The following is a 288,358-nucleotide window of genomic DNA, read 5'->3' as shown; positions in this document are numbered from 1 at the left end:
TCTCCCTTGGACCAGCCATGAGCCCCTGCCCCTAACCCTTGCCCATGCGTGTGTGCACACACACTCACTCGTCACCTGGACACTGTAAGCTGAGAAGTCAGCCACCTCTTCTTTCCAAACTTTTGCAACTCAGATGCATCCTTTTCCACGATGTCACATGAATCCCTCTTCTCTGAACTTTTAGCTGCACATGGTTTTCCCTGTCACGTGAACTTCTAAAATAAAATAGGGTCACCCTTCCACAATTCAGGGAACACTGCTCTTCACAAATAAGCGTTGATAATGAGACAAAATTAACACAGCTGAGTAACCCCTTTATGTCCACTACATTTGTTATATTTAGACTATTCTTTTGTGTCCACATCAGAACTGAATGGTAGTCAGGAACACAACAGAGAATAACTGCTAGAAGTTTCATTAATTAGAGTCATGTTTGCATTCTTACTGTCAATTTTATTTGGACTGAATTCTCCTAAATTTAGTGTGATTCTTAAGGTTTCTTAATAAGAAATGGTAGGCATGAATTTTTGACTATGTGTGAGCACAGGAAACCCGCATTTCTAACAGGAGATGCAATTAATTGAGTAAAGCACTTAGAAAAATCCCTGGTACATGGTAAGTGGCCAATAAATTCTAGTTCTTATAATAATATTTTTTGTTACTTCACCAGCATTTTCACATTATGAGAGGTAGTCACAAGGTTTCACTTGACGAAGCATATGGCTATTTTAACAATAGAACAGGGACCCACACAATGAATTGGCAGATTGACACTCTCTGGTTCTATCTTATGTTACTTATGATTCTAATATAAAATTCTCATGATCTACATTAGAGTTGAGTATAATGTTTAAAAATGCCAATTGTTAAAGATACATCCTTCTATAGGAAGCCTTATGTTCCGGCTCCAAGAATAGAAAATACATAACTCACACCGAAGAAGAGTTATGAAGTTACTCTTCATATGAAGTTATGAAGTTATGAAGAAGACAGTTTTCTCTGTCTACAGAGAAAACTTAACTTTGTTCTTCTCAGTTACCATGTCTGTCAGAGTGGCAGGGGATCCTTGATGTCTTTGATCCTGGTTGATGTGTGGATGGGGAGCTCGGGTCAGAGTGAAATCAGCACGTTGCTCCTTGGAGGGAGAATTGCAATCAACACGCTGCTTCCTTCATCAAGAAAGTCTCACCACTAAAAAAAACCCCTCATCTTTAATGATACAGGTGGTTTATATTCTGGCCTCATCTCAGTATGAACAGGTCCGGAGTAGCAGACCGTTCGAGAACTGGCATGGTCCACAGATCACACTTCTGAGTGACGTTGCACTAGAATATCTGAAATAAACCAATCAAAAAATCTGCTTCTTAGATAATTCAAAATTGCTTATATAATAATTAAGCAATAAAATGACCTGACTTCTTTCTTTGTTCAAACAGCATTAGACTATGAATTATATGACTGCAAATCCAGGTTTGCTTATGATTATTACACGGGTAGGGTCATCAAATATAGCAAATAAAAGTACAGAACACCCAGTTAAATTTGAATTTTAGATAAACAATAAATACTTTTTTAGTATAAGTTTATTCCATGTACTATTAGGGACATGTTTTACTAACATTTTTTAAAAATAATAATAAATATTGTTTATCTGAAAAACAAATTTAACTGGGTGACCTGTATTTTATCTGGCAAACCTATACATAGAACTGTGAGCTAACTCTTTGGAATTACCTTATTGCAATATGTAAGTGGTCAATCACAAAAATAGTATCTTCCCCCCCAAAAAATATCTGACTTTAATTTCCTGGATTGACAAGAAAGACTAATTAGTTGATGTTAAGAGTTAAGAATGATAGGTAAATTTTGAAAGCTTCCATGAGAAGGGATTTTCTATTTTATTATCCATTAATCTTGATATGGCAGGTAACTAGTGAGATTCCTTTCCAATATTGTTCAAGCATGAAATGACAAAACTGGCAGATGCTTCAGGCAAATATCATTTTTGATTGCATAATGAGCTTTGGGCACGTTATTAATGACCATTTTGCCTCCATTAATTACAACAGCATTATTTCTCCTGCTGGGTTTTCAGAATAAATAACATGCTTTAAGATTTTCTTTCAATTAAAGCATTCAGTTGAATGAAATAGGGAACACAGACGTTTGAGCATGATTTAAACTAAATGTATCAGTAATCACAATTAAGTGTAAATATAAATGAGATGAGGTCATTTAAACTAATTTAGTATATTTATTTATTTTTTAAAAATCTGTGTACTAGATAGTTTCACACGTATTTATTTTATTTAAATGCATACTAATGCACAGATAATTAGATAATATGTGGACCTAGATCCAGGTGTGCCTGGTTTAGAATCCATACAGCACGAGGCTGTTCCACATCCTTTCTGGAGGCTAGAACAGCATCTGGTTTTCGTGTTATTAATGGCAACAGCTGATGGTCTACATTTCCTATCTCACTCCCCTAGAACCATCCCATCACGTCCCTTAACACATTCTATGTTCATAGTTTCTTTTTCATATTTCAATGTCTCTTCAAATTACTTACTCACTTAAAATTAGTCTTTGAGTCTACTCTTGAAAAGTAAATCAAAATCTCATAGCAATCTTACAGAATAGGAATTTCGGGCCAAGTGATCAGTTTGAGCTGAAACTTTTTATCATGAGAAACTAAAGCCCAGAATATCTAATTCTATTAAAATAACAATAAAAACAAAACCTAATGGACTGTATTTACTTTTTATTTTAACTACTTTTTATTATAGAAAAAGTGAGCTTGGTGAATTATCAGTAAGTGAACATATTCACATAATCTCACCTACACCAAGAAATAAAATAACCAGGGTGCCAAAGCCCTTTTATATGACCTCCTGATTCCTACTCATCCAGCTTCTTCAAAATTAACCGCTGTCCTGATGTTTAATTCCATAGATTAGTTGTTCCTGGTTTTGAAATTTTTGTAAGAAGAGTTATACATTCCACATATTCTTTGTAAATAGCTTCCTTTACTCAACCATATTCATCCATATTGTTGTATGAAGCGTGAGTTTGCTCATTGTAATTGCTGTGTAGTATCCTATAATAGGAATATACCACCTTAGTAAATCTCTTATACTGTTTCCAGTTTTTAGCGACTATAAATAATGTGGCAATGAACATTTTTTAACTTATCTATACATGTCAGTTGATTTCATATTTAGGAATCTAATTATAGAATGATAGGGTAAATGAGTTAATTTGCTGAAAGAAAAAATATGCCATAATCAAATTGGAATAATTCTTGATTTTTTCATTTCCATGTGAATTTGAGGATTAACTTGTACAAAAATGTCCTTAAGGGTATTCTGATTAGGATGACATGAGCCTATAGATTAATTTGGGAAGACAATAATTTTACAATATTTAGTTTTCCAATCCATGAACATGGATTTTCTCTCCATTTATTTAGTTTTTTAAAAATAATGTTTTAGAGTTTTCTTTGTAGAAAAAATCTTTTATTTTCTAATTGATTCTGCTTTATTAAAATATAGTTACTATTTGTATACTGACTTTGTATCCAGCACTTTTGCTTAATTCATGTGTCAATTCTAATAGTTTGCTTATGAATTATTTTTGAATTACTATATATGCACAAACATTTGGTCTTCAAAAAATGACAGTTATATATATTTTCTTATGAGTGTCATTTCTGTTTCTCATCTTATTACAATGGCTATGGCTTCCAGTGCATAGCTAGAGAGTTGCTATGAGGTCAGGCAATCTTATTTTACTTCTTAGCTTAAGAGGAAACATTTCACTAGGTTACCGTTAAGTACAGGCATACCTCATTTTATTGTGCTTCACTTTAGTGTCCATTGCAGATATTGCAATTTTTTACAAATTGAAGCTTTGTGGCGCCCCTGTGTCAAGCAAGTCTAATGGCCCCATTTTTCCAACAGCATTTGCCCCCTTCATGTCTCTGTGTTACATTTTGGTAATTCTCACAATATTTCAAACTTTTTCGTTATTATTAGATTTGTTATGATGGTCTCTGATCAGTGGTCTTTGATGTTACTATCATAATTGTTTTGGGGTGTCACAAATCAGGCCCATCTAAGATGATAAACTTAATTGATAAATGTTGTGTGTGTTCTGACTGCTCTACCGGCCAGCTGTTCCCATCTCTCTCTCTCCTCCGGCCTCCTTGTTCCCTGAAACACAACAGTATTGAAATTAGGCCAATTAATACCCTACGATGTCCTCTAAGTGTTAAAGTGAGAGGAAGACTCACACATCTCTCACTTTAAGTCAAAAGCTAGAAATGCTGAAGCTTAGTGAGGAAGGCATGTTGAAAGTCGAGACAGGCTGAAAGTAGACCTCTGGCACCAAACAGTTAGCTGAGCTGTGAATGCAAAGGACAAGTTCTACTTCAGTAAAAGTGCTACTTCTGTGAACGCACAGATGATAAGAAGTGAAACAGCCTATTGCTGATATGGAGAAAATTTTAGTCATTGATACACATTATACACGCACACACTCACACATATTTATACTATTAGTGAATGGTGAATTATATTTATCGATTTCTAACCTCGTACTCAGGAATACATCTCTCTTGGTTGTGATGGATTATTCTTTTTATATTACAATGCATTCAGGTGGTTAATATTTTCTTTAGGACATTTCCATATGCTTTTTCAAAGAGTTCACTTGCATCTAGGTATTTTTGACACTCTTTGTCCCTTTCAGAAATTGGTACCAAGGCTATGCTGAAGTCATAATAAGTTGAAAAATGAGCCCTTGTTTCTACTTTCTGGATGAAATTGGATAATAATTGGTATTATACATCCCTAAAGCATTTAGTACAATTCACCAATGAAACCAACTGGGTTTATAGTTTTATTTGTGGGAACTCTTTAAATTACAGATTCAATTTTTTAAACAGATACAGCACCTTTCTGATTTCAATAAATTGTATTACTTTGCCTATTTTATTTAAAATTTTACTAAATCAAGAGCGAGGAGTTTTTCATAATATTTTATTATATTTTAAGGTTTGTAGAGTATCTCCCTTTTTATTCCTGACGTTGGTAATTTTGCATTCTTTTATTTATTCTTGATCATTCTTACCAGTGGTTTATCAGTTTTATGGGCTCTATAAATAATTGATTTTTGCCATTCATGATTATACATTTGTTTTTTAGTTATACTCTGATCTTATCTTTATTATTTCCTTCATCTACTATCTTTGTTTTTAATATGTGGTATTTATTTTTTTTTTTTTTGCTGGCTTCTTGGGATGTAAGTTAGGTCATTGATGGCCTTTCTTCTTTCCGGTGTATTCATTTACTGTCAAACATTTCGCTCAAAACACAGCTTTAGCCACATCCATCAACTTTTGATGCGTTATTTTCATTATAATCTGCTTCACAATATTTTCCAACTTCTATTGTGATGTCGCTTTACCTGTGGATTATTTAAAACTGCTGTGTTTTATTTTGCAAAGCATGGGGATTTTGTCAAGATTTTGTTACTCATTTTTTATTACAAATTTAGTTATTTTCACTGTGGTCAGCGATTTTACTCTATATGAGACAATCCTTTAAAATTTGATGAAGCTTGCTTTATGGCTCAATGTACCGTAAATCTCTGTAAATGTTTCATGTGCAGAGAAAAATGTGTGTTGTGTATTCCTGGCACGTGGCCCTCTGTGTATGTCAATTACAAGGGGAAATTGTAAGGTCAGGCTGGTTAATGGTGCACAAAGGTTTTATGTACTTATTGATGTCTTTCTCGGCTTCTTCTGTTATATATTAAGAGATACATGTTAAAATTTCCCATTTTAATTGTAGATTTGTCTGTTTCTTTTAATTCTGTGAATACTTGCTGAATATATTTTGAAGCTATATATCTAAGTGCCTACAAATTTAGAATATTTTTGTCTTCCTAGTAATTTGATTATTTTGTCACTATTAAATTTCCTTCTTTTTCTCTGATAATACTTGTTTTAGTATTTACATTGTTTTGAATTAATTATAGTCAACTTCCTTTGTTTTTCCTTCCTTTTACTTTCAACCATACCATACCTATTTTTTTTTTAAGTAACATATGGTTGTGTTTTATTGCTTTTGTTTCTGTTTCTTTTTTAATTTCGAACGTGGTCTATCTTTGTCTTCTTTCTTGTTTCACTGAAGGATGACTTACGTACAAGGAAACTGTTCACATCATAAGTGTATAGCTTCGTGAATTTTCATAAATGAAACACAACTGTGTGACCACCACTTGGATGAAGATGCAAAATACAACCATCCCTCAGCAGTCCTTCGGTGCCCCTTCAGGCTGTTACCACCCAAGGCACCACAGATTGAAGGAAGCCACAAGCTGTCATGTGTTTCAGCATTCCCCCCGGGGTTTTCAACTCTCACCAAGGTTTACTCACAAACCCTTGCCCGTGGAGGGTCTCTGTCTCTTCAGCACTGGGAAACTTCCACTCACCCAGAAAATTCCAGTCTTTGGCATTATTTTATTCTCTTTATGGCTGAATGTATATATACATATATCTGTATATATCTCACATCTTTATCCATTCATTTGTTGATGGACATTTAGGTTGTTTCCATGTTTTTGCTATTGTGAATAGTGCTGCTATGAACATAGGGGTGTGTGTATCTTTTTGAATTAGAATTTTCTTCAGATATATATGCCCAGGAGTGGGATTGCTGGGTCATATGGTAACTCTATTTTTAGTTTTTTTAAGTATATGATTTTTATTTGTCCTATCAGTTCAATATTCTATATCTCTCATTCTTTGCCTTCTTTTGGATTATTTAAGATTTAAGCATATTTTATCATTCTGTTTTTCTTCTTTCTAGCTCTATTGCCTTTTTAGTTATATTTGCTTTTACTATTCTTTTAATGGTTACCCTAAGGATTACCACATATATTTTACTATATTTTGAACAAAACAAGGACTTTAAGAAGCTTAACCATATTGACTCTTCTCTACCAATTTACTCTGTCTGTGCTTCTAATTCTTTTATAATTTAAGTCCTACAACCTTATTATTGTTGTATTTGCTAGTATGCATACAGATTTTTTTTTAAATTAATTAATTAATTAATTTATTTTTATTTATTTTTGGCTGTGTTGGATCTTTGTTGCTGCACACAGACTTTCTCTAGTTGAGACAAGTGGGGGCTACTCTTCGTTGCGGTGCGCAGGCTTCTCATTGTGGTGGCTTCTCTTGTTGCAGAACACAGGCTCTAGGCTCACAGGCTTCAGTAGTTCTGGCACGTGAGCTCAGTAGTTGTGGCACATGGGCTTAGTTGCTCTGTGGCATGTGGGATCTTCCCGGACCAGGGCTCGAACCCGTGTCCTCTGCATTAGCAGACAGATTCTTAACCACTGAATTAAAAAATATATATATTTTTCCTTTTCTATTGTTTTTTATTGCATCTCTGAGCTGCCATCTGGGAACATTTTCCTTCTGTCTGTCTGAATTTCATCAATAATATATCCATTAGTGCACATCTGCTGGTGATAAATTATCTTACTTTTTGTTTTTCTGAAAATGTCCTTACTCCATTTTCAGTTTTAAGAGATGTTTTCACTGGATGTAGGATCTAGGTTGGCAGCTATTTTTTTTTTCAGCAGTTTGGAGATATTTTATTGTTTTCTGGTTTCTTGGTTTTCTGTTGAGAAGTTAGAAATCAGTCTTATTGTTCCTCCTTTGAAGGATAAGGTGTTTTAAATTGGATTCTTCTACATTTTTCCCTTTGTCTTTGGTTTTCAGCAGTTTTACCAGGATATGCCTAAGTACAGCTTATTTTTATTTGTTTGGTATTGTTGTTGTTGTGTATTTTGTGTGTGTATTTATCTTGTTTGGAGCTAGTAGAAAATTTTGAACTTATTTACTAGTTATCTTGATATCAGTTTTGGAAAACTCTCAGCCGTTAACTTTTTAAATATTGCTTTGGTCCATTATTTCTTTCCTTTCCAAAATCCCAACTAAAGACATCATAGAACTTTCATCCTTGAGGTGTGTCTAATCTGATTACCCTCACTCAATTAATTTTTATTTCAAGAGTTTCAATTAATGTAATTTTTAGTTCTAGAATTTAATTTTATTTTTTTATAGTTTCAATTACTGCCCAAATAATCTTATTTTTAAATTCCTTAACATATTCACTATACTTATTTTATGCTCTTCTCTCATAATCTTATTATCTAAATTTTTTTATATCTTGCTTTACTGTGTGCTTTTCCCTTGATTTCTGTTATCTTGTTTTCTTGTTATTTCTAAGTCTTATCATTTTTGATCAAATGCCAGACCTGTGTATGATAATTCTAGAGACAATCTGAGCTTCTGAATAATATTGTTTCCTTCAGAAGGTTTTGATTTTGCTCCCAGTGGGCATTTAGACTGTAAATCTAGAAATCAAAAATCATCTTAATCCTGTTACGGCCCAGGGTGAATGAGGTGGGCTCTTGTCCCTTGAAGTCCTGATTTATTCTGGTTCTCTTTTACTCCCAGACTGTAGCCTTTCATTTTACTGCAAGCCTGGAGTATTGAAACGGTCCTTCCTCTTTGGCACATCCTGATTTCCACCTTTTACCCTTTAGCTGGAAACTGCTTAGCTGTCCCTTAAAGATTCATTTAGAATTGGCAAATGCTTCAGAGAAAAAAGCAACACAAATCCATGTCTCCCAGTCTTACGCCTGTAAATTTTTTCTGCCGTACAGATTTCTTTTTTTTTTTCCTTTTCTTTCTTTCTTTTGTGTAATTAATCTAGTTTTTCTCTTTATGACTGGTAGGGTTAAGGCCAACCAGGTCCATTACGCTGGAAGTATAACCCCATTTGATAGAATATTTATGGCGCAAACGTCAGAGGTCCTAATTATATGAAGCAAACATTGATAGAACTGAAGGGAGAAATAGACAGCAGCATAATAATAGTAGGAGACTTTAATACCCAACTCTCAGTAATGGATGAACAACCAGACAGGAGATCAATAAGGAAACAACACTATATACCCACTGGACCTAAATGACATCTACAGAACACTCTAGCCAAGAACAACAGAATAAACCTTCTTCTCAAACACACAAGGACCATTCTCCAGGATACAATACATGTTAGACCACAAAATAAGTCTTATCTAACTAAAAAAGATGGAAATTATATAAAGTGTCTTTTCTGATTACAATAGAATGAAACTAGAAATCAATAGCAGAAGGAAAACTGGAACATCCACAAATACATGGAAATTAAACTACGCACTCTCAAACCACCAAAGAGTCAAAGTAAGAAGCACAAGGGAAATTAGAAAATCTCTAGTAACAAATGTAAACAAAAACACAACATAATATATCTCACAGGATGAAGTGAAGGGGTACAAAGAGGGAATTTTACTGTGGTAAATGCTTACATTAAAAAAGAAAAAAGATTTCAAATCAACAACCCAATTTTACATCTCAAGGACCAAGAAAGGGAACAAAGTAAACCTAAATCTAGAGGAAGGAAGAAAATAATAAAGATTAGAGGAGACATAAGCAAAATAGAGAACAGATAAACAATAGAAAAAGTCAACAAAACTGAGACTTTTTTTGAAAAGATCAACAAAATTGACGAATCCTTAGCTAGATTAACTAAGACAAAAGAAAGAATACTCAGAAAATGAAGTCAGAAAAGGAAGAGGAGACTCACAACTGAAGCCATAGATATAAAAATGATTATGAGAGAATATTATGAACAATTATGTACCAACAAACTGAGTAACTTAGAAGAAATGGATAAATCCTAGAAACACACAGCCATCTAAGTCTGAATCATGAAGAAGCAGAAAATCTGAACAGCCCTACAACTAATATGGACATTGAATCAATCCCATCCCAGTAAAGAAGAGCCAGGACCAGATGGCTTCACAGGTGAATTCTACCAAACATTTAAAGAATTAACATCCATTCTCTTCAAACTCTTCCAAAAAATTGAAGAGGTGGGAATACTCCCAAACTCATTCTATGAGGTCAGGCATTACCTTAATACCAAGGCTGGACAAAGACAATACAAGAATAGAAAGTGACAACACAATATCCCTGATGAATATTGACACAAAAAGTCCTCAATAAAATACTAGCAAACCAAATCCAACAGCACATTAAGAGGATTATTCACCATGACCAAGTAGGGTTTATTTCTGCAATGCAGGGATGATTCAATATATGAAGATCAATGTAATATACTGCATTCAGAGAATGGACAAAAGCACATGATCATCTCAATTGATGCAGAAAAAGCATGTGATAAAATTCAACACTCTTTCATGATAAAAACAAGAAACTAGGAACAGAAGGAAACTACTTCAACATCATAAAAACCCTATATGAAAAGCCAACAGCTAACATCATACTCAATGGTGAAAGAATGAAAGTTGCTCCTCTAAGATGAGGGACAAGAGAAGGCGAGCAGTCTCGCCCCTTCTATTCAACATAGAAGTCCTAGCCAGAGCAATCAGGCAAGAAAGATAACTAAAAGTCATCCAAATCGGAAAGGAAGAAGTAAAACTGTCTCTGTTCACAGATGACATGATCTTATATTTGCCAGGTATACTTCCAGGGACCAGAGCCCACCTCGTTCACCTCAGGCCCTAGCTGGATTAAGATGATTTGGGATTTCTAGATTTATATCCTAAATGCCCATTGGGAGCAAGATGAAAAACAACCTACAGAATTGGAGAAAATATTTGTGACTCATATATTTGATAAGAGTTAATGTCCAAAATATACAAGTACTCGTATACTCAATAGCAAAAAAAAAAAAGCTAATTAAAAATGAGCAAATAACCTAAATAGACATTTTTCCCATAGAAGATATTCAAATGGCTAACAGATACATGAAAAGGTGCTCAACAACACTAATCATCAGGGAAATGCAAATCAAAACCTTTTAGAATGGCTATTAACAAAAGCAAGAGATAAATTCTGGCAAGGATTTGGAGAAAAGGGAACCCTTGTGCACTGATTGTGGGGTTGTAAACTGGTACAGCCCCTATGGAAAACAGTATGGAGATTCTTTAAAAATTAAAAAAATAGAACTCCTATATAATCCAGAGATTCTACTTCTGGGAATATATCTGAAGGAAACATGCTAGGGAGTTCCCTGGTGGTCTAGTGGTTAGGATTTGGTGCTTTCACAGTGGAGGCCCGGGTTCAATCCCTGGCTGGGCAACTGAGATGCCGCAAGCCATGCAGCGTGGCCAAAATAAAAAAAAATTATACAGTGCTATATGTCAATTGTATCCCAATAAAACTGGAAGAAAAGAAAAGGCAAATGATTTGTATAGGCATTTCCTCAATTATGATACACAAATGGCCAAAAAGCATGTAAAAAGATATTGAACATCACTAATCATTAGAGAAATGCAAATTAAAACCAAAATGTGGTGTCCCCTAACATCCATTAAGATGATTACTATAAAAAGAAAAAAACCAGAAAATAGCAAGTGTTGGCAAGGATGTGGAGTAATTGGGACCCTTGTGCACTGTCAGTGAGAACGCAAAATTTATAGACACTGTACATTTCTTCCCTCAATTGCACATCTGGATATACACCTAAAAAATCTGAAATCAAGGTCTTGAAGAGATATTTATACACCCATATTCATAACAGCATTACTCACAATAGCTAAAACGTGGAAGCAACTCAAGTACCTATCAACGGATGAACAGGTAAGCAAAATGTGATACAAAAATACAATGGAGTCTAATTCAGCCTTAAAAAGGAAGGAGATTCTGACACCTGCTGCAACATGGATCAACCTTGATGACATTGTGCTCAGTGACATAAGCCAGTCAGAAAATGACAAATAATATCTGATTCCACTTACATGAGTTATGTAAAGTAGTCAACTTCACAGAAACAGAAACTAGAATGGTGGGTGTCAGAAGCCAGAGGGAATGAATGGACACTGGGTGAGAACAGGACTTTGTACACGAAAATAGGCCATCTTTTGTCCACTGTTTTTTCCCCATGTTTGCTAACAATTGGCTGATCTTGGACAACCAAAGAATATCCTTCCCTTAATAATTTAGTGTCACTCTAGTAAATTAAAAATAAGAGTGTAATTTATTTACAATTTTTTTTTGAAACTCTTTTTTTAAAAAATTTATTTGTTTATTTATTTATGGCTGTGTTGGGTCTTCGTTTCTGTGCGAGGGCTTTCTCTAGTTGCGGCGAGCAGGGGCCACTCTTCATCGCGGTGCCCGGGCCTCTCACTATCGCGGCCTCTCTTGTTGCGGAGCGCAGGCTCCAGACGCGCAGGCTCAGTAGTTGTGGCTCACGGGACCAGTTGCTCTGCAGCATGTGGGATCCTCCCAGACCAGGGACCGAACCCGTGTCCCCTGCATTGGCAGGCGGATTCTCAACCACTGCGCCACCAGGGAAGCCCTACAATAATACAGTTTGATCTGTAGCAGTACGAGGCAGAAGCGATCAGGATGGAAAGGGCAGGAAGCATTCCAATAAAAGCCCTTGATTTCCTGAGCACAGATGCTCCCGTGCTTTACAAAAAAAGTCTCACGTAGCTTCTAACATTTAATTAACATTTTTATTTTGAAAATTACAACTTCAGTGAAAGCTGCAAGAATATTACAATGAACTCCCATGTACCTGCTACCATGATTCACATGGTGTAAGCGTTTTTCCTCTCTCTCTCTCCTTTACATGTACAAACCCATTTTAATTTCTATTTTCTGAACCATTGGAGAGTAAGTTACCTATATCATGACCCTTCCTTCCTAAATATTATCTTTTTTTGGAAAAGTAAAGATATTCTTTTACATGTTAATGCTTATAAAAAGAAAGGAAGAAAAAAGCAAGAAATGGGGGAGGGAGGGAGGGTGGAAGGGAGAAAAACAACACATCAATAGCAGCGGTGTCTCACCCTTCCATTCATTACAGTGAGTTTCTATCTGAGTGAGCATTACATGGAGATGTGAGTCTAGGTCTCTTTGAGACCAGCTGGGACCTGGGACCCTTTGCTGCGGTGCTGCAGGGCTTGCACCTGGACACACCTCTCCTTGAGCTACAAGATACAAAGAAACTGTATGGAACTAAAAATAACCCCATGCATGCGCAGTCGGCGCAAATTCTGAACAAAAGATACAAAAAGACCAAAAAACCCCAGCTGCCACTTCTGAAGAGCTGGGAGCAAAAGCAGGGCGCTGCGCATGCCCCCTGCACACGGTGCCACCAAAGGGGTGGGCAGAAGACCTAAGCCACCCCTCCCGCCCGACCCCTGGACACACCCCTACCCTCACCCCACATAAGGAAGCAGCTCGCCGCCTCGGGAGTGAGCAAGGGAACCCGTTACTTGTTCTGGCTCCCCCCGTGCTGCAGCAGGGGGCCCAACAGAGCCTTGCCTGAATTTCTTGTCTGGCCTCTAGTCTGTTTCTATTGGTTAGGGAAGGCCAAGAACCCTGGGCGGTATTACCCTCACTCGTCTCAGGGCCCAGGACCGTCTTGCGGGATGAGCATCTAGGCACGCTGAGTCTAAAGAGACATTGTTAAAGAGTAATTTTGGCTAAAAGTGACTTCTTCTGTGTGCACCGTGTTTAAGAACTAAGCCCTATGAAACACGTGAATCCACCGCTCCCACCCTCAACAGGACATGGGCAGCAATGCTGTAATGAGACCAAATCATATTTCTGTAAATAATGTCTGTTTTGTTTTTATTTTTTAACTCTGGTATTGAATTAGACTGTTCTGTAAAATTGAGAGTTCAAATATCAGAGATCAAAAGTGAGTTTATTATAAAATAGGAAAAACAATTTCAATGACTAGAGTGATAATCCACTTTATGATCAAAAAGCAAAAGAATCTAGTTGACAATCTGTGAAACAGAAAACACACAACGTGCCTTCTATTGCAATCAACACTGTTGGTTTTATTTTAGCAGAAAAATAGCACCTTAGATATTTTAACTGGAGATTTTAATTGTATTGGTTGTCTCATTTTATTTACCCGAGACTTATAAATTAGTTTCTTATTTATTGCTGTAAGAGATAAATACGTTCGACTTTTTACATCTAGTTTTTATGTTTTTACATATTTGAGTCATAGCATCATAAAAGTTGACAGTGGTGTTTAGTAAGAATTTTCCCCCCCGACAGGGAGAACGTTGCTCAGTTTCAAGATGCACATCTGTCAGAACCCAGGTTAGAACAAGGGCTCTGCTGTGCATTATTCAAACCTGCATCCATCTCTGAGTTTCTCTGAGTCTCCACTTACCCATAACATAAGGAAAATACACTATAGGAATATTGGGAGGCCTGCGTAATGTAAGTGACAGTTTCTCAAACAGGGCCTGACACAAAGCAGCCACCAACCTCGCCGCCCTCCTCCTGGGTGTACACCCATCAGCTACTGTGCACCCACTTCTCCTTGTCCAAACCCCCAGCCCCGCCCCCAGGGCACAGGCTGGGGCACAGGGCAGGGCTCTCTGGGCCCAGTCAGCCGACATCACCATCGCTCCTGAAGCCCTTGGGGGGATCTATATGTCCCCTCTGTAGGGATCTCCTGCTCTAGTCACTAAGTCTCTCTTCCATTCCAACCCTTCTCAGTTCTTTGAACATTTTCCTATATCTCTTCCTATCTGCCTCTCTTCCTGTTTCTCTTTCTTTCCCACCTTGCATGTTTATTCCTTCATTTATCATTTGCTCATTCATTCCTTGAAGGTTATGTGGTGGCCAGGATTCTAAGATGCTCCAAGATCCCAACCCCAGGTGCGCATGCCCTGAGCCATCGCCGCTCCTGGCGCGTGGGTGGGCCCGACCTCATCAGGGAAGTGCTTTGAAAAGAAGGTTAGAGGTCAGAGACAGAAGAATTAGGAAAGATTCAAAGCTTCAGCAGATGTGATCCTGTTGGCCTTGAAGGAACAAACTGCCATGTTGTAGAGAGGGTCACAGGGCAGGAAATTGTGACGGCGTCTAGGACCTGAACATGCCCTGCTGGCAGCCAACAAGAAACATGGGACTTAGAACTGCAGGGGTTGAATGTTACCAACGGCCACATGAGGCTGAAAGAAAACCCAGAGCTCCAGAGAGGAAGGCCGCCTGTCTCACATCTTTGTTTCCGCCTGTGAGACCCTGGGCAGAGGGTCCAGCTAAACTGAATCTGAATATCTGATCCTTGGAAACTGTCAGATTAAAAAAAAAAAAAAATCACATCCACTTATTAACATCTTAATTGGAGTATAGTTGCTTTACAATGGTGTGTTAGTTTCTGCTGTGTAACAAAGTGAATCAGCTATATGTATACACATATCCCCATATCTCCTCCCTCTTGCGTCTCCCTCCCACCCTCCCTATCCCACCCCTCTAGGTGGTCACAAAGCACCGAGCTGATCTCCCTGTGCTATGCAGCTGCTTCCCACTAGCTATCTGTTTTGCATTTGGTAGTATGTGATTTTAAGCCTCTATGTTTGTGGTTTTTCTGCACAACAATAGAAAACTGACACAGGCGCCCATGACTCCTGTGAGCTCATCCCTGGGCCCGATTCTAGGGCAGTTAATTCCTCTCCCCCAATCCCTCCGCGCGGGCACCCCTGTCCCCGAGTTTCCAAGAGCACAGCCAAGATCCCGAGTCCCTAGGCCTGCGCAGAACTCGCTGTCGGGAAACCCCTTCCCCCCCTCTGCTGGTCTCCCAGGGTCTCTGTCCTTGTTTTCACCTAAATACGTGACTCCTTGACCAATCTCTGTATTAAATGACCCCTTGGCTGTTTTATTTTTCCCCACAATGTCCACGCTCATCCTATCACTTACCAGACCAAATAGTGCCTCTGGTTAAGCCTGTCCTTTCCTGCAGCCATTCTGAGATCTGCTGTGAAAGAGAGGGCAGGGCTTTGATAAATAATGAAAAACAAAATCATCTTAGAAAGACAGATGTCATGTTTTTCTGGTCAAGACAACCATCTCATTTAATGAAGGGCAACGTAAAAGGAGTGCCTCATCGACCAGGAATAACTAGCCCCTTGGAAAGAGATGATCTTGAGCTTTTCCAAGATGTTTGAGAGGATCTCGCAAACACCAATAATTTGGGTTAAATTCAGGAGTTTTGCTGTGACAAGACCCCGCATGGTGAGGTGGGCTGCAGGGCATACACCCCGACCCCCAGCTGAAAGGCACACTGCCTCCCTTCCTGCAAACTCTGGCAGTGCCCTGTTTACCACCCAGCCTTGTAACTGCTCTGTTTGGGTCAGGGGGAGAGAGAGGGTCCTGAGAGTCAGGACTTGTGGAAGCTTCAGGTGCAGGTGAGAGTCAGGCACAGAGATAGTATTTGTCTTCTGAGGCCATTCAAATCCTGGATTTCCTTTTGTGTCTAAGATGCTGTAAGATACAGACATGTGTATCAGTCTCTGTCTCTGGTTCCTGACACAGACCTGCTGTATCCCTTGGAATTTCCTGGGTGATAGAGTGTCTTTTGTTCTAATGAGGAGACTCTGGGTGGGCTCCTGGGGGGCTCCTGCATGGAGCTGGGCAGCAAAAGACCAAGCCAAGACCGCAAGTGTAGAATTTTCAGCCCCACGCCCATCTTCCAGAGAGGGAAATGGAGTTGATAACTGATCACGCTCAAGCGTGAAGGCTCCGTAAATATCCCAACAGGGTGGCTGGAGAGCTTCTGGGCTGGTGAACACATCCAGGGACTGAGAGGGTGCCGCACCCAAATGCCCCGGGAACAGAAACTCACGCATTTGGGACTTTTCTGGACGTCACCTACTGTGTCTCTTCATCTGGCTGTCTATTCACATCCTTTATTACACCCTTTATAATAAACCAGTAAATGTAAGTCAGTGTTTCTCTTTCCCTGAGTTCAGTGAACAATTCAAAGTATGGAACCCAGAGGGGGTTCGTGGGAACCCCAATTCACAGACAGGAGGTCAGAAATACAGGTGACATCCTGGGACTTGGGACTGGCATCTGATGGGTGTGTGGGTGTGGGCAGTGTCGTGGGACTGAGCCCCTGACCTGTGCCACCTGACACTGTCTCCAGGTAACGAGCGTGAGGGTTAAGTTTAATTGTAGGACGCCCAGCTGGCGTCGGAGAGCTTCTTGATGTGCTAACCCCCCATCCTACACGTCTGGTGACAGAAGTCAAGTGCGGCAGCAGGGATTGGAGCGCGAACAGAAGGGGTATGGGTCTTCCTTGGCAGGTCCGAAGAGCCTAATGTGCAGTCCTCTCTTACACTGATGTGTCCTCTCCTTTATGGTTATTATTCTCCCTCTGCCTGTGCTTTGCTTCCGTGTGTAGGGGGAGAACGCTCTTCCCAGCTCCGGTGACAAGTCCCCTTTCATTCATCCTCGTGTCTTCGGGGAATTGTATGACGCTCCGTATGGCAAATGCTGCATAAAATAAATCGCATGACATGGCTAGATGAGGAACAGCATTTTTTGAAAAATAGCTACCACTCTGGAATAAAAGTTACTTGCAAATGTCAATATCATAGTTTTTTTAGGATTTTGTTTGAAGGGTGGAAAAAATTTTCAAACAACTGAAATGAATGATGAAGAGGGTGAATATTTTTTTTTTTCTAAAAATCTTTTGGTACAGAAGTCTTTCTAGCCAAAAAAATCAATTGGATATGGAGACATTTTTCTGCTTTGAGTTATGATGAAATGGTGGGTGGCTGCATTTGCCCCAGTTCAAGGATAACAAGTGGGTCATGTGAAGGTTGGAAATGTTTAATGGATTTTCCAGATTTTCTGAATCTCAACTGCTTGACTGAAAGTAATTAAGAGACCAAGTCCTAGGGTGAGCGTGAAGTCTCAGGGACCGGAAGTGAAGTAAGAGTGTCCTCAAAACCCCAGGGCATCAGCACACCTCCTGCGTCCTGTGCTCACTGGCAGATAGCGGGAGACGGTCACAGGTCTGAGAATGTGGGCTTTTCTGGCCAAAGTTAGCAGCAGAAAATTTGAAAACAGTTGCCAAAACCAACAGATTTTCTATGAAAAAACTAAAGTTAGATTTAAGGTGAACTAAAATCGATGACCCGAAGTACAAACTTCTCAGATTGTCACTGTCTATTAAGACTTTAACCACAATAAATACAATTCACGGGTTTAGCAAAGTGAATGGCTGGAAAATTATCATGTGGCTCAGGTTGATAATGAAAGCACAAAACATGTGTTATGTTGATCGTTTGACGAATTAATTTAGAGAAGGTCCCTGGCCACTCCGGATAAATCACATTTATAGTGAACTCTCCAGGGTGTCTTGAGCGATTAAGGATGAGACATTGGTCTTTTCCCATCCTGTAAAGGAGGAGCTTTGCGCTTCAGGTTTATAAAACTCTTGAAAAGCAAAGTAACAATGAGCAAGAATCTAGAGGTCAGAGACAGGGAAAAGCTGGCCTTTCATTTGGCCGGGAGGCACCGTGAGCTCCATTTCCTTAGGCTGCTTGCAAGCACTTGTTTGAAAGTAAAAAAGGCATTTGTAACTTTAAGAAGCAGCCAGTACAGAGATGGCCAACACCACAGAATTCAAATCTATATATCTCCAAACCTGCAACTGCTACCCTCTTACATTTCAGTAACTTTGAAATGAGTTTACAGTTTATTCTAAAATGTAATTTCCTTGGAGCTGCAGAACAGCTCCGAGTAGATTTGTTAGGTCAGCTTTGAACCAGTGAATAGTCGGGTTTGTAATGGGGCTGCTGACACGCTCTTAACTCCATAGCAGAGAGCACTAAACTGTGATAATTACTCGGTGGTCATTTTCAGCTCTTAGGTATCGTTTTGATGGTTGATATCACAAAGCTGGCTGTTTTTCTCCTTTGATCATAAAAAGTTGAATTTTTAGTGATTACAGTTTTGAAGTTTTTTGGTTTTTTTTTTTCCCTGATGAAAGAGTAGAGGAGTCAGAGCCCCTCCTGAAAGGCGGAGGGCGGTCACTGAGAGATGGCCGCTCAGGTTCCTAGCATCTAATTTAGCATAATTTTCTGGAAAATGGTTCAGTTCTCTGTGTCTCAGTCTCACACTTTCATTTTAGCATCCTTGGCCGTTCCCAATGCTTTCCCCAGATTTAAAAGCAGGATGGGCGCCACTTCCATCATTTCCACCTTCCTCTTCTCCACGTGCTGTTCCTTCCTTAAATCCCCACTCTTTCTTCCACAGTCTTTTTAATTTCATCAACACTGTTCTTCTTGCGGACGCTGTCCGTTCTGTTGCCTGCGGTTCTGCTGGGCTGTGTCTCTCACAGGGCTCCTTCCCCGCAGCTGTGCGGATTCCACTGTGATGCTGGACAGCCCTTTCTCTCCGTGCGACCAATTTACAAACTTAGAGGGCCCAGTATTTGCAGACAAAACCACTCAGGATCACCCAGGGCTCTTTTTTTTTCTGTGTCCTAATTCCCTTTAAGAGAACTTCTGGTTTTCAAAACCTGATTGGTAATGACTTCGCAGGCTAAGTAGCAGTTGGACATTTTTCTGTAATCTCGCACTTTGCATGCTTGCTTTGAGGAGTATTGTATTTTCAAAACTGTCCAGCTGTTCGAAACTGATACCCACAGTTTCTGCACATGACAGAGGGTTGTTTGTGTCTCCGCTGTTCAGAGTGAGGCGTGAAATGACAATCTTGACATTTTTGTGGTTACATCTGTCGCAATGTCCTGTTGTGTCACTGTCAGACACACTTTGAATCTGGAGCAGAGACAATGGGAAATATGTATATGTTTTTGAATTAATGCAATCAGGAAGCATACTTATAACTCCACATCTTAATAGTAAATATAAATCAAATTTTGAGTTGTGGCAACTTTTCCTAGTTAAGATATTTTTATTCATATATATATATACATATACACACACACACAAAACTCATCTTGGTGCTTAAAATAGTTTTTTTTCTTGCTAATCTTACTGGTCTAAAAATCTTCCTAACATGCTGGGACAATTATCTGCCTGAGGAAAAACATTAAAACTATCTGTAATTAGTAGATCCTATTGTGAAAAGGAAACAGCACACACGAGGCATTTTAGGACTGTGGGAGATTTAAAAATTGGTTATAATCTCTAAAGAAGGAGTTTGGGAGAAAATGTCTTGACATTACAAGTCTATTTCCAGATTTTTTTTCTGAAAAAATCCCACTAGGGATGGGAAATGTGATACTGAAATACGATATGAAAGTACATGGATTCCTGAGGTGGTCAAATTTTGTAATTAACTTCATCAGAATCATTCTCATTTTCATATTTTACAAGCTGCATCTCGAATATTCTCATGAATTGTCATCACAACAATCAAACAATAACACTAGTTGGGTCACTAGAACATTTTTTTTTTTTTTTTTTTTTTATTTATTTATTTACTTATGGCTGTGTTGGGACTTCGTTTCTGTGCGAGGGCTTTCTCCAGTTGCGGCAAGTGGGGGCCGCTCTTCATCGCGGTGCGCGGGCCTCTCACTATCACGGCCTCTCTTGTTGCGGAGCACAGGCTCCAGACGCGCAGGCTCAGTAGTTGTGGCTCACGGGCCCAGTTGCTCCGCGGCATGTGGGATCTTCCCAGACCAGGGCTCGAACCCGTGTCCCCTGCATTGGCAGGCAGATTCTCGACCGCTGCGCCACCAGGGAAGCCCTGGAACATTTTTTAAAAGTATACCAGCCCCTGTGCTTTAGAAAACAAATGTCACTGTCCCCACAGCAGGGTGACGAGACTGTGTGTGCCCCGTGGCCTGTGGGAGGCGGGCTGTGGGGAGACACATGACAGACACACATGGTCTGTTAGAGAGAAGTCCGCCTGTTATCCATGGGGGAACTGGCCTCCTGGCTATCGGCAACCTGGGGAGCTGGGATCCGAAGGGATGTTCTGATATCGCTTCCCAGCCCCCCGGAACGAGCCCTGCGTGGTGCAGAGATGCCGTCCCAGGCTGGAATTGTGTGGACACCAGTGAATGCCTGCTGGAGCTAGAAACTTCGTCCTGGCCTTCCTTCCACTCCTGCATTTTTTTTTGCTCTCATCCTTTTCACTGAATAGCTTCGTTTTAAAAAAGCTATGTTTAACCATATTTTGCCTTTATGATGCCAAAGCAATCTTTTTTTAAAACCTTTTATTTTATATTGGAGTATAGTTGATTAGCAGTGTTGTGATAGTTTCAGGTGTACAGCAAAGTGATTCAGTTATACATATACATGTATCTATTCTTTTTCAAATTCTTTTCCCATTTAGGTTGTCACAGAATATGGAGCAGAGTTCCCTGTGCTATACGGCAGGTCCTTGTTGGTTATCCATTTTAAATGTAGCAGTGTGTACATGTCATTCCCAAACTCCCCATCTATCCCTCCCACCACCCTTCCCCCACGCCCCCGCCGGGCCCGGTAACCGTAAATTCGTTCTCTAAGTCTGCGAGTCTGCTTCTGTTTTGTAAATAAATTCATTTGTATCATTTTTTTTTTTTTTGTATCACTCCTGCATTTTCCCCAGATTAGGTCATTTTTAAACCAAATGTTACTATTAATGGTTGCATCGTGATGATCCAGAGCGTGTTCTGAAGACCTTCATTCTGTCCTGTGAGCTTCTGCCCTGGTCTCGCAGCACGGGCAGCAGGAGTGGGGAGCTCTTACCGTGGGATCAAACACCAACGGTGGCCAGTGATCTTCTGTCTTTGGTTCCCTGGCCCTTCCCAGCTGCATCGTAACACCTCCTTTCAGGGCCCGGGTGCGAGCGCACCCGGATGAAACCAAGCGCGCTGGGACATGAGTGGTCTTGGGTGCTGATGACCGAAGCATCCAACTGTGGTCCTGCACTAGCCGTGTGCAAGCCAGCAGGTGTGCCAGGCGTGGTCGGTGAGAGCTGGGGACGTTGTTCATCAGAGTCCCTGAAACAAGTGAGTGAGATCGGAGCTGAGCCCTCCTCTGTAGGAAGTGGAGAGGGTAGTCTGCCTCTTTCTACAGGGGTTTTGTTATTCATGCAGGGTGTAGAACGGCTACTGTATTTCTTCTATTGTTTGCTTTTTATTTTTTTTTATTTTTTATTTTTTTTTAATTTTCTTTTATTTTTTTTTTAAGTTTTATTTATTTATTTATGGCTGTGTTGGGTCTTCGTTTCTGTGCGAGGGCTTTCTCTAGTTGTGGCAAGCGGGGGCCACTCTTCATCGCAGTGCGCGGGCCTCTCACTATCGCGACCTCTCTTGTTGCGGAGCACAGGCTCCAGGCGCGCAGGCTCAGTAGCTGTGGCTCACGGGCCTAGTTGCTCCGCGGCATGTGGGATCTTCCCAGACCAGGGCTCGAACCCGTGTCCCCTGCATTGGCAGGCAGATTCTCAACCACTGCGCCACCAGGGAAGCCCTATTGTTTGCTTTTTAATTTTGCAATCCGCCCTTTTAGCAGAAATGAGCTTGAAAAGTGAAAATGCAACTCTAAGGAAAATAAAAATGAAAAAATTTTGAGAGTTGATGATGGACACATAATCTGTCCAGAATGTTATTCAGTATTTATCATCTACCATCCGTTATAGAGACGTAGAGATTTCACAGACTCTTGACAAACAGAAGGCACACATCTGCTAACAAAACCTCAGCTCCTATTTCCTTAGTTAGCAGTTATTTAAAGAAGTCTGTGCCCAAAGATGATGCTTGAATAAGTACAATTGCTGAAGGTGCATTACGTCTCACTTAGTGAAACATGGCTTTTCACTTAGATCAAATGTCTGTGTTTCTACGTTAATTGTACACATTTTTTTATTACAAGTTTTTGTGTGCATGCATGAAAAGCAAGCTGATAGCTACTGATGTGTTATCTCCATTAGCAGGAGAAGAACTTGGCAAAAAGTTACATAATTCTACATTTCACCAGTAACATCAGATGTTTCACATATAAAATCAGTTAAGATAAACCCAAAAATTTTTTGATGTTTTTACTCAATTCATGAAAATAAAATTTTAGACCTTTTTTTTTTTTTTTCCGTGAAAGATGAACTATCTGGCATAATTTGTGAACGCTATTGTGAAGTTAGTTAAAATTCAACGTTGAAGGTAAAATTATTTGTTTTGTGATTATATTATGAGTATAAATTTTACTGGGACACAGTATCAAAAAAAAAATTAATGTTCTTAATTTAAGAAATCTACATATTCACTGTAGCACAAACATAGTCCATAATTGCACCCAAACAGGGTATGGTTTCCTACCAATAGAAATAGCTTAAAATTTACAAATCTTTATACAGTTGACCCTTGAACAACATGGTTTTGAACTGCATGGGTCCACATACGTGGATTATTTTTCAATAAATATATTGGAAATTTTTTGAGATTTGCAACAATTTGAGAAAACACTAAACTGCATAGCCTAGAAATACCTAAAAAAATATGAAAAAGTTAGGTATGTTATGAATATATAAAATATATTTAGATACCAGTTTATTATTTACTATCATAGACTATACACAAATCTATTATTAAAAGTAAAAATTTATCAAAACTTACCCACACAGGGCTTCCCTGGTGGTGCAGTGGTTAAGAATCTGCCTGCCAATGCAGGGGACACGGGTTCGAGCCCTGGTCTGGGAAGATCCCACATGCCGCGGAGCAGCTGGGCCTGCGTGATCTGGACCATAGACTGAGGTCTGCAGCTGCAGTTGCCACCATTTCAAGATAAATGTATCCAGTGTAAGGACCACTGTAAAAAAAGAAAAGGAAATTCCTGAAGCCATTGCTGCAGCTACACTAGCAGATTCAAAAAACTTGCACTTCTTGAGAAATCCCTTTTTATCTCGTATTGAAAATGCAGCTTTTACGTGGGTGCAGAATTGCCATAGGATTAGAAAAAATGTGAAGTCCTTATAGGACAACTTAAAGCAAAATGAAGGAGAAAGATCTAAATCTGGAGAATTTAATCCAGCAAAGGATGGTTTAATAATTTTAAAAAGAGGTTTGGCCTAAAAAATGTCAACATAACAGGAGAAGCAGCTTCTCCCGACCAAGGAGCAACAAACGTGTTCCCAGATGCCATTAAGAAAATCATTGAGGAGAAAGGATATCTCACCTGTACAGGTTTTTAATGCAGACAAAAGTGTCCTAGTCTGGAAGAAGATGCCGCAAAGTACATTCATTAGTAAGGAAGAGAAGCGAGCGCCAGCATTTAAGGAAGGAAGGAATAGGCTAATTCTACTGTTTTGTACAAATACAGACAGAAGAAGCAGCACCAGGAAACAAGTTGACGTCAGACCACCTGGCAGAAGGGTTCTGATTATTCAGGACTGCTTCTGACTTCTTTTACGATGTGGACCTTCTATGATATGGGCACTGAAGCTAAAGCAAGTGCTGGAAGAAGGATTGGTACCATACAGAAACATTTTTAGAGAAACGAAAAAGCAAAAATGTCACACAGAAATTACGATGTATTTCCATGAAGTTCACCGAGTGTGCCTGCCTCTCCTGCCTTCCCCTCCCCCTCCTCCCCTCCCCCTCCTCCCCCTCTTCCACCTCCTCCACCCAAGACAGCAAGACCAACCCCTCCTCCTCCTCCTTCTCCTGAGCCTGCTCGATGAGAAGACAAGGAAGATGAAGACCTTTATGACGATCCACTTCTACTTAATGAACAGTAAATAGCCATCATCCCGTATAGTTAATAAAATTATCTGTTTATTATCTGTTGTGTGTGTACATGTCTTGTGAAAATCCAGTAACTGTACAGCAAGAACTGTATGAGATGGTTTTCTGCCATCATCATCATCTAAATATTCATCGTGTAGAACGTTGTGTGCAAGACTTGTATTGAAGTGGATAGCTTATCCTTGTAAGTATAAAGTGAGTGATACTAACTATAAAATTAATAATGAGTTAGTTTTCCTACTATTTTATAACTTTGCTTTCAAAGAATTACATTACCATATAGTATGCCTTTCTCTCTCATAATTGGAGAAACTGCATATTGGCCTATCATCACAGGTAAATGTTTAAAATGTAGTGATGTTTCCAATACTGTATTATGAATGTGACGGTGCCATAAAAATTTTATAATGATTCTTTCCTAGTGTATAGGCCAGACTACCGTGAAGCAATTGTATCAATTACACTAGGCTACCAATTAGCAATCGTATTGCTGCTTCTTCATTATAGATGCCTGAATCGTTACACCTGTAAATAAATATGAATTTATTTTTCACACTATGTTTTCATTCCTGATGTCTAGCGTTAGTAACACTATGCATACAGTGTTTGTTTTTTTATTATTATATAAGACAAATTGATGTAGGTACCAATAGACAATTTATCTTGTAAACAGACTTTGTAAACTTACCATATCAATAAATACAGTACAGTACTGTGGACGTATTTTCTCTTCTTTATGATTTTCTTAATAACATTTTCCTTTTTCTAGTTTACTTTATTGTAAGAATACAGTGTAAAATACAAATAACATACAAATTATGTGTTAATTGATCGTTTAGGTTATCAGTAAGGCTTCCAGCCAATAGTATAGTAGGCTCTCAGTAGTTAAGTTTTGGGAGAGTCAAAATTTATACACGGATTTTCAACGGCATGGGGGTGGGTCGCTGCCCTGAACCCCAGCATTGTTCAAGGGTCAACTTTATATCAAAATTTACAGATCTTTATATATTTGTGTCTGAACTGCAACTTTTTTCTGATAAAGCTAACGTTGAATAAAAATAAATTAATAAAACTTCAGCCTTACAGGATGAGTTTTCTCTCTTTGATGTTCATTAGGAATAATATTTTGGAAATGTTTGTGCCTTTCTAAAGGATTACTTTTAAATCAACCTGAGTGCCCTACATGGTATTGAACGTTTTTGTAAATCAGTTCTCTAAATTTTGGTTATACTTTGTTCAAAACTTGTTGGAAATCTTTAATTAAGTAATTCAACAAATGGGTCACCAAGAAATTTCAGCTTTCAAGACTTTTAGTGAATTGCCATTTTTAAGAACAAAAATTGCAAACAGAAAGATAACAGGGTTTATGCCTACAGAAGCACTTAGGAAGAGAAGAAATTAAGTGATGGCGGATCAGACAGTATACAAGAAATGATTCTGACATTTGATACCTCTGGAATATCTTGATTATAAGGAGGAATATTTGATGGTCCTATTTTCAATAGAAAAAATTATATTCTGAGGTAGTATATAAAAAAAGTGAGAAGATTAGAATTTTGTATCATCTAAATTGGGCATAATATTTCAAGACATAATAGAGATAAATTTCATATGCTTTGTCTTTTAAAAATATTTATTTTAATATTAAGGAATATTTAAAATTATTTATTGAGTGCAGTATTTTTTGAATATAAAAATAATTTTAATTGAGAATATCCTCCATTTAGTAGAATTTGATCTAAATTTACCAGGTACCTCAGCACTGGTAAAAACACTATTTTCTCTTGTAAAAATACTGTTGTTTCCAAAGAAGAGTCAACGAAAGGTATCAACAATTTCAAATATATTAACTGTAAATCTCTATAAAATAATATCACAGATTTCGTAAAAAACATTTACAAACAATAAAATTATATTAAAATTAGCAACTCCAGAAAAATACCGGTGACACGATACAAGAGGGGTACATGGCTTAGAAACTGATGACAGTATCTGACTACTTTCCAAGCTTCGCTTATACATGTGGATGTATATTTTTCATGCAGACTATCGCTATGATGTTTTTTAAACTTTCCTTATGGTGCACACATTGTCTCTCTCACACAAACACACAAATTATTCTAAAAAATAGATTTGGAACAGAACTATTCTACAGGTTGATATAATAATACAAGAAGACCAAGTTACCAAGTACTTAAAAAACAACCAGATGTATTTCATTTGAATGGTCCCCAGCAGCTCACAGTTTGACAGTGAGGTGCCCAGACACGCCAGCACCCAGGGTGGGCAGCCGCCAGCCAGCCTGGCCTCCGCACGGGCAGCCCCGGCGCCCACGCTCGCTGCTGCGCTAGGCGCCCCTGCCTGGCCGGACCGCTCAGCACCCAAGCCCCTCCCCACCTCTCAGGGAGCCCCATCCCCTGAGTTTGGAGAAGGCAGAGCTCGCCTCCTACCAAAGCAGGTGAACGTGTCCGACACTGACCCTCCAGCCTCGCGTGCACTGAGGGCCAAAGCATGCGACTTAGGCTTGGCCTCAGAGCCACCCTCAGGAGTCTGGAGCGGGAGCAAGTGACTCAGGGAAGCGGGACAGCAGGAAGCCCTGACGGTGACGAGCCGTGCGGCCTGCGGCGGCAGCAGCACCCAGTTTCCAAGGACAGTGTCCAGTGTTGCTGCAGCGGTGGTGTGAAGGGTCCCGGCCTGGCAGCCGCAGTGGACGTGCAGTGGGGGAGGTGGAAACGCAGAGGACGCACAGCGGATGCCACAGTGAACATGCAGTGGGTGCACAGTGGACGCACAGTGAATGCTTCCGTGGGAGGAGCCGTGGGGCTCAGCGTCCTGTGGTCCTTGCAGCCCCGCCTCTGCTCGCAGATCTTGGCTGCGACCCCTGACTCCCATCCAGCCTCTCTCATCGCTGCTCGTTTTCTCAGGCCGCTTCTCCTAGCTTCTGTGTGATTCGGGGATCAACCCAACTTGTTTTTATAAAAGTAATTTTCTTTTCTGCTCTTACCAGCCAGAGCCAGTGCCCGTGGTCCGCAGCTCAGGACCTTTGCTGATGCTGTCTCCAGGGACACCCGGGTCATGGGAGGTGCTTGAGCTCAGAACGTGGCCGGAGTCTCTGCTCCACACAGCATGCAAATCGGGAACTTTTCAAACTGGAAAAGGTGGTCGGCCGAGAGTGGAGGCACTTTAGCCCTGAAAACCGCACGGTGACCAGGGAGGGATGTGGCCCTGTCATCGGCCACCGATACTGTCCTCCTCTGCTTCCACTCCTGTGAAACGGGCTTGTTCCCTTCACCTGTGAGGCGAGACACCATGTCCCCTGCTCTTCCCAGGATTCGATTTTCTCCCAGTTACTTTCGGTCCCGCGTGCCTACATTCACCAACTTTGTGGTGTTTGCTTATCTTTTGAATGTATGTGACGAAACTTCCAATAGGCTAGGCTTTACCAGAATTAACTCATTTAGCACTCAAAACAACCTGTAAGTAGGTATCATTATCCTCACTGGAACGATCAGAAAATTGAGGCACTAAAAGGTTTAAGAAATACTTTGCCTCGAGTCACAGAGTTGGTGACAGAGTGGGGACTAAATCTGAGCAGGGTGACCCCAAAGTCTCCCCACCGAGGCCTGCCTGCCCCTTGCGAGGCTGACGTGCTGGGCCTGGATCTTACGCCTGAAGACAAAGCAGGCAAGAGGCTACATCTACGACAGATCTTTCTTTCAGTTGTGCGGACAAGGCGTACGTGTGCAGGAGGGGTGAGGAGAACGTGCTGCTAGGAATTGCACCAAGAAGAGCAAACACACACACCACCAACAAACTACTTCCTAACTTGCCTAGGTCACCTTTGCTGGTGGAACCCCTGGCAGGACCTTTGTTTCTTCTTTCCTGCTAAGTGTTTCCACCTTTTCCCCTTTATTTCCGGAAGCTCTATTTGTTTTACTTCTACTGTATTGGTCAAATTGTTCTTATTCTCCACTTTCTGAGCTGTGTCCTAGGCCAGTTTTTCCGAAGCATGCTTGTGCATGTATTTGCTAGACCAGAAACTACTCTAATGGGCAGTGGAGCCTCTGCTTAGAAGAAAGACAGAGTTATGGGCTTTTCTCTCTTATTCTAGCCTAGAATAATAAGTAAACAAACAAAATGGAATAGAAAAGAACCGAACAGAATAGAATAGAATAGAGTAGAAAAGTAAAGTAAAATAAAATAAAATACCAAGAAAAAGCCAGTCTGACCCTGCTGCCAGTGACCATCCCATGGACGGGTCAGGGAGGGGAGAGTAGGGTGAATGGGGGACTCGCCGAGGTTGCTCCCACTCCAGGGTTCTGGGGACCAGAGAAGGGTTCACAGGTGCTAAGGCAGCTGCGCCCCTGAGCCACAACGAACCGCACAGGGAAAAGCTATGGGGTCAGGCGGGAACATTCAGAGAGGGGCAGAGAGCCGCTTCTGGCTGGACCGGCCTCAGCAGTTCGGCCGGTCCGGAGCCGTTCCAGCTCAGACCAGCAGCGAAGCTGGGGGGAGAAGTCACCTGGCTGGTGAGCCTTCCGCACAGTTTGCCAAACCAAACCCAGGCTCCACCTGAGTTCTCTGTGCACAAGAATGTCAGCCAATCGTAGGGAAAGTCTAGCTGATATGAGCAAGATCATATTGAAGGGATGTATCGCCTGTGGAGTGAGAGCCCGGGGGGCAGCTGGTCCAGAGGCGGGGCTGTGATGGGGAGTGTGGGCGCGGGTGGCTGGAGGCTGGAGGGAGACGGGAAACAAAGGAGGAGCCGAGATGGGAGGGAGAGAGACGTGGGGAAGGGGAGCTGGGCAGAGGGGCGAGAACCCCCGCCCCGGGAAGCGGATGAGGGCACAGCCCCTGTGCCTCCTGGGATCTCAGCTTCTGCAGAGTTGCCGCCGGAGCGAGAGAGCAGGTACTCCAGCAGCAATGACCGATGTGACCAAGAAGGGCTAATCGTGCCCTTTCCGAGCTGATTCACTCGCTACCTTAGCTTCAGGAGGAAGCTGCGCAGGGGGACAGAGGGGCTCTGCCTCTCAACCAGGGTGGTGGTACTGGCTTTCAAGGGGAGTGAGGAGATGTAGGGGGTGTTTCTGGTGCCCCACTAACTGGAGGTGCCATGGCGATTGGTGGATAGGACCACATTGTTAAACACCCTGCGACCCGCAGGTCAGCCAGCCCTCCTGCAAAGTGTGAATTGTGAGAAACACTGCAAAAACACAGTGCAAAGATTTGGGCTGAGCGTAGAAAAGAGAAACTGAAGAAGGTGTGGGGCGAGAAGAGAGGGAATGTGGAGGTGCATCTGGACCGATGCTTTGGGTGCCTCACGAGTCAGGCTCAAGGCTGAAAACAGGATCACGAATCATTTCTGCTGCAGAAACAGGACTTTGAATAGTATGGGAGGGAAGAGAGCAAGAGGAAGGGAAGCTGGCGAGAAACAGATGAGGGAAACACGTCCCCTGTCCCTCGGCTCCGGGTAATTCTGTAATAGAGCATCTCCCCGCCCACTCCACTCACTGCTTTTCTCCACCTTCCCCTCTGTCCAAGCTCTTTGCGGATATTGAAATTGTTCTAAATTGTACCCGAAGTTCTGTTTTTATTCAGGTGTAGTTGAGACAGGCTGGGACCTGGGAAGCTTTGCTGGGACCTGGGACCCTTTGCTGCAGTGCTTGCACCTGGACACACCTCTGCTTGAGCAATAAAATACAAAGAAACTGCATGGGACTAAAAATAACTGCGTGCATGCGCAGTTGAGGCACATTCTGGACCCCAAATATACAAAGAGACCAAAAAACCCAACTGCCAATTTTGAGAAGCCTGGAGCAAAAACAGGGTGTTGGGAACAAAAGCAGGGTACTGCACATGCCGCCTGCACTCAACACCACCTTAGGGGTGGACAGAACACCTAAGCCAGCCCTCTGGGCCCACCCCTGGATGCGTCCCTACCCTCACCCCATATAAGAAACAAACTTGACCCCCCTCAGGAAGCGAGCAAGCGAGGGAACCTGTTGTCTGTTCTCAGTCCCCTCTGCTGCAACCGGGGCCCCAATAAAGCCTTGCCTGAATTTCTTATCTGGCTTCTGGTCAATTTCTATTGATTGCGGAAGGCCAAGAACCCTGGTCGGTAACACAGTGATGCCAACAGAGCAGGAGATGACCACCAATCAACGGACAGTTTGTTACTCACAGAGCCCAAGACGGGGGTCATACCACACCATGCAGGGACCGCCCCCGGGGAAGCACCAGGGTCAGTCAGCGGGTAGAGGCAGAGAGGCGAAAACAGGGGCGGGAGACTTTATTGTGGTTTACAAGGGACAGAATGGGAGAAGCAGGTAAGCAGGCTGAGCCTTGGATGGTTTGAATAATTCCAGCAGGCTCTGGGGTACGTGGGTGGTCTCTAGTTGTCTGGTACCCAGCCCTGGGGGGGGATTTGGGGCAGAAGGATAGTATCCCCGACTTCAGGAGCCTGGTAAAAGGAAACAAGAAGAGTATGGACCCAGGATTGACTGGCTTGCATTCAAAGGTGTGGACACCATCTCAGGAATCAGCTAAAGCTGGGGGGAGGATCCTTCCCTGACACCTCAAAGCCCCAAGATGTCAAAGCATCATAGAGGGCTTCCCTGGTGGCGCAGTGGTTGAGAATCTGCCTGCCAATGCAGGGGACACGGGTTCGAGCCCTGGTCTGGGAAGATCCCACATGCCGCGGAGCAACCGGGCCCGTGAGCCACAGCTACTGAGCCTGCGCGTCTGGAGCCTGTGCTCCGCAACAAGAGAGGCCGCGATAGTGAGAGGCCCGCGCACCGCGCTGAAGAGTGGCCCCCACTTGCCGCAACTAGAGAAAGCCCTAACACAGAAACGAAGACCCAACACAGCCAAAAATAAACATAATAAATAAATAATAAATAAAAATTAAAAAAAAAAAAAGCATCATAGAATACGGAAAATGAACAACGTGATTAGTACAGAGACAAGGTTGGTGACAGAATGTTGCTCGGGAACCCACCCCCCAACTGTGGCGACCCTTTTTTCCCCTCCTGGCCCTCCCCCTAGGGTGGGTGGTACATCCCCTGTGCCCATGCTGTCTGGCTTCCACTAGCCTGGCCCAGGCCACTGGCTTCAGGTTGCCAGATTCAGGGGCCAAGTTAACATCACTGGTGACATTTGGACCTCAGGACTCCTATTTCCGCTTCCTCACCCTTGATTCATCGTGCAGACATTTCTTGAGCAGCCCGGCACTGAAGAGGCACCGGGGTAAGTCCCAGATTGAGTTGATGGTCTCCATTAATGGCCTCACTAGATATGAGACCTTTATAAAGTAACTGTCCAGCTCCTCTCTTCCAGGGCAGACTCCATGACCGTGGGTTGTCTTTGTGCCTCCGTCTCCTGCTGGGTGCACGGAGCACCGTGGTGGGGAATCCAGTCTGGGGGGCCAGGGGCGCAGCCAGGGGACTGCAGCCTTTCAGGAGGAAGTGGCACCCAGGCAGGTAAGGGTGTGGCCTTGGGACCAGGCTGGTCCAGGCCCAGGTCTTGCTCCTAGAGACGGTGGGAGGGGCAGGTGAGCCAGAGGAGGGAGCAGGAACCATGCAGGGAAGGCCAGGCCTCAGGCGGGGAGAGACGTGGGCAACAGGACACATCGAAGATGGGAACCCACGTGCCGGGAGGAGTGGGGGGACTCACTCGGGGTCAGGATCTCAGGAGGCCTCGTAGACCTGCCTGGACCCCTTTGACTCCTGCCAGAACTGGATCTGCAGGTGACTGGCTGGTCCCACGGGTGTAGCACCAGCATGAAAATAATCACTGCTGAGCAGCCCTGCCTGAATATCTGTTCTCCCTTCTTCTTTTGTATCAGAACCCTGCATTTTAGTGCAGCACCTGGTGGGTCTGAATAAGCCCTACATTTCCAAGCTGCCCTTGCAGCTGGATGTGGCCATGTCCGTACCTTCTGGTCACCAAAATGTAACTAAGAATGAAAAGAGCATCTCTCAGAACTGTTCTCTAAGGAGAGTGAGCATGTCCTTTTCGGTCACCTTCTTCTTCCTAGGGGCTAGACTGTGGACATGATGGCTGGAGCCTAAGCAGCCATACTGTTCTATGAGGTGTCATCTAAGGAAGGCAGGCAGCGGAGTAGAAGCTAACAGCTCTGGCTGCCCCTCTTCAGATCTCTTTTACGAGTGAGAGTGATAAACGCGCATCTTATACGAGCCACTGGAACGTCTGAATGTAAAATAAGTACATTTTATTGCAGCAAACCTCATCCTAACTGAATCTCTGGGTTTATTATTCCTTTTTCACTTTCAGACTAGGGAACTATTTCTCTCTCAATGATCCATTCAAATCAGTGAAGCCTTTATATGGGATTGGGGAAATGGCAGTGGAGGCTGTTACGTAGATTAATTATCTTCTGTTTCAGTGCTAACTTTTTCTGAAGAGATGGTTTTAGGAGTTGAAGAAATTGACTTTTTAAACCCTGCTTTCCATATTCAGTTTTCCAATTGTGACTTGAACGTATTACCCCTAGGCCGTTCGGAGAAACTGGATCAGTACATTTGGCATACTTTAACCGATATGCACACCTTCCTTAATGACAGCAAAGAGGCACACTTCCCCCAGCTGCAACGTCCAATAGTTTCTAAAAAAGATTTAAATAAAATATCATGGAATCTGAGAATGGAGGTTTTTTTTTTTTTCAGCCCAACACAGACCAAAAAATTCATTTTAACACTTGTCAGCAGATATAAATCTGAAACAGAATACAAAAGCTTCTGGTGGTGCCCAGACACACCACCATTCTAAGTCAAATGCCAACCAGAGTCTTGTCATGTTTTCTCTATCCTCAAATGGGGTGGGGGAGGATAGGGGGCAGCTCTGTGTTTAAGGTGATGGATGCTTTCATGGCTGTTTCCTTCTCGGTCCTGAAACGTGGCACCTTGTGGTGTGGTCGGCACATCCTGGGTCCCAGGGGTGCCACTGTACAAACCCCAAAAAGATCTGCTGAAATCCCAGCTCCACGGCTGGGTGTTTGCATAACCTCCAGGGGTTTAGTTAATGCCTTTGCAGTTCCACATCCTCATCGGTGGAACTGGATAACAGCCGGCGTCTTAGAACTGTTGTGAAGGTGACTTGAGATAATCAAGTGAAAAACATGTGTTCCCCTGATACATGTGCTGTAGGCTGAAGCCCCTTTCGAGGGGAAAGCAGTTGTTTTTTAAACCTCTCAACAGTTATATGAGTGTGATGCCGTTTAAGGGAGAGGACACAGGGGACAAGCTAATCCATTTAAGGCGGGGTCCAGGCGTGCAGAGTTTCACTCAGTCAGTCTGAGTCTCCGAATCAGAGCTGGCTGCAGGTCTGCAGAGTGGCAGCCCATCACCCCCAGAAGTCTGTTCCGTGGGCGTGAAAGGCTGGCCTGCCTGGGAGTTGCGATCGGTCTGTGGCTTTCTGGTATTTCCCGGAGTTTATCTCAGTGCTCACTGTCAGCAAGTGGACGCCCAGAGATGGAAGCCCCCTCACTTGGGAAACCGCCTGAGCAGAAGCTGTGTGTTTCATCTTCTCTGGAGGCGCCACTTCCCGACTGTCAGTTTCGGTCTCCAGATCTGCTGCAAGAACGCCAGCTCCACTGATAGCGGCCTCATTGAATTTGTTTCCACGCCTACATCAGGGAAAATGGAAAAGTTTACTTGTGTAAATTATACCGAAAGCGGGCTTCCTGGTGGTTGCTGCGTTAGCTTGTCATTTATCCCGAATCTTGATGGTTCATGTTGACACTGGACCGAGTGATGCTTCTGGAAGCCGCGCTTTTATGCTTCACGTCACTCACGCCTTCTCTTAGGCTTGTCTTCCTGCTGTTTGGAAGGAAGGGAAACACACGCACAAACACAAACACACAAATATTTGAGGTCTCAACATGCTTTTGGGGGAGGGCTAGGGTGAAGCCAAATGATTGGCAAAATCTTCCCTTTTCTTCTTTTTCAGAGAAGTTGGCAGTTGAATGTAAACAAGGCTTGTTGAAATGGAAAATCTCTGGGCATAATTAAAGTCAATGAAACTCGAGCCTATTCTCAATGTGTTTCTTTTATTTTTGGAAACTAATTTCTTTTTAAAAAAAGGCTGGAAATATGGAGAAAATAAACAGTAGATTTAGAGTGAAATGTTAAATAATCGTATTTTTGAGATGTAAGGCCTAGTGCATGTTTGCACATACACATTTGAGTTTTCTGTCCTGCAGAGACGGAGTAATTTCACCTCACAAAGGGCTGCCGTGTTGTAAAAACCATACAAATTGCAAAATACTGAGTTCATTTTTCTTCCCTCTTTCCTCCCTTTTATGAAAACTTTCCCTTCTCTTAGCTGAAAGGTTCCTAAAAATAAACAGTCCCAGATCTCAAGTGTCACCAAATTGGATGGCTATTGTGGCATTTCTGGGGAAATTTTCCATCATCGATTTTAAGACTATTGCAGAGATTTTCAATGACCTGAAAGATTTTGCAATCAAATTTCAGAATAAACATGAATAAAGATTGTGGTATTAAAAGCATGGTATGAATAAGTTAACACATAGGTAATAGATGTATCCACAAGAAATAATTTCCCCAATTACTTATTCTTGTATTTTCTAACCTGTCTGATATTTCACATACTTATACATTATACAAATATAAATATGTAACCTTTATATGATTTCCAGCACCCTCTTTGAGCAAGAGAAACAATTTATTCTAGGAGAAATGTAATACGTCGGTTTAATGAATGTTGTTACCTCTGAACCTTCTTTTTGAGACTGCAGGCTGGTAAAAAAAAATGTTTTGTGAATCATTTACATTTTAGATTAAATGAAGTATCAGCACATTACCTACAAAATTCCACATAAATGAATGAACACATTTAAGGAGTTTGAAAATACTCACCGTATGTTGGAATATTGAGGTCTCAACTTCAGCACTGTTAACATTTGGGGTCGGATGCTTCTCTGTTATGGGGGCCCTCTGTGCGTTTTAGGGTTTGACCAGCAGCCATGGTCTCTGCCCTTGAGATGCCGGTAGCACCACCACCCCCAGGGTGACAACTAAAAAAATATCTCCAGGTATGGTCAGTATCGCCTGGGGGACAAAATTGCATCTGATCAATAATCACTAGGGATGACTCACTATCAAACTGAAAAGTGGACTATTTTTTCTTGACTTATGTAAATTGTTCATGACTTGTTTTTGGCTGTTGTTTGTTCCAGTGTGGGAAGTGGTCTTTCCCATCGTTACTTAGCTAATATACGCTGATACCGGGCCTGGCACCCTCATCTGTCTGTGATTCGGGTCTGAAGCAGCGCAGAGATCTTGCTTGTTCTCTATGTAATGGAAGAGCGTAATGATTATTCCTTCACTTAATTGTCCGTTCGCTTAACAAGGATGTAGGAGGCACGTCTCACATTGCCGGATGCCCTGGAGACACACCTCAGAAACACAGGGGCAGAAGTCCGTGCTTTCACGGAGTCTCCATTCTGGAGGCTGGGGATAGGCGGGAGAGATGGAGGAGAAAACAGAAAACAAAAGGTGATAAGGGATATGGAAACAGAAAAGGAGCCTGGGGTAAGAGGAGTTTAGAAATTCAGGAAGGGGGGATGTCGTAAACTAAACGGGGGTCCAGGTGGACTTCACTGAAGAGGTGAACATTGGAGCAAGTCTCCTAGGAGTGCGGGCCTGAGTGTTGCTGTTGTCTGGGCAGGGGTTTCATGACAGAGGAAGCAGCTTGTACAAGGGGCCGGCGGGGGCACATCCAGACGCCCAGGGCCAGCAAGCCGGCCGGGCGGCAGGGCCAGCTATGGGATGGCTCGTCCTAGGACATGAGGGCAGAGGGTCGGCCGGCGGCCAGGTCACGTGGGCCTTGTAGTCATTGTAAGGACATCGGCTTTATCTCTAGGAGCAACGGGGCGGAGGCCCACTGGCGGGGAGAGCAAAGGAAAGACGCGAGCTTGCTCATGTTTTAATAGGTTGTCTCTGCTGTCAAGGGGCGCACAGGCTGTCAGAGGGTAAGGATGGGACCAGCAAGGACACCGCGACGGGCACTGAGACCGGAAGGGACAGCGACCTGCACCGGGTAGAATCGGAAGAGGTGGCAGGAGTGCGAGAAGGAAAGGGGCCAAGTACGAGGGCAGGGCTTTGACGCCTAGCTCTTCCCCGGGGCACAGGCGGAGATGCCATAATGCCGGTTCGCAGCTGGGGGTCATGGGTCTGAAAAACTGGAGCTCGGCGTTGTCTCATCTGAACGTTCCGGGGACCATGTGCTTTGGATGTGCCAGCTGCCTTCCGGGAAGGTTCACCACGTGCCTGACCCATCACCTCCACTTCTCATTCTTTCGCCCACTCACTCCCTCAACACTGACTGACCTTCCTGGCTGTGGCCTTCGGGATCCTGGCAGGGCCATCAGGGCAGTGGATCATTCAAGGAGTTGAAAGGAACCCACGTGTGTTAATATATTATAGTTTAATTATTATTTAGTTCAGAATATTTTCTCTATTTTATTATAATTTATTCTTTGATCTATAGGTTATTTACAAATATATTATTTTCCGAATATATGAGATTGTTCCATTATCATTTTGCTATTCATTCTAACTTGTACTGAAGTCAGTTATATGCTATATTATTTCAATCTTTCGTATGTCTGAGATATTATTTATGGATTTGTAAATCGTCAATATTCATAAATTTTCTGTGTATGCTTAAAAAGAATATGTGTTTTGCAAAAAATGACTGCAGTGTTTCGCAAAAAATGACTGCAGTGTTTCATAAGTGTCAGTGAGGCCAATTTTGTCAATCATAAAGTTCAAATTCTGTGTACAAATGTACAAAATCTCTTAGTGATTATTCTGTCCACTTGTGTTATAAATTACTGAGATGTCACTGAGTGTTGATGTATATTAGTCTACTTATCTTTTTACATTTGTTAATTTGTATTTTGAGGTATATTATTACCTACATAAAATTTAGAATTATTCTGTCTTCTTGCCTAATAAACCTTTTATCACCGTGAAGTACACGTCTTTATCTGTTACTCATTTTGCCTAAACACCTAATATTCCTCTATCTACCTGCTTTCTTTTAGTCGGTGTATGCATAGTGTATCCTCTTTGTCCTTTTATGCTCAATGTTTGTGTAACTTTACAGTTCAGGTAAATCAATTATAGCCAACATCTAGTACTTCTGAAAAAAATTGGGCCTGGTGATTTTTTTCTTTAAATTACATAATTTACTCTATTTTCAATTAATGTAATTACTGATAAATTGCATGTAATTTATTATTTTGCTATTTGTTTTTCATTTGTTCTGCTAATTCTACATTTTTCTTTTTCTTCTATTTTGCTTATTTATGGATTGAGTATTTTTTACATCATTTAAAAAAATGTTTAGTGTTTACTCAAGATGATTCAAGATAGTAATCCTTGAATTATCATATCTAATGCGACTTTGTACTCTTACCCTTTCCTGAAACAACGAGTAACTTATAAGTCTTCAGTTTTATGCACCCTGCTATAGGCTTTACACGCTACTGGCAATGTAGTTTAATTCCATACCAATTTTAAATCCTCCATATATTATCATTACAGATAAGTAATATTCAAAGATACCCTCTTACAAGTTTATCTCTTTTAAAGACTTCGTTATGTCTTTATTAATAAATAAGGCATAGCAGTTGTTATCATAGTTTAAAAAAAGCAGCATCTACTAGGATTTCTGATTTGTAATTTTTGTTTATTGTTTCTTTTGTTTCTTTTCCTCTTTTTCATTATCTTAGCTTTTTATTTTAGACCTAAAGAATAATTGCAAGAAAAGTACAAGTAATTCTCATAGATTCTTTATGTAGATTCCTCAGGTATGTACATTTCACCACATTGCTTTACTCTGTTTTCTCTGTCTCTCCCTCCCTCCCATTGTGCATGCACACACACGTGCACACAAACACACCCCTCATTTTTTTTCTGAATTGTTTGCGAGTTCGCTCATTGTTGACATGTTGCCCATTTATCTCTTAATATCTCCATGTGTCCTTAAAAGAAAGACATCATCTTATATAACAGCAGTGCAATTACTAAACTTCGGGAAGATAACATTGGTACAATCCTACTATCTACTCTATGGTGTTCTTTCAGTAGAGGGAAGATCTGGACCACACGTTCCCCTGGGTCGTGGGGTCTCTGTGACCCTGGTGAGTTTTGCAGTGCTTCTGCACTGTTCATGTCATTCACTATCTTGAAGAAAAGAGGTCAGCTGTCTTGAAGAACATCTTCAGTTTAGATTTGTTGGCTGTTTCCTCAAGACTATGCACTTTAGGCAGAAATACCACAGAACGGAGGCTGTGTCCTCCACTGCACATCCCACCAGGGAACCAGGATGCCCACAGGTCCCCTTCTGGGGATGGTAACTTTAGTCACTTGACTGTGATGGTGTCTGTGAAATGTCTCCACTGTGAAGTTACTATTTTCCCCTTGGTAATTAATAAGAATCTTGGATGAGATACCTAAGACTGTGTAAATATCTGGTTACTCCTAAAAACCAGACAGAGCGTTCTCTTATCCACAGAAATAAAGAAGCTAGAAGACAGTGGAATAATCCTAAGTGCTGAAAGAAACAGCTGCCGACCTACAGTTCTTTACAGTGAAAATATACCTGAAGAATGAAAATCAAATAAAATCATTTGAAGACAAAACAAAATCTGAAAAGTCCTTGTATGGAGAAAAAAGCGGTCATTCCCCTGAGGATGCACATGAGAAGAAAACAGAGCCCACGGACACCCAGTTCCCATGCTCTGAATATCACATTATCACCATCTCTCTGCAGCTGTTCTTTCTTATGCTGACCAGCCGGCCAGCCTGACCTGGAACCCTTTGCCTCACCCTGATCCTTGGCATATGTGTGTTGCCTAACTCCAGACTGATGTCTTGGGGTTTGATGCCTTGGAATCCTGACCTAATGGTCTGCTCACTCCATGTTTTCCACCCCTGGCTTGTCCTGGGCCTCCCAGTGGTAACTTCTTGCCCTGAGTCAGTAATCCACAGCTGTTATGCTTAGACGCAACAATCTGAAATGTGATATACATGTCTCAACAACTAAGAATCTCAGAGTGCATTTTATGTCCAGACTCTGCTAATGTATTAACTGTCATTTGCAGAACTGTGGTCTTCAGACCTCGTTTCCAAAGAGCTGTCCCAATCTTTCTCTAATAGATGTGTTATTGCTGAACGATCCAGATGGTTGCTGATTTAATTCAATTGCTAAGCAAGGGAGAAGAAAAGTCTGACCTACTCATATCTGAAACAAAGAAATCTCAATTTAGGAAGCAAGCTTAGCCTGCTTAAAATATTGCAAACGTTTTGATGGGTCGGATGGGATCAGTGCATCTTGAAATCACCTAAGAGGAGCGGTTTTGCAGGGCACACAGCTAACGGAGGGTGTTAGAGGCAGTAATTTCATACCCCTGACGTCACACGTGGCGGAAACTCTTGTGCGAGGTGTGGGCCATTGGCGGCATCTGCAGTGAGGAGGCCTGCGGGCCTATGTGAGTTTCCTTCTCCAGCTGAGATAAGAACTGGGACGGGGTCCCCAATCCTGTCCCACTCTAAAATGCGGATATCGCTTATATGTGGAATCTAAACAAGTGATACGATTGAACTTATTTACAAAACAGTAATAGACTCACAGACACAGAAAATAAACTTATGGTTCCCGAAGGGGAAACGTGCAGGGGAGGGATAAATTGGGAGTTTGGGATGAACAGATGCACACCACTATATATAAAATAGATAACCAACAAGGACCTACTGCATAGCCCAGGGAACTATATTCAGTACCTTGTAATAACCTATAATGGAAAAGAATCTAAAAAAGAATGTATGTATATGCATAACTGAGTCACTTTGCTGTACATCTGAAACTAACACATTATAAATCAACTATATTTCAATAAAAAAATTTTAAAAAAGAAAAAAATGCTGTGGTTTTCATGTTCTTATTATTCAATTAATAATACCAGTATCTCATTCATATCTTTAAACCAAATTTTTTCAGAAATGTAGCAATTTCCTTTCTGGAGTGAGGAATAGCGGCACAGCTACTTAGCAATAGCCTTGATCATGAACATAACTTGCTCCCTCTTGCAAACACGCCATCGGCATTTGCAAGCCAGAGGAATACGTGTTGGGAGGGGAAAAAACGACAATCCTTAAGCCAAAAGGTAACAGCATGTCAGTTCATCATTTGGCACGAAAACTCGTTCCTCAGAATTCAGAGCATGAGAGATATTAAAGAGGTCAAGTGAGAAATGACAAGATAAAATGCAGATTGATTTAGGTCTTCAAAATTGATTAGCAGTTTGGGGCCATGAGAGCAATTCACTCTACTTGTTGCTAAAACTGATTAGCACTTTTTGAGGAAGGTATAGCAAATTGCTGTGCTAATCAAGGTAAATTAAATCCAGAAATGACGTTATTACTGCACCCTTTGTACTCTCAGCTCTGCTTCAGCAAAACTGGTTTGGAAAACAGTCTTCCATCGGAGCAGCAGATAAACTTTACTCTCCTCCATTCTTTCCTTTTGATTTTGGCATTTGGGGTAGAGGAGAAAAGCCATTCATGCTTTCCACCTTTGTGATGTCCCAGTATTTCTGAAAAAAAAAAAAAAAAGCTATCATCTGAGAAGGTGCAAGTATCTATACTACTCTACATTGCAAAAAAATTGAAATTTGCATTTTACCATTTTGTATTAAATTGCTTTCATTTGGTAAATAGTTTCACATTTTGTATTAAATTGCTTTCATTTGGTAAATGGTTTTAACGGTGGTCTGGTCTGCCCAGGGCAGCAGTATAATTTGTGGATTACAGTCTGGAATGTTGAGGGCGTGTCTCTCCCTCAGACTGGAGTCTTGGGACATCAAAAGACTCATGACTCTTTTAAAATCACTTTTTTTAAGTCTTTTTTACATTTTTTAAACATTTTTATTTTATTATTTATTTATTTATTTTTGGCTGTGTTGGGTCTTCGTTGCTGCATGCGGGCTTTCTCTAGTTGCAGCGAGCGGGGGCTACTCTTCGTTGCGGTGCACGAGTTTCTCATTGCAGTGGCTTCTCTTGTCATGGAGCATGGGCTCTAGGCACACGGGCTTCAGTAGGTGTGGCACGCAGGCTCAGTAGTTGTGGCGCATGGGCTTAGTTGCTCCGTGGCATGTGGGATCTTCCTGGACCAGGGATCAAACCTGTGTCCCCTGCATTGGCAGGCGGATTCTTAACCACTGCACCACCAGAGAAGTCCCAAAAAACTCATGACTCTTTGCGGTTGGCCTGGACACGCTTCTGTGTAGAAAGAGTGTGTTCCCTCCCCATGCATATACCTTGTCTTATGCTTTATTTTAATATTCTTTGGGCATTTTGAACACTGAATGGAATATTAAAAGTAAAGATCCAATTTAAATCAATTCCATGCAACTAAGCAATTGGAACAGCATCAGGTCTAGTTCTGCCAACAATTCAGATCAAGTCAATAAAAAAACCAGCATGTTTAGGTTTGAGTTTGTCTTGCCCCACTCCCACCCCAGTATTTTCAGACTGCACAAGAAGCAACCCCTTGTTAGGTCTGAGGCGCCTCAGACTTAACTTCCCTTTCACTCACGGGAGAATCTGGATTCATTAGGATTGGGGTGGAGATCGGAAATCTGTACTATCAGTAAACTCCACTCATCTGACTGACTTGCCACCAACTTTGAGAACTTCTGACTTTGTCCAATGTCCACACTTAACAGATTAAAAACTTAATGTCCAAAGAGATAAAGTACAGTGCATAGGGAAGATTGATGGTGGCGGATCATTATGAAAAACCCTAGATGTAGAGAAAGTCATCTCAGAAGACTTCGTGGAGAACGTGACATTTAAAGGCAGGCCTTGAAAGTTGAATCAGGTCTTTGGAGATAGCTGCAAATTGAAGGAAGAACTGTGGAGAGAGGTGGATATGCAAAGCCCAGGGCACAGCTGGAGGACTGCATGAAAGGGCTTATCGTCCTCAGTGAATGAAATTCATGGAGTGAGGACTTCCAGGCAGACCCAAGAGCAGTTTCAGGATTGGTGCTCCAGATGACATGGCCATTTGAAGAGGGTGATGTGGACTGAGTCCTACCAGGAGGAAATGGTGACGTTCAAAGAGAAGAAAGAGGGGATCTCAGCCTCTGCATCCACAGCTGCTTCTCCTGGGGCTTCATCTGTGCACGTGAGTGAACCTCAAAACAGTGAGAGGTTTGCTGATGCCTCACTGGGAGATCCAGTGCCAGCCATGGGTCTAAGAGCCGTCAGCATCCCTGCGGAGGATGGAGATTCAGTGTCTACTGCTTCTGTGATGATGCACCGCCCTACGACTATGCACATTACACAAGTTACAAATAACTCCCCTGATACTCACACTGCTAGCCTGTTGCACCTTCTCCATGAAAGCAGACTCTAGCTACTTCACAAAGCTGAGCTGGAAATATTCGGCCAATTAAGTCATTTTAATAGAAACAGTGGTTTATAATGTATTTTTCCAAAATTCTGCCCAGTGTGTATGTACCCTTACTTCATGCGTTATCAGGCATATTCCTTGCAGTCCTGAGCTCCCATTGCTCTGCTTATCCCTTTGGGAATTTAATAAACTCCCAAGCTCAAGTTCAAGTCAGCTGAGTCTTCAGCCACAGCAGATTCCTGTCTTTATTCTGATGACTTAACCAATTAGTGGCTTCCCTGAAAAAGGCACCTCGACTTCAACTGACTCAGTCCTGATGAGCAAGATAAACTAGAGGTTGATTATTTGCAAAGAAAAGAATTTTTCTCAGGACGAGGGTCCCCTTGAGCCTTCTTTAGTTCTTTAAATACTGAGTGTTTATCTTGTTCTGGGTCCTCTTCTGGACTCTAGGGATGCAGTGGTGAGCTAAACTGACAATGTTTGTGTCCTCCTGGAGTTTATATCTAATGGAAAAACACCCAGAGATCAAAGAAACACATATACACTGTGTTTGCAAGTCATGATGGGTGTTTTGAGGAAAAATAAAGTAGGATAAAAGGGTTATAAACTTACAGGATGTGGGGAGGTGTCTTGGTTGGAATGGGAAAGTCTCTCTGAGGTTGTGACCTTTGAGTGGAGAGATGCGTGGAGTCAGGTATCAGCATCCACTCTGAGAACTGGGGCAAGAGCTGCCCTCCAGACAGGGGTGGCCCTGACACATAGCGAGCCAAGGAAGGCCAGCGTGGCTGGACCGTGTCTTAGAAGGTGCTGTCCGATAAAGAGCCACAGGAGTGAAAACAGCCGCTGGAAAAATATTAAGTAAAACAGATGTGGATAGATTAGAAAACAAAAATTGAAAACCAAGAGACGCTAGGATTTTAGTTCTCTATTTATAAATGGGAAGGTCAAGATTAATGGGGTATAATCGTTTGTCAGTTAATATTTCCTGAATATCCAACAGAAGTTTTTCACTTGGTGACAAAAGATAGGGTTCAAAGGGATGCTGACAATTCCCACCATTATGTTCTGCTCGTGATGGACAAAGTCAGTGCTTGTTTGGCCTTTATACAAGATAGATAGATAGAGAGATAGAGAGATAGACAGACAGACAGACAGACAGACAGACAGATAGACAGACAGACAGACAGACAGATAGATAGATAGATAGATAGGTAGATAGATAGATAGACAGACAGACAGACAGACAGATAGATAGATAGACAGACAGACATAGATAGACATACCTATATATAGTGAAACTTGTCTCTGTGTATAATTCATTCATTTATTTATTCATTCATTCATTTGGTGGCAGTTTGTAGTCTGTAGGTAAGAAGGTCTTGAACAGGAGGCTAGAGTTGAAGTGACATCCTTGGGGGCGATTGTCATTACTGTCATTTCAAAAATGAACAAACAAAACCCAACTACAACAGAATAAGGACAGTAAACCCGCGTTGCGTTGCCCTGGGATGCAGCTGCAGAGAGCGGCAGAGGCACCTGTGGTTGTATTTTTGGATAGAGAGGCAGTCTGTCCAATAAGAGGGTCAGTAGGAAGCTCTCCTGCTCGGGGACGTAGCCCCTGATCTTTAGCTCATGGACCAGTCCACCCAAACGATGAAAGAAGTTGCGGCTTTGATTATTCTGGTTGCTCTTTCATGTGTAATTTCCAAGAAAAAGAATATCACCAGTGGTTTCTGATGACCTCCAGGGAAATCGGACCACTTTCTCCCATACAAGTTCCCTTACTTCCTTCCCCATCCGACAGCTCTGATCACACCTCAGCCCTTCTCTGTCTCCTCACCTGTGCGTCCCACCCTCCACTCCCGTGCTGTCCTCAACATTTCCAGCTGCGTGAACTGTCCCCATGTTTGCCGCACTCTGTGAGAGACACAGCCCTGGACGGCCTTCAGCAGACCGCGTGTCCTGACCGTCTGCCTTCGATGAAATCACGGTCTCCAGGCCACTGTTCTCCACCTGGAAGAAGGGGTTGGAAGGTAGGATAACATAGGATTCAGGTCAGACGCTCCCTTTTCCAAAATCCTTAATTGCACTCCCCAGTCTAAGTATTATTGCCACCTTCTGGGTCTGACCCATGGCCGTCTTTGAGAGTCATTTGGCAACAGGTGACGCTGAGGTGGGACCTTTCCAGCTTTCCCTGGCAAGCCATGCCTCTCAGGAAGCGGACGTCTTCCTGTGCTGCGGTTCATTGACTTTCAGCCACACAGAGGGCTAGCTTCATCCCCTCCCAGCCCCCTATCCTCACCAGCCACTCCCGCTACCCACAGATAATCAGCCAGGTAGGTCTGCCTGGCAAGATTCCAATCTGTTAGACTCCAGGAAAAGAATTTCCCTGTGGCCAGATGGCTGAAAGCTCTGGGCATATTTCAGAGTAGAGACTTTCCCCTCCCACCACCAGAATCAGGAGACTTTTCTCTGATCTTCAGACCCTTACAAACTTATAGGTCTCCTGGAGGTAAAATTCCCCAAATATATATATATTACATTATATATAAATAAATATATTATATATATATATGATTCCCCAAATATATATATTATATTCCTCCAAATATATATATATATATATACACACACAAAGTTCAGTTCTAGTGAACTTTGTGTTTACACTGTTAAGATCATTAGCCCCAAATTATCCGTGACATTACAATATTACAATTCTTTCTGTACCAGATTTTGACACAAAAATGAAGATAGAATACCAATCAGTGTTTAAATGTTGGGACACTATATCCCACATTGAAAGGTATAAAAAAGAAAGTTTTTAAAGGGTAGAGAACATCATTCCAAAGTCATTAACTTTCTCAGGAGGAGAACTTGAATCCAGAAGCCATTCCAGTTTCTGGGATGAGAGTCTCTAGATTTCAGTTACTTTATCAAAAGAAGGGCATTTCTCAGGTTTAACCAAACACTACACACACACAGAATGTCATCTGCTAAATTTTAAGGAGGAAATGACGTCTTTAGGGTGTGAACTCTTATGACACACCTCAGTGCTCCAGGCTCTTGACTGGATGAACCAGTAACCCCTCCACAACGTGAACAGAGCACGTGTCCTGAAGCAGATCATCATGGTTGCTTCTGAAGAATTAGAACTAAATTCTATTCACCAGTCTTTCCCTAATATGGCTGGTCCTTGTTCAACTCAATTCCTTGTGCTACATTGACGTACAAGGAAAACTCATGCAATGGTACCCAAGTGAGGAATGGGCAAAGCACTAGTATTGGCTGAGAGAGTGATTTAAAACACTCAGCACCAGCCACATTGTCACGTGCTAATGATGTCCCACTCTCTGGTTCAGAATCGAACACCTGGAAATCATTTACTGTCTCGCTGGAAAAAAGCTCAAACGAACACTAGGAGGTCTTCTGGGTTAAGAGAACTCATGTGACTATTAAACAACGGTTTCCAGAAGACAGTTGCCCCCACTTTTGGTTTGTACCTGTAAAGAAAACTGTGGGAAAGTCAACCAGGTGTGGAACTTGGAGGGATGGGGGATATTTGACATGAAGGCAGCTAGAGGTTAACGTTGGGAGTCTTCAAACTTCTGGGCAACTTGAGGCCTGAAAGTGGTTCCATTTTTCCTTCCCACCCCACACCCGCCAGGTAAAACTGAGCATCACCCACACGTCCCTTGTTGGAAGAGAGAACTCAGACCCAGGCAATCATCTCCTCACCGGCAGCGCCTCTTCCACCCTTCCCTCCTCCCCCACTTCCTTTCCCCGGGTTGCTGAAGTCCGTCCAGTGTGCCAGGCTAAGTCCTGGACACACGCAGGACCTCATCAGTCACAGGCTTACAGAGGAAAGAGAGGCTAAGTCAATGTCCAACTTAGCCAGCAGGTAACGAATCTAAAAGTTGTATCCCAGGTAACACCTTAACCACAGTCTCCGCGCTTGAAAAACATACAAATTGAGAAAAGTGCGTGCCTACTAATGCCAGTTTTGAGTTTGCATATCCTGTGTCCCCCGCAGAGAATATTCTTTCCCCTTTTCTCTGTTTGAAATCTCTCTTCGGACTCACCCTTAACGACAAGCTCTAATGCCCACCCTAGGTCCCGCCTGCCAGGATGGGTCCATTTGTGTGTGTCCCTGTTCTGTGGTGTTACCCACGTCCGCCCTGGTATCACCTGTCCTCTCCTCTATGTCAGGAGCTGCCTGGGGCCAGAAGCCATTTCGGACCCCTCTTTGCCTTTCCCCACAACCAAACACGGTTGTCAATGGTCGACATTTGATAAAAAGTCAGTCCAACTCACTATCGAAGGCAGCATATTTTCAGATTTTTGCTCTTGCAGCTTCTGCAGTAGAAAGTTAAAATGCACGTTTTGGGTTTTTTTTCTACACCCACTCCGTGATCAGCGAGGTCTGCTGCCTGCCTGAGTGGCTCACGAGAGTGATTGGCAAATGTTCAGGAATTTTGTGAGCCTGGTGTTAAACACAGCCATTAATAAAAATGATATTGCGTAAACTTACAATTAAATGCATTTCATTAAAAACAAAGGTAATATGCTAAAATAGTGTGTACTTCTTAATTATTTTTACATTGACTACTATCTCTGCTGTTGAGATTATTCACATGTAGTGCATAAGCCTGGTGGACATGCTACACGGTGCTGGGCTCCTGGGTTCCTCGCCCCACCTGCACACAGTGATGCCAGGCTAGGTGCTTGCAATCTGCCAAGGCGGGAGCGTTTGCCTCTTGGAAATCGGCAAAGCTCCAGATCAGGGGTCTTCCCACCCACAGCAAAGAGCTTGCTGCTGACTTATTCTGAAACCAATTCCCCCTTATCCAGATTAAGTACTCTCATTTTTCTTTTAACCTTTTCTAATTAACTAACATTACAGCAGAATTCTTCCCACACACAGATTGATAACATTCAAAGCTTTAAAATATAGAAAACTGCATTTTAGGACTACAGAGGCGATGACCACCATTATCTTCTTCTTGAGCTGATTTAGAAGCCAGCATAGCCCTCCTGCAACATCACAAGGTCATAATAATGAATTCCGTTTTTATTATACGATCTGGAAAAATAATCTCTGTCATTTGAACTCTCAGGTTCTCCAGAGTCGAGAAAGACAGGGGTCCTCCTTATAATTTTCCATCAGAATACAAAATGAATAAAATAGAAAACATGTTCCTGTCGGTTTAAGCACCATACCAAATACTTTTTAAGAGAAAAATGCTTAAATCCTGCATCTGGTGATTTAATATAGAATCAGGATGAAGCAATAAAAAAGCCTGTACGATACCCCATGGGATTACTTCTGTATCTGGTTTATTCTCCCTCCCATTTCCCTGCCACCCCCAAGTCTTCTTTGCTCTCTCCTTTTCAGAGAGCCTTTCTCTGAAGTTTTAGACCTTGAGCAGTAAACAGGTAGGGTTTTAAGAAAAGCAATGATCCACCGGAAGATTACCAGTTGTAACTGACTTGAAATATTTGTGGGGGGTATTTGGGGGGAAGTGATGTGTGAATCACTTTGTGTGCAGTCAGCGCTGCCTTTGAATGTGAAGTTGGTGTCTTCAGCAAGAAAAACAAGGTGAGAACACAAATGAGGTCCTGTCTTCTTCCCGAAAGTTGAGAGAAATTGAAGATTTCATTTTCATTCATTTATTCTTTTTACCCTAATTAATTCCCATTTTTGCTCTATCTTCCTCTCTTCAACAATAAATCTTCCCTTCTCAAAATCTGCTTACTTAAGTGGGGTGTGGCCCAATTTGGGGTGATGATCTGGATGGGAATTTTATGAACATTGCTTACTGTAAATCAAAGGCATGGGGAGAAGTATGATTTATACAACTGGCATTTTTTATGAAGTGAAGATTAGGTCATTCTCTCAAAGATATGTCTGCTCAACCAGCCTGGAAATTTTTTTTTTTTAAGTAATAATCGGCATTTTATTTTATTTAATTAATTTATTTATTTAACATGTTTATTGGAGTGGAAATTTTTTTAAATTTATTTTTCTTTTAACATCTCTATTGGAGTATATTTGCCTTACAATGGTGTTTTAGTTTCTGCTGTATCACAAAGTGAATCAGCTATACGTATACATATATCCCCATATCCCCTCCCTCTTGCGTCTCCCTCCCACCCTCCCTATCCCACCTCTCTAGGTGGTCACAAAGCACTGAGCTGACCTCCCTGTGCTGTGCGGCTGCTTCCCACTAGCTATGTATTTCACATTTGGTAGTGTATATATGTCCATGCCACTCTCTCACTTCGTCCCAGCTCACCCTTTCCCCTCCCTGTGTCCTCAAGTCCATTCTCTCGGTCTGTGTATTTATTCCTGCCCTGCCCCTAGGTTCTTCAGAACCATTTTTTAAATTTTAGACCCCGTATATATGTGTTAGCATACAGTATTTGTTTTTCTCTTTCTGACTTACTTCACTCTGTATGACAGACTCTAGGTCCACCCACCTCACTACAAATAACTCAATTTCATTTCTTTTTATGGTTGAGTAATATTCCATTGTATATATGTGCCACATCTTCTTTATCCATTCATCTGTCGATGGACATTTAGGTTGCTTCCATGTCCTGGCTATGGTAAATAGAGCTGCAATGAACATTGTGGTACATGACTCTTTTTGAATTATGGTTTTCTCATGGTATATGCCCAGTAGTGGGATTGCTGGGTTGTATGGTAGTTCTATTTTTAGTTTTTTAAAGAACCTCCATACTGTTCTCCATAGTGGCTGTATTAGTTTACATTGCCACCAACAGAGCAAGAGTGTTCTCTTTTTTCCACACCCTCTCCAGCATTTATAGTTTGTAGATTTTTTGATGATGGCCATTCTGACTGGTGTGAGGTGATATCTCATGGTAGTTTAGATTTGCATTTCTCTAATGGTTAGTGATGTTGAGCATCCTTTCATGTGTTTATTGGCAATCTGTATATCTTCTCTGGAGAAATGTCTATTTATGTATTCTGCCCATTTTTGCATTGGGTTTTTTGTTTTTTTGATATTGAGCTGCATGAACTGCTTGTATATTGTGGAGATTAATCCTTCGTCACTTGCTTCATTTGCAAATATTTTCTCCCTTTCTGAGGGTTGTCTTTTTGTCTTGTTTATAGTTTCCTTTGCTGTGCAAAAGCTTTTAAGTTTCATTAGGTCCCATTTGTTTATTTTTGTTTTTATTTCCATTTCTCTAGGAGGTGGGTCAAAAAGGATCTTGCTGTGATTTATGTCAAAGAGTGCTCTGCCTATGTTTTCCTCTAAGTGTTTTATAGTGTCTGGCCTTACATTTAGGTCTTTAATCCATTTTGAGTTTATTTTTGTGTATGGTGTTCGGAAGTGTTCTAATTTCATTCTTTTACATGTAGCTGTCCAGTTTTCCCAGCACCACTTATTGAAGAGGATGTCTTTTCTCCATTGTATACTCTTGCCTCCTTTATCAAAGATAAGGTGACCATAGGTGTGTGGGTTTATCTCTGGGCTTTCTATCCTGTTCCATTGATCTATATTTCTGTTTTTATGCCAGTACCGTACTGTCCTGATTAATGTAGCTTTGTAGTATAGTCTGAAGGTGGGGAGCCTGATTCCTCCAGCTCCATTTTTCGTTCTCAAGATTGCTTTGGCTATTTGGGGTCTTTTGTGTTTCCATACAAATTGTGAAATTTTTTGTCCTAGTTCTGTGAAAAATGCCATTGGTAGTTTGATAGGGATTGCATTGAATCTGTAGATTGCTTTGGGTAGTATAGTCATTTTCACAATGTTGATTCTTCCAATACAAGAACGTGGTATAGCTCTCCATCTGTCTGTAACACCTTTGATTTCTTTCATCAGTGTCTTATAGTTTTCTACATACAGGTCTTTTGTCTCCTTAGGTAGGTTTATTCCTAGGTATTTTATTCTTTTTGTTGCAATGGTAAATGGGAGTGTTTCCTTAATTTCTCTTTCAGATTTTTCAGCATTAGTGTATAGGAATGTAAGAGATTTCTGTGCCTTAATTTTGTATCCTGCTACTTTACCAAATTCACTGATTAGCTCTAGTAGTTTTCTGGTAGTGTCTTTAGGATTCTCTATGTATAGTATCATGTCATCTGCAAACAGTGACAGTTTTACTTCTTCTTTTCCGATTTGGATTCCTTTTATTTCTTTTTCTTCTCTGATTGCTGTCGCTAAAACTTCCAAAACTATATTGAATAATAGTGGTGAGAATGGACAACCTTGTATTGTTCCTGATCTTAGTGGAAATGGTTTCAGTTTTTCACCATTGAGAACGATGTTGGCTGTGAGTTTGTCATATATGGGTTTTATTATGTTGAGGTAAGTTCCCTCTATGCCTATTTTCTGCAGGGTTTTTTGTCATAAATTGGCGTTGAATTTTGTCGAAAGCCTTTTCTGTATCTATTAAGATGATCATATGGTTTTTATCCTTCAATTTGTTTATATGGTTTATCACACTGATTGATGTGCGTATATTGAAGAATCCTTGCATTCCTGGAATAAACCCCACCTGATCATGGTGTATGATCCTTTTAATGTGCTGTTGGATTCCGTTTGCCAGTATTTTGTTGAGGATTTTTGCATCTATGTTCATCAGTGATATTGGCTTGTAGTTTTCTTTCTTTGTGACATCTTTGTCTGGTTTTGGTACCAGGGTGATGGTGGTCTCGTAGAATGAGTTTGGGAGTGTTCCTCCCTCTGCTATATTTTGGAAGAGTTTGAGAAGGATAGGTGTTAGCTCTACTCTAAATGTTTGATAGAATTCACCTGTGAAGCCATCTGGTGCTGGGCTTTTGTTTGTTGGAAGATTTTAAAATCACATTTTCGATTTCAGAGCTTATGATTGGTCTGTTTATATTTTCTATTTCTTCCTGGTTCAGTCTCAGAAGGTTGTGCTTTCCTAAGAATTTGTCCATTTCTTCCAGTTTTTCCACTTTATTGGCATATAGTTGCTCATAGTAATCTCTCATGATCCTTTGTATTTCTGCAGTGTCAGTTGTTACTTCTCCTTTTTCATTTCTAATTCTATTGATTTGAGTCTTCTCCCTTTTTTTCTTGATGAGTCTGGCTAATGGTTTATCAATTTTGTTTATCTTCTCAAACAACCAGCTTTTAGTTTTATTGATCCTTGCTATCGTTTCCTTCATTTCTTTTTCATTTATTTCTGATCTGATCTTTATGATTTCTTTCCTTCTGCTAACTTGGGGTTTTTTTGTTGTTCTTCTTCTTCTTTCTCCAGTTGCTTTAGGTGTACTGTTAGGTTGTTTATTTGAGATTTTTCTTGTTTCTTTAGGTAGGATTGTATTACTATAAACTTCCCTCTTAGAACTGCTTTTGCTGCATCCCATAGGTTTTGGGTCATCATGTTTTCATTGTCATTTGTTCCTAGGTATTTTTTGATTTCCTCTTTGATTTCTTCAGTGATCTCTTGGTTATTTAGTATTGTATTGTTTAGCATCCATGTGTTTGTATTTTTTAGAGTTTTTTTCCTGTAATTGATATCTAGTCTTATAGCATTGTGGTCAGAAAAGATAGTTGATATGATTTCAGTTTTCTTAAATTTACCAAGCCTTGATTTGTGACCCAAGATATGGTCTATCCTGGAGCATGTTTCATGAGCACTTGAGAAGAAAGTGTATTCTGTTGTTTTTGGGTGGAATGTCCTATAAATACCAATTAAGTCCATCTTGTTTAATGTGTCATTTAAAGTTTGTGTTTCCTTATTTATTTTCATTTTGGATGATCTGTCCATTGGTGAAAGTGGGGTGTTAAAGTCCCCTACTATGATTGTGTTACTGTCGATTTCCCCTTTTATGGCTGTTCGTGTTTGCCTTATGTATTGAGTCGCTCCTATGTTAGGTGCATAAATATTTACAATTGTTATATCTTCTTCTTGGATTGATCCCTTGATCATTATGTCGTGTCCTTCTTTGTCTCTTGTAATAGTCTTTATTTTAAAGTCTATTTTGTCTGATATGAGAATTGCTATTCCAACTTTCTTTTGATTTCTATTTGCATGGAATATCTTTTTCCATCCCCTCACTTTCAGTATGTATGTGTCCCTAGGTCTGAAGTGGGTCTCTTGTAGACAGTATATACGGGTCTTGTTTTTGTATCCATTCAACCAGTCTATGTCTTTTGGTGGGAGCATTTAATCCATTTACATTTAAAGTAATTATTGATATAATTACTATGTATGTAATACATAATGTATAATGTATGTATAATGAAACAGCGATTCATTGTCTATTCAGGTATTCCACACATGCAGGGTACATCAAGTTGATTGTGGAGATTTAATCCCCTGCTCCTGAGGCTGCTGGGAGAGATTTCCCTTTTTCTTCTTTGTTTGCACAGCTCCTGGGGTTCGGCTTTGGATTTGGCCCTGCCTCTGCATGTAGGTCGCCCTCTGGCATCTGTTCTTCACCCAGACAGGACGGGGTTAAAGGAGCAGCTGATTCGGGGGCTCTGGCTCACTCAGGCTGGGGGGAGGGAGGGGTACGGAGGTGGGGTGAGCCTGCGGCAGCAGAGGCCAGCGTGATGTTGCACCAGCTTGAGGCGCGCCATGCGTTCTCCGAGGAAGTTGTCCCCGGATCACGGGAGCCTGGCGGTGGCGGGCTGCACGGGCTCCCGGGAGGGGCGGTGTGGAGAGTGAGCTGTGCTCGCACACAGGCTTCTTGGTGGCGGCAGCAGCAGCCTTAGCATCTCATGCCCGTCTCTGGGGTCCGCGCTGATAGCCGCGGCTCATGCCCATCTCTGGAGCTCGTTTAGGCGGCGCTCTGAATCCCCTCTCCTCGTGCACCCTTTTGGGAAGTCTGAGGTCTTCTGCCAGCATTCGGTAGGTGTTCTGTAGGAGATGTTCCACGTGTAGATGTATTTTTGATGTATTTTTGGGGAGGAAGGTGATCTCCACGTCTTACTCCTCCGCCATCTTGAAGGTCCTCCTGGAGTGGAAATTTTTAATTAAAAAAATAATCATTGACCAAACGCCTTTCTTCACAGTGGAACAGTGATTTAATAAACACAGTGGTTTTATTTTTCCATCTCTACGCTTCTCTTTCCTACATAATATCCACTCATTTTGTCTTCTATCAAGTAGTTTACCACTGAAATGTTCAAAGATGCTACATCCTGTAGAATTGTCCTTTGAACAAGTTTCTGAGGGACACACTTTGCATTTGTCCATCCCGAAGGGTTGTTTCTTGGGCTTTTCAGGAAGAGGGTTTGGTAGGTGCTGCGGAGGGCAGAGGAGGGCGCTCACATAGCCCGAGTGCCCTGGGAGGCCCGACATCAAGAGAAGCTGGTGGGCAGGCACCTCCAGCCGACATCCCGACTCCAGGCCTCAGTCTGCCTTGAAAGGCCCAGGGTTAGTCCTGGCAGGATTGAGGCTCTGCCCCATGCTCTACTGGCTTGCATCACTGGGCACGCAAGGGGCGAGCGTGGTGACGGTGGACACAGGGATCCTGAGAAGAGGGAGGAGGGAGCGAGCCCACACTCCTGCCCTTCCGTGAACCTCCCACAGGGTTGGTGCTCAGGGCAGACAACAGACAGACAGATACCAAGAGCGAGATGGTCCAGATGAAGCAGGCAAGCTGCAGTGCATCTCCCGGCACAAGGAAAACGGTTATGTTGGAAGCCAAACAGCCGAGTACAGTCTTATGTCTGGGTTGGGGTCTTCCGTGTGAACTTCAACAAAGCACACACTTGTCCGAAGCCTCGGTTTCAGCATCTGTGAAGTGCGGACAGCGGCCCTGTTTCCTGCACCAGGAGCCTGATGAGAAGAAGTACCTGGCAATTCTTTGTCAAGAGCAAAGTCCTCTCAAATCACAAGGTGTTATCAATAGTTTGGAATCCATCTTCTAGAGACACATCACTGGGAAAAAAAGAGGCCACTGACTTTCCAGGGTCTGGAGAAAAGCTGCATTCCTGCCATGCTTTCTTCCAGGGCACTGGGTAGGCTGTCTCTGGAGGTGACAATTTTAAAGAAACTTGACCACCTGGAAAGCCTCAGGGAGCATAGTAAGTTCAGTAGCCTCTGAAATAAGCTCCTGACCCTAGAGAACTCGTCCACCATAAAATGAAGACGTGGCCATGCGTGTGAAGTGGGGACCCACAGCAGGTGTCTTCTGGGTCCATGCCGTGAGCTGGACCGAGGAGAGGGTCTTGCAGGGCCTGTGGGAGTGAGCTGCCTCGTCTACAAGGTGGGCAGGTGTGCCCACTGCGCTGTGCTCACCTGCGAGGGGACCCAAGCCTGTCCCACAGCAGGAGCGAGCCAGCCGCCAGCCGCCATCAGGAGCAGGGCTTGGAGTTTTCTCTCCCTAAGGTTGCGTTCCAGCTGCCTTGCCCCAGATGGGATCCTGGGAAAGTGAGAGGTAACTGCTTTCATATTCATCTTGAGTGGATTGTTATTACTCCTTTGTCAGTTGACTGTCGGGAGGAAAAAAAGAAGAAGAAAAAAGCCATTTGCTGGAAAAGATAAGATGCACTCGCTCCCAGGTACCAAATGCTTTTTGACAGGGAGCTATTAGATGGAAAATTACCAGTGCAGCGAGGGGGTGTTAGGAGGACAGAGCAGCCTCTGGTCTAAAGGTCTGGAGGCTGCAGAAGGGCAGTGCCAGGGATCAAGCACCCCAAGCAAGGCCCCAGGCAGCAGCAGCGCTGGGGAGCCTCAGGGCAAAGCATCTTCCACCCGGGCCTGTCCTTCTCGCTGGGGCAGGCCCCCAGGGCAGCCTCTTACTAGCCCAGGACACTCTGTGTCCATGTCACAGCCCAGGACTCTGGGAACATCGGCTGTCCGTGTTTCATTTTTGAACATCCCGCCACCTGCATTCTTGCTCCAAAGCTGAGCTTAATAAGGTGCTGACGGTTGTTCTGACCGACAGGACCTCAGCGACCATGGGAGGTGGCCATGGGAATTCAACATAAACACACTAGGGCTTCTCTGCTGGACCCTTGAAGACTAAGTGACTCTGCGAAACGCTGTGAACCTGACCGACACGCCCTGCGCTTGCGAACGGGAGTGCCCAGCCAGAGGGCACGATGAAGGGACATCCGGTCACAGTGTCTCCAAAATGCCAACACTTGAGCGCTCACCCACCCCGGGCCTGTCATCTAAGCAAGAAGGGTGGAAACGGAGGGACTTTGATCCGGTGTGTTCACAGAAAGAGATTTCACACACACACACACACGCATACACACACACAGACACACTTGTGCACACACAAGCATTGCACACTAACAAACTTGAGCGCACACGCAACATGCATGCAGGTGCACATGCGTGCACACGTGTACACACAAATGCACACACAATTGCCCATGCTTGCAGACTCGAACACATGCACACACACACATGCACACCCTTTAAACACAGTTTCCTAAAATTTCAATCATGACTCCGCTAATGAAGGAAGGGGGTGTAACAGCTGTACAGCAGTTCCTGTGACATTCAGGTCAATTCACAGTTTCTATAACAACGATTTTGAATTCTTGCCTGTGTGTTCATTTTCCTTATTTTTCACATGATAATTTCTTAGTTTCTTGTCAGTCTAAGCTGACCAACCTGTCTGCTTGCTGCAGGCTTTCTCTGTGAAGCTGCACTTCTGACATCTGTCCTTCAGAGACCTTCCAGCCAGAACAGAAAGCCTTGGCCGGACCCAAGGAGGACATAGGGCGGGCACGGCTCTCACAACCCCCTCCCTCCTCCATTCTTCCTTTCTGATCTATTACCACCCAAATCACAGCCACAGCTCATTCTAGGTGAGCCTTGCAGAAATCAAATCCTAATCGTGCAAGGGCCATTGCATTCTTAACCTTTTATTGAAGAGTGTTGTATGGAGACAGAATTGCACATGTGATAAAGACATTTTCACAAATACAACGCCCCTTCGTAAACAGCACCTGGATGAAGAAACAGAATATTACCAGCAATTCCAGGACCCCCTCTGGCCCCCTTCCAGCCACTGCTTCCTACCAAGGGGACCACGATGCTGACTCGTAACAGGTGAGATAAGCGTCACCTATTTTCGTTAGTTTTATAAAGTACGTAGTCCACTGTGTCTGGCTTATGTCACTGACTGCTGTATCCGTGATATTCATCTAGCTGTACTATTTCTGCACACGTGGCCCTACAGTATTCCATCATGTGAGGACACCACCCCCTCTTCATCCACGCTACTTCTGATGGGTATTTAGATAAGTTCCGATTTCTGGTTATTACAAATAGTTACACTATAAGCTTCCTTGTACATGTCCTTTGATGACAGCATGTACACAGCTCTGGGGGGTATTAGCCTAAGAGTGGGATTTTGGGGTCATGTGATAGGAAAGTTCTTGGCCTTAGTAGACACTGACAAATAGGTCCTACACGGATGCTGATTTACACTGATGCTGGAAGTGTCTCAGAGTTTCAGTTGCACCCGTAACCACATTTAGTATTTTGTGTCTTCTTCATTTTAGTGTTATCACATTGTGCTTTTAATGCACATCTCACTGATAACTGATGAAATCGAGCATCTTTTCATAGGCTGAGTGGTGACTTGGATAAACTCATTTGTGTTTTCTAATTCCTATTGATTTGTAGGAGCTCTTTGTATATTCTGGGTGTGACTTAGTCAAATACATGGGGCTTACATTATCACTCTCTCTATAATGATATTTGGTGAATTCAAGTTGTTTATCTTAATGTGGTCTAATTTATTATACTTTTTCTTTTATGATTAGCATGTCGCATGATTTAGTGAAGTAATTTTTGTCTTTTCCGAGCTCATGAAGACGTTCTTCTATGATTTCTTCAAAAAGACGTGTTTTTTTTTTTTCATATGTGGATCTGTGATCCATCTGGAATTGATCTTTATAGTGTGAGGTAGGAATCAAGACTATTAGATTTTTCATATAAATGTCCATTAAAGCCAGCATCTTTTAGAAACCGTCATCACCAGGTGTGATGCTAAGGCCCTCACGTACATTCACGGTATCTTCTTAATAACTAGTCACCCCAATTTGAGATGAGGACTTGGCTGGGATCACAGAGTTCGCAAGCAACAGAATGAGAATTAGCAGCCAGGTCAGGCTGACTTCAAAGCTCGTCCATCATCCTGTTGTTCTGCTGTTTCCTGGCCTTTCCTCCTACACACGTATGCCCACACACCCACACACACCCTCACACACACACACAGATGCACACACAGAGACACAGACACACACCCATGGCAGAGTCTGTCCAGTGCCTTGGTACAGTAAGTTTTTAAATACTCATGTGGAATTTCTGTATCAAAGAACTAGATTTTACTTTAGATTTATTCCTTTAATGTATAGCAGGAGTTTGCCTCATTGTCCTTCGATGAAACTATTATTTTAAATAATGATTTTCTAAAGAAAAAAAGAGTGAACCAATAAGGAATGACAGATCTGCCCTATCATAGTTTATAGCTGAGAGTTTCCTGAGTTGTAAGAAAGCAGATTGTGTAATTTAAATAGCTGATCCTGTTTGCTTTACTGCAGGAGAATACGGGTAAAAGCAGAAGGGGATAATGCTGTGGATTAGAGGGAAGCCAGCCTTGTAAGGACAGCTTCTCTGCACCTTCTGTGCTATCGCAGTCGAAAGACACCAAAATTGCAAATTCCTTGGAGAGTTAAAGATGAGTCGTGCAGGAACATAGCCTGAATTTCCTGAGATGTATGTTGTCTCAGGAAACTATTAATTCTATATATAATTGGCAGCAGATGATTTTGAGTACAGCAGAATTTGATGATCTTTCCTTTGCTACCGCAGATGCCAGTTTCCAAGTTGGCTGGTGGAAACAGGAGTCAAGAAGGAGGGTGGGATGCATATGGACAACTTGACGCCCACAGGGACCACTGTTTGGTGGAGACCCTTCTATTTGAGTATTATGCTGTATCAGATGTTCAGTGCATATTTCTTTCATAAAAGTGGTCTAACATCATAATAACCTAATAAATCTTACTTCTTGAGGGACTGATATTACTGAATAGAGTAAGAACAGTTCCAGAACAACACCCGAATAGGATCCTTTCGACGATTTGCAAATGTGACATTAACAGAGAAGAATGTAGAACTGCTTCTAACACCCAGAGTGAAGATTAGCTTCCACTTTACAACTGAATCTGTTTACATGAATATACTAATTAATTCATGTTTATGAATGGGAACAAAAATCTCTGCTATTGAGAAATGTCAGGGTATATGTTCTATTTCTCTTAAAATCAGTTCACTGAAAAGGTCCTGGGGATAGATCCCAGGGCCAGTATAAGGGTAGAGATCAATAAATGTACAAACACTAAATAAATAAATAAATAAACAATGATTTTCTTATTAGAAAAAGAATAATACTCTGCATATAAACTTGGGGAATAATGATAGAAAAAAGAAAAATCAAAATTACTGTAATTCCATTATCTAGAAGTTTTTGCTAGTTTATTATATTTCTTTTAGTGTGTTGTCTTTTTCTTTCCTGTACACATGTGTTTTTCCACAATTGGGATCATTTGGTTCACAGAATTTTGATGACTTTTGTTTCACTTTATATTTTACCAGGAGCATTTTCCATGCTGTTAAATGTTTCTTGAAGGCTATTTTTAATGGCTATAAAATGTTTCTTTGTATGAATGACTATAATTCATTATTCACCTCTTGCTGCATATTCTAGCTCTTTTTTTTTTGCTAGTATATAAATACCTATGGTACCTATGTTCTCTTACAAACCTTTAATCACATTTCTGATTCTTTCCTGATGATACATCCTTAGACGTAGACTGGCTGGGTCCAAGTGTCCAGCTCCTTTTAGGCTCTTGCTGTGCGGTGTCAAGGACACGGTCTTCACAGAGATGAGATGTCAACCTAGGTCTCCTGGGGGCTTGTGTTAACTTACACTGTCCATCAGACCCCCAACATACACCTTCCCTGTAGCATCAGAACATGCATGTGGGGAATATGTAATATGGGATTGAAAAAAGATAGGTTTTGGAGAATCAAGCAGAGTCTGCAGTTAATGAAACAAAGAAAAAAATAGGTTTTTTTAAGCTGCTGAAAGTAAAGAAGAAGTTTGAATGCTGGTTAATCAATTTTTTTGACATCATACTCAGGAAAGTTTCTATCTTCCCAGAAAATAAAACTTAGAAATAAGACTCCTGAAGAGTTATTTTCTGGCTTTGTAGCTGAGGAAGTAATATGTGCAATCTTTTGGAAAGGATAAAGGCAATGCCTCCCATGCACAAAATTTTTAATTAAGTTTTTATTTTGGAACAAGAAAGCACAGATTAAGAGCTTGCGTCCTTGTGGCATGTGACAGAGAATTCATCTCACAACTGATTTTATGTAAAGAGGGATTACGAACACCAAGTATGTAAATCTTTTCAGAATATCTAGTGGGGTTTTTTCTTTTCTACTTCCCAAATAGAAAAGCCACACGTGAGAGTTTATATTAAAGCCAACAGCAGAATGTAAGTGAGGGTTCCTGAGGCTTGCTTGCTTGAGCCTTGGAATGTTTTAATCACTTTGGCTGCTTTCAACACAAGGACGTGCAAAATGACTGCACTGCATCTTGGAAACACCACCAGGCTGAGATCCTGACATGACATCTTGGGTTGGGTGTGTCCTCAACCCTCAGACCAACCGTCCTTTCATACCCCGATGCTTCGATTGGTCTCCTCGCCTTTGTTTTGTTATCTATGCCTTTTTAAAAAAAAAAAATTTATTGGAGTATAGTTGATTTACAATGTTGTGTTAGCTTCTGCTGCACAGCAAAGTGAATCAGTTATACATATATCCACTCTTTTTTAGTTTCTTTTCCCGTATAGACCATTACAGAGTATTGAGAAGATTTCCCTGTGCTATACAGTAGGTCCTTGTTAGTCACCTATTTTATATATGGTGGTAGATATGGGTCAATCCCAGTCTCCCAATTTATCCCTCCCCCCTTTCCCCCTGGTAGCCATAAGTTTGTTTTCTACATCTGTGACTCTATTTATGTTTTGTAGATAAGTTTCATTTGTACCACTTTTAAAGGATGGGCTTTGGGTCACCTGCTGACTGAGGAGCTGAATTTCCAAACTGTCAAAGGAGAGTGACAGTATGCCCTTTTCTGATCCTTCTTCAAAGATAACCATGCCTTGGATTTCAAAATTACTCCTTTTCTTTATAACTTTGTCTCCTTTATAATACATAGTTTACTTGTGAATATTTTTGAACTTTGCATAAATAGAATTGTCTTGTTATAAATAGAATTGTCTTGTTTTGTTTAAGTGTTCTTCATAATTCCGACGTTACTCCTTCACCAGTTAGTTACACACGCTGCAAAGTTCTTCCTCCAGGCCATGCCCATCTCTCCTCTTCTTCATTAATGTAAGTTAGGGCTTCCTAACAGCCTGGTCGTACTCTGTCTCCCCCATGACCTTCATTCGCCAGTGCGAGGATGACCTTGGAAGGGGGTGGAGGTGGTCAGCCAGGGGAGCCCAGATACCAAGTTCTGTATTAGAAATGCTGGGAAATGATGCAGATGTTTTTAACATATAAATGTTTCAACATGTGTGTATATGTATATATACATGTATATATATGTGTGTGTGTATATATGTGGTATATATATGTGTTTATATGTGTGTATATATGTATAAATAGGTATATATGTATGTGTGCATATATAATGTGTGTGTGTGTGTGTGTATCATGAGAATTGAGAGGAAGAGTGATAGAGCTTGGAATCCTTGCTCACTTAGGTATTCAGGAACACTAGGAATTGTTCACTCTACATTTCCTTTTTAAAAATTTAAAAAATTATTTTAAAAAGATTTTCTTTTGTTACTGAAGTATAGTTAATTTATGTTGTGTTAGTTTCAGGTGTACAGCACAGTGATTCAGTTATCTATCTATCTATCTATACACTCTTCAGTTTTATATACACACACACACACACACACATATATATATATATATATATATATATATATATATATGTATATATGCTCTTTTTCAGGTTCTTTTCCCTTATAGGTTATTATAAAATATTCGGTCTAGTTCCCTGTGCTATACTGCTATACAGTAGGTCTTTGTTATCTATTTTATATATAGCAGTGTATGTATCTGTTAATGCCAAACTCCTAATTTATCCCTCCCCCCCTTCCCCTTTGGTAACCATAAGTTTGTGTTCTATGTCTGCTGGTCTATTTCTGTTTTGTAAATAAGTTCATTTGTATCTCTCTTTTTTTTTTTAGATTCCACATATAAGCGATATCATATGATATTTGTCTTTATCTTTCTGACTTACTTTACTTAGTATGGTCATCTCTAGGTCCATCCATGTTGCTGTAAATGGCATTATTTCATTCTTTTTTATGGCTGAGTAGTATTCCATTGTATATATGTACCACATCTTCTTTATCCATTCATCTGTCAATGGACAATATAGGGACCCCTCTGAAAGCTCTTTTCTGGTACATGCTGCCATTCCCTGGAGCAGCTGATGGGGCCTGGACTTGGACCTGGACATGGCACTGTTGGTCTTTGGGCTTATTCTTGATTTCCCCCAGAATTCTGGGGCATAATGATAAAAGGAGCAAAAAGTCCTCACTTTGTTCTGTGGGCAGTTGGTTTGTTGGCTCAGGTGAGGGGACCTTCTCATGAAGGGATGCGTGCCTGACCCCAGATCTGTCAAACAATTCACAGGGCTCCAAGCACAGCTTGGTCTTTTGTTACAGGGCAGATTTGGATTTCATAGATTTGAGAAAATGTGTGGTTGAGGTGTATTCAGTGCCCTGCATGCACTATGCTATGTTTTCACCCTGAGAAGCGGACATGAGTGTATGGGTTGTAATCACCCATGAATTCAGCCTCTGTTGGCAAATTCGTCAGGTCAGAATATGTAAAGCCAATATGTGTCAGAAGTGAACATTTTGAAAACTGCTTGGTATTTGATTCCACACTTGCCTAATTCTAACAGATAATTTGTTTAAGAATTGTATCATAACCAGAAAACACCAAACAGTAAAATGCTTTCAAATATAGGCCAGTAACAAGAGTTGTCATTATAGAGGATGAGAACAGAGAATGAAAATGTTGATTTTTGTTATTCTTGTTATTACGGGTTTGGCACTATGATGGGTATTTTACAAAGGATTCAAGAAGTAGAAATACAGGGCTTCCCTGGTGGCGCAGTGGTTGAGAATCTGCCTGCCAATGCAGGGGACACGGGTTCGAGCCCTGGTCTGGGAAGATCCCACATGCCGCGGAGCAACTAGGCCCGTGAGCCACAACTACTGAGCCTGCGCGTCTGGAGCCTGTGCTCCGCAACGAGAGAGGCCACGACAGTGAGAGGCCCACGCACCGCAATGAAGAGTGGCCCCCGCTTGCCGCAACTAGAGAAAGTCCTCGCACAGAAACGAAGACCCAACACAGCCAAAAATAAATATAAATAAATAAATAAATTTATTAAAAAAAAAAAAAAAGTAGTTGTAGTAGTCGGTAGATTATTTTCTTTCTAAGTGATCTGGATTTTCACAAGGGTCAAAATGACCAGGTAGCTTTTAGACAGACAGCTGTGTGTCGCCCTTCTCAAGGCAGGAGGCCCGAGAACTTCCCATTTCAAGTGGACTCGAGAGAGTCTTAGAGGAGGTCTTGTACCCGTCACTGGATTCCAGGCTCTCCCCAGGCGTCCTGCCCCAGCAGCTGGGCTGGTCACAGCCCTCAGAACTGGGGCTGGGAAGGGGGGTTTCCATCGCTTGTCTCCTGGGTTGAGAGACCTTTGGGCACCTGGGTTTGCAGGAGGGATTCTCACAAGTCCAAGACTGGGTCCTACGAGGTCCTCTGGGCAGGTGGCCGGGACAACGGGGAATGTCAGCTGATAAGGCAAATCCTCTGGACAAACCGGGGCGGAAACTCAGTCCCCTCCGCACCCCAGGTACCTGGTTCTCGCCTTTCTTTTCTGCTTCTTTGTTCCAAGTTGCTCGGCCCACAGGGCGCCATCCTTCCAAGTATGACATCATCCCTAAAGCTCTTGGGGTGACCACCAGAGGCCACGTGTATTCAGGGTTTACTGGCAACAGGAATAAACAGTTGGAAACTTTCCTGTGATGTCATTTCCTCAGTCAATTCCATCTTCTACTTTCCAGACACTCTAGGGGCTAACGCGACCTGAACCATTTCCTTCTCTCCTTCGTCTCCCTTTTTCTTCGCGGCTGACAAAGCCATGCTGCGCTTCGTGAGCTCACGGGAGGACCATGCATTTCTCTTGACTTGTTTGCCTCTAACCTCAAGTCACAGGACTTTGTAATTTAAAAAAAAAACAAAACTGAACAGAAACAAAATTATGTTCCAGTCAAGCTACACTAAGAATCTTACCGATAAAGAAGAAATAGCTTGCCACCAAAAAACAAAACAAACAAACAAAAAAACCCTAGAAAAACTAAAAATAACAAAAAAAAGGAAATTCCCTGGTGGTCCACTGGTTAGGACTCGGCACTTTCACTGCCGAGGGCCCAGATGCAACCCCTGGTCTGGGAACTAGGTTCCCACAAGCCTCATGGTGCAGCCAAAAACAAACATAGAAACGACACTAGACAATAAAAGGTTAAGAAAAAATTTTTTAAAGAAAGCAAATTCCAAACCAGTTGATACAAATTCTAACTGAAGTAAATTGAGAGCGAACTTAGAAGGTGACCCACAAATCCACCCCATTTAGCTTCTTAGGACGATGGTGCGGACAACAAGCCTTCCTTACATCAGCCGTATATACATTCTCCAAATATTAGGGGCAGTCCCTGGGCAGTTATAAATGCGGTGCCCTCAGCCGCAGCCTCTGCCATAGGAGGTGGCCCAGAGCTGTGCGGGCTGACAGCAAGCGACAGCCAGCTTGGAGGGTCCCGAGCGTCCTTCCTTCCTCTGGGGGCTGTCAACTTCAGCCGTTACGTACACCACATTTCAGCCCCCAGCAAGCTTTCTGGGGACCCTCCCTGGCACAGGGCTCCACGCCGACCACGTGCCAGTTAAACGGCAGCTGGATAGATGCAGCAGCGTCGGCTCTGTTCTGAACAGAAACTCCCAGAAACCACGCCACAACCTTTGCGCTGGGGGCAAGTCCTACAGCAGCCCGACCCCAGCCCTGAGCCCCGGGTGAAGGCAGAGGTCCTTCAGGACACAAACGTGTGTCTGCAGGGTGTCCCTCTGCACCCTTGAGTCACACGTGTCCGAGGAGCTGGCGTCTTTCTGCTCCCTGGGCAACAGCTTCTCAGAGGAAAGCGCTCCTGGAAGGAAAGGGCGGACCCGGGCGGTCGCCGGACCTGATGGGCAAGCAGGATCTGCCTATCTTTTAACCAAACGCTTACACTCGCCAGCCTAAATCCTCTAACTCTGCTGTGATTTTTCTTCCCTCACTTGTCTCAAAGCCAAAGAAACATTTCAGGATGTGAACATGAGATATACTCTCCAGATTTCAACTCAGATTTATTCGGGGGCAAGAACTACAAATTCTCAAAAACTATCAACTACCCAGGGACCAGAGTCTTCGTTTCCCATACCTGTTGGTACATTCAGTACGGTCAGCAAAGAAACTGAAGGAAAGTGTGGTGGGTGTGAAGGAACAAAGGTGTGTGCAGGTTTGCGAAGTTGAAATGCCACCAGCCACTTGTGCAGCTGTGCTTCAGACAGAGGAATTTATTCAGCTTTGCTCCAGAACATGCAAAACAGTCAGCATATCTTTTCATTGCAAGTCAGAAAACAGCAAATACATTTACTTTGTCAGTGTTTGACATTTAACTGGCTTCTCACTTCTTTCATCTTGCTTTTTGAGTTCACCAACTGCAGTTTCAGCAAAGGGACCTGGGAGGGGAGGGTCTGGATGGGGATGGAGGACCTGGGGGGGGGCAGGTCTGGATGGCGACAAAGGGAACATGGGGGGAGATTCTGGATGGGGATGGGGGACCTGGGGGGAGGGTCTGGATGGGGATGGGGGACCTGAGCAGGGACAGGTCTGGATGGCGACAGGGGGAACATGGGGGGAGGTTCTGGATGGGGATGGGGGTCCTGGGGGGGAGGGTCTGGATGGGAGCAGAGCCAGTGTCCACAGTCAGACTGGCCGGGCAGCAGCTGAGAGCAGTCAGCTCACTCAGTGGCCATGCGGGTAGTTCGTCAGCTTCTCCCGTTCTCTGCATGCCCCCCACCCTCCCCGCATACACACTCAGACTCCACAAAGAGCACACACCTCCCAGACACCCAGATGTGCCCCAGCACACGCAGCAAAGTGGCCCAACGCAGAGAGTCATGAGCAGATTGCTGCCTGAACTGACGCCTTGTTGCATAACCCATGCGAGCCTCCTCAGGCCTCACCCTTAGAAAGGGATCTGTCTGCAAACAGACCAGGACTCTTTTTTTTTAAAATAAATTTATTTATTAATTTATTTGTTCATTTATTTTTGGCTGCGTTGGGTCTTCGTTGCTGTGCGTGGGCTTCTCACTGCAGTGGCTTCTCTTGTTGCGGAGCACAGGCTCTAGGCACGCGGGCTTCAGCAGTTGTAGCACGCAGGCTCAGTAGTTGTGGCGTGTGGGCTCAGTAGTTGTGGCTCATGGGCTCTAGAGTGCAGGCTCAGTAGTTGTGGTGCACGGGCTTAGTTGCTGCGTGGCATGTGGGATCTTCCTGGACCAGGGCTCGAACCAGTGTTCCCTGCATTGGCAGGCGGATTCTTTCTTGAAGTATAATTGCTTTAGACTCTTTTAAGAAACCAAAACCAACCAAAAAACAACCCAACAACATTGTATCCTTTTTCCTAAAAGAAAGGAACAAACAAAAGGCACTTTCTCTGGGGAATGAAGTCATGGGTGTGTTTGTAAGGAAATTGTTTCTGTTTCTATTGGGGTTTGACCTCAGAGCTGACAGTCAAAGGGGAATCATTTTTAACAGGAATAGCGTTTTAACTGGGATAGCCGCTTGGCTGGGAGACTTAGGTTAGGAATGTCATGCAAATATTCTTTTATTTATGATAAAAAGAAGTACATAGTAATATTTATCAGTTAAGGAGGCAATGATTTAATAAACACATAAATGCTCTTTGAAAATACGGTTAAGTGAGAGGGAGTGTTTAGTTAAATTTTTATGAGAAATTACACTATAGCCATCTGACCAAAATGTAATAAGAGTTAAAAGTGTCTTTATAAATCCATAGGCTGAAGGCTGAAGTCCCAGAGAAACTGTCATATCTAAGATGTTTCAAATAAAATAAGAGTATTGGAAATGTCACAACATCTTTTTCATTTGACAGATATTTGGGTGTTTTAACAATATTAAATCTGCTAGAGAGATCCTTTATTTACTAAAAGATCCTTCATCTGACAGCCTTTAAAAATCCCAATAATAAATGTAATTGAAAATGGTTAGCCTATATCTAAAATAAATATGTGCATGTTTAGGGCAATATGTCTGCAATATTTAGCCAGAAAGGAACCCTTCCTGTCTCTAAGTACAGACACACATATACACAAATCACAGCATATGCACCTGTGGGCAGGTGTGACATATAGAAATCTCCCCTTAAGATGGCCACACATCTGCTAAGGATACTGTAGACCATCCCTCCTCAAAGTCTATGCAAACTTCATGTGTATGTGTATTCTTCAGAGCAGAAATCTCATAGCTTTAATTGGACTGTCAAAGGGCTCAAAATGTCCCCCAAAGTTAAGACAAAAATGCAGTTTGATATTTGAGAGTGTGTGCTCGTGAGTATTTTATTGGTAGCTGCAGCTCCCATGCCTGGACCAGGGATTGGCAGAAGTTGGGTCTGTGATGGGTGGGCCTCGGAGCACAGATATATGGTCAAATATTATTCTGGATGTTTCTGTGAGGGTGGTTTTTAGATGAGATTAAAATCCAAATTGGTGGCCTTTGAGTAAAGCAGACCACCCTCCATCATGTGGGTCTGGTCTGCGTGGGAATAAGTCAATCACTTAAGAGACAAGCAGTGTTAGTTTCTAGGAATACGTCCAACCCATCCCTCAGAAACTGGATGTCAAAGAGTGAGCACACAGACAGCAGGTCCAGCCCGGACATGGGATGGAGTTCTCCTCATAAAAGGGAGAATCCTGCCAGGACACACATGGGAAGAGTCACATTTAGAGAGCCAGGAGGGTGCTCTGGGAGAAGGAGAGGGGTCAGCACCTAGCACTCCCCCCGCCGACCCTGGGCAGTTCCAGACGTGGGGCTCTAGGACGGAGGCGTGAGGGTGAAATGGGCAGGATGGTGGAGGGATGGACAGTTAACGTCCCAAATAGATGAGACAAACTTTGCCACCATAACCCAGAGTCTGGTTATCAGATCTCAGCTGGAAAGCGGAGACAGAATCTGAGGCGCGAGGCGGAAATCAGGTTATTAGGCTTGAAATTTGAAGTCGGAGTGGCCTTGATCACGTTATCCTCTCCCCGAAGCATTAGATGAGGGCTGGCCTCCGGGAGGGAAAGCCAGAGCTTGCAAATGGGAAGGGAAGAAAGTAGGGGATAAGTGATATTTACCCACTTGCGTCGTGGCAGATGCAGCCCGGCGTTACTGATTTCTTTCCTCCTTAAATCCTCATAACCACTCTGAAGCGCTTATTCTTTTCCCATTTCATCAACTGAGACCTAAGTTCAAAGACTTGCAGAAACCCCATTGAATGGTTCGCTTCATATTTCTTGCTGAGCAAAGAAGAATCTAGGTTTCCCAAGAAGATTTTCTTCTGGCCCTTACTTGTACTCATTTCTGCTGAAAAGAAGCTATTCCTTTTATTATGACAGCGGGCTAGGTAACGAAGGGTCCTTTCCTGAATGTCCTAAATAAAAGTGCATGCATTCAAAGGACTGCTTAAAAGATTTCCTGCCACTAATTATAGGTGATTTATGGCAAAGGCTGTTTTACCTGTATTGTATTAAGGACATAATGATACTCAGAAGTAACGTGATTGAGTGACTTCTGTCACGGAAGACCCCTTGAGCGTTCAGGATGGGTCAGGGGTCCGTCTGACACCGAGGATCCCAGTGTCCATAAATACTGAATGAGGTGTTTGTAACTTAAAGCCTGGGAACCACCTTGTGAGTGGTTTTAAATTCAGCTCAGAAAATAACCTTCCAAATCAATCCACCTGGTTCTTGAAGTCTCCAGACCACATTTTACAACGTTTCCATTTTACAACTGCCTCCAAAACAAAATGATGATCCCCCCCCCCGCCCCCAATCTGGATACCTTTACACCTTTACCACCCACCCCGTAAAACAGGAAAGTAAGTGGAAAGGGAATTGTTTATTAAAATATCTGCTCGAGGTATCATTAGCTCCAAGTAACCCCCCTAAGCTTTCCAATCCCCCTGTGGTTATAAATAATTGGAGTGAACACACAGCAGTCAAGAGTGGCAATGATGGAGACAAGGATGGTTTGCTCTTACAGAGAAACCTTCATCTAAGCTCCTTCACATTAATCAAGATAGATTGTTTTTTAAAAGACCTCTAATTACTTTCCTGTTAATTATTTATATTCTCCCAGTGTTTTATGCTCGCTTGTTCGCTAGTAGCCTCGTGAGGTATGTCGGGTGTTAACTATTGATTTACAAGTCTGGCTGCTGTGAACAGAGCTGGCTTGCCCTGCCCCACCTGTGGCTAAAGTCACCCATCCTCCTCACTGCCTTCATCGGCAGTGGCTCGTCACCAACCACACGCCAAGCACGGAACAAGAACACCTTGTGGGTCCAGCGGAACATTCCTGTTTTTACCACAGACACATGGAACTTACATACCTGAGAGAGCATTGCACATAATCCCACCGCGAGCCACATAAGGATGCCGTTAGCATCACTGGCCTGGGAGGTCGATTTCATGAGATCCTTGTCCTCACCTCACACCTAAAGCAGACATTACTAATCCACTCCGGATTTGTCCAGCTGGTCCCCGACCCAGGGATAATGCTTCTTCACACAGTGCTCTGAGCGACTTCCTCCAGTTGATTGGTTTTTATCTCCAGCGCCAACTCGTATTTGCCATCCGCTCTCCCTCGGAACACCTTAGCGAGCGTGAGCTCATTACCGCTCAGGACGGATCACCCCTCTGTTAACTCTGGTTGTGGGACCAGCTCTTTCTAAATACTTGCCAACAAGATAACCTATTAAGTGACATTCTAAAATTTCTGCCTCTTACTTCTGCTATATCCATCTTTCTCTTATCCATTCTATTTTTTTTTACCTCTATTTATCCCTTGGTTTGAAAGTATGAACTCCAGTCATGGTGGAGAGAAAAAAATAGAATACAACTCCTCATATTTTATAGGTTCCGTTTCATTTAAAATCTATCCAAGTTTTAAAATAAACAACCTCTATCGTAGGTTTTGGGGATACAGAGGAGCATCCAGACAGAAAAACAAAGGCTGTTCTTTTTTTTTTTTTTTTTAAATTTTTATTTATTTATTTATTTATTTATGGCTGTGTTGGGTCTTCGTTTCTGTGCGAGGACTTTCTCCAGTTGCGGCGAGCGGGGGCCACTCTTCACCGCGGTGCGCGGGTCTCTCACTGTCGCGGCCTCTCTTGTTGCGGAGCGCAGGCTCTAGAGCGCAGGCTCAGTAGTTGTGGCTCACGGGTCCAGTTGCTCCGCGGCATGTGGGATCTTCCCAGACCAGGGCTCGAACCCGTGTCCCCTGCATTGGCAGGCGGATTCTTAACCACTGCGCCACCAGGGAAGCCCCCAAAGGCTGTTCTTAACAACTATGATAGAGGTTTACCTTGAGAGCACCGAAGGTGAGGAATTAGGAAAGAACTCAGAGTCGAAAGCTGAGCTGCATTTTGAAAGACTGAGAGGAGTCTTGCCAGACAGATAATAGGGGAAGCACATTCCAAGGAGAGAAGCAGGGATGTGTGTTCCCATAAAAGCTCTGTTAGATCCGCGATTCTGGGACTTCGGCTGGAGAGCCCGTGAGAACACAGATTGCTGGTCTCCCCCCCCAGCATGTCGGATGCCATGGGTTTGGGGTGGGGCCCGAGAACCTGCCTTTCTAACAAGTTTCAATGCCAGTGCTGTTGGTCCAGGGACCCCACTTTGAGCACCCCTGCTTCCAGCCTCAGCAGACTGTGTGCACCTGCCCCTGCTTCCACAAGGATGGGTCTTCTTTTCCACCCGCCTTGCTTTTTGGGCAGTGAGCATGGAAAAGAGTGATAAACAAACTTTCAGGCAAAACCTTGAAGGCTTGTCCATCTGTCAAGGTGACCTGTGTCAGCTTGGCCAACGTGAGATCACGGTGCGTCAGGTCGGCGACTGTCTCAGTCTGTGGCCGTGGAGAGAGAAATCCAACCAGTGACGGGGATGGGGGGAGACTCCAGAGGGTGGCACTGGGGGCCTCCCCTCCGAAGTTCTGCAGGGGCGTCCACGGCGTTCTCACGAGTGACTGAGATTTGGGCTCTGGGTCTTCAAGTCATCCCCTCCCTGCCCGCTTCTCTCCTTCCCCTGAAGGACAGCACTTATGCCACTGTCCTCTTAATATCCTCTCGAACTAAAATTCCTTTGTGTTTCTTCTTCCAATTCCCCAGCCTCCTTCCTTGTTTCAGTTCTCATTCTACACGCCCTTAATGGGATTCCAGACTACACGATGCTAATATTTCAGCTCATAAGCTGTCACTGTTTTGCCAACACCGACGCAATGACGCATACGCTGCTTTGGACTAAGACCGTTCGATGCCTCCGCCTGGTGTTTGGTGCCCTGGAGCCGTTTGCGAGCCACTGGTCCGGTCGGTGAGTCAGTCTGCATCCTCAGGTCTGTAGCTCAGCCCCACTCCCGGAGGCACCCCTCCTGCCAGCAGCTCCGCAAGCGCAGCCGCTCACACGGTTTTGTCCTCCCCCTCATCTGGCCCTTACTTCAGAGGCTACAGCGCACTGATAGAGGTGGTGTCAGATCCATCAAAGAGAGAGAGATGCAAAAGGAGAGAGACACAGAGAGGAGCCTGGGTCGGGGGTGGGCAGCAGCTCACCGTATTCTGTTACATTTGCTTCGGGGATTCTGTTTGGGACACACATGGCGTGTCCCCAAGGAACCCCTCTGCAATGCCTTATTCTTACTGTGCTTTCCCAGGAGGGAGCTGCTGGGACGTGTGTCCCAAGGCTTTTTCCTCCTGGAGCTGATTTGAACAAAAGCTGCCCCAAATCTGCCCCTCCTTCCCAAGGTGCCCATGTACTTAAGCAGAAGCATCACACGTCTAAAACCAAGAGGGCGGACAGCCACAAGGGATTTGGACAGAAGAGAGACATTCTTCTCTCTCTCACTCTGTCTCTGTCTCTCTGTCTCTGTCTCTCCATCCCTGTCTCTGTCTCTCCCACAATCTCTTTAGAGAAACAGTTGATTCAGTTTGTGGCTGAAGAGATCCTATATTTTTCTCCCTGTTCCCAGGCCCTCACTAGAGTGATTCCTGTACTTCTCAATGCATTCCCCCAACCCAAATGAGTTTGAGACTATCCCAGCATTTGCCACTTACGAGATTTTGTTGTTACTTGTTGATTCCGCCAGACCTTCTCCTCAACCCCCAAGGAGTAAAGTGATTACTGTGTATATATTTTTCTTTAAAATCAAAGTGGATTTTCATGGTTTTGCTCTCAGCACTTACAGCAACCCTAAGTGACCTGAGGGTGCGCTGGGGTAACCCAAAACCCCAGTCGGGGTGTGCTAATCAGTGTGGTCCATTTTCTAAAGCTCTCCTTTCATCCCTCTTGCCCGGCTAATTGCAAATTGGTCCTAAAAACAGGGAAGGCTAAAGAAATGGGGAGAGGCCAAAGCTGCGGGTGAATTCTTACAAGAGGCCTCTGTGTCGCCCCTTCCCTGAGTCATTGGGCCTTTGTGCAGTCACTGCTGCCCAGGAAACAGGACATCTCGGGCCTCGGGAAATGCCAGCTGGATAATTTCATCTTATTGTTTAAAACCCAAGCAGCTTGCCTTCTCTGAAGGTCCGCGGAGTCATGAGAAGGTGTTAACTGTTGCGGAGTCTGCCCTGCAATGCCTTTGCCCGGTGCCATTTCACACCATCACGTGAAGGTCCCCAGCCATGCGAGCCCAGCACAGGTCTGGCTCCGGGTCAGCTCTTCTCTGGGTTGTAAAAGTCTTGGCATTTCTGTCTCTGTTTTGGCCGAAGGAGAGAACGTTTTTCAATAGCACTGTTGAAACGCTGCTTTCTCTACTTCAGTGCTTTTTCTGGCAAAAGGATTTGCTGGGAAGAGACCCAAAGAAAAGGGGAAATGATTCAGGGAGGGCAGACGCCCCCTCCTGCGCTCACGGCTCCACAGCCCGCGGCCCCTCTTCCCACATCTCAGTCCCTGCCCCCGGGAGAGTCTCGCGTGTCCCCTGAAGACCACTATTCCACCCCACACCTTTGTGCTGTCCTGCCACGTCGCACGTTAGACAGTGTGACAGCCCTCGGGTCCAAAAAGCAGTCCACTGAGTGCAGGCTCCAACCCGGACCGGGGTCCCTGCAGACGCGGGACGCCCCGTGCCATGTGTACCAGGACCTGAAGACGCAGGTCTGCCCCACCTGTCTACAGGATGCTTCAGGTAGCCTCGGTTCTGTGCCTCCCCCTGTGGGTCCCTCTTCCTTTCTCTCGGTTTCTCCTCAGTGGATGCACGCTCTCCTCCCAAACACGCTTCTGCTTTCCAGCTCTCTGGCCTGCTGGCCACAGGGCCGTGGATGGAGGGCAGAGTTGGGAATGGGGGTGAGATGCTGCTGGGAAACCTTGGCTCGTTTTCCGGAGAAAGCGTAGCTTCTCCCAGCATGGATGACCTGCGAACACTCTGGCACCTTGTCCTCTGTCTCTGAGCTCTGGAGAAGCGCCTGAGAGGGTGCTGCCAGCTGGACCCCGCCCCCCAAGTACCCTGAGCGCATGTGACACAGGCTCAGGGAGGCCCAGGACCTTTTGAGACCTTCCAAGGGGTGTGACTACAAGTTCACCAGGGAGAGAGGAAGGCGGTAAAAACATGAGTGCCCAAGTTTCATGTGGCCTCCTCTGAAAATAAAATACTTTCTTTAAAAAAAATTTTATTTATTTTTGGCTGCGTTGGGTCATTGTTGCTGCGTGTGGGCCTTCTCTAGTTGTGGTGAGTGGGGTCTACTCTTGGTTGCGGAGCCCGGGCTTTAGGCACACTAGCTTCAGTAGTTGTGGCACGTGGGCGCAGTAGTTGTGGTGCATGGGGTCAGTACTTGTGGTGCATGGGCTTAGTTGCTCCACGGCACGTGGGATCTTCTTGGACCAGGGCTCGAACCCGTGTCCCCTGCATTGGCAGGCGGATTCTTAACCACTGCGTCACCAGGGAAGTCCCAATAAAATATTCTTGATGAATGTAGCTGGACCCTCGTTTCATTTTCATATCAGAACCTTTATATTTTTCTCCACAATTTCTAGATAAATAGATATTTACTATAATATATGGAAACACACAGTGTTCTATCCCATTTCCAATATACTATATTTCAGTTCTTGCCTGACTATTTCTGTAAGTTTCTCAGTATATTTCTAGCCATTCACGCAGTGGTTGCATTCTGAGAAGTCCTGAGTGTTTGCCAAGAGGGAACTCAAAGTTCATGATTATCCATGTGAATACAGACATGCCTACATGCCATATTTATATCAAAAGAGCCTGTAGTTGTATGTTTCCTCTTCAAACTAGGTTGTTTAAGAGAGTTACATATGTTTTAACGTTTCTGAGTGATTGGAATTTCGGAAGGTTTCAACGTGTGTTATAAATGTTCTATTTTGTTGTGTTTTAATTAAATAATATAGCCTATACCTCTAGGACTTGGGTAATTTATTAAAAGTATCTTTGTAGTCTTGTACAGGAAGGATGTGTATAAATATTCCATAAACCTTTGGAAAGAATGGGTAGTCTCATTTCTTGGATGTGTGTCAAATGTTTATTAAAACATCATTATTAATGACAGTATGTCCTTGCTCTTTTACTATCTTCTTGAGATATTAGAGTGATGTTATAAAGATATAAAGATTCTCACTGCTCTTGTTTCAGACAATAAACTGTTTCATTTACAACTGTATTTGTGCATGTGACATTTTCTGATCATTGCCTCTAGCTTTTTAAAAATTAATAGGCTTTATATCCTAAGCAATTTTAGGTTTAGAGATAAGCTGAACAGAAAGTACAGAGGGTTCTCATATATGCGCCCCTCCCATTTCCCCCATTACTAATATGTTACATGAGGGTGATGTGGTCTGTTTGTCATATTTGTTATGTGTCTGGTATACCTTCTATGTTTCTCCCAAGTTCTTGGATATTCTGTTCTGTCTTTTTCATTCTCTTTCTCTTTGCATTTCAGTTTTGGAAGTTTCTACTGACATTTCCTCAAGTTCTCTAATTTTTCCTTCACCTGTGTCCATCTACCGACGAGCCCATCAAAGGCATTCTTAACTTCTGTGCAACGTTTTGATTTCTAACGTTTCTTCTTGATTCTTTCTTAGAGTTTCCACCTCTCTGCTTACGTGATCCCTGTGTTCTGACATGCTGTCCAGGTTTTCCATCACTAGCCCTAGTTTATAAGTCATTGTTGTGTTAAATTCTGGCTCTGCCAAGTCTAATCTCTCTGCCGTACCTGAGTCTGGTTCTGGTGTTGCTCTGTTCCTCAGACTGTGTTTCTTTCTTTTTTCTTTTTAATTTTTAAAAAATTTTGTTGAAGTATAATTGATTTACAATGTTGTGTTAATTTCTTTTGTACAGCATAGTGACTCAGTTATACATATACATATATATATATTCTTTTTCATATTTTTTCCACCCTGGTTTGTCACAAGATATTGAATATAGTTCCTTGTGCTATACAGTAGGGCCTTGTTGTTTCTTTCTTTCGGCATGTCTTGTAACTTTTTCTTGAAAATCTGTGTAATACACCAGGAAAAAGGAATTGAGGTAAATAGGGCCTTAATGTGATGCTTTATGTTTTTCTGCCTGGTGTTAGGGTGTGTTTGCTATTTGCAAATTCAGAGATTTCAGAGGCAAAAATTTCCCTGGTGTCCTTGTTTTTGTCTCCTCTGCTTTTTTGGGGGGAGGGTGCTGCAGGGGGGTTTCTAGAGCTTCTTAGATAAGCCTGAGATGTGCTCTTTTGGTTTTATTACCCTGTTATTACCCAGAAGCCCTACTGATGTGGAGGTAAGATGTGTGGGCAGGGCAGGGTCCTATGTTTTTATGATTAGGTCTTAGCCCTAGTGAGCCAGTGCTCTGGGCTGTGATGTGAACAAGTGTTTCTCAGGTTTGCCTGCCGCCACCCCTTGTGTATAACAGGAGGGCTAGAGGGGGCTGGAGTTGGGTGTTCCCTTTCTGCCATGATGCTTAGGCTCTGGTGAAATAATTCCCCTTGAGGGCAGGCCCTGCCAAGGACAGGGAGCTCCGGGGGATTTACAATGGCTGACTTTCCTCTCTTCTTGCTGAAAGCACGTCTCATGTTCATTGTGAGAACTAGATGGGGTCCTGGAGATAAAACTCAAAATATCGGGGTCCCCTGGAGTTTTTACCTCTCAGGCTTGTCGACACCAAGCCTCCAGCAGTTCATCAATTACAGTTCAAGTTTTCCTCCCCCAGTGCCTGTGCCTGGGAGGGTCCCGCACCCCAGCTTCTGCTCTGCTGAGTTATGCTTCTCTGTATCCAAAGAAGCGTCTGGATATCCAGAGAAGTGTCTGTCTCCAATTTGGGGGCATCGATTCAGCCTCAGTTGATCTAAGAATAGTTGTTGGTTTTCAGGTTCTCAACTTTTCTCTTCCTGTGGGGATGGAAGTGATGATGTCTAAGCTCCCCCTATGCCAGGCAGGAAACAGAAGGTCCTCTTAACAACCTTATCTTTCATGACAAAGTTAATTTATGTCCTTTTTACTAAAAAACAAAACCCTTCTTCAGAACATGTGAAAACCTGCTGCAAACCTAAAGAAACATGAGATTGAATAGTGTTTACGTCTAAACCTGACTCAGTTAGCTTCTGCTTCCACTTGGAAATCTGACTTTTTAAAACAAATTTCTAATGAAATGGGCACTTTGATGCATTTTCTTCAAACTTCTCATTTGACAAATCCCTAGACACCCTTTAAGAGCCAGGTCAAATATTACCTTGAAGTAAATTTTAGTGAATTGTTTTTCCATGGTGCCTTCATATTTTGGACACGCATTAGCTTTAGAATTTGTCATATTATACTGTAGCGCTTGCATATATTCTTCATTAAATTGTGACCTACCTTGAAAGTTGGAATCTTTAGATATTAATCTCTGTGAGCACACTGTCATGCACATTGAAGGGGCTTAAATACTTCTTGTTGAGGGTAGAGAGGAAGGAGAAATCTCATCAAGAAAGGCTTTGGGCCAATGAAGTGCATTGCACACAACCACCAAAAGTCTATGAAATAACTGAATTTACAGTCTGCCATCCCTTAATTCCTACTGGATTAATGTAAAAAATATTTAAAAGTTGAATGGGAAAGCTAAGATAGAGAATTTTGACTATAAGGCCATCCATTGTGAAATTTTGCCAGGGTAAGTTGATTTTACAAGAGTTGCTATGATAGGTGAGAAGTGACAGTTGATTCATGATCACATAGGTTTACATAGGAAAACATAAAACCATCAGGGTGATGTAAGTATTGATACCTGACAGCATAGAGATGAGCACTTAATAAACTAGAAACTCATGTTGTAAACATATTTTTGGCAAGCAAGTTAAAAATGGGAATGAAGATTGATTGAAAAATCTAAGCCCTTCAGCATTTCATTCAAAATAATAAGAAAATAGGTTGATGTAAAGACATGAGAAAATCAAGTGTCGTTTCATAATCTTCTCTGCATATTTATCAGGAGAGAAATGGATTCTTAATTTAAGGCATAAAATGAAATTAATCAAATCCCAAGTCTGCTGTCATTTTTATCCTTTTACTCTTGGTGATGGTCTAAAACATGAAATGAGCTCTGTTAAATAAAATGAACAAAATGTAAATATTGCAGTTTTCCCATTATAGTTATTCTGACTACTTGAATAAACAAACAGCATGGGTTGATATTTGCATATCTGCATAATATTAACAATTATGTAAACGGAATAGAGCTGCAGAGGTTCATAGGCAGAAAAATCCTACCTGAATAGATGATCAGGTGGATTTTGTGGTGAGTTCTCGGCATTCTTTATGACCTTAGGAAGCCACTTCTCTCTGAAGGAAAGCCATTTCCAGTTCTTACAATAAAAAAGAAAAATATCTTACCTCAATTACAAAATAATAGTATGCAATACAGTAAACCTTGCTTTAAGGAAAATTCAAATGTAAAAATTCAAGATTAGAGGAAACATAAGTAAATGGATGATTTCTTATATTCTAAAACAATTTGATAGTATTTATTACTATGGTACATATAAAGTATGGCTTGAATTGACATAAAAAGACACATACAATTTCTTAGGAACACATTTATTGCACAAAAGCTATCAGCATTTATGATTTGATACATCAAGATACAGTTATTAAAATTCCACAACTGCTAAGCATTGCAATTCATGACGTTTTCACAAAATAACTGCATGGTCCTGTCATTTTAAAACAGGACTTTGAGAACTTATTCAAAAAACAGAAACAGACTTACAGGTATGGAAAACAAACCTATGGTTACCAAAGGGGAAAGGTGGGAGGGGGAGGGATAAATCAGCAGCTTGGGATTAACATACACACACTATTATATATAAAATAGATAACTAGTAAGAACCTACTGTACAGCACAGGGAACTCTACTCAATACTCTGTAATGTATGGGAAAAGAATCTGAAAAAGAATAGACATATGTATATGTATAACTGATGCACTTTGCTGTACACCTGAAACTAACACAACATCGTAAATCAACCATACTCCAATGAAATTTTAAAAAAATAAATAAGTAAATTAAAAAATGGATGTTGGGGACAGTAAAAATAAATAAATAAATTAATTAATTAAATAAAATAGGACTTTGAAAGTGCAGATGTGGTATGTGCAACAATTAGAGGAAAGTATGAACATAAGTAGCGTGTAGCGTCCTCCACTTGCTTCCGTGGAGTGTATGTGCTTATTTATTTTGGCTCATTAAGGGCTGCACGTTACCCGTGAGTCTGAAATAGAAGCGTGTGTGTGTGGCGGGGTCAGCACGGGGCTCCAGGTGGACGACGGAAGCATCCGTGAACTTAGACCAGGCAGCGCTGTGCAGCGGCGTTCATCCCGCGGAACCCACACAGGGCTCCACACCTAGGCGTCACGCTCCCCATTTTACAAAGGATGCACAGGATGACTTAACTGAGTAACTGGTGGCAAAGACAAGATCGGAATCCTAGTCAGTTACGGAGCTCACAGAACCACCCACAGATCTTTCCAAGGTCTGGAAACCATCCCCACCGTCATCCACAGCATCGAAGTGACCTTTCTTGAGCGCATCTGTGTCCCAGACGCCATGCTGGATGTTTTCCCTACCGCATCGCATTTGGCCCATCGCTCCCTGAGGTAGGGCCCACTGTCTCCGTTTAGCAGAAGTGGATTGAAACTTTGGTAACTTTAAAAAATCATCCACATCCCACTTGGATGCGATTTTTCCCACTGAATCTATGCCCCGGGTCGATTGCACTCTGAGCTCTGTGTCCTCAGGTTGTAAATCATGCTCTCTTACATTAAGAGTTCCCCAGGTTCCTCTCCGAGCTGAGATATTGCTCATCGGCCGATTCCAGCCTATTTTGTATGCCTCCCTCAGGAATTTTGGAATTTCTCAGAAACACTGGGTATTAATTTGCAAAATGGCACACTATCTATGTAAACTGCAGAGAGATGCTGGCCGAGGTGGTTGTCCAATTCCGAGTCCCAGAAGGGACGGTCAGCCGTCTTCTCTTTTCCATCTGTGTTGTGTCTTTGTAATCCCTTGTCGGGGGGTAGGGGGCTGTAAATAAGGCTGTGGTTAAACTTGAGTTGACAAGGGGGATGAAGAATTCCAGGACCTGGCAGGTCAGTGTGGGGGGTGGTTCTTCCTTGCGGGCACAGACATCGTTCTGTTCTGTTGGTGGCAGTCTGATGGGGCTAATGAGGGGTAGAGAATGGGGCGTAAAGAGAGTAGACCTTGGGCCCAAGTCTTCAACGAGTGGGACTCATGAGAGGCTCATAGTGAAAAGGGACAGAGTGCCATAGAACTGCATGGATCTCAAAGGAGTACATTTTTCCTCCAAGAGGGAGCTGTCAAGTGTCTCTTCATGGTTCTGAGCACAGTCTTAGGAAATACCACAAGAAGGAGAAAGAGCACTTTGCCCTGGAGAGACTGGAAGGGATGTAATGTCCTCTGGAGAGAAGCAGGTTGGTTCCTGCTGGGGTCAGGAGCACTTAGTGAGGATTTGAGGTGTTAGCGGAGTGTGTCCAATCACGAGACAGGTGTTCTGTAGCGGGACGTGGATGCTTTCAAGGCGGGGAGCCATGGGCGGTAAGTCATCAGAGGATACATGAGATGCAGCTTCCACCTCGGGACAAAGAACACAGAGAACAGGGACGTGTGTATGTGAGTGTGACATGGGACATCTAGCTGACCCCAAGGTGACACAGCAACAATCCCGAGTCCCTAAATGGAAGGGAGGTTTTCAGATGTCTCTGGGGTTAGTTGTGGCCAAAATGTATTAACCCTAGACAGGGTTCAGTTCTGTTAATTGTGAGTGTCTTGCTTTTCTGATGTGAGACCCTGTGGTCTCAGTTTTGTCTGTTCCTTCTACAAGGCTGTAACTGGAAGAGTCACTGAGCTTAGAGTTCTAGGGGTCTGGATGGAGGCGTAAACCAAAGACCATTTTGATGTCATCCCAAACTCATGATTCTCCCTTCTGCCTGGTGAGGCTGGTGAATTATGTCGTCCTGCCCACAGAGCCTCACTTTTCTATGGGGAGGGAGGTAAATATTTTCTACAAGACTTTTCTTCGTCCAAGTTTACATTTTTGACCCAAATAGATTAGTTTTAAAAATCTCATGTGGTACAAAAAAAGAAAAACCCACCTTCAGTTTTAGAAGGCTTTGGCAAGGCTATTTTTCAGACAAGACAAGGGATGTTGAAAACATTCCAAAGATCTTAAAACACTGATACACGGTCCCGTAGGCGTGTCTAAAGACCAGGCAGGCAGACGGCTGTAGGGGACAGAGAACACGTTATTCTTAATCAATGTCCCTCACTTCAGCCAGACCAAATAGTGTGTAGTCTAACAAAGCCTCAGATCTCAAAAGATATTTTTTGTTTTCTTTCCGCTGAGCACAAGTGGCCACCCAGCCTCCCGGGAGTTCAAGGAGGATTTGTGAGCGTCTCATACACCTGTGTGCACCTGCCGGGACACGGGGGTGTAGGAGGACACCTCCACATCTAGGTGCCTCTTACAAAGAGGGGGAAGGGTTTAACCCCGGGAAATCCTACTTGTTTTTCCAGACTCTTGAAGGAATTTTTAAGGAAATGTGCCTCTTTACTCTCCTGAGGCAGTGGAATGACCTGCCATGAGGTTCACAGTGTGTTTCTAATTTTCACAAGAAATGTGAAACCAAATACAAATACAAAACTGCATTATTCCACTTTAATTTTCATTTAAGTCCTATTTCTATGACTATAAATGTAATAGCTTATTGTAGAAAATGTATAAAATTTCAAGGAAGCAATCAAAATCATGCATATGGGCACATGGGCACCATGAAACTCATTTTAATGAAAGCAAGATCTGGGAAAAAATATATAATTCTCATCAAACTGACTTCCTCTCTGCCATCTCAGAGAGAGGTTTTTAAAAATTATTTAAGGGAAAGATTGTTGTTCCATTTGGTTTTGCTTAATAAATTCCTCTTGACTCGTCTGGTGCCCTATAACATAGGTCATTCTTGGGTTATTTTTATTTTAATGAATAACTTAGTTTATAACACATTATATTGTACATGAATGAATGGAATTTGACTGCATTGTCCTTTCTGAAAACATTTGCCAACTTGGCACGGCACTTTTTGCTAGAATTATCTCTACACACTACATGATTTCCCTTCTCTGCCTGGCCATGCCACAGTTTTGTTTTTTTTTTTTTTTTTTTTTTTTTTTTTTTTTTTATAAATTTATTTATTTATTTTTGGCTGTGTTGGGTCTTCGTTTCTGTGCGAGGGCTTTCTCCAGTTGCGGCGAGCGGGGGCCACTCTTCATCGCGGTGCGCAGGCCTCTCACTATCGTGGCCTCTCTTGTTGCGGAGCACAGGCTCCAGACACGCAGGCTCAGTAGTTGTGGCACACGGGCTTAGCTGCTCCGCGGCATGTGGGATCCCCCCAGGCCAGGGCCCGAACCCGCGTCCCCTGCATTGGCAGGCAGATTCCCAACCACTGCGCCACCAGGGAAGCCCTTGTTTTTTTTAAATAATCTGTTAGTGAAATAACATGTGGGGAATTTCTAATTCCATGTCTGTTACATAGTACATGCTCAGAAAATGCTATCCACATTATTCACATTACTGACAACAATGTAGGATTTTAAGTTAGTAGCAATTCTGCAAATGCGTGACATAGAAATAAATAAGACAGATGTGACTTGGTTTGTAGGACCATCATTTATTAGGTATGGGAACCTGTACAAGGAACTATGATCTTATGAATCCCAGCTTCCTTATATGTAAAGAAGGAATAACGATTTCTTATAAATCTCAAAGAGTTGTATTAATGGAATAAAATATATGAAAATGCCTAAAGCTGTACTTAGTACAGTGTGTACTCAATTACCAGGTTCTGTTCCTTTCCTTCCTTTCTTTATCTGTCCACCCTTTCTCCCCAGCAGAGTGTCTGCTAAGTTTTATAGCAAGTGGAAGAATTTGACCCTAAGCACCATGATGGTTGAGATTTGTTCATTTCTGTAGGTCCAGTCAAAAGTATAATTGGTAGGACAGAGTTGAGTAAATGGTTAGATGAATGCATGAATGAATGAATGACTCATGCACTGGCTGCTTTTATTCCAAGTCTGTCGTAGAAATAGACAGCTGGGGAGGGCAGACTGAGTGATGCACCTGGATACATCGATTGTATATCACTGCATGGCAGATTACTCCACACTCAGTGGCTTTCAACAACAAGCGTCATTATTGCACAGTTTCTACGGCTCAGCATGCAGGTGTGACTTAGCGGGTTACCTCTGGCTCAGTGTTTCTCATGAGCTTGTGGTCAAGCTGTTGGTTGGAGCCATGGTCGCATCTGAAGGCTCAAACGTGGCAGGTGTGTCTGCTGTTGAGCATCTCACGTGGCTTTAACCAGGCTCCATCCCCTGCCATGGGAAACTTTGAACAAGACTGCTCATGACTGGCTTTACCAGGGCAAGTGGTCCAAGAGAACAAAAATATACTGGGTGGCTTAAAATAATGGAAATTTATTCTCTTACAGTTCTCGAGGCCAGACATCCAACATCAAGAGGTCGGTGAGCCGAGCTCCCCTTGACGGTTCTGGGGAAGACTCCTTCCTTGCCTCTTCCAGCTTCTGGAGGCTTCTGGAAATTCTTCACGTTTCTTGGTTTGTAAATGCCTCATTCCAATTTCTGTCTCCTTCTGTACATGGCCTTCTCCCTGTGTCTCTGTGTCTGAAACTTCCTCTCCTTATAAGGACAGTAGTCATTGGATTAGGTCCACCCTAATTCACTATGTTCTCATCTTGACTTGGTTACATTGCCAAGGACCCATTTCCAGTCTTCAGCGCTTTGGTCTTTAGTATGTATCTTGGAGAGACACAATGTAACCCTTAACAGGGGTAGCAGAGATAGCTTGGTACATGGAAGCCTCCAGGGGCCTTTCCAGAATTACTTACAGGTGCTGAATTTTGACAGGCGCTTCCTTGGCAATCAATGTAATTCTCTTTTCTTCATGAGTCTACCTCCTGTGAAAGAGACCAAGGGAGGAAGCAGAAATGACACTAGACCATACAGTGGGCTTCAGAGGAAGACAAGTGTCCATGCAGGGCTGCTTCCCTTCTTTGTCACTCACATGGAGCAGAAATGGGTCCAGGGATCTCCTACACCTCATCTGGATCTGCAGGGACCAACCAACCAATTTGTGACACACTCTCAACTCTCATTTGATTATAAAGCAATACAGACATTCATAAATCTCCATAGTAAGAGAAAGCAAACAGAAAAAAAAATCATTATACAGCTGATGAAACATTACTCAAAGGAGGGGGACATTATGAAAACTCACAGTAAGTAATTTCCTGAAATAGATTTACTCTAAGAAATGGGAGAAAATTTCTGATTAGTCCTCTCACCAAGAAAATTAAGGAGCGTTCATTTTAAAGGTGGAAAAATCTAAGATCAGAGGAATTCAGATAAAAATTTTAATAACAGGAATTCTGTATTAAAGATATTACAAAATTACTTCTTCTAGGAAGAATTTTGAGAATTTAAAGAACTTGAAGGAATTTAAAGGGTAAGAAAAAGAGAGAAAAAATGAGAGAAAAGGTGAAGACAGTCCTATAAATGCAGTTTAATGTTTATAGGACTCTCAAATTAATAGAGGAAACCTTTTTCCAGTAAAGTGCAGAGCACAAAAGCTCATAAAGTACCAATTAAAATGAATAAACTGGTAACAATTTCCAATCTGAGAATTTTTAATTTTAAGGCAAACGAAGGAAAAAAAAATCCATGAATATCCAATTACAATTAAACAGGCTCCCCTTCTTCACTACCAAATAGTGTCCACACTGCACCAAATTGCTCTGTCTATTCCAGTGCAAGATTTCCAAGTTGTTAGTCACATGCAAATGAATAGAAAAATAGTGTTTCTCATTGGTGTATAAAGCATACCATCAATGGACCTCTCCTGGAAAAATGTATATTTTTGCCAACTGAAATAATAACTGACTAATTCAGGAATGGGGAAATATAGTAGAAAAAAATAATAGGAACAAATGAAACCAGTTATATAAAGAGTGTTGTTAGAAAATTGTGCAAATAACTTTTTTGAAAGACAAAATCATAACTTTGATAATAATAATGCCATTTATTAAGGGCTTGTGAGTGATTAAAAACTTTAATCACACAAATCTTATATAACAATATGGGCCTAAAATCCAAGGTGATAGTAATGAAACAAGAATCATCAGGGGAGGTAGAAGAAGGAATGGGAGAAAAAGGCAGGCTAAATTTCTTTTCACACATACGGTAAAAACAATAGATACTGTTTCTTTCCTTACTATTTCCAATTAGGGAAAATAGATACAACTCTCTAGATAGATAGATAAATAGGGATATCTATCTAGATATGTCTATCTATCTATGTATCTATCTATCTATCTATCTATCTATCTATCTATCTATGATTGGACTTATACATTCCAAGTCACTATGTAAGAAAAATGAGCTAAGTGTAAATAGTTCTCAAGAGACCAAAAATAAACAAAAGCCGTTTTATGGAACCACACTCCATATAGACGTCCATCCGTTTCAGAACTGCCCCCAGACTCACTAGTCCAGAAACAATCACACATATTAGAAACAGCATCAACAGAATAGAAAGGAAACAACGTACCGTCTATTTTTCCATCAGCAGTACCTGGTGGCGGCCAACGTGTTTCCTTCTCAGATTTCTCCGCAGCTTAGACGTCTGGCCCCGCTCAGAGCCCCTGAAAAGTAAAAGATTAATTTTCATTAAGTCAGATGAATCTTCAGTAGGGCTGGAAAAATGACCTCTGGCTAGGTAACCTATCTGAATGGGAAGAAACTATTGAACAATATCAAGCAATTCAAAAATCTATTCCTAAAACCACAACAGTGCAAAATCTAGGAGTCAAGCAAATGGAATCCAATGTCTGCGAACCAGTTAGTATGCATTATACAGAATTTTGAGGAGTAAGACATCCATTTCTGGATAAAACTACACTTAAATCTTCACTAAGTAACTCAGAACTTCAAACTATGTAGGAGATTTCATAATACTCCAGCGTCCAAAAATGTTCATGTTAAAGATTACGAATTTTTTATGCTGCATCTTAAAATACTTTAAGATGCAGTATTGTGATACTTCAGTCTGTTGTCAGGGAAGGCAAAGAATGGCTAACTATTATCTTTGGAGTCAAACATCATCTATAAATGAATCTGGTTATTAGTTTTATCCTTCAGTCAATCGTAGGGTGGGGCCTTATAGCCATCCTTCTCTGATTTAGGATTTATGGATGATAAGACATTCTTCAGGACAAGTAGAAAAGATTTTGAGAATCAATCCTCCATTTTTACTTGTTAGTATTGTCTTTTTTTTTAATTTTTATTTTTTATACTATTGGTGTATTATTTTCTATCTTCTTCAGCCTCTGAGCCTCTGAGGATAATTCTGGATGACATTCTGAGCTGAGTCCACAGGAACTCAGGAATGTGTGGAATTCACAATCTGAGTCAAGAAGCGTGTACTTTTGCACTGGACTCAGAAGACATCTGCTGTTTCTGTTCTTACCATGAATTGAGAGCCATGGTGCCCCTCGGGTCTGATATCAGAACTTAGTGGGAGCCTGACAAGGAGACCTTTGAAATCAGAAGAGATGGGGATTGAGACTATTTGCGAGAGTTAACTAAAGCAGTCAGAATCCCAGGATGCCACCTGGACCGTAAGAAAATAAAACCTGAGTAGCAACTTAAGAATATTAAAGAAAAGCTAAGATCCACCTATAGGAAAGCCGCATGGGAGAGAGCAAATCAAGGTAGTGAAAAGTGAGACCTTCAAGAGGTAAGAGCCATTCAGACTTGACTTCAAGAAATAAATGCAAAATCTGTGTAGTGAGTTCTGCAGACTAAAGGAGTTCTGTGTGGGGACCAGAAAGGCATTACCTTCCTTACCCAAGGAGGCACTCATGTGACTTAATCCTTCAGAATCCCCAGCACTTAGTATGATATCTGACATATAGCAGGTGCTCATTCCTGGCTTATAAACGAATCCAAGAGTCGGATGCCTGCCGAGTGGAGGTTGGTGATGCCTGAGACAGACGATCCTCTGAAGACCCCTCCTCAGAGATAAACAAATCAGTATCTCACCAGCTTGTAAAAGTGCCAGCCAGAACCAAGGCAGACAGGCTTGGCTAGGTTGACCGCACATGTCCTGGAAATTTCCCACAGGTGTCAGAGAAGGGGGTCAGAGAAGGCAGATCTAACCCCCCGACTTCAGAATGAACCTCCCTGCTACTGTGGGAGGTTTCCTACAATTATCTCAGTTTTGCTTACCTCAGAATATTATCTTGTCAGTCCCAAACTCCCTAACTATCCCTTCCCCCCATCCTTCCCCTGGGGTAACCATAAGTTTGACATGTACACTATATTTTGACATGACTGCTATATTTAAAATGGATAACCAACAAGGACCTACTGTATAGCACGGGGAACTCTGCTCAGTGTTATGTGGCAGCCTGGATGGGAGGGGAGTTTGGGGAGAATGGATACATGTATATGTGTGGCTGAGTCCCTTTGCTGTGCACCTGAAACTATCACAACACTGTTAATCGGCTATACTCCAATACAAAATAAAAAGTTTTAAAAAAAGAATATTATCTTGTAATAAAATGCAAAAATCCCTCCTAAAACATAAAACCACGTATGTTTGTTTCAGAGAGATCTGGAGAATCTCTTATCTAATCTGCAGGCACAACCTTGGGGTCAAAGAACACAGGTGGGAGAATAAGTGATGGGAGTGAGGAAAGAAAAGCCAGTAGGTGGAAACGTGGGGACCTGGGGGAAAGCAGTGAACCAGCAAATAGCCCCAAATAGGAATCAAATTGGAGTTTTCCTGCAGGAGGCCTGGCTTCCTCAGTAAACATGCAAATGCGTTTTCACCTCCCCTCTGTGAAAGATTTGGCAACGATAAATTCAAAGAGGGTGACCTATTTGATTTTTGCAGTTGTGAGGACAGTAATTGGAATTATATACAAATAATTCTGGTCCAGAAGTACCCTTAGTGATGGATGATACCAGATTGTCAGATCTGTTCCTCTCCCCTGATCCCCACTGGCTCCCAGCCATCCGGGTACACTGTTCCAAAGATAAACACTTTTCTCTAATTTTTTGCGTCTTTGCTTCAGGAGTAATCTGATATCACAGCTATGTCTTATTTTTCAAATAATGAGCGCCAACCAGATGCCCAGTAAATATTTGTTGTTTCATTATTACTGAATTATGTCTTAATTCCAACCCAATTCATGTGTATAAACACACTTCTTTCTTTTTGTCTGTAAACTTTTTTCCTCTCAAATTTATCTGTGAGATCAAACTCTAAAACAAGGGATTGTGAGTCTTTCATAACATGGATTAGGAGTAGAGAAGAGCCCTGCATTGCGTACCTTCTCTTGGACCTCGCTTCCAACATTAGGAGCAATTTCATTTCGTCTTTGGGAAAACATTATAGTAGTGTTTTATTGACGGGCGAAAGCCTATCTTTCTAAGGGTAAAGTTTCCATTCTGGAGTAGATCGGTGTTTACACGTAGCTGCTTTTGATATATGTCCACATAAGCATACGAATGTGAGCCCCCTGAACTCCACAGAACAGAAGGAGAGACGCACGCAAGATTCCACGCTCTGAATTCTTGCCTTGTCAGTGTTTAATGACTTAACAGCAAACCCCGCAGCGGCAACTGTTGGAGCATTTCTCTGCTTTCCAGAAGTTGCCACTTGGAGCTGGGAGCAGAATGCCTCGAAGGCAGACCTCAGCCCATTTGCCAGCCCAGCAAAGTCATTATCTGCAGAGCAGCGTTCGACAGCAGCTGCAGCAGGAATGGCGGGAGCCCGGGGGCCAGGCTGGCATGGAGATGGCAGCCCGGGCGGCTGGATTCGGAAGCAAACCCTTGGGTGTCCCCCTCCTCCACCCCGTGACAGTGCCCGGCTCAAGGCAAGGTCAAGCCAACCCGCTGAACCACGGTCCAAAGTTCCTCTTTGTAAAAAAGACAAGAGTTGTCCCACGCAGTGCTGTGAAGACACAGCCAACTCCGTGCAAGATACTTAAGAAATACGGTCCCTAAATGCCTTCAGTAATCGTGGATTATAAAATATGAAGAGAAAGTTATAAATAGGGAAAGCCTATTAACTTGGTAGCTGTGCAGACAGAGCAAGAGAAAGAGATCAACACATCGCTCTTTCCTCTCGCCAGATCCACGCACAGAAATGCGTCCCAGATGTGACTTCTACCTGCTAACACAGAGCTAACGTTTACCCCTAACTCAGCAGCTGCCCCCATCTTCTGGGTGACACGGCACAGAGGACTGTCTGGCCCCCAGTTCACACTACCCCCCGACGCTGTGAACTGCCTGCCCAGAGATCTTGGGGCCCAGAGTGGTCAGCGTGACGAAGAGAGATGCTAAAATGATGGAAAAGGCAGGTGACAGGGGTCCAGAGGGGACCAGGGCGCCCAGCACAGGTGGTACTGCTGACAAGCTTGGCTTTAGTTTCCCTTTTCCTGGGGTTATTTCCTGGTTCCCTGATGGGCCTCGGTCCACATTTATCTTTTCAAAGGCTGAGTCCTGCTTGAAAAAGTGAGTTCGTATCTTTATCTTCCCGGTGACAGCCAGCTGACATCTCTCTAAGGCCCAAATCCATTCCACTTCCCCAAAAGTTGTCCGAAGAAGTCCCACATGGATGGAAAGGTTGAAAGGACAAGTGGACGGAGAAAGGACCTTAGGCTGAGAGCAAGTGACACCCAGTGTACAGGATTTGGGATAAAAGAAGAGGCTGCCATTGGGTGGTGGTTTCCTGGGGATAGTAAATGATTTAAGAAATCAATGCGATATTTGGGTTCTTTAAAAACTTGGTTAGGAAGACCCATTTCCATTTATCACCTTATTTTCATTTTTATTTTTATTTTTTTATGATTTCTGAAGTATATTTCAAACTTTCAGTATGAATTTTTTAAAAGACTACTGTTAATAAAGCAAATAAAATATATTGAACCTGAAAGATATGTCTCATTTATCTTCTAATTCATTACCTTGAGCATTGATCAATTCATGTAGCTTCTGAAACCATGAAATAAACTTCATAATTTTGGAGATGGAGATGAGAAAAGGGTGGTACAAACAAATATCCTGGGCCTTTATCTAGGTGACCGTCTTTGTAATTCCTCTCTGTATCACCTTGTTTTTAAAGCTTGTTGAGACAAGGCAGAAAAGCAGAAAACTGAGCCAATAATTGGGCTCTTTAAAATCGCCACCATTGATTGACTGCTGTAGTCACCACATGCAATTGTTTTTGGTTCTTTACCTATGGATTTCTTTCAACAACATGGTAGTAATCTTTAGCAGGTGCTGAGATGGCCCTAAGCTCAGGAAGTGACCAGAGGCTGAAACAGGCCTCCACGGTTAGTAAACCGACTTCACTGGTGCTGAGTTAATAATCATGTGCCCAGTGTTTCCCCCTTCACTGTGTTACCTTGTTAGTGGCAGTTAACACGGGGAGCTCCACAGCAGCTGGGATGCTTGTTCAAAGCAGGGTCCTGGGCCCGACTTCCCGTCTCCTGTGGCTCTGATGCACCCTGTTCAGACCGCTGCCTTCATCTTCCTCCGAGGAAGAGACACATGCACAGCGTCCACCTCAGGAACAAGCATCCTGAAACAACAATGTCATCATGCTGACCTGGACTTTGCAGCAAAGCCAGCGTCCCCAGAAGGTACTCTTTAGAGGGGCTCTGTGACCCATCTATGAGAGCAGCTTCAATCTAGCATTTCTTTCCTTTCTTTATATTTTCTTTCTGTTTGCACACATGATAACTGAGGTATTGGAAGATCTGAAAGTCCCAGATTGCACTGTTTGAGCTGTTATAATTGGCTTCTCTTTGGTATTCCAGGGAGGACCTCATCCCAGAACTGTGGATAAGATATAATTTCATTAGAAATACCTATGCTGTGTCTTGCGGTATTCCAGTGAGAGAGGTGAACTAAGCTAATTGATTCAGCTTGAATCTAACCAATTTAGACTCCTGGGTTCATCCCCACAACCCAAGTGTCTATCCAACTTGCTTTATGTTTCTTCCTCCAGTGGAATTGGTCAGCTCAACTGTCCTTCACCTCTCCCTGTATTTACATCACTCCATCTCTAACCACGCTTTTTCCAAGACTTAAATTCTCTTCCCTGTTTATGTAAATTCTACTCATAACTGTTCTACCCTAGAACAAACACTGTTCTCTTTAAAGTTTGCCAAATGTATTACCTGTAGCCTATGTTAGTTTGCTGGCATTTAATCATATTTTCATTCATTACATCCCTTGCATCGTTATTTAACTTTTTAACATTCTGTAAACTCTGTCCGCAGAAATCATATGTTCTATTTCTTTGGTTTCCCCCAAAGGCTACAGCACAGCCTGGAGAGCTTAAGGAATATGCATAGTTAAATGACTATTCACTGTTTTGCCTCTGCAAATTATATTTCAGTGCTGGAAGATTGGAAGCATTTAAACAGACTACTTATTTTGAGAAATCAATACGCTTGTATAAAATATACAAAAAGAAAGGCACACTCTTAAATATTCTCAGAAATGTGAAATGTTCAGTTTCTTTAGAAACCCTGAACATGATGTTTTTCTCTTGTAGGCTTACATATTTGCTAACCATAAATGTATATGGTACAGGATTGCTCTACAGGAAAAAGATTCTTTTCCTCTATAGGATAACAACTGTCTTATAAAAATTTAAAATATCCTCTCCCGAAGGGAAGCTGCCGTCGGACTTAGAGCTAGGTCTCAATTCCACAGCAACCGGAGGTTATTTTTAGTGATTTTTCACATCTACCTCACGTTGTTCTTTTCTTTCACCGTCTCTTTTCACATATATATATTTATTTATTTATGGCTGTGTTGGATCTTCGTTTCTGTGCGAGGGCTTTCTCTAGTTGCAGCGAGCGGGGGCCACTCTTCATCGCGGTGCGCGGGCCTCTCACTATCGCGGCCTCTCTTGTTGCGGAGCACAGGCTCCAGACGCGCAGGCTCAGTAGTTGTGGCTCACGGGCCCAGTTGCTCTGCAGCATGTGGGATCCTCCCAGACCAGGGCCCGAACCCGTGTCTCCTGCATTGGCAGGCAGATTCTCAACCACTGCGCCACCAGGGAAGCCCCTAAAGTTAAAGGGGGAAAAATGGGCACATAGAAAAATGAAACTGATACCTGTCCCAATGTTCCCATAGCAATTTTTGTAGGGAAAGAAGAGACATTCAGCCCTGCCTTCACAATAAACAAACAAACAAATGTATACTAGGTTCGGTTTTCCTGATCAAAGCAAATATTTTAACACTGGATGCCCACCCGGGAATTCTAAAGTATATCAGATGTTACATTTTCATGTGATATAATAATTTTTTGGACATCTTGGTCTATTTAATGTGCCTTTTAACAATATTTTCTGCCTTGTATTTCACTTTAAACATGATCTGTAATTAAAAAAAAAAAAATGTCCAGCTTAGTTTTTCCTTTCTCCTTCTTTTTCTCTAAGGCTTAATTGATAAATGCTTAGTGGAGAAGCAATTGGTTTAAATATTAACATGCAATGAACACGTACTAAAAGAGTCAATTAAATCAGGATGAACTAACCAGAATCCTCCATTAATGAGACCTGAACATATATTCTGCCTTTTGAGGAAAGTGATACCTTGTAGGAAAAAATATTGAGAGCAAGACATTGAGAAAAGGAAAATCAGGGCCTGAGGCTATGACACGGGCTAATGACCTCTGAAGCCCCTGAGTATTTGCAGTTTCGTGCCCATTCCAAGAACCCCCCTGAGAACTAGAGTCATCTCCTTACTTGCCTTCTTCCTAGACCGGGCTCTGGGCTCCTTAAAGAGCTCATGCATTAGGTCCCCACAGCACGGTGCCTGTTCCGAGTAGGTTTCAGGAATGAATTGATGATAAAAATGAAGATCCAGATATCCTGCATGGTTTTCATTCATCCAAAAAAAAAAAAAAATCTCCATTCTGGTTCTGGTTAGCACAGCGTTTATTAAGGTAGGTAGAAACATCACCATAAGAAGCATCAGTCTATTGGGGTTGGGGGGTGGGGGGGTGGTTCCAGGGGGCAGGGGGAGCCTGATGACCCGGAGCTCCTCCCCATTAGACCAGTAGCTCTCAGCCATTTTGTCTGGGGGGGAACTCAAGGCTCATTACGGCCATGGGTCTGAATGAGTGTGTGTTTGCATGTGTGCAGTGGGAGATTCTTTTGCAGTAAAAGAAAGTGGTTAAATACGCAAGCTCTGGACCGAAATGCCCGGGTGCAGACCTATGCTCTGCTAACTACTTGGGTACTTAGCTTGTTTTATGGGTTCAAGTAACCTTCTCATGCCTCTATCAGCAGGAAAACAGCGATAGTAATGGTAAGAACTCCATAGGGCTGGAGTGCAGATTCAAAAGCATGCTGCCTCCCAAAGTGCCTGACGCATACATACACGTTGATTTCCATGTCTACTTAGAGAACCAGCCCAATACAGGGGCCCATCAGCACAGGAGGCTATCGATTTCCTCCTCAACCATTCCCTGGAGACTGGGCTGCACCCCTGCTAAGCTTGGAGCTTGCAAGGAAGCAGCGCTGTCTGATGCTTGGAGCTTGCAAGGAAGCAGCGCTGTCTGATGCTTCAGGGAGCTTCTTGCTATTGAACATGGGTTCACATTCTGGGCTTGTTCCTTAGGCTGGATTCTCAGAAGCAGACTGTCTGAGTCGAGAGTCAGCACCATTTCCAAAGCTGCTCTCCCAAAAGTTTGCTCTGATTGATCCTCCAACCAGAGACCCTCATCTTTCTGCATCCCTACTGTACCCTATATTTTCCCATTCTCTGACGTTGAGAGGATTCTACAGAGAAATGTGAAAAAAATAATGTAAAATCTAGGCACAAAGTCTATGAGGAACTCTTGGAGACTCTGCAGGGTGAAAGGCAGACAGATTGGGCTGAGCAAGAGAGCAAAGGTCAAGGTTAAGAGTGAGGAGGTGTAGACTGCCACCGCCCACCCTAGAACCCCATACAAGGCGGACCAGCAGATGGACCCTTCCATCCGCTCCCCCAAAGCAGGAGCGTTCCATAATCCATCACACTTTCTGACCCTGGGTATTTTCTTTTCTTCTATGTTAACTTTGTCCTTGGACCAAGTCCTTCAAAGACAGCCGAGTGTTTCTGCCTCAGACCCAGATGAAACTCCTTGTTTCCTGCGTTTAGATCAATAAAAAGGGCAAAAATAATTTAAAGAATTATTGACCTTCTTGGTTGTCTGCACACATTATTTTCATCTTGCTCTATATTTGCAGCCATAAGCGTATTTAAAAAAACAGGGGGAAGGTAAAAACTATATTTTTGATCTCACTAGAACATCCCTGTTGCAATACTTCATCTCTTTGCCTGCCGAGAAAATGTGCCGCACTTCTTCATGAGAGGAATGAAGATTTCGTCTCGTCTTTGTTCTGTGCACAACAATTCCAGCTTATGGCTTCAATAAGCTATGACAGTTTGAAGCTTTGGAAATGGTCAGCCAGCTGGAGGTAACAGATGATTTCTGAATTCCATCAAAAGACGAGACTATCAGAGGTGTTCTCCCAAGCCTGCACATGCTTCCTCAGATTGTGCTGAGCTGATAGAGAAATTTCTCTTCAAACCCAGTGGGCCAGAGTCCTTGAGTTCCCAAAGGCTTATGCCCAAGGGAGCCCAACAACCCATTCATAAGCCGCTATGTGGCTAATCTATAAATTAACACCCCCTGGTCCAAAGGCCAGTCAATCAAGTGTGATCATATGGTACCTGGATGCCCGGACAGGAAACACTCGGGATGAATTTAGCAGAAAACCTCCAGTTCATCAGCAGAAGATGCCATCAGCTCCTTCTATTTTTGTGTCAGTGGTTTGATAATCAGGCTTTTTGTTGGGAATCATGCTCTCATGGAGAAAAGGGCAATCAATCGTTTTGTTCACCCTCTCCTCTGACACTCATTGGTACCTTCACTGTGCAGTTTCCATGAATAGCCCTGTGTCCAGACAAAGAGATGAGTGGACGGGGGTTTCTGCCTTTCTAAGTATTCACAGGTTGGCGCCGTCAGTGCCTGGTGGCGGACGGGGCCGGAGCAGAGCGGCTGGGAGAGGACTGAGTCAGCTCTGCAAACCACGGGGTGACCCCGGAGAAAGGAAACGCTACTCGTCTGATACAGAAGGCGGTGAGTGGTACATGTCCCTCACATTTCAATGAGCTTTCGATGCCTTATCCACACTTTCGCTAAGCCAGTCATTTCTGAACTTACTGCAATCGTTTTCATTATGCAGCACGAATTGACCCTTTAAAGATTTAACCAAGTCCAGCTGAGTTCGATGAATTTGCGTTGAGCATCTGCTATATGCAAACGGGTCTTTGAGTCTCCGGGCAGGACTCGAGTGATGATGAGAAAGCAGACCTGCTTCCCACGTAGCCCCCAGCCGCAGAGGGATGAGTCGTGTACACACAAAGGACCGGCACCGAAGAGACAGGCGACACCTCATAAAAGGGTCTGAGGGTTCGGAGAGAAGCGAGGTCAGGTGGGATCAGCCAGGGTTTTGAAGGAGCTGTAATTTCAGGTGAGGCTCGGAGGGTCAGGCAGGCGGCTGGCTGTGAGGCGGAAGAGGTGGGGAGGCTGCAGGGGGCCACATGGGCCAAGGGTGGGGGGCACGGGTGCAAACAGGTGGGAGACAGGTGGATATGGCGTGCTGAGAAGTTCGTGATGAATTCCGCGGTGAGACCCCACTGAACGTTCTTCATCTGGGGAAGCACCTGCTTGGAGGTGTTGAGAATACCAAGGCCTGTGTGGATTTGGCTTGACAGGGCAGCCTCAGACCCCCTTTTTTTTTTTAACAAACATACATGTTTTCAGGCAGGTTTTATTCCACTTTCCTCCACCCTGGTGGCCTCAGCTACAGCCTGAGTATGGCCAAGTGCCCCAGGATTCGTATTACGGCTTGTACCAACTGTATATTCTTCTTTACCTTTCTTGGAACTATACAGATGGACGCCCCTTTATCCTTTATGTAAATTGGCTGGAAAATATTTATTTCAACAGAGAGTTTGCCTTTTTAAGAAAGAGAAGTAAAATAGGGGCATGCAGTAAATATTTGAATGGAAAGCCATTTCAGCAAATGGCTTGAAGTATTAGCAATAAGCTTTCAGATAAAGTTTGGGTTGACATTTGAAGTCTGTGGTACATGTAGAAAACTATAAATTGTGTTGGCCAGAGTTTTGCCTTCCGTCTATACAACATTTTTATAGCTGAAATGCACTGTTTATTCAGATTTGTGCTCTGCTGCAATGTTTGCTACTTTAAAAATCGTATCTGTTTACATTTTCATTATTTTTATAACCTGTATTTTAAAACATAAGGTTTGTTTTGATTTTATGGGGCTTTAAAAGCCTATACAGATACATGATGGCTATAAATTATTCAGACTGATGTTTTGGAGCAGTTTGTGAAAATTATGGCCATGGTTTATACTTAAATCACAAAAGTCTCATTATTATTAAAATATTTTGAGAGAGCCTACCATATGTATGCCTGTATTCAGTGCTGGGGACCAAAAGAGGTTGAAGAAATGGTCACTGCCCTTAAGGATATCATACTCCACTTGGTGACACAGGACAGAAAGTAAAACACTCCCCAAATATAATATTATTGATACATCAGTGACAAGAGCAGGAGGGGGGTGAGGGGAGGGCAGGGCTAGACCTGAAAGGAAAGGGTCTTTGGAGGATGATCCAGTGCTTTGACAAAGCAGGTTGGGAGCTGAGATGCCCCTCAGTCTTTCATTTTTGTCATTTTCCCCTCATATTGCTTTCAGTTTTATTGTTATTTTAATTTTAAAAATTTAGAATATTTAATATATTTACTTTTCAAAATTTAAAAGATACAAAAGCTTTCACAGCATTGCCATTCAAACATGAAACACTTAGGTATAAATCTAACAAAATATATATGAGATCTGTATGAGGAAAACTACACAATTCTGCCAAACAAAATTAAAGAACTAGAAAGTTCCCAAGATGGCCGAGTAGGAAGACCCTAAGCTCCCCTCCTCCCATGGATGCACCAAAATTACAGCTATTACAGAGAAATTATTGATGAGAAAGACTGGAACCTAACAGAAAAATCTCTTACAACTAAAGGTATAAAGAAGGAACCACAATGAGATGGGTAGGATGGGCAGAGTCATGGTATAGTCAAGACCCACACCCCTGGGTGGGCGACCAACTGGCGGGAGAATAATTACAATTGCAGAGGTTCTCCTCAAGAAGTGAGGGGTCTGAGCCCCACATCGAGCTCTGCAGCCCAGGGATCCTGCACCAGGAATATAAGACTCCAGAACATTTGGTTTAAAGACCAGCAGGGCTGACTTTTGGGAGACCCAGAGGGCTGAGGGAGATATACTCCACTCTTAAAGGGAGAACGCAGAATCTTGCATGACCTGGGTCCCAGGGCAGGAGCAGTAATTTGGAAAGAGCCTGTGTCAGACCTACTGCTGATCTTGGAGAGTCACCTGGAGAAGCAGGAGGAAATTGCATCTCACCTGGGGACATAGACACTGGCAGCAGCCACTTCAGGGAGCTCGTTCTACCACGTGGACCCTGGTGATGACAAGTGACGTTGTGGGACCCTCCCTCTAGTTTACTAGCCTCAGGACCCAGCCGCACCTCACCCACCAGCCTGTAGGCACCAGTACTGGGACACCTCAGGCCAAGGAACTAACTGGCGGGGACGCAAGCCCACTCACCAGGACCTGACCCCACATGACACCATGGCATAGGCACTAGACCTGGGACCCCCAGGGCCCTGCAGCCAGAGACCCCAGGGCTGGCTCTGCCCACCAGAGGGCAAATGAAAACAAAAACACAGTGACCCAAAATCTATGGGATGCAGCAAAAGCTGTTCTAAGAGGGAAGTTTATAGCAATTCACTCTTACCTCAGGAAACAGGTAAAATCTCAGTTTTGCTAATAAGCATATAATCATCTTATTGAAAAAATTAAATTTTATTTTTGAAAAAAAAAACGTAGCATTTTGAGGCAAAAGGGGATGATGCAAGATCTGTAACCAGGCAAAGGCGTCTTTTATCTGTGAAAGCAGTGAGAAGCCTTTTTCAGTTAGATATAGACACAGATATTATTCATGCATCATTTAAAAAAAACGGATTGAACGACCACCCTGGCCAAGAGAGAGATGAATAAAAATTAACTCACAAAGAGGGAAATTGTTTAAAAAGATATCAATCCTTCCTTTTCTACTTCTTGGAATATATATTTTAGAAAATACTCTCAAATTTGTGTTTTACTGGTATTATTGTACAGCGTTAGGGAATATCCTTAAAATGATAGTGAGTAATGCCCTTATAATGACAATGAATAATGCCATCATAGTAATGACCTATAAGACTGATGAAGAGGATGATTTGTTAATGGCACGGAAAGTACATTAAGTAAAATATCAAGCTAACAAAAAGAATGCAAAATTATGTAGAGAGAGACAGATTAACTCTATTTTTAAGTGCTTAAAAAATCAACTGGATGGTACTAGGTCATTTTAGGAGAGTAGAATGTAAGAGGTGGTATAAGTTGGGTAATAGGCTAAAATGCTGTAAAAAAGATGCCAAAAATATAGGTGCTCCATCAGAACAGAAGAGTATTTATTTCTCATACAATAGCCTGGAGGCAGGCAGGTGGTTCAGAGCCTGTAGCAGGCTGTGCCCTCAGAGCTCACTAGGGACCCTTGTTTCTCCACCACGCCCTGGGGTGTGGTCCTTGTCCTCTTGTTCAAAGCTGGTCCACTAGCATCAGTCTGTGTTCTAGCCTGTGGGGGGAGGGGGGAAGGGGGCTAAGTGGCTTTCCTCTAGAAAGGTGATCTGGAACTGGATACCCTCATCTTGCTACAGGAGCCCCTAGGGAAGACTGTCTCTGGCTGGGCTTCAGCGTACCCACTAAAGGGCCGGGGGTCCTAGTATTAAACATGGGAAAGAGCATGGTGGGGTCTCTTAGCCATTTCTACGACCAAAGGACTTCTTTTATCTTCTTAATATTTTCCTCTCACTTTTAATTAAAAAATGGGCATGTATTCCATTTATGATTTTTATAGGCACACAAAAAATAGGAAAGAAAAAGATTCTCGCTGGGCTTGTTCTGTAAACCTCTTTTTTAAAAAAAGATAGCTTATTATAGTACCTGCAAAATCTATGGATGTTTCACTGTTTTGTCAGATTCTAATCTGCACATCATGTAGAGAACAGTGAAATTAATTACCTAATAGAACGTACAATCTCAAAGTCATTTCTGTGGAGATTTCTAATGGAGTGGATTGCTGTTTTCTTTTATTTATTACGTTTTTATAGCAGATCGGGCTTCCTGAATGTAGCGATCGCTTTGACGAGTAAACTGAGGATATATTCACTCAGTTAAGCCCAGTGTAGCTCCAGGAAGAATCGGCTGAAACGTCTTAGTTGACCTTGGGAAGTTGTCCTGGGTTAGGAATTCCCCCAAATAACCCTGAATGTGCTACCCAGCACTATTGTACCTTTGGTTCCCGATAATGTGCTTTCTAATTGGATGGACAGCAATACTTTCCCTGCTGTGGATCAGGAAGAAATATCAAGAGGTCCTCCAAAGAGTGCAAACACTCACACCCATTTCTCCAATTATAGGCTCTGGTTTTTAGATCAAACCTTATGTTCAGTTTCAAAATTTGAGTCATAGGTGGGTTTTTTCTTAAATATTCCTAATTACAAGAGGCATAAATGTTAAAGTGATGAAGATATTAAAAGTGAGCAATCTTCTTGAAAACGTTTTTCAATTGAAGTTCTCAACTCACTAATGACAATGAAATGTGGGTGTTATTTAGTTGTCTATCGTAACTGGCAAAGACATATGATGAAATGACATGCGAAACACAAAAGCAGACTGAGAAAATATGAAAGCTCCTGATGGAAAAAATTGGACATGGACGGAATGGTTATGGAACTGGAAGAAAATGTTCATTTAGGGACAAGATAATTGTCCTGTCAATCTAGACCCTGCGGATTTAATAGTCTCCTTGGGTATTTTCATGGCTGTGAAATTTTCCCCTATGAGTGTGATAGCCACTTTTAAATAAATACAGCCATTTAATAATCTTGATATTACAGGTCAAGATTAGCAGCCATTTACGGAGTAAGATATTGCTCCAAGTTTAAAGTGAGTGATTCATAAAAGTAATGATAGGGGCTCACACTTGCTACAGCCAGGCATATTTAAAATGTGTTATCCGTGTTCATTCACTTCATCCTCAGAACAGTCCTCCGAGATAGGTACTATTATTATCTGCACTGTACGGTTGAAAAGTATCACTGTCAAACTCCTTTCATAACTTTTCTGGGTTCATATGTGTTTTAGAATGTTCAGTGAGGGTGTGTGTGTGTGTGGGCATGTGCACCTGCTACAGAAGACTGGAGAAAGTAGATCACAGAAAGAGGCAAGTAGTTATTGGAGGAATGTCCCCAAGAAGGCAATTATAATCCCAAAGATGTCGTGACTTGCTTGTTGAAGAGGCTTCCAGTAGGGAGGCAGTTGTTGCTGCTGTAACAGGCTGAGGATAGGCTCAGCTAAAAAATTAGAAGAGATGTCTTCTGGTGGGTTGGGGGAGGCATTGGGGTAACAGTCATTCAGGAGGCAAGGTGGATAATAGCAGGAGTGTTTACTGAGTGCCTGTCTTGGGCAGACGCTGTGTCTGCCTTACCCTGAGTTTCTCCTTTCACAGACGAGGACAGGGAGACACAGCGAGGTCAGTACCGCTGAGGTCATGGCCAGGACCTCACAGAGCAGAGGTTCCTCTCCAGGCGTCCCGACCTCTGGACAGAACACTTCTGAGCACGTGAAGGTGTCAGGAAACGGGTGCACGTTGACAGCAAGGACCATCTCGACACAACCCCACAAAGCCCTCGTTTGCCGCAGTGCACTTGGGGTGACCCTCATCTGGGCTCCTCCAGGCCCCGGGCCATGTGGGCAGCTCCTTGGTTCCCCTGACCCAGCATCTCTCCAGGTGTCTGTGCACACACAGCCCGTCTCTGCAGCCACAGCAAGTGCTTCTGCAAAGCCATGTCTGCCTTCTTCCACTGACCCTCTCTGCTGTGCCCCGAGTCTGGCACAGCCCTCATGTGCACTCCTTAAGACGGTTTGTGAAGTCAAAGGAAAACAGTCGTACGTAGGTTGGGGCAGGAGAAGAAACAGTTATTTCTCTGCCTCTTTACTGATGGTTTGGACAACTTCCAAAGACTCCTTCTCCACACCTTTGTTCAAGGTGCTTCTTGGACCAGAAGCATCTTTCCTTCTTGGCAACGTTCGTCAGCATATTTTTATTTTATATTATTTTATTTTATATTATATTGTATTGTATTATATTATTTTATTTTATTTTATATTATTTTATTTTATTTCATTGTATTGTATTGTTTTGTATTGTATTGTGTTTTAGGCTGTGCTGGGTGGCTTGCGGGATCTCAGTTCCCCAACCAGGGATTGAATCCAGGTCAGGACAGTTAAAGCGCCGATTCCCAACCACTAGGCCACCAGGGAACTCCCCAACGTCTATTTTAAATGTTATATTGTCCAGGCAACGTTCTCTGATACTCACAGGTGAATTTCTCTCTCCCTCTATTGTTCTTTCAACTTATAACTGGTACTTACCCAGGCTCTTTTTGTCTTTGCTTCCTCCTCTTTAAAGCCGGAGTCCACTAAGTATTTCCCTTGGGGGCTGTCGCAGTGTGTGGTACCCTCTGCCCTGCTCACCTGCCCACCTGCCCACCTGCTCACCTGCCCACCTGCCCACCTCAGGGTCGTTGCCCACACTCCTCGATCTGCCTGGAAACACCTCAGGTGTCTGCATGGCTCCTTCTCTCTCTTGATTCAAATCTCGCATCAGAGAGACCTTCCTCTCTGGGTTCTGCAGAAGCCACCTCTGCGACAAGAATCGGAGGGCAAGTCGCTTTACTCAGGAGGTGGTCCCAGGAAGCACAGGCAGGGAGGTGGGAAGAGAAGAAAGGCAAGAAAGGGTGGGCTGCCAGGCAGGGGGCTACTGGAGCCCCAAACACAGCTCACATTTCTCCCCAGAAGTCTGGGGCACGGGCTCTCCCTGACTTCTGGCTCACCAGACAGAAAGGCCTGAACACCCTCCAAGAACTCCAGAGGCAGTGCTGGCCTCGGGGGGGATAAAGGGAAGTGCCCGGAGCATGGGATGGGCAGAAAGCATGGGTACCACCAGCTCCAGTGGTCCCCATCCATGCCCTTACCGTGCGGTCCTTAGCCTTTTAGCAGGTATCTGCACTAGACATGTGTTTATGGGTTTATTTTTACTGTCTTTCTCCCCCTAGATTCTGTGCTCCATCAGCGCCTGGACCTATTCTGTTTAACTCCCCGTGGTTCCCTCAGCACAGCACCTGGCACCTGGTAGGTGCTACTGCATAAATAGATGTTAAATGAATCAATGAATAAATGTGTGTTAAAGTTTAATTGACTACCTACTTTTCATCTACAAATTACTTTGTAGGTCAAGGATGCCTAGGGCATCATTGATTCAATACAGTCTTTCAAAGATTCTGTTTCTAATGCATGGTAGGGCCTCATTAATTGACAGTGTTTGGAAATGACCTCAAATCAGGCAAATGTTTAGCTGTGACAATTTTGCTTAGTATTGTTTTTGTTGCTTCTCAGTATATTTAATATTTTTCAGTATTAAATGGAGAATCTTTATTTCCATGTTTCTTTATTTCACCAAATTTGGGAAGAGGAACTCTTCTATCCCTATCTATCTATCTATCTATCTATCTATCTATCTACTATCTATCATCTATCTATTATTTATCTATCATGTGTACATGTGTGTACAGTGGCTATGGTAGTGTAGGATGTTAGCTCGTCAGATACAGATGTTTTGGTTTATAGATGAGAAAATTGAGACTCAAGGTTTTTTTCTTTTTTTTAATTGAAGTATAGTTGATTTACAATGTTATGTTAGTTTCAGGTGTACAGCAAAGTGATTCAGTTATACATACATATATGTCCATTCTTTTTCAGATCCTGTTCCCTTATAGGTTATTACAAAACATTGAGTAAGTTCCCTGTGCTATACAGTAGGTCCTTATTGGTTATCTATTTTATATACAGTAATGTGTATATGTTAATCTCAAACTATTAATTTATTCCTCCCCCCCCCTACTTTCCCCTTTGGTAACTATAAGTTTGTTTTCTATGTCTGTGGGTCTATGTCTCTTTTGTGTATAAGTTCATTTGTATCATTTTTTAAGATTCCATATTATAAGCGATGTCATATGATACTTGTCTTTGCCTGGCTTACTTCACTTAGTATGATCATCTCTGGGTCCATCCATGTTGCTGCAAATGCTCAAGTGTTTCTGTGATGCATTCAAGGTTGTGTTGCTAAATGTGGGCGACCAGGACTGGAACAAATTGCCCACCTCCTAGGAGAGCATTCTCTCCATGACACGGCGGAGACTTCTTTCATGAGCTGCTATATTAAATGGACAAGCCAATTTCCTTTGGCGTGGCATGGCTCTTATAAGCAGAGCTTTTAAAATGTTCTTTAATTCCCCAAGTGAACATCTGAGCTTGGGTGATAGGATTATTCCTTCCATATACATGAAGGGAGGCGTCTGTGTGAGGCTGAGGGATTGACCGCAGGTCACGAGAATGAGGGTTTGAATTCCGTGGCCTTCCTCGGATGCTGGAACAGCCTTTTCTTGTGGCTCAGAGAACAAAACGTTATGCAAATCAGGGCACCGTGTTCTGACTTCAGCCCATCTGGACCCTGATTAAGTGAAAGCAATTTCCTCATAATCCTCATTTTAGTGTGCACTTCCTCACTTGACTCTTGAGCCATTTCTACACGAGGCCAATTCAGCTTGAGTGGTTTTTCTTCCACTTAAGGGACTTTATTTTTGCCTAGATGGACTGGATAGTTTGCATTTACCCTTAGCAACAAGAGAAGTTATTTGCAGAGGGGAACATTGAAATCAATGTGTTATCATAGGGTGTGGAATTGCAGTACCCGTAGAAATTGTCTCATAATTGTTGTCTCCTGTAATCTACTGTCTCTCTTTCTAGTACAAAACATGAGGAAAGCTCAACCAACCTGATGGTTATATTTCTGTTTCCAGAAACATAAGCACCAGACTTAAAGTGCACCAGCCACGCTGCCCAGATGGCAAAGGCTACAGCCTTCGCTCAGGGCATGAAGTGTGCTGGCCTGACTGTGCTTGGCTGTGTGCAGTGGCTCAGATGCCAGGGTGAGGCTTGGCTAGAACAAAGCAAATATGCGCTTAAACAGTTAGTCTTCAAAATTTCCTTGATGGAAAATTTATGGACATTTCTATTTTTATGCTTTTAAATCTTGACAACTAGATCAGAAGTGCAAATTTCCACCCTTAAGCAATGGACAGAAGGTTTCCAGAGCGCCCTTGCATGTGTGTGTGTGCGTGTGTATGTGTGTGTTTCTGAGACAGATATCATGTGCTTTAGAGACACAGGGGCAGAGACAGTGACAACAATGAGAGAGAAACACAGTCTTCCTGCTGGAACCTTGGTTGACCCAACAAACATGCTTTTCCTGACTGGGTTAGATTCTTCTTTATTATTTCCTCTTTCACCTTATCTTGAGGTTATTTGGCCATTCTTTTACTAAATCCTTGAAACTAACACTAAGCTCATTACTTTCAAACTCTCCTTTTATCCTAAGGTTGGCATTTGGGGAGCTCATGCGCTCTCCACAACCATGTTCTTTAATTCTCGAGTCTGTCCCGTCACCTCCAAATGCTCACACAGGTGGGCCTGGATCCTCAAAGGACCCAACAGATCCTCCTCGGGGCTGATTTAAGCCAGTGAAGATCCTCTGGGCTGATTTAGGCCAGTGAAAATCCTGGCAGCCAGACTTGCTTGGTGTCACTTGGGTAATCCTGTCTCTGGCCCACCTGCTTCTCAACAATCATGCTGGTGTCTGGTTCTTCCTGACAAACTGGCTCTGTCACGTAGGTGCCCCCAAAGAAACTGTGTCCCTGGAGCAGCCATAGCCCAACGACCACTCCAAGCTGCCATGTCAGGTCGTGCAGGCTGTGCACTGCACAACTCCAGGGGGCTGACATAGCTGTCAGAGATCCATATGTTTACTAAAAGAAAGTTTTAGCTGATGGGGAGTGAAACATCCAGGGGAAATGCAGCCTCTTTTGAGTCTACACAGCATCACCAGATGGGCTTTCTTTGATTGAGCTGGAGAGACTTTGAGGGCTCACCTTGCCTATAGGCTCCACAGTGGTCTTCAGACAGCAGCCTTCCCTCACCTCTGACCCAAAAAGGGGGAATCTCCCAAGCCCATCCTTGCTCTCCCTGCTCATGGCTACGACTTTGCCTCTGCTGTCGACAGCAGTGGCCGCATCCCCTCCATTCCCACACCTGACATGTGCATTGCCTGCCCCACCCACACATCCACACTAAAATGCTGCTGTTGCTGCTCTGAATTGCATGCAGATAATTCAAGCCCAAAGCAGCTCTGTGACCCCAGCATGAGGCTCTGGGAGAGATGCGTTTGCTCAGCTCTCCCTCTGAAAAGCACTCCTCAGACCCCACCCTTGCTGCTGGCTCCTCTCTCCGCTCTCCTGGGCACTCCCGGACAACCACATCACCCTAGTCCTAAAAGGCAGGTATAGTCTGGGTGGGGAGAATAGTCCAAGCCACAAAGTCCTGAGGCACGGTGGTGGCCCTTTTCCCACTCCTTGCACACTCCTCTTTCTTCCTGGGCCGGTGTGACTCCTGCTCTTTTAAAACCAGGAGACGGTGTAAGATTTGTGGTAGGTGTAGAATGGACTTACATGGATTTTTGATGAAAAAGCAGGGTCTTGGGTTTATTTTCCAGAAAAGAAAATAGTAGACAAGGTAAGAAAAAGGCCCCAGGCACCACTGTAAATCAGGAAAACTAGAAGCAGAGTAAACAGCACATTGTTTATGAAGACCCTGTGTGGGCCGAGGTGAATATTTTACGCCCCAGTCATTTGCTGAGCCATAAGGTTGCTAGAGGTCAGTGAAATATACTGATGTGTCGGGCTGTCTCAATTCTGCCAGTGCCCCTTTGCATCCAAACTGACAGCCTGGGTCTAAAAGTCACAAACACACAACAGAGGGTGGCGGGAGCACAGAGGTCGTGGATGTGCTAATCCGCTGGGTTCCTTAATGCAAAAAGACGTTCTGCCTTCCCATTATTGTCAGCCATGGGATAAAAAGTATTGCACTTGGCACGTCTTTTATACTGCCCTGCTTATCTACGCATTTCCATGGCAACGATCAGTGTAGCACCCGGATCCTCATTAATCCTCTCAACGCCCCTGTTTGGTAGGCAGCTGACTGCGAATATACTCTCTGTTCCGTATGTGAGTGAAGCTTTCTCATCATTTGTGGATGTTGCTGGACAGGAAGAAATGCTTAAAACAGCCTTGAGCAGACACAGCCCTTCATTAGCCGTTTTGGCCAAGACCTACTTGCTTTCCTTTCTGTGTTTCTCTTCTGTGCTTGCATCTCCCCGACATCTTGCTTTCAGAAGCCTCTGTCTCATCCATTTTAAACAGAGAAACAGAGCAGCATTGCCCCGATTCACCATGTTTGCAAACAAGTAGATGCAGGTGTCTCCACCGCCCCTCTGCTTCAGGTGAAGGAGACCATCGCTGAGTCTGACGGGGCTCCTCACAGAGCACGTGTGTCTGCCAGCACTCACTTTCTCCTTCAGCAATTTTAGAACATTTGCTGTGCTTGCTTTTTAATCCTTACCTGATTCCCGGGCTTAGCGTTCACTCAAGTGAGCCTGTGTCACTGGAGGGGCTGGTACCTAAAGTGCCCTGTCTGGATGTGAGCGCCCTGCCCCACGAGTGAAGGCAGGTGACAGTTTGCTTTCCCTTAGGGCAAAGGGAGAGATGCCCTTCAACCTGCATATGACATTGTGGGCTACCCAATTTTAGGCAAAGAGGCAGCCTTGAAAGAATAAGTGGTTTGGGAGACCGTTACCAATTTGTGAGACATATACATTAGTTCTAACTCCTACTCTATTTATTTATTGAAATACTAAGTTAATGTGAATCTTGTTTCAAATGTGGGAAGCTTTGAGTCAGCCAAAGAATATCTGTTCATAAAAGGGGGAAACGTCTTTAAAAACCGGTGTTCCAGGAGCTTGTCCACTGACTTTAAACAAACAGTATTTATATAACAATTGGATGTGATGAGATGTGATTGGATATAGAGAATTTGAGATTTTCCTAATATATAAAAATATGACAGAGACATGGCATTTTATCCTTCTCATCAGGTTCCCTGTTTTATGTTGCCAGCATTAATATTTGATAGAAATAATAACAAACCAGCATAAGCAATTAAAGTGCCTGCCAGTGAGTTTAAATATGACCCCAGCTCTGAACCACAGAGAGAACTTCCATCAAATTAGAAGATTATGATATATCCTCCAGTGATTGAAAACAAATTGTCCATAAAGTTACCAAATGTAAAAAAATCTTCAGCATTCAGATAAAAATATTAATTTTCTTCTGTATTAGAGTTTTCATGTTTCTTTGTGAACTCCTTAATTCTCCCAGTCCAATCACACCGGGGAAAAGCAAGTATATGTAAGTAATAATTACAATAAAACCAAAAAACGATATTGAAGTGCAACTCCACAGCTAACAGAGCTCCTGGAGCTCCTGGGACTTTGAATCCAGTGCTCCCACGTCCCTGCAGGACTGTCTTCCTGGAGGAATACCCTCTGATGTCCAGATTTCTCTTCCTTGTCCCACCATTTGGTGCCTGGCCGTAATGGGTGCTTTTGCTTCTGCCGATGCCCTGTGGATGATTGGCTGCCTGTGCCCATGGGCTTCTCAGCCCACAGCTGTAGAGGCTGTTCTCAGGGGCACAGGAGAGAGCTTCCTTTCCACCAGAAGCTTCTTTCCCAACGGTGACCTCAATCTTGGCGTCTTGCTGGACTAGCTTGTAAGGACCTGGGAGCAAAGTCCTACGGGGCTGAGGAGGACACTTAGAGGAATCACAGGGTTTGCGTCTCAGAGTTCCCTCCACCAGGGATCAAGCACCGTCTCAGGATGGAGCTTGAGTCTCCACTGGCTCGGGATAGGGATCTGGATGCTGAGGGCCCTTTCCTCAGAGGCTGTGATGTTTCAGGATTTTCATCCCAGCGTTGTTAAGTCTCCAAAGTGGATCTCAAATTTCCTCCATTGTTCGGACAAAATCTTAATTGCTTCACTTAGAGTCATGGTGATTATCATGGATTGAATTGTGTCCCCCTACACAAATATATATGTTGAAGTGCAGACCCCTAGCACCACAGAATGGACCTTATTTGGAGACAGGATCTTTAGAGAAGTAATCAAGTGAACAGTGAGGTCATTAGAGTGGTCCCTAATCCAACATGACTGGTGTCCTTACGAGAAGAGACTATTTAGATGCAGATTCGTGTGGAAGAAAGACCATGAGGACCTGGAAGGAAGACTGCCTGCAGCAAAGGAGAGGGGCCTGGAGCCAACCCTGCTGACACTTTGACCCCATACCTCTAGCCTCCAGAACTGTGAGACAATAAATGTCTGTTGTTAATGCCCCCTAGTCTGGGGCACTTTGTTACAGCTGCCCTAGAGGACTAACATAGTGGTCAACCAGGGCACACAGATTCGGATTCTGATTCCCAGTGATCTTTCTAAGTATCAAATACAGTTGGACATCTGATAGCTACGTACTTTTGAACTGATCCAGGCTAATGGGTAGGGTGATCATGTTATCACCATACAGATGTTTTGAGAGTGATCAGGGGTGCTGCCCTAACTGCCTGAATAAACAGAGATAACGTGGACCCTCCGAGGCAAACGGGGGCTGGTCATTCTGCACAGGGGCAAAGACTTGTGCCCTTTCTGTTCTCCTTCTCTCCTCCAGTCATCAAGAAACCAGCTCATTGTTTGTGGAATATTTTGCAACTAGATTTTGGTAATTGCATCCCTGTGATGTTATTTTATACATCCTTTAACCCCTTCCCCTCCTTTAATTTGCCAGTTGGGTTCTAGAGGCTATCAGATTCAGATTCCGTTTTTTTGCAAGAACACTCGTTGGTGCTGCTGTGCCGTCAGGAAGCACACAGTGGCCGGTTGTACCTTCTTTTCTGATAGTGACGTTGAACAAAGCGTTCGTGTATCAACGGCCTGATCCAGCTCCTCCGGGGTTCCCATCAGACTTTCATCTAAGCGGACTGTCAGCTGCCGGCGACTGCCGTTTGGTCTGTTATTTTCGCTTGGGTTTGCAAAATGGTGATGTCTTGCTCTTCCTTCTGCATTTAATAATTGAAACTTTTCCATAAAGAAGAATTTCTATTACCATATGTTTTGTGGGAGAGGCAGGAGAAATCCCTGATACTTGTCTTTTATTTGCCAATGTTCAGACTACAGTGATGGCCTAATAACTTCCAGAGTTAACTAGAGTTCGGGTTCATTGGCTTTCATTAGCATCACATGGATTTTGACATACTTGGTGGGTTTCAATTCATCATAGTCACTGCTTTCTTAATGCTCCCATTGTCCTAGCTTTGGCTGATGGAGCCCATGCATTTGGCTCATGTGTGCTTGTGACCTCAGAGTTCTTTATTAGTGTCTTTGCTTTCAGTTACACTATATTCCAGACTCCAGCATTTTCTGCTGCAGACCTGGGATCAGTCATTTGTCAAGGAGCCTTAGTTCTTTTTCATGGGAAATACTATTAAGGGACCACAATCTGAAAACTAGGCATGCTCATTGTAACTGAATTAATCCTTGCTTCTGGGCTTTTCCAGTACAGAGAGGTAGAAAATGCATATAATTAAAAGAAAGTTATATAATGAGTTCGTATGGGTATTTCCCATTCAAATTTAAGATTATAGTCTCTTACACAGTCTCTTTGATGTTATACTTAGAATGTTGATGTTTAATATAATTCGCATGATTATTTATTTGCTTTATCCTATTTCATATATAATAGTTTCAAAACAGTAATGTGATTTTATCCTTAAGGCTTTAGTTATTGGTTGCAGTTTAAGATAGCACTGTCAGTTCTTTCTGTCTTTACATCTCTCTAGGTAATTTTACTAGGTATTGCCATATTTTTCTCCACGGTCGTTGAATCATTTTGCATCCTCACCACAATTATGACAGCACTGTATCCCCAAGGCTTTTCCTCAGAGCATGACACACTTCTAGATTTTGTTCAGACTGATTGGTGAAAAATTATATCTCAGTGTAGTTTTTTTAAGTTTTCCTTTGTAAACTTATGTATTTTATTTTATCCATTTGAAACATTATTCTGAAAAGGGGTCTGTGGGTTAGGCTCTGGTCTAGAGGGGTCTAGTTAGTATTCTGGAGCTTTTCAACAGCAGGATTCCGCCAAGGAGATGATTGTCAGCAAGACTCTTCCAAGGGAGGAAGCTGGGGTCGATTTAAGTTTCTCTTACACAGTTTTGTACTCTGGTTTCTCCAATAATGAGTTAGACTGAACATCTTTTAATTTTTAAAGGCCATTTGTCTTTCTTTATTTGTGAATTATCTGATCTTATCTCTTGCTCCTTTTTCTACACATTTTTTTTCTACTTGTATAGTTTTCTGGTCTACTTTTGGAAACTTTCTTGGACTAACAATGCTTTGTGATATGGATTACAAATAAATTTTTTCATATTTTATTACATTGTTTATTTTGAATTTTTTCAGGTAGAGGTGCTTGGGATTTGTTTTTGTAGTAGAATTTATCCTTTTCCTTCTTATTACTTCTGATTTGTGAGTTACAGATGGGAAAGATTTCCCATTCCCAGGTTTTTAAGAGATTCACCCCTGTTTCTTCTAATGCTTTTAAGGTGTTATTTATTTGTTTGTTCATTAGTTCATTCGTTTTTTGTTTAACTCTTTGAACCATTTGGTTTATCACGTTTTTTGTGAGAAATGGATCCAATTTTATCTTTTTCCACATTGTTTCCAGTTATCCAAACATTGTTTTTTTCAGAAGTCCATCTTTCCTTTACTGATTTAAAATGCAGCCCTTTCATATCATATTACAGAAATTTCTAGGTGCAGCTGCGTCTTCTCTTGGATTTTGGATTTTGTTCCCTTGGTCTTTCTGTTTATTCATGTGATTTCGGCACCCTTAATTGCAGAGTTTTTATATTATTTTTATGTCTAGTAGTACTAGCCTTCTTATTAAACGTTTCCTGGTTACTTTTGCTTCCTTGCTCTTCCAAATGAACTTTATTGTCAACTTCTCTAGCTTCAGAATTTTAAAAAAATCTGATAGTATTTTTCCTTGGGCTTGCATAAATTTATAATTTAACTTACTCTCTTTTCCTCTATTTGTCTCCTCCCTCTCTGTCAATGACTTTATAATTTTTGCAATAAAATTAGCACACATTCAATATAAAATAATTCAGTCTATGCAGCAAATATAAAAAAGAGATGGAGAAAGAATTGCTCAAATCCTGGATAAAATAATTTTATTAAGATGGAATCTTTCTATTCATGCTGTATATTACATTTTAAAATCAGATTCATTTTTCTTAATTTTAATGGAGGGAAAAATAACATGAAAACTAACATGAAACTGAAAGAAATATTTCTTGATCAGTAGAAATATTGATTCTTAAATATTCTCTTTAACGTAGAGAAAATATTTTAAATAATATTTAGATGTTAGGGTCATTCTCAGAAAGAGATTATCACTGTTTACCTGCCGCTCATGATGAAAAATTAGCACTCACATACTTCTTCCTAACTCTCTTTCCTCTGCTTCCTGGATTTCTTGTTTGTTTTTTCATTAGATAAGATTATGTTTTTTAATCTGTCAAGGTTTATAGCACTTTTCATCTGTGCTGCAACTATATTGCCTACAGTTGTTAATATCATTCTATATTCAAGTTGATTCGAATCTCTCCATCCAATTATGCTATTATGCATTTTCCACTCTTGAGTTATTTTGATGCATCCCTAAATGGACCTCATCATGTAGTTGTTTTGTCAAAAAGTTCTCACTGGGATGCTCTTGGCTGAGGTTTTCGTGCTGGAGAGCGTCTGGAGGCTGCCTTTATTCTGGGACACCTTGGTAATAAAACTGGGTCATGTTACTAGGACAAAGGTTACACTGCAGAAACAAACGAACCTCGAAATCTTAGTGTCTAACCTCAGCAAAGGCTTCTTTCTGCTCTACTCTGTCACTCCAAGGCCATGACTATGGAGGGACCAGTCTGTGTTCCTGGTTCGTCTGTAATACAGGGCAAGAGAGAAAGTGGAAAATTCACAGTCACTCACCTGCCTGGGCTCTCCGGTGACACACGTCACTTATCTCTTGTCATTTATCCAAACTTGTCACTTGGCCTCACCTCACTGTCAGGAGGCTGGGAAAGAAGCAGTAGGTTTGGACATTGTAACTACCTGCACCTGCGGGTCAGGGTAAAGGTGTTATTTTTGTTTCCTAGGTGCCTCAAACTTCTTTTTTTCTTCTTGGAATTCAGATCTTAACTAGAATAAGTACTACATAAGTGGTTCTTCAATATTTTCCCCAGAATATTTTTTAAATCAAACAGATCTTTCCTTTACTTCAACACTTTTTTATTCTGTTATTCATTTGACCATTTTCTCCATTTCACATGTTGAATTTTCTCAACACAAATGATCCTTTTACATATAATCATGTTTTCTTTTACTTTCCTCATTCCTCTGAACTGCTCCTTTTTTTTCTTTTGAAATCACCACGATTACCTTACCTTTCTTCTGTCTTAACAGATTAGAATTTTGATGACTCTATTCTGTCTAGCTGCTCCTAAGGTATGCAATTAGTGTTATAAAAGCATCAGTATAAGTCCTTAAAATTCTCCACAATCTCCTTTTAATATCATCCTGTTGTTGAACCATCTCTCCTTTGAGCTCCGGTTTTCATGATATTAAGAACTTATTAAGTTCTTCTTGAACATAAAAAACTCAAGACGTTCTTCCTTTTCTTCTCTCATTTTTTCCAGCCCAGATTCTTGACCCATGTCCTGCGTGCTTTCCCCCCCTCCCCTCCCCTTCTCGTTCCTTCTCTTCACACAACGTGAGCAGATGTGCCCTCACATTTCTTTTCATCTTGATTGAGCACTGAAACAGGGTCCCCTGTCCAGACTTTCTGTTTTCTCTAATTTCATGCATGTTAATTCCTCCTCCAGCTCATAGGTCTGATTTTAAGCCAGATATTTGCTGTTTCATCTGTTTTGTTGAGGCCTAAGCTGGGACACTCAGGGCAGGGAGTGGATATGGTTATGGGGCACAGAGAAGACCATGCAGAGTCATTATTAGAAATCGGGGCTCTATACTTCCTTCTGGGAAGCTGGTAAGTGTGTTGGGGTTCACTCATCAAGTGGGGTGTGTATTTTATTTTCAAATGAAGATACCTATTAGCTTTGAACCGTTCCCCAAATCCAAATGGTCCCAAAGCCTTTGCTCCTTTAAGAGTCAGGCAGCCACCATTCTCGGCAGCATTCTCACTGTCCCATTAAGAAAATTAAAAACAAGAGGGTCTTTCCTGAGTTCTGGAAGTTTACTTTAGACTACCGTACTAGACTTAGACATCAGTCGTCATTCTGAAATTTTGTTTATTTCTTTTCTTAGCTGTCCCCTTTGGAAGTTTGCAACATGACACCATCCATGCTCCTTGTTTGGGTGCTGGTGGCGTGTTTTAAAACATTGCAGTTGCTGTTTCATTGAGTTCCCGGCAGGGGGCTTTGTGATCTGGCTAAACCCCACCATCTCTGCTCAGAAGTCTTCAAGAATGTGTTTCTGAAAGTGTGATAGTAGAACAACACACAACAGAAACCCTTGGATGCTTCTTAAACATGTGGATTCCTGGCTCTTATCGGAGGTAGGTATACTGTAACAGAAGCTCTGGGAATGTTTAGTTTACGCATTTTAAATACATTTCCTGGCAGATACTAATCACACTAAAATTTGAAAATCCCTGACTATGTAATCTTATGAAAGCTTCTACTTTTTCTCTTTCCAGCCCATAAAGAATTCTAAACACAATATTTTCTTTCTATTAACATTGCAAAATATCATCGAACTATGGTGTGTGTAACAAGGAATAAAGAGATCCCATCTTGGTGTTCGAGGATGCCCACAATTCCATACATACCCGCTCAGCCTAGTTTAGTAGAAAAATGACCTGACATTCTCATTCCAGACAGCTCTTTAGATAAAAGAGAAATATATACAAAATGCTGATGTCTGTACACCCAGAGGCCCTGTTAACACTAAATAATCATAATTTGAGCTAACGTCTGGATTTGTGTATAGCAACAATTATTAGTACTAAGTTTTACAGCTTTTCTGCCTGTCGTTTTCTCAAGAAATGAAGATGCGTTGTGTCTCTGTTGGGTGAACCACAGGGATCTCTGGAAGAACAGAATAAAGGTTTGCTTTTTGATGTTTATTTCCATTTGAGGAAATTGCAATATTGTTCATCAGCATTAACTGTGCTTGCAGAACAGCTAACTTTCTTATACATTTTCTCACAAAAGTGTCTGATTATATTGCTTATGTAGTTCTCAAAATCTGATATTAAAATGCTAAAAATGTACACATAAAACAAACGGAGCAAGTACCAAAGCAGGTTCCGTCCTAGTAAAATTATTAGGAAAGCGACAGTTAGAGAAACAGCCTTTATCCTCTTCCCCCCATGGATGCCCATTCCTGCCATGTGCTTCTAGGTCCTTCTTTATAAAGATTACTTTTAATACAGACTCTGGCCCTTTTTATGACTTACTCTGGATAAAATTCCATGTGCCACTTTTCCCAGGAATATTAGAACATAAACCAAGTTTCCTTCAACATCATCAACTTTTGAGTACAAGTTAAGTTAATTTCCTTAAAAGACAAATGGATATTAAAATACAAATATTATTACATAAGACGGAATTCATAATTTATGCAGAAGTACAATATATAACAACGTTATCTCATAGGATGGTTACATGTAATTATACCTTGTGAAGTTTAAAGTTTATAATATTAATTTTAAACAGATGGTGATAACCTAAGAATGCACAGTTTAATCCATAGAAAACCCTCTAAAAGTTAATAAAAGGGAGTATAGTTAAAAAAAAAAAAAAGAAAGAAAATAAAATGAGAGACAAAAAATTTTATTAACTACAAAGAAGGCTAGAAAAGAGGAACAGATACCAAAAAAAAAAAAAAAAGAAATAAAAGAAAAAAGAGAGAGAGAGAGAAAAGCAGGAGGGACAAGTAAAAATAAATATGAAGATGGCAGACCTAAACCATATCCATCTTTACTTGAAATGTAAATAAATTAAACATTCCAATTAAAACATACATAATATCTGACTGGAGAAAGAAGTAATATTTAACTCTGGGCTGCTTGCAATAGATGTAAAACAGATATGAAGACCCGAATATGTTGAAAGTAGGAGACTGGGAAAGAACAAATCATATACGTATAGGATAAGTTAAAGCAAGCTAGTATGGCTATATTAATATCAAACTATAAAGAAATGGGACCTAATGGAACTTAAAAGCTTTTGCACAGCAAAGGAAACTATCAACAAAATGAAAAGACAACCTACAGTATAGGAGAAAATATTTGCAAATGATGTGACCTATAAAGGTTAATATCCAACATACTTAAACAGCTCATACAACTCAACATCACAAAACCAAAGAACCCAATTTAAAAATGGGCAGAAGACCTGAATAGACATTTTTCCAAAGAAGACATACAGATGGCCAAGAGACATGAAAATATACCCCACATCACTAACCATCAGAGAAATGCAAATCAAAACCAAAATGTTATATCAACTCACACCTGCCAGAATGGCTATCATCAAAAAGAACACAAATAACAAATGTTGGTGAGGATGCAGAGAAACAACTCTTTTTTTTTTAATTTTAAAATTTTATTTTATTTATTTTTTATACAGCAGGTTCTTATTAGTTATCCATTTTATGCATAATAGTGTCTGCATGTCAATCCCAATCTCTCAATTCATCACACCAACACCCCCCCCTGCCACTTTCCCCCCTTGGTGTCCATATGTTTGTTCTCTATATCTGTGTCTCTATTTCTGCCCTGCAAACCGGTTCATCTGTACCATTTTTCTAGGTTCCACATATATGCGTTAATATACGATATTTGTTTTTCTCTTTCGGACTTACTTCACTCTGTATGACAGTCTCTAGATCCATCCACATCTCTACAAATGACACAATTTCGTTCTTTTTTATGACTAATATTCCATTGTATATATGTACCACATCTTCTTTATCCATTCGTCTGTCGATGGGCATTTAGGTTGCTTCCATGACCTAGCTATTGTAAATAGTGCTGCAATGAACATTGGGGTGCATGTGTCTTTTTGAATTATGGTTTTCTTTTTTTTTTTATATGCCCAGTAATGGGATTGCTGGGTCATATGGTAGTTCTGTTTTTAGGGAAACAACTCTTGTACACTGTTGGTGGCAATGTAAATTGGTGCAGCCACTATGGAAAACAGTATGGAGGTTATTAAAAAAACTAAAAATAGAGCTACCATATGACCCAGCAATTCCACACCTGGGTGTATATCTGAAGGAAATGTAAACACTAATTTGAAAAGATCATGCACCCCAATGTTCATAGCAGCATTTTTTATAATACCCAAGATATGGAAGCAACTCACGTGCCCATCAACAGATGAATGGATAGAGAAGATGTGGTGTATATATACAATGGAACATTACTCAGCCATAAAAATGAGTGAAATCTTGCCAGTTGCAACAACATGGATGGACCTAGAGGGTATTATGCTTAGTGAAATAAATCAGGCAGAGAAAGACAAATACTCTATGTTATCACTTACATGTGGAACCTAAAAAATAGAACAAACAAATATAATAAAACAGAAACATACAGACATAGAGAACAAACTAGTGGTTATCAGGGGGGAGAGGGAAGAGGGGAGGGGGAAGATAAGGATATGGGATTAAGAGGCACAAACTTCTATGCATAAAATAAACTACAAGGGTATATTGTACAGCACTGGGAATATAGCCATTATCTTGTAATAGCTTTAAATGGAGTATAATCCTATAAAAATATTGAATAACTATGTTGTATTGTACACCTGAAACTAATATAATATAGTAAACCAACTATATTTCAATAAAAAAGAAAAATGTAGCAGACAATACTGCCATTACTGTTAGTATTGATATAACTGATAATATCAATCAGACAGGAAGTACTAACAAAGATAAAGTGATAAAGTGTTAGTTATCTTTACTAACAAAGATACAGCATGATTCAACAGTAAGACATAGCAATACTAACTTTGTATGTATCTAGTAACAGATTCTCAAAAAATACAAAGCAAAATCTGATCACTTGAAGGGCAAAATAGTTGAATCCAAAACAAGAGCTGGATATTTTTTCTGTAACACATAGAGAAATTAGACCAAACAAAAAAATCTGTAAGGAAATAGAAGCTCTGAACAACATTAGCACCAATACTTGACCTAATTGACTTTTACAGAAAACTACAAACAACAATGGCAGAATGCCCATTCTTTTCACGTGTGTGTGGAATATGCACCATGACAGAAAACATAACTGAGCGTAAAATGAATACAAAGTATTTCAGTTACTGGAATGTTACAGAATATATTCTTTGGTTACACAGGAATTAAATTGGAAAAAAGGAAAGCAATAACATACTAGCAAACATCCAAAATGCTTGGAAATTAAACCAGACATTTCTAGCTAACTTTTGAGTCAAATAAGAAATCACCCAAAAATGATAATAAAAATTCAACATATCAAAATTTGTGGGATATTAGCAAAGCATTGTGTAGTGGGGAAAAATATCATTTAAATGCCTACATCAGTAATGAATAAAGGTTTAAAATCAATGATTTTAAGTTTCTACTCTAAAAAAATACAAAAAGAAGAGCAAATGAAATGCAAATTAAGTAGAATAGAGTACATAATATAGTTTAGAGCTGAAGCCATGCAATGGCAAAGAAGTAAAATTAAGGCTGTTCTTGGAAAGAATTAATAAAAATCTCTAGCATGTTTAAAATTAAGAAAAAGAAAATACAAATTATAAATATCAGGAATTAAAAAGGTCATATCACTATATATGTTAAAATGACGACAAGGAATATTATAAAACTTTATGTCAATAAAGTTTGAAACTTAAAAAAATGAACAAAGTTCTTTAAAAAGTAATTTTATAAAATGGACACAGGAGAATACCTGAATGTCCCTGTATCTATAAAAGAAACTGAATTTTTACTCGATAACATTTCCCCCAAAAAAATTCTAGGAGCAGATTTTTTCAATGCTGAATTCTGCCAACAGAAAAATATAATATCAGTCTTATACAAATTAAGAAAATATAATACCAGTCTTATTCAAATTGTTATAGAAATTTGAGAGGTGAAGAATGCTTACCAACTCACTTTATGAAGCTGGTCCAAACCTAATACAAATATCTCAACAAAATATTAGCACCTTAAATTCAAGCATGTGTAGAATGGATAATGCCTCATGACCAAATGAGGTTTGGACCAAGAATACAAAGTTGGTGCAACATTCAAAAAATAACCAGTATAACTCATCACATTAATGTAACTAAGGAAAAGTTCCTATACCTACCTTAATAGGTGCAGAAAAAAGATGTGACAAAATTCAACACCCAATTATCATAAAAGTTTTAAATAAACTAGAAATTGAGTGAAAGTTAGTTGGATAAATAGCATCTACAAGAAATCTAAACCTAAAATTTTGATTCATAAAGATACATCTTTTATCCAATGTCCCTACTCTTTATCATTAATTGGTGACTTTTTATCTTTTTGAGCAATTTCTCTCTTTAAATCAGCCTTGTTTGATAAAACTTCATTTTGTTACTATTTTGATATTATGTTTTAATGCCTTTTCCTTCTTTAAACCTTGAGTCAGTAGGTTTTGTTGATATTTCTTATGTACAATGTCTTTTGACCCAATATGTGTCTTTTTCCTTAAAGAGATAATTTTATCTCCTTTATATTTGCAGGATAGATATCTGATATTTGTTCTAAAATTTTGTCTTGTATTTTCTATTTTAATTCTCCTTTGTTTTCTATCATTTGCCCCATTGAACATCTTTATGTGGTATGTGGGTGGGTGTTTCTTTTAAAAGCATGTAAGTTTTGTATTTGGTATTGTGTTACTTTTGTGTATCAGTTAGGGTTCATTTGCAAGAAATGGAAATTGGCGAAATGGGCCAGAGGCCTGTGCACTAGGTTGCCTCTAGGACAGACTCAGAACTGCACCGTAAAGCTGGCCCACTGCGGGTAAACCAGCGACTTTAATAGGAAGGAGGGCAGTGAGGAGTGGCTACTGGAACCAGTGATTAAAAGAACACTCCGGCGTCACCGGGAAGCAAGGATCTGGAAGCTCTCTGGTTACAGCTGCCCTTTGACTTACAAGGAGGGAGCAAGGGGTCCTGGGATACTGCTCAGAAAACCCCAGCATCTCCAAAACCAGTCTTGCCAGCAACAACTACCAAAAATAAAGGAAATTTCCTTGTACCCAGCTTCTAGCTTCTAAATCTTGAAAGAATGCATCTACTTAGTAGATCAAGCTTCATGGAATTCAGGGAAATGCAGCTTGCAATTCTCTTCTGTACCAAGAGCACAGAGAAAAGTGGGAGTAGGTGGTGATTACAGAGCCAGGTCATGGGTTGTGTTTTAATTGGCAATTACATAATCCTCACAGGTGATATTTCCTAGGGGCTCCTCTAATTAATTTCCATACATTCTCTACAAATATACATCAAGCCAGAATTATTTACCCGATTCAGTTCTCTAGAGATTTCACAACAATGCAATTTCATACAAGAATTCTGATCTGAATTTTTATAACTAACCTCATTTCAAACTATGGACCTCATGAGTACTCAGCTGACGTGTTTGAAAGTGATTACCAGATATTATTTATTTTTCTGGTATTTCACAGAAAGTGACACACACACCTTCCCAACTATCCTTCTTTCTTCATTATCACCATTGTTTTAGTTAAGAACTTTTTAATTTACAGAGTCTGAATTATTTATTTTGTTCAAATAATTGTAAGAAGGAGAAGATTCCCCCATATAATGTACAGTGTATAGATGCATGTGCACAAGCAGGAAGGAGAAGGTGAAATAGTCATGCACCATTTGGAGAAGATGTTCATAAAGCTCTTGGCTCGGTGCCTGAGGAAGAACAGTGGACCCTGGCTGTCAGTTCATAGCATAAGGAGGCCAAGCTCATTCAGAGTGTTGGTCCCCAAAAAGAAAACAAAGGGAAGAAAATTTTGCTTCCAGTGATCCAAAAATGTAGTAAAGGAGCTCACTAGTACTTCTGGGAAAATAGTTGATCGGCGCCAAAAAGAAATAAATGGCTTTCTTACACCTTTGTGCAATTCAGTTTCACTACTCTACGAAGCCTAAATGCTATCAAAATGCCTCAAAGAGAGTCAGAGAAGGTTTGTTCGGGCAAGGAAAGATCCTGTCAAGCTGGAGAGAAGGCTGGTATTTTGTACCACCCTAATGTTTGTCTCAAAATCTCAATATTTAGGGAAAAAATAAGTAGAAAGATTAGGTCAAAAGTATATCATGGCTTTGGCATCTTCCAGTAGAATCAGTATTTCTGCTCTCAGTTGGTTGGACACTCTAGATCAGGACCCTCCCTGGAGTGTCCTGTGGCTTATCCAAGGTTTAGTTAGCATTCATTAGTTTTTCTCTGTAAAAGCCTGATGATGACATGTTTTATACACTTTCATAAATTAACCGAAAATAGTAGAACTATTGGAAGTCTCCCATTTGTGAATCATTTAATCCTTGAATCTCAGTAGGTATTGACTACGGCCTTAAGCATGAAGTGATCTGAAATTAAGAACAGTAGTCAGTGTTTCTGCCTGTTTTAAAATCAATGCCAAATACCATACGATTGAGCTGCAGTTATTGGCCAGCAAAGGAGCTAAAATAATCAGATTTGCCATAGATACGTGTATAAAGGTGGAGCCATCATTTCTATTTTATGACAGAAAAACTGAACCAGTAAGAAGGGGAAAAGTGTGAAAGCTGGTCAAGGACCCCAGCTCACTAGAAACTGGCTCTTCTCTTGGTGGAATGGTCAAGAGATCTTAGGACAAATTTGAAATTACATGAGAACTCTGTATATTACCTGTCTTCTCCATTATTTATTAAGTCATTTGAGCAGACTTTAAAAATTTTATTTTATTGAAGTATAGTTGATTTACAATGTTGTGTTAATTTCTCCTGTACAGCAGAGAGATTCAGTTACACACACACATATACATACATGCTTTTTCACATTCTTTTCCTTTATGGTTTATCCCAGGATATTGAATATGGCTCCCTGTGCTATATAGTAGGACCTATATAGAACAGGGAACCAAATATATATATAGTATCCATCTTATATATAATAGTTTGCAGAGCAGAGTTTTTAAATAACTGGATTGAGCCTCAAAGAAACTTGAAGAATATTTTAAGATATACATAAGAAGGGATTGACAAGATTTGTACCCAAGGATAGACTGGAGTGTTGGAAAGAGGAAAGAAAAGTCTGAATCTGGAGGAGGATTACTTTCTAGTAAAACATCAACTTAGTCTCAGAGGATGGCTTGCAAAGGTCAGTGCCTTTCAGTTGTTCCAAGAACACTTTATCCTGGAGCAGACGTGTCTCTTGGGCACAGAGATTCATAAGATTCTCTTTCTCCTCTGCGTCATATTTGAGATTTCTTAAGGAGGAAGCAGGGGCACACCTGTGAGACCTGGAGTGGTTGGTGCCGGTATAGCAACTACAAAGGTAGCAACTGTGCGCGGCTGATGGTCCAGTGCAGGTGAAGGTGGACTCAAGGCCGTTGTTGAAGCATCTACGCCTCCCTTGCTGTCAGCTCTAGCTCAGGTCAGCAATCACTCACGGAGCACCACCGATGGGACATGCGTGTGTGAGCTGCGTGTGGGTCACACAAAGATGAAGAAGCCACGGTACTTCCTCTGGAGAGGCTCACGGTCTGGTTGAGAGTCTGTCACATAGACAGGTGGTTTCCATCCCATGTAGTGAAGGCAGAGAGATTAGCCCAGGTTCTGGGGAAGGTCAGAGGCAATTCACGTGGCCTGACTGGGAGGTTCAGAACAGGCTTCAGAGGAGGAGATGCCCCAGGCTGGGTTTTCCACAATGTGTTAACCGGATGGAAAAGCTGAGAAAAGCATTCCAGGAGGCAAATGGAGCCTGGGAAATGGAGAGAGCTAGAAAACAGGTTCCACAGGCAGCTTGGCATTATTAAGTTTAAAAGTGAAATGTGAAAAGTGCAGGAGATAGGGGCCAGGTCTTTACAAGAGAGCTATCTATAGGAGTTCATCTAGAAATTGGTACAACATGCAATCTGTGCTAAATACCTTATTGAAATGTTTAATTGCATGATCTGTACAGAATTCGCATTACTAGATGATGCCATTTTCTTTACTCTCTAGGACCTGTAAGGAGTAACCAGCTTCAGCCACCTGAATTTTGTCTTGGTCACGTCAGTAAATGTTTATAGACGTGGAGGTGGCCGATCAGTAGGGGGTCCAGTGGCTGCTCATACAGAGTGGGTCAGGGAGGTGGTAAGATGTGTGCAGAGTGGAGCGGTAGCCTTGTGGGAAGACCAGCTCTCTGGTTGCCATAGGAATAGATGAAGGACTAAGAGTATGGACGCTGTGGATAATCCATTCTTTCTACGTGAATTATCAAGATCTTAGAAGCCCCTTTGACATGGGAGGGGGGCACTTTAGGAACAATTAGTGAACAGATGTGTCTGAAGTGGACGCAAGTCTCTCCTCAGGTGTCACACGTTGAAAAGGTGGCCAGTGGAAATGCTCCTTGTCCAATGAGCCCTCAGCTTCCTCTCCCAGGGCTGATGAAACTTCTATCCTGGCTTTTCCATCATGGCCAGAGCCAATGCAGGGATGTTACCAACATCTTGCTATTTTGTTCTTTTCGTAATTATTTGATTAATAATAATGACTGAGCTACTTAATACTGTATACATCTGCTAGCATTATTATCTCCCTTAATAGGACAGGAACCCTGATTTCTGAATTTAACCCAGGGTGTATAATAAACTCACAGTTATTCAAGTCTTTTAAAAAGAATGTGTATAGTCCCGGGCTGAAGGGGAATATATTCTGAATATTCTGTGACTGACATTCTTAACATTCGATATTGGACTGAATATAACTTCTGCTACATAGATAAGTGGGCACAGAGTTGGGAATGGGGATGGGGTTATTCTTACGATTTCTATCCTGGAAGCTTTGGAGGTATCTTTAGTTTTAGAGTCTCTTCCTTCATATGTAACACGGGTATACTCTGTTTTACTCTCACACATCTTTAGGGTTTTCTTTCTACTGAAAAGTTCAGGAAGCAGAGTCAGAATGTACTGGACTATCAGGAGAGCAGGTGTGATGGGAAAAGAGAGCTTCTGGAATCAAAGAGACTTGGGCTGAGACTCCTGAAAATGTGGACACTCCCCACCTGTTGCTGGATCCTCTCCAAACACTACCTTCGGGATGCCAAGACTTTTTAAAAAATATACCCTTAGAGAAGCCAAAGTAAAGACTGTAGAAGTAGCTGGGGCTGGAGGGAGAGTAGTTGTGGCTCAGAATGGGAGGTTCGGGGCTCCCTGGAGCTCCTTTCCCTCCTGTTAGTGGACTTAGCCCACAACTGCACAATCACACAGGACACAACAGCCAGAGGCTGACTCCGCCACTTCTGCTCACGCATCCTAGGCTGGGGGGTTTGGTTCCCCCAGCAGTGATGAGCTCGGGCATTTGAAGGACACACCAGAATAAAATGACTCACGTAACCATCTTAAATAGAAGAAGCGGAATCAATGAACCAAATCAAACATTGAGAATAAGCGTAGTAAATGCTCTCAAAGATGTAAAACGGGGCAAGGGCAGCAGGAAGGAAAAACACGCAGTTATAAAGAAGAAAGGTCATGCATTTGGTTTAACAACTATAACAATGGCAATAAAGACTCTGATGAACAGGCTAAATTGCTAATGACAAATTAGTGGACATGCCCTGGGGACATTTGGAAGGAAGAAAAAAGGTAAAAAATGTAGGATATACAGAGGAGAGAAGGAAAAGTGCTGTCATTTATAGAATATTCTTCTTTCAAGAAGAATAGAAAATAAGTAACTGGAAGGAAACGGATGAAGAAATAGCAATTGCTAACTTCCAGGAAATAAAGACAGCGCTCTCCTTCATTGTCCCTTCATTAATATTCTTTTGTGTCATGCAGACCTTGTCTTTTGATCCCCTCCCTTTCTATTTGGTGTTTATGGGGAAAATTTCCATTTTAAAATCTTATCAGCATTATTCACAGTAGCCAAGATATGGAAACAACCCAACTGTCCATCGATGGATGAATAGATAAAGAAGTGCTGTGTGTACATTTATATACAATGGAATCGGAGGCAAAGCTGGGAATTTAGAGTCTTATTATCCTGGTTTTGAATGGAATTTCAAAACACTAATTAGTGCCCTAACTCTCCCCCCGAAGCAACCTGTTTCACTCAAAGGCCAGTGAGGAAGCAGAATTAGAAGTGAAAATGCCAAACTAAGGCTAAAACTAGCAAACTGCTGATGACATGAGTGCATAATGAAAGCCACAATGAGCAAAGGCAGCAGCAGTTAGTCCAGGGAAACCTTCCAGGTCTGTTACTGTGTTCAGTACAGTCTTTAGTTCTTGACTTCAAAGCAACTGAAATGATCTGGTTACTTAAACACTGTAAGAAATGGGATTTTGCAAGCTGTATAAGGTGCCTATGTGTAAATAAAGTAGATAATAAATTGAGTGGGAGTGGTGTGGTGACTTCTTTCATGCTACAGATTCCCGGGCTGTGTTTACGCTTGTGGACCCTGTGTAATGATTAATAGTGACCCTTTCACTCCCAGAGGTGTCCTGGTTTGGATGATAGATTATATGTTCATGCAGTGTATCAGCAAAGTATTTAAACATAGGTATTCTTGAGTTATTTTAGACTTTGGGGCCCTCTTGGACTCATGCTTCAGCTGTAGATCTTTAGTGTAAAAAGAATTCAGGGGTCTGATTATGGCTGAGGGTCTGCTTAAGGCACTGCTGAAATTACGTCTGTCAACATGTTATAAAGTAATAGCCTCAACATGCTGGGCTGACAGACAAGAATAACTGCTGGACAACCTCTGGGGGTGGGAGTGTGTAGGGATCTTGCATAAGAAAAACTGTAGGGTTCTGTGAAAAGGATCTGGATGAAGCCATGAGCAGGAAAAGCAGTGAGCGGTGATTGAGCAAATCAATCATCATCATCATCATCCTGGTAAATGGGGAGAAAAATGATGTCTGCACCCTGAAACTTCAGTTGAGTTTTCCACTTTATAAAAGTAGAAAATCAGCCTCCATTGTTAACCAAACTAATCCAGAATGTGGAAAGGAGCAGGGAAAAGAGAAATCCAAATAATGCAAGAGTACTGAGTTCCATGAGCAATAGAAAGTAGTTAGAAAAACAGAAAAATCTAGAATGATGTTAGTATGAATGATTCATGCCTCCAAAGCTTGGGTTCCGTAATAGGTTATTGCCGTAAAAGACGTATATGCACCTTCTATTTTTAAAAAGTATTTTATGAGCTTCAGAAGGAAGAATTTTCAAAAAGGAATTTTGCAGAAATTCGATCTTCAGGGTACGAAGAAAAGCGAGATGTTGCTGTCATGACCCACCTAAATGTTGTCATATTTGCTAAATTCTTGAAGGTCAAAGACTACTTTCAATCATCACATGAGAACATGAGGACATGGTAAGGTGCAGCCAGGGACCCTGTCTTGTGCATCACAGAAAGGGGTTGAGATTTAAACCCTCATCTCACAATCACCTCTCCGATACCTCTGAGTGAGGGCTGAGAGAGAAGGAAAGAAGAACATTCTGGGAGTTTAATGCCTGGCAGGTATTATTTGCTGGCTTTTAAGAATGTGTGTGTGTGCAAATTTCTTTCTCTGGTGAACCCTATACGCAACCATAATTAGCAAAAACACATTTTATGTGCTGCCATAGAGATCGGTGCTGACTCTGAAAATTTAGTAACCACCATAAAGGGTATCAGATATAACTGCATCTGTCACTCATCTGGATTTGGTAGAAATACCAGGAGAAAGAAACAAGTCTGCTGTCACTTTATCATCTGATGTGGCCGTGTTCAAGTTGTCCTTTTTGGATATATTCCCTGGGATTCTTTGTCCACAATACAGATGTGGTCCCTGACTTGTTCTCGTTTGGGACAGGTCGAAAGAGCTAAGAAAAAAAGAGGTTAAAATTTGAGCAGTTTTTCAATCCCCAAAGTTATTAAACATTATTCAGCTTAAAAAGGAATTTGTTCAAACTATATTTTAGACTGTCTGAAATTTAGCAGCCTATTTCAAAATCTTCCTCTTGGCATTGGCTATATAGATCCATCAAGTTAAAAAAAAAACTAAATCAGTCTTTATTGGACAGGAAATACCCCTGCAGAACAGACAAATTTGAAAAAAGATAATTGGGATCATCTTTCGCAAGTATGGTAAAATAAATCTGGATCAAAATGTTCGTACCATTTATTTCTTTTAAGAATATTTGATGCTCTGCTCAACTGTCAAATCATAGAAAAAATGTATAAGGAATTTCTAAAAAGCTATCGGAATATTTAGAACATTTTCTGCCATGAATGTTACATCTTCTTTTGGCTCACACAAAACTCTCCAAATCTTTGTTCTTGATGAGTCACTAAACATTTTGCAGAACTGAATCTGGGTGTAAGATGTAAAAGCCACCAGATAAGGGATTAAATATGGAAACGAGTTTCTTTCTGACAGCTAGAAAGTGTCATGAATTTTAAGTGCTTTTTCTTAAAAAGAGTCAAGCTTTTCTCCTTAAGAGTGTTTTCCTTTGACTCTAGAAATTATTTCTGTTGCTTATAGTGTGGTCCTGGGGACTGATCTGCAAGATGTTGCCATTCTGAGGTAAGATAAGCAAAAAATCGAACCTTAAAAACTTGTATAGTCATTTGAGCATTGATAGTAAGTTTATATCTGTTTAATCTAATAAAAAATTTAGGGCCTTTATTATATATATTTTTCATTTCTCTAATAATTTGATTTTTATATATTTTGTGAAAGTTGAAAACTTTAAAAAAAAACTTGTTATTTCGGCACACACAGTTTGAGAAGCATTTTTCTAGCACACACAAACACTTCTACTTGATTTTCCAAAGTTAAAGAGGTCCTGTGACTCCAAATGCCTTTGAAAATCACAAGTCACTTAGATCTAAATGAGCACCAAAGTGAGTAGTGGTGGAGGTGCTTATAGCTTATCCCCAGGTTATTTTTTTAAATTAATTAATTTATTTATTTGTTTTCGGCTGCGTTGGATCTTTGTTGCTGCGTGCGGGCTTTTCCTAGTTGCAGTGAGCGGGGGTTACTCTTCGTTGTGGTGCAGGGCTTCTCATTGCGGCAACTTCCCTGGTGGCCCAGTGGTTAAGAATCCACCTGCCAACGCAGGGGACATGGGTTCAATCCCTGGTCCGGGAAGATCCCACATGCCACAGAGCAACTAAGCGTATGCACCACAACTCCTGAGCCCGCGCTCTAGAGCCCGCGAGCCACAACTCCTGAGCCCACGCTCTAGAGCCCGCAAGCCACAACTCCTGACCCCGTGCTCTAGAGCCCACGAGCCACTACTACTGAAGCCTGTGTACCGCAATAGGTTATCTTTTTTAATGGAGACAACAGAATCAAAATTGATTGAGAATATATTTTGGAAGCATATATAATTTATAGTTAAAATCTTTTGCACAGCAAAGGAATCCATAAACAAGACAGAAAGACAACCCTCAGAATGGGAGAAAATATTTGCAAACAAAGCAACTGACGAAGGATTAATCTCCAAAATGTACAAGCAGCTCATACAGCTCAATATCAAAAAAACAAACAACCCAATCCAAAAGATCTAAATAGACATTTCTCCAAAGAAGATTACAGATTGCCAAACATATGAAAGGATGCTCAACATCACTGATCATTAGAGAAATGCAAATCAAAACCACAATGAGGTATCACCTCACACCGGTCAGAATGGCCATCATCAAAAAATCTACAAACAATAAATGCTGGAGAGGGTGTAGAGAAAAGGGAACCCTCCTGCACTGTTGGTGGGAATGTAAATTGATACAGCCACTAGGGAGAACAGTATGGATGTTCCTTAAAAAACTAAAAATAGAGCTACCATACCACCCAGCAATCCCACTACTGGGCATATACCCAGAGAAAAACATAATTCAAAAAGAGTCATGTACCACAATGTTCATTGCAGTACTGTTTGCAATAGCCAGGACATGGAAGCAACCTAAGTGTCCATCGACAGATGAATGGATAAAGAAGATGTGGCACATATATACAATGGAATATTACTCAGCCATAAAAAGAAATGAAATTATTTGTAGTGAGGTGGATGGACCTAGAGTCTGTCATACAGAGTGAAGTAAGTCAGAAAGAGAAAAACAAATACCATATGCTAACACACATATATGGAATCTAAAAAAAAAAAAATGGTTCTGATGAACCTAGGGGCAGGACAGGAATAAAGGACAAGGCCAGGGGGAAGGGTAAGCTGGGACGAAGTGAGAGAGTGGCATGGACATATATACACTACCAAATGCGAGACAGACAGCTAGTGGGAAGCTGCCGCATAGCACAGGGAGATCAGCTCGGTGCTTTGTGACCACCTAGAGGGGTGGGATAGGGAGGGTGGGAGGGAGACGCAAGAGGGAGGAGATATGGGGATATGTGTATACGTATAGCTGATTCACTTTGTTATACAGCAGAAACTAACACACCATTATAAAGCAATTATATTCCAATAAAGATGTTAGAAAAAATGATTGTTGGTCCTTGTTGCACTTATTCTATTTGCATTATGTTCACTAGGCTCTGGCTCCAGAGCTGAAACAATCGTGGAAAATCTGAGGACAGTGAATTAATGTGGTGTCTGTCCCACCGGGATTTAGCATTTCAGCCCGAGCCGATGCTCCCACCTCCAGGGCTTACAGGCCTTAGGTGTTTTCAAGAGAGCTTATGACCTGAACCGCTGAGAAGCTACCGGGAGCTTAGAAGCTTAATTCTGCAACGGGAGAAAAAAATGCGCCCGGATCTCTTCCTTGTTAAAGAGGCATTTGAGAGCCCAGAACAATGATTCAGTGTAATATAATCATTCTGAGTGATACGGCTTTGATGCAAGCAGATTTCTGAGTTTAGTGAAATTTGAACTTTATAATCCATGGTGGAAAAAAGATTTTTAAAGAATTTTTGGTAGTGCTTTTCTCCCTTTAATGAGATTGCTGGAGAATTGTATGTGTATTTTTCCTTACAAGTTTCATATGTTTTCTAAAAATCAACGTGTTTCATTCTTATAATTTTAAAAACTAAAGTTTTTCAGTTAATAAAACGCCGTTTTCTTGATCAAGTTCCACATGGATTTTCGCCTGAAGCGATAAACGTCCGTTGTGTGTAAACTACACAGTGGGAGGGGCGATGTCGGACGCTGGGCCCTGTTATGGATTACGATGGGGGTGGATACAGATGTTGTCATGGCTGCAGTGCATGACAGCATGTATATCAGGAGCAAGAGCTGCAGGGGCCTCTCACGGTGAATGCCAGGCTTGCAGAACAACGGTTCTCCATTCAGTTCTCTGGGCCAATAGCACTTAGAAGTCCACAGTGATACTCAGCGTCCTGGGACTAGAAAGTCCCCCGCTTGCTCTGGGCGGACACAGTCCGTCACTGTTTTGCTTTCCACACAGAAGAGCCCCCGTCTCTAAGTGGCCTGTCCAGATCCAAGCCTGGCCACAGTGTCTGCGTTGCGATGCTCTCTTTGTGTTTGCGTTACGAGGCTGCTGTGCGCTGCTGTCGTATTTAATGAGCCTTTATTAGACACACTCCCTGAGGGTCTTTTGTCAATAGAAGGTCCAACTTTAAAAACCAGCCAATATACATTTAATCAAATATGTACTCTGAGAATGAAAGACAGACAGTGTTTACCACTTGGTCTAAGTCTCCCAGACGCTGATATTTGCATTTATCATAAAATATCACTAGCATTTCCTCATCTGGCATCTTAGCCTGGACTTTGAAAACAAAATACCACAGACATTTATTTCTCATAGTTCTGGAAGCTGGAAAGTCCAAAATCAAGGGGTCAGGTAATTTATTTTGGTGAGGGCTGTCTCCCTGGTGTACAGATGGCTGTCTTCTTGCTGTGTTTTTACCTGGCAGGAGAGAGGGAGAGGGAGGGAGGGAAAGAGGGGGGGACGGAGGACGGATGCTCTGGTGTTTCTTCTACAAGGACACTAATCCCATCATGGGCATCACCCCCATGACCTCCTCTAAACCTAATCTAATTATCTCCCAAAGGCCCCACCTCCAAACACCTTCGTTGGGAATTAGGGATTCTACATATGAATGTCTTGGGAGTGGGTCGGGGAGACACAATTCGCTCCCCAGCACCTGGGTCTACCACCCTCTGATCATCTCACTATGGGTTGTGGTAGGAGAGGGTGAGGGGTCCACATTTCAGTCTTTCAAGGTCAACTGTTTTGGTCTTATTATATACCGTGTTTCATGCTTTCATTTTATTGTTCCTTCTCCTACATAGACCTTTCAGTAATAGATATACTTGTTTATTTTATCATTAGTTATTTTGCAGGCAATTCATTTTTCAATTGATTTTTACTTCTAGAAATGCCTCATAAACGATACTATTATTCAGTTTCCAAGTGTGGTTACTCGTATGACCTGCAGTCTCATCGGTCCCAATGTCTGTCCCTGACGCATATATATGAAGCCGCTGGTTGTGATACTGTCTCTTCTGTGAGCTACTGCGTCTGCTTTTATTCTTCACAACACAGTCTTCTTTAAGTATCTATTGATGTCTAGTTAAACAACTCTGAACTTTAAAAAAAATCCCCAAATGAAATATTCTTATTTTAAAAGGGTTGAATATTCTTGCATGTACATATTGCATGATTGATATTAATACAACAAGATTATGGAAACATATTTATATGCAAAATCAAGCAAACTTTAAGTGAAAGTATGTTCTCATCACTTTGAGGTATATGTCTGGGAATGGAATTGCTGAGTCATATAGGAAGCTCTATGTTTAACATCTTGAATGCCAGCCAAAATGCTTTCCAAAGCAGCTGCACCCTTTTACAATCCCATCAACAGTGTATAAGGGTTCCATTTTCTTTACGTCCTTGCTAGCATTTGTTATTGTTTGCCTTTTTTATTCATCCTAGTGGATGTGAAGTGGTATCTCATCATGGTTTTGATTAGCATTTCCCTAATGACTAATGATTTTGAGTATTATTTCATGTGCTTATCGGCCGTTTATAGATCTTCTTTGGACACATGTGTATTCAAGTCCTTTGTTAATTTTATCCACCTTAATGGAAATATATTTGACATACAACATTGTGTAAGTTTAAGGTATACACTGTGATGATTTGATATGTGTTGACATTATGAAATGATTACCACGGTAAGGTTAGTTAACACATCCATTGCATAGTTACCATTTGTGTGTGTGTGTGTGTGTATGTGTGTGTGTGGTGAGATCGTTTAAGATCTCTCTTAGCAACTTTCAAGTATATAATACAGTATCGTTAACCATAGTCACCATGCTGTACAGTAGATCCTTAGAACTTATTCATCTTATAACTGGGAATTTGTGCCCTTTGCTCACCATCTGCCACTTCCCCCACCCCTTGGACTCTGGCAACTACCAATTTATAAAAAATAAAAACAACCCAAATATGTATCTACTGAGGAATGGATAAACAAAATATGGTATATCTATATTGTAGAAGATAACTGGCAATTAAAAGAAAAAACTGCATGCGTGCTACAACATGGATGAACCTTGAAAACATCGTGCTAAGTGAAAGCAAAGTCTTTGGTGAAAAGACATTCACCAGAGTCTACACTGTTTCCATTTATAGTTCCACAACAGGCAAATACGCAGAGACAGAAAGTAGACTAGGAGCTGCAGGGGATGGGGGGAGGGAGAGAACAGGGCACGATTACTCATGTGTATGAGATTTTTTTTTCTCAAGTGAAAAAATATTCTAAAATTAGATAATGGTGAAGGTTCAACAACTCTGCAAATATACTAAAAGTAAGAAACCAAAATACAAAATTATACACTTCAGAAGGATGAATTGTATGGTATGTGACTTATATCTCAATAAAACTGTTCATTTGTTTGAACTAAGCAAATGCCGTTCTTGTCTTTACCTGCAAGAGCGTGATGGTCTGCCACAAGGCCTGTGAGCAAGATTAAGGATTTGGGAAATTGAATAAATATAGCCATTTATCTCCTCAAGTAAATTATCAGGGGCAATAACAGGTTTCCCCCAACTTTCATTTTGAAAATTTTCAAACCTACAGAAACACTGAAAGACTAGTATAATAAACACTCAAATACACTTTGTCCATATCTGACAATTATTAATATGTTAATAACTGGTAACGTATTACCACCTGTGTGTGTGCATGTGCATCTGAATGATCAGATGGTGAGTCACAGAAATCGTGGTCCTTTCTCATCAATACTCCAGATCCAGGATGTGTCTCCTAAGAACAAGGATGTTCTCCTATATAACCTCAGCACCACCACCGGCAAGAGACCCACAGGTGACAGTATGTGTAGCATCCGAGTAGATGATACACAGTCATTAGTCTTGTTTCCCCAGTGTTCCCTGCAAGACACTTTATAGCTTTTTATGGCCCAGATCCAGGATCAAATCATTGCCTGACATCTAACATCTTTCAGTCCAGGACGGTCTCCCTACCTCTTTTATCTTCCACGTCACTGACATTTTTAAGGAGTCAAGGCCAGTTATTTTTTTAAATGTCCTCTCATTTTTTTTAAAGTATAGATTCATGTTAAACACTTTGGGCAAGAATATCACGTTGGTGATAATGTATCATATCTGGACACGTGATATCAACTGTCCCAGTCTTAGTGAAATTCAGTAGAATAACTTGGTTAAAGGCGGGGTATCTGTCAGACCTCTCCAGTGCAAAGGTACCTTTTTAATTTCTAATTAATAAACAATCTTTGTAATTAATAAGTCATACAAGTGAATATTCTGTTCCCCCAAATAATGAAACAGATACTATGTGCTAAGAATTTATGGGGAGTGTTTCTGATTTCCAGTGAGCATTGCTGGCTGTGTCTACCCTGGGCTGCCTGGTGGGAAAAGTCTGGGGGATTGTCGGTTCTCAAGTTAACGGTGTCACCACAGCAAGGATGTGGGGTTGGGGACTATTTCTTAATCTATATCAGTAGTATAATCACATGGAAATTTGAAGACTTAATAGAAGTCTAATAAAGTAATGTTGCAAACTCCTTCTATGCATTCTGCATATTTTTAAAATAGATTTAATAGCACCTAATTCTGTAGATTGGTGCCAGGAGAGAGGAGCTGGATGGTATGCGAATGCCCACGGAAAACGTCTATGCTCTTGGACGTGGTTAAACTATTGTTTCTGTCCCAAGAAGAGCATGTCTGAATAAACTGCCAGTTGAGGAGAACCTTAGAGATAACACTTTGCTTTTCTAGAGCACTTTTGTGCCCAACCACTGGATGCACTCAAATCATCATTCAGTCTACCTCTAGGAGACATACAGGTGGTAATGTACTACCTATATCATTTCCTTTGAGGGCTGGAGAAAACCAGAGCACAAAATTGTGACCTGCTCCGTGAATCCATCCGCATCACTGCAGGGGTGGGAGTGCCTTCATGCTTTCCTGCTCATTTCTTTAACGTTAATGAAAAGCAGATTAATTTTTTCACTGGAGGCTGCTATGAGATAAATGAAAGGTGGGGGCAGCTGAGTCTCTTCCTGCTTGAAAATTGCGCAGTCACATCTTCTGAGACACCTTCCTAATTCTAAAACTATCCTGGAGTAAAAGGAGTAATTTAGACCAAGAGGATGAATGAATGCTGAGTGGAGAACAAAGAACTTAAGGAACCACTCAAAATATCTCAAGGATTTAGTTCGGAGGCAAAGCTGGGAATTTAGAGTCTTATTATCCTGGTTTTGAATGGGATTTCAAAACACTAATTAGTGCCCTAACTCTCCTCTGAAGCAACCTGTTTCACTCAAAGGCCAGTGAGGAAGCAGAATTAGAAGTGAAAAGAATGATTCTCTAGGCGGCTTTGTTGCCCTTCTTCCCCATCTCACTTAGGACTTAACCATGGGGGAAACCACGGGCAGGAATAAGCTGCAGTCTGTGTGAGAGAGACGGGGTCCCTGGGGCTGCAGGTGGCATCAGGAACACTGCTCAGAGCAGGTTAGATGGTCTGTGAATTGGGGGTAGGGCAGTAGCAGTTCTGGAAGAACGTGGACTTGGTGGTCAGCCTCAAAGCAGATCACACTGGCCAGCCAGAAGCTTTGCCCACTGAGTTGGGCACACAAATGATTCAAGCACTCTGGCTAGATGTGGGATCATCTGCCAGACCTTCCAACCAGAATCAGGCTCAGGACCTCCTTCTGTTACCTTCACAGCTGCATATCCTATATAAGAGTTAAGGACGGACTTCCTTCAACAAGTTTATATTCTGGAACACAATGTTGAAAAGTACAAACGCATCAGTTTGTGAAGTTTAGATCCACGCTCTGAAAGAGGGAAACGCACCCGTTCCCTGTCAGAGCCCCTCACACCTGCAGTTCCCATCACTTTCACCTTTTTCTCCTGGAGAGCAAGTGTGTGTTAAGTTGCTGGGAACCCACATTTTTACTGATTGAATCCAGATAATACTACTGACAGAATGGGTGGTATCAGAATCCCCACCACCACAAACCTAGCTTGGACATTATTACAGGAAAAAGGAAATACTTCCAGTATGTGTAGAAGCCAAAATGGGACCATGACACCACCACGGACCTTCAGAGCTACCAGCTGACAACAGCAAGATGTGAAACAATGATCCGGGCATCAGCAAGGTCTAAGCTAAGGGCCTGGGTGCTGAGTGTTTCCTGGAATCACAACAGCTAACATCTTTATTAAGATCCGGTGATTTTGTTTGGAGCAAATTAATTTGTACTTATCTGCATGAAACACATTCAGTTCCCTCCCTTCGACTAAAAATAGTTTCAATTCCTATCCCTTGGGCAGGTCGCCTGTCTGGGTTTTAGACGTGGACATGAAGGCCCGAGGACCCTTGATGAGCTATTGTTTTAGCCACAAAAGGACTGAAGGACCCAGTATTAGAAGTGAGGAGGGGGGGTTTTCCTGGTGGTGCAGTGGTTGAGAATCTGCCTGCCAGTGCAGGGGACACGGGTTCGAGCCCTGGTCTGGGAAGATCCCACATGCCGGGGAGCAGCTGGGCCCGTGAGCCACAACTACTGAGCCTGCGCGTCTGGAGCCTGTGCTCCGCAACAAGAGAGGCCGCGATAGTGAGAGGCCCGCGCACCGCGATGAAGAGTGGCCCCCGCTCGCCGCAACTAGAGAAAGCCCTCGCACAGAAACGAAGACCCAACACAGCCCAAAATAAATAAATTTATTAAAAAAAAAAAAAAAGTGAGGAGGAAAGAACAATGAGAAACAGTTGATGAGAGTTCCAAATGGAAACAAGGGAGAAAAAGAAGCAGACAGATTCTCCTAAGAAATAATAAAAGAAACGTTTTTAGTTTCTACATTACAAGGTTCCATTGAGTGTCCTGAATAAAAATGGGGGGAAAGAAAGGAAACTTCTCATGGAAATTAGCTGACTGCTTCCCAGCTCCCATTCCCCGCTCTCCTTCCCGACAGTCTTTTATTTCTGATGGGGACCTTGTGGTCCCCGGGAAGCAGACTCCACCCCCAGCCCCAGGGCTGGATGCTATAGTCTATTTCATCTCTCTGGCTACAGAGACTGGTTCAAAACGCTATTTATGCAGCCTCAGTTGGTGACTCCCAGGTTTTCTGGGAATGCAGAGATAAACCATTTGAATGAGGAACGCTGGACCCCAAACAAGGAAGCTGGGAGCTGGTGGCAGCCAGCCTGGTCCCCTGACCTGATGCTGGAAGGCTGAGTGGAGACACAGGGAGAAACCGAGCCCTTGTTGGCACCCATGTCTCTGTTACCGGAGCATGTAATTCCTTTATTGTTCAAGCTCATTTGGGCTTGGGCTTGTTTCTCTCTGTTAATGAGAATTATTTATCATTGAATCCGAGTAAAAGAAATCTCATCAAGAAATTTCAGAGCAGCAAGGGTGCAACTATAGTTCTAAAACCTTCTTGCAAGAAAAAATAAAGTACATCGCCTACAAGGAAATGATCAGCTGACTGTCAATTTTTCAGCAAAATTACCAGGTGATAAAAATCGTGGAACAATATCTCGCAAATTTCGAGGGAAAATTATTTTTATCTTAGAAATGTATGTAGTGAATCTCTTCTGAAGTGTGAAGCCATGACATTTTCAAATTTACATTTTTAAGTTCGCCTCCCACTACTCTTTCTTAAGAAGTTGCTTAAAGATGTGCTTTCAAAGAAACGAGGGGCTCGAACAAGGGAGAGGAAGACACGGACTGGGGGCTGCACCCGGTCAACCCAATAAGGGATACAGGGATGTCCTGGGACAGCAGCTGTGCCCCAGCCTGAGGGGTGGTCTGCATGAGTGGGGTGGGGGGAGCGCCTGGGGCCGACACCTCTGCAGGGGTGGTCGCTTGTGGGAAAAGATGACCTGATGGGGCAGACTGGAAAGAAAAGTCACCTGGAAAAGCATGCAGTTGAAAAAGTTAGGCAGATGTTTACTATAGTGAAGAAGAAAATGCTGTACAAAAATTTCATGGCACACAACTGCTATCAGAGATAATAATAAGAACACAGATTATTGCTTAGTTATCAAAAGATGTGACATGGCGCCATTGGGAGAATGTGATATGGCTTTTGAAGAGTCCCATTCACATCATGACACGGTGAAATGCACCCTTACTGCCTATAACTTATAGATAATTATGAATAGTTAACAAATGTTGTATTTTACAATTAACTGAGCAGTTATGAATTTTATTTTTGTTGTTTTCCTACTTTTTGGAACCCCTTTTTTTCAGCTTTCACACATAAGCGCTTGAAAATCTCATAGGTCCTAAGCAATGATCTATAGTGCCTGATAGATAGGACATGATGGGGGCAGTGTTAGGATAACACATCATCATCTGCTGTAAAGTGAATCAACTGGAAAAACAATGCAATTGTGATTAATGACAAAATCAACAACTTACACGTATTGAGCGCTTACCACACGCCAGGCTTGTTCCAAACACTATTTATGTGTTATTTTATTTAATGATCTCACTCACTACATGGTATTGGTATTATCGCTTCTATAGATAATGAACGGATGGATTTTAACCTCTAGCCTAGAGCCACCCATGCGATATTTCTCCAGAACCTGATGACATTTAAAACAGAAATCAAGAAACAGCAGAGAAGCACGGTATTTAGAAACATGACAGTCAATACCAGCAGGAAAAAAAAAAAGAAAAAACTTAAAGTGATCATTTGAGGAGTGGGTTTGCAGGTAGGAAGTGGTAGGGGAAAAAATGGCTAATTTTCACTATAAACTTTTTGTACTGTTTGATCTTTGAATATCTGCCTGTATTAATTTACAAACTTTAAAAAAATAAAACAAAGAACATGAAAGCAACAAATGGCATAATTCTGGCCCCAGACAAGCTTTTTTCCATGTTGCTTTCCACATGGAGTTGAACTTGGGTGAGTGCTTGCCAGAGTTATTACTACCTGAGTCATGGTAGCAGAACAGAAGTCTCCAGCAGGACCACTGCAATTCCCAGGAGCTGATTCTCCTCTGCCTCGTCACACTGTGACGCTTTTCACTCAATTTTAGACTGGAATTCAAATAGTGATGTGAGAAAGAGCCATGAAGAATTTCAATAACATATTTGCATTCTGAGTTAGGAGGGCAGGCACAATGCCATAGTCTGCTCTCCACTTATATATTGAAATTCCTATTCCTTTGCTCATTTGCCCAATAGCATTTAATGGACAAATGTTAGCAGATGTGAATTTTTTCATGGTAGGTCCTGTTGGTGGAGGGAACTGCTAGGTGTATATGAGTTAAATCAAACAGAAACTTAGCTGGAGTGTGTGTGCGTGTGTGTGTGTGTGTGTGTGTGTGTGTGTGTGCATGTTGGGAGGGGTTTAGAGATAGAGACCCTAATCTCCTCTGCTGAATTAATCTAATTCATGAAAGCTTGAATCTTTGGGTCTTATTCCAATAGTTAAAATATCCTAACAGAGTTGATCTTTATACTCAGACATATTTGATCTAGACAGTGCGTTGTAAGGAATTGAATTCCTTCTTTAGCTTAGGTTTCGGCATTCTGTCTCATATTATAATGCAGTGCCAGTGCTAGAACAAAGATCTTTTGAACACTCAGCGATTGTTCATTTTTTCTCAGGAAACTATGTCCATGTCAAGAATTTCTCCTACTGGGGCATCATCGCTCACCGCCACTGGCAAACACGTAGCTGACGACTTACAGAGATAGAGTGCGGGTAGGGTGACAAAAATCATGATAAACCTCATTGACAATATCCTTCTTTCTGACAGAAACTTACTGAGACACAGGATCTGAAAAGATGTAAGGTTGGTGAAGACTGAGAACTTTTAAGGTTTGATTCTCTTCCAGTGTACGAAGATGAGTTATTAAATATCCCCAATGCATTCTTAAATTTTTAATGCATACAATGAACAAGGCAGACCACACAACATGGAAACAACAGAAAACTTGTCATTCCCACACAGGAGAAAAGATGGAGTGGGCATGTACCAGGTGACAAGTCATGGGACACAGAAATGGGAAGTTGAAGAACAGGTAAGGTAAAAACATTGAGACAAATGCTAATGTTTTTTTTCAAACTTCAGAGAATGTTGTCAGTGAATTGTGTAATTATTCTCAGTCTTCTCCATAGGGCTGCCATCAGGGAAGTTATGAAATGCCCAGCATCTGGTAGTCAAGTCATCAGTGTCCATGACACCATTTTTTTCCCCATCAGTTGAGTAATCCAGCCATAAGTGAAATCAAAATGTTCTTTCCTTACTTATTATTGATTCAGTATTTTGTTTTAGTAGTCTCTGCTTTTGTGTCAATAGGCTCACAAATAACTCAGAATCCTTTCCACGTCTATCACCAGGCTCAAGGGGCTGCTGTCAGCAGAATCTTCTTTCCTTCATCTCTTGAAAACCAATGATGTGTCCAGCTCCAGGGTGATGATGGCTTTTGCCCTATTTTCCATGTTTTCTCCAAATCCTGCTGAGTAATCTTTAAGTAAAATTTCTGATAACTTGTGAATCAGTTAAATCTCATTTTATTTCTCCACCTTTCAATAAGAATAAGAGTCATTGTTGTTGGAGCCTTGGAATCAGCATTTGTTTGCATATTCCAAGGCTTTTTGTCTCCTGAGACATCAGGGGCAATGGCTGCCTTGCTGTTTACAACCAGGGAGGTCAGGTGGATGATCTGTTTCGAAGTTCACTCTCACCCATTGTCTGAATGTGTCTTCCTCTCATTACCTGTAGGTGTGTGACAGGGGAAATAATACTCATACCAGTTTTCACTATTAATACATTGGGAAAATGTGTTGAACCATAAAATTTTAGCTTTTTCTAAGTTGACATTCTCATGACTTCCTCTCTACAAGGAGAAAGTGAAATTCAGTATCACAGTGTCTGAACAGTTTTGAAGTACAATTAATATGTTTTTGTTAAATAAAGACCAAAATTTACTTAGATGGGTTCTCTCAGAGAAAAAGAACTTTTAAAAAATCTAACTCCACCAACTCTTTCAAGTCATTTAGGAACTGCCAATAAATTTTTAAGAAAGAAGGAATGAAAGGAAGGAAGGAAGGAAAGAAGGAAAAGAGGGAAGGAAGGAAAAAAGGAAGAAAAGGAAAGAAAGAAAAGAAAGAAACAAGGAAGGAAGGAAAGAGAAAGAAAGAAAGAAAGAGGGAAAGAAAGAAAGAAAAGGAATGACTCCTGTACCAGAGTTAAGTCTGGGACCTTCTAACTTACATGTCTCTTCAATTACGTCAGTTGAATATGCTTTTTAAAAATTCACTTTAAAAATTCAATCAGTTGGACTGAAATTTTTTTCTTCAAGTTTTAATACCGTAAATTATTTTAAAAATATTAAAATGTTCACAAGACCACAGATTCAAATAGGAAAGGCAGGAAAGTACATGCCCAGTCATGAGCTACTATGGTGGTTTCCAGCTTGGAGGAGTCATAGACCAGAAACACCTCGAAAAATCTTTCAAGGGAATCAAACCAAATTACCAAATTTTGATCTTACTAAGTAAGAAAAAAACAAGCGAGGAAAAGTAACACACCAAACAACAAAAAACATGACCTCAGAATAAGAATTTTTAAATTTAAACAAATTTTTAAGTTTTAAATTAAATGAGTTTAGCTTTATGAAAAGTGCAGTGTATTTTTCTGATTTCTTTTATAAGCTCTTACTTGAGAGATGAAAACCTTATCACAAAATAGCCTGGGTAGTTTTATTACTGTGTGGAAATCACTGATTTAAAGGGCTGACGCTTCACTCAGCACCGTTTATGGAAAAGTTCAGAAAATGAAAAAAACATCTTCATTGGAAGCCCTGCTCCTTCCAGATGAAGGAATAGGGTCATCGGGGACTAGAAAAGATAACAACAGACACATCTGCTCTGCTGCCATCATCCCTAACAAATACAGAAATCTGGAAATGAAGATAAAAAAAGATAGATGAACATTTCCAAAAGTATGTTGCATAAAGCACGACTTTCAGAAGCTGTTCCGTGAGAAGTGGCCAAAGACGGGTCGGTGATGTTGGGAGTTTCATGACGGATTGTGATGCATAGAAGCTCTGAGAAACTGCCGTGCTGGACCAGAAAACCTGACTAATTCTGTGCAGCTACTGCCCACGTACATGTAACCTCAGAACTCCCCTTGTAAGAACTGTGAACCTGGAACACATCCCGTTCTCCAGTGTTTCACTAATCCGTACGACACTTAGGAGAGCTTTCAGGAAATTAAGGTATTAGTCTAGGCACTGAAACTGTACCGTCTTGAATTATATCCAGTGACTTGAATCATATCCAGTCACTCATTAATTCACATTCACTGAGCAGTAACTGCAGGTAAAATAATATCCTAAACCATGTGAAGAATTAAATAATAAATGAGGAAAGTATAAGGGGTCTAACTTCAAAGATTATAATCTATAAAGAAAAATAAAACTTATTCAAGGAGCAAAAATAAAGTAGAAGCACATTAAATCAAGTTGAAGATAAATTATTCAGAATCACTGAAGGTTGAAAATAAGAGGAAATAAAATTGGGTTGAAGATATACAGGTTTCTCACAGGTTTTTTTTTCCTAAGCCAAATATTAAATAATTAATTTATTTTATAACTCTGAAAAAGTCATTTAACCCCCCCTGACCTCACTTTCCTTATCTGAAAATGAGAAAATTGAGCTAAACTTTTCCTTCCTGCTCTGAAGCTTGATGCCGTGATTCTGACAGAATTTCCCATCCGGCAAAAAGGACATTTGAAGAAAGACAGGGATTTTCTTTTATCAAAACAAGTAGATAGTTCTTCTGTCACCCATATTCAGATCCCTGGAGATTATTCCAGATGAAAAATTCCATGTGGCAGTTGTGGAAAGTAATGCATTTGACAAATAGCCCCCAGAGCAATTTAAGGGCAAGAAGGGCATGCCTCTAATTCATGCCCACGCCAGTGCCACATTAATCTTCCTACAAGACAGGTTGGGCACACTGGACCTTGCCCAAAACACTTTAATAGTTTTCCACGGCACACGGCTACTCATTTCAAACTGCCTTGAACGTATGTCCCAAGATTCCATTCTTAATTACAAATTATTGGGTTGCAAAGAAGATAATGTTCATGAGCTACTTTTTGCAAAAGAGAAATATATTAAAAGAAGTGGGGATACCCTTGAAACACAGGGCAGTAAGTACAGCTGGAATTGCTAAGGGCTTCACTAAGGAAGGAAATCATACAGAATCAAGATACTTATGTATTTATTTTTATCAGGATAGAATTCTAATACCACAAAGTTCACCATTTTAGAGTTTACATTTCAGTGGTTTTTCATATATTCACAAGGTTCTGCAACCATCACCATTGTCTGATTCCAGAACATTTTCAGCACCCAAAGAAACCCACACCCATTACTGTCACTCCCTACTCACCTATCCAGCCTCCTGTAGCAAAATGTAATTTATTTACTATCTCCATGGATTTTCCTATTCTGAACATTTTATAAAAATGGAGTAACATAATAGGAAGCCTTTTGTGTCTGACTTCTTACAGTTAGAAAGTGTTTTCAAGGTAGATCCACATTGTAGCATGTATCAGGACTTCGTTTCTTTTATGGTTGAATAATATTCAATTGTATTGTTATGCCATGTTTTGTTTATCTATCCATCAGTTGATAGACATTTAGACTGTTTCCTATTTTTGGCTATTCTGAATAATGCTGCTATAAGCATTCATTTACAAGTTATTACATAAACATATGTCTTCATGGGTATATGCTTTGGAGTGGCATATGCCTAGGAGTGAAATTGCTGGATCATGTGGTATCAGGGATTGAATTTTGTCTACCTCCCCACACCCAATTCATATGTCGACGTTGTAACCCTCATGCAACCTCATTTGGAAATAGGGTCATTGCAGATGTGATTAGTTAAGATAAAGTCATCTTCATTGGAGTAGCCCTGGTATCCATATAAACTGGGGATATTTGGACACAGACACACTACGTGAACAAGAAGGCAAAGATTGCAGGGATGTGTCTACAAACCAAGGACCACCAACCATGGCAACAAACACCGGAAGCCTGGAGAGAGGCAAGAAACAGATCCTCTCCCAGAACCCTAGGCAGGAACCAACCCTGTGGACGCCTTGGTCTCACACCTCCAGCCTCCACAACTGTAAGACTATACAATTCTGTTGTTGCAAAACATAATACTTTGTTCTGGTAGCCCTGGGAAATTAATTCATATGGTAATTCTACGTTTGATTTTTGAGGAACTGTCAAAGTGTTTTTCCAAAGTGGCTGTGACATTTCACATTCGCACCATCATTGCATGAGGGTTTCAATTTCTCCACATCCTAGCCAGCGCATGGCATTGTCCAACTTTTAAATTATTTTTATCCTGGTGGGTGTGTAGTGGCACCTCGTTATGCTTTTGAAAGTATCTCCTTATAATCCTTATTATTCCTGTAAGATTAACAATAATGTCTCCTCTTTCTTCCCTGATTTTAGTAATTCGAGTCCTTTTGCCCCCCTCGGTCAGTACAGCTAAATGTTTGCCAGTTTTATTGATCTTTTTAAAGAACCAACTTTTGCTTTTGCTGATTTTCTCTATTTCATTTCCTTCCACTCTAGACTTTCTTATTTCCTTCCTTCTTCTTGCTTTGTATTTAGTTTCTCTTCCTTTTCTAATTTCTTAAAATGAAAGCCTAGGTCATTTATTTGAGATCTTTCTTCTTGTTTAATTTAGTCATTTACAGCTACAAATTTCCCTCAGCACAGCTTTTGCTGCATCCTACAATTTTTGGTACAGTGTGCTTTTGTTTTCTCTAATCTTAAATTATTTTCTAAATTTCCTTGTGATTTTTTCTTTGACTCATTGTTTACTTTGAAGTGTGTTGCTTAATTTTCACAAATTTGTAAGTTTCTCAAATTTCCTACTGCTGTTGATTCCTAATTTCATTACCTTGTGGTCAGAAAACATACTTTTTATGATTTCAATCCTTTTAAATTTATTGAGACTTGTTTTGTGGCATAACATACGGTCTATTCTGAAGAATGTCCTATGTGCACTTGGCAAGAATGTGGATTCTGTTGTTGTTGAGTGTTCTGTGCATGTCTGTCAGGTCTATGTTTACAGAGCTGTTTGAGTCTTCTATTTTCTTGCTAATCGTCTGCCTAGTTGTTTTGTCTATTATTGAAAGTGGTTTGTCAAAGTCTCCAATTTTTGTTGCTGATTAGTTTATTTCTCCCTATATTTGTCTGGTTTTGCTTCATGTATTTCGGGACTCTGTTGTTGGTGCATATATGTTTATGATTGTCATATTTTCTTAGGTGATTGGTCATTTCATCATTACAGTGTGTCCTTGTCTCTAGTGGCTGTCTTAAGCCTGTTCTTACTGATATTAGTACGGCCCCTCCAGCTCTCTTTTGGTTACTGTTTTATGGTGTATCATTTCCCACCCTTTTATGTTCAAACCTTTTGTGCCTTTGAATATAAACGATCTCCTCTACACAACAGGTAGCTGGATCTTGTCTTTGTATCCATTCTGCCAATCTACCTTTTTTTTGGTGTAATTACTGAGGTAGAATTTATGTATGCCATTTTATCATGTGTTTCTTATATATCCCATGTCTTTTCTGTACCTCGATTTCTCTATTATTGCCTCCCTCTTTGTTAACTAGATATTTTTCTAGTAAATACTTTAATCCCCTTACTGTTTATTTTACTGTATATTTTTAAAGTTTTTAATGTTTATTTTGGGGATTACTGTCAACATCTTTATTTATACCAATCTTATTTGGATTACTATCAAATTAAAGTCAATGCTATACAAAAAACTTTGTATAGTTGTGGTCTCCCTTCCCCACTTATTGTCACAAAATATATCTTTATGCATTGTTTCCATCAACTTGGGCTTATAGTTATTGCAGTATGCATTTTTACTTTAAATCAAATAGGGAAAAACAGTGTTACAGACAAAAAATGTATTTTTACTGCCTTTTGTATTTACCTGTGTAATTACCTTTACTGGTACTCTTTATTTCTTTAATGAATTCAAGTTAATGTCTGATGTTCTTTCTTTTCAAAATAAAGGACTGCTTATAGTATTTCTTGTAGGATAGATATGCTATCAATGAACTCTCTTAGTTATTGTTTATCTGATTATCTGATTATTATTGGTTATCTGGAACTTCTTAATTTCTTCTTCATTTTCTGTAGCATAGCTTTGCTGGTTACAAGATTCTTGTTTGGCAGCTTTGTTTTGTTTTTTTCCTTCAGGGCTTTTAATAAGTCACCCACTGCCTCTGGCCCCTATGGTTTCTGCCATTTGATATCTTGTCAGATCCAAGATATTTAGACTACCTGTTTTTATTTTTCTTGCGTGTATTCTCCTTATCCTGGATTATTTCTAACAGTCATTGCATCAATCTAGTCCCTGAAATGAAACATAGAATTTCTCACACCAGAAATGTGCACCCAAGTAATCTGAGCCCTGCAGTTACCAAACTCTTTGTCTAATCACCATCAGAGATTTTCACAGCTTACTGGCAACTTCATATTCCAAGATGCTGCAGCCGTTAGAATCTGGCTGGCCCTCTCTCTTTTCTCACTTCTACTTCCCTCCTTACCATCTCCCTGCCGAATCTCCTCCAATATCTCCTAATTCTTTTCAGACAGTATGATCAGTTAGTCAGTTCTCTTCAGCTCTTATCCCGTGATTCACCTTCAGGCTCTCTGTTACATACCCAAACTCATCAAAATGTCTATAAAAACAAAAAAAAATTGCTTCTATTTAATAAGGTCTAACCTATTTTGGAAGCAATTAGCAACTCAACATTAGTCTCCTGCTCCATTAAATATTCACGGTCACATTTATGTGCAGGAGGGTCCATTGTTCTTCCCCCTTACATATAATTTCCTAGAGCACATTTTTATACCATGGAGTATGATTCATTTGTCAGGTCTAATTACACTATGAGTTTCTTGAGAGCAAGTAAAAGATATTCAGTATGTAGTAGATGGTGAGTTAATTTTTTTAAATGATAATGACCTAGATTGTGTTTAATTTACTTAATAAACACACTAAGCGCACACCACAATTTGCTGGTGGAGCTGTATAATATACATGCCGTGTGAGCAATATTTACAAAGGAAGTAAATAAGACAATGATAGGATGCGTATAAGGACCCAATCAGCCTGAACATGATGCTTCGTTCCACTGGACATCGTAGATGCAAATATCTCATTTTGATCCATCCTGGTCCCTAGTGACCCTCTCATTCACCTGGAAGGGCCAGGTATGACCTTGCCTTTCGTGTCCTGATGAAGAGGATATTTCATTACCTTAGCTGTTAACCCCCTATAGTACTTACGGAAATTCCAGCACATCCAGACTGAATTTCCTCTCCTTTTATTCAGGTTTCATGAGTTTTTCATACACAGAAAGACACAGTAAAATTTTCAAGGAAAAAAAAAGATTCATGGTGCAGCTGATTTGTATTCAAAAGTGAATCATCTAAAATCCATTATACTGACTTTTCATCAAAAGGCAGCTAAGATGGGAACTCTTTTTGCTACAGGGGACCCTTCTTTCTAAATGGACTATCGTCCCATAGTAATAAGGCCTTGTAAAGGGACAGCACTTCACACTCCAAGCTTTGTTACATAAAGAATTAACTCATTTTATTCACCCAGGGAGGCAGGCAGGCTTTATAAGGCTTTTTTTTAAATGAAGACACTGAACTATAGAGCAATTTGATTTGCCTTGGTCGTACTAATTATTAGAAGTGAATTCCTCTGACAGTGGTATTGAAGGTGATTTTCACAGTATCAACAGTGGCTATGGCAGGGGTAGGGGCCAAGGGGTATGAAAGGCAAGTTTAGGTAGGTCTCAACAAATACCTTTTTTTTAATTGAAGTATAGTTGATTTATAATATTGTGCTAGTTTCAGGTGTATACAAAGTGGTTCAGTTATATAAATATATGACTGATAATAATATAAATATATATATATTTCAGATTATTTTACATTACAGGTTATTTCAAGATACTGAATATAGTTTCCTGTGTTATACAGTAGGTCCTGTTGTTTATCTATTTTATATATAGTAGCGTGTCTCTGGTAATCCCATACTCCTAATTTATTCCTCCTCATTCCCTTTTCCCCTTGGTAACCGTAAGTTTGCTTTCTATGTCTGTAACAAACACCTTTTTTAAAACCATAAGTAATAATCTGAATAAAGGAATCCATGCCACTTCTGCAGCTCTTGATGATGGTGAAAACAAGGCTTATGATGTTGATAATGATGGTGATGATGGTGTTATCAGAAACTAAATAAAGGCCAGGGATTGCGGTAGGGGCTTAGATTGAATGAATTTATTAAATACTCACAGAATCATTAAAAGTTGACTGCATTGGTCAGGGTCCAATCAGGAGAAAGAAACTTCACAGTAATTTGAATAGAAATTAACTATAAAGAATTTTAAAACAATTATAAGAGGACTAAAGATATAGAAGGAACTTTAAAAAGTAGTGTACAGCTGAGGGGGAGCATCTAAGGAAAGGAAAACTTGGAAGGGTTGCCTACCTCAAGCCTGGGGTGCAGACCTCGTTTGACCAGTGGGTTGGAGCCCACTGCACAGTGGAAACAGTTGCTGGGTTGCCAGAGTCGAGCCAGAGTCACAGGACAGAAGGACGCCACCATCTCGGGCACATGGGAGCGCAGGTGGTGGGCAGGTATGCAGAGAGAGTCCTGCTCGAGGTCACAGCAGCATTGCCATGGGAACTGTGGTACAGTGTCCATCTTACGAGGGCCCCAGCTAGCACCCTTTGGGGAACAGGTGAACTGAGGCAGGTGGGATGTGTGCACATGGAGCTGGGGTGCCACTGCTGGGACAAGATAGGAGCGGCGCTGGTGTGTCCACGACTTGTGAGCTGGAGCCCGTGATTCCCGAGCCGAGGTGGGTCTGCGCGGTCCCTGAGAGGCTACCTGCTTGAGGGCACGGTTGGGGCAGCGTGAATAGGGTGCCCGCGCAGACATGCAGAGCTAACTGGCAGTGCCACGGGCACAGAAAAGAGCAAACTCTGCGCAGGAACCAGGAAGAGGAGCGCCTTCCTCTGCTGTGTCTCCCCAGCTCTCTCCACACACAAAGCTTCACGCTGTGCTAACTGCAAAGGAAAAGTCCATTACATCAGAGCAGGTACTGAAGGATGGATTTCCAGCTGAGAGCAGTAAATTCAACTGGCACAGTAGGAATGCTATTAGTCCCGTTTTATTTTTATTTTTGTATTTATTACTTTTCTACGTTTTTCTTATCCCAGCTTTATTGAGGTATGATTGACAGATAAAAATTGTATGTATTTAGGTTGTACAATGTGATTTTTAAGGTACCTAATGTGATGATTTAACATATATTAACTAATAAATTTTAAATATTAAATGTCATTTTATATAATTATATATTAAATATTAAATCGAATAAATATTAAAGTATATGAATATAGAGATAGATGATGATATATAGATAGATGTTAGATAGATAGATGATAGATAGATAGATCGATAGATAGACAGACAGACAAGAAACAGGTTTAGAGGGGTTAATTTGCTCAAATAATGTATTCAGAAAGTAAAGGAGTTACCATACTCACTGAGACATTTTAACCAAGGCATGTTCTTGATGCCTAATATGACAGATGCGCTGTGGTGCGGACTTCAAGCCGTCCACACCAGAAGGCATCTATCATATTAGGTATCAAGAATGGTTCCAAATCCATTCTCATTCTCATCTTTTTCCAGCCAGAGACCATGTTTCCCCCGCACACCTCCAACCCCTGCCCTTGCTGATGGATTCGGCTAGGATCTTCCTACTGTGTGTAAAATAATATTTGTGACAATCCTACGACTCATTTCTCATGGATTACACTTTGAATTTTTTTTTCTTTGCCATGAGTTAAGAGCAATCCCGTTATTTATTCCTCTCTCTTTGTTTAACACACGATTGTTCCTGAGTCGCTCCTCTTAGCGCTGTTGTGCATTGATCTTAAGTGCGTCTCCTCTTTAAGGACACAGGCTATACGATTCTGACATCGATTCCTATCCATTTCAGTATGGACTCGTGGATATCTATGTAATACTTTGCATTACAATCCAGGACTACTGTATTTTGCTGTTCAGATTGTTCCAGCTTTGGTCATTGCAAGCTCTTTCAGTTTAGCTGTTGTGTCCCTTTCACATGCTGCCATCATTTTGTTTGCTGAGGACTTTCTTACTTCCTAGAACTACAAAGATCCCCAGTTCACCTTGTACATTTCCTTCTCCAGCCCTAGAAGCAGCTTTCTCTAAGGAGCCCTGGTTCCCTTTATTGGAGAATGACATTAGAAACCAAGGACTGTGCTCATTTCTAATGCAGTGTCACTGTGTCTAGGCTCTCTCAGAGGACAGAACTAGAACATACATGTATGTTTACTAACCCATGTGTACACACATATCTATAAATTATTTAATCTATTCATCTGTATCTATATTAGGTTAAACATGAGTTCATACTGATGCCTCTGCATCTAGTTTAGGAACAAATGATTCATTCTAGTTTTTCTCCCTTGTTTAACAGAAATTTCACACTCCAACAATAAGGAACCCGACTCCCTCCATCTGGCATTGATTTGTTTAATTGTTCAAATCCATTATACACGTGTAGTAGTATCAGAACTGTTAATCTGTAATACCATGCTAGTTGTCTTCTGACTAACCTTGAGTTAGTTGTCTTCTCACTTAGGTTATGGGTTTTTCATTTTAAAAAATTATTTGTGTGTAACCAAGGAAGATTACTTCAGCTTGGTATAAAATTCAGATGAATGTTGTGATGAGATGGGTGACAAGATATTGCAAAAATATAAGACTCTGAATGGAACATTAGCATATAATTGATTTTATCTGGATTGTTTCAAGATCCCTTGAAAAAGGCGCTCTGATTAGCTTTTGCTGTTGATTCTTGGTTGCATGGAGTATGAAAGAATTATTATGAAGCTCCATTAGGAAAAGATAAAAAGAAAATTAGAGAGCAAAAATTTACCTCTGAGATTAGTACACACAATCCCATCAGGACACATCAGATTTTAACATCCTAATGCTGGTATTCTCTTAAATTTTCAGTCACTTTCCAGGTATCTGGACACCAACCCACTGTCACAAGCAATGTGTGTAGATCAGGGTTGCCCAACAGTGTCACTATTGACATTTGGCTATTGACATATTGATAGATAATTCCTGTGAATTACAGAATGTTTAACCTTTACCCATTAGATTTCCACCTGCCCTTCAACCCCAGTTGTAACAACCAAACTGTCCCCAGATGGTGCCAGATGTCCAGTACAGGGCAATATTGTCCTCATTTGTAAACCACACGTATAGATTTGAGGCTTGGTTGGATCTATTTAAAATTTTTCTTTGATTATTTGTTTTTAAGTGAAAAACGCCTCTGCCATACATGAGGAAGAGGTTTGCACTTATAATCTCAGACCTGATGGTCTCAATTGGGCTCCACAATAATACCATTTCCTTAGCCAGATATGCGTATATATGAGATAGATGCACCCTTAGACTTTCTGCTGCATGGCTCTTTTCAGAAATAACTTTTAAAAATGGGGCTCAGCAGGTTTGTGGCTTTCAAATATTTTGTAGCTGAAGAACCCAAATTCCATCCAGACATCTTTGGAGATGAGAAGTAGAGGGGACAGGTGAGAGATTCAGGGGGGGAATTTTCAATCCCAAATTAAAGAATATTTTTAAAAATAAAACTTTCAGATATATGTCTAACCTTTGGGAATAACCAAAAGTTCCTTGAATAAGTAAACTTTTACCCACTCACAATTTGCTTTTACCGTTAATAAATTGTGCCAATGCAGCCTCTTTAATTACAGCCTATTATTAAACAGTGCTGCCTTTCTCTAGTTTAAAACTTAGAATCCAGTTCTTCATTGAAAGAGAGATTTTCATTTATTTTTCATTTGAAAGGCATGCACTGTCCTGGGTGTGTTTAGGAGTTCCCTCAGTGAATTCATCATAATTGGCTGAAATATTTTTACAGAATCTGATCCAGGTTGAGTTTGCCAATGCTATGAATTACGGAACAGTTCTTCCTGACCTAAACAGTTGTCAGTCTATGGAAATCAGTGCTGCTTGAGGTTAACTTATATCAGAAGGTTAATGCTTAGGCTCTTAACATTGTGGACTTTTAAGGCTCAGATATTTCTGGCGTGACAAGTAGAAACAGAGGCCAGTCATCTTGGCAGGACACTTAGTGAACACTTGCCTGGAACACATTATTTTTCCAGGCCTTTAGCCCTTACGAGGGAAGAGTCTAAAAGACCCTTAGAATCCATCTTTCATTCTAAACCTAAGTTGGCTGATGGTCAAGCAGGATAAATAACTTACTCATAGTCTCCCAGCAGGCTGGTGGGCGTGACAGGTCAGAACTTGCATTGTCTGTACTTCTCACTCCCAGCTCATGTCTCTATCTGCCAGGCCTCCCTCCAGGGCATGGGAGCCAGTCTGATGGGTGGTCCACTCATAGTCAAAGGGGTCAGAACCCAGGGTCTCTGAACAGAAGTTCAGAGCCAGAAAAGGCGAAGTAGAGATGACCTGGGTATATCATGACTTCTTTCAAATACAAGCATACCCTGAAGTCCATCACAGTATATCCTATTCTATTCTATTCTACTGTATCATGACATATCACATACTATATTACATGAAAAAAGCTAGCAGGGCTGTGGGTGAAGTCAAGTGGCAGCTGGGCCCCTGGCCCCAAGCCCTCTTTCACTTTCCTTTTGGCCAATCAGCACAGGAAAAAAAAGGAAAGCTAAAATGTAAAATGTAAGTATCAGGAAAATGCAACTTTCTCTAGTAAAGTACCAAGAAGAGACGAAGATGAAGATGACTAGTAGGGAACAAAATGAGATGGGAATGGGTATCTGGGCAACCAGAGCATCAGGAGGAATAGGAGGACTTATTCTATGCCACGATGATTGTCTTAGGTCAACTGGCAGTCTCAAGGAATGGGAAAAAAGGACAAGCTCATTCAGAAATTCATTCAATGGGAGATGGTAGGCAAATATAAACTGTGCCTGATTCACTACATTTATATCAAGGTCTTGGTAGGTGTAACAGAAAATGGAGAAATAAAAAGCAATTCCAAAAGAAAAAAATGGATTCTTCTTAAATCTGTGGCTGAAATGGATGTGTCTTTCAGTCAGAACCAGTCTGTTAGGTAAAGCATTATGAAGCTGTTATCAACCTTAGCTGAGAATGCTGATTCTCACAAAAGAAAAAGAAAAAAAAAGACCCAAAATGAAACAGATGAAGATTCCAGGAATTTTGTAACAAGGCAGAAAGGAAATGACTTTATGCTGATTTTCCATAATGTTGTGTATCCCACATAGGAGCTCAAAGAGGCACAGTCGAACTGATTAACCCAAAGGACAAGCCATGGTGGGTGACCACAGAGCAGGTTTTACCTTATTCTTGAACTCATACCAATCCCTCTCTCGCCTGTGGTTGAACCAGGTCTGGTCTCTGACTCGTCACAGGGTGACATATTCAAATGTCAAAACTTCAGAAACCTGATCAGCAACCAGAGACTAGGGTAGACCCAGAATAATTGGACAACCAAGTCGATTTAAGCTATTTTCCTTAGAAACTGGGTTACAGAAGTCCTCCTCTGAGAAACTGCACAAAGGCTGCTTGTTGCTCTTTATTAAAATTATTATCCAAACCCTCTCGGAAGGGCTGCCATGGTTGGTTTCCACAAAAGGAGGTTCACCTGTACCATCAACTTATTGCAAGAGAAAAGGTTATATATGAAACCAGAGGCACCATTTAGAGAGAGACAGAGGGAGGGAGATGAGTAGATTTTATTAAGCAGAAAATTGGCAAAGGCTTGACGATCTCTTGCTAAGGCTGTTCATGGCATCTCCCCACAGATGGCAGAGCCTCAGGTTAGCCTGAATTGAAAAATGGCAGCTGCGTGTGTGTGTGTGCGCGCGCGCGTGTGTGTACGTGTGTATTTGGGAAGGGGCTGTGGATAGTGATAGGAAACAATTCAGGCTAAATATAAAAAGCGTCACTTAACGTAGCCACAACCAAGAGGCTTCTTGTGTGTCCCGCTTGTGCTGCACCCCTGGGTCGTCACAGCGTAAGGCCCACATGCTCCCCTCTCAGATGAGAACCTTGTCTTCTACCAAGAAAACAGAAGCAACCGAAAGGGGAACTTCTTCATCTTCCCTCCACAAAGTCCACCACGCCTCCTGCATCCCCTCCCCTCCTGTAAAGAGGGACAAAGTACGCACATGCCTGCCATTCCTCACTGTGGGGGAAACCACCCCAGCACCGTCTCGTGGGCTTTGCTCCTGCGTTACACCTTATTATTATTGTCTTTTACACAATCAATTCCTCTTTCTTGATTTATTCCCATTATGGTGTAGTATTTCTCACCTTTAATACACAAGCCCTTCCTTCATCCTACGGCTCTTTCTGGTTGTTTCTCCATTTCTCAGTTCCACAAGACAGCGAAAGGGACCAGAATACACTGCCCCCAAGTAAGCCACTTTGGATTATTTTGAGCTGAAGGCAATTGAGAATCAACATATGCAGAAATAAGCCTCCTTGGAGCTTCCCTTATTGGACTAAGAAAGGAACTTCTAGAAATGAGGAGTGCCTTAAATCCACGAAGAAGACAGGAAGCTTGCACCGAGACGGGCCTGTACAGATAAACCTTACAAAAGTAACCCTGATCTTACATTAGTTTCCCCATATGTTTACCTTCCCGCAATTTACTGCCCCTAGAAATTCGAAACCCTTTTCCTGTGTGTTTTCACTTCTCCACAAATGTATTGCCCTTTGTTAGAATGGTATATAGCCTCCAGGCTAGACTATGTTTATGGGGTTTTCATTTCATTTCTGTAAAGCCCCATAGGTACACCCTGTGCCAGTGAGAGAGGAGAGGGTCTCCCAGTTCAAGCAGACGGCAGACGGTGAGCCCAGGACCGCCTGTGGGTTAGTGCCCAGCGGAGTTAATAGACGTGCCACAGCTGTCCCCCGACTGCAGCTCAGGGTGCCCCAGGATTCAGGAGAGAAAAAGTCAGGAAAGCGGGAGGTAAATAAAAGACAATAGACGTATTACAGAATGAGACCGAGTTTCATTTTTGGCCCTGGCGCCAACTGTGCAGTTTCAACCATCTCGCGTGAGCTGCTCTATTTGTGCACATTGGGAGTCAAGGCCATTCTGGGACTGGGGGCTGGGAGGCACCTGACGGCCCGAAACGGAAACGTGCACACTTTTCGGCTCCAAAATAATTCGACCTGCGCCACCTGGAAAAGCAGCTGCCCGGAGATGAGGAAAGTTTCTGTAGGTTGGACAATTGCACACAGAAGCCACAGAAACTCAGCATCAGGAAAAGTCAGGATCAGAGAGTAAAGCAGTGTTAAATCAGCGCAGTGCAGGGCTGCCGGCAGCACTGCGTGCAAATACACCCCAGGTAGTTCAGCGCTGATTACCCAGGGCTGTGCTTCTCCCACCTCTCTTCAGCACTCCTCTTTGCTCACCACGCACTTTCGGGTTTTCCTGCACGTCCAGCTGTTACTGGGTCACCTGCAAGGTGCAGCACGTGGCTGCACGCACGTCAGGATTTCCGTATAGACAGCTTCTCACTGCTCTAGCGGTTCCCACGAGCAGCGCGGGAAGCCTCTTCAGTGCACGCGCGTGTGTGTACAAGTGTATATACATAGTCATGTGTTTATTTCCATAACAGCAGCTACACTACAGAATCCACTGGTTTGATCATTTCAACTCTGCTCTGCTTGGAAAGCTCATAGAACAAAACCCAAAGAAAAGACATCAAAGTCACAATTCATTTTGCGTGATCTCCACCTGCCACTACAGAGTCGAGTTGCCTGTGACCTTCGGGGGAATTTCGGCCAAGAAACAGCCTGGGAAGGTAGATCAGGGGCGAAGAGACCTTGCTCATTTGCCTCTGAGCTCCTGTAAATAGCTGCTATTTTAAGGACTGGAAAGGGTATACACGTGTGACACTGTTGCCGTAGCTCCCATTTGACAATGCCAAGGCTTTTGGCTGGATCTTACGCACAGACTCAGCGATGCCCTTCATCCTTTGTTTACGCCTTGCCCCTGCAGACAATCTGCTGCTCTCAGCTCCTGAGCCACGGCTTCCTGGGTCCTCTTTCACCATCTCACACCCCACAGCACCATTGTGGAAAATGAGAACAGGAACTGAACTCTAGTGATACTGTTTCCATCGCCAGTTGCAGTGGAAACCTGGACACGATGTACATTGACACTGAAGGACACAGCATCCAGTTCCCTGCTATATGAGGGTTTTTTCTTATTTATTTTTTTGCTATATATTACTTAACAGCCTCATCTGCTACTACTTCACTCTGAAGTCCTTGGGGACAAAGACAGAGTCTTGGACATATTTTATTTCTAGCGTCTAGCCAGTGTCTGGCACGTGGGAGACACATGTAAATTAGCTGTTGGATTATTTTAATAGGTCATCACGGAAGGGTTCCTGAAGAGTGTGGGTCCCAGTCTGCTTATTAATCTGGTAATAGGTTAACTGGAGGAGGTTAGAAGCTAGAGTTTGTTGCAATAGTCCAGTTTCACAATATTAAAAGGTAAAACTAAGTTTGAAGGTTTTATTCACTTATTCAACAAATATTCGATGTCTGTTATGTGCTAGAGCTCATAAACAGTGAGGGAACACATAAAGATGCCTCTGTGAATAGTTATAGTGGGAGAGTCAGGCAGAAGACGAGAGACTCGCACCCACATTCTACATAATTCTAAGGACAACAAATGCGGCAGGGGAGAGGACTAGGTGTGCAGTGACCAGGGAGCCTCACGTGAGGTCCCTCTGAGCAAGCACCTGAGGGAAGTGTGGGGTGATCGTGCACGTGTCTGAGGGAAGGTTGCTCTGGTTCACAGGCTGTGGGGCAGTAGGATGCCTAGGTGTCCTAGAAATAGCTGGGAGGCCAGGCCGGCTAGAACAGAATGAAGGGGCAAGTGAAAAGGGGGTGAGGTCCTAGATCCTGGAGGACTTTCCTGGCCATAGTGAGGGCTTTCCTTCGTTCCTGAGTGAGAGGAGACATTGAGGGAATAATGACGTCACATAACTGGTATTTTAACAGGATCGCTCCGGCTGCCGTGTTGAGAATACATTGTCAAGGTCACAAGAAAGGATACTAAATTAAAAAAAAATATTGAAAGAGTTTAGGCATGGATGGTGGTAGCTTGAAGGATGGTGTATCGTAGTGGAAGGGACAGAAGGTAATAAGATTCCAAGGGGATTTTGTGATGTGATATGAAAGAAAAAAGAAATCAAGGCTGACGTTCAGGTTTTGTTCTAAACAGCTGGAAGGATAGAGGAGAACAATCTAGATATCAGGGTGGTACAGGGAAAGTGAGTAGCAGAAACGCAACTCGGGACATGTAGTTTGAAGCTTCCTGAGCGCTCAGGTGGGTCAAGTGGGCAGCTGGATGGACGGGTGTGAATGTTGGGTAAGGGGCCCAGGGACTTGCATTTGGGGTGGTCAGCATGGGGACCCATGTGACAGGACGAGATCATACAGGACATGGGCGTTGACAGCAACGAGCAGAGGTCGGGGGCACCTAATTTTAGAGGTTGGAGCGATGAGGAAAAGGACAAAGTAGACAAAGAAGGAGCATCCATAGAAAGAAGAGGGAAAGAAGATGAATATAGGTTTGTGGAAGCCAAGTGAAGAAAATTTCAAGGATGTGAATGATAGCTGTGTCAAAGGCTGGGGACGAGTGGAGTGAGATGAAGACTGAAGTGTTACCGTTGTAGTTTTTTTCTAGCTTTTAGCTGTATTCCTTCATTTCTGGTAAAATTTTCTATTGATAGAATTTAAAACATAGAAAAGTTGGTAGAATAAAACAAGGCTATTTCCTATACTCTTTACCCATATTCACCAAGTGTTTCTGTTTTGCCCTATTTGTATTATAAATTTCTCTCTCTATATCTACATATGAATATATAGATAGGTATTTTTCTTCTGAATTACTTTTTGGAATTATCATGTCCCTTTACTCCTAAATAGTTGAGTAAGTAGTTCCTAAGAATGAGGACATTCTCTTATATAATGCTGATATCGTTGGCAAAATTGACAAAATTAAGAAAGATTAATATATAATGATCTAATCTATTGTGTCCATGTTAGTTTTTCACTAGTCCCCATAGTTATGGTTTATTGATAAACTATAGTTTATAGTTTTTTAATTATTGTTTTCCTAGTCTAGGATCAAATGCAGGATCATACATCTCAATTAGTTGTCATGTCTCTTTTAAGTTCGAGGTGTTTCTCAGCTTTTCTATATCTTTCCTGACCTTGATACTTTGTAAGAGTACAGACCAATGATTTTTAGAATGTACTTTAATTCGAATTTGTCTGACGCTTCCTCATGATTAGGTGATGTCTTTTGGCAGGAATGGCATCAGGGTGACATTACATCCTTCCCGGAACATCCTATTAGGGGGCACATGATGTCATTTAAGATGGTGTTTGCCAGGTTTCCCTACAATAATGTTACTATTGTCCCTTTTAGGTAATTTTTTGTGGTGATAATTTGTGGGGAGGTCATTTTAACATGTAAATATCCAATTCTACATTAAATAACCTGTTAGTTTTGAAACACACTGATAATTTTCCAAGTCCACCGTTCGTTTTATATTAACACTCAACTGTGAGGAGGAGCTTACTGTTCTTCATTTTTTATTATCTAGTTGTTTGTTTTCCTTGTTTATATCGTCATGTATTAATAACTTTTTATTATTCAGTGGGTGCTAATCCATTACTATAATTGTTTCTTTTTACGTTCAAATTGTCCCAAAAGTGACCAGGGCAAACCTGTTCATGTTAGTACCTGTGACCTTGTGACCTTGTGACCTATGACGTCCTCCCACTATCCTTTCAGCATTTCTCCATTTTCTGGTGCAATAAGATGTCCCAGGACCATCTCAGAATTTCCCTGTCCCAACTGTGGCCTCATTTATCCAAGGAAAGCTTTTTCATTTTACTGGAGAATGATATTTAGAAATCAAGATCTGGGTGTTAATCAGACATTTGTGTATCTTCCTTTGTGAGTTTTCTATTCAATATCTCATATTTGATGGTATAGTTTTCTCTATTTTCTACTTTGAATTGTCTCCAAAAGTGAATTAATTAAACTCAAACTGAAACTTGGATGAGGTGAAAATTCCTAAAGGGAATAATTGTTCTTCCCTAAAGAAAACTCCAAAAGTCAAATACGTACAATTTTTTCATAAAACATGATATTACAGAGGGGTATAATATTCATACCTGTTCTACTTTCATTATTGAAGGGTCACGCCCTTCATCCTTGCCCTTTTCCTCAATCAACCTTAATGTATTCTCATGGATTAAATTGCCAATCTAATATCCAAAAAACTGGGGTAAGTATTAAACACATTAGAATAATTATTGGCTAATTATCCTATCTATTTTTAAATGAATTATATCCTTTCTAAGAAATGTCACAATACTACATGCAACACATTATTGGAATAACATTAAATCTAAGAAAATCTATGTCAGTCATCTAACTCGGGATATACAATCTTCTGTCCAAATTCTTACAGACGGGCCCCACTGATGCCTAACCTTCCCAGCGAAAGTGAGCACTTGCTTGAACTGCTGGTTTTCTCCCAGTGGGTGTGTGTCCTCAGCTCCCCGCTGGGCCCCCCACTGATGCCAGGGACGGGAAGCTCAGGGCTGACTCAGAAAACACTCTCTTTAGCTGCGGGATTGAGGCAGACGCTCAGCTCCTCAGTGGGGCCCGCTGACACCAGGGGAGGACGGGGGGCAGGGCAGCCTCACCGAGTCCCAGCCCTCACACCTTGCCCCCCGCCAACCCTACTCCCCCTGCTGATGCCGTGAAGGTGAGAGGGTTCAGCCTCCCTCTGGGCGTCACTGACTGTGAGTGGAGGGGTGGAGGGGAGCGCTGAGTAGCCTGGCTGCCTTCGGGTGTTAAATCTTCCTGCTGCTAGGTGAGGGGCGAGGCTCAGCTCACAGGGGGATCCTGCCTCTGAGGGGAGGGGCTTCAGAGAGCTGCTGCCTGCATAGTGGGCGGGAGGTGGGACAGAAGACCTGAAGAGACATTTTTCCAAAGAAGATAGCCAGATAGTAAACAGGCACGTGAAAAGATGCTCAACATCGCTACTCGTCAGGGAAATCAAAACAAAACCCCAATGAGATATTGCCTCACACCCGTCAGAATGGCCATCATCAAAAAGTCTACAAATAACAAATGTTGGCCAGGCTGTGGAGAAAAGGGAACTCTTGTTCACTGTTGGTAGGAGTGTAAATTGGTGCAGCCACTATGGAAAACGTTATAGAGGTTCCTCAAAAAATTAAAAATAGGACTACTATATGATCCAGCAATTCCACTCCTGGGAATATACTGGGAAAAAATGAAAACACTAATTTGAAAAGATACATGCACCCCAATGTTCATAGCAGCATTATTTGCAATAGTCAATATATGGACGCAACCCAAGTGTCCACCGACAGATGAATGGATAAAGAAGATGTGGTACATATGTACAATGGAATATTACTCAGCCATAAAAACCAAAAAATTCTGCCATTTGCAGTGATGTGGATGGACCTAGAGATTATTATGCTTAGTGAAATAAGTCAGACAGAGAAAGACGAATACTGTATGATATCCCTTATATATGGAATCTAAAAAATAAAACAAAAGAATATATATGCAAAACAGAAATAGACTCACAGACATAGAGAACAAACGAGTGGTTACCAGTTGGGAGAGGGAAAGGGGCAGGGGCAAGATAGGGGTAGGGGATGAAGAGATACAAACTACTATGTATAAAATAGATAAGCAACAAGGATATATTGTACAGCACAGGGAATCATAGCCATTATCTTGTAATAACATATAATGGAGTATAATCTATAAAAATACTGAATCACCATGCTGTACACCTGAATCTAATATAATATTGTAAAGCAACTATACTTCAATTTTTAAAAAGTCAGTGGTAAGTAGATACTGTGGGACTCCTTGAATGTAAAGTAGGAAAGCAGGTGGACCAGTCTGTTGATAGAGGTCAGTGGTGGTTACTGTGGGGAGGGTAGTGACTGCTAGAGCTTACGGGGACTCCTGGGATACAGGTGTGTCCTGTGCCTGGGTGCTGGTTACACAGACATGCTCAGTGATATAATGAATATTATCCTCCAATAGAAAGTTTAAAGAATAGTTTACTAGAGGAAAGCTGTATACAAGAAAGAAGTGGAATCTTGAGAAAATGACATCTTCTTTCTTGGAAACAGTAAGAACGTTCTTCTTTATAGTTTGAAATTGCACTGAACTCTTTAATTCCATATTTAAGCTTTTCTCACCCTCTCCCCAAAATCCTACTTTGAATACATTAAAAAAATCAAATGGTAGCTATAGATGCTAGTTTGCAGCTCTAAATGCCTTTTATAAAATATGTTCTTCATTATTTTAAGAAAAGGAATTATAATCCATCTTTACTCTTTCAACCCCCACTTGAAAGACAAAAATCTTGTCAAGATTAAAAAAAAGGGGGGGTTTTCTTTACCCTGACATTACCATTATAATGTATTTATAACACAGCACGATCTCTATCTTGAAAATAGGGAAAATGCAAATGCACTAAGATGTTGAAAATTCAAAATCATCAAAATATGACTACAGCATGACCATGGCAGAGATAAGCAAGGAAAGGCAAGCAGAGGAAGACACCATCCTGATCTCAGGATTATTCTGATAATTCAGCACTCAGTGTCTTCATGTAGTCAAGTTTCCCCAATATAAATTGTTCTAGCTCTGGCACTGCTGTTTCCCAGGCAATTGCTTTTAAAGCAGAACACATTCTTATGCTAAGTAAGTGTGCATGCCTTGGTGCTGAATATCATTTCTTATTCTAAGACTAGAGTATTAAAAATAAATATTTGCAGGCCCCATGATAATAAAATAAACACACTCCAATGAGAATGTAAGGGCAAAAGAAGAAAAAACATTTAAATGCTGAAATTATTTAAAAAAGAAAGAAAGAAAGAAAACACAAGCAACCGTTTGGCCTTTTAGAACTCATTGGCTTGAAATGAATTATTTGCTGATTAGGAATTTTGCTGTTGTTGTTTTTTTCCCCTTAAATTAATAGTATCTAGTTAGATAAGCAAATCTATCCTTTTTTGCTTAGATGGACCCCAGTTTATATAACAGCATAGAAATTTATTAATTAATGTTCTACTAATGTAAATAAATGTCCTTCACACACAGCAGACAAATAAAATCACCAACAAAATCATGGTTTCATTATTTCCTTAATAGCAACTTGAAATCAATACATCAACCTAATACCCACTGTCAAGACTTAATTCCCATCATATTCACTTGCTTTTATGTGGTTTCAAGCAATCAGAAGATGGAGAAAAGAGAATGCCTTTCATTCATATTATAATAACAACTTTAAAAAATTACAGATTTAATGTTTCAAAGGGAGCAAAACAAGGAAAAGGCAATGAATAAAGAGGACAAGCACCGGTGTGTTTCATAGCTCCAGCATCCACTTCCAGGACTGAGAAAAATAGAATCAACCATCTTATCCCCACTGGCTCCAGCTTCACCTCCAGGATAAATCAAACAGCTGAGCATATGTCCATGAATCCAGGCTCTCAAATTACTTTCCTGATTTGGTCACCAGTTGACGTGATCTTGCAAAGCTTACTTCCTTTCCCTAAGCACAGGTGGTTTTAGAAACAGTTGCCTCTTTTGCGTAGCGGACAATCACTAAATGATGCTTTTTATAGAAAAGGTGCATTCCACTAAATTGTTTATAACGCATATTTCCTCAAAACAAATCATATTTTTCTTACGGACCTTCCTGAGGCCGTTATATTCCTATAAAGAAACTATAAATTCCCCAGACACAACATTCAGATTCAGATTCTATTTATGTTTATTGGCTGAGCAATGAAAAAATGTCTGGCGGTTATTTTAAGAATGTTCACATACTTCATGAAGTTTAATCCTTACAACAATCAGTTATGAAATTTATTTTTTTAATGACAAAAATAAAGCAGTTATGGGGGCTTCCCTGTTGGCGCAGTGGTTGAGAATCTGCCTGCTAATGCAGGGGACACGGGTTCGAGCCCTGGTCTGGGAAGATCCCACATGCCGTGGAGCAACTGGACCCGTGAGCCACAGCTACTGAGCCTGCGCGTCTGGAGCCTGTGCTCCGCAACAAGAGAGGCCGCGATAGTGAGAGGCCCACGCACCGCGATGAAGAGTGGCCCCGGCTCGCCGCAACTAGAGAAAGCCCTCGCACAGAAACGAAGACCCAACACAGCCAAAAAGAAATAAACAAATAAATAAATTTTAAAAATAAATAAATAAATAAAGCAGTTACTACTTTTTTTTTTTTTTTTTTAAACAAATAAGGAGGACTTCCCTGGTGGCGCAGTGGTTAAGAGTTCACCTGCCAATGCAGGGGACGCGGGTTCGAGCCCTGGTCTGGGAAGATCCCACATGCGGCGGAGCAACTAAGCCCGTGCGCCACAACTACTAAGCCTGCACTCTAGAGCCCGTGAGCCACAGCTACTGAGCCCACGTGCCACAACTACTGAGCCCACGTGCCACAACTACTGAAGCCCGCGCACCTAGAGCCTGTGCTCCACAACAAGAGAAGCCACTGCAATGAGAAGCCCGCGCACCGCAGCGAAGAAGAGCCCCCGCTCGCCGCAACTAGAGAAAGCCTGTGCGCAGCCACAAAGACGCAACGCAGCCATAAATTAAAAATACAAATAAATAAATAAATTTATAAAAACAAAAAACATATAAGGATTTGGGGACTCAGAGTGGTTAAGTGACTTATGAGGTGATAGATCTACGAAGTGGTTACACTGAGATTGAAAACTGGGCTCCTTCCTGCATGTTTTCTATGTAATAAACCATTACTGAGAAAAGAGGCGACGACCTCCCAGCAGACTCCCCGCAGGCCCCCAGAAGCCCGGCCTGGTTGCAGTTTTATCCTCACAGCCTTTCACTGACTGTGTGCGGCTTCTGTGGCACTGACTTGCCCCCAGCCCTCATATCCTGTTGCCTGGACCAGAGAAATGGTATCTCTGTCAAAGCACCCAGGGACGTAACAGCTGCTGAGCCAGGAACGTACCTCATTTGTGTGCCCACAATTCCTAAAGAGCTGAGCCGTGGTATTGACCTGCTAGGAGGCACTTGCCTGGAATAAGTGTTTCTTCATTTATTCAGTAAATACTTCATTTTAAGGAATTACACGAGCGTGGCAGGCACTGCATTAGACACTGGGAATAAAGCAGAGCCCCCCCAGTAACAGTCTAAGTAGGAGACAGACATGTCCACAGTCACAGTTGCTCTGGCTACGTCCCAGGATGTGTGAGGATCCGTCCAGGGGCAGAAGGGGCTGTACTGGGCATTCTGGTCAGTCCAGAATGACTCTGCAGAAATGTCCCTGAGGTTCCAGTACAGTGAGGGCTCACATTGCACTGGAGATCTCTACGTTTGCAAAATTAATTAATGTTGTATACCACCTTACAATTTTACATTAAGAAATGAAGTATACGACCATTCTCCAGAAGAGCTAATCAGACGAATGGCAGGCCAAGTGCCACATTGAACACACTTCCCAATGTCTTGTGGATGGCCTGTTCGCTCCTTGACAAAAAGGGCTGAAGACCAGCGGACTTTATCAAGATCCCCTGGAGTTGATAAATCCCCCAAAATCTCTGTATAAGAACATCCGAGGCTTCCTTTCAAGTTCATCAACATTAGACATTACCAACTTCATCAAAATACCTTTATAATGATGTTTAACCTACAATCACACGAATAAGCTTTATTTACTTTTAAGATGAAATGATTACACGTATTCATTCGTACAGGTATTGCTAATCTACCTGAGTTCCTTTTGTATTTGGCCTGTTTCCCAAATCGCGCAAACCCACCATATTTGTCTGCATTCTCTCCAGGTTTCTCTTCAATGCCTAAACACTGATGCTCTTCAAAGAGATGGGAAAATAGGTGAAGAGGCAACAGGGGAAAAGACTTAGGCACTTTAACTTGGGGGTTCTCATTTACAACAGCTAAGACAGCCCTTTCATTTAAGGACTCTGTGGGCTTTACCGCAGAAAAGCCTAATCACAGGAACTCAGACATCGGCAGAGTCTGGGAGCCCAGAAGGAAACAATGACAGGCTGGGTATAAAGTCTAGTGTTTTGACTTTCAAGTCCACATAGCCTGACCCTCTTAGAAAGAGCTTGGGCAGAGAGCTGATCAGATGCCCCATGGGCTGTGCTACAGTCAGGGACCGCAGGACCCTAGCTGGCAGAGAAAAAGAAGAACCAAGGATGAGAAATGCTGTCTTCGGACCACGGTGTTTCTGACAGGATCCTGCGGTTGTGGCAGTGCCCCTTAGCTACTCCGGATCACACAGCTGTGAGAAAAGGGAGGAACAGTCCCAAAGCATGTACAGCGTCTGATGTGTCTGTAATGCTGTGTAGTGTTCAGGTTCTCAAATACAACTTTCACAAAATTTGGGGAAATGCTGGCGTGTCCGGAGGGAATTAGCTGGGGGCAGGCAGCGCAGGCGATCCCCGTGGTCACAATGATGCTTTCATCGGCAATGTTCCTAAAAAAAGTTTACAGGCCAGTTTGGTTCTTTCAGAAAAGTATCACGTGACACTGTAGGAAAATCTAAACATTCGGATGATACAGACAAAGAGACTTAGGAATTTTGTGTGATCTATGAAAGAATAAAGGCGAATTTTTAGCTGATTTTATGAAGTCTGCTTGTAAAATAACTAAATAGGGAAACAGAAGAAGGAGCAGAGCCAGGACAGGCTGTGGTCTGTCAATGTCTCCCTTATAAATTCCTAGAGGGAAGGTCAGGGCCAAGGGCATGGTGGGCCCTGGGGGCACAGGTGTGGCCGGGGCCGGGTGTGGATAGGGAGGGAGAGAAATGGGAGGGAAGGGGGAGGGAAGGCACTGACCACATGGGGCAGGAGATGGGTCTGGGAGTGCATAAGACCAGAATAAAGAATAAAGCAAGAAAAAAGAAACACGTAACTGGATGTAACACGACATCATATCAAAGTCAGTGAGGAAAGGATTAAGGATTCATAGAGTATCTTAATGACATAGCATAGAAATGGAGATTTTTAAAGCCAAACCATGAGCAAGTATATGAATATAATTAGCTTCCTGGATAAAGAAGAGGACCACCAGTAGGAAGTGTGAAAGATGGCTTTGAGCCAATAGCTAGTTTATGTCCAGAAAAAGTCAGAATAAGGTAAAGGCTTCTTCTTCTATATCAGCCAGATAATATTATTATTCCATGTAAGATTATAATCTCATTCTCTGCAATGTCCCAGATCCCGGAATGAAGTTGGAAGTTAAAATGAACAAACAAACACAATCCCTATCCTCAAGCTGAGAGGGTTGACCTCTGTTATCTCTAAGATCTAAACCTCCAAGAGTGAATTTGCATCATTACACCTGTTTGTTTTATTTTTTATTTTTTTTAGTTTTGGCCATACCTCGCAGCTTGTGGAATCTTAGTTCCCTGACCAGGGCTCGAACCTGGGCCCTCAGCAGCAAGAGTGCAGAGTCTTAACCACTGGACCACCAGGGAATTCCCTCATTACACCTGTTTAATAACCCATCGTGTGCATTCTTAATGGACCGTCTCTAAGGGCTCAGTGGCTCAATTCAATTAAAGTGAGTCCTTGTCAAGCTACTACATGTGAAGGCAAAATAGTAAGAAATGATATTCCATTGTTACTAATGGGCTCTTACAACCTCCTGGGCTCTGTGTGTGTGTGTGTGTGTATTTGCTATTGTCAACGTTCCTCTTTTAGTAGTATTTGTTAAGTATTCTATTTTTTTGGTGATATTGAGCTTAATAAGCTAATATGTTTTCCTTTACATGTTAATACTATTTATCAACTTCTTTAGAGATGCTTATTTAATGTATATTAATCCCCAAAGAAGGCAACTTATTAATACCCAGGAGGCATTATTTTAGAAAGTATGTATTGTCAGATAAATTGGGTTAAGTTTTGCCAGGGTCAAGCAGAGGGAGCAAGTTTCTCAGCCACTAAAAGCCTCGTGCCGAAGCCAGAACCCAAGGAGCTACGTACCTGCTTTACTTCAGTGCGTAGTTAACGAGGGCAGCTTTGGCAGAGAATTAGGGCGGAATCCATCCCAATTCCCAGAGTAAAACATCAGAATTAGGTTTTTATATATTTTTCCAGTTATGTTTATGCACATAGAAGCATTTACCCAAAGAGCTTTTATACACACTATTTTATATCTTTGCTTTTTATCAGGTAATAATATCCCATCAACACCACATATATTTATTTCATAAATTTCAACTGCTGTGAATACAAGCCCACAGTCCCCTATTCCGCATCCTTAGGGTCAGACGTATTTCAGTAGTCACAATTTTTCAAAGTTTGGAAAGATAATACTCCTTATAATAAATTCCCAGAAAGGTCTGGGGAGGCACTTCTTTTTCAACCATACTGATATTTCTTCAGTGTAACAAATTTACACTGACTGGAATGAATAAAAGCTATCAACAACACAGAACAGATTCACCAACAAATGTGTACACTGCAACCTCTTTTTAAAACTTCAGTGTCCAGAATGTTTGGATTTTTGAATTGCTGATATAGATGGGTATCACACTGCTTGGAGTCACTAGATTTATTATCCATTTTCTTATGGATGGAACTCAGGTTATTTTAGGGATTTTATTATTAAATACGGGACTGAAATGAACATTTTAAAAAATGCATCTTTGGAGAAATACGAGGATATACCCTTAGGATGAAGTTCCAGAAGTAGAATTGATATTGAAGATGAAGTCAATTGACATGTGATTTTATATTTTGGCAAATATCGCCAAATTCCCTTCCAAGGAAGTTGTACCAATGTAATATTCTCACTAGCAGTATATGAAAGGTCTGTTTCCTTGTACTCCTCCTGTATCAGATATCTGGGCTGCTGTAACAAAGTACCACAACTTGGGTGGCTTATGCGGTATAAATGCCTTGCCTCACAGCCCCAGAGGGTAGAAGTATGAGATCAGCGTTGGCAGGGCTGGTTCTGTCTGATGGCTATGACGGACAGTCTGTTCCAGACTCCACTCCCAGCTCCAGTAACCTGGAACATGCCTTGGCTTGTAGACGGCTGTCTTCTCCCTGTGTTTTCCCCCTTACATGTCTCTTTGCCCACATTTCCCCTTTTTATAAGAATGCCAGTCCCATTGGACTAGGGTCCACCCTAGTGGCCTCATCTTACCTTGATCGTCTGCAGGGGCCTGTTTCCAAATAAGGTCACATTGGCAGGTCCTGGGGGTTAGGGCTTCACCGTGTGGTGGGGACTCAATACAGCCATAGCAGCTCCCAACAGGGACTATTATGAAACTTTCCCAACATGGTAAGTAAAAATCCGCATCTCACGATTTCAATTTCCATTTCAAGTTGGATTTGAGTATTTTATGTAATTTTGTACACTTTTTATTTTGAAATGACTATAGATGCACAAGGAGGTTGCAAAAATAGTGCGTGGAGTCCTGTAAACCCTTCACCTAGCTTCCTCCAAAAGTGATGTCTTCTAGAACTGCAGTATAATATTAAACCCAGGAAACGGACGCTGGTATGATGCTGTGGACGAGACTACAGATCCTACACTGTTCTCGTCAGTTTTCACACGTACTCTGTGTGTGTGGTAGGTACGGGTAACTGTTCTCTTCCATCATGTGCTTGGATCTCGTGTGCAGATCTGTGCATCCATCCCTACAGCCAAGGCAGAGAAGCACAGAGAACCTTTTCATCCTACCCCCTTGATCACACCCTCCACCCCACCCCATCCCTGCCCTCCCAGCAACACTGAGCCACTCTCCACCTCCAGTTCTGCCATTCCAAGGATGTTATAACAACGGTATCATTCAACATGTAACCTTTAGAGATCAGCTTTTCACTCAGCATAATGAATGCCCTTATGTTGTGTCATACAGTGGTGCCTAATACATGCATCAGCCTATTTGCCCCTTCCTATTGCCAAGTAGTATTCCGCTGAATTATTTTTTAAAAAAACATTTTAAAAAAATATTTATTTATTTGGTTGCTTTGGGGCTTTGTCACAGCAGGTGGGCTCCTTAGTTGTGGCTCACGGGCTCCTTAGTTGTGGCATGTGAACTCTTACTTGTGGCATGCATGTGGGATCTAGTTCCCGGACCAGGGATCGAACCCCAGCCCCCTGCATCGGGAGCCCGGAGTTTAACCACTGTGCCACCAGGGAAGTCCCTCTGTTGAATTATTTTTAATATTAGTAATCAGTGATGTTTATTTTTTTGTTAATTGCCTGTAAATACTTTTGCCTATTAAAAAAAGGTGTTGTCTTTCTTTCTGTTGTTGGCTTTGTCTTGCTTTATTAGTTTTTTTTTTCCATTTAGAATTTTCTTTATCATATCAATTTATCAATCATTTATTTTGTGGGTCCTTGAGTTTCTGTCACCCACAGAAAGGACTCCCATTCAAAACTTGTTGAATTTAACAAAAATGTTAAAATCTCAAATCTGTTTAGAATTATTCTGTGTGTGTTAAGGAGTGAGGTAGGGATCGAGGTACCCTGCGTGTCTTAAATGTATATTTCCTACAGATGATTTTGTGCAAACTTTTTGTCCATCTCCATATATATGTGCATTTGGGTGCTTGCACCTGCTTGAAAAGCATGTGGTTTGTGAACCCCAGGTTAATTATGACATAAAACTTACTCAGCTGCTAAACATCACCTACTAGTTTATAGGAAAATTGTCCAGGATTCCAGATCTCGGTGAAAAATGGGAATTTGGGCAGGTGTAGGTAGACGTTAAGAAAATATAAAAAGTATTAACTTGCAAATATAGGGTGTATGCTTTTCAGATGATGCAAGTGTATAGGTTTTCAGCCAGATTCTCAAGGTCAATACACCTACATCTATCATCGTATTTTTTTTTACAAAAAGTCCTCCCTAACCTTAAGACTAGCAGTACAGCTGGGGTAGGATACAGGGTGCAATCTCAGTAGAGCTTTCCCACGGATGGGAGGGCGGGTCCAGCGGCTAGAGCTATTCTTCCACTTGCAGACACAGTGACCTACCTGGTCGTAGCCCTCATGCAGGGGCTTGGCTGTAGCATCATGACCACAATGAGTGCTCCGCAAAGACAATACAGCCAGGGGATGAGGCTCCAGCCCTCAGCTGGCCTTGGTGATGAACTGCTGGTGATTTTCCTCTATGCTCTTCTCACGCCCAGACAATATTCCCGTAGGGAACTTGCTAACACATGTAATCTCCAGTGATGAGGATAAAGGAGAGTGGAGAGAGCCACATACCATGCAAATAATGACTTTCTCCCACAAAAATCTCTGAAGACCCCGCAGACTCATGGGCCTCCGGGCTGGAAGGACACCCAGATTCTGTCTATGGGGACTCTCCCTGGATGGACGCATCTCTCTCATAGCATCTGCACTGGTGCAGCCTGATGGCATTAACGTGGCTTTGAAGTCATGGAGTCCTGGGGGTCCGTCCTGCTGCACAACTTAATAGATGCGTGACCTTGCCTGAGTTAGTCAATTTCCTCCATCATAAGATGGGGATAATGGAAGTGTGTGCATTACAGTTTTCTTGAGCACGTCAGGTTAGATAATTTAGGCAGCATGCCCAGCATCGTGCTGGGCACATGGTGTTAAACATGAAGCTGCCAGCATTGGTACCTCCCGTGTCCAGACACTCCTTTCCTGAGGCCATCCTACAACTTAGGGGTAAAATGCCGCCAAGATTTCTCAGTTCACTGCCATCTGCTAGTGAGTCCGTGGCGCAGAATGAAGCTCCTCAAAGGTCAATTTATTTTGTTTCTTTCTTCGACTAGTAACTGTCCCCACCATTTCAGGAACGTGAGAGCCTGCCCTGGGCAAAACGAGGAGGTCAAGTGGGCAATCTGAAAAGCTCTTTCCGAATAAACTGTTAGTGGGTGATAATGCCTTACTGTGTCTGCCTTCCCATGTAACGTATTTGTCGTTTTAGAAAGAACCCTCAATGTCCTATCCCAAAGGAGTCACTAACCGAGGAATTCTTGTGCCCAAGGAAGGTCGTGTGGGGAATCAGGGGTGAGCAATGGGGTTTCTTCCTTGCCGTTCCCATTTGGTCATAGAGGCATCTGCCCTGATAGAGGACGTCTGTTATTTTTTGCCCACCCAGCATCTGTTTCCATGGTGAAGGAAGAGAATACTCATCTTTTCCTTTTGGGAACTACCCCTCCCTGATGTGGCAGGACCACCAAGTGGTCCTCCTCTCCTGGCCAATCAGAATCCTCCTTGCCCGGGGAACTGGAACAGGGGCGGACACGTGATCCAAGCAGATCACTTCACCGGGTAGACATACGAGCCCAGGAAGAGGAAGCGAATCTCATTCTGGTCATGAACACCAAGGACCAAGTAAGCCTGTGAATCACCTTTGCCATCACCTGAAGAGCAAAGTAGAGACAAGAGATGGAGTGCATGAGAGAGAGATTTTCAGGGCATCTTTTGAGCATCTAGAGACAGTGATGTGGGATCTAGCGCTTGTCTATTTTTCTTCTCAGTTTAAGTGGGTTTGAGGGGATTCATATTACAAACAGCTAGAAGAATCAGGTACAAATGGATCACTGGTTGAGGAGTGGAGAGTTATAAAAATCTATTACCACCATTGAACAGAGAACTTGAAATTTAGGCTGTATTGACCATAAGCCTATAGCATAAAAAAGTAAAACATAGACCTTATCAATGTATCTACACTGCACGCAGATCCTTTGATGGTTCCGTATCACAGCATAAACTCTCTTTGAATCAGACTCAGGTCTCAACACTGACACTAGTCATTCTCGATATGCCCATCCAGTTTCATGCCACTTCCTGAGTTTTCATTTTGTTAATTTGAAATTGAAGACCTTGGATTCCAGCCTCGCAGAGATTTGACTTTGCCACTTGCAACTTCATTGGCCTTGAGCAAGTGGCCAAACTATCTTATCTTCAAAAATTTTTTTGTAATTTTTATTGGAATATAGTTGATTTACAATATTATGTTAGTTTCCTGTGTACAGCAAAGTGAATCAGTTATATATACATATACATAGATCCACTCTTTTTTAGATTCTATTCCCATATAGGCCATTACAGAGTATTGAGTAGAGTTCCCCGTGCTTTACAGTAGGTCCTTATTAGTTATCTATTGAATATTTTATATGTAGTAGTGTGTATATGTTAATCCCAATCTCCCAGTTTAACCCTCCCCTTTCCCCTCTGGGTAACCATAAATTTGTTTTCTACATCTGTGTCTCTATTTCCATTTTGTAGATAAGTTCATTTGTACACTTCTTTTAGAGTCCACATATAAGCAATATCATATGATATTTGTCTTTCTCTGTGTGGCTTACTTCACTCAGTATGACAATCTCTAGGTCCATCCATGTTGCTGCAAATGGCATTATTCCGTTCTTTTTCATGGCTGAGTAATATTCCATTGTCTATATGTAAACAAAATTGTTTGAGGCCTTGAAAGAGTCCTGTATTGCTATTTTTCGTCACTACCTCCCTGGGTCAGGAGCGATGTTCTCTCAGTACAGTGATGACGTCTAATATATCTACAGGTGGAGAGAAAACATGTGTGCCTTCTATTCAAATATCATGTCCACAACACTAAGAGTGTATTTAGTTCAGGGAATCTTAAAATTTGTGAAAACAAGCACGTGAGTAATCAGAACCATAAAAACAACTGATGTGATCCTCAGACTGAGCGGCCAAAGAATGTCAGAACCTTACAAATTAATCCTATTAAGTCAGAATAAATATTATAATTGTAATGACTAAATTATTAATTAAAGGAATCAAGTGAATGGAAAATTAATTATTAATTATTAATATTATTAATTATTATAATTTATAGATAATAAATATAAATAAATAATATATATTATTTATTATAATTATTAATAAAATTAATTATTATACTTGTGGACATCCCATCATCAGGTCTCTGTGTCTAGTTAAATTATGTTTTATTACTCTCTCTCTTAATCTTAATTATAAAGACTTTACCTGAAAAAAACAAAATAGTTTGGGAGATAACAGTAACTACCACACAGTATTGTTATAAGATTTAAATGAGATAGAGAATTAAAGTGTCTGGCCCGTAGTCAGTTCTCAATGACTATGAACTACTTTTGATGCTGTGATTGTATATCTTCAGCTTGCAGCACATGGCCTGCATGTGATAGCATCTAGATAGATTTTTTTTTTAATTAATAAGTAAATATATCCTTAGCCTTGAAAAATTCTTCAGTTCATATTGTCCTCCACTGCAGGGTCAATTCCTTGTTTTATGGAACCAGGGCAATAGTGCTCAGGACCATGAGTGGGCCCTGAGGCCAGTAAAACAGGTGTTAAGGTCCGCTATGCTATTTTTTATTTATGGGACTCGGACAGGTCAGGTCACTGACTCGGGCGGGTCAGTTTCCTTGCCTGTACTTGGTGACAGTGGGAATACATACTCTTAGGGTTGTCAAGAGGATGAAATAAGATGATTTAATAAGTGATTTGCATGACCTAATAACCTCCCCCTCTTCCCCCTTTTTAGTGGCTGGTGCCTAGCATACATTGGTACAGAAATTCCCGGGTAAGTAGATATTATGGATATTCTTTTAAATATTGCTTTTTTGGTCCACAAATAGCAAGAAAAAGACAAAATCACTAAGACAAGCTCAGTTTGTCTATGAGCACCTCTGCCTGACGCCTGATAGCAAAACCCTTTATTTTAGTTTATATGGAATGGAAAATAGAATTGCAAATCTGCCACCAACATCAGTAAAACGATCAACTACGATTCACGGCTACTGCTCCGGTCTCCATTTTGCTTCTTTCCAGCTACTCAAATCACACCAAAGCTTCAGTCATTTCACACCTTGGTGACAGCAGCCACCCCTACCCTAAATGCTCCATTTGTCCTTAGTGATGCAGAGGATCACCCAGCTCTGCACACCTGTCACACTGATAGTGTACAAGGTCAGGATGAATGAAGCCATCCACAAGCACATGATGGAGTAATCGGACTCCCTCTATCAAGGAAGGACAAATATTCCATGTAGCTCGTAGTCAATTAAGCGTGCAGTTCTGTGGAAAGCACATTTCAGGTATTAGGGCTGGGAAATGCTGAGGGAAATAGCTCGTACCATCTTTAAAAGGCTCGGGCCGTGTGCATAAGTACGGCTGGTGAAATAAGCCTGGTCTCTAGCAACTTACTTCCATTTGTGTGATTCACACTTTTCATATTTTCACACCTGAAGTGGCATCAGAAGTGGATAAACTCCATCAGCAAGGGGTCTGTGAGGTCTTCATGACCAGCACTCAGATATTTTCAGCTCAGTCAATACTCAGGAAGGATTAGGATGATGTCAATGAGGGTATTCACTTGTTTCTTTTAAGAAACGCAAGGTTCTAGCGTTCTTCCATTTTCATGAACGTCTAACGCAACGTAGTCAAATTAAGTAATGAAGATAATCTGGAGACTTATCAAATCAGAATGTAACACTGGAAAATCAAAGTCAAAGCATTTCAAATTTTTGTAATTTTAGATATATTTGTGGACGTTTGTAAAGTTGTGATGACAGCAAATTTAACGTAGTGATTAACAGCATGAGTTTTAAAGTGAAATTGCTTAGGTTTGTAATTCTTCTCCATCACTTTCTAGCTGTGTGGTTTATTTACCCTCCCAGGTCTCAGCTTCCTATTCCCTAAAATGAAGATAAAAATAGTTACTCTTCATGGTCATGTTGTGATATTAGATATACATAAGGTACCTGTTATAGTAGCTGGCACTCAGTGAGGGCTCAATAACTGTTGGCCATTATTATTTTCAATTAAGGATCTGAGAGCCAATCCTCGATTACTATGGAAACCAGGTTATTACGCATGCGTTCTTGCCGCTGTCACACTCTGTGATGTGAACATGAGATGATCGGCCCCACAGGTCCAGGTCGGTCTCAGTGTTCCTGGACAACAGACTTTCATGGAATTATCAACTGTCAGGGGACATTTTAGGGTCTCCATTTGTGAAATCATCATCCGTGTCGATCAGGAGATGTCTTCCCCGCCCCTCAAGGTCTCCCATGAGCGTATTTTTCTCCATCCTTGGTGAAAGTAATCAGGGCAAAGAGAAGTGCAGGCAGTTGTTCTGACTTGTCCTTCATTCCATCACAGATAGCGACACACAGTGGGTGAGAGCATTCTGGAAGGAGCCCCCTGCACTCACCACTGTTCTCTGTCTCACTATCTCTGTGTTGCATCCAAGGTCATTCCCATGTCCGCCCGTCTGCATTAACACAAGAGGGTGTTCTCTCTAAACTCAACCTCCGGGCTCATTACTATGCATGAGGTTTGACTTCGCTACTCCAATTTGTGGACGCGCCCCAACGGAACAACAACATTTAAAATGGCCATTTTGTTTGCTCTGTGCCAGCACCTACCTGCTGCTGTACATGCCAACGTCAGCTACCAACTGGTAACAAAGGGACTGACTCCGCTTATTTGCATCAAGAAAGAAGTCTGTGGTTGCCTGTCTCTACCCTGGCCAAGTCCAGCAATATGCTTTTACAGACCAAGGTTAAAAGATATTTTCCTGCCCTCTGAGCCCATCCCTCGGGCTACTAGGAAGCAGTAGATAATAGGGCTGTGAGTGACCTTCAAAATGACCAGATAATGTGAGATTTTTGCCAATATTTTCTTTCACTTTGGAGAAAACAGCCCTGCTGTCTATTTGGAAAACACAGGAGGTGAGGTATCGCTTGATCGTTGCATAAAGGCCTGTCTGTGCGATGCCCAATTTCTGTTCTCAGAATATCTTTTTGAAGCCAGTTAGGGCTTTGGGGAAAGTATGGCAGAGAGAGGATTTCATGCGGCGCAGCTTTCAGCACCACTCTTTATTTTTGTCATTCTTGGTGGAAGAGCTTCCAGATTCAACATCTGCCGTCAGTCTTTTTTGTGAAATGAAGTTTCACGTGGAAGAGAAACATTCTTTTTTTTTTTAATCAAAAGTAAGGAGATAAAAGCAACTAAATGCTGTTAGGAGACAAAATGGTTGCTGAAAAATTCAGCTTGCAGGTCTGAAGCTGGGACCTGCCATCGCAGGGGGTGGGATGTATGAACAGAATGTCTTTGCCGAGTATTTTAATTGAACATTTTTGAAATGAGACTAAATGTCAAAAAAGCAAAAATAAAAGTGAAAGCAGGAACTCCTGAAGTATCTTGTAACTCCCTGGGAAAGGGTTCCAGTTTTGAGTTTGTTAAAAGCAGCTTCCAGGAGTTACCCTTCTCTCAAATCCTTCTCTTCCATCAAAAGAGGAAACAAAACACAAAGATAAGAGCTGGATGAGAGCCCCCGGGGCCCTGCTGCAAACATCTTGGTCCCAGTTCCCTTCACTAGCTTCCCCGGCTCTTGCGTGGCCGGGCCCCCTTCTGCAATGTTCTCATGGGTTGTTTTTCATCCCGTGTACACGGTACGGCATCCGTGTCTCCTTCCATCAGTGGAGCCAAGAATTGGGTTCCTGATCGCCCAGCAACAGCACTTCTGCTTTCAGGGTAGCCCAAGACACGAAGATGGCTTCCACCTTCTGAATTTCATGAATGATGAACACAGAATGCATCTAACCCTATGAAGACGACTCCAGGAGATAGAAGAGCTTCACGGAAGGAAAGGAAAGGTCCCTGCAGGCGTGAGGAGTGGCCACCACCTGTTTCTGGGCAACAGCACCTACCCAGAAACCACCCAGCCCTGCGGCACTGGGGTCTGAGCTTTCCTGGAGAAGGAAAGCTCCTCATAAGGTCTTCGCGTGACAAGCAAACGCAGGGAAAGCGAATGGGGGACCGTAACACAGGCATCTGTAATGTTATTCATCTTCAGCCCCAGACACGGATTAACTGATAGGATTCTGAGCCCAGCCCATGCTCCTGATTACAGGAGGCGCCCTTTACCAAGAATGCGTTGCAGGGAAAAGGGAGCCCGCGTCCTAGCAGCTTGGGGCGTCCTCAGAGACACATCTCCACCACCAGGGCGTGCCTCCACCTGCTGTGCAATGAACGGGAGTGGAGGGGAGGCCAGAGGAGGGAGCAGCCCCCGTGTAGCTGCACAATGCCAGGGCCTCTCCCCGCACCTTCTCCTGCCCCAGCAAGACACCAGAGCCCACCTCCTGGGGGCCCTGATTCCTGGAACCCCTTCTTGTCTTGATCTTTTAAAAAGATGTTTTTAACAAGAGACCTGTACTTTCCCCACCTGTCCTTCCATATCTATTTCAATTTTCCTCTTAATCATCCCTCCAGAACTGGAGACTGTCAGTGTTTTCAGGGACTTTTACACACAAAGGCTTTCAGGACCCTATAGCCACTGGGAGGAAGACAGCCTGCCTTAAGGTGCAGTGTAGCTAAGGGTTTCTCCTTCTTTCCCTTCAGAGACACCCACATCTTCCTCCCTCGGGGACAAGGGCTTCTCTGAGCAGAAAGGAGCGAGGCTTGTATAGATTCCGTCATTTTCCTTCGGCAAGATGTAGTTTTCCAAGAAGGAATTACAGCTGTCTTACTCACGGATTCCAATGATGTTCTCTAAAAACAAAAACAAGCTAATGGAAAAAAATTCCACCCCAGCAGAACAGAACCTGCCTGTCAGCCAGCATCTTAACCCCTCTTCCTGCCTCGCGAGCAGAGCTATGTGAAAGGCATCGGAAAAGGGATTTCTGCCAGCCAAAGTGTTTCCAAGTTAATGTCAAGAGATTAGGAGATTTTAAGAACTCTGGGAAACCAGAGCCGAGAATCACAGGAAAGAAATACCACCCCCTGTCTCTCTGTCTCCGTCTCTCTCTGCAGGGGAGGGGAAGAGGGGAAAGACTACGTACTTAAAGCTGCGAAGTGTGTAGGAGCCTGAATATTTTAGCGGAAGTATTAACCAGCAAGACTTCGAGAAGGAAGAGTGAAGCTCATTTGTCTAGGAGACCCGGGATAGCAGGGGGTGCGCCCTCTCCGTGTCCCACCCCTGCTCCTTCCTGTAAGAGCTGTACTGAGGTTCTCTGATCGCGGATCCCAGTGAAGACCCCTTACAGACGCAGCCCGAGTGCTGCCGTGTCACCACACCACACGCTCGGTCCACACTTCTTTTTTTCCTTTTTTCTTTATTGGAGTATATAGTTGTTTTACAACGTTGTGTTAGTTTCTAGTGTACAGCGAAGTGGAGTTCCCTGTGCTATACAGCAGGTTCTTATTATCTATTTTATACATATTAGTGTATATATGTCAATCCCAATCTCCCAATTCATCCCACCACCACCACTTTCCCCCCTTGGTGTCCATACGTTTGTTCTCTACATCTGTGTCTCTATTTCTGGGTCTTTTGTAGAGACATGGATGGACCTAGAGACTGTCATACAGAGTGAAGTAAGTCAGAAAGAGAAAAACAAATATCCTATGTTAATGCATATATGTGGAATCCAGAAAAATGGTACAGATGAACCGGTTCGGTCCACACTTTTATTTGCTTATATCTTTCAAAGGATCAAAGGCCCCTTCAGTCCTTCCTACATAGTTTGGAGGGAGGGTAGGGTGGATTCTTGCTTTGGCATGTGGTCTAGCAACCACCCTTTAAGGAGATGTGGGAGAGGGGATTAAACCCAAAGGCCCAGGCATGACGTGCCTCTTTTAGCTCTGAAACACATAGGAAATTCCAGACTAATTTGTTAAAATGTGTCTTTCGTTGTACATTACTTTTTTTTTTCTAAATAGACTTTTGTTTTTAAAACAATTTAAGGTTTACAGAAAAATGAGTGGAAAGTACAGAGAGTTCCTCTAACGATTGCGTCTCTTGTTTCCTGTATCTGATGCTCTGGCATCAGGGGCCTGGCTGACCCTGGAGAGACCACCCCCCCTCCACCAGCGTTGGTCAGTTCTGGAGAATAAACGACTCCTTCTAGATGCAAACCCCCGGTCCAGGGTCCACACCCCGACCCACCTTCTCCTCTGCCGAGCTCCCCGCTCTGGACAGTTCATCACACCGCGGCAGGTCCTGCACAGCTAGGGACAGTCCCACGACCCAGAGCCTACCGGAACCACTGAGACCAGCTGATGCTAAGCCTGCCTACCCTGCCTTGTTGTTCCTTCGTATGGAAATTGTAATAAGCCCCTTGCTGGCAGCTCTGGCGTCTTCACAGACCCCAGTGCTTCCCATGGTTCAGGGAGGAGAAGCACCCTCTGCTCTTGGGAAATGTAACAGACTATGGTTCACTGGCAATCGTCTCCTGGTCTGTTGGCCTTGCTTTATCTAAATTACAATAAAACCTATATTTTCAAACGTTTCCCCGTACTCCATTGCATTTTCCCTATTATTAATGTCTTGCATCTATTGATAGTCATGACTTTTCTTCCTCAGTCTGTTGATGTGATGGATTACAAGAGTTGATTTCAGGATGCTGAGCCAGCCTTGTACATCTGGGGTAAATCCAACTTGGTTGTGCTGTGTAATTCTTTCTAATCATTGTTAGATTTCTTTTCCTAGAATTTTGTCCAGGATGTTTGTATCCATGCTCATGAAAGATATTAGCCTGCAGTTCCCCTTTCTTGTAATGGCTTTGGTTTTGGTATCAGCATGATATTCGCCTCCTGGAATGAGTTAGGAAGTGCACATTACTTTCAACCACAGCCAAGATCATCCCTCAGTGGGACACGCCACCCACAGGAGATAGACTTTGGGTTGCATTTGTAGTAACAGCAATGTGTTTATGCTTCACTGCCCATCTTTTCTTTTCAGCACCTGGACTCCAAGTTAGAGGCTGCTGGGGATTCCTCGTGCTCCCCGGAAGTTCAGAGCTGAGGGTGGGCTTGCGATGGGTGTGCTGGCCTTCTCGGTGGGCAGCGGGTGGGCTGTCACCTGCAGTAAGGTCAGGCCTCCTTGTCCTGAGCTCCCGGCTCTGAGAACCAGGCCAGGCACCTGGGTGATGCTCTGACTTGACAGGTGGGCTCCTCGTGGTTAAGAGACCACTGGCTCAAGAGGTCAGGGCTGAGAGAAGGACGTGAGATGAGAAGCAGTGCTGTTTCTGCAGCACAGATGTCACGCGCTCCAATACCCTCAGCTCGCCAAAGGCTGCAGAGCCAGGGCCCCGGCATGAAACACCGCTGGCCGTTCCTGGTGTAACCTGGAGCAGACACAGGGCCCTGGAGCAGAGCCAGGAGTGTTATGGGGACCAGGGAGGAAGGATCAGTGAGGAGACCGGGGAGGAGGGGCAGCTGTGCTCTCTAGCTCAGTCTAGAATTCTACATTTTTGTTGAGTGGCCTTTGGCTTCCCAAATCTATCTTTGAAGTCAGCCCGCTAAAATGTTTCCTAATGGTTCCTTTCCAACAAACAAACAAAAATCAAGAAGGAGGTCTTCTGGTCAGCTATTTGCTCTTCTTACACCTCCCCTCCCCCACCCTCACATCACAATGTGCTCCTGTATCCCAAGATGCTGCCCACCTGCCCCAGACCCTAACCTCTAGGTTGCACAGCAAACGTGGGTGCTTTGGGCTCAGGGGCGCAGTGGTGAGTCAGAACCGTGTGCCGTGAGCCAAGCAGCGTGGGCGTAGGCAAATATCAGCATTTATTAGAGCAGTTTGCCAACTACTGAGGTTGATTATAGGGACAATGGTGAATAACCGTGTGTGCGTGTGTGTGTGTGTACACGCAGCTGTGTGGGATGGACTGAGTGCCACTTCAGCTCTATAGTATTTATTTTAAAGAGGTCTTTAAAGTGCTTTTGGAGTGGCTCGCGTTAAAAGGCACTCCTGCCATGGGGCTGTTAAGTCCTCAGATTAAAGCAGCGAGTCGCGGAAAGCCCCGGATAAGGCTGCCCTGGATGAGAGTGGGATCCTGTCAGAAGGTGTGAGTGGCCTTTCCCTTTGGGTCTGAGAGTTCTGGGTCCTTAGATACCCACCAGTAGCCCCATGCTTCTCCTGAACTTCCTCCAGGAAAAGCTCTTCTCAGGAGAGTTGACCTCATTCAGTGTCAGGTACCCAAGGCTGATCTGATGTAAGTAGAGCCCTTCCAAAGGCGTGAGACCTTCATCCCACAGAATGAACCTCTAACGTGAACTCATATCCCGTAGCAAACGGTGAAGGTCATTTGAGAGTTTTTATTATTTCCTGGCTATTTTAGAGGCATCAGGGGCATCTGGTATTTCCTCAAGTCCCCGCGTAGAAGTGACACCTGCTCTCTCCACGCATCCACCAGCTAAGTCCTGATATTTGGATTCTGGCAACAGAATGCAATGACTCCAGCGCTTTATTCTCTGACAGGTTGTAGAATGTTGTTCCCTGATGAGTGAATCAAATTCAGTTTGCTTTTCTGAAGTGGGTTGGGTGTACGGAGCCAGTCAGAGAGCACACCCGTTCAGAAATGGCTGTCTTATTACAGAGCATCTTCAGAGAGACTGTTGGGGAAATAGAATGCCCATTTTATCACCTCGTAAGCACATCTCAGCAATGATACCAAGTGCTTAAATAGAATTCTTTTTGCTAATAATTGGAAATAACCCTTTACAAAATAGAATGTCAGACCCATTAAGATTGAATACGGAAAGTGGTGGGAGCATCCTGTAAGATGCACTATTTGTGGAGGTTATCACAACTGTATTAACTAGCAAAATGAACAATTCAACTGCCTGAGGACATTGTTGCCAACACAGTGCAAAGAATAGCATGTGATGTATTAATCCTGCTGCACTAATGCCATTTGGGAGTGTAGGGGCTATTTAGATTTCACAGGAAGTTGAGTTTCAAGATGAAAGGTGATTCTGAAACACCAACTTTTGTTATCAGCAGCACAGAGCAGTGTTTGGGTAAATTTCCTCGTGTGCTTCTGTGGACGTGGCGATTACCAAGAAGCTGTAAGGCCGCGTGCCATTGCCACACTTAAATCTAATCCTAGAATACTCAGTCCAGTACTTTTGGTTATATCAGGAGGCTAATAATTCCTATTTCTCTACAGTATATGACATGAGGAAATATGGGCCTTATATCAAGTGCAAAGCTTCAACTTGCATTGAAATCTGACACAAGCCTTAATCAAGAGCATACAAAATTTCATAATAATGCACTGAAAGAAATTGATTACTTCCTATAGGTTTATCTTATTAATTCATTTTATTCATTTTATTTCAGGGAGGGAGGAAGGAAGGCAGGGAAGAAAGAAGGAAGGGAGGGAGAGAGGAAGGGAGAGAGGGAGGGATGAAGGAAGGAAGGAGGGAAGGTAGGAAGGGAGGAAGGGAGGAAGGGAGGAAGGGAAGGAAGGGGGGAATTCCTACTTGTTCCCTAAGCACCCCAAAGGGCGATGGCTGTAGACAAGAGTTGGTGATGGTGTGAGTGCCACTGTGCTAACTCATGGCACGCCCTCGGGGAATACGCCAGCATCGCTATAGCGCTTTCTCTGAACAGTGCCCTGCACAGAGAAGCTTAGAAATTCCTTGTAAAACTCATGCTTTCTATTTCCTTTTCTCCTTTCCTAATGGACCACAGGGTAACTATCACTCAACAAACAGCAACGAGGTTGAGTAGGCAAGGTAAGCACACGTGGTCTGATACCGACACAGAGCTTTAGATTTTTCACCTTCGAGGTACCCTGGAGATTCTCTTAAGTGATCTTCTCATCATAAAGATCAGGAAATGACCATGTAGGTCTCCTAAGACCAAGCCCAGAGTCCTTCCAATCACATAGACAGAAGTCCAAGGAGAGAATTTAATTTTCTCTGGCTCCTTTGAACGTTTCTCTGCACTTCGTTTTATCCAGGGAGTCAGAAGTATCCCTCCCACCAGGACAGACAATGGACCCATGGGCCTGGGGCCCTGTGGGCAGCTGCAAGGCAGGGCAGGCTCAGGGACTGGGTCAGAACCCAGTTCCTTTTCCTCTTTACCCGTGTGCTTAGTGCAACCGCAGGCTTAACTCCCTGGACATCCAGGGAGACGTGACCTCACTCCCACCCAAGGACAGTCATCTGGGCACTGGCTTTTCCCATCCCCCGTGATTATGAGACAGCTCCCACCTGGGATCTGGGGACTAAGCCTGAAGCCTGTGCTTTCAATTGTCCCAGCTGACTGGAGCCTGTTTCTGTTACTGGGACTCTATCAGCTACCCCACATGTGTTTTCTCAGGGTCCCCCTGAGGCTGTGTGTCCACAGCGTTGTTTGAGGACCACACGGGATGCTTTGTGGGGAGGACCGTGTGTCATCAGTGGCGCTGCATGTTCTACAACCGCCTTTCGGCCGCATCCTGTACTTAGCATTTTCAAGGCTTTGAGAACTCCTGCAGAAAATAACCCAGGTAACGTCAGAGTCTGCCAGCCATAGATGACAGCGTAAGACCTGTCTTCATGTCTCGTTAGCAATCTCCCCTGGGACCGCTGACTCTGAGGGAAAGTGTGTACTAAGGCCGAGGGGTTTGCACAGAACATTCTGGAGCCTGCACTCATCACACCCCCAACGGTTAATGTCACACATTTTCCACTAAACCACGAACGGGACAGCTTTATCTCCTCTCCTGAAACGGTGGACAGACAGGCCTGCTGTGTCTTCATCTTTATTTTAAAGTCTGCTGACAGAAGTGACCCATCCTGGATGTGCAGCCCCAGGTGCAGCACCCTAATACCCCCCGAGGCTGGTGTCTTACAAGCACCCAGCGCAGGGAGAGGCCTGCGTGGGGGGATGGGTGATTTAACAGCAAGGCCTCCCCCTTCCCCGCAGCAGGAACACAGGCCTGGCGCTGGGCATCCTTACAGCACAGGGCTAAACCCCGGCTGCTGACCCCTGATCACAGACAGAACCGGGGCGGGGGGCGCTTTATCATAGTGTCCCGCCGCCAAAGGAACGGGAAAATGTCTGCTGGGTGTTTTCAGAGCAGTGTTTTGAGCGAGTATACTTTGGTTACACTCTGTAAAGGAAGAAAGGTAGCTGTGTCTCAGGTCCCTCGTGTTGAAATGTCAGCCCAGACCAGTCTTGACTGTAACCTTCTACAGAGTGATCTGGGCTCAAACAGAACATCGTTGTGGCCGCTGGCCTCCCGTGGGGGTCCTGTCCTTCACTGCTGGGGGTAAAAACAGTGCTTATTTTGAGGCAACCTTTTGCATACTAAATATTGTCTGTTTGAGGAGGTCCGACAGTGGCAGAGAGTTTGCGTAAACCCGAGAACTTACGGCAGCTGCCTTTGTCTGAAGCACAGGCAGCTTTTGTAACTTCCAGGTGTTCCGTGGCCTGTGCTAAAGCCACCTGGTCAGTCACTTGGAAAGTGTAAATAAGGGGCCGTGTTCTTTGAAGCCAGATGCGTGCATATGGACGAGGTTCAGCTCAGGTGACTTGCTTTCTAAATGAAATGTCACTAGAGACTTTAGTCTCAGGAATGACGCCATGAAATACAATGTAGAATAATAGAAGGTCACCTCATTCCCTGGGCGGCTCCTGGAGAGAGCTCTTACTTTCTGAAACCCAGGCGATGCCTAAACTCTACATCTGATCTGCTTTTTCTTCTCTTTTCCACGTTCGGTCCCCATGTTTGACAAGCCTCGGTTTGGATTGCCATTGAGGCAAGAGATCATTGGCTTGACAAGCATTAATAAACCACATCTACACTTTATATTTATGAAGAATTTCGCAGAGTTTGTGCTGGTCTTCATGGAAGAGCTCTCTGAGGTCGTGGAGATGGTATTAATGCCCAGTGACCTTAGCACGTGTGCATGTTCACCTGTCCTAAGACTGGATGAGGCATCTTATCTAATTTTCTCCACAACCCTATGAAATAGACACCATGGGGAAAACAAAGTCAAGAGAGGTTATGTAATAGACAAGATCAGCACATACCATGAGCTATTTTTTTTAACTTTTTATTTTATATTGGAGTATAGTTTTTTTTTTTAATTGGAGTATAGTTGCTTTACCATGTTGTGTTAGTTTCTGCTGTACAACGAAGTGAATCAGCTATATGTATACCTATATTCCCTCCCTCTTGGACCTCCCTCCCACTCCCCCCACTCCGCCATCCCACCCCTCTAGGTCACCGCAGAGCACCGAGCTGAGCTGCCTGTACTGTACAGCAGGTTCCCACCAGCTCTCTGTTTTACACATGGTAGTGTATGTATATGTCAATCCTAATTTCCCAATTCGTCCCACCCTCTCCTTCCCCCCACTGTGTCCACATGTCCATTCTCTACGTCTGTTTCTCTATTCCTGCCCTGCAAATATTGATTAACAATGTTGTGATAGTTTCAGGTATACAGCAAAGTGATTCAGTTATACATATAAATGTACCTGTTCTTTTTCAAATTCTTTTCCCGTTTAGGTTGTTACATAATATTGAGCAGAGTTCCCTGTGCTATACAGTAGGTCCTTGTTGGTTATCCATTTTACTTATTTATTTATTTTTTTAATAGATCTTTATTGGAGTATAATCGCTTCATGATACTGTGTTAGTTTCTGTTACACAACAAAATGAATCAGCCATATGCATACATATGTCCCCATATCCCCTCCCTCTTGAGCCTCCCTACCCTCCCTATCCCACCCCTCTAGGTCATCGCAAAGCACCAAGCTGATCTCCCTGTGCTAATGCGGCTGCTTCCCACCGGCCAACTATTTTACATTCGATAGTGTATATATGTCCATGCTACTCTCACTTCGCCCCAGCTTCCCCCTTCCACCCTGTGTCCTCAAGTCCATTCTCTATGTCTACATCTTTATTCCTGCCCTGCAACTAGGTACATCAGTACCATTTTTTTTTTTTTTTTAGATTCCATATATATGTGTTAGCATACAGTATTTGTTTTTCTCTTTCTGACTTACTTCACTCTGTATGACAGACTCTAGGTCCATCCACCTCACTACAAATAACTCAGTTTCGTTTCTTTTTATGGCTGAGTAGTATTCCACTGTATATATGGGCCACATCTTCTTTATCCATTCATCTGTCAATGGACATTTAGGTTGGTTCCATGTCCTGGCTATTGTAAATAGAGCTGCAGTGAACATCGTGGTACATGTCTCTTTTTGAATTACGGTTTTCTCAGGGTATATTCCCAGTAGTAGGATTGCTGGGTCATATGGTAGTTCTATTTTTAGTTTTTTAAGGAACCTCCATACTGTTCTCCGTAGTGGCTGTATCAATTTACATTCCTGCCAACAGTCTTGCTATGGTTTTAATTTTCATTCCCCTTTACTTAATGTTCTCTGATGTTTCATATGCTCATTGGATATTTGTATTTCTTTCCTTATGAAGTGTCTGTCTGAATCTTTTGTTAAGATTTTATAATTGCTTGTTTGTTGCATTATAAGAACCTTTTATATTTTCTGAATACCAATCCTTTGTCAGACATGTTTTTTGAAAATATTTTCTCGTTCTATGGCATGCCATGTATTTTTAAGGATGTATTTTGATATGCTGGAGCTTTTACTTTTGATGAAGTATAATTTGTCACTGTTTTCCCATAATGTTTATTGCTTTCTGTATCCTGGCCAAGAGACTGTTCCTCCTCCATGTCATGAAGAAGTTCTCCTATGTTTTCCTCTAAAGTCTTCATAACTTCAGCTTTTATATTTAGGTTGTGTAATCAAGCTCAAAATAATTTTGTGTACATGGTGGAGCATGGATCAAAGTTTGTTGTTTTTTTTTTTTTCCTACGGGTGTGCAGATTTACCATCACCATCTTTAAATGGACTTTCAATTTCCTTTGGATTGCTCTGGCACCTTGGTTGAAAATCAAATGACTAAGTTTGTTTCTATTTCTGGGCTTTATGTCCTGTTTATACTGTTCTATTAATTTATTTGTTCTTCTTCATGCCTGAAAAGTCACATTGTCTTGATTACTATAGCTTTATATTGTCTTGAAGTCAGATAGTATATAGCTCCTCATTTATTTGAATCTTCTTTAATTTCTTTCACCAATGTTTCTTTTTAATTTTTTTCAGTGTAGAGTTCTTATATGTCTTTTGCAAAATGTGTTAATAAGTATTTTATGATTTTTACACTATTAAAAATGGCATTTTAAAAATTGGCATTTCCAATTGGCTGCTGACATTATATAGAAAAATTGTTTTTGTCTTGTGTCAAGCTTAGCTCTCCACCCTTCTCTGGTCAACAGGATCTTAGCCAGACAATTCTCCATTTTTTATTCCTTTTCAGTTTCATGACTGCCCAAACTCTGCCTGTTTACCTATCTTTTCCACTACCAAGTAGTGACCCTTTACCTGGGCAACGCTTGATCCAACCTCACAATCAGGAAAGGTCCCCACAGAAAATTAACTATGAAATGTGAGCTCATCTCTTAGCAATCTTTGTCCATCTAGTCTGGAGATACATAGTTAATAATATTATATAATATATAATAATACATAATATATGATATATTGTATTATTTATGTAATAACATACAATATTGTAAACAGTATTGTATATTATATAGTAGTACATATAATACATTATACTATATTTATACATTTATACAAAATATTATAGACAGAGATTAGGTGAGATTTTATGAGCTTTCTAATTGTTTTCATTGGGAGGTTTAGTCTGCTAAATGCTACTATAGCAGACACAAAAGCAGACCCAGGGCTGACATTTAAGAGTTAATATTAAATGGATTAGAAATGGAAAGAGAAAGAGAGACAGAGAGAGCTAAGAACTTGTTCTAAACCATTTCTATCACTTATCTAAAGGTGCCGTTTGGAATAGATATTTGGATCTACATGGAATAGACAGAGCTGTGATAACTCACCTTCCACTGATATCCTATTATGTTTTATCTCTACTTCTTTCTTTGCTAAGACTCTTCTTATATTAATTTATGCCCTAATTTATGTACTACTAAGTCACCTTGCCTCCTTGGAGCCACCAGAGTTCAAAGCTCCATACAACTCTATTTTTTTCCTTCATCTAAGTACTTAGGATAATGTCTCCTACATATAAGCACTTGATAAATACCTGTTGAGAAAGAAGAAGAAAGGACTACTGGCTTTTACAATAAACATTTTCAAGTTAAATATTATGTTATAAAACAGATGGTCCTCATATGTGTAAACATAGTTAAATGCTTCTGTGTCCAAATTCCTTCCCAGAATTTTCTGGGATCTTGCTTTTTCAAATCCCAAATCCTGTGAGAAATCTTTCAATAAATCAGGAAAACAGGAAATGCAGTATAATTTTCATATAAAAAATAAAACTTAACAAGCGACATAGAGACTTTACCTGTTCAGGGGGATCTATTGACAACAAGTCAAAAGCAAGAGCTGATACTCAGTTGATGGTGAAGGTCAACATTTCCGTGGACCAGGTTAGGAACACGGAGAGAGAAGACATCCTGTTCTAATTCGTCTCTCTTGTAGTTGTCACCATATTATGTGTTTTCTGGCTCTGTGTGCTGCTAATGGTGAAGCATTCTTGCAAATAAAACAGATATTAATACATTTATATGCACAGTATATTTTGTACAACTCCTGTGAGTACTGTTGCAACGAATAGCAAGCTTTGGAAGCAAGAAAAAGAGTCCTTAATTTGGCGACTTCATTAGGAGATTCCGTGGAGTGCTATTAACCTTGCTAGCTATAGGCTACAGTTCTCTGTCAATAACTGAACAGAAGAGATAAAAAAAATAATAATAAGGTTATGAAATATTGTGACATGGAGTTAGAAACTGATCTGAAATCTGAATTAAAAAGCGATAGTGATGTCAACCAAAAACCCGGTATTAGAGCAAGACAGCAAAGCTCAATGTGAAGATGTTCTGGGACGCATTTAACAACGAGACCAACTTCAACACAAAATGGGGCATTTTCTATATCTGGGATATTTGTCATGAAACAAAGATCAACATTATAGGATAGGGCAATTAATCCTTTGTACTTAAGGTAATGAAATCTTCTAATATTAAATATTTGTAGTATTATCTTTCAATTTTTACAAAATTGTCTTTAGTATCAATATTCCCTGCTATTACTGTTTTTATTGCCAAACAATGTCTCTATCAAGTAGAGATCACTTCTCTATTTCCAAATATTTTTACTATTTGAATATTTTTAATATTTCTGGTTTTTATTATTTTAAAATACATCAAAATATATTTGTTAATAAGCCATGCTTTTATTATATTATATATAGTTATAATTTTTTTAAAGAAAACCTCTAAAAGGTTTAGTGAAATTCTACCACAGAAATACGATGTAATGCCTAGCATCACAGTCACTTGTTATGTTAAAATACAAAAATAAAGAGTTACAAAAAATGAAGAGTAACTTTTAATATTAAGAATTTCTGGGAATTTTAATTTCTCTTCCTTGAATCCTCATATTTAATACTGGAGGTTTTAAAACACTAAACACAGTTATAGAATCTGCAGTTTGACGGTAAGAAATTATTTATTGTAGGCATCTCTGGAACAATAGAGTCTAATATTTCTCAAACTTTTTTCAACCGTTAACCTGGGGTTCAATCAATGACAGAAGCAATGATTGCCCTTTGCTGTGTTTGTTTTGAGATATTATTTATCTCAATTATATGGATCTAAGCAAGTCAACAATTTATGACAAGATTCTAAAGCCTCTGAAGCTTGCTACCTATACAGATAGCATTCAAGAATGCTTGATTGCAGGTGTTAAAATAAAAAACCAATGACGACCAGCCTTGAAAATTCCCTGAGTGTACAATACCATTTTAGTCATACAAACAAAGCTTAATTTAGCTTATTTTGCAAGACTACCTTGACCTGGGTCATTTCTTGTTTATGCCTCTGTAAATCATGAGGAAAACTTGTGTTCCCCAAGGTTGATATAACACTAACCGATTTCCTATCATTTAAGAAAATTCTAATATTATAACCAATCACTGTGAAGAATAAGCAGTCACTGCTTTTCACTATATAAGCTGCTTTATAACAATATACCCCAGAGCTTCTTTCCTTGTTTTGGTTGGCGTGCTCCCAGGATGCAAACCGTCTCTTTTGTGTGTGCACAGTAAACTTTTATTAACTATTATTTGGTGATTTATTGTTTTTACTTCTGTTATTTCTGAACTTTTGATGCACTATATAGTATTAGATGGTCCAGTGAGGCGTTCCTTTAAAAGACTGTGATTCAATTCCATGACCAGTTTTGAAAAAAATGGAGGTAAATTGAGTGTTTCATGATTTTAATGATAAAATCTTGTTTCTCTTTATTAGTTTCTTTCTCTTGGAGCATTTACTAGATTATTATCCTGGTGCAAGTCAGGAAGTTACTGTGCTGTATTCTTTTTCTAGCCCCATTTATACCAAAACAACCATCATAGTTAAGAGTATAATTTTTGAACATGAACAAGTGTAATACGAGATAGTCTGATTTTGTGGGCTAAGGTCATAGCTGCCGTACTTATTTTTTTATCTTAAGAAATGTAATTGTCTTCTGTGCATATTCATTTTATATCTAGATGTAATAATATGTTTGTCTGAAAGAATGTATATTTTAAGGAAAGTTGTTTAAAACTAATACTTGGAGAGCACTATGGAGCTTGGGAGGTAGGGGACAAGGCAAAGAGAGAAAGGGGGGGTGAGGGGTTGAGCAGAGGAGGTCAAGAGAAACGTGCAAACATTGGGACAGAGTCGGGGAGGAAGGTCCTTCAAGAAAAACACAATGTCAAACATCTGGAGATGCCAGTAAAGATGAGACTGAAATGTAGGAATCAGAACAATAAAATAGTGGTTTGCTTGGAAATAAAAATTTCACTGGAGGTAGAGACAAGACTGCTGTAAATTGACGAGTGAAGAAAAAGGAGGTGAGGAAGTGGATGTAACACGTTCTGAGTTGGCTTCCAAGAGTTTCAGCTGTGCAGAGGAGGTGACAGGATTTCTGGAGGAGTGGAAAATCTCCACAATCTTAGACAGGATGTTAATATAAATAACACAGGCTTAGCATGGTCACTGAGTGAGGTCATGTCTTTGGAGCGTTCACTCCAGGACCATGTACACAGTAAGCACTTAATATGCGTTAAGCAGTATAATTTGTAAGTTTTGAAATCTGGAGAACAAAAAGTACTGTTTCGTCATTTTTTATATGGTTTTTTTTCTTTAATTACTTGTTTGTTGGCCCTTGGACTTTTGTGAATTGTGATTTTATACCATTTGCCTGGTTGTTTTCTATTGAGTTTTTCTTTTGTTTATTATTTTCAGAAGCTTTATACAAAATATGTTTTGGTTACATATTGCTTTGTGTCTCTCCACACTGCACACTGAAAGACTCTATTTTTGACATGCTTTTACTTTTCCTTCCAACTTAGCCACCTCCTGTGCTTTCTTAAAATCCAGTGGAATTTTAGTTCCAGATGACAATTATTTTTACATTAGGCCTCTGAGTACTCAGAAATAATTTCTTGGCAGCTGCTTTATGTTTTATAATCCTACTATCTGCCATATAGTTAGACTGTACAAAGGATGTGAATTTAGTTAGTCTGCTCTGCACCCTGTGGACCCTTTCGTTCCTCTACACTTTTAAGTTTTATTTTATGTTTCTATAAGTTTCTGTGATGTTTTCATCATTTACATACCTTTTTACCCAGCTTTTAAAACTCCTAGAGGAGGATTTAGAACTTATAAATTTATTGTCCATATTTCAATGTTTTTTTTCAATACCCACCTTTTATTTCCTTCACACACGTTTCCTCCTTACAAATTATTTTCTCACCAAGACCCTTTATTATCCACTCACTAAATCTTTAGTCTTTTGTTTCCACAACAATATTTTAGAGCTCCAAGAACCCTTGAGAGATTTCTTTCCTTCCTATTAACTACTTCTGTCCCATCTATTTCTTCTTTTCCTTCTCTTCTACCTTTACCTCCTGCTCCTCCTCCTCCTTGGTTTCTTTTTTAATGGATTATATCTCACTTTTTGATGAGGACTATTTATTTCAAGGTTTTTCTTTTCCATTCTATTAATTTTGTTTCCATAGGGTTTTTTTCTATTTGACGTCTTGCTCTTAGGCTTTGATTCCTGTGTGTAAATGTCTGTAGATAAGAGTCTAAGGTGGATAAATTCCTAGGTGTCATCTGTTTTCTCATTTACAGCAAGGATTCTTGGAAAGAAATGAAGATTCACATTAAGAATGTCACATTTGGTGATTTCAGGAGACCAGTAGGATGGGAATTAAGTTGGAATTCACCTAGAGTTTATTTTCTAGGTTGGGAGTCTCCCCGTACCTCCCATGGTATTACGTTACCTAAGACCGTCCCCCGGACCAAGAGCTCCTGCTTCTGAAGGCTGCGTTCTTTGCTTCATCCAAGAGGCAAACACTGCTTTTAGTGTGTGTATCTCATTGGTGGTTGTTGTGGCAGCACTGGCTCAGCTACACTCCCTGTGTGGCCACTGACAGATATAAGGAAATCAGCGTGAGTGACTAGATTGGGAGTCAAATGATGATATCATTCGGACATGCTACGTCGAGCCTGTTGGGTGTCCAAGTAATAAGTCCAGACAGAATGTAAAACTATGGCTCTAAAGCTCCTACAGGAACATGTGTGTTGAGAGCTGGACAGGAAACCAGCAAGATGGAAGAGACAGATGATAACCTTGAAAGAAAACTTATCAAACACAAAGAAACCTTTAAGATAACAAAACTGTAAAATGCATCCTTTTAGAAGATGAAGAAATCAGGAAAAATGCGGAAAGCAATGTGGAAGCAGAAGGAATTACCATAACATGTAAAGGAAACTAGAGTGTCAAGCTAGAGGGTAGATTTTACCCTTCAAAATATTAGGTAAAAAACCATATGTGAAATTAAAATATAGGAATAGTTGACTCTTCTAAGATACAGACATACTGTCTTGCTTTTGTTTTTTGCTGTTCTTAAAGGATTTGTTTCTCCCACATTTTGATGTAAATTTAATCTTTCCTATATGAAGAAAGAGTCCCATAAAATGAAAGAAACATATGGATAGGAATTACCCCCAAAGTGTACTTTCATCAAGGTAGACTAGAGGAATCTAAGTACTGTAGACATTTAATAGACACTCTATACAAACAAAGTAATGAAACTGCCTGCCTCATAGATCAAAATAAGTATAAACAGGATAGAAGTGTTGTTTGCAGCTCCTGCTGTGAGCAGGGAGCATATCTTACGGTTAGTGTAACCAGGTGACGTAGCATCAGAGGCTTAGGGTGAAACCAGAATGCAGAAAAGTAAGTGAAAGTTGGATATAGTAATGGAAAACCAGGAAGAATCATTGAAGTCAAAGAGAAAAATCAAGATGGGTGTTAAAGGTGATGGAAAACACAGATGCTCAAAGAAAAAAGGGTCTATGGATTGAACATCCCCATAGACAAAATAAACAATTCAGGGTTTTTTTTCCCCTTTAGAAGCAAGACGTATTTGTTTATTATGAGGTATGGGATATTAGATTTTCTCTGAAAGGCCTTACACCTGCTGCATGCTAGCTCTTTCTGGTTCAAGGTTTCTTCCTAAGCCTCAAATAAAATTCCATCACAATTTAAAAAGCAAAACAAACAAAAAAGGATGAACAACATTATTCTTCTATTTCTTATTTGTGAAGATTCCCTAGTCATCTAATTCAATGATATGCAAAATTAACTATTTCCTGGCAACTTCGTTTCAAAGCATGGGGCTATCCAGATGGAAGGCTGTGAGTTTCACGACACAACAAACAACATTTCTTTCTCCTGTATTTTTTCACTGAAATCCCTGGTGACTTTGTTGTGCTTTGACTCAGCTTCCCTGGTGACTATCTGCTTCACTGCTTTCCCATTACATCCAAACCTTGAGGAGGGGGCAGCCGTGGGAGGACTGACCCGCCTTCAGCAACACTGAGACCTGGCTGATTCCGGTTCTGCCCTCTCTTTCCTTCCAGATTAACCTCTTCCCAGGGAATTAGTATGAGCTACAAAAAGTTCCCACCAGAGTAAGACTAACCCTCACTCAGATTTTACCTGGTAAGAGGTTAAGGTATTAACCCTTCCAGCAAGTGCTTCAAAGTCCAGAAAAATAAATGAGTCGAAGTTCACATTTATGATCAGTAGCCTGGAAATTTTGTTGGCAGGATCTTGTCCTACAACCTTCCACCTCATCTGATAGGCATCTGCTTTCTGTAGCCCCACATAGGCTTATCCTTTTAGAGGGAGTATCACACCAAAATTTTAACTTTTTGATTCATGTTTCCTTAACATTGACAGAACTGGAAGTACAAATTTGGCCCTGATTTTTAGAACTCAGCCCCACTGAAATTTCTTTCAGGACAAATTCACTTTGCCCCGGCCATCTTGCTTAACTTCTCTGCTTTCACTCACTTTTAGTATCATTTCAGCTGAGTGTCTATCCGCATCTGAATATTACATCCTGATGTCTGAGACCCTCTACTCGACCCTACTGTCTGTGGTTGGTTTCACCATGGCTGTGTTTCAGATACAATAATACTGAATAATTCTTTGGAGAACTTCTCCACCCATTTCCTCATGGACAGTATTTGTGTCTTCAAATCAAATGGACTTCCTGAATCACCAATTTCCAATGGGCCAATTTTCTACAAGAATAGTTCATCTGTGGCCAACTTAGTGTGTCCATCCGGTTGCCTGCTTGGGTCCCCTCTTGAAATGGCCATGTGTACTCAACCGTCTCCATCTTTCTTCTTTTATTGTCTTCCACCTCCAATTCTGTCAGGCATTGTCCCCAGCGTGCCAGTGAAAAAACACTTCTCAGCAAGACCACCAGCCAGCCCTACCTTTCCAAAGCCAAGGGTCACCTTCACTCATCTTCAGCTGCACATGGCACACCTGATCGCTCTTTGCTTCTTGAAACTCTTTCTTGTCTAGACTCCGATCTCTCCTAGTTCTTTCCCTCCCTTGGCTGATGCTTCTTCTCGGTCTCCTTCCCCAGTTCCTCCTCATCTCAGAGATAAATGTCCCCACCTCCCATCTCCTTTAAGTAGTCTCTCTCTTTCCTAAGATGATCTCATTCAGGGTCACACCTTTAAGTGCGTTTTACACACCAGCAACTCCCAGATTTGTATCCCCAGCCTCGCCCTCTCCCCAGAGCTCCTGTTTCCAACCACGCCCACGCCACTTGTGTAGCTAATAGACGTCTCTAAATTAACTTCCAAAACTGAGCTTTTGGCTTTTTAACTCCTCCACAACTCCTACCAAAATCTGCTTCTCTATGATTTTACATGTCTCAAGGACTGGACACTTCAAATGACTACATCCACACCTCGGGAGGTGGTCCAGCCCCCTCCCCTCCAGCACAGCTCTGGTTTTTTGCTACTTTGTAAGCTTGCTCCTATCTCAGCATTAAGAGCAGAGGGCCCTTGGCAATACTTTCTGTTGGGCTTTTAAAGGCTCAAAACAAAACAAACAAACAAAAAAAACCACACACACACACAAAACCCAAAGCCTGGTCCATATTTTTAAAGTTCTAAAACGAATCCTAAGTGACTTGCCTCGTCTCTCTCATCCACACATGCACACACTCACACCAGCTGCTTAGCCCATGGTCAAAGCCACCTTGCAGGCAACTTTGGCAGTGCCCTGCCCTGGGGAGGGCACTTGAACAGCTCTGCCTTTCTGCTGCCACAAGTGTTATATTAGAGACTCTTGTCAAATACAAACTACAGAGTGAAAAGTGTCTCCATCTCTCCCAAACTTTTTTCTTTGTCTTTCTTTAATAACATTTCTGTCCACTGGTCAATATCATTTATATGTGATTATATCAGCCACTCTTTTAGCTTATGGAGATACAAATTGGTAAGAGATGTTATCTGTGATCTGAAAGTGTTTTCTGTTTGATATTAGTTTTAGATCTCCCATTTTTCACAGAAAGAGACCTTCTCTGCCATGGGGTCATGCATCTCTAATTTTATCTGCCTTCAATTAAAAGAAAAAGATCAGTAATGAACCCAGAATGAAAAGTTTCTATAAACAACCGGCTAAGAAGGGATTGTTATCGCATTTTTCATTTTGAGATATGCATTTAATATTCTATTTCATCACTGTGGGAGGAAAATAATCTTGCCAAGGTCCAGGGCTTTGTGGCAGGGAAAATCCTGGTAAGCATTTGCCTCTTTGCAGTTAGCTGCATTACTGCAAATTCCTACAAAGGCGAGAGGCTACCCTCCTAGAGAGACAGAAAACAGTGCTCTGTGGGCAGCAATTCCATTTCTGGAACCACCATAGGAGTCACGGCTTATTGCTTTTCTCACAAAGCAGCTCAGAGGAAAGATGCTTCCATTAGACTTACCAGGAAGGTTGCTGCTGGATGGGATTCGAGGGGGTCATCCAAGCCCTTCCCCTGCATCCAGGGATGACTCCACAGAAACGATTCACTGCAGATGAGAACATTCTCTGTTTAAATGTTTCCAGGGAACAGTCAGATCCACGTTTCCTGAGGACAATCAGAAATGATGCGTTCATGATTTCTCTTTATTGCCAAGGGAAAAAAAAATAGATAGATTTAACTGTAAGATAACATAAGATTGTCATGGACAGAAATGACTTCTCCTTATAAAAGCTGAGCCCATTCAGCCCCAATCAATAGCCAGGATTGAAGATGTTGGAATTTAGGCAACTTACAGCTGAAAAATAAGTGGGTAAATCCAAATATGCTTTTGTAGTGGAACCACACCTGTAATGCACACACTTTCTTTGTCTTGGTTGGGTACAGAAAATAGAAAAATGCAGTAGGAATGTAGAGACATAACCGTTTCTTTCTGTGTTTTTTAAGCCAGTATTTGTTCCTGGGATCTCTTCCTTTTGACTTTAAGCTGAACTGTCAGCCCATATATTAATTTCAGCTAACTTCTTGTACAAAAATAAGGTGAGGCTGGAGTCCATCTGGAGGAAACTTATTGAAATTTGTGGACCAGGAAGTGACCACTTTTGTGATATTTACTCTCTCCTCTTCCCCTGTACAAAATTTTGCTCACAGAGCATTGACAGGCATGCAGGTTGTTTCTGAGCCATTTCCAAAAGTGAGACAAGCACAGAACTCAGACTGATACAATACCCGGGTGTCCATGACCAGCCACTAATTACCCCTGTGCTGGCCTGAAATGTCCCTGCTCTGTCTCAGAATAACACAATTCAACATGAGCAGTCATCTCTGCTTTGGCTTCTGTATTCTTGGTGTCCATTAGTTTGCTGTTTCACTAAACAGGGGGTGAAAGGAATTTGGTACAAGCTGTTATTGGAGGGATGACAGCTCTGGCAGACCTTGACAAATTTGCTAATAAAAATAAAACTATTGGAAGTTAATTAACTTTCCTTTTTAGGATAGAGAATAGAGCCCGACACATAGTAGTTGCTGAACAATTTTCACTAACTAAATGAGTGGATAGATGCACGATTATTGTAAAATTGGTGCTCCTTTATCCTTAAATGTTAGTTTTTTCCCAGTGGACGAGTTGATTAACTGTTTCGGCTGCCGTTTGGACCAGGACTGATGCTGAATGAGAGAGACAGACCCTTTGATTGCACATTCTTTGAGGAATGAAATGGATTCAAGTAGCTTTTCCCTGCAAAGTTTCAGTTGGCTGCTTTTGCAGAATTTGCATGTGAGAAAATACGAAAGGATTTTGACTCACTGATCAGATTCCTTTAATTTCAGGTTCACAATGTCTTTTAATATTTTAAAAGAGAGGAAGACGGGGTGTCATGGTACAGCCCTGGCTAAGACATGACTAAGACAACTAAATTATTCTCACGGGAAAGAAAGTCCTGGTGACATTAACCATGACGTTTTTTTTTCCCTTCGCCCTCTTCTCTAGTGTAGAGCCCGATGCTCGTCTCCTGATTAAGAGACTGAAAATAGAGGAACGTCTTCCCCTCGTGACCCAGCTGCTCTGGCTGCATAGTTTCCATCACTCTTTCTTTTCCCTTCACATTAGCCACCCTCACTTCTGTACGCGCTCACCAGACTGCCTCACTATTCCCATGTTGCCACTGGCGTCACTGCCCAAGGAGCTGGTTTTGACCCTGGGATCTGTCATCACGGCTCTCCTAACACAGGTGCATCTACTTCAAAGCATCTCTCAGGGGTCCTTTTACATTTTTTCATATCTAGGTGATTATCAGCCTCTTTGTTTCCTCACGAGGCCATAGTCTTCACTAGAGAAAGGACCAAGCACTACTTTTCTCATCACTATTCCAGCTCAGTGCCTGGCCCAGAGCTGGCACTTGATAAATATTTACTGATTGAACAGATTAGTGAAGAAACTAACATTAGAAGGAGAAGTGCCATGATCTCCACCACAGCACATGTGAAGGAGAAATGCGATGGCTCCGATGGAACATTCCTTGCACAACAAGGATTAGATGGTAAAATGTGTGGGTTTCAGAAATCTCCTTCCCCTCGAATGTATCTATAGAAAAGTCTTCATTAGAGACCTTTTTTTTGGTTCAGGCTAAGACACTCCTAGTCTTAAGATCCAAATGCTTCTGGAAAGGTTGACTAGCTACTAGCTGTTATCACTTAGATGTGAATCAGTTATAATTTTTAGTACTTGGGCTCAGTATGCTGGAGGCTTTACTCAACTTACTGGATTGGAGACAATAAGGGCAGAGCAAGTTTGGAAATTGAGAACATTTTTTTTTGCTACAAAAAAGCCACAAAATACCACTGAAGCTTCTGCTACCCTCAAATGTGTGAGGGTCGCTGTGATCCAAGGTGACTGGGCTTTAAGGTCCATGCAGGGCCGAGGAGACGGTAATTTGACACACAGAAAAATGGGGATTTAGAAGGGAAACTTCACACAAAGAGCCAGGAACTTTGATAAGCTACACCTTCTGTGAAAAAATAGACTAGAAAGAAATCTTCTTGCCAATGTGGGGAGATTCAAATGGCATTAATCCATCTGGGTTTGGCTCTGGTGAGAAAAATCTACCTGAGAATTCATTTATAGCCACAACTACTTTATGTGGTTTTAAATTTTGAGCTGACATGCCTTCTGATCACAGCATGTTCCTGGGTTGGAAGGGTGCAAAACTTCAGTAGATTTGCATGCTCAACTCAAAACGACACTTCACAGATAGTGGCCAGAATATGATGAACTCTTAATCAAATCTCTCTCTCTCTCTCTCTCTCTCTCACACACACACACACACACACATACGCTTGTGCACACACAAGGAAACAAACTACCATGAGTGAGAAAAGAAATAACAAACAGTCGTGGAGTCAGATCTTCACTAACTGAGAGATTCAGCCTTCGGAACTCTGTGATACTAAATAAAAGAAGTAGGATTAAATGTTTGAAGCTGTAAAAGAGAAAATAGGATATATGAGCAAGGTACAATTTATTCTCACGAATAAGCAAGCCAACTTGGTAAAGATTCAAATACAACTTCTGGAAACAGAACAATTCCATTGGAATAAAATCCCCAATGGATAAGTACACCTAAAATCAGACATAGATGATAAAAGAAGTAGTAAACTGAAAGTTAGATGTGAAGCACTTCCCCATAAAGCAGGTTAGAGAGACAGAGAGAGAAAATATGAGAGAGAAATGGAAAATAAAATGCGTAGGTTTGATATATGTCTAAATGGAATTCTAGATAAAGAAAATGGAAAGAATAAAGGAGAAGAAGTACTTAAAAGATAAAAGCAGGAAAAATAAAACCCTATTCCTCAGACCCAGAAAGTCTAATGACTCCAGATAAAGATAAATCCACACAAGGAAGACAGAGAGAGAAAGAGAGAGAATAAAAGAACAAGGGAGAGAAGACAGATTACCACAAAGGAAAGGCTTGCTGCTCTTCTCGTCAGATATTGGAAGATGCTTCAGATGATGGAGAAATAGTATCTTCAATTGTGCTGAGAGAAAGCAGCCGTCAACCTCAAATTCTATTCACAGTAAGTCTTGCAAGAATGGTGAAATACAGACATTTTTAGACTAATGAAAACAGATCATCAAAAGACTTTCTCTAAAGGGCTTTGTAAAGAAAGTATTTCAGGAGAAGAGTGTGCAACGCTGGACAAAAGGTTGAATTTGCAAGACGGAATGTAGACACCAAAGACCATAGTAAATGCTTATTGTGCAGTTACTATGTACCAGGCAATTGTCTAAGCGCTTCACATGTGTTAGCTCATTTGGTCCTCACTATGTGCTATGAGTCAGTGGAGAAAGGTCATCTGTTCAACAGATGGTCCTGGAGCAACTGGACATCTGTACAGACAATAAATAAGTATGACTTGACCCTTACCTCACACCATATGCCAAAATTAACTAAAAAGGATCATATGCCTACACATAAAAGTTAAACTGCAGTAGTGGAAATAATACAACAAATCTTTGTAACTTTGTGGTATGTAAAGATTTCATAGACAACACTTAAAAGTCATGAATGATAAAAGAAAAACAATAAAATAAGCCCTATCAAAATTAAAACATTTATTCTTTGAAAGACACTATATTTAAAAAAATAAAAGGCAAGCCAGAGACTGAGACAAAATAGTTGCAATATATATCATCTCAGGAAGGACTTGTATCAGGGATACATAAAGAGCTCTCACAACTCTATAATAAGAAGACAAGCAACTCCATAAAAAAATAGGCAAAAGATTTGAACATTCAAAGATATCTGAATGCCAAATGGACTCATTAATACATGCACAGTAGCATTAAGAAAACACAAATAGAAACCCAAATGTGGTACCACTGTAATTCAGTAGAATGGCTAAAATTAAAAATTAAAATTCCAAGTGTGAGCATAGATATGGAGAAACTGGAGTGCTCACGTGTTGGTGGGAGGAGTATGAAATGGTACAATCATCTTGCAATCAGTTTGGCAATTTCTTTTAAGTTAACCATAGACTGGTAATATGACCCAGCAGGTTCTGAGTTTTTACTGAAAAGAAATGAGAACATGTGTCCATGCAGAGACTTTTACATGAATGTTCATAGCAGCTTGATTCATAATAGCCCCAAACTGGAAACACCCCAAATATCCATCAACAGGTGACTGGATAAGCGAATTACTGTGCATCCGTACTACTGAATTCTGCTTAGCAATAAAAAGGAAAAGCTATTGTTATAAGCGGAAACGTGGATAACCCTCAAAAACATTACAGTGATTATGGTGTGTAAAAGAAGTCAAACTAAAATGTGTATGTACTGTATGAAGGATGAGTTCCATTTATATAAAGTCTAAGATGGAAATCTAACGTGGAGTTTCAGAAAGCAGATTGGTGGTCACCTGGGGCCAGGGATGGGGTGGAGTTTGCCTGGGGAGGGGCTCAAAGGTAGAGGCTTATGGGGATTCTCTGTATCTTGATGGGCTGGTGATTACATGCCTGTGCATAATTGTCAAGACTCAAACTGTGCACTTAAATTGTGTGTAAATTATACCTCCGTGAAATTTATTTTAAAAAATAAACATATCCTCTATGGTGACCTAAATGGGAAGGAAATTCAAAAGAGAGGGCATATATGTATACGTAGAGCTGATTTACTTTGCTGTACAGCAGAAACTAACACAACATTGTAAAGCAACTATACTCCAATAAAAATTCATTAAAAACATAAAGATAAACAAGATAGAACTAAAATACTGGTCAACAATAAATGTAAGGGGAAAAGGGTTTGACCAAAGTTAAAACGTCCTAAAATACATCTACTGTTCTAGAGCAGGTTGGAGATACTGATTAGACTTGAAATAACTATGAGATTTTGATGATAAGAATTTTAATGATAATCACTAAGATAGAAATAGAGTGTGTATGTTTTCAAAAGAGTGAATATGGGTGAACGGGTGCATGTGTCGGGGGGTAGGGATGAAATAAAAACAAAACACAAAACCAATCCTATAAAACAGAGAAAAGAAGAAGAAAAAGAGTCTTGCCCCCTTGCCTGTGATGAAAATGATGCATTTTATGCATTTGATTCAGTTTTATGTTAGTTCTCTACCGTTCTGGATTTACATGTTTTCCTAGGTGATTTTATCTCTGGTTTCCCCAACACCTTACCCGCCTAATTTACAAATATATCCACGTCAACACAAAAATTTACCATTTCCTTTTGCATCCTTCTCTCTGTTTAAGATTGAGCCTTTCACATCCCTGCCACCTGCTCAAACTTCCTCTTCTTATCCTATGAATTATTTTCTCTTACTTCTATCACTTTATCTCCCGGGTCCATCTCTCTCTCTCTCACATACACACACACATATGCACGGTTTGTGATTATATATATATATATATATATATACACACACGTATATATGTATATACATATAGAGATGCACAGACTGCAACTCCCTGTCTAATTCATGACCATCTATCGTGACTATGAGACTCTCATGCCCATGATTTCCCTCAAACTGCTCTGAGATCAGTGGTGACACCCTAGGTAATAAATCCCATAGATAATTTTCACTGCTTATTATACTGTATGTGAAATTTGGTTCTATTTGCCACTCCTGTCCTGCTGTTGGTTTTCTCTTCTCTCAACCATCTGTTATATGTGTCCAGGTCACCAGACAGCTGATAAATTAGAATTTCTTGAATGGAAGATGGCTTGCTTTCTCTCCCCTTTTGCTTTATTCTTAACCTACTAAACCCTCCTTCCTCCAGGAAGCCTTCCTGACCATTTCTGGCTGGGTTTCTGAAATATCTGTGTTCCTAAAGCAACTTCTGCATGATGTGTCTTCTGCTGTAGGAATGTGAGTTCCTTGAGGACAGGTGTCGTACACTTTCTATCTTACACCAGATGTTCAGCCCATTGTTACAGGGCCCTCTGTAGGAGGACCTCAGAGTATATTTGGTGGATGAATGAAGATGAAGATGGGAACTACCTATAGTCATTATTGTTAATATTTCCCTTTATTTCCTTTTGGGCTAGGGCATGAATGGCTGGCATGATATCAAGGAGTCAGGGTCTTGGAAAAATAGAAAGAAAGGGGACTTCTGAACAGAGGACAGATGCTAAAGGAAATTGACTACCCTTTAACTAAGCATGGTTTAAAACTAGAAGTTCTCACTCTCTTTGGGATACTCAAGACATCCCAGGTCGTCACCCTTTAGTTTCCAAGACAGATATAAATAATGGCATATTGGTACATTTTTAACAACTGGCTCTCCGCAGTAAAGAAACATAAAACAAAGAAGAGCCTTAATATGTAGCATTTTCCTGTAATAGAAATAGCCCATCATAGCTGATTTTAACCTATGTGATGTCAACTAGCTTTCACAATTCCTAAAAATTTGAAAATTGGCTTGTGTGAGCTGGTACAAGCTGCCTTTAGTACACCACTGGATATAAATAATGTATGTACAAAGGTCAATTTATTGGCCTCCCATTTGTATAATGCCTTTCAATTCATAGTATTTTGTACAGATTTCCTGGAAGACATGGAAATATTATTATTGATGTTTAATAAATGAGGAAATTAAAACTCAGAGAATTTAATGACTTATGGTATCAAGAAAGATGATTTTGGCAGCCAATAATAGAAATCCCTTACTTCAGTTGACTTAAAAATAAGGAGTTTAGTATCTTTTGTAATGGGGACACCAAAGGGAAAATCAGGGTTCAGAACGGTGTGTGTCCCTCATGATGAGTTTAAACACCCTCCCTCGTTCCCTTTCTCCTCTGACGTTCTTGGTGTTGGTTGGACCCTCTACCTTGATATTCAGGCTGGTTTGGGCAGTCCAGCTGGACTTGGCAATGGCCAGCGCAAGGGCGAAGACTATCTCCTCCTGGCCCAAGACTTAGGGTCAAGGAACCTTTCCCAGAAACTCCCCCCGAGATTGACCTCATTTCTCACTGACCACAACTGGGTCACGTGTCCAAGGCCAGAACACTTGAGGGCAAGAGAATGGGATAACTTGGCTGACTCAGCTAAACGGATACTCTCCCAGTGCTGGGGGTGAGTCAGTGTCATCTGGGATCCGCTGGAGAAAGCTACAGATCCAAACACATCTGATGTTCTGTTAGGGAGGAAAAGATGGGCAATGGATACGCAACTGGCAGTGTCCATAGAGTAGCCAAGTTCAGAGTCTAGTTGGTGGTGAAGCCTGCAATCTACCATCATAATCAAGCACCACCTTCCCAAACATGACATCCAGTTTCTTTATAAAGATGTAGATAAAAATCATCTTTCTTTGCACTCCTCTGACATTTTTGTATGCAATTATCTTTGTTTATTATTCCAGCAAAGTTATATGGATTTGCCTACTATATTTCATGTTCTAGGTGTAGGTGCATGCCTCTGTGTATTTCTTGTATGAGCATATATATAAACTCTGTGTTACCGGGTGACAACACTGTTTATACTACCAATTTGTGCTCACACAGTGCCTTGCAAGGAAAAGGCACAAACACTATATATATATGTATATATACACAAATATATATAGTATATATATAAACTAATATATATATAATATATATACATTTGAAAAAGAAAACTTCCAGGCTTCTCTTCCACAGGAGTCTTTCAACAACTTTCCAATATTGTGCACTGTTCAGTAGAGACAAACTTTAAAAGTTAGAGCCCTGAAAGAGAATTTTTTCTAAAAATTATTGCAAGCATTGGAAAATAAGGAGTTACAGCCCAAAATATCTTGCAACTATAACTATCGAGCTCACTGCAGTGATTACTATAACGTGCAGTGTGGCAGAGTTACAGTTGCCATGGGAACCATAAATTTGATTTTCTGAGGTTTTGTGTGTACAAAATCTCAACTATAATGCTGCCTTCATGTATTGTCTTTTTCATTTGTTATACACGTACTTGGGTCCAAAGTAGGTCACCTGAACTAAACACAGAAATGTTGGTTGCTTTCTTCAAAGGGTTCTTTAATATCTCAGCAGTATCAGAGTTAATTCAGAAAGTGCATGTATAAAAAATTATTTTTGATCTTACTGCAGACATAATAGGTTAATCTCTTCCATCCCAGCTTACACCATTATTTGGAATAAAAGCCTCCTCTGTATTTTCAGCTTTTGATCTATTCACTTTTAAAAAGTTTATGTGAGTTGGTGCTGTTTCAGGTGGATAACAGATGATATAGTCCTATCGATGTTTTGTTGTTTGTCTTTTGTTTTCTAATAATTCCTTTATATACTATTTCTGACTAGATTATCTCTCGGCTTCAGTCTTTTAATAGAATGAAGCTCATCTCCTTACCTGGGATGGAGTGCTTTACCAATACCCATGATGTAATGGCCATAGTTCAACCAACCTGATTTTCTATTGCTCTTTTCTATAAGTTCTTTGAAACATTGAGAACTCACATCTCTATGACTTTAATGAAGAGAAGGTTTGAATTGCTGCAGATACAAAGTCCTGGCAGACTCTAGATTTAGCCTTTACTCCCTGTTGCAGGTCTGTCTTGACATAGCAGGAAATGCTAGCTTTCTCATTAACTATAGGAGTGCACAAAATGTTCCAAGTTTATTTGGCTACAGTGAATCAGAGCATTGCTTTCATCTGATTTTCCCCCGTGAGAAGTCGACAAGAATTTCCCACACCACTGCTTTGCCAGGGCTAACAGCAGCCGCTAACGTTATTTACCTATTGCTTCCACGTCTCGTATTTTGGATAAGGAATGTTCATACTTGTTTGCTGAATAAATTTGGACACTGTGCTGTTTTACCTTGAAGACTTCACATTGTCACAATTTTCCCATTTCTTTAATGTAAGTAGACAAAAATCTAAATTCTACCACTCTCAGCAGAGCTCTGGAGTGGTTAATTGAAACGTTGCTTGACAGAAAGCATTTTTTAATAATTGTTGCATTTTTAAATAAAAACAGAAAAGACTATGATAGTGTGTCGATGTCAGTTTCGATAAGGGATGAACAGGTATTGTGATGCATTGCACCAGCTACAATAAATCAAAACTTCAGAGACAGGATGGCATATTTAACAAACTCGTCACTTTGTAATGATGAGGCAGGCGGTGACTCAGCACAAACTAGCAAAAGACAAGGGCAACATGCACGACATCAGCATGCCTGCAGGCAGATTTGACGGTGCCAGCAATCTTCATCTGTGTGTGTGTAATTCACCTGAATAATCTTCAGAATCCTAAATCCTTCGAACTACTCAGTGTAAAACAGAGGGCTGAGGAAAGAAGATGGGGTAAATGAAAGAACGAAAAAAAACCGATCATCAACCGGATCGCTCAGCAAACATGTACTGATGAGCTTTCGGAGAACTGGGTACCATAGGAGTAGAAAATATCCCCAAGGTTTAATTTGGGGGATGTCTGTCAGTGAAACAATAACTTGTAGAGAGACGTGACAAGCAGCCTTGCCTGAGTTCGTGCTAAATGGCAAAAAAAATTACATGAAGGAAACGTGTACATGGTGCACAAGACTCAGTCCACTAAAACACATAGAAATCTTGGATAAAATACAATAACAATACAAAACTATATGTCAACCATTCATTTAATTCTCACAAAAAGTCTGTGATGCAAATAACAGTGAAACACACTACCCTCCTACTAGAAGAGCTAAAATCCCCCCAAAAAAACCTATCGCTAGAGAGGACGGGGAACAACAGGAACTTATATTCCTTGATGGTAGGAACGCAGTAGGGTACAGTCACTTCAGAAGGCAGTTTCTTACAAAGGTAAACATAGTATCATCATACGATCCAACAATTATGCTCCTAGGTATTTATCCAACTGATTGGTGAACGTACGTCCACACAAAAATCTCCGTGCAAATACTTATAGCAGCCATAATCATAATCATCAAAAATTTGAAGCAGACAAAATGCCCTTCAGTAGGTGAACAAGCAGAGTCTGTACAATGGAACATCATCTAGCTCTAAGAAAGGATACACTGTCAACCCATGTGACAAAGTGGAGGAATCTTAAATTCACATCATTCTAAGTGAAAGAAACAAGTCTGAGGAGGCGACATACGGCGTGTTTCCAACTACGTGACATTTCATAACAACCAAAGCCATGGAGATTGAAAACAGATCAGTGCTTGTCAGGGCAAAGCGTTGAATACATGAAGCACAGGGGATTGTCTTTTCCTTCGTGATTTTATTTAAATATTTAAATAAATAAATAATGTTTATTTTAATTAAAATAGTTTTGAGTTACAGGAAAAATGGCAACTATAATACAGAAGAGACCTAATATACCCACACCCTATTGCTGACATCTTACTTATGTATGGTATATTTATCGCAACTAATGAACCAATACTGATACACTATTATTAACTAAAGCCCATACTCTATTCAGATTACCTTATGTTTTATCTAATGTTCTTCTTCTGTCCAAGAATCCCATCTAGGCCACCACATTGCATTACACACGACCTCAGTCAGGGGATCAAGGTCAACATCAACAATGATGTCATGTTGATAGTGTGTACTCTTGATATGATGTGATGAAATGGACTTTACCCCTGTGGTCTTCCTTCCCCAAACCCCAATCTAATGATGAGAAAAACATCCAACAAAACCCAAACTGAGGGACAGTCTACAGAATACTTGGCCCGCACTCCTCAAAACTGTCAAGGTCATCAAAAACAAGCAGCATCTCAGAAACTGTCACAGCCCAGTGGAGCTTCAGGAGACATAAAACTAAACATTACACAGTCCTCTGGGTGGGATCCTGAGACCGAGAAAGGACATTAGGTTAAAACTAAGGAAATCTGGATAAAATATGGTCTTTAGTTAATAACAATGCATCTCTATTGGTTCAACAGTTGTGGTAAATGTACCATTCTAATGTAAGGTGTTAACACTTAAGGAAAATGGATGTGGGGTGTCAGGGAACTCTCTGTACTGTCTTTGCAATGATCTGTCATTGTAATCCCACAATGAATAAACTTAAGCATAGAGATATTTTTATGTTGTCCAAAATATTACAAGTGAATGTCAGGAACAAGATTCAAGCAGAGGAATGATAACAGTCAGAGTCTGAACTTTAGGTACAACTGTGTATAGTATTTCTATATATATCAATGTTAGAAAAAAAAAAAAAAAAGATATTTTTAGGTGCCAGAAACAAGAAGGAAAGGAGTCGATCAAGAATCTAGGTGGGAACTGACCTCACAGGAGCCCACGGGCCTGACTCAGGGCCCACAGGGGAGGCCGTCTGGCTTTGTCTGTACAGCATGTAGCAAGAAGAGAGAATCTTGCAGAAAGCCCGGAGTCTGGAAGAACTGACCCATCCGTGCAAAATGCAGACCGCAGTTCCAAGGCAGCTGTCCCGTCCACGCTGCTTCCTCAGAACAGTTCTCACAGCATAGCGTGCCCCCCAGACTCTTCCCTACTGAGGACCCTGCCCCAGCAAAGGCTTCAAGAAATCTGGGTCCAGGCCTCAGAGCAAAACCCTTCTCCTTTATCTGAGGCAGGGCACTCTAAGAACTAAAAAACAGTCCTTGAGTTTATACTTTGAAATACATGTTGGGCCAAAGGTCACAAGCCCTGATAGTGACCTGACACTTCACCTTAGATGACGGAGTATCAGGCAGCACATCTGTTGTGTACTTGGACCTTGGCTGCTTCAGAAAGACTCTCATTTTTAACACCTTGTTCATCCAGGCAACACGTGGATGACTATTTACACCGGAAAAAGCTAAGCTAGTGGGGAACACATCCGGGGTTGAAGGGTCCGCATTCCTCACCGGGCCTCACTTTCAGGAAGGTGTCCCTGGTGCCGACCTTTCTACGGACTCCCAATCCAGGGGCACGTCGTGTGTTTTTGCTCATTGTCTTCCCCTTATGTCAGCATTTACATTAAAGCCATTTATATCATCTCCAGGAGTCTCTATCCTTAGTTCTCACCTCCTCCATCTCTATAAATGGAAGGAAAGAAATGGTCCCACCAAAACCTGGCCTGTCATCACCTCAGAGAACGCAGGCAAGTCCCCCTGCTGCTCTTCTGTTGTGATGCCACGTCAGGTCATCGTCCCAGTTCAACACTTAACAGAAGCACCAAGATCATTGGCCCCCTTCTCCCTTGCAGGGTGTTCAAACCTCAGGGTGCTGGGGAGTTGCACGAGTAGCTTGTTTCATCAGCAGGTTGCTAGGTGACGCACAGACCTGTGCGTCAATCCCGGGTGGTTCGATCAAAGGCGCCGCATCTCCACAAGCTCCCAGGTGACTGGGACCTGAGGCCTCCTTGAGGGGCCTCACTCTCTCCCGAGCGTGTTCGTTCTCCTTCTTTGGAACCTTCTTCAACTCTCCCTTATGGACCGCACCTCACTTTCTGTTCAAAGCTCATCCCTGCAACTAATTTTTCTCAACAAATAAGAGTCAAAGAATACGCTTTTAGGTGACTCAGTTTTCCGAATTGTGAAATGGCTTATTAAGTCGTACTTGCCTTATCTAAGAGAGATACTGTGCAGACAGTACTAATACTTATAAAGCATTTGAAGTCTCGAATATGAAAAGTACTTTATGAAATATTGACGACCCATCTGTTCCACTGTGTAGTCAAGACGTTTTCCACCTGTGTGTTCTCAGGCAGTATTATTTCTGAAGAGATACGTTTTTCCTTGCAATAATTATAAATGCCTATCACATTCACAAACAAACTTTGTTCAGCAATTTGCTCCAGTGTTTCCCAAGCAGCTCACCATAAAACAAAAGGACTTGAAAAGATCTGGATATAAAACCTAATACACCTCTACACCAGGCGGAACTATTCTCACATCATTCTGGAAAGAGATTAATTAATCAATTTTTAAAGTATTTTTTTGTTCCAGTAAGGAGCAAATGTGTCTTCTTATGTACAAAAAAAAAAGTGTCCTGAAGTGCCGCCACGCAGTAGAAAGGGTGGTACTTTGCAGACAATGGGCTTAGAGGAAGTAAATTTGAAAGAAGGCAAAATATATTAAACCAACGCTTCCAAAATGACATTAATGCCACAGATTATAATGAAGTACCAGACAGTAAACAGAGCAGTATTTCGTAGTAAAACAAGTTTGGGAAGCACAGGGTCAGATCCAGTGAAATGGGAGGCTTTGCAGAACACCCCAGAACCTGTGACACAGATTGTGTGCGTTGTGACCCTCTGAGAGGGGGGAGTGTAGGTCACATGGTCTGCCCATATTGCCTGTTTTTAATGCTGCTTGGTCATCTAAATTTACATTGTAAGTCGTGGAAAATTTGGTAGCAGATAATGGACAGGGGAGAGTTTAGATATACGTCTCCTTGCGCCTGCGGCGACTGACACGGCACGTGGCACATTTTGCTCAGCCTCTTATTTGTCTATAAAATACATAAACACTGAAGGAGGAGATGCTAGCAGTGACCAGATAATGAAGGAAATGTTTACATAGGCTTTGAAATATATTACAGCCACATTCCCAAATTGCTGTCCTCAGATCACCTCTGCATAAGATGTTCCTCGAATAAAGGAAGTTTGGAAATGCTGCTTTAGTTCCACCTCTACCTGATTCAAAGACTTTCCGTAATTTAGCACAAGGTGCTGCTTCCTCAGGGCACTGTATTGCCTTCTGCCAGGAAAAACTCCGTGATACCCTTTGTGTTCAGTGACTGCACAGTAGGCGTGCCCCGGAGATGTCCAATGCTGCGCGTCAGGAAGCGCCATGATGCGGGTTGGAGATCCACAGTGGACACCCCGGGGGCGAGAAACTTCCCAGAACACACCCATTTCCATACTCTTAATCTCATGCTTCCCAAACCTACTCAATGATGAATCCACTTTTCTCTGTAACACCCACAAGGACTCCTGAAACATTAATGCTACGTCATTGGCCACACTTTGGAGAACACCCTCGCTGGGGGTCAGACCTGAGAATCTCAACCACTAGAACAGCAACACCCTTGGAAGCATAACTGAGAGCCTTCAAGCAGTGACTAAGGTTAAAAATAGCAGCAAGGCAAAGAGCACATGATGTGACATCGGTGTCAGTTTCACTAAGTTAAGAAAAAAGGAATCTCTCTGGCAGGAAAGGAATATAAAATTGATTCGCTTCGGGGAAGGCTGAGACAGCAGAAGTCCCATGGATAAAAATGAGCAGCATGGGCTTCCCTGGTGGCGCAGTGGTTAAGAATCCGCCTGCCAATGCAGGGGACATGGGTTCGAGCCCTGGTCCGGGATCATGCCCCGGAGCAACTAAGCCCGTGCGCCACAACTACTGAGCCTGCGCTCTAGAGCCCACGTTCCACAACTACTGAAGCCCACACACCTAGAGCCCGTGCTCCGCAACAAGAGAAGCCACCGCAGTGGGAAGCCCATGCACCGCAACGAAGAGCAGCCCCCACTCACCACAACTAGAGAAAGCCCGCGTGCAGCAACGAAGACCCAATGCAGCCATAAATAAATAAATAAATTTTAAAAAAAAAGAACTAAGGGAATACGACACAAAATCACAAACACACACACACAAAATGAGCATCGTGAGGAAAGAACAGGAGGGAGGGTGTGGAGAAGTGGCAGGAAGAGAAGAAGGAAAAGCGAGACAGAGCAGAGGCGATGGAGGGCAGAAGGGAAAGCGAGTAGGAGAGGAGACGGTAGGTTAAGCTGTTGGGAAGACCAACGGCAAGACATGGCAGTGGAGGAAGAGAGCACTACCCATGAAAGGAAAAGCATTTAAATTCACCGACTAAGTAACTAACAGCCATCTACTACCACAGCTCTACGTGACGGGAGCAAGTAGCACTGATACTTGCCATCCCCCCCATCCCCCCACCGCATCACCGGGCTGCACTGGGTGACGAAGCTCCCCCTTCCCCTGGGATGTCCCGGTCTCAGCGCTGGAAGTCCTGTATCCATGGAAACAACGCAGGAGCAGTCCAATCAGGACGGCTGGACACCCCAGTCAGCACTGACTCAAAAGCGCAGTGCAGTCAGGGCCAGTCGGTAAAGCATCCCCGTAGCAGGGCACACGGTCACCACTGCTTCACCCTAACCGCACACGCGACCGAGAAACCCCAGAACCTGCGGTGGTGGTAAGTGAAAGTGTTTCCTCTTCAACAGTCCGTGAAGGAGGCACATCGCACCCCAGCTTAGCCCAGGAATTGGTGTTCATCATGATGCTTTTATGTCCATTAAAAGGTTAACTTCCTCTCTGTGCTCTGTGGTACAGGGTAATGTGTTCTGGTCAACAAAAATGCTGAAGATGAAAGTTCCCATGCTCATAATGTCTTTATCTTCAGGTATAGGAAAATTAATCTATGAGGATGGGTGAATTTTCTGATGATGGTGCATAAGACGTGTTATTCCTTGAATATATGTTGTCTACATATATTGATGCACTTTCCAACTCACCTTTCTAGTTATGTTTTAAGGCTGGACAGCAAGACTGATTTGCATTCCTTGATCACTCAACAATTCAGATTTGGGGCAGATAGTTGACAAACGTGCTTAGTGATATGGGGAAGCTAGGCTAGGATGACCATGTGCCCGGATAAGGCACCAAAGGGAATCACTTTCCCTGTGTCCTGGACCAAGAAAAGATTTATGTGCAAGATCTGAACATGCTCTGCCAAGCCTGAAAGCAATTAGGAGAAAAGGGCGCCATGGGCCGAAGGATGAGATTTGTTTCTTGGGTCACTGGTCACAAGGCAGAAAGCACTGCCTGTCCTTTCCACGAGGAATGGCACTGAGATACTGCCTCATCGCCCACCTCCGATCTGGCAGTGCTGCCGTAAGGGAGGAATCCGAGCCTAGGGAACATCCAGAGGCTGCAGACTCCTACTTTTCTGCTTCATCCTGAAGGGTAGATAGAGAAGAGCCATTGGCAGGTGAATGGAATAGCAGTCATAGAATGGCCAGCTGCACACTTTCCAGTTTCCAGAAGTGAGCCCTCAGGCACTGTAGCACAGCAAGAGCACAGTGCGTGAGAAAAGGTAAATATTAGACACCCACTGGGGTCTCACGACTCTCAGTATTCCCCAGCCAGCCCCGCATTCACCATTCTGCTTCCTGTTCATCGTTCCTCGGCTTTTTCCCAGGGACTGATCTGGAGAGAAAATTCTAAGGGAATAGAAGAGGTGGTTAGCAATTTAGGTAGTCCCATTAGCCCAGCAATTACCTTTCAGTGAAACCCTGAATAACACACTTCTCACATTCTGTATAAAAATAATATTTATTGTTTTTAATTTAAATTATATTGTGAAATCTATTCCATGAATTATAAGTAGCTTATTTCATAAACAATTAAAATTAGACCACTACCAAAATTATGAAAATGAAAGTATAAATCATCCACAACCCCACTACTCATAAATCACCACTGTATCAGTAACACAGGATCATGTATTATTCTTCTACATTAATTGTTTTCTTTTTACAGATTATGCAATTACCACAGTTTTGTAGAACATTTAGAGAAATCAGCAAAATAATAAAGAGAAAATAAAGTTGCCATAATAACCCTATCACACAGAGATAATTATCTCAACATTTTGTTTATATTGTTTTAGTCAATGACTCATAAATACACCCTCTATGTTCTTTCGTTTTACAAAATTAGAATTATATTTTCTACTTTTTGTAATTAGCTTCTTTTTACTTATCAAAGTATTAGATGGTTTAGTCTTCTTTAGAAAGTTTGCATGTATCCAAGACGTTAATTGGCTTTATTTTTTATTACTTTCATAACAATACTCAATTTATTCCAGAGTAGTAGAAAATATTTGCAATATTAGTGACTATATAGTGATTTCCAATGTTAGTGACAATTTTTAGCAATTATATTCTTTCCTCTAGCATGTATTGGTACCTGCTATTTTGGGTAGCAGGTTTAGACTACAGTCTGGGCGCCGGTATCACGAGGGGCTGATGGACTGTCCCTAACAGGGGGAGGGCTGGGTGGGTTGTGTGACATAGGACCCTGAGAGTAGGACCTGAGGAGAGAGGATTCCAATGTCAATGGCTGAAACCAAATCTACTAAAGAGGCTCTCTGTGTTTTAAAGACTCATAAAGGAAAAAAAGGGATTTTTTTTCCCTACTCAAAATAATTCCTTCAAACACATTTCTTGACCGGACGTGGGGGAAGGAGACATCAAAGCTGCCCACACAGATGCCACCTTGGCCTCTCACCTTCTCCAGAGCCACCTAGGTGAAGAGATGGCATGAGCAGACAGGTTGTGGACAGAACCTCTGGCAGTAGTGTGTCAAATGGTGGGGCAGGGTACTAACGGCAGGAGGTCGGTCAGGAGACTGAGTTGTTACAGTCTAGGCAAGGGTAGATGGGGAATCAACCAGGCAGCATAAATGAGAGCGAGGAAGATCTCAGTGACGTTTCGGATGTTGAATGGACAGGGCTGATGGCTGACTACGTGCATATCAAGAGTCATATAAGCAGAAGAGCTGGGTAGATGGTAGTATCATTAATCAAGATAGGAAGCAAAATATGTTTGTTCCTGGAGATAGAAGTGGTGAAATATAATGGGTTAAATTTTATGTCAAAAGGTGGTAGAACAATAAATTTGATACAAGTGATTAGAGCTAGAGATTCAGCTTTAGGAGTCACTGGTATGTAGATGGCATTTGAAGTCATGAAGCAGGTGAGATAACTGGGGAATTAGAGAAAAAGACTGGTGATGGAATCCTGGAGATAAGAATTACGTTCCAGGAAGATCACGGGGTCAAAAACTGTCACAAGAGTCAAATAATGATAAAACAATCAACTTAAAAGGAAAACATAACGATTATAAATATATCTACACCCAACATCAGACTGTCTAAATATATAAACCAAACCTTGACAGATCTGAAAGGAGAAATAGACAGCAATCCAGTAATATTAAGAGACTTCAATACACTACTTTAAATATTGGATAGATCATCCAGACATAAAATCAATAAGGAAACGACAGGCTTGAACAATGCTTTAGACCAATGGACCAACAAGACATACACAGAATATTCCACCCAACAGCAGCATGATACACATTCTTCTCAGATGCACACAGAACATTCTCCAGGTTGGATTATATGTTAGGTCACAAAGCAAGTCTTATCAAATTTAAGATTGAAATCATTTCAAGTATCTTTTTCAACCACAATAGAATCAAGCTAGAAATCAGTAATAAAAGGAAAATGAGAAAACTCACAAATATATGGAAATTAAGCAAGGCACTCTTCAACAACCACTGCAAAGAAGAAGTCTAAAGGGAAATGAGAAAATATCTTGAGACAAATAAAGATGAAACACAATGTACCAAACTTATGTGATGCAGTAAAAACAGTACTAAGGGGGAAGTTTATGGTGATAAATGTCTAAATTTAAGAAGAAGAAGGATCTCAAATAAACAATCTAAATTTACACCTCAAGAGACTAGAAAAGGAACCAACTAAGCCCAAAGTTAGTAGAAGAAAGCGAATTATAAAAATTAGATAGGAAATAAAAGAACTATAAAATAGAAAATAGAAAATTGACAATACGGAGTTGATTTTTCACAAAATAATCAATAAAATCATCAAACCTTTAGCTAGACTACTGAAGAAAAAGAGAGAAGACTCAAATAAATATAACCAGAAATGAAAGAGGACACCTTGGAACTGATGCCACAGAAATTTTAAAAAGCTCATAAAGGACTATTATGAACTACTATTATACAATGACAAATTGGACAACCTAGAAAAAATGGATAAAGTCCTAGAAATATACAACCTATCAAGATTGACTCAAAAAGAAATAGAAAGCCTAAGCTTTTAAATGTCATTAGCACAACTCATTCCAAGGATACTATATATTCTAAGATTTTAAGATGTGTTTCTCAGACAAATGTGTCCTAAAATATACATTTAAAAAAATCCAGTTTGGAATATTTCTAGTCCTACATTAAGGCTGTTTCATATCTAGAAGTTTTCTGTCCTTGTCAATAAATTACAGAGCCCACCTAGGAGAGGTCAGTGACATTCTTATGGTATTGGGTCTGAACTGGATCAAAGTTAAACCTGTGTTTTCCATTGCGGAGCAGATTCAAGGTCCAGCTCTTATTAATGTTTTCAAATCTCTTCTGTTCATATACCCCTAAAATGTTCATCCGAATAACCACGGTCTTTTAGGATATTTATGTGGCTTCTCCCTGTCTAGCTGTGTTCCTCGTATCTCTGAACACAGGCCCGAGACAGTGCCGTTGGTGCTGCTAACTCGGGCTGCTTTGTCTAATCCTACGGATGCGTAGACTGGCTTCTCTCCAAAAGCTACTGCAGCAAAACTCTGGCTGGGAGGAGGCGTGTGGGTAAGAGGAAGCTGGCCTGGGATGTCCCTGGCAGTGCCAGAGGATGATGCAAGTGAATGGATCCAGGGATGAAGTGCAGCTTTCTGGGACAGGCTCTCCGGCTGTCCCCCCATGAGGTCCTGCACTGCTGATTCCCGGCCACAGCCCTGCATTTAAATCCTACTGCCGCCTGCATTGCTGAGAGGAAAAGCAGCACAGGCTCACGAGCACACTCTCCGAGAACAGGACCCATTGGGGCTTTTCCTTCCTTAGCAGATGCTGAGCTGGGATGCAGCATCTGGCTTCATGGAGAAAGCTTGTGTCTCTACTTTAGATTGAAATGGCATCCCTGAGTAGCTCACGGCTCACCTTGACCTTCGTGTCCACACACAGTATACAGGTTCCTGCTGCAGGCACAGAGACCTCAAATGTTAAAGTTGCCTCGAATGACTGAAAATAAATAAATTCCCTAAAATGTGAACAGAGGGAGTGTGGGTGAGGCAGTTTGTCCTTGAAGATTTTGTGGGAGGATGTTAGGGAATTTTAGGGATTGATCTGGAAGGTGACAGAGACTTTCTCATTGACTTATGTAACTGCAGCCTGGCGGTGTCGAAATTAGCAAGTGAAAGAAAGGGGAAACCTGAATCTTAAATCTTATTACCATTTCTGTAGGTAAAAAACAGTCAAATATTGTCAATTTCATATGGCTCAACCCCGTGTAAGAGTTATATAGGTTACAGACACTAGCGATCTAAGTTAGATCTAAATTTAAGGGAGTCTCCGTTAAGCCCAGGGATGTGAAATGGTGAGAAGCGATGAAAAAAAAAAAAAAAAGAGCCCCCAGCTAGTTCAAAATAGCTCTTGCTTTGGCAATGGTGGCAGAAAAGAGAAAACTCAAGGAAACCCTCGAGGTATGGTTGTCAGGGAATTCTCTTTGTAAAAGTGGTGTGAAGTCATTAGAATTATAGCTTCTTAGGAGACTAGGAATTTGCCTTCAGTTTTTAATCAACAAGAGGATTTTGCGTTGGAATTCATGCCAATTTGGGGAGTATGGAGGTTCAGGTGGAAGCATTTGATCATCGAGGACCTCGTGCTGCTGAAGGTGGCGTTACTGCTCCGCTCTCTCATCAGCGTCCCCACGTCTAAGGGACCCTGCTTTGCTGGCAGAGCCCAGGGCAAATGAGAGGGTGAGCAGGTGAGCTTGGCAAAGGTACACGGCACCGAGTGGGCCGAGAGGACCCTGACACGGGCTCCACAGTGGGAACCTCTCACTCAGTATCGATTCGCAGCCCTCGACCTTCGTGCTGACACCAGCTTTCTGCCTGGCAGAGCCTTTTAACCTCTGCCTTCCCTCTGTGCCCCATCCCCTGCAGCTTACCCACAACTCACTGCTGGCTCTGACAGCTTTTGTTTTGCGTTGCCTTGTTTTGTGTTTAAGCCGAAAGCAGCCTCGATATCCACAAAGTTAGCTTTTATTCCTGTCTATCCTTGCATATATAATGGGCTTAAGTCAAAATAAGGTTTCTTTTTTCTTTGTTTTTTTCATGAACTGGTTATTGACTTTTTAAACGTCTTGGAAAATATTTCCTAAGTAAGCATCAGGGTAGACCAAACAATAAACATTTTGGAGTGTTCCTCTGGCATTTCTTTCATCTTTGGGACCTAGTGGGAATGGTGGCCACCACGCAGTCTGGAGTCAAAGGTCAAGATGCCAGTCTTGGTGACTCGGCTAGCTGCAAACGGGTGAAGCATTTCCTCCCTGTAAGCCTGCTTTCTCTTAGGTAAATGGGAATAATAATAGGTAACTTCATTAAGGAATAGTTGGAAGTACTCATTGATAGATTGCAATAAACATCGCTCAATAAATGCTAGCTGTCATTATCATTATTCTTCTTACTAATCCTGATACCCAAAGAGTCCCCCTGTAAAGTCCACTTCATCTACTGCTCTATAATTACTGCTCTGTGGATTTCTGTTCTCAGTACAATACCTTTCAGAGGTAGAGGACTAGAGATTTTCTGTGATTTATTGACACTAGGGTTTGTTAAGTGGGGTAGCAACAAAGCACGGAGGGCAATGAAATATCTCACTTTCTCCAAACCTTTCAAGCGAACACTTTAAAACTATGGAATGTTCAATACTACCCATCTCTCCAGAAAGCAGTACCTAAGGGTTGGTTTTGGTCCCTGATATTTTTAATTTTTAATGATAAAGGATTCTGCTAAGACTGTGAATTCATTATCTTGTGGCATTTTGTTCAGTAGTTGTCTTGCTGGAACCCATAAGGACAAAACCCTCTAATGTTAAGAGTTGAAATGGAAACAGCTAAATGATTTTCCTTGGTCGGCTCTCTACGTGGGTGGCAAGAAAGAACACCAGTCACTTTTGGAAAAGCCAGTAATGCCCCTTAGGGTCTAGCGAGGGCAGGACAGAGGAAAACAAGCTTCAGTATCTGAACACTCCCTGGAGTTACAGGCGGAATACAATGAGTGGGCCACAGACCCTGAGGGTGGTGCCCACATCCTCCACCAGCGTTTAGGACAACCGGACTCTGCAGCCCTTAAACTCTAAAACAGAATAATGTGGGCTCTTCAATTCTGCACTTTGGTTTGTTTTGTTTGTTTGTTTGTTTTTTAAAAAAGATGCTCCAGGGACTGTGTGATGACTGGTAAGTCCTACTCCTTACCTAGCTGTTTTTTCCATGTCATCCAGCCTCGATGAGCTAGGAACGTGCATTGACTTTTGGGTGTTATTTTGCAGCCTGAGACCGGGTGCCCTGACCCCCGCGTCTCTGGTCACCTCTGGGTCTGTTTGGCCAGCTCAGCCCCGTTAAGTCTCAGAAAGAAGGTGGAGGCTAAATGTGTCTAAAACATCAGTGGCTCTTGGTAAGGGATCGTCAGTGGAGTCTCATCTGCTTCACTGAGCTTGAATTATTTAGCAGAATTCCCTTTATTTTCTCCACTCAGCATGAGGCCTTTGAATTTCACCCCTCACATCCTTCAGGCCTACTTCGGTTATATATTTTCTATTATAATGCTTATCATCCGTTGCTTTTTGCCAAGGTGACTCTTCACCCCTCCCCCATGGAGGGGAGCATGGTCCCAATTTTAGAAATCCCTGAAGTAAAGCCTATTTGAGTAACCTTTCAAGAGTAACCTTTCCTGTACGGAAACGACTTCTCCAGCCCGAGTCTTGAGAACTTTAAATGCTATTGATCTTTCCTCTGAAATTCAGGGTGTCTCCTGCACATTTTAAATATGTTAATTTATTCACCAAATATTTACTGAGTAACCACAAAAAAATTTAAGTCCTTGAATTCAGTTTCAGCCTGTTTCCTTTTGCTGCCTAAATCTCAGTATGTGAATTAGGGCTGCCAGATTTAGCAAATGAAATACCAGGAGTCCAGATAAATTTGGTTTTCAAATAAATAACATATAAAAGTTAATTATATGTGTGTCCCATGCAATATTTGTGACATATTGATACTAAACCATTATCTAAAATTCAAATTTAACTGGGCATTCTGTATTTTATCAGACAACCTATGTTTTATCTGATCAGCTTAATACCCAAAGCTAAGTGCTAATGTTTTTCTAGACTAAATCTTAATCTAATTTTCAATCAGAAAATAATTTTCATTTGAACCCCCTTCACCTTCCCACTAACCTAGATTTAAAATTGTCTCCTTTCTGGTCCTATAATTACCTCTCATCTGAAATTCAAATGTAACAGATACATGTTCATACAAATTGTCCTAAGAAGGTGAGTCAACATAGAAAAAACAAATTCAACCTGTTCATTTAAAATATGTTCAGTTTTTGAGTACCTTCCTTCAAGACCTGTTTGTTTCTAACTTGACCTTTCTCTAGTTGTGTGTGGTAAGAGCAAAATCACATCAGAGTGAAAAATGGATAGAGAAAAAGGTGAAGTTGGAAGTGAGACAGATTTGTATGGTACTTTCACCCATCCATCACTAATGTTCTGTGAGACTTGCTGATGGTCTGATTATGGTGAACCCAGGTACAAGGTGAATTACGAGCATCAGTGGAAAAAGGCAAATGAGAGCAGACAAGCCGATTTAAGCATTTCAGGAATATGAAATTAGCTAGTACAATAAACTGCAAGAAAGTTGTGGTAAGTTTTTCTTCTTTGGTTTATAAAGCTTAGTAGTGGAGGTATGGAACTCGCTTCTCATTCAATGGCACTCAGAGTCATTTGCTGCAATATCTTCCTATAGTGTGTGATAAACATAGCTCATATTTAACCAAAAGGACCCTCATTGTCAAGGACATCATCTTCAAAAACACTTGGAACACCTGGGAATGATGAAATAAAAATTATTTTCACTGATTTATTTTTATTTTAGTGGAAGGAAGTATCCTCTTTAGAACATTCAAGAGTAGCTTCTGAGACACCCACTCTGTTTAGAGGCACGTCCATAAACAGTTGTAAAGGGTCGGATGTCACAGAGCGGTGGGTGTGCAGAGCTTGTTACGCTTGCTCAGTGACCATCACCATGCCCTGGGTTCTCATTCCCGAGTCTCCTCTTGATGTTTCATGACCTCATTTAAGGCAGATCTCTCTCTGATCTTTCAGAATATTATACAAAATGAACAGCATGGCCTAGAAAATGTTTGTAATGGTCAAGAAACACCATCATCAGCGAAAGGCTGTGAAAGGACAAGGAAATAACTTTATCAGTGAGGCACCCAGGCTGTCAACTACGCACTTCGGCAAGACCTCGTTATTGTATTTTTTTCCTGAAAAATTTTAAAAAAATAGTTCATTATTTTCTCATTCTTATTTTGATCTCTTAATTAAGCAGAGAGATGTACTAGCTATGAGAGACCTGCCTAAATGTTCTCTTCAAAATCTGTTCGCAGCATAGTAGCACTCAGAAGGCTGGTATAAACGGAAACCTGAAAATGGGCAAGATGCTCCTAAACTTTGCACCTGATATCTTTTGAAGGGTGAGTCAGGAAGAAGTTGCTAGAAAAATTGCTCCTTTCACAGTCACAGATAAGCAATTATCTTATTCAGTATATTACTAAAACAATAGCTTTATCTAATATATTCAGAACTTAGTGGAAAATTTTTCTTTAAAAAACGAATGGATAAAGAAGATGTGAGATAGATAGATATATGTAATGGAATATTACTCAGCATAAAAAGAATGAAATAATGCCATTTGCAGCATGGATGGACCTAGAGATTATCATACTAAATAAAGTAAGTCAGAGAAAGACAAATATCATATGATATCACTTCCATGTGGAATCTAAAAAAATGATACAGATAAACTTATTTACAAAACAGAAATAGACTCACACAGGTAGAAAACAAACTTATGGTTACCAAATGGGATAGTGGGGGAAGGGAAGATAAATTAGGAGTTTGGGATTAACATATATATGCTACTACATATAAAATAGGTAGACAGCAGGGTCCTACTGGAGAGCACAAGGAAATCTACTCAATATCTTGTAATAACCTATGTGGGAAAAGAATCTGGAAAGTATATATATATATATATATATATATATATATATATATATCTGAATCACTTTGCTGTATACCTGAAACTAATACAACATTGTAAATTAACTCTACTTCAAAAACTATACTTTAAAAAACCAACTCTATTACTAAGGTCTGAGGATTCCAGCCTCTGACAAAATCTGTAGCTGTTTTCCTCCTGTTAAGGCAATAACAAACAGGGGCTGGTGGACAAAAAACCTTTCCCTCAGATAAAAAGTGTACCACGAGCTTGTCTACCTTTATCCCATGTTACTGTGTAATTTCACGCCTAAAGCATCTCAAGGTGGATTCTTCTCAAGGGGACCCGATTATGTGACCTGATTGTAATGTCAGTCTCAAGGTTTTAACAGTTTTTCCTACTAGAAATGTCTCAAACCTAAGTTAAATATCGCACACCTTCACGTAGCCCAGTTCAACTTAATTCAATACGAAAATTGCGTGCTTGCTGGTGGGGAGGGCACAGCACGATGCCGGGTGATGGGAGGAAGCAGTGAGCTCGCGGTAGGGCTGGCACACACGTGTAAGAAGATGTACAAAGGTAACGTGAGTGGGTATAATTAAATCACGGTGTGCTCTGGGGCAGGAGGTGTATGGATGGGGTTATGTCCCATAAGCTTCTGTCATGGAATATTTTTGGAGAGGGTGAGTTCTCAGGTGATCTTTAAAGGATGACCTCTCTCATCAGAGAACGCAGGGGGAGGAGTTCTAGGAGGAGAGACCAGGTGGTGAGGCTGGGGGACAGCTGGTCTCCACGCTCCACGCACGGCCGATGGGTGAAAAACTGCTGCAATGAACTCTCCAAAGTCAGGCTCCATATCTTGTTCTTTAGCCCGAAACCTCACATGCGGTCGGTGCCCAACATGTTCTTTTTAAGGGGAGTGAAGTCTTAAACAGAGGCCCCAGTCCTACCACGGAGAGTGAAATTATGCTGAAATTTCTTTGAAGACGTCAAGATTCCTCTCTCAAGTGAAGGAAGGCCGTCCTTTTGATTCTCATCAGCTACGCGTCTTTAGTTAGAGGTTGATCGGCTCGCATCTCTCAATGGCAGCGAAAGGGCGGTGGTTCCGCGATGTGTTGAAAAACCAGTCTTCCTCCTGTGTGTCCTTTCCTTTCACACAAAACACTTCACTTCTGACACTCTGGTCACCAAACATGTGGGATTTTTCCCGCACCAAGCAATTCTGTGACATGAGCTGGAGGTCCTACAGTTTAACTCAGTTTAATTCAATTCGGACACTACCTGGAGACAGCGTGAGACCCACAGGTTAAGGCTCAGTCCCTCAAAACTGCTCTCACCCACTTCAGATGTCAACTGCAAGTCTGGGTTACCACCTGAGAGTCTGACAAATCGGCTACAAATCTGAGGCTCCCGTGACCCCCCCCCCTTGGGGTTTAATTAGTTTGCAAGAGTGGCTCACAGAACTCAGGGAAACACTTAGGTTTACCAGTTTATTAAAGGATCTGACAAAGGACACAGATAAACAGCCAGATGAAGAGATACGTAGGGTGAGGTTTGGGAGGGTCCTGGGCCCTGGAGCTTCTGTCCCCTGAGGCTGGGCTGCATCATTCTCCTAGTACGTGGGTGTGTTTGCCAACCTGAACCCCGCACTTCTGGGAATTCTAAGAAGGCTTTATCAGGTAGGCATGATCAGTCACTGCTCTGCTTTCAGCCCTTCTCTCTGCTCAAGAGAATGGGTGGGGCTGAAAATTGCAAGCTTCTAATCATGTCTTGGTCTTTCCAGTGATCAGCCCCCCAGGAGCCCGCCCAGAGTCTCCTCATTAGGACAAAAGACACTTTCATCAAAAGACAAAATATCGCCCAGGAAATTCCAAGGGTTCAGGCGCCCTGTGGCAGGAAATGGGGTCAACCACCAAATAGTAAAACAAAAGATGCTCGCAGTGATTTTATCACTTAGGCAATTATGAGGGCTTCAGGAGCTCCTTGCCAGGAACTAGGGCAGAGACCAATACATGTTTTCTACCTCACAGGTGATTTGCTTTATTATTCTCTTATCTACACAAAAACCTTGCATCATAGGCATTTTAATCTCTGTTTTACAAATCAGGAATCCACAGCTCAGAGGTGTGAACTAAGTGCCTTTGACCATAGAGCTAACAAGTGACCAGTACAAGAGGTGATCAGGGTCTGTTCTGGTAGCTCCCCGTACCCTCCTCACGCGTGTGGTCCAGCACGCGGCTGACCAGGGGGCGTCCGGGAATTTGATCATCCTGGCAGCTGCGGTTGGGAGCTGTTGGTGAGAATGGTCCAGGAGAGAAGGGCAGGTGGTCTAACTCAGGGTCGGGTGCTGACCAGGGGGCTCTCAACACCCATGTTGTGGATGAATTCATGGCCTGTCAAAGCAGAGGTGAAATGGAACAGCACGCTAGGGTCCTTCCCCCACCCCATGTCCTCCACCTGCCTTTTGCTGTAGAAAAACTTTAGCCAAAGGGTAAGTTTAATCAGAGAAGTGAGAAAACACAGAAGCAAAAGAAAACAGTCAAACAGGACAAAATAATAACAGTGTAGTCATTAAGCAAAATCAAGAACATCTAGTTCCTCATTTAGGGCTCTAGATAATATTCTGAGCCATATCCTGTGAGCTGTCTTGTAGATACTGAAACCTCCACCTGCTGGAAGAAGTGAATGACATGATGACCAGACTATAGCCATGACATAAGCTGCCACAATTCTGAGAACTGGCCCCAAAGAAATGGGAACAAACCGACCCTGGAATTGAAGATGAACGGTACCTAAAACCATCAAGATGACGCTGGTCAGACCACCGATGATCAGTTTCAAGATGCCTGTCAGAGCTGCCTGTGCTCTTCCTGCACGGAGCCCCCTCCGTCTATACACCCCTGAAACTCCCCTTTAGAAGCCCTTACCCACTGCTTGTCAAGGGGGACTCGGCCTTTGGACATGAGTCTGCCTTTTCCCCAGGTTGCTGGCCTTCGAAATAAAGCAAATTCTCCTTTCCACCAACCTTGCCTCTTGAGTATTGGCTTTTGAGCGGCGAGCAGCCGGACCCCACTTTCGGTAACAGAGGGACCAGGAGGGAGGTTTGAAAGGCAAGCCCAGCCTCTCCCCGTCTGCTTGGTCTTCAAGCCACACACGTATAACAGGTAAATTACACCAAGGAAGGAGAAAGTCCTATGGATTCTGCATGTTTCTGACGAGGCTCTGATCTCACACTTAAGAGTTCTCCTATCCTACGCGGTGTAGGTCAGTCTTAAACCTTTTCTTCCTCATGTGCTAAATGGAGTATAAAACAGCTGGGACTGTGGTTATGTTTCAGCATAACAATGCATGGGATAATGTTTTGTAAGGTGAATTCCTCAGAAAACGTACAGTGTTACTAATTATAACAAGAAACTTATCTGAACTAAATGACATCAACGTCAGGAAGCATGTCACCATCCTGCCAGCTTTGGGGGGGAAGAGTACAGTTTCAGTGTCCTCCACGTGACCAATTCATTTTGAAAATGAGTAAGTTTTTTCATGCAGGAAATGTCTCTCATCCTGGAGAGACTAACAGTACATATTCAGCAATGCTGAATGCAAAAAAATTTTCTTCAATTTTCCCCCCTTTATAGATCTAACAACTACCAAACCGTGAGAACATTACTGGCTTGAAACTAAGATTTCACCAAGGTGCAAGGATTTTAATACATTCACTTTGGGGTTTCTTCTTCATCTATACCTCAAAAATCTCTAATTCCACTTCTCAAGACATGACTACACCTTACAGGAGTTTTTGAGGACCACCTTCAGAGCCTTTGTTGCCTTGGATTTTAACCGAGTTAGAATTCATCACCCTTAGAGCCACTGAGGATCTTCTGCCAGTCGATGCGAAATACATTTGGATAATGACTCTGCCGCTCTGATGCTGGTTGGCTATTCATGTGAGATGCAGTTACTGTGTTTACTTCTCCATGTGATGAGAACCGTTAATGGCAGAATCCAGTCATTAAGGAGGGATATTATGGGAATTTTGAAGTGATTTTCTGTGGCTGTTCTTCACTATGACTTTGCACACGCAGAGCAGCCTTATTCATCCTCCCCCAAGCAGGAATTATCATAGGCAAGTTCCAACTTCAATCTGACAATGTGTTTCTCAGTTTTCAATTTTCTAGGTACAGATTCTTCCAATAAAATTTCCATCCTTCTCTGAGAAGTTTGCTTTAAACTGGTTAGTATATCATTAACTCCGTCTCAGGGTAATAGATACCATTTGTTGGCAAAATGGAACTCTCACATCAAACACTTGGCAGGAAAGAATCAAAGGAGACAAGTGTAAGATATGTCTGGTGGGTGATTTAGGTTTTTACGTAGCCTTAGTAACGACATCATTGCAGGGGCACGTGGAGAAAATTAATAACTTTGTTTTCTTGCACAATGAGACCTTGGACAGCTCACCTCCCAAACCTACACTTGAGAACAACAAAAGGACTTTGGTTTTTTACTCCCCAAGATGGATGACAGTGGAAAAGACTTCTAATGAATCATCACCTGATAAAACTTAGATTTATTGAAATCTTGAATTCACACTGTGCATTTACACACACGTCGTGGAGAGTACACACAAAATCATCCAGCTGAATAATGGTTTTAGTGCTTAATTAATTAGTTAACTCATTAACACATCCCTGCATCCAACAAATATTTACTGATAGCTTATTCTGAGCAGCTATTTACAATGGCAGATGTGAGTGAGGAAGGTGTTTCTTGTCTTCAAGAATTTACAGTCTAGCTGGGAGACTGGCATATAAACAATCACAATCTTATGGTACAGTGGCATCTCAGTGGGTGATGCAAAGGATGTATTATGAGGCATATGACAACTTTTGCCTATTGAAGGAATTACAAATATACATCATAAAAGTTTGTATCAAGACCCAGAAAAGATGATCAGAACCCAAGGATTCCTCTTCAGTGAGTCATTCTTCTTTCTCAACCTATTCCTTCTGTTTCTGTCTTTGTGATTCAGTTAACTCTTCAAGGGCACAGGTAAAAATCGTGGCCCATTTGCCCTTTTGCTACGACTCAGTTCCCATTTACTACTATTATTTTGTAAGCTTTGTGGGGTATCTTTTTACTCCCAGGAAGCTCTTTCTTACATATATAACACTAATATTTCCTGCTGCAATTAAGTCTTATCATTTTCTTATTCTTTTTAACGAACATAAATTAACTGCCGTATTTCTCAAGACAGAATCTCTGGTCTTTATTTTTCATTTTGTCCATTCTGGCTGAACTGTAATCTCCCATTCTACTTCCCCCACCCCAATGCTTTTACATTTGAAAACTTCTATTTGACCTGGAGCATTTAAATATTATCCCCTGTGTTACATTTCCCAGTCACTTCATAGCAATCAGTGGCTCTCTCTATTCGGCATTTTAAAAAAACCCCAACAAGGAATTGCCAAGTTGTACTGTTATATTCATATTTAAAAGTCTAGCTTCTCCACTGGGCTGTGAGTTTCTCAAGGGAAGTAACCCTGTTAAATTCATTTGTTATCCCCAGCATTTGTCACATAGGAGGTGCTCAGTAAGTATTCTGTAGAATAAACCTATGGTCCTCTATTGATGTATCTCATTATCCGGCTCCATGTTCCCAAATCTCTACTACCACAACTCACTTCATTTGCATTCACTTTTCTATTAAACTAGAACTTTTCAGATAGTGTTTCAGAAACCTTGGGTGGTTCTCCATTACCTTCAATAGAAAATGTGAATTGCTTAGCGTGTTACAGAATTGTCTCCACCAGCTCATGCTACTTCTCAGTCCTACCTCTCACCCCTTCCCAGCCCTAGATTCAATAAAATAATCTCTGCCCTAAGTCTGTTACGCCCTTCTATGTCTCTCAATGTTGCCCAAGCTGTTTTTTAATATCTTCAATGCCAGCTTCCTCTACCTGAACCTCCTCCACAGCCAAGCAGAATGGCATCTCCACCAAGCAACACCTCTTCTGCACCCTTGATAGAGCACACGGCTTCTCCCATCTTACCTCCTTAGCATATCATACACATTTTTCTATAGTACGTATGTTATGATGTTTGTTACGTTTCCAAACATGTTTGTTATGTGCTGTTTATGGAGTTCTGTCTTTCTCACTGGTCAGTGAGCCCTTTGGCGTCAAAGACAGGTCTTACTCATCTTTGATCCTTGGTACAACATACATTTGCAGAAAAATAATACGTATCTAGGACACGTGTATCATTCAACTGATTAGCCAATAACGATAATTGTAGAAATGATAATGAATCTGTAAATAAATACTTGCCTTAAAAATCAAAGTACTGCTAAAAATTATGTGTCCCCAAGCTTTATTTTTCCAAAAAGACACCAGAAATATCCTGGCAGATTCTTTTCTCTATGATTGAAAATGCACTCTTCCTCTTTCCCTAGATAGAAGGAAAAATAAAAAGGAAAGAAGAGTAGTTGCATCACACTTGTGTCGGCAAGCTGTCAAACCCTCCACCCCTGACATTAATTGGATCATCCTCTGAATGGGGGGAACTGATGGAAAATGCAATGCGAGGAGATGCCTGGGAAGAACAAATGCTACCCTGCCCATCAACAGTGATGAAAGTGACACCTCCAGAGTTATCTTTTATTCCATACTAACAGATGGCTTCAAACACATGCCACATACAGCCATTTCCTCCTGCTCGCCTCTGAGTATTTAGGGCAGCTTGAAAAACCAAAAATTAAAACCCAAACACAAAGAGCACTTCCTGGGGGGCGGGTGGGGTGTGAGTCACAAAGCTGAAAGCAATTATCAATGGATTTTTAAGTGTCTGCTTGCTGTTTTCTTAAATGACCTGCTATATGAAAGGACTTTTAAGATGGGGGTTAGCCAAACATAGAAAAAAAATACGCTCCTGATTTTTGCTTTCCACTGGTTACAAAAGAAACCAAACAAACCACAAAAAGATAAATAAGACAAGTAAAAAGCCATATTCACTGAGTGTATCCAACCCCCTACTGCAAGAGAAAATTAATGTCCAAAGAAATTTCTATTCAGATTTACACCATCATATCAGAGAAAAATAACTGAAAACTTGCCCCCAAATGTTTATGTGAGATGATATAAATCTAGGACAAGGGATATAAATGGTCAAATAATTTTTTAAATATTGTCTTCATTTAACAAAGAAATCAGAGTCAACGTGTGTTATGAATTTTACCCTTTTCTCATTTGGAATTTTAGTCAACTCTATTTTTAAAAAATCAAATTATACTCGGCCAAGCAAGCACCTATCTTAATTTGCAGTGCTTAAGGAATACAGGAGTTGGGCAAATGTGTTTGTGAGCTCTCACCCACATAATGGAAAGTTGATGCTGGTTTGGTTCCAAGATTGCATGCAATTTAAATCAGGAGAAGAAGGAAGAAATAGATATGGGTGGAAGGCATTAAAAAGGCAAAGTTGTTCTCTACCAAATAGGTCTAAAGAGAGGTGGCAGGTGTTTCCGTGGAATAAATATTTACAAATGGGTAGAAGTGGACAGGGTATGTGGAGGACCAAGGTGGGGATATTTGGGAAGGAGAGACATGGGTTTGAGAAACGTAGCCCTACTATGAATTCAACCCTTTCTCTGGTCTCTAAGAGATTCAGCTACAGGTTAGCATAGATGCCATTTCATCGTTTAGTGTTTCTGTACTGTGCTTCCTTGTATACAAGTCCTGGAATAGATTGAGTCACAAGGAGTCTCAGCATTTTCTGGGGTTATAACCTAAGGGACAAAATACTTGTTCTAGGTTTTCTTTTTAGTAATCATTTAGTAATGATTCTAGGATCATTACGTCTTTGTATCATTTCATAATGCCATAAAGAAAGGCTGACTTCTACCTGGATTACGGTTTGGGAGGGGATTTTCCAGTGAATTTCTGTTTCCTACGGACAGCCTAATCCTATATTATTAATCTAATAAATACATATTAAGTTTTAGTTCACTACCAAATGTAAAATAGATAGCTAGTGGGAAGCAGCCGCATAGCACAGCAAGATCAGCTCTGTGCTCTGTGACCACCTAGAGGGGTGGGATAGGGAGGGTGGGAGGGAGACGCAAGAGGGAGGAGATATGGGGATATATCTATACGTATAGCTGATTCACTTTGTTATACAGCAGAAACTAACACACCATTGTAAAGCAATTATACTCCAATAAAGATGTTAAAAAAAAAAGTTTTAGTTCAGACAAGACGCTATTTTAGGTGCTGGTATAAAAGATAAATGCACATTGGCATTGCTCTCCAGGACTATAGAGTCTATTGGGAAAGATTCGGTCACGTAAACTGCTTTGATAAATAAAACAGAGTTTAAGTACAGATAAGGGAGAAAGGAATTCTCACTGACAATTAGCAGAGGGTCAAAAGCAGACTTTGCAGGGGAGGAAACATTTCAGCTGGGGCTTTAAGGAAGATTAGGCACTCCTCTGGCAGAGAAATAAAAGGCAGATGGTTAAAATAGAAAAGTTTGTGCAAAGGAATGGTGACATTAAAGAGAGCGGGGTGCCCAGGCCACAGAGAAGTACACTGTGTCTGAGCATGAAGGGAATCCAGGGGAGGGACCAATGCTGGGAAAGCAGGTGGGAAGACTCAGAGGTGACTTGCATGTCCCTCTGAGGAGTGATCTCGCTTGGGAGCACGGTGGCACCTGATTTCCCTGGTGACAACACGAGGACAACAGACTGAAGCAGAAAGACACGGAAGACAAGGCCAGCTAGTGCCTCAGTGCAGTGACCCAGGCGAGAGCTGCTGGTACCAGACCCCACACAGAGGAGGTACAGGTGGAGGAAAGGACGCCAGAGCCTAAGGTCAGGAACTCAAAGAGCAAGACTGAGGCCAAACTGGACACAGGCAGCTGAGAGGTGAAGTCGGGCCCAAAGGAAGTGTCCAGACTGGATGTTTTCTTATTTATGGCAAGAGACACCTGGAGGAAAGGCCTGCTGGTGAGGGGAACACGGTGAACCCGTGTCTGAACAGGCTGATTTTAGCTGGGGATGACGGGAGGGAACCCAGATGCAAGATATGGGTCTTGGACCCAAGTAGGGTCAGGGCTGTAAGTGTAGATGTGACTCTACCATCTCGGGGAAATGTAGATATAAAGTCCCAGGAGAGAGAATTTCTCATACCTTAGGCATTTCTGCATATTTCTCTTCTTCTAATTTGCCCTCAAAATCTGACACAGTAGACAGTTTTTTAAAAAGACCTGTCTTTGCTACCCCAAAGCTTTCGCACAGACTGGCATTGCTGCCCTGCATGTACTTATGTTTGGTCTTTCCACGGCCACCTTCTTCACACCCTTTCACTGTCTGCTTCTACAACACACACTCAGCAGACTCCCCCACCGGTCTGCTCATCTCTACCTTGTTCATCTTCTTCAGAGCACTTATCTCAATGAATTTTCTGTGTCCCTAAGCATTTATGGTATGTCTTCCTCCTCTGATTATCAGCTCAGGGAAGACAGGGGCTGTGTCTGATGTGCCCACCAATGTATATCCTGTCTCTGGCATGTGGTAATGCTTAATCAGTAATTGTTGAATTAAATGATAGATTTATAGAGGAAGGAAATTAGAGAAAGCTCCCTTGCAGGGGAGGAGGGGGGACTTTCATCCACCTAGTACGGTGAAGAGGCGTATTAAAAATTGATCTGTGTGAAACACAAATAGTGAATTAAAAATTTGAGGATGCTAAAAAGATTATGTGAAAGAGGAAGAGGAGAAATGGGATTCCGGGGATGTGTGCTTAACAGAAGGCGCGAGTGTGACAGGGAAAGGGGAGCAGAAGAATGAGGCAGGAGAGGATAGAAGAGAGGTTAATAAGGATGGAAATAAAAGGGAGAGTGTCGTGTAGGAGCCTGTGGGAAGTTAGGAAATGTGCACTCTCTCTGTCCCCCTCAGAACTTAAGCTATGCCTCATTCATAAGTTAGATATTTATACTAAGTATTACATGCAAGAAAGGGATGTTTAAAGCATCATACTGCTAACCCGTGCAGAAGAACCACTTAGGTACCCAGGAGTCTCTAGGTGACCACTCGGTTAGACATCCTTTTTGCCATCTAGGAAAGTAAAACTCAGAGATTTTAAATGATAGTGTAAAAACAGGACTGGACTAGGTCTCTAAGCTATAGGCGAGCATTTGAATTGTTATTATCATGCTGAGGGGTAACTTGGACCTTGAATGTGTCTTCAAGAGTTTTCACCAGGTATCTGCCTGAAGCCCTGACCCTTTAAGGGAACTCAGTTCTAGACCTGTGCTTGTCCTGATTCACACACATACACAAAGTGACCTTGGGATCACCCCAAGAGTCTAGTTAGAGACGGCCAGAGCAGACAGGAGCCCAGGAACCTCCCTTATTTGTGTGTCCATTGCTGGAATTCCTGAATCTTGGACAGTGCCTGGTGCCTGGCAGGCACTAACTAAATATCGTTGAGTAAATGAATCTTCCATATTTTTTTTAAAATTTATTTATTTTATTTTTGGCTGCGTTGGGCCTTCGTTGCTGCATGCAGGCTTTCTCTAGTTGCGGCGAGCAGGGGCTACTCTTCGTTGTGGTGCGTGGGCTTCTCATTGCAGTGGCCTCTCCTGTTGCGGAGCATGGGCTCTAGGCACGCGGACTTCAGTAGTTGTGGCACGCAGGCTCAGTAGTTGTGGCTCGTGGGCTCTAGAGCGCAGGTTCAGTAGTTGTGGCGCACGGGCTTAGTTGCTCTGTGGCATGTGGGATCTTCCCGGACCAGGGATCAAACCCGTGTCCCCTGCATTGGCAGGCAGAGTCTTATCCACTGTGCCACCAGAGAAGCCCTCTTCCATATTTCTTAAAGGACCACACCTTAACTGCTCCAATTAGCTATTTCACTGTTTCAAATTATAAAAAGAAATGTTCTCTTCCATAAATAAATAAATAAATAAATGGCATTGGTGTTTTCATAGCCATAGTGAAACAAGAAAGACATTCCCAAAAGTGGTTATGACATATGTTAAAAAACAAAGAACAAAAGTTTTTTTTTTCCTTCAGAGCCATTATCATGATCTGAAATAGTGTCATATGTTTGTTGTGTTTACTTGTCTCCTACACTGGACCACTGGCATTACTCCCTTACTTCACCCACCCATTCAACAGACCTACTGAGAACAGTTATGTACCGAGCACTCTTCTGGGTGCAAGGACTGAACAAGCAATGGATAAGACAAAAAGTCCTTGCCCTCGTAACGCCCACATTTTGGTAGGAGAGACAATGATTAATACGTATCTTGGTTTTCATAGTATCTCTAGAACCTATCGTAGTGCCTGATAATCAGTAAATAGTTAATGAATTAATAATTTAAAAAAAACACTACTTGCTAGACAGGTTATGTGCACTGAAGATACAGCCCTATCCTGTTGGAGTGTACTATTATTTATGATTATGTTTTTAAGTAGCTAGAATGGCTTTGGCTTAAAGGTAGAAGAATAACAATCTACTCTTATGCCTGGAATTATAACTGAGCCACAGTTCTGCAGAAATTGCTCAGTAAGGCAACGCTGAATAATCTGACTAAGAGCAGCCTCTAAATAACTGGAGCAACTTATAAACTATCTGTTTACAATATCTGGACAAGAGGTTTAACTGAGGACGTTGGAATTAAATGCCTCTAAAGTGTCTATGATATTTTTTACATTGAGCCAAAAAGACAATGAAAGATGAAGCCACTAAAATAGACCAAAATATAACTTCAGTAATATAAAGAAAATCAAGAGAAAATATCAAAGCAGATTTTATGGTCCAACCACTATGATTTAACCAATCCAGAGCAGAAACTATGAGCCACGTATATTTTCAGCCACTTCTGTCCATTAGGGAAACATTTTTACCATTAGACTCATTAAGAAAATCAAAAATGAAATTATGCTAATAAGTGACATTTGCTGCCCCTAGAATAATGAAGATAGACATATTAGATCGCAAGAACGCTGTAACTGACAATGAGAAAGTTCTTTGCATCGTACAAAGTGCTAAAGGAGAATTTATTATTTCATATCTAAAAAAGCACAATCCTGCGGGGCCTTAAAGTGTTATACCCTGTGTACTGCACTGTGTACGCGCTCCTTCCCGTCGCGGGGCCCCCTGTGAGATGCTCTTCTCGCGTCCCAGCAGCAGCACGCGTGTTTCTCCACGGTTTGATCAGACATGGGGCGGGGGGGGGGGGGGTTGGGCACGCCCAATCATATTCACATGTCATATCATATACATTACAGAAAACGCCAGGAAAGGGCAGGCAGCCTTGCCGTCAGTTCTCATCCAGATGAGAACAAGCACATTTCGAGACAATGAGGTTGAGGGAAGGGCCACCTCCACTAAAAACTCTGTCCAGCACACCTCCGGGCGCACAGCGCAGAGGGCCAGACTACACGCTCAAAAGCAGAAATAGAGATCAATGGAACAGCCCAGACATAAGCCCTGCCGACGCCGTCTGGAACTGAAGAGCTCTTTGGGGGCATCTCGGGGAGGAAGTGGGTGGGCGCCTCTCGCAGCGGAACCAGCAGTAGCTTTTACCAGGCGATGCTGCTTCGCGCGGTCAAGTTGAAAAGAGAACTTTCAACTTGATTCATCTCTCCCTGGAGCCGGGGATTCTGTACACGGGATGGGGGGTGGGGTGCTGTCTTGGTGGGGACTGGGGGCGGGGCCGGCAGGGCTGTGGCTGGGGACAGGCAAGGAGTGTCTATCAATCTCAGGGGGCTTCTGGAAAGCGCAGGTGAAACCCTGAAGTAGTCGACGTGCTTCCAGGCTGTGCATCTGAGGGGAGCAGAGGATGAGGGGACTGATTCTCAAAGGTTCGTGTGCTGCACAATCCCTGGGGGTCGGGGGGGGGGGGGAGGAGGTGGAGAGGGCGCTGTTAAAATGAGGATGGGACGCAGCAGGTCTGGGGAGGGCCCGGGACTCTGCATTCCTAACACGCTCCCAGGTGCGACCTCGCTGCCCATCTGGACGCCCCTTGAGGAGCAGAGCGTCACGGGGCGCCTGTCACCGCGCAGACGCTGTGCATCAGTTCGCTCCGCCGCTTGCTGGAAACCTGTCCACGGATGAGCCGCTTGAATTCCCTGACACGACTCCTCAGCTATAAAATCACACGGAAAAAACTACGTGAAGTGTTTTCACTAGGATTCAAATGAAGTAATACGACGCTCCCTGGCTGTGTGCGCTTGAGAACGTCGGGTACCCACCCTCAAGCTCCTCCCTTCACCTGAAGAGGGGGCACCTTTGTGCACCTGCCGTGATGTAGGGTGCAGGTGGGCGCGCCAGGCACCTAGGACCCCGCCTGGCACACAGTGGGCGCCAAAGAGACTCGGGCTCTTTACCTGTGGTCTGGCACTGAGCCTGTGTCTCTGAATATGAAAATCCCCATGTTGCGGGGACGACTTGCTGAGACATTCAGGCCACTGGGTTTAAAGCAAAGTCATCGCATTTGTTTCCTTTCCTTCGGTTCTTTTCCAAAGTGTTTACAGCAACTTGGGAGAATGCCCTTCATTTTACCGGAGGAAAGTTCTGTTTTTAAAATCAGCAGCAAAACAGTAATCAAGACAGTATGGTACTGGCACAAAAACAGAAATATAGATCAATGGAACAGGATAGAAAGCCCAGAGATAAACTCACGCACCAATGGTCACCTTATCTTTGATAAAGGAGGCAAGAGTATACAATGGAGAAAAGACAGCCTCTTCAATAAGTGGTGCTGGGAAAACTGGACAGCTACATGTAAAAGAATGAAATTAGAACACTCCCTAACACCATACACAAAAATAAACTCAAAATGGATTAAAGACCTAAATGTAAGGCCAGACACTATAAAACTCTTAGAGGAAAACATAGGCAGAACTCTCTATGATATAAATCACAGCAAGATCCTTTTTGACCCACCTCCTAGAGAAATGGAAATAAAAACAAAAATAAACAAATGGGACCTAATCAAACTTAAAAGCTTTTGCACAGCAAAGGAAACCATAAACAAGACGAAAGACAACCCTCAGAATGGGAGAAAGTATTTGCAAACAAAGCAACTGACAAAGGATTAATCTCCAAAATATACAAGCAGCTCATGTAGCTCAATATCAAAAAAACAAACAACCCAATCCAAAAATGGGCAGAAGACCTAAACAGACATTTCTCCAAAGAAGATATACAGATTGCCAACAGACACATGAAAGGATGCTCAACATCACTAATCATTAGAGAAATGCAAATCAAACTACAATGAGATATCATCTCACACCGGTCAGAATGACCATCATCAAAAAATCTACAAACAATAAATGCTGGAGAGCGTGTGGAGAAAAGGGAACCCTCTAGCACTGTTGGTGGGAATGTAAATTGATACAGCCACTATGGAGAACAGTATGGAGGTTCCTTAAAAAACTAAAAATAGAACTACCATACGACCCAGCAATCCCACTACTGGGCATATACCCTGAGAAAACCATATTCAAAAAGAGTCATGTACCACAATGTTCACTGCAGCACTATTTACAATAGCCAGGACATGGACGCAACCTAAGTGTCCATTGACAGATGAATGGATAAAGAAGATGTGGCACATACATACAATGGAATATTACTCAGCCATAAAAAGAAACAAAATTGAGTTATTTGTAGTGAGGTGGATGGACCTAGAGACTGTCATACAAAGTGAAGTAAGTCAGAAAGAGAAAAACAAATACCGCATGCTAACACATATATATGGAATCTTAAAAAAAAAAAATGGTTCTGAAGAACCTAGGGGCAGGACAGGAATAAAGACGCAGATGTAGAGAATGGACTTGAGGACACAGAGAGGGGGAATGGTAAGCTGGGACGAAGTGAGAGAGTGGCATGGACATATATACACTACCAAATGTAAAATAGATAGCTAGTGGGAAGCAGCTGCATAGCACAGGGAGATCAGCTTGGTGCTTTGTGACCACCTAGAGGGGTGGGATAGGGAGGGTGGGAGGGAGATGCAAGAGGGAGGAGATGTGGGGATATATGTACATGTATAGCTGATTCACTTTGTTATACAGCAGAAGCTAACACACCACTGTAAAGCAATTATACTCCAATAAAGATGTTAAAAAAAAGAAAAAGAAAGAAAAATTAAAAAAATAAAATAAAATCAGCAGCAAAAACTCTTCCTGCGTTGCACAAGGATTGCTCAGTGTCTGCCACTCATGTCGCTACATTTCAATGTTCTGTTATTTTATGCTCCTTTTCACCGATGTGCACCAATAAACAATACTAGCAAAAGACCCACCTGCAGTTGCCCTATATACTCAGGTAAAACTGAAATTTTTTTGAAGGAAAAAAACGCCCTGCTAAGGAGAAGATAGCTGACATTGGAAATACATTTTTGGCTCTCATTTATAAAGCAGTGACCCATTATTTTTATCTCAAAAATTCATTAATGACACAGGGTACTCCACTTATTGTCAGAACAGAGTGACTTACAGGAAGCCCTTGACCCTTCATCTGTAAGAACTCTCTTACTCCCCTGAAGTGCCTCCGTGTTTTCATCATTGGGGTCTACTGGTATCAGTGCTGGAAGCCCTCTGGAGAGGGTCATGTAGAGAGAGGGAAGGCTGATTAAGATCAGTTTAGTTTTTAAATTAGTGGTCACCTAACAGACCAGGACAAGGTAGAAGTTCTAAGTATAGCATGAGGTCTTCTGAACTCCACTAATTGTTGCTGATTGTTTTACTGCTTTCAGAAATTCTCTGAGACCTAAACTGCTCTACAAGCTAATCCAGTCAAATTGCAGCATCTTTAAGGGATTAACTTCTAAGGTCCATTTTTTATATTTGCTCTGACGCTAGGAGGGCTCTTTATTCCCTAGTTCTATCCTCCGAAGTAGCCGGTACACAATCTAGGTTGTACCGTCTTCAGTCTACAAACAACCCCTCATTTGTCTTTCACCACAGCCTCCAGCGTTCTTGACAGTGCTTTAGGTTCTAACTTCTCCACCCTCTGTTGTAAATGAGATCAATTCTGATGGGAAAAGATTCTATTTGTTTTATGGGCTGATTCTCCCTGGCCCCCTTAGCATAAAGTCTGAGCCAAGAGTCTGGAGCTGGTGTGAGGACAATGGCAAACTTCTCTCTGAGTGACGCCCCTGTTTTGGGAGCTGTAGTTCAGTGGCCGAGAGTGGGAGGGGGCAGCAGCTTGAGATCCTCTCATCTTGTCTCCTGGAATGTAAACACCACCTCATAAGCCAGTGAAAGTGCAGCTTGGCCCCAGGATCTCAGCTGCACTCAAGGTAGAGCCCCTGTCCAATGAGTGGGGCAGGGCAGAGGAAGGACGCCCTTATCCCTCAACTGCACTTTCCCTGAACTGAGATTCGGCAACAGGTGGCTGGGGACGGGATGAGAAGAGTTAAAGTTCTACTCCTTCCGGGAAGAAAGCCCTCCAAACTGGATCTGGGAGGAGAGAGAAGCCTGCGTTCCTGACAACAGCAGTCTGGAATGGAGTCTCTGTATCACTGAGGTGAGGAGAGATGACAGGGAGGGAGCAATCTTGGGTCAAACACCGCAGACTCTTGCCTTTCTTAACAAATTTTCATAGATATATTTGAATAAATTTTGCTTCACTTTCTGTTTGCATTTAGAACCAGTTCCAGAGTCTGACTTTCTAATAACTAATTTTCACCAATTTTACTGGAGAGTTAGTCAGCAAAGCACATCACACTGTCAGGCTGGAATTTGATCCCTGGTCTGATTTATTTATAAAATATATTTATTCAATCACAAGATTCAAATTTCTACACTAAATATCTCATTCCTCTAATATTTTTCTCCCCAAACACTCCCTAACATTTTCTCTTAAACACTCACTTTCCAACTGAACTTAAGAATAGATTGTTGAACAGAATAGATCATAATGTGATAAGTTATTATTGATTAGTAACTGATAAATAGCTATCTACTTATTGTCTCGGTGGGATAGTAGAAAGAGCGCTGGAACATGGGTCCAAATAAATGAGACATTAAATATTTGTCCTTGGAGAAATCTTTAACAAATTTCCTGATCTCAGTTCCTTTAACTCTAAAATAATGGAGTTAAATATCTGTAACATTCTTTCCATAGCTTTAATTTCCATATTCTGAGTGAATTTTATGGTAATTTTTATTTCCATTAAAAATTATTTCTAAATCCTGAAAAAGAATGTTAAAGGTCTTAGGTCAGCCGTTGTAAGAATCGGTAGAGTGGAGTAATACAGGATGTTAGCATGAGAAGTTAGAAAATAATGAGAATAAGTGCAGGAGGAGAAGTTGTAAAAAGCCCACGGAGCAAGATGTATTGGCCTTACAGTCTGGAATATACTTCATAGTCTGTAAGGAGAATTGGTTTGACAAGACTGAAGGCAATCATCTTGTCATCATTTATGTGAGCCTGGAGTAAACAAAATCATCAAAGGTACTTCGAATTTTATTAGTGAGGAGACTTTACACATTTCTTTGGATTTGTAAGAATGGAAGGGTATTTTTCTAAATCTCAGGGACACATCAAATATAAGAAGGCTCATTTTATAAACTGATCATCGAATCTCTCAATGTCTATACAAAATTAGGTATAATTAAGACCAAATTAATATTGCTACTTAATGGCAGTGAGAAATTAACTTTCCACAGTCTCCTCCATAGAACGAAACAGAAGTGGCTGTCAGATAAACACAAGCTCTTATGAGAGCTTGTTTAAGAATGAGATTTAAAATCTCTCACCACAGGGAAATAAAAGTCTATATCTACATTTGTTAGCCATAAGAAGAAACTAAGTCACGTCTACATGAATAATTAGAGTAATCACATTGAAAATGTGGGTTCTAGACTCAAGTTCCCCCACCTCCCTAGATACTTGGGGAAATTTGAAAAAAAAATAGGTATCGGTTTTTATAGAATTATTCAGACAATTATTTTAGCCACTTTTCCTGGTATGAAGCAACATAGGATTCTGTATATAATAAAATGAATAATGTCACTAGATAGGTTAACCATCACAATAAGCCTTAAATACTATATTTTCTATGGTCAGTAACACAAACATACGAAATTTTAAGATTCAACATTTTTCCCCTAATCATTCTTCCATGTCTGAAAAAAAAAGCACATTAAAAAAAAAAATTGGATCAGAAACAAAAGGAGACATTTAGTTGTAACATTTGTCAAGCTTATTATTTCTTAATCAAAAATCTTGTCCTGTATGTTTTTTTCAGTATCTGATTGTGAATTTTTGCCAGAAAAATGATAATAATTATGAGAGTGTATAAGTAGCTGGCTAAAGAAAAACTTCAGTAATTATTCCCAACACAGCACTTCAAGTAGCACAGAGATGCTTTTAATTTGAATGCCCTCAGAAGAAATTCAGAAATATCTGTTCCTATCTTAACGGAAGTGTTAAATCTCTCATAATAATCACATTTGTGTTCTCATAGCCCCTTTCTTCAAAGGAGTGTGAAGAGACATCATGGACTCCATTAACACCGAGTAGCAGTTTTTCTCTTTTCCCCAGACCACATTCAGCGAGGTCCCCTTGGGTAACCAGCAAGCTCAGGCACAGGAAAGTTAAGTGATCCCTGCAAAGTCCACATAAGTCAGGAAAGACCTGAACTGGACGACTCTGGGTCCCAGAGCACCTCCTATAAAGGACAAACAGCTTATCATTCCTTTCCCACAGCAGTAAGACTGTTTTCCATGTATTTAAGAGAGGAATGAAAATTTAAAATACAAAACATATTTCTTCATAGTCTAACAGTAGCTACTGTGATGGTTAATTACAAGTGTCAGCTTGGCCATGGCACCCAGCTATGTTGTCAAACACCAGTCTAGAAGTCCCTGGGAAGGTCTTTTTTAGATTTTGTATTTGTTGGCCCTCACAATTGCATAACTCAGTTCTTAAAATCTCTCTCTCTACACAACTGGGGCAGAAGTAGCTAAGAATGATAGAGAATTGTTTCAAATTGTTCCAATCTTGTTGCTGGATTTGGTCACAGAGGTCATGCTGTTGGTGACATTCCTGGAGTCTGCTTTAAGGTTGTCAAAGTAGCCAATGTCTCTCTTTTGGCCTTATCCAAAGGCAAGAGGAAAGACCAAGATCATAAGTTTTTGATGGTGAAAGCACGATAGTAATCAATTTTCATATGCCAAATAAAAAAATTCCCAGCTTCTGAGAAGGACATCTTGGTTTCCCACTTGTGTGGAAACCTTGTTTTTAACTTTCTTTAAAATGGGAACATACGGCTAAAGTCTGAACAGGCAAGATTATTGGAGATTAAAGTAAACAAAAAGAAAAGACAGCCAACTGACTAAAATTGGGAAGGGCCAAAAAGAAATTGAGAAGTAATGCCTCTGAATAAAGGGAATGAGAGAATTTTATAAAAAGAATTACTATGGTTTATAGAAACCTATTTGCATAAAATAGACTATTTCCACCTGAGATAGGTCTTGAGTTAAAAGAGAAAGCTGGTTGCAGCTATAGTATGTTGGGAAGCCACTGCAAGGAGGGTAATCTCTGATTTGCAGCATTTGTCAATGTCTATGGCATAAATACTTTCACCGCGGCCAATTTCAAGCTGCAAATTCCAGTTTCTAAACACAGAGTTGGTTAGAGACACACACAGCCAACATCCACAAGCAATTACAATTAGGAGACAGTCTCAGAGGCCCCTCTGGGTGCAGCCCTGTTTCCAAGCTAACACTACGTGGCTGAGTAGAAAATAGGAGAAAATGCTCACATTTTAACACTGTCTTATTTCCCATTCTCTAAAGCAGACGGCTGACTCAATTTATGAGCTCCAGTGACAAAGGAAAAAATACTCACTTCTTCTTTGGGAAAAAATAGAGGCAAAGAAAGGTCTTAGCTCTACTGTTGTATACAGAGGACAGCAAATCACATGCAGTGAAAAGTGTCTGCTTTTTAACTTCCCTTGAAGTTCTGTTCAGATGCAAAATGAAAAAGCAAGGAAGAGTAAATCTTTTTTTTTTTTTTTTGGCTGTGTTGGGTCTTCATTGCTGCACGCAGGCTTTCTCTACTTGCGGCGAGTGGGGGCTACTCTTCATTGCGGAGCGCGGGCTTCTCATTGCCATGGCTTCTCTTGTTGCGGAGCACGGGCTCTAGGCGCGCAGGCTTCAGTAGTTGTGGCACACGGGCTCAGTAGTTGTGGCACATGGGCTCTAGAGCACAGGATCAGTAGTTGTGGCACACGGGCTCAGTAGTTGTGGCACGCAGGCTCTAGAGCACAGGCTCAGTAGTTGTGGCGCACGGGCTTAGTTGCTCCATGGCATGTGGGATCTTCCTGGACCAGGGCTCGAACCCGTGTCCCCTGCATTGGCAGGAAGAGTCTCAACCACTGTGCCACCAGGGAAGCCCAGGAAGAGTACATCTGATGAGCTAAGACTAAAGTCCAATATTGAGGCAGTTAACATTTCCTGCAGGGCATTATAAGCATCCTTTCCTAAATTGCTACATTGTCCTTTGCTTCTGGAATTTTATCCATATCTATGTAACATGTCATTTTCTAATGGAGAACTTCTTCATGTCGGTATCACTTAATTTTTCCCGGGGAACAGTGGTCTATAGTGAGGTACCTTAATGGATTTACTCTGAAAAATCAAGTTTCTTGATGCTTTTGATGACACAGAAATGGACAAAAGTCACCTTTCGGTGCTTTCGGTAAGGGAAAACGGAGGTTGACTTCCTGACTGTTTACACTGGTGATGTAGCGTACAGGTGGGCCTGTTTCCTTTGAGCTTCCTTCCTCTCACTGAACCAGACCCATCTCTCCCTCCACCTGCAGCTTCCCTTCTTCTCTTTCAAAAGCTATTTTCTCACCTGCACCCAATCAATGAGCCATTTCTCACCTCCATAGGGGAAAAGTCATATTCTCAGATATCTGGTTGGATATTTTGGACACCAACCTCAGAGTTCTTTACAAATACAGGTTAAAAAAAGAGACAACGGGTCCAAAATGGAGTCACTTGTGCTAAGCCCACATCACAACTGAAACTCAATACCTAAGCTAATTGCAGTTTAAACCTCCCCCAGGAATACAGTCTTAACCATCAGTCCGGAAGTTTCTGGTCAGCACCAGTGAGGTGATAGGCCACGTGGCCCCTCCCTTCCCCCAGAGCCAGGGAGGTAAACCCTCTCTCTTTTTCCCTCCCCTCCTGCCTACACAAGCTACAGCTCTGTGAGCTCCTCTCTACTTGCTACATGGGATGATGCCCGAGTCATGAATTGTTCCAAAAAGCCAGTTAGATCTTTAAAATTTACTCAGTTGAATTTTTGTTATTTAACAAACACCAGAGATAAAAGAGGGGTTGTCACTGAACTCAGAGAAAGTAAGACTAATGTCCGGGACATGATGTTCTTTAAAGCAGAAGACTTCAATTTAAACAGAGCACTTAGTGAATTATCAGCCTGATTTTATGGACTTCTCAGAAAAAGAAATGGCTTGCACACAAAGTAGGAATAGCTTCTTATGCTATAGGCTTTTACATCAAGAGGAACACTTTAAATTTCCTACTGGCACATCTGACTAAAAAAAAGAAAAAAAAAGAATAAGAAACCAACCAGCCATGAAAATACATCTCACCATTTCTTCTTGGCTCAAAGCCTCAAGGTATTAAAGTCTATTTCTGTTAGAGAGCTTGCTTCATTAAAAAAGTTTTCTACAACATCATTTTTTTAAAAAACCCTGGGTAACCTTTTTCGTTGAAGCAGTGATAGGGTGTGGACAAGGTGGGGACAGCCTGCACAACGGAGAAGGAGCAAAAGGGGGAACACTGACACCCCCTTAAAAGCAGCAGGAATTGGCCAGGAAAAAAAAACCCTGTAGCTCTTGCTAATATAATACATTTAGAGGCTCTTCCCTGGCCATTAACAAAAATAAGCGTGTATACGGGGGAATTGGAATTCCTTTCATTCTCAGCTACCTTTAGCCCTTCTATAGAAAGGACACTTTGTGCAGTTTTCATTCTCTGTTTCAGTTGGTTAGTCAGCCTTTGAAGGAAATCGGTTTAAATAACTACCAGTCTGTTAACAAAGACACATTATATTTCCTTAAATCAAACACTTAATTTTGCCACTGTTCTCACTGCTTCCTGTCTGACACCTATCTTACTGTTCCCATTGTTAGTCAGGCAGCAAGCTGTCACTCAAACCACACACAGCATATTCCTGGATCTAACAGAATTCCCCAAGGTTTTTAAATATTCTATGTGGCTCTTATCTCAAAGAACAACATGAAATTTTCAATATGCAAGATGTGAGTAATTACATATATTTACGTACAACTAAATAGTGCATAACACAGTCCATCTGTTTACTGCAAAGTAAATTTGAAAAGTTCTCCTCTCCAAACAGGAACGAGAAATGTCACAAAGTCATGGACTTTGACAGAAAGGAGAGACAGTGCAATCCAAGAGTTAGAACTGGGAGAAAAATAAGGCTGCATTTAGACACAGAAATTATACAGACTGGTGGAAGGACGTGAGAGAACTCGGAGGTCAGAAAGAAGACTTTATAAAATTTCTTTTTAAGACACACAGGTTAGCTTATATTTTGTTAAAGGATAATTTTCAAAAAGAAGTGACGTCATGATTCATATAAAATGAACACATATTACATGTTTTATTTAATTCAATAATGAAGGGATTGATAAAATGTTGCATCCAGTTCAAAGGATCATAAGGAATAAGAGAAAATGGAGTAAAGGGATGTTGAAATAAATTTGGTAGATACAAAAGGAGCCTCTTCATGATGGGGAAAGAAGAAGAATGAATCTGTATGTTTACGGACAAGAGGTTGCATTGCTATCAGTCACCTACAACTTACAGAGCTGTAAAATAGTGCAAAGGCAATAAAAGGCTAGAATCAAGATAACCTGCATAGTTTTCCATTGAAACACAAGTTCCTCCCTAAAACTCAACAGCTCATTTACCTAGCAGAGGATGGTCATCGGTAGGTTATCAACTACATTATCAATTTTGGTGTTAAGGCTTGATATGGACTGAAGTTTTTGTCCCTAAAAATTAGTATTTTGAAGCCTAATCCTCATTGTGATGGTATTTGGAGGTGAGGTCTTTGGGAGGTAATTAGGTCATAAGGATGGAGCCCTTATGAATGGGATTAGTGCCTTTATAAAAAAAAGGATACTTGGGACCCCTCTCTCTGCTCTCTGCCTGTGAGGGTACAAGATGCCAGCAGTGTAAACCCGGAAAAGGGTCCCCATCAGAGCCCAACCATGCTGGTACCTTGACATCAGACTTCCAGCCTCCAGAACTGTGAGAAATGAATGTCTGTTGTTGATAAGCCACTGAGTCTATGGTACTTTGTTATGGCAGCCCCAACTGACTAAAACACAGCTTATCTAGAATCACCAAACTCATCGCATGTTTAAGAATGAAACCTAGTCATGGTGAACAGGTTAGAAGGATGCTGAAAGGTGAGTGAGTGATGGACGTTACTAGGAGAAGGCTGGAGACCCTCAGGAGTAGAATGGGGTTTGGGTCAGACAGCCCTGGAATTGAATTCCAGCTCATCTGTTTTCCACCTACCCTGAGTTTGGGTAAGTTGTATAAAAAATGGAATGGAATGAAATCCATGGAAGTTTCCAAATTTCTATATAGCAGAAGCGTAAGAAGGACAATTCATAAGCTCCACACTTGACGTGAACTCTGTGTGTGTGTGTGTTTAGATTACAGTTACCTAGATTACTTAGGGAGTTTGTTGAGATGGATGGAGACTGAGGGGGAGGGGAATGTCAAATGGCTGGGAAGGATCACATGGTAAATACTCCATGATTGTATTGTAGTAGATGTGCTCTTATCTAAGGTGATATTGATCATCAGTTGAATCAATAAATTAATATTAATTAAAGCAGGGAATCTTTAAAAATGATACACTCACAACTTTAGACATTTTGTTTTATGACAAGATACTACTTCACATTCATTTCCAATCTTATGTTGTGGTGTCAAGGCTTATTCTTTAAGTGTCACTGCTGATCAAAATGGTATAAACCTAAAGTGGAATGAGAAATTTAAAGACCTGTTCACAATACAGGTGCCTTCAAAATGTTATAATTTTTCTCTCCAAACATTTACTGCTGTCTTGTTCACAGAGTGAATGTAAGTTTTGGAGTTCTGAAAATGATATAATTGTGTGATCTATTTATGAAAAACAATACAAATTTGTGAAGATAAAGTTAGGTAAGAAAGTGCATATTTATTTAGAAGGAGAAAAGTAATCACAACAAAATAAAATTTTTCAAAGAACTAATAACTACCACAAAATTGTCCAAATAGAATTTTTTAATAATCAACTGTTTGACATAACTCTATTTTTGGTTCCCTTTTAGGCTGCCTAATTTTGATTGCTTTTCTTTATGACAAAACTATTGTAATGTCACTGATTACAAAGAGAACAGAAAGATCACTTTATCTTTCCTCTAGAATTATTGATGGAAACTTTGTTTTTATTATTGAGCTTTTAGCTTTACAATTCCTTACTGGTAATGACATAAACATTTTAGGTTTGCTATCAAATTCAGATGGATTGTTTGAGTTTTCTGGAATAGTGATTAATATTAATACTCTCTGAACTGACAACACACATTAACCAGATTTTTGGTATGCTCTTGTTATTGTGGGGTTTTGTGAGTTTTGCCAGGTCCAAGGATTTGGAAGACTTTCTACAGACCAGCTCCTGGCTAGTGAGTCCATACAACAACTGTATTGCTCTTCTGGGAAGTCATTCTTACAGCAGGATACTTCAGAATAACAAAAGAAATCTGACTTCAAACCACACAAATATACTGCATGAAACCCAAGTGAATGCACCCCCAACTCACTCAACAACCCCTTAGCTACAACTTGGTATCTGCCCATCCCAACACCTCGCAGTTACAGGTGAAGCATCATTGAAGGTAAAGTGGAGAGGACTACACAGGCCTTCATCAACTGAAATTGAAATATTTTACTTTCACAAATTTTACAAAAACACATTGGTTGGGCCTCCCCCAGACTTGCAAGGAAACTGTGCAGAGGAGACTCTAAAACCTACACTGTGTTCCCTGCATGCTATGTTCCTCTGCCCGTTCCTAATTTAGAAGCAATATTTTAAGGCAACTTTCTTTCATCTATTCTTTCCAAGGTGTTATAATTTGTTTTCAGAGAAAAAAATTCTTCTATTTTGTTAAATTTCCTCTGTTTATGTAATATCTAATGAGGTTATTGATACATACAAATGGTAACCTGTATTAGAGGCACAAGGTAGTTTGGGGACAAATATCACCAATTCTGCGTGTGTAAACAGTGGTTATACATTGAATAGAATACTTAAATAGTCAACAATAAAAAGGTATGAACTTCTGATACACGTGGCAACACAAATGATTCTTAAACTAATTACGCTGAGTGAGAGAAGCCGGACAAAAAGAAGTACAGGTTACATGGTTCCGTTTATGGAAAACTGTAGAACATACAAACTACAGTCAGAGAAAGCAGACAGTGGTGACCTAGGAGCCAGGTAGTATGTGGGGCAGGGGTCACAGTCGGGAGAGGGGATACCTCTGAGTGTGGTTGATATGTTCACTATCTTGACTGTGCTGATAGTTTCTCAGGTTTATCTATGTGTCAAAACCTATTAAACTGGGCTCTCCCCTTCTGAGATAGACCACATTCTGCCCATGGAATGTGCTTCTCTGCTTTCATTTTACTGTGGCTTCATTCTTTCCTGCACGCAGCCAAGGACCCTCCCTTGGCAGCCCCACCCAGGAATCGCCGAGACCTGGGAGGTGACCGTCCTCTCGCAACCCATTTTCCTGCAACCTCTTTACAGGTGATATTATTAAATCTGCTTCTTACCTTAAAAAACTTATTCAACTGTCCTCTTTAAAAATATGCGATTTTTATGTCAATTATACTCAATAAAACTAATCTTTTAAAATGTTTGGCCTGTTTGCTGACGGGGGAGAGCAATCATGCACCGAAAACACTGCGATCCCTGGAAAACACGTTCCAGAAGGAAGCAGGGGAGAAGGCCTGGGTGTGGATCTGAGGGGCTGTTCCAGAGCAGGCTGAGTGGACGTCTAGGTAAGTACAAGAGTGTCGCTGTGGAGACCTGTACTGTGGCATAGGGCTTAACACCCTGGCAAGTTCCCCGGGAAAAGGGTCTCATACACTCCTGGGTGGCTCAGTAGGGGAAGAAGCAAGAGCCCATATTCAGTAGAGACCATGGAAAACTGTTGAAGAAGGAGTCAAAATGCTCCAAAAAGTAGGCACACTGTAACGGATCTACGGTGTAAGTTCAGGACACCTACCAGGTGACTTTTTTCCTAAATAGTTCCCAGAGGCAACAAGACACGTGCAGGTGAGTAAGTCACCAACACCGTCACCAACGAGCTCAAGGGTAGCTGTCCCCGTAGGACACGGTGATGGGAGGAGAAGCTGTGACAGAGCTGGGCTCCCCAGTAACATGGAGATGATAGAATCGCTCACGTGGTTATTTCTATATCCTGTTATAACTGTAAACGGGCAAATACAAGAACAAGGACTGCTGAGGGCACGGATATCCAGACTCAGACCTCTCAGGAGTGAAAGCTTGGGTCCACGAGGCAGGACACACTGATCAACTAGCCAGAGAAGGGAATCCAGAGCAGGTGGCAGAGGAATTTGATAAAGGACATGCATTACGGCCTCAGGAGTGCAGTAATGGTCCCAGCAATCCTCTTCGTTTAAGTTTTCCAAAAGTTATGACAAACCAGAGTCCTAAAGAGGCAGGATCTGGATGACATAAACTCAGTGTCAGATGGAAGTGGGTCAAAGTGATGCAAGTTTTGGACCATAGTAGGCGCTGTCGGAACCCCATCCAGGTGAGCTTTGGGGGCTGGCTGCTGCTAATAGCTCTGAGAAGCCCTCTTCTGCCGACTAGGGGCCACCTCACTGGTGACGCTCCTGTCCCCTCCCTCATCCCTAAAGAAGCCACTTGCCAATGCTTGACCTTGACTCAAGGTTGGACCAATTCTGCACAGCCTTTCGGAGGCTAAGTGGGAGGCTTGTCTCCAGCTAACAGCATATTCTCCTAACATTTATTCTTCCTCTCTTGCTTCTCTCACTCCCCCTGTCCAAAATTACTTACTCAAGAATTCCTGCCTCGGGTTCTGTTTGTAGGAAATGGGAAGTAAGACAGTGAGTTTCTGCACTGTAGTTAATGTTTCAATTCTTAATTTCTTTAGAATGGTCTTAGCTCTGCTAATCAGTCTTAGGGAGGGTTATGTGATCGAATCTGTAGAATAACAAAAATGCTGAAGATCAGACAGGTACTAGGGAAGCACCAAATCAAAAAAGTTAACAGTTTTAGCTTTTCACTCATCAGAACTTCCATGCCATGTTAAACCAGGGGAATAAGTTTGTAGGAAACTCTGTTTTCATTGGTGATAATATAGTTTCATGAGAATGAGGTAAAATAATTTATGTTTAGAAATCTTTTCGTAGAGCAAGTGCTTTTGTAAATGCTAAGTAAGTAGAATAATAGCATAAACTTTTCATCCCTGTGTATCATTTCCTCCCAAAGGGAACATATAGGCTATTGCCTCACCGCATGGCATGCTCTGCTGTTGTTCTCTAATCACTCAACTGTGTGTACAATCTGGTGTGTCTCGAGGGAACCGGATCTCACAGGGCCTTCCATTTACATGTTATTCAAAAGAATTACTCCTTTTTCAAATAATCTGTTTAAAAAATTATTAGTGAGGTGTGAAAAACACTCCATTATTATCCACTTAGGCAATGCCGTTTGAACATGACACTCTGTACTATAATAGCAAACTTTCTGGATGGATAAAGATCTCTATAAAGTCCATCAATTTTTACCTTTCCTTAAAAAGTAAAAATTAGACATAAACCAAATGTCCAATTAAGGGAGGCTTGTCTAATAAATTATGGCCAATTCAATACAATAAAGTATTTCATGGTCACTAAAATCAGGTTATGGAAAAATATGTAATGACATGGAAACACTATGTATTGAGTGGGAGAAGCAGGTTACATAATAATGTATAAACCCCGAGCTCTTTTACATATAAAAGTAAAATATAAGGTATGTATATATGTACAGGTATATATATATATGTGTGTTTATATACATGCTCATATATATGCACATATACATATACCTGCATTCACACATATTTGTATATATTAAATAAACATGAAATATATATTTATAAATGTAAGTATTACATATTCAACAAATCTCTGCATTTTTGAAGAGGCTTCTCTTTCTCCCTGCTCCCTTCTTTCCCACCACCAACTGGTCCAATCCCTTGTCTTTCTTTAGCACTACCCTGTGTCTAATTAAGTCATAAAATATTAGATGGGAAAAATTCCTAGGGATTAACTGGTGTAACTCTCTAGTCAAAGCCACATACGTGACATGGACAGTTTAACCTTCAGGGAACAACTCTGGTAACAAGGAGTGCAAAGCTTCATTTCGTGGCAGAATCAGCATCTTGTGAAGTCTTCTTTGGGAGCTTTCCTTTCTCCTAAGAGCTCTATTATTATTATTATTACCAGAAATTTTATTTCTCATGATTACCTTCAGTTGGTCCCCAAACCTTGCACTCAGAAGTACAACAGCTTCCAAGAACATTTCTTGAAATGTTGGAAAATATATGACATTGAAACATCTTTTCTTTTGGCTAAAAATCTTTCTTTTCTCTAATGCGTCCTAATGAATCTTTCTGTCTTTAGCTGAACTAAATAGAAAGCTGTGTTTGAAAACTCATGGTGACAAGGGACATAAGTTAACGGCTAGAAGGGTTGTTGGGAAGTTATTTCATATATGTTTTCCATGATAAAAGGCCCAAACTGGCATGGAAGCAGCAGAAAGCAGGAGAGAAAGAAAAAAAGAAGGATCTGTGAGGCTAAACCTAATTAATAATTTTGGTAACGAAGAAATAGATTATTAATAGATGCCCTTAATACTTAAAAGAAAGTTATATTTAGAGGAAAACTTTCAGAACTAGGCTAATAGTACCCCAAAGTTATTTTCCTAGTCAGCATTCAGAGACCTGCTCTAGTTAAAGCTTAAGAAAAAGTGTTTGTGAAGGATTCCACTTCTAGGTAGCATAGAGTGGGTTGCACAAGGCAGGGTCACCTCTGCAAACTTTAGGGAAAAAACAGATAATTTACAGAAATTGTCTAATTTTAAAGGCTTGGGATAGTTATGGGATTGAAGAAAACTAGATGAAATACAATCCCAGAGAGGAGAAGCCTTCCCAGGGGAGCTGTGGGTGCCACGCAGCTAGCTCTCCTTCCATCCCGGGCCATCTGCCAGCTGTAGACACGAGCTGTATGAATCAGGCAGGTCCCGAAAAGCCCCAGGTCGGGGGGAAAGGGAACAAACAAACCCTGAAGCAGCCAAATAGGACTGGAGGGAAAAAAGGGAAACTTGAATAACCTCAAATACGTATTTCATTTGGTTCAAGGGATGTTTGCTGAATTCTGTGCCTGCCCTGGAGGCTAGAGAGAGAATGCAGGGGTTTCTCAACTAGCATTGTCATTCAGCCTTTTGCAGGATGAGATTCTGAGTTTGATTTTCCGTAATCCCAGCCCAGCAGCTACAGGAGACGAAGGTCTCTTTCAGGGTAGTCACAGAAGCTTTCAGGTCATTTTTGTGGTACTTGAGCTGGGTATTCAAATACCTCACCCCACCCCTTTCTTTCCCCACTTTGTCCAGTGACTTTAGGAGTAACTAGCCAACCTCATTATACTTGTTAATTTGGTAAAAATGTTCAAAAGTGTCATATACATGTTCACTGACATTCTCATTTCCTGTAGCTGTTTGACTAGGAGTCTCCAACAGTGATACTTTGTATCTCTGTTGCCAGACCATACCATGAGCTACCGGTGCTCTCATTACTGCTGGAAATAGAGTCATTAGTGTCTTTAAATCCAATCAGATTCCAGAAACCCCAGAACCAATTTAGAAAATTTATTCTTAAAATTCTGTATATATATAAGCACAAAAGCTTATGTGCTACTAATATATCATGAAATGAAATTATGGGGAAGCAGAAGGACAGCAAAGATGACTGAGACAGAGAAGGAGGGAGAGCAAATATAAGGCAACGCTCCCGGCTGATCATTGCTTGACACCAAGAATAACTGATTGCTAATCTCGTGGGACAGTCTTCTAAGACACCTTATGAATTTCAGCGTTGCAGGAAAGTCAGAGAGCAGGAAGAGAAAAGAAGTTCCATCTCCTGTCACAGGTTCCCCTTTGTCAAAAGTGTGCCCTGATCTTCAGCAGTAACTCCTAAGACATTATTAGGTTATTATTTTTCATAATGTACATTACATAATAATCTCCCAACTAGCACAATGTTACAAGATGGTGGAATCGTCCACATGTTTTTGCTATGCCAAATAAATTAATATGATTGGAAGGAAAGTCCATTGCAAAACATGCAGTAAAGATGCCAAATAAACTTGCAAGTGACCTGTCATAATCATTACCAATATGAGTAAAACTTTGTGCAAAATAATTAGAAAGTGACGTAGGGAAAAAATTATTTACAGATTAGATGAGTGTAATCATGAATTTCCATGTGAGTACAAATGAAGTATATTCTTTATTCATATTATTTTGACAGTTTTAATCACAGAACACAAAAATGTTCTTTTCCCAAATTAAAACTAATTAAAAACTCTCTAAAGAACAATCTGCAACAACGAAACTCAACAGAACTAGAAAAAGTGCTCAAGCAAAAGTACTCAGCAAAAGTGCTCAAGTAGTTGAAAAGGAGAAGTTACAAAACGTATTCTAATTTCGATAATGTAACTCATCACAAAACATCATTCTAAGCTTATTTTTAATTTAATATTTCTGTGCTGGCAGATATTATCTTTATCAACTAGCCATGTTTGCCTTTAGACTAAGCTTCAAATGTCTTTGTAGATGTAACAAATTATTAGAAGACTCTGTCATCAAGGATGGGTAGATTCGTCATTTATTCATACAGCAAATATGCATGTACCTACTATGCTCCTAGGACCGGAAGATATAAGCAAATGAAGAGAAGCATGTTTCTAATAAAGCAAAAGCTGCAAGAGTGAATAGAAGAAAGGGAGAGAGGAGAGAATTAAAGAATTAATGAGAGTCAAGTTTCCGGAAACAAAGGGGTTTTTACCTGGTAGGTGAGGGTAACATTGCTGAGGCCTAATCCATCCTCCCTCTAAGAGTCCTGAAGGCAATTCTGATTTGTTTCGCAGCCACTTCAAAACAACACTTTCAGGCAAATTCCCACTCAGGTTGTGCTTTTATGTAGCCATTATAATCATCACACTGCGGGCAGATTTGAACCTGACTGCATAAAGGCAGAAGTGAAGAATCAGCTCAGTTAAAGGAAGACTGAGGAAAACTTAAGAGCTATGAAATTCTGAAATGCTGTCCTGAGAAGGAGTTGCCTATTTAAGAAAAGGAAAGCAAGGTTTTTGCTGTGTCGTTTCGCTGGTTTTTTAAATTTTTACTGGAATCTAGTTGATTTACAATGTTGTGTTAGCTTCAGGGGTACAGCAAAGTGAATCAGTTATGCATATACATATATCCACTCTTTTCTAGATTCTTTTCCCATACAGGTCATTACAGAGTATTGAGTAGAGTTCCCTGTGCTGTACAGTAGCTCCTTATTAGTTATCTTTTTATATATGGCAGTGTGTGTATGTCAGTCCCAATCTCTCAATTTATCCCTCCCTCCGGTTACACCCTGGTCACCATAAGTTTGTTTTCTAATCTGTGACTCTCTTTCTGTTTTGTAGATAAGTTCATTTGTACCCTTTTTTAGATTCCACATATACGTGATATCGTATGATATTTGTCTATCTCTGTCTGACTTACGTCACTCAGTATGACAATCTCTAGCTCTATCCATGTTTAGCTGTTCCTTGAAGCATCCCGACAGAAGCGTGATCGGCTCCAAGGACTGTGCTAAGCCAGCAGGGAAGATAGAAAAAAGACACTCAATATTGGTAATTCCTGAGAACGACAGTTACCTGTTTCTACATAAAAGAAAGCCTTTCTATAGCATATGGTTATGCTCTCGCCAGTGTATAAAAACAATTAATTAGATCATCAGCTTTTATTTTATGATGCAGTGATTTACAAACTCACCTTAGATCCAGCTGAAGTACAGAATGAAAGGACATGGCCTGCAGCTCCTGAGACGGAACCAATGAACCCTCCTGCTGCAGGCCCTGCCCCATGTAACCCCCTCCTCTGAGCGCCTGACTTCTCACTCATACACTGCCTCGGTGTTTAGGGGATATTCCTTCCATGATTAGATCACCAGAGCCTGACTTCCTTCTTTTTTTTTTTTTTTTTTTTTTTTTTAATAAATAAGTTTTTTTTTTTTATAGTGGGTAATGTGAAGACTTCAGATGAAATAGATTGAGAAACTGATTGGAAATTGAATGCAAACTAAGACCACTTGACTGTTACTGAAATGAATAGCCCAGTTTGCTTTTTTTTTTTTTTAAAGAAATTCACGTTCTTTTATTTATTTATTTATGACTGTGTTGAGTCTTCGTTTCTGTGTGAGGGCTTTCTCTAGTTGCGGCAAGTGGGGACCACTCTTCATCGCGGTGCGCGGGCCTCTCACCATCGCGGCCTCTCTTGTTGCGGAGCACAGGCTCCAGACGCGCAGGCTCAGTAATTGTGGCTCACGGGCCCAGCTGCTCCGTGGCATGTGGGATCTTCCCAGACCAGGGCTCGAACCCGTGTCCCCTGCATTGGCAGGCAGATTCTCAACCACTGCGCCACCAGGGAAACCCAATGACTTCCTTCTTGCTAGTGGGTTGTCTCCTGTCGGTTCTGATGAAGCAAGCTACAATGTTTGGGAGGTCCCTGTGGCCAGTAACGGAGGGTGGCTGTTGGCTGACAGTTAGCTAGGACCTGGTCCAGCAGTTTAAAAGGGACTGAATGCTTCCAGCAATCGTGCAAGTGAGTTTGGAAATGGATCCTGGCCCTGCTGAGCCCTCATGGGAGACCCCAGCCCCGACCATCACCTTGGTTACAGCTTACAGTCTCAGGAGAGGTCCTACAGCAGAGAACTCAACTAAACTACCCCCAGATCCTGACCCACAGAAATGGTGAGATGGCTGGGCATGTTTTTAAGCTACTAAGTTGTGGTGATCTGTTACAGCAGTAGATAAATAACACAAATAGCAAGTACGCAACCAAAAAATTATATAATTCTATTTATTTTTACTACAGTTTGTATTAGGGAAATCAATATGTTTATGTAAAAATAGAGTTAACAGCACTATGACTCCTTGGTAAATAACCCTACATGTAATCGAATTACATTTACATTTCATCTAATTATCTTCTGTCACCTGACGTAGCTGGTTTATTCATTTTTCAAATTAGAATTGGTCAATGTGAAACAATCCAGAAACAAAGAATAAAGTGTAGGAAGAGTATATTTTCAACCAAATATGACAGAAGGACAAAAAGAGCTGTAGGTAATGTCCTCACGACATTGAGGGGGTCTTTAGAGATAGGACATGAAGATGATCAGATACAGTCCCAGATGAGAAACTGAGCCCCAGAGAGCACATAGTCTGTGTGGCTCACTAGCTAAGAATGTTTTTTACACTTTTTAAAGGTTGTACACAAAAAATAAAATAAAAAAAGAATATGGAACAAAGTCTGTATGTGGCCTATAAAACTTAAAATAGTGTACATATCTTACGGGCTTCTACAGGAAAAGGATGGTTACTCCTGTTCTATCATGAGATGGGCTTGAGTTACTCAGGTGTTCGCACTTTCAAAACTCAGAAGATGGACCCTTGACAGCCTGGCATTTCATTTTACGTATATTTTACATAAAAAGATAAAAACTGAAACCTCCAAACAAATGTTAAACTCTAGTTAATAACAAGGATGTTGAAAGAAATACTTAGAGAAATTACATTGATGACTGCGATTTACTTTGAAGTGCTTCAAAAAAATAAGACATTTATGGATGGATATAGGAGTGAATAAATACACAGATACACGATAAATTAATTACATTAAAATGTTAATAGTGGAACCTAGGGAGTCAACATGTGCATCTTCACTGCAAAATTTTTTCAGCTTTATTGTAGATGTCTGAAACTTTTCATAATAAAGTATCATGAAGAAATAAAATTCTACACGGTGCTTACTGTCCAGAAGCCTCTTTAGTGAGCATGAATTATACAGTCACAACAAGCTCCCAAAACATAGGTGTGCAAAGCTGTGACTTTATGTCTTTAACTCAATTTAGGTTTGGGCTCCAAGTCCCAGCCTAAGCAGAAAGCTTAATCAACTCTGTGTTTGTGTTTGTTCTCAATTCAAGCCAGTGATTCCTCAGTCAGTTCAAACCTATAATTTAGACACTTGCCTGTTTAAAAATAAATAAATAAAAATAAGAAAGGAAGGAAGGAAGGGAGGGAGGGAGGGAGGAGGGAGGGAAGGAAAGGAGAGAGGGAAGGAGAGAGGGAGGGAGGGATGGGAGGGAGGGAGGGAGGGAAGGAGAGAGGGAGGGAGGGAGGAGAGGGAGGGGAGGGAGGGAGGGAGGGAAGGGAGGGAGGGAGGGGAAAGGAAAGAGAGAGGAATCTCCCGTTCACCCTTTCCTCCCTGGTGCCCTGAGGGGCTCCCTCCGCCAGCCTGAACTGTGCGCTCAGGGGGCAGGCGGGTTCCTTCCAGGCGGCTCTGCAGGCTGTCTGACCCCCGCCACCCCTGCCTTGTTTCCCTGGTGGGCAGCATTGCTTATACTTCAAGTTGCAATGAGTTTTTCTCCTGTATCCCTCACAGGCCATTCACGCCACATTTTCTGATGCATTTTCTCATGTTCCTACCTGGTGACCTTGTCTTAGCTCCTGGTAAGACATTTCTGTCTCTCCGGTGACTCAGGGCTCTGCTGAGGCCCCAGGGAAATTTACAGATTGTCTTCCATCCCTGGCTTCCCAAGAAGCCAGGGAAGCTCTGGGGCTTTGGTGGCTGCTCTGTACCTTGGTGGCTAGACGATCACACTTGTGAGCCTGCTGTCTGCAGAGTGGATGGGAAGTCCCCTGCGCTCCTAGGTTCTCCGGAGCACTGAGCAGCATTCCATTTTGCTGTTCAGCTCTCTCATCTCAAGATATGAGCGTAGGAGGACACCTACCCCTACTGCTTCCAACTGCGTTCTTCTCCCCAAAATGCTCTCCTCCACCCCTGGATGGATTATTCAGTGGTGGACTTGGTTTTCTCTCTGTGTGTGTGTATGTGTGTGTGTGTGTGTGAGACCTGTGGGGTGTCTGTCCTACACATTTGCATTGTGTTTCCAGTCTATTCTCACCCACTGTAAGTCCTAGTTTGAACTTGGACACTAAGTATCAAAGCAAGTCTTTTTTCTTAGATCTTTATTACATTGGTCCCTTTTCAGCTGGCTCCCAAATGTGAGAAGACTGGCTTCATGATGAGGGGCAAGAACAGTAAATAAAATAACACTTCCACATCCGTCCACAGATGATTACTTTATACGTACCACCACATTTACAGTACAGAAGGAGAGAGAAGACATGTAAGTCATGCAAGTGTTATTGTAAATAATGCATATTATTGGTTTATTTGTATATTTATTTTTACACCATATTTTGTTCTCAAAAAGGATATGAGAAGCAACTGGACCCTGTAAACTGTGTTGCATGAGAAGAATGAATAAATACTACGAGGGATGAAAGGAAGGAGCACTCATGCTAAGGTCCAGGAGGACAAGGCTGGGTTCAGGGCAGATGGGGGTGGGAAGTGAAGAGACAGTTTCACACAGAATTTCTGCCACTACCTGGGCTGTTTGACCGACTAGAACTCCCTTAATGAATCCTGAAGTCCTGTGTCTCCATCCAACTGTAGACAGACCTTGGAGATCCAGCAACAGCAATCACAGAATGATGAATATAAAGTGTTCTCCTTCAAAGGGAGCCTCAATACTCAATAAAACTTCACCATAATTCTTGAACTAGAAAACTCCCTCTCTCTCTCCTAAGCCTGACCACACGGTCAGAATTATTTCTGCTACCAAAGAAGGAGGAAGAGGAAGAAGGGGAGCAGTGGGGGGGGAACCCCAGCCTCAGACTGATATCACCTGGACTTTTCAACCCTAAGCAAGACTCCTGGATCCATATGGTCTTGTCCTCCAACCCCAATAAAATGGGAACTGACACTTATGCTCATGTCTAGGATCTCCCCTGTAATCTGGTTCACACCCACCGCCATGTCCAGAAATCATTCTATCTACTCTCCATCCCTTCTTCTTGGTATTTATCCTGCTTGATGTTATTTATGATTCCTGGATCTCTGGTTTGGTGTCTGTCGTTGATTTTGGAAAATTCTTGGCCATTATTACTGCAAATATCTCTTTTCTTCCACACTTGCTTTCATCTCTTTCTGGTATTACAATTATATATTTGTTATACCTTTTGAAAGTACCCCACAGTTCTTGAATGCTTTGTTCCATTTTTATTCATTCTTTTTCCCCTTTCCATCTCATTTGGGGACATTCCTATTGACCTATCTTCAAGCTTTTTTTTTCTCATTAATTTCTAGCATTTCCTTTTGATTCTTTCTTAGGATTTCTATCTCTCTGCTTAATGTTATACATCTGTTCTTACATGTTGTCTAATTTTTCCATTAGAGTCCTTAATATATTAATCATAGTTATTCTAAAATTCCCTGTATGATAATTTCAAAATTTGTTTCATGTCTGAGTCTGGTTCTGATGCTTGTTTTGTCTCTTTAGTCTGCTTTTTCTTGCATTTTATCATGCCTTCTCCTTTTGTTGCTGTTGTTGTGAAAAGCCAGATAGAAATTGAGAAGAACAGTCCTCTGTTGTGAGGTTTTATGTTAATCTGGATAAGAGTTGGGCTGCATTTAATGTATTTTTAGTTGTAGGTGCCAGAGTCTTCAAATTACTTAAGCATCTTGTTTTCATCTCCTGTGTTGTTTGGGGGCTTCTGTAAGAATGCCTCCTTAGCTGAGTCTGCATCTTGCAGCTTTTTCAGCTGTAATCCACTCTTATATTGGAGAATTGCGGATGGGGTGATAATGGGTGGGGAGGGGAATTGTTCTATAATATTATGAATGAATCTCAGCTTTTAATTGGTCCCGTGACCTTCACAAGTGTCTCTCCCCCCCCCCCCCCCCCCCAAGATGAGAAAGGGAAGGAAGAGAGGTCTGGAGTCTGAGAAATGCCGTTCCCCCGGGGCAGATGAGGCTCCAGTGAGGTCTTTTTCCCCAAAGTAGGTCCTTGTTATGGAGAACTCTTCCTCCTCCTGCCAAAGCCTGGAGGGGAGCTTACTCAGCTCTTCACCATGAAAATCTGATAAGTTCCTGGAGGTAAGAGTCACGTTAAGTGTGGGAGCCCCCCGAGGTGGAGGTCCGTGAGCTTCTCACTTCCCAAGTCCACACGCAGGCTCGGCAATTCAGCAAAACAACCGTGGAGGTGTTCCTACCAGTTTATGGGTCCAACAGCTTCTCTTCCAGGTAAGTAGATCTTGGCTGTGACTCTGGATTCAACCATGTCTCCAGACTTGGGGCAGGTTGGGGGGGGGGGGTCTGCCCTGAGATCTCAATCCTTGTTGGATCCAAGAAAGTCATTGCTTTCTAATTCGTTTCATTTTTTCTTATTGTAAGGGTAGGAGTGACAACTTCTAAGCTCTCAATATGTCAGAACTGCAGCAGGAAATCTTTTTTTAATTTCAATATATTGTTCTCGATTGGCTACTTTGCAATAAAACTTAAATGTTCTCAAGTCTCTTTCAACTCAAAATAAAATGACACACAACCCCTTCATCTCCTAACCTCCCCAATTACTTCATTCTTTTCTCCCCTTTTCTGTCAAACCTCTTGAAATAATTGTCAAAAATTCCTGTCGCCACCTCTCTTCACTCACACCTCAGCCCTCTGCACACCCATTTCTGCTCTCATTATCCCGTCAAACTTGCCAAGAGCTGCCTTGTTGATAACTCAGAGGACCATGTTTTTTAATCTCTCAGGAGATTTGAACCATTATTTCTCTCTCATCAAAACGTTTTCTTCCCATAATGTCCATTACCACAATTGCAGTTTTTCCTCTTCCTTTTTCGGTTACCTGCATCTTATTTTTGAAAGGAATTTCTACTTTTTTCCAGTCCTTTTACCATTTCTATTCTTCTGGGTTCTATCCTAGTCTCTCTTCTCTTCTTATTCTGCCGCCTTTCCTACACAACCCATTCACTCCTATTGCTATAACTGCCATCGGTACGACAGTAATTCCTGAATCTCTGCGGCCACTCGAGAATGTTCTCCTGAGTTTCTATTCCACTTCTCCTTGGATATCTCCTTGGATGCCCCATAAGCACTATAAGGTCATTGTACCCAAATAAATGTCATGTCTGGTGCTTCCTTTTTCAGTAAATAGCACTGCCATGCACTGTCTTGCCAGAAAAGTATACTGTAGCATGACTTATTACAATATACATTACTATATATTACAGTATTATTTATGTATAATACAGCATACAATTTTATGATAGTGTAATGTGTTACAATTTTATAGTTATAGTATAACATATTTTATATAGATAGATAGAAATGCTCTCTCTTATTCTCTCAACTAACCTAAAACCAAATACCAAACATTGGTTATTAACAGCTCTCAAACCTGTCCACTCTTTCCATCATCAATTCTGTGAACCTACTTCCAGCCTCTGCAACCAACCTGTATTCCTAACTCCAGGGTTGCCTCTCTCCAATCCGTTTGGAAAACTTCACTGTCAACGTGGACTTTTTAAAATGGAAATCTGCATATGTCATTCCCTTGCTTCAATTCTTTAATGCTTCATTCTATTAGCAAAAAGAGCAAACTCCTTAACTTGGCTTACAAAGACCGATGCAATCTGGCTTCTGCTTAACTAACTCTTTTCGAGGTTCCTGCCTGAGCCCCTTAACCGGTGAGTGAATGGGACCAGCTAAAGATCCATTCACCTGGCAAACTCAGTTTTCTCTTTGGTCAGGGCTTAGCCTAGCCATCACTTCTAAGAGGAAATCTTCACCAGCCATCCTTCCAAGTCTGGTTTTGATGCTGCCCTTATGTGTTTTCATAGCATCTGTATTTCCTATATTATGTTATATTTCAGTTGACAGTTAACTTCCCTTTATTCCCGTACAATAGATGTGTAACTTGGCCGGTCACATGCGTTTCAGCTTTTGTCAGTGTGCCTTCCTGTTATGCAAAGGCTTGAAAGCTAAAATCTCCACTTCTCACACTTCCTTGTGGCCAGGTTTTTTGGATACGTTTAGGTTCCCCAGTTGGATGTACCTGCATAGGGACCACAGTTCAGAACAGTGGGAAGGTGAGTGCTGGGACGTGAGGCGCCCACCGTGGGCATCACCAGCTGCACAGCTGGCTCTGGAGCCACACCTGGGACGCAGGTAAGGTTGTATCGTCCCGGAGGCCGCCGGAGCAGTTGCACGCCCCGCCCCCACCCCGATCCCTGCTTGTGGCAGAGGCAGAGGCTCCCCTGGCAAGGCAGCCTGGGGAATTTTTCTAGTAGTAAAATTCTGGAGGCTCAGTCTGGATCCTTCATCATCTCAACTATTTTACAAGCATCTAATTTGTGTATTCAGTCTGTTTCTGCCTGAACCTCTAAGCGGTACATATTATCCATCCCAGAGGTCTTCACACATCTTCATCCTGTTCATCTCATGATAAGCTCTCAATACAGAGTGGTTGACTGATGGGTAGACATACATCAAAGATGCTATTACCCTTCTCTGGATCACTTCTGGAGAATTTTTTTGCTATTTCAGTAAAGTAACAGAGAATACCAGAATACATGTGACGATCACATCTAATGATAGCCAGAATAATTACTCTCATCACCTAAATAAAACTCATAGTAGTAAAAGAATACATAGTCTTATTCTACAGGAGATCATTAGAAGCTGTGTGTTCATGAAGTTACTGCGGCACATTGGTTATTTTGGAAACACGTCTTAATAGCTCGGCATGAATTCATTTCTATCAAAAGTTAAAGCGCCACATTTTCTGCTGTGTATGCACTGGAACATTTTAACTATTTGAATAAAAATGTTATTCAGTTTATTCGATTTTGAAAAAAGCAGTAAGCTACCTGTATCATTTTTTTCTTGTTGATCTAAATGTCTAAACCTATGAGAGACGGTAAACAAACCTGCATCAGGACAGGCAGTAAATTCCTGTATTGCGAGCAAAGGAAAGAGTATAAGAAAATATCAGTCCACATACCTCTGGGAGCAAAGTGTTTACGCAAACCACCCGGACAAGCGGTCTTCCATCTGAGTTCCGTTCCAGAAAAGTCTCGCCTCAGGTTCTCAGGCCAGGCGACGGCTGCTCAGTCACATGGCTGTGTGGCCACAGGTTAACTGTATTTCTGTAAGAAGAACATTTGAGCAACAGATGAAGCCACCCAGGGAAACTCTGAGATAAGGTTAATTAGAAATATTGAAGTAAGGCAAGGGTTCTTTGATGGCAAGTTTGGGCAAAGGCGGAGAAGGGAAACTTCTGTGTGGAAGGGATAATTGAACGCTGAAGCCGAGTTTGGGAACAGGTGCGTCTCAGAGCAGCATTCACTGCAGTAGACTGCTTAGGAACTTTTCTTTTTTTTTAATTTTAAAGTCCAGACACAAGCTTTTGCTAGATAGAAACTTTTTCAAATGTGACAAGATCAGAAGTCCTGGAAAAATATCCAGTGGTTAAAATTGGTTCCCAGCTCAATGGCTTTAAAATGTTCATCGCTCTTCCCCATGACGCACTCTCCCTTCCTCCAGTAATGCAAACTGGATGCCCCCAGGTCACTTGTATTAGTTAATAGAGGCTAGACAGTTCTAATAAACAGACTCAAAATGCAAACGGCTCAAACACGATAGAATTTTATTTTCCCATTATCTAACCCCCATAGGCTGCTGACCCTGGTGGGCAGCTGTTTCTCTTCCAGGTATTCAGGTCACCCCCACATAGAGATCTCCCTCGACTGATGGGCTTATGTCACAATGAGCGCATCATAAGTTGAAAATATCCTAAGGCGAAATGCATTTAATACACCTGACCTACCAAACATCACAGCTTAGCCTCACTTACCTGCAACGTGCTTCAAGCACTAACCTTAGCCTACAGTTGGGCAAAATCAGCTAACACAAAGGCTATTTTATAATACAGTGTTGAGTATCTCATGCAATTTATTGACTACTGTACTGACAGTGAAAAGCAGAGTGGTAGCCTTGGTACACATCTGTCGTTCACCCTTGTGACTGCAGGGCTTCCCAGCATCACGAGAGAGGATTGTACCATGTATCACTAGTCTGGGAAAAGATCAAAATTCAAAATTCAAAGGACAGTTTCTACTAAATGCATATCGCTTTCACACCATTGTAAGGTTAAAAAATTGTAAAGTCAAAACACTGTAAGTTGGGGACATCCATCTGAAATGGCTATTGGTCCTCTGCATCCAGCTAGCAGAAGGGAAAGGAAAACATCAGGGGGGTCTTCTGATCTCTCCTAAGTGCCCCCAGAATGGATATTCTTTGATATCCTAGGCAAAAACAGGTGTCATCGTTCATGTCCTCCAGAGTATTTTTTTTAAATAAGACGCCCTTTTGTAGAGAAAATGTCATTACTTTCCAACATTTTCAGAAAAGAAAACCGAGTAACAACAATTTAAATTGACATATACACACTGCTATATTTAAAATAGATAACCAACAAGGACCTACTGGATAGCACAGGGAACTCTGCTCAATATTCTGTAACAATCTAATTGGGAAATGAATTTGAAAAAGAATAGATACATGTATATGTATAACTGAATCACTTTGTTGTACACCTGAAACTAACACAACATTGTTAATCAACTATACTCCAATATGAAATAAAAAGTTAGAAAATAAAATAAAATAAAATCTTCACATGGACACACACGTTTTCTTAATCAGTAAGCAAAGACCTATGGGTTATTTCATGCTTTCACAGTCATTCAAGCTAGGACAAGCCTGCTGTAGCATTTCTTTTATTTATGAAAGTAAAAAATTACTTTCATTTATACTCATGCACCTGCACACAGTTCCCTTATTTGTAATCTCTTCCATTAGTTGGGTACAGTTGTTACAACTGATGAATAACATTGATACATTATTAAACAAAGTCCAGAGTCTATACTAGGGTTCACTCTTTGTGTTGTATGTTCTATGGGTTTTGACAACTGCACAGTATCAGGTATCTGCCATTACAGGATCATACAGAATAACTTCACTGTGCTAAAAATACCCTGTGCTCTATCTATATACCTCTCCCACCCCCATTCCCCAAACCCTGGCAACCACTGAACATTTTACTGTTTCCATAGCTTTGTCCTTTCCAGAGTGTCATATAGTTGGAATCGTACACTACAGCTTTTTCAGACTGGCTTCTTTCACTAAGAAATTTGCATTTAAGTTTCTTTTGAGTCTTTTCCTGCCTTGATAGCTTCTTTTCATTGCTGAATTATATTCCATTATATGGATGTACCACGCTTTGTTCATCCATTTCCCTACTGAAGGGCATATCAGTTACCTTCAGTTTTGAACAATTATTAATAAAACCACAATAAACATTTAAGTGCAGGTGTTTTGTGTGGACAGAAGTTCTTGACTCATTTGAGTCAATAGCTGACTCGCATAGTAAGAGTGCCCTTCCTTTTGTAAGAAATCAGCAAACGGCCTTCCAAAGTCACTGCCCCACTTTGCATTCCCTGTGGCAACAAATAAGACTTCCTGTTGTTCCACATCTTCACCAGCCTTGGGTTGTCAGGGTTTTTTGGCTTCTAGCCATTCTAATAGACATGTACTGGCATCTCATTGTTTCAATTTGCAATTTTCTAAGGACATGTGAAGTTGAGCATCTTTTTGTATGTTCATTTGACATCTCTCTGTCTTCTCTGGTGAAGAATCTATTGAGATTTTTGCCCTTTTTTTAACTGGGTTGTTTGTTTTCTTAATGTTGAGTTTTAAGGGTTCTTTGCATATTTTGGATACAAGTCATTTACCAATATGTGTTTTCAAATATTTTCTCTTGGTCTGTGACTTGTCTCTTCATTCCCTTAACAGTGTTTTTCTCAGAGCAGAAGTTTTTAATTTTAATGAAATCCAACTTATCAACTTTTTCTTTCGTCGATCATGTTTTTGGTGTCATATCCAAAAAATCATCACCAAACCCAAGGCCACTGAGATTTTTTTCTATGCTATTTTCCAGAGGTTTTTATAGTTTTGCATTTTACATTTAGGTCTATCCATTTTCAGATCCTAGAGTATTTTGATATTGAAGTTTGTTTAGTATAGTGATTATCAACTGGTGTCAGGGTCCCTCAGGGGATATTTTGTGAAATTCTGGTTGTTATATCCATTGACATCTAGTAAGTAGAGGATAGGAATCCTGCTAAACATCCTGCAATGCACAGAGCAGCCTGTCACAAAAAAGGATTGTCTGACCCAAATATCAATAATCCCCAGTAGAGGAACCCAGGTCTAGCACATGTCACGTGGTATTGTTTTGTGTGAAAACTAAAATATAACTTATCAAAAAAATTGTGAGATACACTGAAAACCATGGTTGGTGAGAAATTTATAGCACAAAATGCATACATTTAAAAAAATAAAGTTCTAAAATCAATAATCTAAGCTTTTACTTTAGGAATTTATAGAAAAAAGGGAAATTTAAGCCTAAAGCATACAGAAGAAAGAAAACAATAAAAATAGAACAGAAATCAATGAAATTAGAAAACAGGAAAACCAGAGAGATAGGTAAAACCAAAGCTGTCTCTTTAAAAAAATTAATAAAATTGATAAACCTATAACAAGGCTAATCTCACCACAAAGGAGGGAAGGCACAATTGAATATCGGAAATGAATGTGGTTTCATCATTACTGACCCCATGAATGTTCAAGGATAATAAAGAAATACTATGGTACATGACTCTTTTTGAATTATGGTTTTCTCAGGGTATATGCCCAGTAGTGGGATTGCTGGGTCGTATGGTAGTTCTATTTTTAGTTTTTTAAGGAACCTCCATACTGTTCTCCATAGTGGCTATATTAATTTACATTCCCACCAACAGTGCAAGAGGGTTCCCTTTTCTCCACACCCTCTCCAGCATTTATTGTTTGTAGATTTTTTCATGACGGCCATCCTGACCGGTATGAGGTGACACCTCATTACACTACCAAATGAGAAGAGTCTGCAAAATTAAAGACAAAAGAAATTGTCCACAAGACCTGCACTCCAGTTGATAAAGTTGTATCCCTCAGGAGTAAGTTTAAGAATTCTGATACTGCTATACATGTACATTGGAATGAAAAAAAATTATGTAAATGATTGGTGGATGGTACGAGCCCCTTTTCTCACTGTTGGAGGGAGAGGTCACAGATAAGCAAGGGGGGAGCCTAGAATGACCCACATGGAAATGGACTAGAGTTTACTCTAATCACAAATAGTTATATAGAGAATTATTTATAAATACATGTACCAGGGGTTAGTATGTGCACATATATTTCCTTGCTCTGTCAGCTGAGATAGTTCATTGACAATGGCACCCCAGTATTAATGAGCACACACAGTGTCCCATCCTTGGTTTCTAACACCATTATCCAATAAAAGGAAACAGGGTTCCCTGGAGAAATGGCTGATTCCTGAACTGAGGTTAGAAATATTCCAGTGAGCTTCTAACAGTTTGAGGTTTCAAAAGGTAAGAAAGTGTTCAAAGAGAGAGAGAGAGAGAGAGAGAGAGAGAGAGAGGAGGAGAGGGGAGGGGAGGGGAGGGGAGGGGAGGGGAAGGGAGGGGAGGAAAGAAAAGGGAAGGGCAGGGACTGGAAACTTAGTTTCCCTTGGAGGCAGACAGACTTTTGTTACGGAGACTAGAATATGGGGGTTACTTTTAAACGGTTACTTTTCTCCTCCCCTTGTCACAAAGCACAGAGGCATTTTTCTCCTGTCTTCACCCTGCGAATCTGGTGGGTTTCCCTCCTCCCTGTGTCAAAGGCTAGAGTGGATTTGAGTTGGACGGTTTTTTTCCCAGTTTGGTTGGCCCTAGTGAAGGCCAGCTGGTTGGGATTTGTTGAAGTCGTTTCATTGGAGGTCAGGCCTTGTTAAGAAGAATGGAAAGCTCTTGTCACCTTTCCAAGTGACCACCCCACCCCTACTCCTCACCGAGAGCAGAGGGGGTTTGTCTTTAATCCTCATTGGAACCCCGTAGGGCTCTTGGTGATACAACACCCAGGTGTGCGGTGTCTTCCCCCAAGACTGGGTGGGCCCCCTGGGCTTTTTAACTCTCAGGTCTGTCCACAATGAGACTACAGCAATTCACCAGTTACGGCTTAAGTTTGCATACCCTGGTTCTGGCTGCAGCAGTGGGTTTCTGCTCCAGTAATTTACGATACGCTATCATCACCTGTCTCTCCCACGTTGGGGATGGTGGTCTGCCTTGTGTTCTCAATTCTGTGATGGATCTCAGAAGAGCTGATGATTTTCAGTTCATATTTTTTTTAAGGTTGTGAGAACAGGAATGACTTCCAAGCTCCTTACACATTGTGCCCAAAATGAATGATTTATTTCTCCCTTTCTTTTTTACCTGCATGTTGTTCATATAATATCAAGAAAATAAATATTTGAAAAGGCTGGTTAGAAATATATCATTGCTTACCCAGATTACTAATTCCTCAATATTACGAAAGCCTCAGAGGCTTATGTCATGTAAAAATATGTATCATTAATTTTTCATGGTTAAAATTCTCTGTTGACCTCTGTGAATATTTTCCTGGCATTAAACACTTACAGAAATAATCATATATGCCTTGGGTATTTAGTTAACTGCCCAGTACACAGTTTGGGGGCTTTAAAAATTTATATTCATGTTGCAAATCATCCCTCTTTTTTGGTTATGGGTCCCCAGACCTCTCGTGTCCCCTGATGCAGAAGTTTTGTTGTGGTCTTTCCTGTGCTTTGTGGTAAGGTGATATTACCTCACTATCCACAAAACAAAGCCTGGACATGTGCAAACTGAAACTACATCGGCTTTTTATTACCCTAAAAATTTTAAACTTACTCTCCAACTTATTGCTTACTACAATCCAGGGTTTTCTACTTTTTAAGCAACATAACTGCTTCTCAAGATTCTTTCTTCTAGTGAGTATCTATTTGGGTACTTGAATTCTCAAGGTGTTCTAAGATACATGTTTTCGAGGCTAAACATCATTTCATTCTTCCTGGAAACATACATAAATTCTCCAAGCTCCACTTTGCTATTGAGGTCTCAAGTAAGAAGGTGAAAGCCTCCCAGCTGAGATATCATTATGGCTTTTTGTCCTCTTTCCAAATGTGGTTATAGGGTAGAGCTAAAACCACCTTGTTGTATAGTAACCGCAGACTTTGTGCCACTCAAACATATAAAATGTACTTGTGCTATTATTAAAAACGCAGATTAGTTAGTAAGAAGGAAGTCTTTTCGGAAATCACTGAAGCTGACAGTTGTTCTCAGTTTGCAGCCTCATGTTTCCACATCAGCTAGAGCGAACAGGTAACAGACCAGAGAGGAGAATACAATAGCTACGCGAAACCAACCTCCTCAGCCCAAACCACATGGCCTCTGTCGAGAAACACTTGCTCCAGAGCCTTTGCAAAAGGACCGCTCTTCTCAACTCCCAAAGAAGGGAGTAAGTCCAGCAGGTCTTGAGAACCAGCAAGGGGAGTTAGTCGCGAAGCTTCCTGGGCCCTGGGAATCTGGCCAGTTCCCAGGGATCAGCGAACATTCTGAGACTTATGATTAGAAATACGAGCATTTAACTTAATAGCCAGAGCTGCACATTTGCACGTAAGCTGGTGATTATCAGCTTGCGGCTTGGCGAAAAAGCAGGATTCCTTGGGGCGACACTTTGAAGTCTCACTCGTGGTGTGGACACACCGCCTGGGACCTTCCCAATTGGGATTCCAGGTTGCTGTTCCAGGGACTTCTCAGCATTGCTTGGATCTGGATGAAGTTCTCCTAAATTGGTGAGGTATGCGCTATCTCTTTATATGTTGCTTGTTCTCTCAATCTGGTGATGAATTTTCTCTCAAACTTGTAGCATACGTGGCAGGGCAAGTGCTCCCAAATTGATGATTTATGTGTATATATATATATGTAGCTTGTCCTTATACTGTAACCTACTACTAATATAATAAATTTCCTTACTCTTTGCAAGAAAAAAAAAAAAAGGACCGCTCTTCTTGGTGCTTCCACCTATGGCTTTTCAACAAAGAACATAGGCCTTTAGGGAGGGGGAAGGGCACATGTAAGCAGCCTTGTGGTTCATTCGTTTATGCATTCATCACTCCTCTGAGTCTTGCTATACCCCAGGCTGTTTTATACAGCGACGGATAGATAGCAAATACCATGTTTGCCGAGGAGCAGCTCAGAGACTGGCATATGCACAAAAGCAAACACTTAGGAGAAAGGGGCTATCATGGAGGTGAACCCAAGGGGCTATGGGAGAATGCAGTGGAAGCACCTGACCTCGCCATTAGTGAGGGGAAAAACAGTCTTCACCTAAGAGACAGCATCTCAAACGACTGATGATGTCATATCCAGATGACGAAGAGGATGGCATTTCAGGCAAAGGGAGACACATGAGCAAAGGCTGGAAGATTACACATAGTTTGGGATGGCTTGAGCATGATCGGGGTACAGGGAAGTGTGTGTATGTAAGATAAAAGACATTTGAACATACTTATATATGTATGTGGGAAGTAGCAAAGGACAGGGGTCAGCAAAGAGGGAAGAATCCACTGGAACGGATGAAGGCTCTTAGCAAACTGGGAGCAGATGTATTTAACATAGGCTTAAAGTTAAGGCAGTGAACAGATGTACAAGGATTTTGTCAGCTTCCACTAAGAAATATTTTGCTGGGTTTTCAGCTAGTGATAAAAACAAAGATCTTCAGTCAAATAAGATTAGTAGAAAAGTAAAATTTTATCATGCACAGCGTTAAATATCTGCAGAGTAATGGACCACATGGTACATCTGTGGCAAATCCAATGGATAGTTTAGTGCCTTCAACCATCAGTGCCTTGAATTCTAGCATCAAAGAAAGTAGGCTGTGTACATTATATAGGGTTGATGGTTGGCAAGGAACAAACAGTAGGAAACTGTGGAAAAGTGATGAGAAAATCAACAATGTTACTCTGGCAATGAGTACAGGGCTCATCTACAATCCAGAGGAGGAGGAGGAGAGGAAAATGAAATCTGGACAGGGGTTACCTGGCTGGGGTACACGGAACTGAAATGGGGAAGACTGAGACACAGACGTGCAGAGTAGGAAAGTGAAAAGATGAAGTCAGAGAAGAGATTGTGGAAATTCAGAATGGGAATATGGAGTAGTTCCAAAAGACTCCAAAGGTGATGACATTTAAGGTGCTTTCCCAAAGGAGTTTCCCCCAAATTACTAACAACTTGACAACTTGATGTCAGAGAAAATATGACGATGCTAAGGCACTAAATGCAAAAAAAAAAGGCTAACAAAGCCTTCACACTTTGTTCTCAACATGCAGATTCCTGGTTCTCCAGTTAAAATAGTTCCTCTCCACAAGGTCTTCTATGCCCTTCACAAACGCTGGCCTCCTGAGTCTTCAAAACACAGATCAAAACAAAAAAAATGTCCATCGACAGAGGAATGAATAAAGAAGATGTGGTACATATATACAATGGAATATTACTCAGCCATAAAAAAGAACAAAATAATACCATTTGCAGCAACACAGATGGACCTGGAGATGATCATACTAAGTGAAGTAAGTCAGACAGAGAAAGACAAATATCATATGATATCACTCATATGTGGAATCTAATTTTTAAAATATGATACAAATGAACTTATTTACAAAACAGAAACACATTCACAGATTTCAAAAACAAACGTATGGTTACCAAAGGGGAAACACCAGGGGAGGGATAAATTAGGAGCTTGGGATTAACATACACACACTACTATATATAAAATCGATAGCCAACAAGGACCTACTATACAGCACAGGGAACTCTACTCAGTATTCTGTAATAAATATGGGTAAAGATTATGAAGAAGAATGAATATATATATATATATATATGTATAACTGAATCACTTTTCTGTACACCTGAAAGTAACACAATATTGTAAATCAACTCTACTCCAATAAATTCTTTTTAAAAAGAGTACAATACTAGTGTGTGCCTGCCTGTTTTGTCTCCTATCAATGTGATGTTCAAACTCTCTCCCCTTAATACTCAGCCTCTAACCTGCTTTAACACCAGAAGTAAATGTTATCTCTACCTAGAAATCTTTCCTAAACCCACAGTTCCACCCCAGCTGAATTATTCCCATCTCCTCTTGCTACTTGGCACCCTATGCATACCTCTAGCAGCCTGTGTGCCACATAACACTCATTTATGACCACGTTTCCGTGCAAGGGTCTCTCCCACAGAATGCAAGGACCTTGAGAAAGTGAGCAAAATCTTACCTTTGTATCCCTAGTACATGGCACTTACTTGGTAAATATTTGCTGAACTGAACTAGATGATATACCCCAATGCTCTTTTACATTTGTGGGTTTCCATCTTTTCCCCTAAAAATAATAATAATGATAGCTAATGTGTGTTGACCAATTACATGCCAAACACACTATATTCAGTGTATCACTTAATGCAGTAATCCTGTAAGTTACACATCATTATTCCCACATTATTGATGAAGAAAACAAGTTGTTTATATCATATTTATAGCATTAAATTCCTTGTATGTAATCACAGGGGTTGCTACTCTAGAGACATTTGTGTGTATTCACTGCCCATGGGTCTATTATCTGAGGGGGACCACTCATCACCAGTAACCATAGCTCCCAAGAAGACAGTGACTGTTTCCTGGGGAGGGGAGGGGTGAGATGTACCCTCAAGGAAATACATAAACATTTCAGTAAAAGGATGTGGAATTTAGTAAATGCCATCCAGATGGTTTTGAAAGCTCTTGACCGTGGGGGTGAAGTCTTGCCCACCTCCTCACTGAGAATCACTGCTCATGTTTAGACTCGTATCACCAATGCTGTAAATATGAAGGGTAGAAAAAGCCTAGCCCATTACGTGAATTTCAAGAGGAACTTTGGTGATTGGTGTTGGTAGAACAGAAGCCTTAGCTCTCTGACTGGAAAATGTGTCACCCTCTCTTCCTATTTCCTGAGTTGGGGAACATTAGAAAATGGGCCTGAGAAGCCACTGTTTGGTGGATTTACCCCCTGAAGAAGGAGGTGGGTGGATGTAGGTAAGGCTGGGCCCACAGATACAAAGGCAGACATGTGCATCGCACACAGAACTCATAACTGCCACTTTCCATTCTGAAGGGCAGAATAAGGAAGGTAAGATGGAGACCCCAACTCTCAACCTTAAGTCACTAGGCCATCACTCAACAGAGAAGACCACGCAACAGTCCTGGTGTGTTGCTGCTTCCTTTTCTGTGAAGGCTTTCCAGTGAAGCTCTAAAATGGCACTGATGATAAGAAAAGATTCATTGAAGAAAACAAAATCCATTTGAGAAAAACAATTCCAGATTTCTAAGTGAAGTAGAGTCAAAGTGCCATATTGAACACCGTTTGCCCCTCTTCCCCTAAAATACTAATAAGTGTTGATAAAGGACACACACACACACACACACACACACATGACAAACAATAGTCAAGCACTGAAAATGTTCACATCTCTGTCTTGGAAACATGACGGAATAGATGTCTCCCATGTTCAAAGAGCTAACACTTGACTTGAACTCCCCACCCGTGACTTCCAAGGTCTAGAGAAGCTTTCACAGCTAACTCATCCTTCCTTCTGCCCCACAAAACCCATCACAGGCACAGTGTTTATTTTTTGCCGTCACAGCACTATCTTCTCCAATTAAGAAATAGGTGCTGTTTTTATTATCTTTTTTCAGGCTCTTTGTGCATGAGAGCTTGATTATGCTAATCAACGTTCCTGAACTTCCAGACAAGCAAGTGCCCTCCATTAAAATGTACGAGTGCTGCAGACAACTGAATGGGGTTAACCTGGCATGTTGTTTTGCTGTGTGTGTGCGTGTGTGTGTGTGTGCACGCAGGCACACAGGGGAAGCCAGGAGCTCTGCGGTCAGGGCAGAAAGAGAAAACTTCTACTTTAACATGACTTCCCCATCTTGAACATCTTGCTCCTGGATGTCCCTGCTGTAGCTTCCTCAGATTGTTTCACTTTTCCTGCCCCTTGTTTTCGTTTCTCTTACCTCCTGCCCTCCCTGGCTCTTTCAGGAAACCCCGACGAACACACGGGCATAAGTGACCACAGCATAAAAACGTCAGGTGATTACTTGGTGCTGAACAAACAGCTGCCTGATGCAGAAGCAGACACCTTCACCGAGTGTGTCTGTTCTGTTCTAGCCTCGGGCAAATCCGTCTCGCTCGCTCTTTTTATTTCATGCATATTGCTTCTAGGTCTGTTTTGTGGAGACATCCGCTGCATCTCCCCACGGAGCAGACAAGGGCAAGCGGATGTGCAATTTCACTAGTCCAGCAGCACAGCGCGATGCAGTCAGTGAAAACACATACCCTGCCTTGGAGGTCTGGGCTTTCTCCAGGCAGCGTGCCCTAATTTGCCCTAATGTCCTGTCTTCTGAGCATGCCCAGTGACCGGCACACGATGGGGTCCCAGGGGCCGGGTGGGGGGCTCCGGCTGAGCTAGCAGAAGCAGAGCCCCTTCGAACCCCTCATTAAGAAACATGACATGCAGCATTGACCTCGTGAGGATGGAGGCGATGGAACTGATGCAGCATCAGAGAGCATTTGCCCTCGGCTCCAGCATTTAGCCCATTAGAAAGTCGCTGTTTTCCCTTTTTCTGATCCAATGTTCCTTTCAAAAGCCCCTCTGACACCGGTCCGTGAGAGCAGCTGTGATTGTCTAAGTAACAGGTCCCAGAGACTTTGGTCCTCCTGGTGGCCCTGGGAAGCTCTGGGACACGGCAATAGTGTCCGGAGGAGACACTCAGCTGCCCTGTGAGACCCGGTTCCTCCTCCTGCCATAGTCAACCTTCACGTGAGGTGCCCACTCTTGTCTCAGCGAATAGAAACTCAGAGGTGCCGGTGGAGATAGCAGTTGAGCCACGTGGGACTTGAGTGTATCCATCTCTCCAAATACTCCTCACTAATTAACTAGCCCGGAGCCAGTCCTGTGGTAACAAAGTCTGATGAACTGCCAGGAAGACAAGAACCGGGCTTCTGGTCTTAATTTTCTCCTCTGGAAACATTTGCAGTGACGTTATCTTACTGAGGAGTTATTCTAGTACATATAAGGATATTTTCTCCATCCCAAATGTATAAATTAGCTCCAGATTTCAGGTTGAATAGGCTTTTCTTGATATGGTAGAATTGACAGGGTCTGTGACCTATATCTGGCAACTTGCAAAGCAGGCAGACATCCTACTCCCTGTGAAAACGGGCTGTAAATTCTCTGTTTTCGTTTTACATAGTGATTTTCCCTTACATCATCATGCTTAAGTCCAGGCCCTGGAATCGTGGCGCCTCTCGCAGCTCCGTGGGCGGAGCCGGAGCGCGAGGGAGGGGGCGTGGTCCAGGCGCCGTGGTGCGCATGCGCAGAGGGCCCCTGCGCCTGTTCACTGCTGCCCCAGTCGGCTAGACGGCAACTGTTTACACCTCGGTCTTATACTCTCTTATTGTTCTTGGTTCTTCCACCAAACTGCTCTTTCCTGAGAATTTTCCTGCCTTGTTTTATTCTAGAGCCCCAGCATGTGGACACTTCCTGTCACACAATAAGCACTTAATTATTGCTTGATAGATAAATACTTAATAAAAATCAAGCCTGAATTTACAGAACCACTAAGCCAGCTGGGAACAGTCCTAACGTAGCCAGCATCTGACTGATGAGGAAATGCAGTGGCTTGCCTAATAACTACGTTTCTGGAGCAGCAAAAACTTTCCTGTCCGTCTCCCGTCCATCGAAACCCAGTCAACTGGCTTTGCTGTCACGAACATCCAGAATCTGACAATGTCTCGTCATACCCTCCACTATCACCCAGCTCTGGGCCATTACCCTTTCTTACATGAATTATTGTAATAGATCTTCTCTGTTCCCACCTTAGATCTCTTACAACCATAAGCCTCAAAACACCCTTTAGAAGTCGTCACATTAAATTAATCCTCTGCTCAAAGCCCCCAAATTCCTCCCCAGCTCCTTCAGAGTAAGAGGTAAGATCCTTACAATGACCTGAATGATCTGGCCCCTCCTCCGCCTCTCTGTCCCCTCTGCTGCCATGTCCCTCCTTCGTTCTGCTCAGCTGTGCTGGCCTCTGCTTTTACTCAGATACACCAAGCATCCTCCTGCCTCAGGACCTTTGCACTGTTTTTATCTTCTGCCTGGACATTCTGCCCAAGATACTGGAATAATCTACTCCATCGCTTCCTCCTGATCTTACTCAAATATCCCCATCCCGTAGGTCTTCCCTTTCAACCTTTGAAAATCTCACACACCGGGGCTGCCACTAAAGTGAAGGGCCCCTGGCAACCTCTTTTGATGGGGTTCCTGGACACGGAGACAACTGGGCTCACCCAAAGTTGGCGTGTCAGCACCATTTTAACAGCTCAATATCATGCAATCCCGTGAAATAAACGTTGCCTGACCAGTGACAATAATCTGTTTACCAGGCCACCTCCTAGAATCAGAAGCTGGATACAAGGTCCTGAGATGACCCCGTAAGTGTAGTCCCAGAGGGCATCTGGCTCACCCCATGCAAGAGACAGACGGTCTCCCAAGGGGGAGAAATGGGGACAAGGTCTCTTTTCAAATTTGAAATGCCTTAGCCCAGTGGCACTGCCAGCCATAGCTTGTCCCAGACACTTCAGTGACTTAGACATTTTAATGAAGGTGCTCTAAAATACAGGCACTACACTTGCCCAGTTCTAAAGGTGGTGTTCTCTTTCTCTCTCTCTCTCTCACACACACACACACACACCACGCATACCCCACACTCACACACATATACTCCACACAACATACCACACACACGCTCATGCACACCACACTACATGCCACACACTACACACACACCACCACCCCACACACACATGCACACATTGCACACGATTCCCTCACAAACAGGTGCACACCACACACTATGTGTGCAGATATCCAAACCACCTCCACATATGCACATGCACACAGCACACGCTACACGTCACACACACATACACACCCCACGTGCTTTTCATCTACAGTGATAGACCCTGAACACAGGCGTGTGGTTGTATTTTTTCTGATGTCCTTCTGTTCTACTCATTGGTCGGTATCCTCTGCAGTCTGATTTCGGAGAATCCATGGCCTGAGCTGTAACTGAGCCTCACAGTGGAGAATCCAGGCCTTTGCCGTCCCATTGAACATGTGCTTTTAGCTAGGCCTGTCTCTCAGCACCTGTGCCCACAGATCTTGGCCCTTGCTTGGGTCTCAGTTCATCCCCAGCCTCACGCCACCTGCCATGAATACTCAACCTTGATGCAATAAAAACTCTGAACCATTTCAATGCCAAACTCTTTCCTTGAAGCTGGTTAGCTCTTTCTCCCAAATTCTGTTACATTTAATGATGACCCACAGCTAAAAATACAGCTAAATTGACATCTATTACTACCCTTCAAAGGAACTCTAATTAAACCAAAATATATTTTGGCTATGTGGATAAAATTTAAGTAAGTGAGGTTTTATGTGTCATGTCTTCTTGAAGAAGTATGTTCCCCTTAATTCTAGAGATTTCTGAGACAGAAGCGTATGCTGTACGGTGAAATGCCGGAAATGGGACTGATTAGCAGAGAAATCAATGCACACAAGTGCACCTAAGATTCGTGTGTCCTTATGTCTTCAGCTATTATAAAGAAACACTATCCCAGGGGAAAAATAATTCAAGAAAGAACTGGATATATGGAACTGTTATTCCGTGGCAGAAAGTTAATAGACAGGCAGACAGGTGTCTGTCGGCTGTGACAAACGGTGTGAAAGTACTGTGAATTTTTAAGAGTGTTCTTTTTTTTTTATTTTACCAGTCAGAAATTTGTTCTGGAGGGGGAATGGAGGATAGGATATCCCTCACTATCACAGGAAAAATGGACATGAAGGCAGCATCGCGAGTTTCATCTGGCAGTCATAGGAGACTGCACAAGCTTAATGCATTATTCACTAGGAAGTTATGAAATCACAGAGGGAACAGATATGTAAATTCATAGTACAAGATAGTCAGCTTCTTAAATGAAAGCAGATGGAAGACTTTTCGGTTACATTAAAAACTCGTGGTGCCAAAATGCAAACCAAGAGAAGATTCTGCGGGAACTTGGCTTGGGAGTGTTTTAGTTTTAATAGTATAATTTAAGACAATATTTGTATGTCACGGGGACAAGAGGGGCCATAGAAAGACCAGGCGCTAAGCAGAAAGGGAAGCCTGGGTGTCCTTCAGCAATTTCTTTAGACTCTCTAAGCTTCAATCTCCTCCTTTGTAAACTAAGAAAGTGTGACCTGCTTTGTAAAATGAGACCCATTGTGAAGGCTTTGGTACATTTAGGAACACAGTGATTGACACGAAGTGGGCACTCAAATAAATGTTAGCTGGTTTTCCTGTCTTCTTGGAAAATTTCGGTCAGTGAAACACTCTGAGGGTGTCATTGCAAATGTCAACCTGGGCCTGGGATCTTGTAGGCAGGCTGCCTAGACTCCAATTTACCAGAGGCTGTTGTCGGGAAGGAAAAACTTTTCCTCCACACTCTTGGGTTATTGCTTGGGAGCCTGCAAATTAAACTAAGAAAAGAAATTAACAGGAGAAAAGGCACACAGTTATTAATATTTACATGCCTGGGAGTTCACAGAAAAGAAGTGAAACTCAAAGAAGTGGCTATACTTATATACCATTTTGACAAAAAAAAAAGGGGGGGGGATTGGGCTTTAAGGGATGATAAATCATATGGAAGTGACTAGGAAATATATGGAGAACTGATGAAGTATACAAATTATTTTAGTAAGATCTGTTTATATAAACAAGCATCTTCATCAAGGGAAGTTTATGCCCTGCATTGGGCAGATGAGGGCGGGCAGAGAACTCTTCCTGCATCTGATGATTCTCAGTTATCTTCAGCTCAAAATAATCTTCACGCCAAAGTGGTGGCATATTTTGGGATGGCACATTCTGATTCCCTTCATGTTCAACAGTTAAGTTTTATATATATAAGTTATATATATACATGTTATATATATACATATATATATAACAGTTGAGATATATATATGTATATCACTCTGAATAATAGATATATATCCAGGAAGAACTTTGTTTTGAAGCTGTATCCTAAGACATTTCCAGGTTTCTGATTTCTGGGAGGCATCTCTCAATTGTTTTCAAACACAATTCAAAGGAGGCTCTTAGAAGATCAGTTGCTCAGAATTTTTGTCCAACCTAATAGAAGTTAAATGAATTTCCAGGTCAGCTGTTCTTAAAGCAAAACTCATGTGTACGTCTCTGGGACCTGCTGTGCATTTATTCATTGTCTTCATCATTAAGATATTCTGGGGTGGTCCAGGACCAGACTAGACCTCCGGGAGTAATGAATAGTAATACTGTGGTAAAGAGTATAGTCCTCTATATAAATATGGAAAGAATTCTTGCTGTTTTGGAGTTTGGTTAACCCTTTCAGAACAGATTGGTTCCAGTTATTTTACCAAGAGGTAATTTGCTATATAAATTTTAAGTGTTTACAAAATTATAAACAGCAAGAAATTGCAACTCAGAAATTCTGGGATTCTGAGTTCATCAGGGTTACAGAAGGAGACCACACAGTGTGTCTCCACTTGAGGCTTGAGGTTTTTAGCAACACGCGTGCCTGGTTGGATTCTGCAGCCTCCAGATGCAGGGACAGATATGAGTGCCTCGGACAGATGTTGGCTTGTGAGCTCCACTGCACCTCTGCTCCTGCAATCCTTCAGTTTGTGCTGATTTTCATTTCTTGCCCAGAGCATCTCAAAAACTATAACTGCATTCATTATTGTGGGTGATGCACATGAGTTTCAAAAAGGTGCTTATAACTTTGTTTAATTTCTTAATAAACAAAACCGATGGCACCATGCCTAAGACAAGCTCAGTCAGTAATTAAACCTCTATCTCATGTCCACGTCCACTATGGAATTGCTTTGCTATTATTCATACCTTTTTAAAAAGCTGCAAATAAGAGACCCTTGCCCCTGTCCAGAACTCCTTTGATTTGCAAACGCAGTTACAGACTGTAGTCTGTAAAAGATGATTCACTCTCCTCTCTCCACACACACTCAAAACAGTACTCACCCCTCGTCAGGTTCTGAGAGGCGGGGTTACTGTTACCTGCAGGTCATTCCTTGTTGTCTTGGAAATGTGTTTTCTCTGACTTAGTGTTCCCACTGGGCAATGAATGACCTTAATCTCTGATGGAAAAGGCACAGCAGGTATCACTCATGTGATTGACTATTTCTGAATATATAATATAAATCCAGTATCTACTACAGAAGAGAAGAGATTGCTAGACAGACAGAAAGCTTCGGGTAGCAAAGCTTCAGACGTCTGATAACAATCCTCTAATATCTTCACATCCCCTTAAAATTTAGACCAAAATATTTGTAAAATTTATTTCGATTATCTCAGTCAGTTATAGACGGAATTGTGTCCTCACAAAATTCATGTGTTGAAGCCCTAATCTTTGAACATTGGGCTCTGACAGAGGTAATTAAAATTAAATGAAGTCATAAGGATGGGGCCCTAATCTCATAAGATAGCTGTCCTCATAAGAAAAGGACACAGAGAAAAGGCCACAGCAAAAGGCAATCATTGCAGGCCAAAGAGGGAGGCCTCAGGAGAAACCAACCCTGCTGGCACCTTGATCTTGGACCTCCACTCTCCAGAACTGCGAGAAAATAAATTTCTGTTGTTTAAGCTGCCCAGTCTGTGATATTGTGTTATGGAAACCCTAGCAAAATAATACGTAGTCCATGTAGGCTTTTAATTGATTGTTTTAAATTCTCAGGTTTGATTAAAACAACAAAAAAACCCCTCTAACTTATAAAGACATTTTAAAAAACCCAAACCTTTAGCCAGTGAATAATATTTTTAATTCTTAATGATTAATAATTCCAGATTAGTAATAACACCATGATGAGAAAATAGAGTTTCATGTTCATTTATTACTTTGCTCTTAATACCAACAGGCTTACAATGTAAAATTCATGTTCAACTTTCATTCATCTGTGTGCCAGTGGAAAATGGCAATGGTAACTGTACACAACAGTATGTTTATCTCTCATAATACCATCCTGTCCTCAACTGTCATCTCTGGATGGCTTTTCAGTGAGCTGACAATGCTCTATACAACTTCAAGATTAAGTTAAATGTTATAAATAAACAGAAAAAATGACTTAATAATAGTCATCCATCGATAGCAATACCTAGTGAATGTGGAAAGCAATAAATTCCACCAAAGAGATAAGCCTATGATCACAGAAAACAACTGCCAAAAATCAGTACATTGAGGTGAAGAGAGACCCAGACTTACTGTGTAGCCCCATTAAAATGTAAATATTATACTGAATAGACTTTCCATTTATCTACCCACTTCCCTTAGGTTTGGAACAGAGAAATAAAATCTCTGCTAGCCTTGGTTAGGTTTAAGGAGAGAGGCAGAAGACAAAGCTAGGGGTTTTCACAGGGAGAGGGTTCATATCAGAGACCTCCTCTTACAACTGAGATCCCTGAAAGGCTCTTTGTCCTGCCGGTAGAGAGAGAGAAATATACTCTACTTCCAGAATAAGATTATAAAAGATGTTCCTTTCCTGAGCTCCACTCTGGATAGAGGAGAGGAAGAGAGAGAGAGAAAAATGCCCTCTCTGGCAATTCCTGACAATAAGCTCGGCCTCATACGCTATAAGGCTGGAATAAATACTGCCTACGAGGCTCTAAATAACTCTAGCCACAAATTTAAGTTAAGTTAGGTTTGCAGTACCTATAGGTGGCTAAGTGGCTGACAGAAACGAACCATTTCTGAGAAGACACTCCCTGAACCTGGGTCCAAAATAATTCCCACAAACGGCACATGTAAGAAAATCAGTGTACGGAAAAAAATCACAAAACACTTGAGGAACTAAGACATAATGAGCAAACATCAGGAAAATACCTTACACAGAATTAGAATAAAATATTTTGCAGATATTAGAATCAACAGATTAAAAAATATTAGTGTTTAGTATGTTTAATCATATTTGTCAAAAATATAACAGGATGTGGCTAGGAAGATTTGAGGAAGAATCAATTAGAGATTTTAGAAATAAAAATTCTAATAAGTAAATGCAATGGGAAAAAAATACAACACTTTGTAAATGGCAAGAAAGAAAATTAGTGAGCTGTAATATGTATCTGAAGGAATATTGAAGAATGCAATGCAGAGAGACTAAAAATGGAAATATAAAAATATGAGAGACAAGCAGATATGGGGGTTCGGTGGATGGGTCTAACATTGTAATCCTATTAGAATAGGATTCTACAAGTGAGGAAGGAGAGAATAGGGCAAAATAAATAATGGGTGAGAAGTTTTCAAAACTGATAAGAGACTCCAGTTCACAGGTTTAGAAAGTCCCTCATGCAAACAAACACAAACAAACAAAAATCCATTCCTAAATGCAACATACAAAAAGAAGAAGAAACTATTCACATGGCCACTGACTTCTCAAAGCAGCAGTGAATGCCAGGAGACAATGAAATAATACATATGAAGTAATGAGAGAAATTAACTGTCAACCTGGAATTACATATATAGAAAAACTATCATGCATGAATTAATATGACTCAAAAACATATACTAATTAGCAAAAGAATGAGGGATATTAAATATGAAAGAAACTCATTAAAGAAACATCTAAAGGATATGCCTCAGGAAGAATGAAAATGACATTAGATGGAAGGTCTGAGATACAGAAAGGAATAAAAAGCAAAGAAATGTTAAAGTGTTAAACACATGGGTAAATCTGATATAAACTGACCATAAAACAATAACCGTGTTCAAAGAGTGGGGATAAAAACAGCTGAAGTACAATACCAGATATCAATAGCAGAGAGAAGGATCTAATCATCTTGAGAATATATATTTTTCAGTTGGGCAGAGACACTGTTAAAATTATTAAAATTTATAAAGCAACTCCCAAAAGAATAGAAACAAGGAATACAACTTCCAAAGTGACAAAGGGAAAAGAAATGTGAATAAAATGATGCAGTCCTAAAAGTATGCCAGAGATGAGAAATCATAGAGATGATATTAAAAGAGAGAAAAAGAAACCACCCATACTATTACAGAAATTTAATCTATATATCTTATAAACCACATTAGATATTCTTTGACAAAATGTGTCCATTATAATATAAAGATAATTAGATGTGAAGTTTAACATTCCAGCATAATAAAAGGATGGAGATAGTCAAATCAAGTAAAAAAAGTAATCAGAAGAAAGATGGTGTCTACACTAACATCAGATAAAATAGATTTTCAAAATAATAATTTAAGAAAATATGTTCTGATAGAATTTTCGAATCACTAGAATGATAAAAAATAATATATACATAAGCACTGACATAGCTACAAGACTGTCATATCCACCATTTGAACAGAAGATGTTCATGCATTTACATAAGTACATGAAGGTTTTCTCAGACAAAAACTTGGTGAGGCACAGGAGATTTGAACTATACCATTAGAAACCTTGATTTAGCATCTGGTAGAGATGCATAGAGTTCTACATCTAAAAATGGGAAAATTTATATCCATTTCAATTGTCCTTCTACTCCTCAGTCTACATGGTGATGACCACACACTTCATCTAATTCTTAAATGTAGAAACCCAGGAATCCACCCAGGTTCACCTCCTCACCCACATCTAACCAATCACCATATTCTGTCAATTGCACCTGCCCAATCAGCACACTTCCGTCTATTTTTACAGCCACAAACTTCCTTAAACACTGTGACATCTGCACCTTGAAGATGCTGCAGATCATGATGATGGTGATGGCAGGGAATAGCAGAACTTATGTGGCTCGTACATGCCAAGTACTTTCCACATACGAACTCGTTCACTCCTCACAATGGCTCGGCTGGGTAGATGTGTAATTTTCTCCACTTCCCAGGTGAGAAAACCAGAGCACAATGTTAAATATTTAAGCGCTTAGTGGTGAAACCAGGACTAAGTCCAGGGGACCTGGCAGTAGAGTCTGTGCTCTTTCTTACACCTCACTGTAACTTATCCCTTCAAAGTATTTTTCACCTAAGCCTAGAACACTAAAACCATTTTCTCTTGCCCTCAGGGTGAAAATTCAAATTCCTTAATAAGGCACAAAAGGTAGCTCCATCCTCTAGCCTGATCCCTTGACCATCCTGCATCACACTCTACTTATTTTAGATACTTTCATTTCTTTGAACACTTCTGTGTGCATTCTTGCCTCAAATGGACCACTGCACATCCTTTTCCATCTACTTCTTCACCAATTTTGCTTGGCTAATTTCTACCCATTCTTCACGTAGCTGTTAGTAAGGCATTCTGCCTCTAGGACGACTCTCTCAACCCTCTCCCAGGATAATTCTAAGCATCCTTCCAGTGAATTCCTGTTGCATCTTTTATTCTCTGCGTGCCTCCTCTGATTGATTGTAAGTTCCTTGAAGGCAGAGAACACTCGCTATTTAATTTGTAGCCCCCATGTATTCTGGCATATAGAACGCACTCAGTTAGGTATCAACAATTCTCAACATGAGGTCATTGTACGAACTTCAGAAATTCAAACAATTCCCTTGAAATTTTATGTCAAATGTCGTAAGCATGTGGATGTGTACTTTGGGCGGGGGCAGGTACGGGAAATAATTGCATTTTAAAAAAAAATTGGTGGAGTACAGTTGATGTACAATGTTGTGTTAGTTTCAGGTGTAGAGTCACGTGAATCAGTTATACATATACATATATCCACTCTTTTTCAGATTCTATTCCCATATAGGTCATTACAGAGTACTGAGTAGAGTTCCCTGCGCTATACAGTAAGTCCTTGTTGATTATCTGTTTTATATATAATAGTATGTATATGTAAATCCCAATCTCCCAATTTATCCCTCCCCTCGCTTACACCCCTGGTCACCAAAAGTTTGTTTTCTACATCTGTGACTCTATTTCTGGTTTGTAAATAAGTTCATTTTTACCATTTTTTTAGATTCCACATATAAGCAATATCATATGATAGTCGTCCTTCTCTGCCTGACTTACTTCACTCAGTACAACAATCTTTAGGTCCATCTAGGTTGCTGCAAATGACATTATTTCATTCTTTTTTATGGCTGAGTAATATTCCACTGTGTATATATGTACCACATCTTCTTTATCCATTCTCTGTCAATGGACATTTAGGTTGCTTCCATGTCTTGGCTATGTAAGTAGGACTTCCTAAATGAAGCTCCAAATGCACAAATCATAAAGCAAAAAAAAAGGGCTTCCAAAATAATAAATTTCAAGGGAAAATTTATCATCTTTCATAATGGAGAGCCAGTAGGTACTATCTAAAGTTGATAAATCAAGAATCAAGATAAATCAAGAAATCTATGACTTGCCACTGAGCTAGGGTGTGTCTGTAGGTGAAATAAATTGGAAGTCCTCCAAAAGCAGCTTTACAGAAACTGTCTCCTGGAGGAAGCCCATAACTTCACAATATTTCCCAGGATCTGCCCATCCCATAAGATTAGCAGGTGCACCTTACTACCCCTTAGGTGGCAAGCCGGATATATTTTCTGATTCCGTGGTTCCATTCATATTAAGGAATTGAGGGCTGCAATTAGGAAACCCAGAATAATAGTTCCTATATAAATTAAATGTCATTATTGAGCCTGTCCAGGATATGAAATTATTTTAGTCAATCAAGTGTTCTAATTAATGGAGAGCAATAACAAGTCAGATGTGACTATCCAGTGATGAAATGGATTTGTGTGAGTGGTTGGTGGAATTTGCCTTTTCACTTTATAATTGCAATTGATTTTCAGATTTCAAAGAAGCAGAATAGGATAAAAGACACGCTACTGAGTGAAATTTAATCTTTGATGATTCAACAAGATCTCACAGACTTTGGGGTCAGTGCTGGAAGCATTCATCATCATTCCTGTGGCTGTGCGGTAATAATGATTTCTGGTTGAAGGGTCAGTTTTTACTCTGCTCATTTAAGACAGAGTAAAAACTGAGTCAGGAAGAGAAGAGAAAAGTGTTAAAAAAATTTAGTGGATGACTTCAAGGAGAATAAAGGGAATTTGTATTCACTGGCTGTGGTGGCTGAATTGTTTTCTGTTCTATAACATGCATTAACTTTCCACCCTCCTTCTGCGGCCTCGTAACGGATTCATTATTACTTTTTTAATGATGAAAGTGTTCAGACCAAGTGTTTCATTAAAAGGACAAGCCTGAGCGGGTCCTGAGCACAAAGCCTTCAGTTCTATGAAGTAGAAAGTTAATGTTCACAGAAATTCACATGTCCTCTGTATTCAACAGAAGGACAAAAACACATTAGTCGTTTCCCACCCTCATTGGGATTGGGGTGAATAGGAAATAGGAGGGAAATAAGAGAAGCAAGGACTGTCCTTTCAAGGCGATCTGTCAGGGTCTTGAAGCAAGCATTATGCTCCGTCTAGCATTCATCAGCCTTCTCAAACACCTGGTGATTAATTCTGCACAATGAGAGAAGCGTCAAAGAAATCCAAGACTGGAAACACATTTGAATCAGAAACCCAGAGCCCACAAAGAACTCCAGCTGTCTTCAGTAACTCAAGACCTTTCTTCCTAACTGCCTGCCAGTCATCTCCAAGAGTCTGTTACATTTATCATGACAACAAAGTATATTTATCATGTTCTTCCCGAATGCGGTCCTCCTCTTTTCTACCTCATTTCACCCCTTGAGGAGGAATTCATCAACTCATCCTCTGAGCTACTTCTATACCTAGTTTAGTGTACGGATGCCTCGATGATCACCTTTTACCTATAAGTAATGTAGGGTACAGTGGCCTATTAGTATCTGCCAAGACAGTCAGCAGACTGAGCCCTCTGAGAGCAGGGACCGTCATTCATTACTGCATCCACAGCGTTTTGCATAGTACAGACCTCAGAAAACAGTTTAAAATAAGAAGAGCTAAGATGCACTGAACATTATATGCCAGACACCGTTCTAAGTATTGACTCACCTATTCTTTATAACAGCCCTTTGAAACAGGCACGCTATTTTCCCAATTTCACAGGTGAAGAAACTGAAGCACAGAAAGTTTAAGTAGCTTTTCTGGGGTCACATACGTAGTGATGGTAGGAGCCATGATTCAAATCTAGGGAGTCTGTCCCCAGTCTGCCTGAACTCTTCATAATGTTTTATCGGTGTCTTCCAATGGCTTCCAATGGTTAAACTTCCTCTCTCTCTCTCTTTCTCCCTCTCTCTCTCTTTCTCTCTCTCTCTCAGAAGAGAAAGTATACTCAATACTTTGAGGAATTACCACCAATTGGCCTCCACCAGTTGGTCCTGTCAGCTGAGAGTCTCAGCTCTCTTCCAAACTAAGTGTTGGCCCATCAACAGGGTGAGCTTACTTTGCCTAAATCCTGACTGATTATCCTAACAATACCTTACTTCATAACCAATACTGGAGCTTTTTCTGCAACTGCCTCAATGCAGACACTGTGATGTAATCCTATATATCATAGGTTTTGAATAAACAAACATATTGAATTAAATTTCACTTTTGGCAACAGGAAAACATGATATCTTGAAAACTTATCTGTCTATAGAACACATAAAATGCTGGAAAATGTAAAGATAAACACAAAGCAAAATAAAAACTTTAAACCCTAAACTGAACCAACAAGGAATTAAGAAAATTTCTAGTTGCCCAAAACAAAGAAAGCGCAGAAAACAGAATTTTTAAGAGTGCACTAAAGCCACAAGTGCCCCCAAACCTTTTTGCCAATTTTAGTAAATTCAAGTACTGAATGTTCCCAATCACAAGAGGGATAAGAGACATGGGCCTGGGCCCAAGAAAGTGGAGGATTGAGAACTGAGAAACCTACGTGTAATTGGGACCCTCAGAGAGCTGACGCCTCAATGATAGAATAACACAAAACAAAAATTCAACCGACTGCACGGAAAAGAGACTTGTCTGTCTTGGTCTGGGATTTGTGGTCACGGTTCTGCCTTCATGAGCATTTGAGGTTTGAATTTATACTTTCTGCCCAGTCCAGGAAACACAGATTTGCAAAATTACAGTAAGTAAGTGGCTCAAAGAGATATGGCGACCAGCAGATGCAAAAGCAAAGTGTCTATGGCGTTCAGGGCAGCATAAACTCCAATCTGAAATTATGAAACACATGAGCAATAAATGACCAAAAGATTAAGGAGCAAAGAGAGTCCAGATGACATCATATGTTAGGGTCCTTGCATATAGAATAAAAATAAACATGAATAAGATTTTTTAAAGGAACAAACCAGAGAATTGATAACATGACCCCCCAAAACTTACTATCTTAGAAAGGCAAGCAGGTTTAGAATCTACCCACATATAACTTCTAGAGATGAAAAACGTGTCATAAATATGTTAAAAAATTCTATGGATAGATTAAAAGGCAGACTAGACACTGCTGAAGGGAAAAACAGCAATGGTCTTGAAAGATATAAAAAATGCATTTGAGAGAGAAATGAAAAAATATGGAGAGGCTAAGAGGCATGTTGGATAGAATGGGAAGACAGAACATAATTTTCAGAAGAGAAGAAATTAAATGTAGAAGAGAAAGTAGTCAAGGAGATATTGGTGAGACATTTCCATATTTGAAGCAAGTCATGTAATCTTAGATTTAGTAAGAACTACAGTCATAGGGCAATAAATTAAGGAAAAATATTAAAAATATGACAATAAAACTATAGAACAACAAAGAAAAAGAAAGCTCAAGCTGCCTCTGAGTTAAGACTTATAACTACAAAATAAAAACAATGAGATTGAGAGCTGACTTCTCAGTAGGTTAATAGAAGCCGGAACATGGTGGAATAACTCATTCAATACCTGGAAAGAAAATATTTACCAACCCAAAGTATGAAACACTTAGGACAGTTACTCAAGAAAGACAGTGCATTCTATTTTCAGGCAAAAACTGAAGTTTACTAAGAACTTTCTCATAAAAGAAAGTCAAAAGGAAGGATAGAAGAAGGAATGTAATAAGTCCAGAAGAAATACCTGAAACACACAAAGGAATAGTGAGCAAGAAACTATTCAGCACGCAGGTAGATCTTAATGAACGCTGGTTACATAAGAAATAGGTTTGTCAAATTTCAGGATAAACAAAACAAAATACTCAAAATACTGGTTAATAATAGCATGCAAGTTGGAAAGGCACTAACTAATTTAAAAACTGAAGGTATTTACGTGTTTCAGGGTGATGGCAGAGCACTTAGCTAACTTTCTACTTGACTGGTTATGCAACTTACAATTAAAAAGTGACCACTGAGATAATAGAAATAGCCCATATAAATTTCAAACCAGGAGTAGAAAGTACAGTGCAGCAATAAAACCTCAATGAAGCACCCATCCCAACAAAAAAGAAAAAGATTGATTAGGAGTATAATATTCAAAAAAACCTAATTCCAAATATATGAGTAATCACAGTAAATGAAAGTGGGTAAACTCTCATTAAAAGTCATTGTTATATTTTTTAATCTCCAGCTGTATATTATATTATTATACTATACTACTACCAAGGAATAATTACTCACCACCAAAAGGACCTTCAGACAAAACACATACTTTAGCCAGAAAACAAACAAAAGCATTAGTAGGGAAAGAGGATAAATACAGATAAGAGGTTTCCATGGACTGAACTGTGTCCTCCTGAGATTCCTATGTTGAAGCCCTGACTCCCAAGGTGATGGTACTTGGGGATGAGGCCTCCGGGGGATGATTAGGGTTAGATGAGGCCATGAGGGAGGGCCCCTCATGATGGAATTAGTGTCTTTAGTACACTAATGCAAGTCTGGAGAGAGCTTGCTCAGTCTGCCATGGGATTCCACAGGGAAGAGGTGGCCGTCTACAGGGCAGAAAGAGAGTCCTCACCAGAACCCGGCCACGCTGGCACCTTGACCTCAGACTTCCAGCCTCCAGGACTGTGAGAAATAATTTCTGTCGTTTAAGCCACCAGTCTGTAGTATTTTGTTATGGCAGCCCGAGTTGATATT

General features: G+C 41.5%; 1 long non-coding RNA gene and 1 other non-coding gene across 5 annotated transcripts; both read right to left on the bottom strand.

The window, feature by feature from the left end:
• Positions 1-138,837: 138,837 nt before the first annotated feature.
• Positions 138,838-261,410, bottom strand: LOC118905656. 4 transcript variants are annotated; one of them, XR_005022307.1, is made up of 4 exons: positions 261,270-261,410; positions 195,534-195,677; positions 147,655-148,235; positions 138,838-139,808 (listed from the first exon to the last, which is right to left on the bottom strand). It is a non-coding gene; the product is annotated as an uncharacterized LOC118905656 (long non-coding RNA). The 4 variants fall into 4 exon arrangements; XR_005022309.1 differs by lacking the exons at positions 138,838-139,808; positions 147,655-148,235 and adding exons at positions 177,702-180,723; positions 187,518-187,708; XR_005022306.1 differs by lacking the exon at positions 138,838-139,808 and having other exon boundaries at positions 147,480-148,235.
• TRNAK-CUU lies at positions 165,764-165,836 on the bottom strand. Its single transcript has one exon. It is a non-coding gene; the product is annotated as a tRNA-Lys (tRNA).
• Positions 261,411-288,358: the final 26,948 nt, after the last annotated feature.

The sequence above is a fragment of the Balaenoptera musculus genome, chromosome 13 (genome assembly GCF_009873245.2).
Source record: "Balaenoptera musculus isolate JJ_BM4_2016_0621 chromosome 13, mBalMus1.pri.v3, whole genome shotgun sequence".
NCBI classification, from domain to species: domain Eukaryota; kingdom Metazoa; phylum Chordata; class Mammalia; order Artiodactyla; family Balaenopteridae; genus Balaenoptera; species Balaenoptera musculus.
This window is presented reverse-complemented; position numbering and strand designations above follow the sequence as displayed.